The sequence below is a fragment of the Parambassis ranga genome, chromosome 7, assembly GCF_900634625.1.
Source record: "Parambassis ranga chromosome 7, fParRan2.1, whole genome shotgun sequence".
In the NCBI taxonomy this organism is placed as follows: Eukaryota; Metazoa; Chordata; class Actinopteri; family Ambassidae; genus Parambassis; species Parambassis ranga.
The window spans coordinates 12,472,726-12,761,083 of NC_041028.1; the positions used below are offsets into that span (position 1 = coordinate 12,472,726).

The 288,358-nt window shown below is 40.8% G+C and overlaps 13 protein-coding genes and 1 non-coding gene across 30 annotated transcripts; 7 read left to right on the forward strand and 7 right to left on the reverse strand.

The window, feature by feature from the left end:
- Positions 1-13,082: 13,082 nt before the first annotated feature.
- cntn3a.1 (contactin 3a, tandem duplicate 1) lies at positions 13,083-78,114 on the forward strand. Of its 8 annotated transcripts, XR_003670987.1 has the most exons (27): positions 17,743-18,259; positions 24,881-25,024; positions 32,752-32,884; positions 35,169-35,344; positions 40,833-40,928; positions 48,867-49,070; positions 49,399-49,501; positions 49,809-49,993; positions 52,159-52,298; positions 56,080-56,209; positions 58,228-58,378; positions 63,945-64,072; positions 66,557-66,732; positions 68,663-68,780; positions 69,937-70,095; positions 70,310-70,459; positions 70,953-71,023; positions 71,448-71,682; positions 72,266-72,381; positions 72,627-72,813; positions 73,727-73,839; positions 74,655-74,823; positions 75,314-75,463; positions 75,785-75,881; positions 77,090-77,137; positions 77,350-77,585; positions 77,848-78,114. XR_003670987.1 is itself a non-coding variant. In XM_028410168.1 (23 exons), the coding sequence occupies exons 2-23, from the start codon at positions 24,970-24,972 to the stop codon at positions 75,406-75,408; spliced, it is 3,090 nt and encodes a 1,029-aa protein (XP_028265969.1). In that variant the 5' UTR covers positions 13,083-13,274; positions 24,881-24,969; the 3' UTR covers positions 75,409-76,603. The 8 variants fall into 8 exon arrangements, 3 of the variants coding, with proteins under 3 accessions (XP_028265969.1, XP_028265967.1, XP_028265970.1); XR_003670986.1 differs by lacking the exon at positions 77,090-77,137; XR_003670983.1 differs by lacking the exon at positions 77,090-77,137 and having other exon boundaries at positions 75,314-75,881.
- Positions 78,115-79,342: 1,228 nt separating this feature from the next.
- Positions 79,343-106,589, reverse strand: LOC114438440 (band 4.1-like protein 1). The gene is made up of 25 exons (XM_028409788.1): positions 106,429-106,589; positions 104,787-104,844; positions 95,912-96,000; positions 95,459-95,608; positions 91,079-91,183; positions 90,403-90,445; positions 90,213-90,288; positions 89,657-89,875; positions 89,454-89,541; positions 89,222-89,374; positions 88,065-88,162; positions 87,595-87,770; positions 87,058-87,302; positions 86,536-86,574; positions 85,540-85,569; positions 84,959-85,114; positions 83,692-84,738; positions 82,569-82,619; positions 81,632-82,039; positions 80,804-81,025; positions 80,657-80,716; positions 80,397-80,486; positions 80,192-80,272; positions 79,930-80,046; positions 79,343-79,814 (listed from the first exon to the last, which is right to left on the reverse strand). Exons 3-25 carry the CDS (start codon positions 95,981-95,983, stop codon positions 79,809-79,811), a joined length of 3,732 nt encoding a protein of 1,243 aa, XP_028265589.1. The 5' UTR covers positions 95,984-96,000; positions 104,787-104,844; positions 106,429-106,589; the 3' UTR covers positions 79,343-79,808.
- Positions 106,590-119,492: 12,903 nt separating this feature from the next.
- On the reverse strand, positions 119,493-125,312 carry LOC114438746 (endothelin-3-like). Its single transcript, XM_028410275.1, has 4 exons — positions 124,964-125,312; positions 124,656-124,848; positions 122,540-122,698; positions 119,493-122,270 (listed from the first exon to the last, which is right to left on the reverse strand). Exons 1-4 carry the CDS (start codon positions 125,031-125,033, stop codon positions 122,216-122,218), a joined length of 477 nt encoding a protein of 158 aa, XP_028266076.1. The 5' UTR covers positions 125,034-125,312; the 3' UTR covers positions 119,493-122,215.
- Positions 125,313-130,642: 5,330 nt separating this feature from the next.
- Positions 130,643-133,945, forward strand: ttll9 (tubulin tyrosine ligase-like family, member 9). The gene is made up of 14 exons (XM_028410420.1): positions 130,643-130,766; positions 131,115-131,161; positions 131,227-131,319; positions 131,460-131,571; positions 131,652-131,837; positions 131,910-131,978; positions 132,090-132,180; positions 132,266-132,306; positions 132,395-132,482; positions 132,652-132,710; positions 132,794-132,990; positions 133,253-133,366; positions 133,601-133,725; positions 133,875-133,945. Exons 1-14 carry the CDS (start codon positions 130,752-130,754, stop codon positions 133,943-133,945), a joined length of 1,308 nt encoding a protein of 435 aa, XP_028266221.1. The 5' UTR covers positions 130,643-130,751.
- Positions 133,946-134,938: 993 nt separating this feature from the next.
- fam217ba (family with sequence similarity 217 member Ba) lies at positions 134,939-138,578 on the reverse strand. Its single transcript, XM_028411044.1, has 4 exons — positions 138,087-138,578; positions 137,900-137,999; positions 137,749-137,813; positions 134,939-137,640 (listed from the first exon to the last, which is right to left on the reverse strand). The coding sequence occupies exons 1-4, from the start codon at positions 138,191-138,193 to the stop codon at positions 136,191-136,193; spliced, it is 1,722 nt and encodes a 573-aa protein (XP_028266845.1). The 5' UTR covers positions 138,194-138,578; the 3' UTR covers positions 134,939-136,190.
- A 308-nt stretch (positions 138,579-138,886) lies between these two features.
- Positions 138,887-141,093, forward strand: ppp1r3da (protein phosphatase 1, regulatory subunit 3Da). Of its 2 annotated transcripts, none has more exons than XM_028410313.1 (2): positions 138,887-139,082; positions 139,316-141,093. In XM_028410313.1, the coding sequence occupies exon 2, from the start codon at positions 139,345-139,347 to the stop codon at positions 140,260-140,262; it is 918 nt and encodes a 305-aa protein (XP_028266114.1). In that variant the 5' UTR covers positions 138,887-139,082; positions 139,316-139,344; the 3' UTR covers positions 140,263-141,093. The 2 variants fall into 2 exon arrangements, with proteins under 2 accessions (XP_028266114.1, XP_028266113.1); XM_028410312.1 differs by having other exon boundaries at positions 138,887-139,077.
- Positions 141,094-142,337: 1,244 nt separating this feature from the next.
- On the forward strand, positions 142,338-158,787 carry usp19 (ubiquitin specific peptidase 19). 7 transcript variants are annotated; one of them, XM_028409294.1, is made up of 26 exons: positions 142,338-142,460; positions 143,751-144,134; positions 147,440-147,568; positions 147,761-147,897; positions 148,050-148,595; positions 149,205-149,583; positions 149,671-149,827; positions 149,924-149,995; positions 150,139-150,254; positions 150,432-150,670; positions 150,860-151,052; positions 151,238-151,371; positions 151,513-151,671; positions 151,842-151,952; positions 152,251-152,361; positions 152,484-152,585; positions 152,745-152,885; positions 152,977-153,095; positions 153,199-153,342; positions 153,556-153,944; positions 154,039-154,149; positions 154,243-154,459; positions 154,645-154,797; positions 154,879-155,045; positions 155,160-155,335; positions 156,274-158,135. In XM_028409294.1, the coding sequence occupies exons 2-26, from the start codon at positions 143,915-143,917 to the stop codon at positions 156,541-156,543; spliced, it is 4,692 nt and encodes a 1,563-aa protein (XP_028265095.1). In that variant the 5' UTR covers positions 142,338-142,460; positions 143,751-143,914; the 3' UTR covers positions 156,544-158,135. The 7 variants fall into 7 exon arrangements, with proteins under 7 accessions (XP_028265095.1, XP_028265093.1, XP_028265096.1 ...); XM_028409292.1 differs by having other exon boundaries at positions 142,340-142,694; XM_028409295.1 differs by having other exon boundaries at positions 142,340-142,694; positions 150,438-150,670.
- Positions 158,788-160,702: 1,915 nt separating this feature from the next.
- Positions 160,703-161,687, reverse strand: cav4b (caveolin 4b). Its single transcript, XM_028410748.1, has 3 exons — positions 161,448-161,687; positions 161,129-161,307; positions 160,703-160,886 (listed from the first exon to the last, which is right to left on the reverse strand). The coding sequence occupies exons 1-3, from the start codon at positions 161,685-161,687 to the stop codon at positions 160,703-160,705; spliced, it is 603 nt and encodes a 200-aa protein (XP_028266549.1).
- A 1,145-nt stretch (positions 161,688-162,832) lies between these two features.
- On the reverse strand, positions 162,833-181,025 carry LOC114438416 (SLIT-ROBO Rho GTPase-activating protein 3-like). Its single transcript, XM_028409745.1, is given in 25 exon segments — positions 162,833-164,715; positions 164,718-164,880; positions 165,507-165,609; positions 165,790-165,897; positions 166,100-166,198; positions 166,628-166,799; positions 166,916-166,971; positions 167,381-167,608; positions 167,717-167,822; positions 168,088-168,216; positions 168,364-168,441; positions 168,583-168,643; positions 169,643-169,739; positions 169,970-169,997; positions 170,135-170,219; positions 170,372-170,557; positions 170,698-170,799; positions 170,895-171,116; positions 171,322-171,450; positions 171,688-171,861; positions 171,964-172,026; positions 172,631-172,793; positions 172,887-173,058; positions 174,483-174,860; positions 180,798-181,025. Coding segments are annotated over 24 exon segments (2,916 nt in total). The 5' UTR covers positions 174,553-174,860; positions 180,798-181,025; the 3' UTR covers positions 162,833-164,593.
- Positions 181,026-182,496: 1,471 nt separating this feature from the next.
- On the reverse strand, positions 182,497-185,265 carry LOC114439035 (U8 snoRNA-decapping enzyme). 3 transcript variants are annotated; one of them, XM_028410751.1, is made up of 5 exons: positions 185,156-185,265; positions 183,934-184,071; positions 183,751-183,791; positions 183,055-183,307; positions 182,497-182,962 (listed from the first exon to the last, which is right to left on the reverse strand). In XM_028410751.1, exons 2-5 carry the CDS (start codon positions 184,063-184,065, stop codon positions 182,717-182,719), a joined length of 672 nt encoding a protein of 223 aa, XP_028266552.1. In that variant the 5' UTR covers positions 184,066-184,071; positions 185,156-185,265; the 3' UTR covers positions 182,497-182,716. The 3 variants fall into 3 exon arrangements, with proteins under 3 accessions (XP_028266552.1, XP_028266551.1, XP_028266553.1); XM_028410750.1 differs by lacking the exon at positions 185,156-185,265 and adding an exon at positions 184,184-184,291; XM_028410752.1 differs by lacking the exon at positions 185,156-185,265 and adding an exon at positions 184,249-184,279.
- On the forward strand, positions 185,241-190,482 carry LOC114439034 (glutathione synthetase-like). Its single transcript, XM_028410749.1, has 13 exons — positions 185,241-185,618; positions 186,034-186,175; positions 186,647-186,792; positions 186,953-187,028; positions 187,365-187,501; positions 187,766-187,882; positions 188,032-188,112; positions 188,260-188,337; positions 188,653-188,722; positions 188,960-189,154; positions 189,239-189,320; positions 189,466-189,655; positions 189,901-190,482. Exons 2-13 carry the CDS (start codon positions 186,044-186,046, stop codon positions 190,022-190,024), a joined length of 1,428 nt encoding a protein of 475 aa, XP_028266550.1. The 5' UTR covers positions 185,241-185,618; positions 186,034-186,043; the 3' UTR covers positions 190,025-190,482.
- An 844-nt stretch (positions 190,483-191,326) lies between these two features.
- Positions 191,327-200,055, forward strand: LOC114438700 (glutathione synthetase-like). The gene is made up of 13 exons (XM_028410222.1): positions 191,327-191,590; positions 191,842-191,986; positions 192,148-192,293; positions 192,449-192,524; positions 192,767-192,909; positions 193,015-193,131; positions 193,231-193,311; positions 194,474-194,551; positions 196,412-196,478; positions 198,355-198,549; positions 198,658-198,739; positions 198,825-199,014; positions 199,094-200,055. The coding sequence occupies exons 2-13, from the start codon at positions 191,852-191,854 to the stop codon at positions 199,248-199,250; spliced, it is 1,467 nt and encodes a 488-aa protein (XP_028266023.1). The 5' UTR covers positions 191,327-191,590; positions 191,842-191,851; the 3' UTR covers positions 199,251-200,055.
- Positions 200,056-211,914: 11,859 nt separating this feature from the next.
- Positions 211,915-215,030, reverse strand: pim1 (Pim-1 proto-oncogene, serine/threonine kinase). Its single transcript, XM_028410368.1, has 6 exons — positions 214,604-215,030; positions 214,267-214,373; positions 214,107-214,157; positions 213,592-213,958; positions 212,966-213,142; positions 211,915-212,859 (listed from the first exon to the last, which is right to left on the reverse strand). The coding sequence occupies exons 1-6, from the start codon at positions 214,683-214,685 to the stop codon at positions 212,645-212,647; spliced, it is 999 nt and encodes a 332-aa protein (XP_028266169.1). The 5' UTR covers positions 214,686-215,030; the 3' UTR covers positions 211,915-212,644.
- A 47,245-nt stretch (positions 215,031-262,275) lies between these two features.
- On the forward strand, positions 262,276-262,347 carry trnah-gug (transfer RNA histidin (anticodon GUG)). The gene has a single exon. It is a non-coding gene; the product is annotated as a tRNA-His (tRNA).
- Positions 262,348-288,358: the final 26,011 nt, after the last annotated feature.

Below are 288,358 nucleotides of genomic sequence, written 5' to 3' on the forward strand. Positions count from 1 at the left end.
AATCACGTCTTAAGAAAATGGTGTGTGTGTCTGTGTGTGTGTGTGATTTTAAGTGAGAGAGAGAGAGAGAGAGAGAGAACAAGAGAGAGAGGAAAAGAGAGAGATTAGAGTACAGTGCTGTGTTGCTGGCTCAACTGGGCAATACTGACCGAGAGGATCTGCACTACTTGCCTTTTAGTAATGTTATTCTCTGTGATGTGTATTCTTAATCCTATTTTTTTCAGTTCCCTGCTGCCTCCCTCACTGATTGAACTTGACAAAGCCAGGGTGGGCGCAGGTACATCACATAGACTTCAACAAAAATGGTGAGAAAAATCACAGGACACATTGTTCTGTTTTAGCCGAATGACATGTAGCATGTATCAGAATGAATCAGGGGGACGTGTGAGCTGTAAATCCTAAATGACTGAAGGGCTCCCTCACTGGGCTGCAGGGGGGTAGATTTATTGGTTGCCACACTTGAGGTTATTGTTTTGTCTCTCTGGGCTAACATCAGCAAATCAGAAATTAGCACCACTGGGAGTCCTGTCTTTTATGGGGACATTTAAGTTGAACTTTTAGGAACCAATATATATTGTGCTGGCAGAGATTGCTGGCTTATGTTGACTTTCCTCACTTCTCTCTGCTTTATGGTGCAGATGCTGCTGTTTAACTAGTTGAACCATCCCTGGTATAAGGGATAGGTGCATTTGATAACTTAGATGTTCATTAGTATGACATGTTTATTAAAACAGAAGAGCAACTCTTTCTCAATAGAGAATTCACTCAGTCTGCAGCCTCAAAAACAGTTCATAAACACAGTTTGGTTGCACTGCATAAACTTATCATCAGGTTCAGTGGTGCAATGAACTAAAGCCTCCCAGAGAATGTGGAAAATAGTGACGTGGTCTGATGAGCCATCCTTTGCCTTGTGTATGACAGATCTCGGGCTTGACTCTTGTGAATCTGTTTGCTGTGTGTTGTTGCAGACATTTTGCTGGCATGGGTTGTTCTCTTAGAGGAACATGTCACTACAGATCAATACAAAGTTGTTCCAAATCATCACCTTTATCCAAAGATGAAACATTTCTTCTCTGACCTGTCGGGCATGAGGGGGGGGGGGGGGGGGGGGGGGTCACTGAGTGATTTGATGAGGACTCCGGCCTTCGTGGCTTCATGTCATCCCAAATGGAACACCCGTCAGAGATGTTGGACCGAGGTGTTGGATGCCTCACAACACCTTTCTAAGACACTATTTGTTGTGCAGTACAATCACATTCTTTTAAGTAGCACTGAGACTACTTTCAGATAGCAGTCAACTGTGAGGGACCCATTAAGATACAGCCAGCTATAGCAGTTCACTTCACTACACTTGATTGATTAACCTAAGCTTTACACCAAATTGTATCAAATAATTTAACAGCTAAAATTTTCAGACTTCTCTAAACACCCACACATATGCTGTCTGTCTCACTTTCTGCTCTCCTCTTCAGCAGGTTGGTTAGATTACATTTAAATATTGCCATATTTCTGGCTGAGAGGAGGGTCATTAAAGAAGGTCAGCTGGTGACCTCAGTTGGCTTTTGAGCCTGTCAGTGACAATGTTTCAGTTTAGTTGGATTCGGACTAATACAGTATAGAAATGTGACCTTTTTGTCATCCCAAGCTGTATTGGACATAAGTGCCACTTTATGAAAAAAGGATCTCTGCATCATAATTTAGCACAGGAAGACAGGGATGTGGTGCTGATCTGATGGCAGATCAATAGGTTTGTTGAAGAGAATCCAAATGAACCCATGTTGCAGGGAATGCTCCATAATGCTAAACCCAAGATGAGGGAGGGCAGCCTAACTTGTCTAAACAACACACACACACCACATTCTTTGGTTGATGCAGCATTGACATATTGGATTCCATGTTGAAGCAATCAGGCCAAAGCTGCAGTGTTGGGGCACTCTGAGACACAACCAGGAGCCAGGATAATTACCATTTATTGATACATGACTGCTGTACGTCTGTTTGCCCAGTGAATTAAACCAGCTCATTACAGGCTTAATGGTGGTTAGGGGAGATAAATAATAGATACCAGTCCACTCACTGCTACTTCAGCATGCATCAGGAGACCCCTGTACCTCCCCTGCTGTCCCCCCCAACAATTCCTGACATCAATCTGCACAACACAAAATCAAGACATCCTCCCTTGAAACCAAAACTGACATCACGACTTCAATCCAACCCAAGTGGTCTCATGTGGGCTTACTTGTGGGAGTGCTAATGTTAGTTGTGGATAAAGGTTAGGTTAATCAGAATGTGTGGACATATTTTCAATGCAGTGAAGAAGTAACAATTAGCAGCATAAATAATGTTTCCGTTCCAGCTCATATGGATTTTTTCACCCCTGTGAGTGTTTAACAATGGGAATATAAATGTAAAAACAGCCAGGAGAAAGCTCTCAGTGCCACTAAATGGTGCTCACTCCCCTCTGTTTGGCTCCTGCTCTCTCCTGCACTCACCTCTTGGAGAAATGAAAAACAATACATTTTGAGTGAAGTGTAACAAGCAAGTCACCCTGACAAAATGATGATGATTTTCTTATCTTCAGCGCCTCCTTTGTCCTTTCCAGCTCTTCTTCTCCCTGACAACATAAGTTTCACACTGCTGCTCCCTCACCTCCTTCCTGTAACCCCACATAAAACGCTGCCTTATTGAGCTTTAACCCCGCTCTGCCTTGTACAATCCACTCAGTTCAAAAGCTTATAAACATGCCAAGAGCACAGTTCAGAAAGAACTATGTGGTTTGAGTGTGTTTCGTTTATTTTTTTATATATGCACACCACAGTCTTGTTTATACAGCTGGTGTTCACATGCATGTCAGAACCAGAATATCACTTGCATTGACATAGGCTCAGCCTACAGAAAATCAATCTTAAGCTATTTTATATGTAAAACAACACGAGACAGAAAAAATTACATTATTTTCAAACATTAAAACATTTGACCTTCAATTTTAATATACTTTTATGACAATATAATATCTGGCAACAAATTTCATCAAGAGTACAGTCATTCATCATGGAGTATATTTTTTATGTATTTTATATTTTATGTACCATCTGGAATACTTTTTTGATATAATTATCTTTTTTCTAGTTTCATCCATAATGAGATTTAACTATAAGATAATAAGAAATGACCCTTGTGCAATATGTTATCTATTTTTGTTAATGACATTTATAATAAAAGTGGGAGGATGAGAGGAGTTTGTCTCATGTACTTTACTTTATGTTCCAGAGAGCATAACTGAATGACCATTTTAGTCTCAAAAAATAACTTAAGAAAAACGAGGGTCTGAAATACACATACTGTAATAATATTATAAGTTTCATTATCACAAAAAGTTGGAACTCATTTATATAAGTTACTTATTTATTTATACAATGTCATATGATTGTACTTGTAACATTACATAATTGTAGAATATAGTCGGACACCAGCTGAAATGGAGAATATGTTTTCTTCAAACTTTTTAATGTAAAAATGTTTATCTTCAGTTTGGCAGCACGTATTGATAGATCAGATGTTTGTCAGTCATGAATACAGATGCATTAATTGTGTTTGTATTATATATTTTAAATTACAAACTTTTAAACTTTTACATTAAAAATATAGATAGATTTAGACACAAAGTAAGAGTAAAGTGATAAATATTAGCCCCATGATGGTCTCATTTATTATAGGCGGGAGACAAAGTACTTGCAGCGCTGATCACATTTAGTGATTTTAGTTTAACACAAACTGGAGCTGTCTCATTATTTGCTCAGAGTTGTGGTGGACTTGTTGTAGTTTCTCTCTGCAGCTGGATCCTGGAATTCCTACCTGGCAGACCTGAGGATGTCTCCAGACTGACTTCCATTCCTAAGTGCTCCTAGAGCTCTCTGTAACAGTAGGAGACAAATAATACAAGACTATATAGTCTTGTATTATTTGTCTCCTACTGTTACTTTTTCTAAACTGCAGTAAGTTGTATTCAGTTGGTGTTAGCATTGACAACAACAGACAGTAACATAAACTAGCACATTAGCACTGCCATAGTCTGCAGAAATCATTGTATATGGGCACTAAAGCAAGACTGAAGAGATTTACTTTAGTAATCAATCATGGGAATGCTTTTACTTCATAGAACTCCTATAAGAATTGTAAAAGGTCAGCTGATTATATATTTTAGCGTTCTGTGCTTCACGACCACAGTCAGCATTCAGTGGTTCACTTGTAAGAGAACTACTCTCATTGTCCTCATTATGTCACTTCAGACACTTGTGATGCTTTTGCCGGTTTATTTGTTCTGGTTTGTCAGAGTGCTCCTCCGGTGCCACCCAGGAGGGTCTATCACCATCAAAGCACCGCGTCAGAAACCTGACACGCATCACAAGACTTTCTCTCAAACTGCCAAGGTTGTGCTGGGAGTGCATTGAAATCATGTGAAGCAGGCTTTTGTGAATGATAATCAGAAGTATCTAAGATGCCTCTGTAAGATATGCAGCACAGTTATGTGGTGCATGTAGGCTTAAAGTCTCAAGGGAACAAACAACTGTGTGTGTGTGTTTTCCATTAAGAAAAGTGCAAAAGCTGGCAATTTATTGGCACTTATCTAAAATTGGTTACTTCTCACTATTGTTTCATTATTTATACCAAACTCCTGTCAACACAGACTGCACCACAACAGCTTCCTTATGCAATAGAAGACAAAATTGTTGCATAATTGGAAAAAGCAGAATTCCATTCTCCAGAAAACAGTAGAATACATATATAAGGATTATTGTTACCCAAGGTTAGCAAAGCTATCATTAGCTTATCTCTGGGCTGATGCAGCAATAGAAATGATTTAAAACAAACAAACCCTCCATGGTGTCCTCCATTGGCTTCTGAAGAGCAGTTCTGAAGCTCAGTGTGGAGGCTCTGGCTGTCGCCATTTTGACAGTGCCTGAGTCTGCCTAACTTCCAATTAACCAAATATGGAAAAACAAGTAAAACTGAAGTATGTGGCTTAAAAAAACAAGCCTTAAATCTTCCTAACGTTTTGATGCCAAATGTCATTTTTTAAGCAAACTAAAGAAAATTCACCCTGTTGCAGACACAGCAGCACACTCCTTCAGAATCCAAAGCTAAATCTAATAGCCTTGCTGTGTTTATGTATGTAAAAGAAAAGAAAAGAAAAGAAATACATTAAACACATATAACCTAGAAACATGTGAGCTCACTTAACTCCCGTAGCATCATGTGACACATCTCATTTCATCATCCACGCAGCATTCACAACTCTATCCACCCATCCATTAATATGACAAGACCAGAGAGGCTAACTCCATCTTATACTATTAGTGCAGGTTGTAATGCACTAATGCACTTTATGTTCGAGTAACTACCAGTGTATTTATTTATTTTTCTTAATCGAAGGTTTAATAGTTACTTTATCTCATTGTGCCATCTTCTGCTATTAGCATACCTGACTGACTAATACCTCTGCTGTGGGCAGAAATGCAAATGTTCTTGCAGTTTCTTTTCCTTTTTTTAAAGAATTCAAATAAAAGTTTGGATCAGCTTGGATTTTTATATGCTTTCAGACACTGCTAAAGATTTTTTTTTTTTTTTTTTTTTTAAAGCCAACGCTATTATGGTTAGGAGCAGAGGCAGTCTTTACTGCTATCAGAAGAATCAGCCTCTAGTTATAGAGACTATTACAGAACAGGTGGCTCTTCAGTTGCTTTGACTTTGACAATTCTTAACTCTGACAGGCTGAGATGACTTTTGTGGAAGTGGTATCACTGCTGTGTTTTCAACAATTTAGCCGTTCGGAGCTCTGTTGGAGCCGTCACTGCTGAGTCTGTGTAATGTTGCCTATGGGTGCATCCCTGACTAATGCTTTGCTCCTGTTTTCTCTCTCTCAGTTTTTCCTTTTTTGCGTCCTGAAATGGATTTTTGTCCTTCCTTCCTTTCTCACTATTTGTCCCAGTAATCTAGGAGGCAAAATGAGCTGCCCCACTATCTTCATTGCAGCTTTTTTTCAAGCAATATAGGGAGTTATTTTCATATGTCAGGTTGCATCCACAACTGCAAAATAACCTTTTCTTTCCAGCTGACATCAGCTAAGCTTAGTCTTTTGCACAAATGTCAGTGTTTAAATGATCAGTTTCTTCTCTTCATGTTTTTGCTGTTTACATTCATGTGTATTTGCTTTAGGAATGAGAGCAGCAGGTGCAGAATGAAGGCACTGCTCCACTCATCATATATGCGGCTACTCCACATTAGTTATTTAAACATATAGGGAACCTTCCAATCCAATGTAGGATGCACTGTGACAGTGGTAATGCAGTAGAAGTATGGGTGTGAAGGACATCCTGATAAAAAGCTTATTGTAAGCATATGCCAGTTCAATTTGGTGTCTCATCTCACACTATGAGTTGGTGTTTACTTTGTTATTACTTAACCTTGACCATTATCTCTCCATAACCTTGCTTATTATTTATAACCTTATCTTGGTGTACAGATATTGTATGATGATAGGGTATAGGGTGCAGCGATGTAGGTGTTTGATAATGTACTGTATGTTGTGGTATTATGGAGTAAGACAACCCAAAGTGATGTATTTCTAAACAAACAAATACTAATACATAAGTGCTGTCCCTCCCACCTGATCCAATAAAAAAAGTATTCTCTGTATTTATCAGCTTTTCCCATGAGGATTGTTCGGCTAAATTATTCTTGATTTAAGCAGATGGCTGAGACAGACAAAGGTAAAATCCTGGAATAACTAATTTCACCTTAACAAGTAAGCTTCACCTCATTTAGTCAATGTTAACACCCAATATTATTGCTGGCAGATCTGGTTCAAATGTAAATTACAAATTATATATTAGCCATGCCTCGCTGATTTTAACTGCACAAAAGAACAGGCTGAAAGCAGAGGCCGATTTCACCACTGCAACTGCTGCTAAGTAATTTTCTAGAGAAATGCTGGTCAATCTCTGCTGAACAGCAAAACAACATGTGTCCAACCGCTTTCAATTTGGAAACTAATGGAGCTGTTGGATCGAGATGTTTGAGACAAGTAAACCTAAATGACACTAAAACAGCTGGTGAGGTGCGACGATAATTAACTTCTGCACCATGGGTTATATAAAACAAGAACAACACGACACAGGTACAGAAACTCATCAACACATTGTGTACGTACACACACACATACAGCCCTGCGTCGCCACCGCAACCTTCTCTGATGTTTTTATCATTCTGCGTTTGATCCCACTTTCCTTCTCTGTGTGTCTACCCTCAGGCTCGGCCAATTCAAGTGGCCAGGTGCAGCCTCTTCAGACTAGCTAACACAACAGTCCTCCATTTGCTGTGTTCGCACCAACACCATAATCATACGCAAGAAATTATTCCGCTTTTTACACTCCAGGACAGAAAAACATCAAATCAGCTCCCCAGCATTTCTACTTTGAACTTTTGAGACTGACCACAGCAGAGAGGCAGGAGACTTTTCCATCTCTTTCAGTGTTTCTTTAATGATCAATTCTTGTCATCCTAGTGTAGATGGTAAAGATGGGAGAGGTAGAAAGACCTTCTAAAAGCTGTAGAGCTGTAGCTCACAACAATTGATGGTGTCTGTCTGCAGCTGTTGTGTGTGAAAAGATGTGTAAAAAGCTTAAATAAGTCTCAAATCATGACTCATATTTAGCCCCCAAGCAACTAACATAATAGGTTAGTGTCTGTTTAGTCTGTTAGTTTCAGTTTTAAGTATAATGGCTGATGACTGGATTTTCATTGTTTCAGAAAAATGTTCATTTTGATGTTATTGTGAGGTCAAGCCACTGATCCACTGCAGCAGAGCCTTAGGGCCATAACCCACACCAAGTCAGGGTTAGCTAACAGTTGATTGGACTGAATAGGGTCAAATAGTGAGGTTTTGGGGATAAATGCCAATTCTGGGTCTTTTGTCTGAACTGTAGCCTTACCTATGACTGCTCTGTGGCTGTGGCAGATATAGAGAAACACAGAAGGCTGCACCAGGCACTCACTCCAGCTTCATCTGCTTTATCTGCTGTATGTGCTTTACACAATGACAAACATTTCTTTAATGACACCATGAAATCAGTGATGTTCACGTAATGTAAAAATAAAGCAGGGACGTTGCAGACCTTTTTTCCTTTGTGCAATCTCTGCATGGTCAAGAGCGGGGTCGGCTCAGTGGGCCAAACCTATTTAGTCAAGTCTGCCTGTCTCGCTCCCCCAGCAACACCATCATCACTGTCAGCCATTCTTCTGCTTTACTGAGTGCAAAGCAACTCATGCCCCTCTCTTTCTCAACTCAAGCAGAATCATTGGCAGTGACAAACATCATTATAATGTTCCTCAATGAGTGCTCCACCTTTAGCTGAATGTTGTAGCCTGCAGGGGCTCTTCAGAGCGATCTTTGTGCTGGCCCCTGTTTGCATGCATGCTGTTTGACTGACCAATCCAGCAAAACATGCACCCTTATATGTCCTGCGGAAAAAATACCAATGTAAAAAAAAGGTTGTATGAGGTGCTACATAATGTAATAATAATGAGTGTTTAATTAACCCTCAAATCTATTTTGGTGACACACTAAGGCCAGTGTGACTGCCAGAATAATCCAGTTTAATAGTCTTATTTCCCTTCTAATTTAAAGTTTAAGTGAGTAAGTAATTAAATATATAAATAAGTTAATACATGACAACATAAACGTGAATCGCTGTAAATTTGTTTTATAACCAATCAGGTCTCAATAAGCATCTTTGAACCTATCCTTTTAAAAAAGCCCAGTGTGTCTCTCATGTATTGGTGTTCTACTTAATTTAAATGAGTTACTTGAAAATTTAGGGACTTAATATGCATGAAATATTAATCCATGCACTATTAGAGTCATACTGTCAGAGTCTGTTGGGGGCTTAAGTGTTCATTAGAATGGAGCTTTGCTGCAAAAAAGCCTCCTGCAGACTTCCAGAGTAACACTTTGGGTCTTCTGTGAATTTGTCATAAAGCTGAACTTCCAAGAACAGTCAGGACAGTTTTTATTTAATGCCCTAAAACTATTTCAGCCACAATTTATAATTAACAAAAAAAACTATTACCTGGTGACCACTTTGTCGGCACCATTAATATGGCTAAAATTCTTCTTTCCATTTTCCATCCAATCTATTTTTATATTGGGTCACAATAATAAAACAATGCACAGCATCCTGCTTCCTTGTGTTTGTGCGTTGTGTGCCGTTGTGTTTGTTTTTGGAGGTTCATCAGGCTCCAGTTTGGAAGCATGTGGTGACTCTGACCTTTTCTAACCTTGGCAAGATGATAAAATGACCAACTGTGATGCCAGCTGTCCATCTCTCATTGGCTACTTTTCTATAAGTGACAACCTTTAGATATTCTTTATTTCCATGAAATATGTCTACAGTATAACACAGGAGCTAAACCTTTATGCCAAATTAAACCAACTGTTTTAATAATAATAGAAAGTCTGGACCATGCTGTGACCACATGGAAAAATGATCTGGTTTATGCTGACGTTGCTCTCTGTAAGTGCACTCCACCTTGTTTGTGCCATTGAATGTGGCTTTGTTGGTCCTGCTTGTGGAACAAACCACAAGGAACAGATGTACCTGTTGTCAGAAATGGAAGCCCCTGCAGGGCGTCGGTAGCTTTGTGCTCTGAGATCATGTGTTCACTTCTGTTACCTGAGTCCAGGAGGTGTGTGACATACTTGTGACAGGTGTATTGCCAGGTGTCCACGTCGGTGGCCAGGTTCTCATGTGCTCAGGCTGAGGTGTCACTTTCTAGTGTGTGTAGGTATCAGTATACGGCACAAAGCAGGAAGAGGAAATTTTGTACACTAAATAAAATATATGCATTTTTTAATCTCTGGCAACACACTTCAGTGAAACTGCAAACAAAATCCAGATTCAATAATTCCAGAGTATAAATAAAAACTTTACTTTACAGGCAGGGACAAATTAAGTGGCATGCAAAGTAGAAAGGTGAGAAGACTCCTGAAGTCGTAACATGACTGCCTGTGTATGTGTGTGTGTGTGTGTGTGTAGAAGCTAGTACACCTGTAAGCCCTGCACTCACTGGAGCACAGCCTATTAGAACAAGCATAAGACATATCCCTCAGACTGTGAACTGTGAACACACACACACAAGCTCATCTCGGGCAGACAAGACATTGTTCTGAGCAGGCATGAATTACCATCTTGATCATACCCAGAGCAGCCGCTATGTCATGCAAACGTATTGTTCTGTCTAATGCTGAGGTCACCTTCATCAAGGGAAGTCTAGGTGTGGTGCTTGGCTGTCTGCAACTGTGAATCTTTTTTTTCTATAGCTGCAAAATGTATTTTTCTACACCTGCAAATGCTTCTTCATCAATGGACAGCCAAGACACTGGTGACATTCAATGCTAGATTTATTGTTCTGCCTGCTGCAGAGAGTGGTAGGGCTCAAGATATGCAAAGTACTGTAAACACAAACATTCCACAATCCACTTAATGTAACAGGGATGCTTCTCCAGGCACAAAGTTTATTTCGAATCCTCTCTAAAAGCTTAGTCATTCCTTTGACAGTAAACTAACGTACCTATCTTGTAACTGTCTTGCATTTAGTATCAGCAGCCACTTTTTTGTGCATTGTCCAATATTTGGTGCAGATTAAATATTGATTTCTATACATTTTGGAACACAGTGAAAAATGTTCCCTTGAGTTGGATTATATGGGGCGTTACTGGAGGCTGCTCACCATTTATCTGATTCCTACAATTTGACTCAAGGGGTGAGGTTATACCACATACCTTGTTCTCTCAGCCTTTTAAGTATTTGAGTTTTTTAAGTATTCAGGCAGCCTTTCTTGACTGACTCTTCCTTAACAGTGATGAAACTCCACCGAACTTGCTTTTCTCAGTGCTAACTCCTTAAAGCAATCAAGGATGAGGAGAAAATAGACAATCTCCAAGAGAGTATCTCATGCTGATTTGCCTGCCACGCTTATCCAAATAGTCTGGCTCCTTATCAAATTGGATTGGTTTATTTTGAATGGGAGTGAAGTCCCTTTTGGTCAGCAGAAGATTAATATTGATTTAATCTGAAATTGTTAAATATGGGACAGATGGTGTCAGTAGAAAGACCTTGAATTCTGAAAGCATTGTCTACAGTACGCTGGTTTCTGTCATCCTCTCTGCATAGAGGCCATGCAACTGTGGACTATTACAAGATGTAGTCCGGAAGAGTAGGGTAGGTCTGCAGTATACAGTATAGGGAAGGTTACATGGACTGCAGTAAAAAGTGTAATTTTATGAGCCAAATGTCCTAAGTATGCCTTTCACAGCTCTAATGTTTTACAAACTAATCTGTTGTTGTTCTCATTTTCTCTAATGTGGTGCTATGACTAAATAAATGTTGCGTATAATCATGTCTCTTGGGTAAATGATGTTACTAGTTGTGAAAAATGAGAAACGCCTTCAACTGAGGCTGCTTCAGCATTGTTGTCCAAAGCTCATTAAAATCTTTCTCCTTGTGCAGATAAATAATTGCTAAGGATGTACAGTGAGTCCTCACTTTGAAATATCTGACCTCGAAGTATCGTCTGGGCCAAGTGTCAGCTACCTGTTTTGAAGATGATCACATCAAAATTGACACAGATCAGTAACACCGAAATTCTAATTAGGCTGCAGATATCATAAGCGTGGTGATGATGTGACCTCTGCTTTTGATCTGAGCAGCAGGTAATGAACTCCAGAGTATCCAAGAGGAGCCCTATATAAAAGCTTGATGTTAGATGCCTTGTTGTTCTGCTTTTAAATCCTCTGTTCCACACGCAGGGTCGGTCTTAGCCTCTGCAGATGCTGGTGAGAGCTAGGAAATCAATTCACTCAAACAGGGATAAGAAGGACTTGGTTTTGGATAACTCAGGGTGTCTTAGTGTGCATTATTCATTAGATAGGAGAGACACAGTCACAATTGCTTCCACTGCAGGAAGGTGTACTGTAGACAAAGAATATGAAAGCTTAACCATATCACTCTGTAGATCAGCAGAGTTCAGCAGTCCTGGTGTTTAGGTTTATCTCGCTCTCACTCTGAGAGTAGGTGCAATGGAAAGTTTCAATGGAGAGTTTCAAGGCTTGATATGTTGAAAAAAATCTGTAATACATAATTAATACACATGAAAAGAAGACTAAAGATTAAAAACATGACAAAATGTGGAAGTGGAAAGTAACCATGTGTATGTATGATTCATAGAGCATAACTCTTATCAATGGAAATAATGTAATGTCACAATGATAGTCGAAACATTGTCCTATTGAATCTAGGTTTCATCACAACAATTTCTAATTTGCATTGCATTGATCGTACATTTTCCTTTACTTGAATGACTTCTTTTCAAGTTCAGAGATGAGAGTAAGGATTCTAATCAAAAGCAGCATGTGCCACAACAGCAGATGAATCTGTTCTGTATTCATTTTAACATTACCTAAGCTCATTAATTTCAGGCTAAATATGTGAACATACTAATCATGCCACTACTACACAAAATGTTCCTACAAGTGGGTGGCCTTTGTATTCTTCCTAAGAGATTGGCATAGATCCACCAAATACAGATTAGTGAAAAACACCTCAAGGGCATGGATTTAGATAAACATTTGTACAACCACTCACAGCCACAGCCACATACACACATATATACACACACACGGTATGCAAAAGTTGAACTTGTCAATGTCAGTGTGTTCTTTCAGGAGGTACAGTATCTGTCACGGCAAATCTGGAATACTTCTGAAGTACCTCAGAAATTCAAGGGAGTAGGTATCATAAACAAGTCCTTTGGTGAATCAAATGTAATATATTTTAGAAAATATTGAATTTGCGGAGGCACACACACAGGTACTTATTCAAAGTGTGAGAGGATTTCTACATGCTGGTTTTGCTTTTATTGCATGTTAAGTGTTTCAGCATTTCACATCGCTCCCTGAGCACATACTGTAGGCACTAAATCACACTTAAAATAGATTTTCAAGTATGACAGAAGACTCTTTGACTTAAGGTATGTTTGATAAGTTGCATCTTCATTTATGTCATTACATTCTTGTGTTGTAAATAGAGATGAACAAACCTTTCATGATCTCACCCATAGGTTTCTGAGTGGTCTGTAGGCTCACCGTGGGATGGGAGGTTCTGGCTGTCACTGTCTTGGGCGTATGGGCGAAGCTGTGGAGCATGAGTGGAGCTGAGGTGGGTAGGAGGAATTATGCACAACTTAAGGCCAGCAACTTAAGTGAGAAAAGTGTACAGGGTTACACTCTGTGCTGTTGTCATTAATGAGCAAACTGTCCATAGAGACCAAAACCTTTTTACCAGGCTGTAAGTATTATTATTTCTGCTGCAAGTTGGACATTGGAGACATAGAGGTCTATGGGGATTGACTGATTTCAGAGCCTCAAGTGGCCATTTGAGGAACTGCAATGTTTAACCCCCCTTCACCAGCTGGGTTGCTGCTTGGGTATAAAACCTCTCATACCTCTCAACAACAATATGTGTTGTGTATCCTGTAAACAAAATTTAAATTTTTTTAAAAAAGCAATGTTTTGATAATGTCAATGCCTGTGTGACATTTCCAATGGCAATGATTGATTAATCTTGAAGTAGTCTGGGTTGTAACCTTTTTTCGGAGGGACAACTACCTCTATTTCATGGTTCAAGAACTCGGCTTTTCTAAGTGAGAAGACAGATTGGCTCAAGGTTAAATGCTTTGGCAAGGCGGTCATTAGTTTGCAGCAAGCGAAGGCTGCTGTTAAGAGAGAGAGAGAGAGAGGCTCTACCTCTTGATTTTCTTTGAGATATCTCCCACACAGGCGATTCTTGACCTGTTGAGCCGGGAGTCACAAGTCAATAATAAAAGCCCTTAAAACTTTTCAAACAAAGTAATTAAAAAAAAAAAAACAACAATTCTTTGTATTGAATTTCATGTGTGTTATTATGGTAGATAATGTTCACAATGTTTGTGTTGTTTAAATGTGCTCATTCTCTGATTCATGAAGAGCACAGGAGTGTTTTATAACACACTGTATGTTACATTCTAGCAGTAGTATGTGACAGCAGTAAGCATGCAAATTCTGACAAACCAGCAGCGGCAGCAGCCAAGGCAGGGGAGATAGAGCCGTCCCTCAAGTACATGTTAATCCATCATGAGAAATGACTCAAATCCAGTACTTCATTTAGACAGTGACTCTCTGTAGACGGTATTTAAAGCTGTGTATCCAGGATGTCTGCTTATTTTAATTTAATGATGTGGCCTCCTCTTGGGCAAGATACATTAAGATTCCTCCCAACCAAGGATTTTGACAGTAGAGTCTGACCCATATTTACAACTATGCCTCCTGTAAATTATGTTCATACGTAGATGCAGTAGGCAAACTTAGCTTGCTCTGCATGAAGGCCCCTTGTGAAAAATGACGAGAGACCAGGGGCCAAAATAATATTCATCAGAACTAATGGATAAATATTAAAGTGCCCATAACTCCTCTTTCTTTGAAATCATTTATTTTCAAATTACCCAGCTTAACTTATAAAATATTTAAAAAAGTTGTTTCAGGCTCACCATCCTATAACAATACTGGACTCACAATGAGAAAAAAAACAAACAATGCAACAGAACCAGAGATAATATCTTCTGTTCTGCATTCATCGTCCCTCTTTCCTCAAAAGCAGTAAACAGTCTTTGATGTGTAAAATCGATGGCGTTTCTCCATACGAAACTTTAAAGTATACCCAGAACTCAAAGTGCGTTGTTGTGACATCAAAGTGAAAATCCTGTGACCCCCGAACATCCTGATTATGATTTCTGGATTAAGAAAGAAAACATAACCATATCGTGCCCCCTCTTGGTGATAGTATAATCAGCTGTACTTTCCCCATTTTGCATTGTTTATTTATATTGTCAATTTATGATGAAAACTGTCCATTACCATTGCTTTGCACTCAAAAAGAAGACTCTTTCTATACCTCACTGACTCCACATGCCTGCATTAATCTGTATTAGATGGAGCTGTAGAAAGATCGGCTCTTTCAAACTCTTCTATGTCTGCATCGCTGGGTGGATTATACACAAGGCACTGGTTTTAGCCTGATGTTTCTCTGCCAGAATCCCATTTGTGGACTTCACCTGTATTACCTTGGATGTGCTCCACAGCCATGTGCTGGTGCTGTACATTGCTCTCTCTGTCAGTGGGTGGTGTTAGGACTTCCTGACAGATCGAAGGCAGCTAACTGTCAAACCCTAGGCTACCAGCACAGATGCACAGGTGTGTGTGTTTTTTCCCCCTTTAAATTATTGCTTGTGTGTCCAAACGTCTGCTCCAAAAACAAGTTTGAAAGGCTGAGGTGTGTGTACATCATACAGTATTACTTTATCTTGTAGAGGAGAATTCAGTAATCTGTCTTACCTAACAGTCTTTCAAACTGGTGCAGGCATACTTGCCCTGATTCTATAATAAATGGGTTACTGTTGAAGGTAAACACTCTGTACTGTATATCCGCCCTTAGGGATGTGATCCACTGTAATTATTGTTTAAATCACAATCTGTTAATATCTATTCCCCTATGGTGGATAACAGGAAGTCCATATCACCTGGTAAATGTCAAAATGAACGTGATACCTTGTTATTCAATACATGTCAATACAGACAGTGTACTGGCTTATCAGGCCTGCAGCATCATTAGAAGCATTCGGAAAGCATGAAAACAAATCAAACTGGATCAATATCAAACACTAATCAATTTGTCCATCTTTATAATAAACATGTGACTATATCTCAATTTTACTTTCACATACTTCTGGCACATGAGCCTGGTTTCAGTGTTGTCTGTGTCTATGCTGCTCAGCAGCCGATTGAGACACCCTCTGTCCATTATTTGATTCAAACTGGATGCCATCATGCAGAGACAGGGGCAGGTAGGGTCACCCTATATGTCAGTCAAATTACACCCAGACTACCATCTATTCCGAAGATTCACTTCTAACAGACAGTACAGGCCCAGAACAAAAGCTGCCTCTGCCGCTGCTCACAGTGTCTCACATAATGCAGTAGATAATGTAAAAACAATGTTATCTTTAATTATCCTGATGATAAGAGATGTGCAAACTTAAATTTGTTTTTTTTTTTTGTTTTTTTAACAACATGTGCATGTAAAATTATTAGCTCAACCTAACAAGGATATTTTCTTAATTTTCTTGTTTTGCTCCTGCTCACAGAAGTCTGTGTGATCGGTCTTTTCTTCCTCTCAGAGAGATAGCTGTGTCTTTCTGATTGCTGGCAGCATTGACAAGCTGCTCATTTCAGCATCTAGTTTACTGCCTCAGGACAAACGTAATTCATGTATTTAAATGACATCTTCTAAACAACAATGAAAAGTTCATTGTCACACGGGAACGGTTGCATGAAATATCTCTCCCTCTGGAGAGCCGGGGGAAATGAGTAAAACTAAATTAGGTAAAATTCAGCTAGATTTTCTTCGGAAGAAATGATCACAGTAAAATGATAAGAAAATATCCCTCCAGTGTTGAGCACTGAAGGAATTTATGAAATATTCAAACCTATTGAGGATATTTGTGTGTAGGGTGGCTATACTACTAAGTGTTCCTTGGAGCTTTGATGTGCCATTATTAGCTTATGTGCATGAATGACTAAGGAATACTAAATGTTCATTCAGCAGGTTAATCCAAACATTCTTCTTTTCCATTTGCCTTTCCAAGGCTTAGCAGGGCATTCATTAATTTCTTCTGTAATTATTATTCTACCATTGGCTCAAACAGAAGTAGATTCTCTTAAATCCCACTCCACATTATGAGTGGATTATGAGCCAGAGGCCTTGTGCATGTAACAAGTTCTGACTCTTTAATCTTTATGAGCTGACAATCTGTCCTGCAGTGCGAGTAATGATGAAAAACAAGTGCATGACAAGGATCTCTATAGGTCCTCACTGCACTTCAGCAAGTTTACACACTTATTCTAATGCACTTGTCATTCCATTATTGTACTTGGCAGCTACTAATAAATCACACACAGGTGTCTTCAGTTAGCCTGTCTGATGTCACATTAGTGTTTGTGTGTCTGAGTGTTGTTCCTGCTGGCGGTGCACTGTTCTGGATTACTGCTTGGAGACATTTTGTTGGTATATGTGATTGCAGTTAAAGCACAGGTGTAATTAATAACTAATTCCAATTAGCAGAGCTCAGTTCAAAGGCCTTGGTGTTGTGTGTTGAAAAGACTTTCACCAGTCATTATGGAACTTCAGTAAAAATATGTGTAGACTGTGGCTTTGAAGGCACTTTCACAACTGCATCTGATTTTTAATGCAGCTTATCCTTTAATGCTTCTGCAGTGATATATCTTAAAATATCACACATTATGCAGTCCACTCTGCATCATTACGTAGTAGTTTTAATGCTGGAGGGACAGTTCCACTAAAAAAAAAAAGAAAAAAAGAAAGAAGAAGAATCATTGCTTTGGTATAGTTATACCCAAGAAATAGACAAATACGCAAATAATAGACACGTTATACTGTATAGGTGTTCTCGTTATTGTGGGCTAGGTCAATACTGAGAACGTGACGGGAACCTGCTGCGTGGAAAAAAAAAAAACACCCTCCTGTATCCTCCTCTGATGTCCCATGTGCCACTGCTGCCGCGCGCATGCAGCCAGTCCTTCTCCTGTGGACGAGTCGGACTCCGGAACCGACGCAGAGGATTTCCGCAGGACCAATGAACACTTTGAGCTGCTAAAATGAATGAAATTCATTCATTCAGTGAAACGAGAAAACCTTCTCTCCACAGACGTCCTTGAAGACGAGGCTTCAGAGCTGCTTTGTACAGCATACTGAGTCTGCCGCCGCTGCGCACAGGTCTGGGTATGGGCATGAATGTGGACAGTGGAGAGCGGAGGACCGGGCTGCTTCTAACTGCGCTCACTGTGTAAACTGGCACCACCACCGCGGACGGACAGACTGAACGACCAAAGGAGCCTGCCTTTAAAAGCGCGACGAGAGTTTGGGGCCATTTGTGGGAGAGACATCCGCACTTTGAGGAGAACAACTTAACTGTGGCCGTCGACGCGATGCTGGTGGGAGCTGCTGGGCTGAAGGAGTGAGGAGATGCGAGGTGGAACATGGATATACGAGAAGGGATAAACATCAGCAAACACCGCAGGAGATGCGCTCAGGTACATGTTTTTAATAAGTGCGCTTTATTCTGCGTAAACTGTCCAGTATAATGCAGTTTTATTCCTGTACTACTTTACCAACATATTGAATCAGCCTGCTGTAAAGTAAACCTAATATTTTAGCAGCCTGTGGATAAAATAGCCTATCTTGACAGCTCATTCTATTTTGTATGAATATGTTCTTTCACGTGCATTTTCCAGTAAAAGCTAAATTATATCCATGCCTTTATAGCCCAGCATCAATCAGAAAGAAAACAGGAAATCCCAGTGCTCCAGCTCCCATCTGAGTTTTTACACTTTCTCATCAGCACTAATAACATTCTCTGCATCCTCTAATTGCCCTGACCATCATTTATACCACGCAGCTTTTTAGTCAGAGGGCACAAATCCACCTATCATTTCCCGTTCATTTAAAACCTCTGGCAGAATTCATTGTCGTCAGTGATCAACAGGGGATTGGACTCAGTCCAGTCTCATCATCTCTGCCTTTCTTTGATTGCGCAGAGCTCCCAGCTTGATTGGTTCAGATTGTCTAAAGTCCTTTAGCGTGCGACTCTGCAGGAAACAGTTATTCTCCTGAAATCAAGTGTCCATATGTTTGAAAGGGACATTGTTATTGTGCAATTAAGTATACCAGAGGAGGCTGTTCTTTGAATGGTAACTTTTCTCTGTGACATACTGAGTTATTTAGTTTGTCTGTTTACAGACATCAAGCAGTCTGTTGTTTCATGTTGAAATGTGAAACTAACTTGATGTTCCTGGACATAAATGCTATTAATGTTCTCAGTGCAGATACTCATCTTACCTTTTTTTTTTAAATGAAGTGGTTGGAATAGTAGAGCTACTACTCACCTCCTTGGGGAAGTGTGCTTATGGCTGGACACGTTTCTGATGATGTCACCGGCTCAGAAAGAGGAGGAGGGTCAATATGAAGTTCATAGTTCCCTGCTGAGTGCAGGCTGGTCTGCATGAGGAGAGGAAAATAATAGACCGTGGAAGAAAGAACTATGCGCATTCTGATAAGAACAAGTAGAGGCTGTCATTTTAGGTAGTTTCACATCCTGCTAGTCGAAGAAATGCAGAGGGAGCTAAACTGTAGGCGCTTTATATTTTATTCAGGTACAGTTATAGTATGTAAGTGGGACAGCTGAATGCAGACACTAATCTACTCGGACGACATGCTTAAATTTGCTAAACAGCTGATAAATCATTTTTGCTGCTTTAAAATATCTCATTATTTTGCTATATATGATTTTTTTTCCTACTGGCATTAAGCATCAAACAACACAGCATTGTTACCATAGATCCACACTGTAGCTGTAATTGAGCTGAGAAATGGATGTTCGTCTCTAAATGTTGAATTCTAATGAGGCTCATGCTGCAAACAAAGTCCTTCCTGCATGTTTGTCTTTCAGTGGAACGACGTCTGTCTGCAGATGAAATGCTACATTTCTAATAATTGTGTGTTTTACTAAAAACTGAATATGAAAATGTCAACCTAAAAAAATCTAAATCTATTAAACTTGTGCTGTAGTGGAGGCGAATGTAATAGGCTAAACGATGAGTAGTTATTTGCTATTTACGTCACTGCTCATGTTTACAAAAAAGTAAAGCATTTTAACCGTCAGAGCATTCAAGATAAAAATATCTATACAGTTATCAAATGTCACAATCAGGGTGCGTGCAGATGCTTAAAGAGTTCTGTCTGAGGGGATTTTTCATTTCTTAAAGTAATACCTGCTTGTTTTTTCCACATCAAGGGAAAAGTTTTGGTAACTGCTGACTTCAAGCAAAGACGTAAATCGGAACTACTAACTGGTGGGCTCTTGAATCCTAAAAAGACCCCTAATTAGTACTTTAGTGAAGGCAGGTGCAGTGGAATTGTCTGCTTGGAAACCTGGAGAAAAATAATTTAGTCAGAGACAGCGTCGGCTGTAAGACAAGAGGCGAGGCAGGTATATTTGTGGAGCTCATTTCAGCCATGAAAAGTGCTTTGTTTATGATGTTAGAAACACATTAGTGTCAAAGACTAGACTAGTATAATGAAGGTGCTTGGTTATTTCCAATAAAATAACTGTATTGATTTATGCTGCTACTAGTAGTAGGGGAGTTTAAGGGAGCCTCCCTGGCTGAATTTTGATGTATAGCCCCATAGTGTTGTGTAAATTTTTGCTGTATGCTGGCTCATTATGTTAAAACTTCAGCTTGCAGCATTGCATGGAAGCAGGAAGAACCTTTCAACATGCTCAGTTACCCCTGTCACAGGGGAGATTGGGACGAGCGCTTTGGAACGCCTCTGGTGCGGTCTGGAGAAATGAAGGAGCTGGCTTGTGTTATGTCACGCCTGCGGCTTGTGTGCTTAGATCAAAACACTATTAGTCTCTTTGTCTTGTGCCACTATTTGAGGTAGAATCTTGGCTGGGGGAATACTTTGGCACTTCCTTGAGTCCTGTGGTGTGCCATTTGTGAGGATGGGAGGAGGGGTAAAGATGTGTGTTGGCACACAAAGTCTTCAGCAACAAGAAAGTTATTTAGCTTATTGATTATACAAACAAAGATTGGCTTAGGGAAGCTAAGATACAACACTTTCACTTGCAACTTGAACAGTGCACTTGGGTCTGATGTCAGTACAAGAAGGGAGCACCTTCCAAAATATTTTGGAAAGTATACTCAGCATTTCAGAGGCTACAAAGACAGAGCTGACTTCACAGATAACAACAGGCACCTCTAAAAGAGAAAGATTATTCCTTCAATAGCAGCAGAATAGTCTTACTGTATATTGCCAATATAAGTTCTGTGTATAAAGTATATGGCTTCATCATTTAATATTTAGTGTAAAAGACCATATAAATGTAAAATACATACCATATGATTTGGACTTCATTAACATTGCCACTCATCCGTGGAGTTTCTGGGTAAATCTTTGATTCATGAGGGCGGTGAATCAAAGTAATGCAGGATTAGGAGGGAAATTTCACATTTCCTACTACTACTAGTCTCAACTCGCAAGAAAATAAATTTTAAATGACTAGAGGCACTCAGAGCTGTGAGATGAGCCACACGTGCAGGAAAACACTGATCGAGCTGGTGTCTGCAGATCAAGTGAAGTCACAGCGCAGGTGATTAAAGATGCAGCATTGTATGCCATTTTTCCTGGTCTTGTCTCGTTCCTGCAGTGTGTGGGAGTCTGGCCTCATTCATGATTCAGAGCTTGCGTGGGGTGGGTGGGGAAGTGTGTGTGTGTGTGTGTGTGTGGGATGCTCATGCTTTTTAGTGTGAATTTTATCTTCATCTAGACTCTTCAACCAAAAGGACCTAGAGTAGCCTTCTATTAATACATTTTCAAGCCCTGAAAAATTGATGGCAGCTGAAAGATCGGGTGTAGTAGAGAGGGTCGAATCAACCCGTCACTGTCAGCTTCCGTGGCTCACTGAACTACAATCTGTGGTTTATCAACTCCAGCTGGTGCTGTCATAGAACAAGAAGATGAGAGGTGTCACTTTGACAACACTGAAATTTTGGTGGAGTGCTTTGTCTCCTCAAATCCCTTGCCTGAAAGCAGCTGCATTTCCTCGTACAATGAAGCGCTCAGTTATACATCCAAGCTTTCTGGCAAACACTCTCTGTAAGAAGATTAAAGGAATACTTGATTACATGATTGACAGAAATTAAATTGAATATGGTTGGACATTGCACAACATGACATTGAGAGTAGGTAAATGTTAATTAGTATTTTTTTCCAGTCTGATATTTTGTTGGCTAAACGGTTAATCAAGTAATTGACCATGCACCCCACAATCTCTTCAAGTGCAGGTGGTAAAGACTTATCATATCCTGAACCAGCTGCCTGAAATCAGAGAAGACACCATGAAGCTGGTGGAAAATGGTTGATATCTCTGTGATGACATCCATAGTTTTTATCACTATGTGAATCAGAATCTGGGCTGGGAACAAGGTTCCTGGGTCGAACCTGGCTGGGGTTTTTCTGGGTGTGTCTCCCTGCACCTGCATTGGTTTCCCACAGGTCCTCCTCTTTCTTGAAGATGTTAGCTTAATTGAAATCCATGAACATGTCTGGTTGTTTGTCCCTATATGTAGCCCTGCGATTGGCAGTATGTCCTGGGTGTATCCTGTCTTTTGCCCATTGACAGCTGACAGCCACCCCATGAGCCTGTAATACAGGACAAAGTGGGTTAGGAAAATGGATGGAAAAGGGTCTTATTGTTTAAAATGAAAAAGTAAACACTGTTATTGTGTTTATTTTCAATGTAAAGTTAGACATGGTCAGCCTCAAGTGGCCATTTGAGGAACTGCAGTTTTTTAACATCTGTCTTTTTGATGGGCTGCTGTCATAATGATGATGATGTCCCAACATTAGTCTTTGACAGGTTGGATAGTTTAGTAGATGTCATATGGTTAGGATTCTTGCAGTAAAAAAAAAACTGTATTTATTATTCTTTGTGTCTTTCTCCTTGTACGTAGTCTGCATTTTTAGAAATGAGAAGCTGAATTCATTGCAGATGCATTACATGTAGCTATATGCAATTGTGTTTGTGCAAATGAGGTCAGGAAATGGTTAGGTCAGGACTGTCATTTCAGCCTTGTTCATATTCCTTTTTTTCTGCCACTGGCTTTTCTTTTCTTTTTTTTTCAGGGACTTGAAAGTGGTTGGAACTTGAAAGCTTTCCCTATCATTAACTTTCATCTCATACAGCAAACAAATGAGAGAATCAATGTGTGATGAAAGTAAGTCATTGGCCTTCACTACCACTTAGGGTCACAGGAGTAATTAATTTGTCCTGAGTAGGAAGTCAAATAGTGGTGTGGACACTCCCCAGATGCCCCAGCCATCATCTCAGTGCTGAGCTCCTTTGGATCACAAGGCTTTCTTTTATCCCCTCTCCTACTAACCCTGTTGTCTGATGTCTTGTGTCTCGGAGCTTGCCTAGTAATAGAGATCAAGAGATTGCTGTTAGAGGCCAACCGATACAGGCTTTTATGAATGGGGGTGTCTCACTAGCTCACACATTAGTGCTCACTTGTGTTATTGTCAAGGCAGGATAAATTAATTTTAGATGACCAGACTGTAAAACATTTACATGGCTGACAAAACAATTACTCCGGATGATTTTGAAGGCGTTCGTAGCAAATGTGAGCCTCAGTCTGTAGCTCGACATGACATAGTATATTTACTTTAGCAGTCAAAGTAAAATATGATTAATTATCTAATTTAGAATGTGAGAAGCCCAAACCTTGACATAATGTGGTGTGCAGTTGGAAAATAAAGTTTTGCTGAAGTGAGCTGCCACATTGTGTGGGGAAAAAAAAATTTATTCAGCGCATCTCTCACAATTATTCCCTCAAAGGAGGAGCTTTCCAAAAATATCCAGGAGCACAAGAAAGGATTTGAAGTCTCTCTGTTTTATTATTAAAAGCCAACATTTACTCATGACATTTGCATCCTAATAACTGCAAGATAACTTGGAACTAAGATGACACTCTAAATCCAATCTCCATAATGAGATTTATAGGGAAAAAAGTGTTGCCTGTGATGGTTTAGAGCTTGCCGAAGGAAGAGGAAGGGTGCAGGCAAACGTGTCAGGGACACGGCTGATGTATTCACATAAGCATCAGTATGCTCTGTCATGCCTTTCAGTGGAGCAAAGATAGGGGCTGAACTGATAACTGAGGAAGTGCAATCTTTCAGTTGTCTCCGCGTCTTTGGCCTCCTGATAGACTGCACTGTATGTTCTTATTAATTCCTTTCCTCTCATTTATTTTAGCATGGAGAGTCGGAGGACACCGGGCCATCAGTCAGTTAAATGTACCAGGGAGAGTCAGTTTGAGCAAAGACAATGGCTAATTTCCTCCCCTCATCCTTTTTTACTCCATAACCAGCCTCCCATATTATGCAAACATTTATCTGCCGCTTGATCAGAACGTATCATAGCTTTCAACACGTTGGGGGCGGCTTAGAGTATTTTGGCAAATAAATACATCACTGTTTATCAGCAACAGGAGATGCACCTCTCATTATTATTTAACAACTTTTTTTTAGTGGGTGGGGGGTATTTCATTTGAGTCGAAGCAGAGATAAATTACAGTTTAGTCCTTGAGAAAATCAATTGTGAGATTCCCGGGGGACCGAAAATGGTTTTGCGCTGCCTACAGTCAGCTCTTTATGTCAGAAATACATAATCCCTCTAGCTCAGACGAATTCAAGGAGCCAGGACAGTGCTTTATTACATGCTTGGGATGTGTCTGACAACCAGCTTGCTTTTTGTTTTGTCTCAGCAGGTTTGAGTACAAGCAAGCAATCCCTTTATGTTTCTCTTGCAGACATGATCCCTATTATGCAATGTTAAGCACACTTGAGCTAACTCTACAGTGTTTTATGCTCATGAAGGATCTACAATGAAAAGTAGCTCTTAAATGTCACATAGAGCTGTCTATATAGATTAAAGTATTACTATTAGCACAGATTTGGGGGGGGGATTCAGGATTTTACAGTATTTCATTCTTACATGTCATTTTCACACCAACATGGCTGGTTACTGCCATCATGAAAACAGTGGCTCTAAATGTTAATTGGTCTTTGTCTTCCTTCTTTTTATTTAACAGAAGAACAGTGACAGTGCTGCAAAGGACAAAGCCAAGATTCTACACACCTGTGATCGGATGTGAGCCTTTATTGACCTGAGACCATTAAAATGGAGTTGCTATGGAAACTTATACTGCTGCTGTCATTGGTGGAGTTTCTGGCAGGTAAGCCTCATAAATGTGCATTATTTTTTGTTTGTTTGTTTTTTTTTCTTTCTGCTGTTGTTGCATGGGGCCCGTAAACAGTTATTCATAGATTTAATTTTTTTTGGCATTGAGAACAGATGGCACTTAAGGAAGATGTTTTTTTTTACTGCAAAGAGAGCCTGAAGCTTTCTACCAATTTTACAAATAGTAGAAAAGGTTCATGTTGTTGTCTTTTCATTGGCAGCCCAAGGCAACAAATCAGCATTCCGTCAGTTGTACATGGCAATTATCTATTGTTTTTTCAGACAGTGAACCCTTTCTGAAAAGAATACGGCAGATTTCCATCTTACAAAGACAGCCCTTATCTAGCGCTCGAATGTGCAGTCATTCGTTGTAAAGGGTGCCTCAATTGTAACCCTAATTGAGATTGCACTGGTAGAATCTTGTCATTGATCTTGCTTTTAATGAGAGACCTAATTTTTCTCCCTTTACAAAATGTTCAGGGTCAAATGCTAGTTCTCTTCAGAAAGTCAGAGTCAGAAGAAGAGGAGATGAATCAGGGCTTTGCTGCGTGAGAACAGTGTCTTGAGGAATGAGTAATCTTTCATGTTGCCTTGCTCAAAATCAGCAGCCCCTCCTCACAGCTGGGACCTAAAATAATTAGTGTGCATGCATTTGTGGGCCTGCGACTGCCAGCGCGTGTATTTGTTCATGCACACGCGTCTTCTTTCAAAAGCACAACAGCATGTCGGCACCTAAATGTGCCCACATGGCAATTAGCATTACTTATCGCCAAATCCAATACACATCAGCGGATGTCTAATGAGGCTTTCCTCGGGGAACTGTGACTCACTGTGGGATTACGATCTACACCGCAATTCCGATCACACCTCCTTCTTAAGTGTTCTCCTAAATACACAGACATACAGGCGAAGTAAGCGCCTTTAATGTCGGCGGAAATCCTGCTGCAAAACCTGCCAGAGTTTTGATTTCAGACAAACCGTCCTAAAGATACTGAAAGTCTGCAGTCACGTAATTTACTGTTACAATCACAAACCGCAGAAGCCACATTCAGAATTGTCTATTCAAAGCAATTTAGTGCTTAACAAAGGAGCAGAGGGCAAATCGTTTCTGAAAAGCATTGTGTTGCACAGCCCTTGCCTCACTCTGGCTCACACTCACAGTTTGTAACACACTGTAACTCAGCATTAATATTCAGTATGAGGTTACATTACATGTGATCTGCTTCCAAGACAAGTATGGTGCAATATTATAGACCTCTGTGTTCTGCGAAAGACATGATAGGCGTTCTGTGACGTGTGGCACTGGGGTAAAGAAAGCACAGTGTGATGCTCATCTCCGGGCAGGTTATTCATCCCCGACTCCTTTTTAAACAGTTGGCATCGGCGGTGTGGGAGAATAGCGGGGAACAGGTGAAGCCATTCCCACAGCGAGTTCATCTGGAGTTAACCACCTCTCCTTTTATGCCTCTCTGAGGGTCTGAACGGCCCAAGGCAGGGGTGTGTACAATACTGTACCTGTGAACATGTGAGTGCGAGAGAGAACGAGAGAGCAAAGAGGCAGGAGAGAATGTGCTTTGCCCCCCACAGATACAGCTAACCTTCGCTCAGCAAGCCACTGCCACAGTCTCCATCTGACAGAAGTGCTTTTGTCATACAGTTGTACCTGGTTGGTGGAGCAGGATAACAAAGGTGTGCTACCAAGAAAGGTCAGCAGTTTATTGTCATTATGTGTACAGGGTGCAGAGAGAAGATTTTTTTTATGGTGCTGTACATATTCCCTCCTAATACACAACCACATGCCAAAAACATAAACCATTTGGTACAAAATGGTGGTTTCAAACACATTATTTCAAGCTCTTTGAAGTTACATTTGCCTAAAAATAACTGCCAGGGGTGCAATCAGACAAACATCTGTATTTGGCATGGAAAGGCTACAATTTACCAGCACTAGAAACCAAAATGTAAACACGTTCACTAAGATTGCCGTCAAGGCGCAAACCAGCAATCAAACGTTTTGTTCCCTCAGAATAAATCTGAATTAACATCGGACTTGTGGTTTAACTAGATAAAAAATAAACAAAATATCTGCAATGTGCTAAAAGTCAAGTGATATCACTCAGACTGTGTTATTGACCAATCAGAAATAAGTGTTCAGCAAGGAGCTCAAGTGGCTTGCACCGCCATGAAAGAAAAGCTGTGATGCTTTTACTACAGTTTGTGTTATCGTGAGTGTTCCTCCTGTTCTGAAAGACATAAAGAAGTTGTCTACAGTACAGCAACAGTCATGTTCAGTAGTACATTTTTTATGTGCCATTATTTATTTAGCAGAAATGAAGCCACATGGGCCAAGCTAAATACTCCCTTGATTAAGTAGATTGTAAATCCACCTTTAGCAGCAACTTGAAGAAATGGTTTCCTGTATGACTTACTATGTGTCTCACATGGTTGTGGGGGGATTTTAGCCCATTCGTCTTCACAGTATTGCTTTAGTTCATTGAGGTTTTTGTTGATTTTGTAATGCACAGCCTGCTTAATGTCCACCACAGCATTTCAGGTTGAGGTTTGGACTTTGGGACAGGCCGGCTGTGGCTAGGTGATGTTTGAGGAACAGGCACTTTGAGAAAAAACCTTTATATATACAGTTTTAGCTTTAACTCTCAGATATTTTGGAAGGATCTGAAATGTATCTCTTGGGTCTTTTGTAGCCTGAATGCTCCAGCGCAGCAAACTGCCAAAACAATAATCAATTCATCCAGGACTGATGATCAGCAGCAACTGCTGCAGCTTACCAAAATTAAATCTTTAGCATTAAACAGGGGATGCAGTATTGCCCATGTTTTTTTTTCTTTTTGGCTTCATTGCTAAATAATGGCCTAAAAAAGTTATTTTGTTTTTTGTCTGATGTATTTGCCTTAATACTAAGATCCCCCCCTATGATCTGTTTGTTATGTTTATGTGACTGATGGTTTTGTTGTGTTTGTGTTTATGATCACACACACACAAACAAATTGATTTAAAGAGGAGGTGCCAACTTTTGAACGTGACTGTAAAATAGATAGATGCAAAAATCTCTTATCAAATCTTCAAGTCTTTTTTTAATGCCTCTGCCTGCAAGACTGATTATGGGTCAAAGGCCAAAGGTTATCATCGCCAAGGCCTAAGAAAATGCATTTTTACCCAGAACGTACTATTAGACATGAAATCTCAAAAAATGCCTCGGAAGACTTTCCTGAAATCTAGTTTGAATGTTGACTCAAGGATGAACTCATGAGATCTTGGTGGTCAGAGTTCATGGTCACTGCGACCTCATGCATGATCCTTTATACTGATCATGATGTGGTATATGATAAACCTTGGCACGGATCAACAATTAATGAGAAATATTGCTAATTATAAGATTTTAAAACTACCAAAATGGTTAAAGGTGACCATGACTGGACAGTTAATGGATCTCCACACTAACTGCAACACATTAATATAGGATAAAAATATGGCAATCAAAAGTCCAGTCTCCCACAAATATGCAAATGAACTTGATCTGACTAGTTACAAGCCTTTTGTTATGATTTTATTATTAAACATGAAGTGTTTCTAAAGTAAATAAAGAACGATTTGAAATGGGATTCACAGGCAGAAAGTATGATAAATGATAAAAGATTACAGCATTTCAAGTGTACAAAATAGCTTTAACCTCCTTAAATACAGTATTTACAAGCAGCTCATATTTTAGTGATGCTTCTGAGAAGCAATTGAATCTCATGGTAAAGCAACTGCTTTCTTTTATTATGATTATATCTTCATTCATACATCCCAGAGATAAGTGGAGTTTCAGATATTGACTTAGTGATTTATCCCAACATGGCAGATCCTTAAGCAATTTATATTGCATCTTTACAGTTTATATGTGATTATGCAAGGTTAAAAGTGTATATGTGTCAATGTAGCTTAACCACCCACGAGCCTTATACCACAGCTGTATTTTTGTGCTTTAAAGATTTCATCTACACTGTGGTGGTAATTATAGATCTAATAAATCTTCTGGGCTGTTCATTAAGCCAAGGAAACACGATATTATCAGTTAAAGAACAGTACAGTATACATTCATGGCAGGAAGTATAAATGTAGCCTCTGGCACTGCTGTGAGTTCTCTACGTTATTGTTAATATGTTATCCAGATTGTTTTGGTTACAAAGAAAGTACAGTGGTGTCAGCAGTTACCCTCTGAATTGTGATTCTCACAAAAGACTTATTAGGTTTATTTCTCTCATTAATGTTGACACACACATACACAATAGTTTAATTAATTACAAGATGTGCACTCACAGTAAACCATATGTATATATATATATATAGTTTATTAACACCACTCCCTTATAAGGTTTACGCTGCATGTCGGCAGAAGAAACTCTAAAGAAAAGGAATCCACACTATATTGTTGCATATTGTCAAAAATGAAAAGCACAAATGGTCCAATCAGGCATTCTTTAAGTAGCTATAGTTCACAGCATATAATGGTGTTTTAAACCATGATAAATGTTTCCATTAGTGTGCGCCATAGCGCCTGGTGAGTGACAAATAACCTTCCAACTGATGCTGAGGTGGAAAAGGTGGGAATATTACAACAATTAGATGACAAATGGCATTCTTAGAAGCACTCCGTTGCTGGCTTTATGTAGGCATTCAATATAAAGAATGACAACAACAACAACAACAACAAAAGCCTGGATTTTCTATTTCCAAACGCAGCATGTAGTAGGAAACTCTTTGTTTCCCCGCTGACGCAGCCTTGGATAGTATTGTTAGTACATTTCAGATGTGCTAGCTTTGATTAGAATGCTATGTCAGGGCTGCAGTTTGGTTGTGCTTCTGCCACATTCCTCTGAAAATTAACTTACACTGGATGAAAGTCCCAGCAGTATGTATGTATGGCCTGAAATCATTTTCACTGGGTTTTAAGGGATTCAAGCTTTTTTTCCTCTTTACCTCTTCACCATAATGTGGCCATCATCCATTCCATAGTGGAATATTAAATTGCAATTGATTTATTGTTTAAACTTTGTGTGCATCATGACAAATGAAAAAAGAAAAATTCAGAGCATTTAGCTGAGATGTGATCAAACCTATACTTTTTTAAAAAACCTCCATCTGCACTGGAGTAACTTTTTCTGCCCAGGACTAAGGGACCTTAAAGGTGCACCTTATCGGCCTGGACAGGAGCAGAGGATGCTTTTAAAAAGCAAGATTGGCTTTTTTTTTTTTTTTTTATTTGATGCATAAAACCCAGAGCTGAAACGAATGGATTTGGGGCCTCACAAACGACCGATACCTCCCCCACAGCCGACTCCCCGTTTGGCTGTTTATTCATGCTGAGGTAAGCTGGAGGAATTCATTTGCTGTCAGCCAGTATTGAATTTGAGATTAGTTTTTATTTCAGCCTCTAAAACAGCTCCCTCTGCCTTCCACTTGTGCTTCGATGCTGAGTCCCATGTTGTCTGAGGAGCCTTAGAAAACATGCACATATCACCATCTGGCAGCAGGTGACAGATATGAGGACAGGCGGCCCATTTTTTTTCTAAACACCCTTTCATAATGACCTCCATCTCTGTCCCGCGGCATTGTGCAGTCAACTTCCTGTTAGGATTCCGGATCAGTGCACTGCTCCGATAGAGAACTTAAATCATTTCTGCGTTCTGGGGTGCTTAGTGGTGGGCCTAACATCGGACTCACATTCTATTTTTAACATGAAGACTTATCTTAAAGGCTCTGACAGCCTGTCAAGTGGAGAGTTAGTGTTGATTTTATTTGATTTTTTTTAAGACTTTACGTATGTCATTAAAATGAAGTTTGTGTTGTGCACTTGGAGTACAGCAGTTTGTAACACCTAAATGTTGGATTACCAGAAAGCAAGCCTGAAAAATGATTCTGCATTCCACACCGCATCTTCACTTTCATTCCCGTAAGGGCACCGAAAGAGTTTCAGAGAGTTTGCATCAGTTTGAAGTGCAGCCCCCAGGTACAGCCCCCAGAGCTCAACCCCTTCTCATTATTCAGACACTTATTCACCCTTATAATAACAGTTGCCATGGTGCTGGCAAAGATCAAGTGAGAACAGCAGTCAGAACTGAGGTCATGTGCTGCAGCCAAATACATAGACTCATTAATATCCCATTAATTACAATTACTGATTATAATTTATGAGTTCCATACACTCACACAGACTTTGTTGAGTGTATTTTGGGTGTTTGGCTGAAGTTGTGTTAGAGTTGTTGTTTGTAATTTAGGTTTACCAGCAGGGTGGGTGAGTCCAGCACAGATGTGCTCAAATGGAAGTCATGTTTTTTTTTCTTCTTGTGAGTCCTTCATATAAAAACTGCTTTTAGGAACTATAATAATTTAATGTTTATATGTAAATATAATTGAATCTGTCAAATGTGTCATTAAACTGGTGACCTGTAGTGCTGTTGTTGTTGTGAGTTTTTCTCATTTGTATTTTAAGTGGGAAACTTGAAACATCATAGAACTATCTGTGGGTGTATAAACACATTTATTCATTTATGTATAAATGTTGACTTAATCATTGAAAACAGTTGTCAACGTAATGCACAATTCATCTCTTGTCTGCCACTGGCTTTATCACTCCTCCATATTTGTGTACAACAAGTGTGAGGCTTTGTTTTAATATGGACTGCGCGAGAAGTGTCTTCTGGTAATCAATCATCTTCCTTTGCCGCTTCAAGGGACACGCTTCTCGTAACAAAGATTATAATTAGGCGGCCTTTTATTTTGTGTAACTTTGTGTAAGGTTTATCCTTGTGGAGACGAACAATCAGCCTACAAGGTCCCTTGTCAAACATCTCCACCCTCTTTCAGTGAGTTATTTTGAGCCTTGAGGATGAATCTGTACTCCCTGCACTCCAGAGAGTTGAAAGTGATACCTGCCCATATAAATTAGTTACCCTGCATATATAATATTCTGTTTGTGTGCTTTTAAAGAAATGCAAACACATTCTGACAATACCAGATGAATTCCCCTACCATCTCAGAAAGCAATGTTTATTGTAATGAAGTGTTGACTACCCCATGGGTCACTGTTAGGCTTTAGCATAGAATAGAATAGAATAGAATAGAATAGAATCAAGGTTTTGCCTGTCACCAGCTTTTAACATTATCTAAGACAAAAGACACGAAACCATCTTTCATAAGTCACTCTCTCAAGTTTGAGGTTATTTGAGGGTTTTTGAATCACAAAGGTTGAAGGATCAAATATGAAGGGGCTGATTTAAAATTGGAATATATTACTCTAAGTATTTTTGTGGCATGTGTGTCAGGTTGATAACCCCGGGGGAAGGCGGTGATAAGCTTGAAGGGTTTAGATGAAATTTTGCTGAAGTGTGTGCCTTTGACAACTCTGTACATTCAGGTGTTTGCATTAAAGTTTTATGCAGGGTACCAGCTGATTATGCAGTACCTCAGGGATCTAGCAGTTTTTTAATGGCTAATATGACGAACTCTCATAGGCTCTGCTCACATAGCCAACGGATCCATGTTGAATGGAGATATAGAGTCGTATACCTCTCTCCTGTGCAGCACTTGTCCCCTCTGCTTTCTTCCTGTGTAAGCCCTCCATATGTGCTTGCCAGCAAGAAAAAAGAATTGTTAAAAGTGGTTTTCAGGTTCACCCAGACTTCAAAGCTGATTTAGTTTTGTTGGTTCTCCACCAAGGAAGCGGAGTCCTGCTGAGGCCCATGTTCACCAAACAGCCCGGCAGTGTGGTGTTTCCCATTCAACCTGGCGAGAATCGCAGAGAGGTGGTGTTTAGCTGCGAGGCCCAAGGACACCCGCAGCCCTTCTACAGGTAACACCAGCAGACACGCCGTTATGCACAGATTTCAGTTTTTGTTACATTGAACCTTCAGTTAATACCACAGAGCTTTCAAGGGCAACTAAAAAACCAACCGAGACTGGATGTATTGCCTCAGGAGAACAGGAGATATGCGGACCTTATGGCTCACTGCTGCTTACTGTCTGCAGTGCTTTGATTCAGTGTCAGTCATGGTTAATTTGAGAATGATAAATTAATTGGCCTCAGTTGTTGGTGTATTGTATATTTGCATTGGCAGGTGCTGATGAGAGCTTCCTGTCTTCCTCCTGGTGTCAGTGACCAGCACAAAGATCAAATGACCCACGAGAACGATGCACCAAAACTCTGTTATCATGACAGAGAGTGATGTAGAAAAACTTGCAGCGTGTTTGAGAAATGAGGTGGCAGATGCTATTTCCACACAGCATCTGATTTGGGGGTCATCATGATAAGCATGATACAACATGGACCGAGGCGCTGCTTCAGTATGCTGACCGGCTCTCTGTGGTCCCCCAGCAAGTCTGTTAGAAACTAATTGATGCCGGCTTCCTTTCCCCGCTGAAATGTTGACAAATTAAAATAAATGAGAAAACAATGATTTGTTTAAAGTGCATCAAGCGCATGAGCTATTAATTCATAATCCATCAAAATGGGGCTACGTAGCAGTTGTACTTCTGTCAGTGTAATTAAATGCAAATCGCAAAACCAAGCATTTAATGTGTAATAGGTTGAAACGATCCCTCATAAGCATATGCAGCTGCTAATGTAGCTTGAAGATCCTTGGTGTTATGTCTAATGGACACAAATTGAAATGAATGTACAAGATGGTATCACTTGGATTGGGTGGAATACTAAATCGGTCACTTTTTCACTGTCTGGATGGTCCTATTTTTTTTAAAATCCAATTTATGGGTTCACATTTGCCAATTGTTCTGCCCTTCCGAGTTCAAGTTCTGAGAGCACGCCCGGCTCCATCATATGAAATCAAATTTGCTTTTAATTAGCTCTTTAATTACAGCAAGTGCCACCAACTGTGGCAGTTGATATCCTACATTAAGAAGTGATTTTCAGGTTGATGACAAGCTGTTAGGATATCATACCTTTAATAATTACATGGACACATAGTAACAGTGCAGTCGCCACAATTTTGAACAATTTATAAAAACAAAAAAAAAGCTTTCAGGTCCTTGTGAGGTTCAGCACCATTGCGCCATATGCCGACTAGCTTGTCACTGCTGCAAACGCAGGCAGGTCTATTTCAGGAGAACCAAGGACAAATTAATTTGTCTAAGACTACCCAACAATCACGACACAACCCCTCTCCCCCCTCCTCCAAGTTGTCACTGTGGCCCCTTGATTTGTCTCATCTGGTGCTCTTGGACCAGCTCCAGCTGCAACCCGAAATCACTAAATCAATCTAATCAGCCAATCTGCTGTTGAGCACCGCTCTGCTGCATATGGCCCCCCATTCCCTCTGTTCCTCAGCCCTGCCTCCCACTCTCTTTGTCTAAATCCTTCCTGCTGAAAGAAAGGAGCAAGAATGTCAGAAATAGAAACCTCAAGCTTCCTTGTTCTGAAGGACTGCGAAAATCTCATCACGACAGAGGAGCTACAATTCCACCAAAATCTGCCTTCTTTTATCAATAAAACAGCGATTCCAGATCGACACTTCTCTTGTTGGTGTTTACTCCTATTTCTATCTCTTTGACTTGCTTTAACAATGACAGTATTATTGGTTCACTGTTGTTGTGTCCTGTTTTTCTGAATAGATACAGTATGTCTAATCAGAAAAAAATGAATATATTGGGAAAATGTGGGTAAGCTGTAGAACCTTTAGAGTTAATAGAGACTGAAGCATGAGCAGCAGCTACATCTTTATCTCTGCAGGTTTCTGACATGAGCCTTAATCATCTAAAGAGAACAAGAGGTCAAATCAAGTCATCAAGAGATCTTGTGCAGTTAAAAGTATATTGCTGGCAATTGCATCGTGTTAGTCCTGGTCTTTAACACACACACACACACGCACTTGCTGGGCTCCTATATTACTCAAAACAAGAGGTTTAGTTTGATTGAAGGGTAACATCAAGATTTCATCCTAACAGACTCTGATGTTCTTTACTACTTAATACTGTTTTATATGAATTGACAGTCTGACTGTTTTTTTATCAACATTATCCAATTATTAAACTGTATCCAGATTTCTTACAAGACACAAAATGCAGGACAAAAAGGTTTGCCGAGTTTGAACTTATTGTGTGCCGTGTGCTTGGATTCACAGGTGGAAGCTAAATGACTCTTTCATCCTGCCCAGACCGGGGTCACGTTTCTCACTCATGGGAGGAAACCTACACATTAGCCATTTGAATAAAGAGGAAGATGTTGGCATCTATCAGTGCCTGGCGTCAAACTCTTTTGGAACCATCGTCAGCAGAGAGGCCAGTCTCCATGTTGCATGTAAGTTCAAATAATATTTTAGTCATCAGCGGTTGCATCAACATTTTTACAAGTAAAGATCTGTCATGGTCAAGGTGAGCCAGATTAGAGTTCACTCTTTGCTGAGCTCTCTTGAGAAATGATATCTCTCTGTATGTCCCCAGTAGAGATGAATTTAATTTCTGATGTTTTAACCTTATATCTGGCACAGTGATCATGTTTTTTTTGTGGTGGTGGTGGAAGGGGAGCTTCTGATGAGCAGAATTCACATTAATGGTAATCTGTGTTAGTGAGCTAGCTAGTGTCCCTCACTGCTGTCATCTTTCTTGGATTATGAAAAGAAACAAACCCAGGCACACAATCAAAGTGGAGTTACAACACCTTTCTCTGAAAGTTCCAAGCCAGGCTAGCTTAGCTCTGATCCCACAGGCAGTTTGTGTAATCCTTCTCACTGTCAGAAGAGGGTGACAAAAGTTCTGCACTGTAGCTATAAGAAAAAAAAATATGACCTTGTCAGGTTTATCATTTTACTTTAGTTCATGTCAATTGAACTTTACTTTGTGAGGTCTGCTTATTCGCTCTTCCTTAAAAGTCTCATTGATCATCAGGTATTGTATTTTGCTGAAAGTGTATTGACCCAGTAGGGTTCTTTGGAAATTGTTTGTTGTCAGAACTGATCTTCTTTTATGAAAAAAACAACCAGCAACACAGGACCCTTGCAGCAGGCGGATATTGTATTGTTATTAATGATAAAAATCTAAATTTACTGGCCATGTTTGTGTCATGCTACATTCTTATTGTTAAACTTTGATGCACCCTAATGTTTACTCAGTGCTTGGTGAGTCTTAATTTCTCACACCCGCTGTGATGAAGACTGTGTGATTGTGTGGTGGGCTTTGGCAGATCCCATATAGTTGATGCTTTACAGCCGTCATCCATCACATTTTAAAGGACCAGAATCTAAGGCAACTCTGATGGCAAGGTGAACTTGAGGCCTCCACTCTTGATGGGCAGCCCATATCAAATGACAGCCCTGATATCTGTGAACAGATGGTGCAGCTAGATTGAATTCTGATGTCTGTTTCTCTGCCATAGCAGACGCAGAGATGATCCTTGGCAGGACAGCGTCCGAGATATCCATCTCACCACTATTTGGTGCTTTTTGTCACAGAGCAGCATTAAATCTTCAGCATATAGAGCAAATCTCTGTCCCGAGATGCCAGTGGGCTGTTGATCATATTCCCATTTCCTATCAATTTTCCAGGATTGATCGGCACTATATGTCATTGTGATTGGTCTGATCCATTGCCTGGGCCTGACCTGAGACCTGCTGCTTTTGTCAGCAGGCGAGAACAAGCATCAGTGCTGATGTGTCATACATCTTATTTATTGCTCTTGGTTTAACTTAATTAAGTGTGCCGTATGATTGAGCGGGTCTCAGGTCAAGGGTATAATTCACAGAGGAGCAGTCTGTTATGAGAGTCGGTATCATGTCATTTGTAACAGACTCTGACTCAGAGTAGCTCAATATGCTTTTTTCAAGCACTGAGGGGCTTGCACATTTCTTGGTCATGTAATAACTCTGTAAGACAGAGACCAAGGTGAAGGCTGTTCATAAAAGAGAATACGAGGATCTTGTCAGGCCTGGTGGCCTAAAAGCTGTCCTTTTAGGCACTACAAATGTAGAACCATTATTACAGACATAAAAACATTATTACACCTTCCTTTTTATCCTCTTCTAATCTATAATTGCCTGTGTATTCACTCAAGTCCTTGCTGATGGTGAATGAAATCAGAGCGTTAGATCTGCACCGTCTAATGAGCCTCCCAAATCATCACATTTGAATTACACGAATGTGAATTATAAGAATTAAGGTAGCCTATATTTTATTTAATCCTATAAAAGACACTCTCTGTTACCATCTGGTACGGGCTTAAACCTCTAAAAGTATAAATGTTCCCCATCCTGTTGACAATACACACTTACATGTTTAAAAGGTTCTACACGCCTGCAGGGAGTGCTGGAAGGAATAATCTAGTTGGTTATCGAGCCAGATTGAGTTTCCTAATCCCCCAGGGATTTTTTTTTTAAAGGGAAAGGATTTACACTGATGCAAGAAGCAACATTATACAACAGATCGCCAGGCTTGCAATAGTGGCAAAGTCATCTGGATGCGTGTCCTGATGAAGGAGCACAGAGGAGCTTAGATTCTGTGCTGCTTAGAGAGCCGCCAGTGTAACACAGTGTTTAATGAAGGGTGAAATAACTGTATTTATGATAGCAATGCTGGATGTGACTCTCAGGTATATTGGAGTCTATGATTTCTGTTTAATTTGGTCCTGTAAGTGCAAATAATAGTTCTTCTTTTGTCACTGACCTACTGCCTTTTGTGTATATTTACATTGTATGATATTTTAGAAATTAAGCCTGGAAAATGGACAGCAGTGTTTCAGCCAGCACTTTGGTGCCATGAGCTCAATCTGAATCTCAGAGCAGAGCAGTGGGTATTTTGTGAATGCAGCACTTGTAATTGTCAAGAGACGCCAGCATCAGCTCTCTGTAAGAATGCTCCTTTGATGTTTATCACTCCACAAATGTCATGTGTCACTCACTGTTAGAGATTCACGTTTCTCTGAGAACAGAGAAGGGAAGGCAGGGAGAACAAAGACACAAATACAGGAGTGAGAGACACTGATGGACAGAGTAATTATTCATTTATATAGTTTACCTTCATAGTTACAATGTCCAGCACTTGGCTTTGTATACAGCTGGAAGCTAGATGGTAAGAATAATTTCGTATCAATGTGTGACAAGTCTTAATATCCAACATGCATCTAACAATAATCACTATGTTCTACCAAATTTATGCCAAAAGCTTCATGGAGAGGAGTTGGCTAGAGAACTCAGACACCTTTGGAAACGCTTTGTCTTTTGTCCACTGGTTAAGTGACAAGTGTAACCACATCACAGATTGTCCTCCAGCTCATATTCCAACAGAATAGCTTCATTTTTTTTCTCTGCAATTGCCTCTTTTTCATTACAATGGGTCACATTGGAGGAGCTAGCCCAAAAAATGCAAATTCACATCCAATTTCATGGATCTGAAAGCACTCAAAATAGCCTGAACCCTGCCATAGAGAAGCACATAGAGGTGCAGGACTGTGATAGGCTTGATAAGATGATCCACGTGGTGCCGAACAGCTTGGCTTGTCAGGCATTGTTGGCTTTTAGTGTGATGTCTAGCTCATTTACGCCCCACTATACACCAAAGGAATATTGATCAGGAGAGCCTCAGTCTCAGTCTGAGCCCCTGAGTTGAGAAACTCTGATAATTTCGAATGTGTGTGATCTCGAAATGTGTTCTGGTCCTGTATGTTGTCCACGGTGCTTAATGAGAATAAGGGCAATGTAACTATGGTAACATGTTTCTTTCAGAACTGTACCTTTGTCAAACACAGCTGCAGAAACGGCACACATACATACACATGTCGCACATGTCTCACAAAGTGATGAAGAAGAGATGAAGTGGAATACACAGTGAATGCTTTTTTTCATCTATATGATGAATAATAGTAAATGAAATTGTGGTTAAATTTGCAAGATATTTGTCACACTAATGCAAATGTAACATACATATTTTTATGTTACAATATAAAACATGTAGGAAATGTCCCAAATGAAGGAGTTTACCTTTAATAACACGGTATTAGAAAATGCTATTCCCCAGAAAAGTACTGCCCTGTGTAGCTTTTTTAATCAGGAATAAATAGGACCTGTCCTTTCCAATGCAGGGCTGCAGGTAGCTATACCTAAAGTCATTCAAATAACAGAGGTACAGGCAAGTTCTCTTTAATATATAATTCTAATTTTCTGTTTAAGATGAAACACACCACTCAGAAAACTGTCCAAGAATGAGCAAAGCATTCAGCCTAAAATCATTCTAATGCACAGAGCATCTTATTTCTTATCTTGAACAGTAATATAAACTTAAACTTGCTAAATCAAGCCATTAGCAGTTGTTACAAATGCGGTAAGAAGCACTGCCCAGCTCAGCAGATAAATGCCCTGTCAGAGCCGCTACACTTTCATATATTATCATATTGTTGGTTACTATGTACACTAATACAAAAGCTAATACAGTATGTTGAGGTAGGTGATGACGTGGTACATTTATCCATGCATGGAGCATGCTGATGGCGTTGTCTCAGTATATTCAAAGTTTCTATGGAAACATTTTTTTCATGAAACTTAACGTTAATATAGCATGTTTGCTCTTTTATGAAGTAGTGGAGAAATAATATCCTTAGCAGTGGAGTAATAGCATCGTTAGCAGAGGATGAAGTGCGTCACAGCGCCCTTTGTTCATGTGCATCAGCACCACTTGGCAGATCTCAAGAGTAGCTCATCAATCAACATTGTTCTAAAAGGCCAATTTTATTCTGCTTCCAGAACCCCCTACCAAGTTCACCAAGTCACATGTTGTCTGGTGGACCGTAGGTGTGTGGCTCAAACTACACATCACCTGATCACCAGGACCGGGGAGTCTAGGCTATTACTATATGATTATGAAAAAGTGAAATGTCTTACTGGACCCGAAGGTTCTTAAATATGTGTATTTATGCATTGTGTAGACTTTACCCCGTGGCTCAGCCATAGGTTTACAGCTGTTTATGCATTGACACAATCTGCCTGTCAACACAAAGTGCAAACAGAAATAAAGGCAGACAGGAGCTTTTCACTGAATCATTTTTTTAACAAAAACCAGGAAGAAGCTGCTTTTAGTTGTGATATTATAATATTGTTCTGCTGGATACAATTTTCCATTGCTCACAAGGTCTGCAAAGATCACGTACAGTATTCATTATGCAGAAGCTCACCCTGCTGTGCTCACACACAGGAGGTGTCACTTTTGCATTCTTTCTCCCTGTTTTTGAATTCAGCCTTGATTATGTCATTATATGGCAGCCGCATATTTGGCTGTGCTGTCTGCGATATCTCCAAGAGCCGCAGCAGGCAAGGAACGGCAGAGTGTTTAAGGATTGCTGTCTTTATTTGCTTTCTCTCAGCAGGTTGTCAACAAGCAATCGGTCTCCATACAAATGATGTTTCAGTCTTAGTCATTTAATTGTTGCAGGTCTGTGTGCAGTGGAAGAAAACACAGAAAGTGATAACAATACGCCGTTCCAATTAAATTCACTCATGTGTGACTTATACTTGAGGAATTGCTTTCTGCTGCAGTCAGAAGTGTTTAGGACTTTACTGCACAATGTCTGCATTTATGCAAACATTATCACCACTGGTTCAGGACAAATGTGCAAAAGTTATACTGCACTGCTAAACACTGGCGTGGTCCGGATGAAATTATTGAGAAGCCACAGATATGACTTGTAATGTATTTTGTTTATCTCTGTAAACAAGCCTTGTTGTTTGTGTCCGTTGTTTTTATGGTTTTTGAGAAGAAAGAAAATGATTATTTTTGCTTTATTGCTTTTGTGTTGTGGTAAACAGACTTGGAGAATTTTAAGACCCAGAGAAGAAGTCCAGTGAGGGTTCGTGAAGGCCAAGGAGTGGTGTTACTGTGTGGCCCGCCCCCCCACTCTGGAGGTAAGATGATCTGTTGTGAAGTTTTTTCCTGTTCTTGTCATGTTTGTGCTCTCTTGCTCACATGTCCTCGCTGTGTCTCCATGTTGTCGAAGTCAGTGGAGTGAGTCATTTCTACTTTGGGACACTCTGGCCTGTCAGCCTGATTTTCAATGGGGGCGAGGAAAAAGTTTGGCATGCAGACTGTAGAGGTTGTCTGTGGCTGGGCTCCTGCCAGGCTGAGTAATAGAGCTTTTCTCTGAAGGTGCTTTGTTTGCTGCGCATCATCCCTTCGCATCCATGACATTATCAATGGGAGTCAGCATCCACTGCTATTAACTCCTACACAGGGGCCTTAAGATGGGCTTTTTGCCATCATGCCTCAATCAAATTTTCCACTTTTAGAGAATTTGAATGTACTGTAACTGACTGCACACAGCAGGGGGCGAGTGGAGCTTCCAGCCATTATCCAACTGATGTCTTTCTGTAAATATTTTCCAGCTTACACCAAGTTAATCACTCAGTGTGGACTAAAAAATGTATTGACTCAATTGTGTTTTCTTAAAACTTGTCTGGTATTTCTGCTGTGTTGGGTTAGTAGTGTTGAATCATTTTAAACATTTAATAACTCTTGGTGGAAGTGTACCAATTTCTTCATGAATGACTGCAAGCAAACTGGCATTTTTTACAAACTGGGGTCTGTTTATAAGGACATTGTCCTTTTAGACAGAACATGGGGATTCAGGTGTGTTCTCACCCCTGAAAAGGGTGTTGCTTTGGCACCACATGAATTGAGACACATCTACATATCAATGAAAAAAATGGAAAGTAGTACAGACAGGTAGAATGAGCAGCAACTGTCTGCACTGTCAATACACCTGTGTGCTTACCTGCTCTGATTAAGCTCAGATGCAGACATTGTTCTTGGAAGCAAAAATTTGGACACATACAGTTTCTTTGAGTATGAGCATGTAAGGGACTGAACTTAAAATTAGGCAGGTAAAAAAAATGTTAGCAGCTTAAAAAACAGGTAGAATGTCTGCTTATAGTTGTTAGCACACTGTTGTCGGGAATCATTTTGGGTGAACTTTAGCTCACACATTGGTGTTATGTTACTGTGTGAAAGCATACTGCTCCACTGCTGAGAGATGAGTAAGACGAGGTGTGTTTTCTCTTTTTTTTTGTTGGATCACACTGTTACTTTGAAACCCAAAAGCAGGCCTACATTTGTAGTGCTTTGTTCGGTGTACGTTTTAATGAGACATCTCACCTTGCGTTGACAAGTAGAGCTGGAACAATGAGCCATATGCTTACGTCTGGCAGCCTTGCAGTGTAATGGCTTTTTTTTTGTTTTAAAGACATATCCCCTGGTGCAAAGTGTCCACATGCCAGCACACACAAACAGCAGCATTGTCTGAAGTGTTAGGCTGTGGTAGCAGTGTCGTGACTGTGTCCACAAATATTTTTGAAGCATCTTAGGCACAGAAAATTACATTTCAATATTTTATTTATTCCATTTTTAAGATGACTTCAGTCCAGCAAAACTCTGTGTTTTCTTTGAAGAAGAGGAGGTAATCCTACTTTTCAACATAGGAATTGCCTCCTGTCTGAGTGACATGTACAATTAGAAAAAGGAGACATACAGTAAACAGCTACTCATTTATTCATCTGGAAATATATGGATGTTGTTAAATGAGTCACTTATGACTCATGTATTCCTTAAATTCATGCATAAATCAATGGAGATTGAGTTTAATTTAAGGAGGTCATGTTACTTCTGCTGCTTGCGCACTGTTAGGCCATAGATGTAAGTGTAATATTTCATCTCTTTTTGTAGGAGAAGTTGGCCATAGCTCTACAAGTGACAATATCCACTGCTGCTTATTGCATCTATTCAAACCACCTAATTAATTTTGTAAACTTCTTTAGACTATATGCCCTGCAAATGTAAAACTAATTGAATGACATAAAGCATATTTTACCAAGGCACAGTAGAAATCATTTTATTTCTGACTTTTCACTCAGTGTTCAAACTTTACATATTCTCTGTAGGTAGTCAAACAACCTCTGATTAAAGTTACTGAAAGACCTCGTGACAGTTAGCAACTCTGAAGTGTGTACACAAGGAACATTTTCAAGTGCTTCGAGTACACCTTCTAAGTTAGAAAAGTGCTTTTTACCATTTATAATAGCATTGCATTTCTAACATGTGAGAACTAACTGTGTGAAAATGAATGTTCTTAGTACAAATCCCTCTTTTTATTCTTTCTATTTGAATTTCCACTGCGATACGTTTGGAAGAGAATAAATTCCATTGTCGCAATGATTTCATGAGAAAATATTTTAATTTTGTGGGCAACAGTATTACAGAGGTCATCACAAGAGTCATCATATTCTTGCATTTGTTTTGTTAGACCTTAAGCTTCTTTTATTTGTTTAAGTTTTGCAGCCTAATGTATTGTGGTTGCTGAGATGTATTATTTTTCCCTTTGACAGTTAAATCCTCAGGGGTCTCTGGATACTTTTTCCTCTGTTGTTCCTCTAGTCTCACTCAGCTCTCAGACCATTTCAGGACACCGTTGCATATAAATTAGGATTAAAAATGTAAGCTTGTTCTTTATGAACTCATTTTCATTACGTTCAGGAGATTCCCCCGGCTTCTGATGTTGCGCTTTGTTCAACAACTGCGACTGCCTGCGACTGCACTCTTGCATATTTGATAACATCGGGCTTCGCAGATATTTACCAAGATTCATTCTGCAGTGAGTTTGGCTAAATAGATGACTAAATCATTGGAGATATGGATCGAGGTTTTGATGTTTTGTTCTTCTGGGAAATAGTCCTATTCAGAATTTCTCATCAATAATACATATTCAATTGTTCCCTAGATATACTCATTTTTAGACAAACTCCAAACTACCTTTGGACTTTCTCATACTTGTGTTTTCATGAACATGAATTATCTTCAGAACAAAAAACTATTTGTTATAATTTTAACTGTTGTAGTGTGCAGTCTGTTATCAAAGACAATTTATATAAAGAGTCTTTAAAGGACATTGTGAGCTAGTCTGGTCACAGGGTCTAGAAGGTGTGAGGCAGCCTTGAGAAGCTAATAAAGACTATAAAAATATCTACTCACAAACAAACAGAGGAATCAAAACAAGTGAACTGGAGCAGCTTAACTGAGGGTAGCTCAACATGCTGTTAACAGCTAAAAAAAGACATCCTTCTCAATCAAGAATACAGTATTGAACTGATGACAGCACTTTTCTGTTTTTTTGGGCTGTACAGCCTGAATAACGGAAACCAACAATGAATATTCAAAGCTTTGGGCATGAAGGAGCAGGTGTTGTGGAATGAAGACTCTAAAGGATCTATATATCGGATTTATATATTTATACATATATTATTATTCAAATAAATCCTCTAAAAATCCTCAACATCTCCATATACTGTCAAAATATGCCTTGTGATTTGACAGGTCAAGGAGCAGATCAGGTTTTCTAATAAATGTTCTGAACTGGTCATGAATGAAATAAGCTTCATCCAATTTAATGCCGGACGTCTGCTGCAATAATGTGAAATGCAGGTATCTCTAATATTTAATATTTATTATCAGTGCTCTCAGACTTGCTGCCAGCCAGCCTTTTATTTGGATGAATTGGGAGTAATTGCTATTTTTGGCCAAATTCATTCAAACTGGGTCAGTTCGCTTCCCCTGCTGTTTTTCTTATATTAAATAAACACATGCAGCGCCTCCTTTTGACCAGTGATGTCCAGGCTGCTTTTATTTCCATCTTTTTGTGCAGGTTCATAGTTCTCTAGAGATCCGGGGGAGCACTTGGCGGTTGCAAATAATCCAATTATTGAGATCATGCATTTTGATGGAGATGTCGAGGATGTAAAGATGCGCCGTAGCGTGAATAATCTCCGGTTTCATAACATATTTGTAAAGGGGCTAGTCTGACCAGTATCTGTTTGTGATTATATATCCTGTCAAGATTCAATAACATGTTTGCACATTCCACACACACCCACACAATTTACAGTCACATTCTGTTGTCCTTATGAAACTGTGGATATATAATTATTGTTATTATATAATTTGACGGAAGACAAATAATAGTGCGCTCTGCCCTCCTTTTAGCAATGCATTGTTCATTTGAAACACAGAAGTGTTAAAAAGTGTAGAAAAGGTGAGAAGCATGTCCCTTTAAAGAGTGACAGGACACAATAGAGCCTTAGACAAGGATCATCTCCCCCTATGAAGGATCTCAGTGTCCCATACAAGATTATATCATGTTATTATGATACCTCAAATGCTTCAAATCCACTACAGGAAGGTAATCTACTGTAGCAAAGATGCTCTAAAACTGTAAGGCAGCTTGTAGCAGCCATCACATGATGACCAAAAACAGAGGTCTCTCACAGCCCTGTACTGTATTATTCTGCGTCATCTTTCTGCTTTAAGATGGTCTGAATGACTGTGGTTGGTCGAGGACTTAATGCATCTGACCTCCTTTCACTAATGGAAATGTGCCTTTCAGATTTACTCAAGGCTGAAATCACTTGTTTTCTCTATCCAGTGCATCTACCCTAAAACAGAGGCTGTTCGCTAACAGCACACATAGCTTGCAGGGATTTTTACCAATGCGTGACCTAAGCCATTTCGTAGAGTGAACTTGTGTTACCAATACAAATAAGAAGCCTTGGTTAATGGCTCTTACTGCCAAGGAAACAGACACATAAGCACAAACTTTGAAACTAGTTGTGCATATTCTTTGCTTTGATAGAATACACAAAGACAGGCTCTCAATTCAGTATGTCCTTGGCCTGTCATGTTCCATTTCTCTTCCCTCCTCTCAGATCATTAAGGAGGAATTGATGTTGCCTGTTCATTATACAGGGGCTAAATGGAACCACAATGAAAATCTGTCACTCACTGTCACTCATGATTGCATTATTCCATTACTGCCCATCCGCAGAATGCTCTCAAGCCAAAATGATCAAATACAGCCATCGGTGCTTTCCACTTCCTACTTCCTGCTTCCTGTTTTCTCACTATGAATCTTTAACTAATCAATTAGTAACCTCTTATTTGTTATTGTTCCAGTTTGTCATGCCCTGCACCTCTTGGAAGATACTGTTTCAAAAACAAACATTAAATATACATCAGCATGTCAGGATGAGAGTGACAATATATTATTTAGGAGGGAGGAGGATATTACAGCTGTTGCCTTTGTGGGTCTATGTTTCAAGCCAGGAAGTGGTGGTTTATAAGTCACCGGGGCACGGATGGAGTTTATGGCAGGAGTAATCTCGAGAGACTCATTGAAGCTCTAACTTTCTCATTATGCATCTAAAAGTGCTAATGGTAGTCATAGAAGGATTAGTTTAGCATTTTTCTTATATTTTTTATATAAATAAGCCTCAGTGAGGCAGAGATGATTAGCTCAGTTTAGCATAAATACTGAAAAGTATTTATGCTGAATTACATTCAGACATCCATCAGCATATTTAATACTCACTAATTACCACGTGTGTCATATGCTGCAATCAATACTACTGTCTGTAGCCTAACTGTCTGTCTCCTGCTGGTGCTTCATTTAACTTAGAGACAGTTGGTATTATAGTAAATTTAGCTGCTGAATACTCAGACTATATTTGAGCACTGTACAGTGTAGTGCAGTAGCATGTTTGAATAATATCTAAGCCTGAGTGGTATTTATCTGGCTCTGCAAAAAAAAGATTTCTCTTTTATGCCAAAACACAGCTTGTCAGTTCCAGCCTCATGTTGTGTTCATGGGCTGAGCACAAGGTCACGTTGTCCAGTCAGCTGTCTCATTTCAGACGTAAAGATCCAAAAGTTCAGTGCGCAAAAGTTCACTTAAATACAAAGTGTCAGAGTTAGAGAACCCAGGTTGAGAAATAAAAAGAGAAAGAGCAGGTTATCAGGCATGATTATAAAACCCTCAGAATATAACAGACGGATGCTGGAACGTCCTGGCACGAAGTTGCGACACAATCTGGCAGGGTGTAACTTGTGGACCTGAGGTCTAATGAGCAAAGGGAGCAGGTGAGTGGAGGGGTGTTAAAGCAGAGAGGGCAGACGACCGGGGCAGGATGAATGAAATAAGCACAAGTTCCTGAGATTCTGTGTCACTTTGTGATTTGCAAGGTTTGCAGTAATATGTCAAAGCCCACACATCCTCTTGCCCACTAAAGAGGAGAAGTGAAGAATACTGAGTCAGTAGATGAGTGTCCAACTTGCGTCTCAATTATTCCCTGTACTGTTGTGCAGAGTCATCGCTTAGACGAGTTTTTAACCAACGGCCAAGATTGCTTTTGGGACAGGGATGCAATATGGTCCAGAGCAATCTATCCCTGTGTCAATATGTCAAAACACCATCATTCCTTTTTATAATGTTGCTGATTGTTAGTTCAAAGACTCTCTGACTGCACTCCATTTGGTTGATAGTACTGGGAGACTTTCCCAGAAGCTTGTTATCATGGATGATGAATAAAAGTCTAGCTGTACTATACTGAGTAACACTATGTATTACACTGGCTTTGTTTGGCATTATACTATTTTCTTTAAAAAATGCAGGAGCCACAGTTTGAGAACCACTGCTGCTACAAAGAAAGGATATTTGTTTTTATGCACAATTACTGTTGCTATGTCTTTAAATGTATTCATGTTCAGTAATACATCCCAAGAAATAAAGTAGAAATAAAACAGGGCTTAATTAAAATGAAATAGTGGTATAGGGACAGTTTGTTTTCTCCCTGGCACATATGTCTTTGTTTTATGTTAATAGGCAATTCCTCATACATAAGCAAAAACAATAGGTCCATTAACATGGACCACCAAATGATCCATGCGGATGTTTGGGCGATGTAGAAGACAAAGTTTATTCACACAAGTTGTGGGGTAACCCAACACCAGGCTTTTACATGGGGGGCTGCTGTAATGGCTATTCTGACATAGTTTTCATCTTTATAGGGTTAGGTTAGGTTTGGGTAAAGATCATGGTTTGGCTGATAGTATTTAGTACGTTTCCCAACATAAACCATAAAAAGAAGCAGGTTACAGAGCTACTTAAACACCAGTCAAGCATATCGTTTGCGTCAGGGCCAGGTTCTGACTATGCATATAAAAGAAACTTATTGTTGTCACATTTTAGATGTATTGTATGTTGTGTGCCGATCCCCGGGTGCATGGATGGAGCTGTCCGGTGCTGAAGTCTTTCACTTTTTTGGTGTCATTTCTGTTCTAAAGCCTATTCAGAAATCTTGCTGATAAGACCTTAGCTGTAATGAACTGTATGCCATTATCATAAAAAACTTACTTATAATGTAGAGACACTGATAGTGTCTTGAGTCACAAAATATTTAGTGTTTTTTCAATTTATTAACATCCCCACATATTGATGGTGCTTCACTTCAGCGCTTTGCTTGACACTAGACGTTTCAGTCTTGTACAGCCCAGTTCAGAAGTTCAGACACTGAAGGCCCAGTTTAGACATTCAACAATCATCTCCTCTTTTTCCATGGTTGACCTGAATTCAAGACCTTGACTTGACCTTCAAGTTAATTAAGAACAGAACAGAAAATACTTCAGTATTCCTGCTCAGGATATAAATGTATGCTTCTAGGAAAAGCCAGTATCATACATTCAGCATCATCATTTCAACACAGCAGACCTATACAACTTTTACCATATTAATGGCATTTATCAACAGTGAGTAAGAGTAATTGCTCTTCAATTATAAATTGTGTTTTTAATCATGGAAGGCTGGCACTCAGTCCAATCCACTAATTGCTTTATCCCTGAAGGCATCCACTCACACTGAAGTGATGAGACTGCTGATGAGGATCACATTATCTGTACATGGGGATGGTGATGCATAAATACACTATGTTATTTTTGATCATTATCATTCGCTTTGATTTTGTTGACAGAACTCACCTTCACCTGGATCTTCAATGAGTACCCATCATTTGTCATCCAAGACACACGGCGGTTTGTGTCCCAAAAGACGGGCAACCTCTACATTGCCAAAGTGGAACCCTCTGATGTGGGCAACTACACGTGTGTAGTCACCAACACGGTCACCAAAACCAGTGTGCAGGGACCACCGACTCCTCTAGTCCTGCGGGTTGATGGTATGAAAGCCTGATCGCATCTTTGATTTTCTCCTCTCTGCTCAGTGTAAATCCATTCTAAAGATCAGCCGAATACTCATTGATTTTTTATCACATCACTCACTGAAAAAGGCAGAATTTATTCATTTTCTATCAATAGTGGCATTCAAATAAGACACATATTTGCATAATACAGCTAATCTATTCTTCTTGGGCATTAAAGTCAGAACTGGGGGAAAAAGTAGTTTTGTATAGTGTCCCCAGTCCTCTTCCACTCCCTAGATTGTTCGCTAGAATTTTATGGGAATTAATATTGTGGCATTAACCGTGTTTCTCTTCCTAACACCAGGTGTGATGGGCGAATATGAGCCAAAGATTGAAGTGCAGTTCCCTGAAGTTGTCCCTGTTGCAAAGAGCTCAACTGTCAAACTGGAATGTTTTGCACTTGGAAAGTACGTCCCTCTGTGCATTATTACATCACAATCATCACTACAGTGCATTAGTTGTTTACTGTATCCGTGCAAGCCACATGGAAATGTATGGATATCCTCTGACGTAATAAATACATCAAGTAACTTCTCCTTTTGCTGTACAGAGAAATGCACTCTGATTAATTAAACAGTGACATGGTCCAGCAGTGTTACTCCTTATTCTCTGACACCATGAAGTATATTCATTTTCTGTGAAACTAAAGCCTCAGTCTTAAGGATTTATTTTCATGCCGTGCCCTTGCTGTGTGTTTTATCTTTGTGCCTTTAGCCCAGTGCCAACTATCAACTGGAGAAGGGTGGATGGAGCCCCTTTTGGCAGAAAGGTAGACATAAACAAAGCCAGTGGAGTTTTGGAGATCCCTTACTTCCAGCAGGAGGATGCAGGCATCTATGAATGTGTGGCTGAAAACAGCAGAGGTAGAAACTCTGTCAAAGGAAAGCTGTCTTTCTATGGTGAGTAAGACCATCTAAAACTCGCCTTCCTTCACAGCTCTTGTCTCAGGTAGAAAAAAAAATCTCTTCTGCCTTCAATCTATCAGTCTTCTTTCCACAAACATTTATAGACTTCACCAAATCTTCCACCCATTGATTCCTATCCTTATTTAAAACCCGTCTGAGGTACAGCATGATTGAAAATCTTGCAAATAAAAAAAGTGTAACTTTGGTGTAAGTTGAACTCAAAGTTTTATTTGTTGTCATGCAATCTGTAGCTTTTATTAGAGTCCATATATAACTGCATGATGTAGTGGAATGTGGTAATAAATTAACCTATTACCCATAGTTCATTTCTGACAAGCTTTTTATTGCGCCAGAGGCTAACTCGGGGCTGTATTGCACGTAGATTTACACCACCTTCCTGGGAGAGAGCACTTTTTTCCCCCATCTCACCAACACTGGACTTATGGCCCATATTCTGAGAAAGCTTTTAACAACCCTTGATGAAGGATTTTTATAGTTTCTCTCTCCATTATTCTGCAGTTTATGCATTGATAATGCTATAGGGATGTGCTGACTAAAATCAAATTCCGTTTTTTTTTCTCTCTCCTGCAAAGGAGGATGCCTTTGATATGATAATGCTGTTTTTTGTGCAGCACCTGTGGGTAAGATGAAATGCTCAAAGTACCTGTAGATAGGCTGTGGATTAAACAGTCTTTACTTGAAGCTGTATCACAACTCAAGGCTGTATGCTGACAATGTAAAGGCTTCAAACAAAACGAAACAGAATGATGATGTTTGGAAATGCTATAATTTTTTAGTAAGTCAATTCCACCTCTGTCTTGGTACTAAGCCGCATGGTCTCTGCACGTCCTCTGTGCCGCATAGATGTCATGTCCCTCCCTGTAAGATATAAGTCCTGTCTCACCTCAAAGCCTCACAGACTGACTGGTTGCCAGGTGATAAAAATCTGTAATCTCATTTTAAACTCCCATAGACAGGAGCTTGTGGGACATCTATCAACTCTATAGAAGAATAGGAGAATCAATATGGGGTTGTATGAGCACAGTAACAATGAGGGGGTGCACATCTCTCCTTTGATTTCCTATTTAATTGTCCTTCTGTATTTCCAGGGGATTTTTGAAAGTAGATAATGGACTCAGACACAGTCACATTGACTTTGTATAGAAGTGACTTGTATGACATCATCCCCTGTATTATGCTATGTCTGACTGTCCTATGTATGTGATTTCCTGTTCATGTTTTTTTTTATACCGATTTATTTATTCTTTCATTAAAACCTAATTTAAAAACATATTTTATCAAACCCAATATTATGTTCAACTTATTTTGGTCAACTGCTGACCCATTAGTCAGTGTTCTTTTTCTACCACAGTGGCCTTTTTTAAAGCCTCATGTGGAGGATTTAAAGAGAGACTATACTTTAAATGTGCTAAAATGCCCTTGACTCTGAATGTGACCAGGATACTAAAAAATAATCTAATTATTATTATTACATTATCAGTAAGTAACACAGGTAGGTAAGCAGACAGACTGAGGAACAATCTTCTCACTATTCCCCTTGACCCTGGCAGGGCATCTTGTATTAATGTGGGTGCTTCACAAGGTCTATAAATCTTCTTCTATTGTTTTGATAGATAAGGTGCTAGTCATTTATGTGACAGTAAGACCGCCATCATAAATATAAAGGTGGTTTATCAATGTATTCCTGATGTTTCAAGTGACAAAAAGCGAATGTAAGCTGTGTTAATAACTGCATTTCTGAAAAGTAACAGCACTTTTTTTATTGTATCCCCCAGAAGAAATGTAGCATGGTCAGTAAAGCTGATTCTTGTAAAAGATCTGCTCCAGTATAACAACCTTAAACTGGTGGTTGGTTGTCTTATTGTTGCACTTTAAACCAGTTTTACAGGGAATGGTCTAAACCATGTACTATTGATAACCTTATACAGTTGTTTTTATTGATATAGTTTAGTAGAGGTCAGCTTTAGGTTAATTGGAAGTGGATTTATGATTTGTGCCCTTGGATGCTTCTTAAATGAACTAATTGCCCAGTTGGTCGGGTCATTGATTTATTCTAAAACTGCCGCTTACTTCTAATACTAGGGCATGTGTGTAGTGGTGAAGTGTTCATTTACGGTGCATGCCTTGTTACCTCACAGCTGCACCTCACTTGACTGAGAAGCCTCAGGATGTTCAGAAGACCATTGATGACACACTGGTGTGGGAGTGCAAAGCCAGCGCCAAGCCCAAGCCCTCCTACCGCTGGCTGAAAAACGGAGAGCCCCTGGACCCCATGGAGGTGAGGGATCTGATTTGAACTGAGGTTGAATTGACTTCAGTGAAACAAAAACAACAAACATTTCTACAATTGGAAAGGAAAGGAAAGGAAAGGACTTGGCAAAGTTTAGTTTGAAATTTCCCCTTAACCCACAGCTAAGGCAGACTCTACTCTCTATTTCCTTTGACATATGCATATGCATATCTTTTGTACGTTGTACATCTAGAGCTATGAAACCTGAGTCCTCTCAACCTTTAATCCACACCAAGCCTTATGAAGATGTGTTTTGACAGCACTTGAATTGTATGTGTTGTTATTTAAACTCTATTGTTATTATTAGCAATGTATTTTTTTTCTTAATGACAACAGCCGTTAAAGCAGTTTAGTGTAATTATGTGTGTGAGAGGAAACTTGATTTTGAAAATTACAGTAAATTCAGAGTTTAAAGGACTGTTACTGTTTATTGCTTGGAGCAAAAAAAATGCTCAACTCATAGGCTTGTGCTTGGCAAGAACATGTCACTTTGAAATGGCTGTAATTTCTAGGGACTAAATTTGGCATCAAAAGTGTGTGTGTGTTTGTGTGTGTGTGCTGGCGGAGGTGTTTGTATGTGTTTTGCAGAGAAGCCAAAGTGATACCATTTTCTGCCTGTCATCAACCTGGGACTTTGTCAACAATTTAGCGCTCAGTCTCTGCTATCTGCTGCTTTCAATTTTATCATTAAGTCTCCTTTTTTTCTGGAGGTGGTGAAAAAAATGCCTTATCATCCAAAGTGCATTTCCCATTTAGGCAATTTGCCTTGTTTTGTGTTATTGTGCTGCTATAGTTTGCGCATTCTGCATAAAAAAAGAATGGCTCCAGTGAATCTCAGTCACTGAGTGTGTCAGTGTTGTTGGATTTGGACATATCTGTAAAGAAGGTAGGTGGGTTTTATTTTCTCCAAACATAGAGTTTTTATTGACTGTGGATGAATAGCACAGCGGCTAGAGCAGTAATCTACATACCCTGCATGTGTAGTCACAGATTATAATCTGTATATCAGGCATCATTGTTTGTAAATTAAATTACCGGTATTGTCATTTTTAGCAGACAAATGTCGCTTGGTCCGCACATCCTTACTCATATCACTCCACCTGTGCATCTCCAGTATTGATTTGTAAATAACGCTGTAAAAAATCCTTTGGTAGGTGGCCAAAGTAACATATTCTCTGTACATGTGGCTATATTAATGAGGTGGGGTGTTACCATTTTCAAAATGCCACCATCAACCACGGCAACAGTAAATCAATTTCCAAACCCAAAGGTCAGCAATGTAGAGAGAGAGAGAGAAAGAGAGGGAGGCCAAGGGGGCCATTTGTTATTCCTCATTAGAATGGATCAGTCTTCTTCTCCCTTTCTTTTGCTCTCTCTATCTCAGCATCTTTGGTGCTCTCTCTCTCTTTCTTACAACCTCTCTTTCAAGCTTTTTTTCCCCTGTCTCTCTCCACCTCATTTTGGGCACCCTACAAGGGAATTAAATGGCACAGAGGAGGGCTGTCACTTCAAAATGTCACCCCGGCGAAACAAGGACCCACTCATGCTTATGCTGTATTTTTCCGCTACACCACCAACTCCCCCCTTTTAGTTACATACGTGAGGGTGTTTTTTTTTCCTACATACGACCTCCAAATGTGCTACCTGGTTTACTGTGCCTGCCGCATACATTCAGGATCAAAACATACAAACAGTGTCCATGATTTACCTTCTCAAAGCTCAACTTGATACACTACTGGTATCAGAAAGGAGATAAGCATAATTAAAGATGTAGATTAAGCAGACGAATGCCACCATTAGTCCCCTGTGCTAAAGAGATGGGGATGGAGCCACCACAGAGTCTCTGAAGGTTTTTTAATAGGGCAGAATAGTGCACTGTGGCACCAAACCATGCACTTACACAGATCTCGTTCATCTCTTTCATCCCCCTGGGCCCTTGCACTGTGTAATCTAAAAAGGACCATCTATCATCTATTCAAAGTCACTATGGCCCCTCTCTTTCTGCCCCCCCCCCCTCTCACTCCCTCTTTTTTATTCCTTTTTCCTTGAACACACATATAAGCGCCCAGTCTTGGCAAAAAAAACCAAAAAAAACCCAAAGGACTGTTGTGTTCCACTTGGAAACTGCTGCATCCATCCACACCCAGGACCCCCCTCTGGCTGCAGCTTTAGCGCCAGGTCAGCCATGTGTCCATCTTGTGACAGTGGCCTCAGAAAGAACTCCATTTGAAGATCCTCAGCAGCGTCACTGACTGATGTTAAGGGACAGTACTTGTCTTTTCAAGTGGCAGTGCTGTAATGATTCCAGACGACAGACAGACTGGGGGCATGCAGGACCCTCTGGACTACTTTGTCAGTGACATTAAAAGGTCCAGCGACACTCAATGGAAAGATCAAGGGCAAGAACAATGAGTGCTGCCACACTCAAATTGATATAACTATAAAAAGGGAGCAGGAAAGGTCAAAGGAGCACCAGGAAGAGAAGAAATTTTTAATCCTTTTATGTGTACTTTCTAATTTTGGGGGCTCTTCAACTAGCATATTTGTTTTTAAACAAATCATTTATTTCCTCCCTCACCACTACAATAGTCTGTGATACTTAGTGGAGTACATAACAGCCAGCTGCTGTAGCTTCTTTCTGTCTTAATTCCTCCGAGAATTGATTTCAGCCATTGTTTGATAATGTCTCACTGCTGTGTGGCAGAGGGGGGTTACGTCTACTCACTGTGGGCCTATTAAGACTACAGAAAATTAACAGTGTTTCAATTATCAACCCCCCTAAGGAGGGAGAAAGTGTGGCTAAAGCTTGAATTAAATCAGGCCATTCATCAGAATGAACACACTTGGCATTGTAGTACTTAGAAAAGTCCATATATAGACCTAATTAGCAACCACAAAGTGATTTTAGTCCAGCACTCTTATATTATAACATTGTATGTGATGCTGCTATGGAACCAATTGGACTGTTTATAAGCTTGCCTTGACAAAACATGCATTTTTTTAATGCATTAAATGTAACTCTATGAGAAGAAAATATCCACAGAATGTAGGGTCACTGACACTGAATCAACTCTGCATGTGTGGTCTGACTCTGAATCAAGACAATGCTCCAAATGCTTGAAGGAATGGTAATATATCTGTCTCAATTTAAGAGCTGCATCCTTTCAACAGGGTGGCATGGTGATGCAGTGGTTAGCACTTTTGCCCTTACAGCAAGAAGGTTCCCAGTTGATTCTGACTGGAACCTTTCTGTGTGGAGTTTGCACGTTCTCCCTGTGCCTGCGTGGGTTCTCTCCGGGTACTCCGGCTTCCTCCCACACTCTAAAGACGTGCTTATGTTAATTGGTCACTCTTAGATGCCCATAGGTGTGCTTGTGAGTGTGAATGGTTGTTTGTCTGTGTGTTGCCCAACAATGAACTGGTGACCTGTCCAGGGTGTACCCCGCCTCTCACCCAAGGTTAGCTGGGATAGGCTCCAGCCCCCCGTGACCCTGATGATGGATGGATGGATGGAGGAGGATTTTCACTGTTTTGTGCAGTCTGTTACATTAAAAAAAACCTACAGATAATGAATGTTGGAACTAATTTAATTTTAAAGGATACACCATCCTTCTGCTCAGAAATGGCACAAAAAGCTTCCAACCACGCCAGTGTCTTCTTCTGCTTCTTCAGATCTTCTTTAAATCTCTTGGTTTGCGGGTTAGCACAGCAGCTTTCGTCACCAGATTTAATGTTAAATGCATGTTTGTGTCTTGTGTGTCTTATGCAGGACAGAGTTCAGGTGAATAACGGAGTGCTGACAATCAGCAGTTTGAATCTGGCTGACATCGGCATGTACCAGTGTGTGGCAGAGAACAAGCATGGCCGAATCTTCACCAACGCTGAGCTACGAGTCATAGGTAAGGCTCACACATAACCGATTCCTCTAAATACACTCAGAGAAGCAACACGCAATCCATATCTTGTACACCCACATTAATATTGGCAGAACATTCGCTACACATGTCTGCAGTCTTGCCAACTGGACCAGCAAAATATTTTTCTCTTTCTCTTTAAACAATATTCAGGAAAAAGTCCAGAAACTCTGAGTTTTGTTTGCTCTCTGTTCAACAAGAAAAAAAGCACATTTCTGTCTATAGTTGTGTTGCCAGAGATTTACCCAAAAGCACACCCCAGTTCTGCACACATGCATAATCAAGTGACTCCCTTTGATGCTTGTCACTCAGCCAGGGAAGATGAAGTGTGTGGTTTCCTTGGAGAAGATCAGCAGTGTGCATTGAGTGTAGCAATAATATGTTCTGTCAAATTTAAATAAAATACATAAATGGTCCATCTGTGCTTTTCTTTAGTACTTTTATTTTAAATAGTGTTCTAGTGTTCTGTTCAAATGCCAATTATCACAATTTTTCCAATACATCTGTTCATAAAGATTTACAGTATAGAGTAGCAGCAGTCAGTGCATATGATGAGGAAGTTGAACTTTTATAGCTGCTGCAGACACAATGCACTTCCATCATGGTCAGGTTGCAGCATCTGCAGAATTCAGACTTATAGAAAAACTCAGAACAAAAGAAAGCCTTCAGTAGTCAGACTGTGAGATAAAGGTATTAAGTCCATACTGTACATTTTTCAATTGCATTCAGCCATTAACTTCAATGCAGACATTTACTTTACAAACTGTGTTAAAGATATTTTATCCTTCCTCAAGCAGGTCCTGAAAGTTTATATATTCTGGTACTTATAGAAGTTTCAAGGATTGTACTGATCTGTACATCACTAAACCTGAGCAGGTTTACATAGATACACCTTATTTCGATGGTATTCTCCTCTTCATATTTATTTGATAGCAGTCTTCCAAATGATTGAATTTACACTTGTAGCTGCAGCTAACAATGAGTATTATATTGCTCAGACTTTAATTAAACTGATGTTAATAAACCTAATAATAGACAAATCAAATAATGATTTTTATATGATAATTACTAGTATTTTAATTACTTTAAGTTTCATTCTCTTTTTTTATCAAGATATGTCAAAAAATATGTACTTACCTTAAGCATTCAGAGAGTACAGCAGCCATTGAACATTTTATTTTATTTTATTGCTACATTTCTTTAAGATACATGAGTATAAAGTAGTTGCTTTTTTATATGACTCCTCCAATCTCTGCTTTGGGAGTTCATATGTTACACCCACTGTGATCTGGCCCCGAGCCGTCGTGATATACATTCCAACCATGTGTTGTTTAAGAAAAAAGGTGGCTTTCCACACATAGTGTCAGGAAAGAATTGTGAAGTGCAAAGTGTGCAGGAGTATTAGCGTACCATCTCTATATTTTTTTTGGTGCATGTACGTGCACCTGCATACGTTGGCAGGTGCTCAGCCATGTCACTGGCGCCAGGCTGTGTATTCACTTTGAAGGGCTTTCTGCTGAGTGCGCATACAAAACAGCTCCAGACGTCGGCGCCTTAGTAATTAAGGCCCACAGGAGCAGCAACAAAGCCTCCCTCTCATTTTACATTCTCTCGTTTTTGCTTCACAGCCTCACGGCTTATTTCTAAATGCATAATGTCTTCTAAGGAAAATTCATGGAAATTTGGAAAACCACATTTTTTTTCTCTCTCCAAAAATAATCTTGAAAATAATGTTCCATGTGTCCTCCTGTGTTTATGGGTGCATTAGAGCCTCTGCCTCTGCATGTGCACAAACAAGTGCATATACAGTATGTGTGTATAAATAAAAGGGATGAAAGAGCTGACCTGCGTAATGGAAGGGCTGACCTGCATGTTTTTGAAAGCTACTACAGCAAGAACTCTACCCTTTGCCCGTCTGTCTCTTTTTCTCTGTCAATAAATTAAATCCTTTTTTCCCCCTCAGACAATATTCACATTCCTCTCATTTCAACTCTCCCCATCAGCCATCGCTCCAGACTTCTCCCAGAACTCGTTGAAGGCCCAAACTTTGGCCCGACAGGGTGGCGACGTCCTAATCGAATGCAAGCCCAGGATGTCTCCGCGGGGTGTGATTTCGTGGAGAAAGGGGAAGGAAGCCCTGAGAGAAAGCCACAGGTAGCAGATTTCTTCATCTAAATGCATTGTGTGCGGGACCAGAGTCGTTTACTTTGTCTGTTTTACTTGCAGAATAGTATTTCATCGACTTATTTTAGTTTCCCCTACTTGATATTCATGGTGACAAACTGCAAAGCAGAATCACAGTGTGACACAATACAATTTGAATTGCATAACACGTTCTGCACTCAACACTTTCCCCCTGCTATCCACATTTTCTTCCCTGAACTCTGTTGTACTTTGCTCTTCTGGCTGCGCTCAGAGCCAGTCTCTGCACTGTTTACTTAAGGTAATTGGGCGTTCCTAGACTGCGGCACTTGGATCGATGCACTGATCCATCAGCTCATTAGCAGCATGTAAGGCCCGGAGGGTCATTAGAGCGTAAGGCAGACGATGATCCAGACCACCAGTGAGACGCAGAAGGAGCTGATGAAAACCCTGAAAAGGACTGATCAATGGATAGCTGCTGGACATACATTCTTTTGTGATAGTAGTGGTGACACCAGAGGAACCTTGTTTTATTAGAATCAGGTTTAGTACAAGATCAATGGTGAAGGAAAGACAAATGTTAATCAGACATGAAAAACTAATTCTTCTGAAGACATTATCCTGGTCAAAGAAGGAGGATGTATGGCTGATTTATGCTATTTTTATACCTATCACACTGTTCTAAAGAGGTGAAACCATACAAGTGGCCTTCATATGACTTGCCCATTCTCCATCATAGTGGTGGTGACTGTTACTGATAGTGGCTTGTGGTGTTCAAAAAATGGCTCCACACATTGAGATCACATTTGCAGACTTTTTGGAGCCACAACCTTCAGCAAACCTGTCACTGTGGGCAGGGTGGCATGGATCTACCCATCACAACAGGCTCACTCTAATGACAATGTGAGTTGTTGTAAACATTAATGACACCCTCCTTGACTAAGTCAAAATTGTCAAAAATCAAACTCAAAAAATGTAGAAGGATAATTAGGGTGACCTATCCCTTTAATTATAGCCCTGTTCATTTCTTCTTGTGGTCCACACAAATCACTCACTTCCTGTTTGACAACATCTTTATTTTGAGCTGAAATGTGCCAGCAGGTAGCACAGCACACCTGCTGGCACATGTGGTGATGTAGCGGGGGTCCACATTACTTATTTGATATGGGATTAATTGTTCAACTGGCTCAGCAGCTTTCCTACATCTAACCCCCTGGGAAATCCATCCTCGTCACAGCAGGAGGTGCCACAAGTTTAGTCATGTCCCACCCTTCCCCTGCCAAACAGCATGCTGTGGAAACTAAGGCCTAGATGTCTTATTTGAAAGTAGAGAGAGAGATTTTATTTGTAGGGGTGAGCAACGGAACGAGCGCCAAGAATACGCATTGCAAATGGCTGCTAAATGTTGTGCCCAGCTTGCAGATTTATCATCCTCTTAAGTATTGAAAGGAAAATGCATCCGTGCCGCAATGTGCAATATCAGTCGTGACCATAAAGGCAAGATTTCCCATTTGAGCTTTAACATTACAGCCTTTCTCTGAAGTGGGTGAGCTGCATGCTCGATGTTAGGTTTTGACATTATTGCAACATTTCTCACAATCTTACTCCCTTGTTCCCGGCTCGTTAGCATTTACTTTCCTCCATATCAGAATGGGGCTGTTTACCGATGCTATTACAGCAGCGGCACAAAACTAATCCATCCCACTGGCTCAACTAAAGTATCCATAATTCCTTCTAATCTTCCAAGGATAATGTTTTCAAGGATCTGGGGTAGGAGAAAACAAATCAACTAAGAACAAGACAGGATCTGATTAGTTAATGAAATCACGCCGGGGCGATACCTACATCAGCCCACATCCCCGGCATGTATAACAAGATAGCCATATAACAGGGTTGCTATGCACTTATGTGGGGAACTATGAGGTCGACGATAAAGTGCTTCCTTTAATTTAATTTCACTGCTGACCACTGCCAGCAATTTCACAACGGATGTAGGAAATAGCTCTCAGGAATATTACCTTTAGATTGAACCACCGTGTTTAAGATTGTTATGCTCAACTATATGCAAAGCCTTATCATGTAATGTGATCGATTTATGATCCTGCCACTAAAACAGCAGGAGCTTTACCACTTGTGTTGCCAAAAGAGATCATTAATGAATGAAATAAGCAGTGCTTGAGAATACTGCAGGTTCCAGGTAATATACTGACTTAATTATGCAATCTCTCTTAAGTGGTTGAAATAATGTTTTTCATTTACAGCCTTTTTAGCTTTTGTTACACCATGGAGAGATGGAGCAGGCTCTTAGATTACAGCCGGTAGCTCACTTTAACACTAAAGGTTGAGATAAAGAGCCTGCTTACACTATATCGCCCTGCACAGGCTTTAATGTAACCCACAAATTTGCCCAATACCTTAATTGGTGCAGGGTTTTGGCAGCTTTTGGAAAAATCAGAAGACAGATAGGCTTCCTTATGTCTTTATCTTACACCGTTCTTTTGTTGCTTTGGTGAGAAGCAAGCCTGACATAGGCTGCTGCACAGTTTAATGGCAAGCCTTATCCCTGTGACATCTCATATCCATAACTCTTTGTTATAGCCCATTACAAAGGAAGCCCTCAGTTCAGTTAGGAGAATATACCTCTGTCTCCACAGGGGGAATGAGCACCTTGGAAGGGGCTAATGCATTTTAATTCTCCTAGCCTTTAAAGCCATACAGGTCATTTTTGATCATTTCAGGAGGTCCATGCTGCCTTAAAGGGATATTTTAAAAAGCGGGGTTCAAGTTCTTCTTTTAAGCCAGTTATGTTTGAAACGCTGGCCTCACCCCATTATGCTATCATGTGCAGTTTAGAAGATAAGATGGGAGCTTTTTGAGTGAATTTGCAGGGCAGGGCATTTATCAATGTGGCGATTAATTCCCAAAGATACAACTGTGATCAGGAAATTGCTGAAAGGCAGCATCAACTACGGCGAAATGCAGTTTGATCCAATTGGCATGACCTTTGTGACTGAAGAAATGAACTGTAGAAGGATTTTCCACTGGCTTGCCTTTGTAACAGAGATGGAAATGTAGCATTTGCTGCTTCGCATCCATCAGAGTTTTCTTTGAAATGTACTCTTTTATTCAGAAATAGCACATAAATCTTCCTTTTGTTAGTTAAACTGTGGCATTAGTATGTAAGCGTAGCAACTGTTCCATATCGTGAAAAATTAATTCGGTCTTATGAGGCATAATGGGAATTACATGTTTGTAATAACTTAGATAATGCCAAGCCAAATTAATTATTAGTTCTACAAGCAGTAGCTGTCTTCTTATCACAGTGGAATTCTGTCTTAACAGTGTGATATTTTATTGATTCCTGCAGGGAATGTTGCTTTATGTCTGCCCCTTCTGGAGAGATCAGAGCTGGTGGACTCAGTGTTGACATCTCAGCAAGGCAGATTCAGTATGACAACTAAAGGATGGGTTGTGTAACAGCTTTCTTGTCCAGCTGTTATTATTTTTTTTAGTCTCTAAAGGAAGCACACGATTTTATTTTTTTTTTTCTCACTGATGATCAATAAGGTTGATTGACCTTTTATTTAGTTTGTTGTCTCCCATGAGAGAGGCTAAAACTGATTTTCTACCAGGCTGCAGACATGTTTATTTCTGTTGTAAAATGGTGCATTCTTTTATTTGGGGGGGGGGGCAATAGGGATTTACTGCTTACTTTGAGAAAGCCACGAATGTATACTCGCAGAACTTACGGAACATTTTTGGGTATTTTTACGCCGATTTTCTCTGAGACTATTCTGCAGAGGGCCTAAAACAGCTTCTCTACCATTGATTCTAATCAGGCAAAAGCTGAACACACCTACACAGCGCCCATCTACCCAGCCAAGTCCTGTATGAATTCATGAAGCTGCTGAAAAACATTCAGATTACACAACACATCAAGAGGAAGGGGTTCCCTAATCAGAACTGATGAAGGACCTCTAGGAAAAAGTCCCTGTTGTCTCTAGAGCCATGTGATAGATCACCTCCAGTAATTACAGAGATCAAAAGAGATAGAGCAAAGAAAATGTGTTTTCCAACCAGCGTCTATACCTTTATAACAGAAAAGACAAAGGGATAAAACCTGAACTGTGACACATTAAAACACATTGCATTAGTGATATGCAATAACACAGAAATATGAAATGAATGGTTGTGTTGCAGCATCTACACACTGATCACATAAATAAATGCCTTCAGCTTTTAATCTGAGCATCCTCTGCAGTGAATGGGCAGTTTTTTCACCGAAGCGGATGAATGCTTTTTTGGCATCATAACAGACTCTATTAATCAAAGCATTTATTTCATTGTTGTGTGCTTCAGACACCTGTGACCCTGTCTTTCATTCGACTTGTATAAAGTGTGTGGTTCTCCAAGGCTTGTGCAGATCTCACTAAACAAGTTCCCCGCTTAAGTGTTTTCTTCTTTCATCCTCTGTCCTTCAGATTACAAAAAAAAAATCACGGATGTTTCCTCACCAGTAATTTGTGCCCGTGTTTTGCTATTCAAGGCCTTGTTGACACTGACATGTTTTAAGAACTCAGTGCTCATGGAGCAAGCATGAACATTTAAGGTTTTGTTTTTCAACTCGAAAATTTGTCCCTTCATGTCACTCTTCCGCTTCTTTAAATACCGTACATTCACTTATTAGTCGTCAAAATGATGATTGATTTATTGGGATTCTACTTAAAGACACAAATAGCCACACTGATGATGTAGGGATATATGAGCAGAGAACTAAACAGGAACTAGGATAGGATAGATTCAAGCTAACTATCACTTTGTATTTGGGTTGTTAACTGGTGTGCTAGCAGCAGCACACTGCCAGATAAAATCTGTTTAGCATGACTGATGTCAGCAGCAGAAAAAAATAGACGTTAGTAATTTGGACTTGCTGGTAGAATCTGTCAAAGTGGTTTAACGACCTTTTATTAGCACTAAAACAGGCGGCCCTGCTGGTGAATTTTTAATGACATTTTGTAAGAATCAAATAGATTTAATTCAAAAAGAAATAACTGGGTTGGATCTTTTTTGGAAAAAATAATTAAATTATAAGGCTCCCAGTCCGATGTCGGCTACTGTCTCATGTACTTATCCTCTTCAGTTTTTAATTTTTATAGATGTTAGGTTTTTCAGATTTCAGGTTTTTATACATCAATAACTATGTTAATAGTTAATAGTTGAATAACTATATATTTTTAATATTGTCCTGACTGGGTCGGTCTTGCTACATTATTATTAAATGCTTATCACTCATCTGTGAAGCAGAGAAGTGTTTTACTGAATTAAATGCAAAGAGTACTGTATAAATAAAGATTGGTTGGTTGGTTGGTTGGTTGATTGATTTTTCAGGTTAGGTAGCTACAGATCTCTTTGCAGACCTGATCTTGATTTATCATATGACTCATCACTCACACTACCATCATGCAGTGTCACAGGGAGCCAATTAGAATTTGCTGACATCAAATACAAGCTAAGATTAAGAACATGTTTGTCTGGTGAAATTGCAGTTTTGAACATATAGTCTGGTTATCTCTTACAGAATCATGGTGTTGGACAATGGAAGCCTGAGGATTTCCAATGTTACTAAAATGGATGCTGGACTCTACACATGCGTAGCCAGGAATCAGTTTGGAGTAGCGAGCAGTGCCGGCAGCCTGCTGGTTAAAGGTAAGATATTATTTTCTCGACTTCAATGGTGCTAATTTGCAAATGGCAGCTGGATTTTGCTTGTTCACTTTCAGTTGCTACATCGGCAACAGCTGCTCTTACACGATACTACAGTCACAGCAGTGTTCCATTCATCAAGACAAATTTACATCAATTACATCAAAGTGTAGCTCAATACATAAAACTGTGCTTTTAGGACTAGCATTTGGGGATTGGTTATTTTTTGTTGTTGCAGGTTGTTTCCTCCAGCCTTTGTAATCAATGGCCCATTTGCTGTATGGTTGTTGGTATTTTAAAGGAAATGATCTGGCAGTCTGACTGTCTATTACTGCATTTAAATTATACACTAACCGTCACCGCACACCCAAGCAGCAAAACAAACCTAATCTTACCTGACAAATAAACCACAGCCCAATTAGCTGACTGACAGCGGCAGGAGAAAACGAGACACGAGGCTGCATGCATTCACATGCTGCAATGTTTAATTCATACTTTTTTTCCCTTTTTTTTCCCTTTTTTTTTGCACAGTGGCTCATAGCCATGCTCACTTTGTTTAAGATTTCAATCCATTTAAATCACACACTTCTGCAGTGCAAGGATTTTTCTAGGTCTTTCTAAAGAGCAGAGTCAACAACACTGTTCTATTAAAATGCCTTTTGGTGATTCCTCTTCACAAGTTTTTGAATTGCAAATTGGTTTATGGAGAAGGCCAATTTTGCTTTCTTTTTCCCTCCCCCACAGCCTCTTTACATGTTTAAATGAGCCTGTTACACAGACATACAGCGCCTTTATGTTTGCATCTGTAGTGGACTCATGCAGTTTTCACAATAAGGTATCACATGGGTACAATACATGTCTAAAAATATCATATATTGCATGTTTAATCTAGCCACTAATTCTGCTTTCTGCTTATTTAAAAACATCACTATTGATGAATGCTACAGTTAATTAATATTGATCTTAGTTATGAATGTATAATGAGACACCGTAAGACTGTGAATATAACTTTTAATATAGTAATATTCTGTTTGTATTGCAGAAAACAAACACCACTTTCAATGCAAAACATCTATTTATACAGTAACTTTTACTCAAGTAAAAACACATTAGTAAATAATGTGTGAATGTCAACAGTGATTGAGAGACTTTTCCTCGAGATCTGCAGCTTCTCCTCGCTGTCAGCCAGAAAATAGTTCTGTTACATTACCTGCTCTGCAACAACACAGCAGACAGACTCAATCAAAGACTAAACTATTTGAATGTAGTGAAGCATTTAGCAGGCGGAAGGTATTTTCTGAGAAGTTAGAAAAGAACAAAACCGACCTTAAAGATTGTTAGATTCATCATTCATCGTCACACAACACTTAATGAATGGAAATGATCTGTCAGGTGTGACCTGACAGATGATTACCTGACAAAAGTGTTTTCTTTTGATTGATTGATTGATTGACTGATGTTCCACTTCTTCCCCGATTATTTTGATTTGACTCCAGAATGCTGCATCCTTGGCTCAGAAACCCCCATGATGATTTAGAGGAAAGCATTAAACTCAGTCCAAACTGTCTCTGATAATACAATGAGCTCTTTGTGGTTGTTTGAATCCATACTGTCACTGTTTAGGTTTACAGGAGGCGAATTGTGATTCATAGAGCACGCTGCAGGGTGCGAGGGAGCCAATTTGTGTATTTCCTTACAGTCATACCAAGAAATGAGTGCGACAGCTTTGCGATCGGAAACAGAAAGTTCGGAGTTGCTCTCATTTTGCATCTGGTGCCAAACTTTCCTAAGACACACCTGGGATGCACTGCCATGACCAGTTGGCTCTCCTTAGGGGGGGTGCGAGATAAACAAGCTGGCTTGTTTTGACAGAGCTGAATATAGACCTTTACTCCCCCTGACATGCTGCATTGGCTTGCCTGTCCATTAGAGGCTTATGACATGCATGCATAATTCACAGTGGACTGGTATACAGGCCTCTCAGCCTTTGCGATGAATTCTCTACACCACGCCGCTGTTTGAATGAGACACCCAACTGAGACAACCAAAGATTATGTTGATGAGCACCACACTGCGGATGAAATGGGATGGCTTTTTGTCTCACACAAACAGAGCTAAATTATAGACTCAGAGCTGACCTGCCATAATGGAGCCGGAGTTTTTCTTTTCATTTGTTTATTTTTTTTTTGCTTCTTTACTGTTGTTCAGTGGTATGTCAGACCAAGCTCTGAATTATGAAACTCAAAGAGAAAGATGCTGTGTAAGGTTACCGGCAGACTCAAAAGTAATTTGTCTTGTTTGGTTAACATCACAGATAGAAATGGTTGTGGACATTATTTGTTTTTGAGCATGATATGTTTTTGCTATTATTTGTCAAAGATCAGGAAACATAAAGAAAGCGTAGAACTGAATGCAGCAGATTTTAGACAGCGCTAAAATCACTGCAGCATGTTATTCTTATTCTATATTGTTGATCTCTGTTTACAGAGGCAACTATAATCACCAGTCCAGCAGGTCATCTGGATGTGACTGTGGGTGAGAGCATTGTGCTGCCCTGTCAGGTATCACATGACCCATCGTTGGAACTCAAGTTCACCTGGTTCTTTAATGAGCAGCTCATCCACTTCGGAAGCCACGGGGCGTATTTTGAAAAAGTTGGTGGGGTAAGTGCATCTTTGCATACTCTGCCTTTATGGTACGACACTATGTAGAAGATGAAAGAAATCAGAAGACACTTTCTGACTCAAGTTGTTTGAACTCTTCATTATGGCAAAAGCACAGAATATATTATTTGAAGTGTCTGTCATAGGCTAAGAAACATTTCCTGTGATAAAAAAATAGTACTTCTATATCTTCTTGAATTTTGTATTTATTTTTTTTTCACTTGATGGCACTGCCTTTGATTTCACCACCTATAAAAGGATCCAGCATCTGAGGGCAGAGCCTTATGTTAATAGTCTACACGCCTTTTATTACAGATAAAATTCTATGCATATATAGCAGACTTAGACTTAAAGGAAAGCTGTTCCAGCTACTTTAAAATGAACATCTTTTGCTTCATTTCAGCGTCATCTTGCGAAGAGGAGTGAACAAAATATTGAGCCCTTGTTCTTGATTAATCATGCAGGTTTTATGTTTTTGACTGAACAGGAGGATGCTGTGTTTTCTTGTTGTTCTTGTTATTAACACCTCCTCCAAATGGAAAAAAAACAGCAACCAAGGAAGTTGTAATGCAATGCTCAGCCATGCATTACATGTGATCATCATCTTTTAATTAGGAAAGGCAATTATGAGGCTTCTAGATAACCACTTGTTTTGTTTTTTTTTTTTTTTGGTGTGATCATAAACAACAAGGAGAGCTTTATAGCAATGTGTCGTGCTGCATTTCATTTGAACATGTGCGGCAGAGGAGAAACAAGCGAGATATTAATTGAACTGAGTGGTTACATCAATGAATGCTCTTTGTGAACAGTGACATTACATCACTGCACACATCAGTACTGATAGTAAAGACAGTAAAGTTTCCACATACAGCTGCAGCGAGTCTTCAGTTTGTTCTGTTTTCTTAAGTGTTGCATTTCTGCCTTTGACACTATCAGTGGCAGCTCTGTTACTTACAGAGATGAAAAACACAATAAGTAAAGTTATCAGTGTTGAGTAGCTGCGGTGTTTGTGTCTAAATACCAGACAGTCATAAAATTAGACTTTTGTGTAAACATAAGGAGATGCTAGGTAGATAGATAGACAGGTAGATAGACTTTATTGACTCCACAAGAAAAAATAAACAAATATATATAAAGCAAGTGGTTAAGGCAGAGCTGCAGGTCTAGGAGATAAGATAATACACGATAAAGTTATGTACATACTAGTCAGTAATAAGGCAAAAGAATGGCAGTGGATACCATTTATTTGTGTATGAATACAAACAGTATGTACTGCAGGGGTCATATAATCAGTATAAAGCATGCAATGAATAAAGTGACAGTAGTGAAAATAAGATCTGATGTTATAGTTTATGATTTATTTTCAGCCAGCATTAACAGCTGTATAATAGAAGCAGAGGTGACATACTATACGTCCTTTCATTCTATGTGTAACAGGCACTGAACCATCTGAGCAGGCCAGTGTTGCAGGACTGGTAGGCAGGTTTCACAGAGTGACTGACTTGGAGCTGCAGAATGTTTATCTCCATAAATTGTCCCTGATTATACATCAAAGTGCCTGATCGAGCCTCATCCTATTTCACAGTTTCTTACTTTCAGAGATAAGACGTCAACTCAACATTAGCTCTAACTTTAAATTTCAGAGCTAATAATGCATTTGGCATTGAATGGGTGTCTGTGGAGTAAATGGAATCAGAGAGAGTAAAAGGGATACTGAAAGAAGCTTTTTATTTCATCACAAAGGTCTGTTCTCGTAGTGATGAGGGGAAAAAGCAGCACTCAGGCATTTGTTATGTTCATGGCCATCAAAAGAAATCACTGTGTGCACTTTTCTGTGCCTTTGTTTGGTTTTACAACCTTCAAAATTCGTTGAAATTAAAAAAAAAAAAAAACGTAAAACTTGTCTGTTTTTTACTGACTATACCAACAGCGGTCTGCAGGCGACATTATGATCCGAAACATTCAGCTGAGGCATGCTGGGAAATACACCTGTGCTGTTCAAACCAAGGTGGACAGTGTATCCATCGCCACCGATGTGGTCGTCAGAGGTGAGGATGTCACTTCCTTTGTTGAATTTTAGTCAGACCTGGTGTGACTTGATAGCAGATGAAATAGCCAACGTATCTATAGCAACCTGCTCTGCTAGGACCTTAAACAAATAGGAGATGAACGATCATGTATTTCTATTTTAACGTTATCAAAATATTATGGTGATTTGTTGGCCTCTGTACTTTGTATCTCTCACACAGACCAGAGTGAAAATGCTCCCCTCGTTATGTCAGCTTTGCCATTACATTTAGAAAGAGAATCTGTTTCACCATCTCTTTTTTCTGACTGCTGCTGAGGCAGATGTAGTTCAGATTATGATTGCAGCCATGAGGCGGTGGCAGCAGCCGTGGTCATGCCTGCGCTTTGTCTGTTCCGAGTCTGGCTGGGACACATTCATTTTTAATAGCAGTAACACTGACTGCATGGAGCTGCTGTGCGGTGATGGTTTAGCTGGCTGAGCATTGCATTGAAGCTACTCTATTCCTGAAGCTACGGGGTGCTTGTAACACATCTGTTATAAAAAAATAATGCAGATTGGAAAAGTAACAGCTGGACATTTCCGTAGCAACGCAGATTGAACCACGGGAGCCGCTGACAATAACCATATCGGGCCAAAACTTCAGTCACCACAGCCAGGCAAAGCAGCTGCAGCTGTGCTCATAACCAGCAGCTGTATGCTGTCAGAGATCAGCCTTTAAAATGACTCATGGGCCCTGAATGCATCATGCGACGTGTCACATCATCTGCTTTAACTGATACAACTGGACTAACATACTGCCTGTCTGTATAAATCACAAAAAATTGCACATTTTATAGAAAAAATAGAACAAATTCACAAGCATATGCACTGAGACAAACTTTCCTATTGCTACACTCACAATAAAACTGTAACACCTGCTAACTTGTCATTCACAAAACATAAAAAAAGTGAAATTAATTATAATTTAATCTAAAAGCTGAGGTCAGATGTTTAATATTATGCTCTGCAGCCTCAAAAAGCATCAGCGGCTGTTGTCCTATTACCCCCCCTCTGAAATCAGTTGATTACATCACGCTCTCCTACTCTGCATCTCCAGTCTGCCGCCTCTTGTCTTCATTAATCTCAACAGTATTTATCATTCAGTTGGAGTGAACTGTGACTCACTATCCTTCTAGGTCCTCCAGGCCCTCCTGTGGACTGTCAGGTCACTGAGATAACAGAGACCACAGTGTCTCTATCCTGGGGTCCTGGTATGGACAACCACAGCCCCATCATCTGCTACACCATTCAGGCCAGGACATCTTTCTCTCTGGGGTGGCAGGCCGTTACCACCGGTAGGCTGGCTTCATCTGACAGTCTGCGTGTCAGCTGTGTGAATGTTAAGTATACTGAGTAGATGAAAAGCAGCGAGTGGGCGTGACTGGTATCCTTCTTGTAGCACCCCACCCACACAAAATGACAGTAAATAACACATCATCAGCTTGGCTAACTTTCAGTGGCAGATCTTGCAGGGCTTTGATGAAAGGTTATTTCTGTGATGTGTTTCAGTTCCTGAGCTGCTTGGGGGGAAGCAGCTGTCATCCACTGTCATTGACTTGAGTCCCTGGGTAGAGTACGAGTTCAGAGTCTTGGCAACCAACAGCATAGGAACAGGAGAGCCCAGCAAGCCCTCCAAAAAGGCCCGCACTAAAGAAACACGTATGTATCAGAAGCTCATTACATTTTCTCTGCTGTCAAAAGCAACACAAATGGTTTTCAAATTATACACATTACAAGTTAAAAAAAACTATGAAGGCAATTAGATCCTTATTGTACATTTCAGAGAACTCTGAATCAGAGAAATGTACTTCCTCAAGGCGTGCAACACATGAATGAACCCACAACATTATTAATGCCAGGCACATTTATTCAGACAGCTTCAGCTCTTTGTGTCTGGAGTGGAAAACATCCTGTTTAGAGCACAGAACAGTACAGAAGAAAAAGATCATCAGGATCATCTGCCTCAAATTTACCTAAAGAAGATCAAAATGTTTTAGAGCAAGTTGACATTTCTCAGTTTTACTGAATCTCCTTCAAAGTGTGTGTTTTTCACCTCTTCAGAATGAGTTTGTAAGTCTTTAATTGGTGAATAACAAGTCCTGACAAACCATGTTTTCCTCACATTTTCCTCACACTTTGTTCAATCTTTTAGTTCCAAGGGTGACTACAGCAAGGGTGAATGGTGGTGGTGGAGGACGTTCAGAGCTGGTCATCACTTGGGAAGTAAGCATGCATTTACACATATGACACTTAGTTTGTGTTTGTTTGTGTTTTTGTTTGATTCTTTGGAGAATATTACATATTTGTTATATTTTTCGTTACTAATGCAAATACTTGAATGAGTAACAGTAAAGCAGAATTTACTTCACAGTTTGTGCTGTCTTAGTTTTGGTTTATTAAAATAAGTGGTTGGGGTTATGAAGAAAAAATCTCTTTCTGTTTAGATAATGTTAATTCTCCTCAGTATGAAACCACTTAAACCCGACAGAATGACAAGTTCATGCAAGTACAATAATGCCTTCAGCACTACTCCTCTAAGTGCCCTAATATGTGCAGGGCTGCATTTCTTTAAGGTATTAATATCTTCAGGATCAGTCATGCACGTCTCTCTTGAGTCACCCCTCTGAGTCATCTTGTACCTCCTTAGCCTGTTCCCGAGGAGCTGCAGAGTGGTCCAGGCTTTGGATATGTGGTGGCTTTCCGCCCACTCGGGGCGCAGGGCTGGATGCAGGCTGCCGTCACGTCTCCAGATGCTTCCAGATACGTCTTCAAGAATGAGAGCATCCCCCCTTTCTCCCCCTACCAAGTCAAAGTGGGGGTTTACAACAACAAGGGAGAAGGCCCCATTAGTCCAGTGACCACTATATACTCCGCAGAAGAAGGTGTGTATAACAACTGTAGGATGATATTGTATATTTAAGTGGCCAGTACTGATCCTTGTAAATAGCTCCTTTACACACATTTAGTCACAAAATCATACCTGTAGCCACCTGAAGGCTGTAGTGGCCTTTGCAGGTCTACAAAAAAAACAGAATAAAGTCTGTTAAATGTACCACTAAACAGCAACACAGTGCTACTAACAAAATAGTTAATTGTGTGTCAAAAATAATGTCAAAGTGTAAAAGCATAGCTCCAAGCTTCTGTTGTTCAGTTACAAACAGTAAAGGTGTTTAAAAACCTGAAATCAAAGCTGATGATGAACACGTTTGCAAACAAGATGGCCGCTGCAGTATTTGAGTGCGAACCTTCCTGGTGTGCAACACAGCTGCCTTATTTGTGTTGCATGCAAAACCACTAAGTAAATTTCACAACTTTTACTTCACACAATTTCCAATGAAACTCACTCACATAGTAGTACCAACAGATTAGACAGAGGTGCAGTATATTCATTAAGTCATACAATAGACGTGGGTGTAGTGACTCCATGTCTTCCATCCTCTCTTCACTATCTGATGTGCCTTACAGAGCCCAGCAGAGCTCCAGGGAGGCTGAGGGCAAGGAGTGTATCAGCATCCGAGGTAGAGGTCACCTGGAAGCCACTGGCCTGGAGCAACAACCGCAGACGCATCCTAGGCTACGAGGTCAAAACCACACATGCCCACACAATAACGCTGTGGACAGAACCAATCGCTAGTGGCATTATATTCATTTCCTTTTCATTGGATAACAGTGTGATGACCCTGTTTGTATTAATGACTGCATCATTATTCATTCAGTATAGGAGCCCCCTCCAGGTTTCATGCCCACAGTTGTACACTTACAGCTTGGAGTACTGCTAACCAAACTGAATGGTAACCTGTGTGTATTTTCATTTGTATTTTTTTAGTTGCAGTACTGGGGTGAGAAGGAAAAGCAGGATGCAGCCAGCGTGATCAGGACAGTGGGAAATAAAACTTCAGTGCTCATCAGGGATCTGGATGGGAGCAGTACCTATTACGTGTCCCTGCGGGCCTATAACAGCGCTGGAGTGGGTCCACAGAGCAGCATAGTCAATGTCACAACCAAGAAACCACGTAAGGCATCTACTTAAGAGATATTGACGGTGAATGACAGCATCCTTTTTTGTTCTGTTGTCCTTGTTTTACTTTTTATTTTCTGTTTGGCTGCAGGCGCATGGCCAACTTACACATAACCAATAATGACAGCAGCTTTCATCTCTTTCAGCTGAGATTTTCTACATTTGCACCAAAACATGACATGAAGTTGAACTGTTTTTCTTTGTAAACCTGCCCCTTTTTCATATGCATGTGTATTAACATCAGCTGTATATTATGTGTTCTGTCTTCTTAATGAACATGTTTATTTATTTCTTGGCATTTTACCAATATAAACAGTGTGAAACTAAGGGACATCACACTTTTTTAATTTATTGATATGGTAAATTGTTTTATGCAAATGCAAGTTTAATTTACAACACCGCACTGGGTTGATGCGACACAGAGGTCCAACAGGCGAAGGGTGAGACGTTTCCAGCTAAAGGGGGGAACCGCTCTCATATGTGTCTTCGATTTTTTTTTATGTATTTCTATGTTTATTATTTTATATTTGTGTAAATGTCTGTGCAACAGTGCTGATCAGAATGGTCTTCCCTAGAGCCAGTAATATTAAAGAAACAAACTTTTATATGGATGGGTAGCATTTTATAGGCTGATCATGTCATTTGTTATGTTTTAGTAAACATTTATGTTATACAGTATTTTATGTGATTTCATCATACTGTCAACTGCCAAACAGAGACAGATCGCTCTCTTTCACACACACACACACACACACAGCCTCTGCTCTCTGTTAGCAGTGAGCAGGATGATAAACAGATAATAAGAAGTCTCCTTCATGCTGAGTTGGTTCTGAACTGTTTATTGACCGGACAGCCTGTTGTTTTTCACCCTCCTCTTCCCTGTTGTCGTCCTCCTCTTCCTCCTCCAGCACCCAGTCAAGCTCCAGTCAAAATCATGTGGAACACTTCCAACTCCAAGGTCATCCTGAAGTGGGACCAAGTGCACGCCCTTGAGAATGAGTCAGAAGTCACAGGATATAAGGTACAAAAGACGAGACACCGGATTCACTGCAAGGCTGACAAGTGAATGGCTTTATAGATTGTAGCCCAGCAGAGATTGACGGGCTGTCACTTGGTCCGTTTACTCCATATGAGTACACACTTTGAGCTTATTTTTGTGAGCATGGAAGTATTACTGATAGAAGTCTCACAGTATTTTTAATATATGAACATCTCTTTCACAGTGTATGATGGTGCGTAGTAATTCAGTCTACACAAATGGTTCATTTTCTTAAATTTCTCTGTAATCTTAACACCCACAATGGATTTGGATGTGTTGCTCAGGGACTAATGGTTCCATTTGATTGATGGTCATCTTCCCACCTAGCTATAGCATCATCAAATACATATTTCAATGATTACTTCAGGCATTGTTAAGAATCTTTCCAAAGTGGCTTTTAAATCCGAAAAATGGGACATAATTTGCAGCCAACTAAACTAAAAATATGAAAGTCATCTGCAGTCATTGCACATTATTACCTCTACATTAAAAGCTCTCCTTCTAAAAGTGGAGCTTTATGTTAAAAAGCGCAGGTGCATTCACAGCCTGAGCTGCAGCTGAAGAAAACTCACACCTTTTATCTCACCTGCTGCCTCTCCTCTGGTCATCCAGCAGTCGTGTGCAGCACCACATTCAGCCTTGTTACTTTAAAAGACAGGCGGCTCATTTCATCTCACAAAGCTGGAACTCAAGACTCTTGTCACAGCATTAGCCATAAAACCTCTTCTATGATTCATTGTGTTTGGAGTAACTCCACGCCACACCACACACTGTTTCCATCCTTTGCGCTCCTGCAGGTGATGTACAGCCAAGACAAACACAGCCGTCCCAACGTGGTGGAGACCAACAACACCTCCTTGGAGTTGTCTCTGCCGGTGGATCAAGGCTACGTGATCCAGATAAAACCCTTCAGTGAGGGAGGGGAAGGCATCAGCAGCCGCCAGATAACCATCCCAAAGATATCAGGTGAGACAGTTCAGACAGAGCCGTGTCAAAATATACTGCACCACATCACAACCACGCACTGCAATAGGCTGATTAGTTGTTACTTCAGAAACTTTGTGAGCCTCCTAATGAGTTGATTTTCTCTTGCACGGTAGCTCGAAAAACTCAGATATGCATGGAAAAGTGTCAGTAGTGTGTTATTTGAGTGTGGATGTTTCCTTTGAATCAAACTACATCTGTTGCTGTTCCCACCTCAGTCTGTGTAGCTCTTTGAAAGCTGGGCTGTCCTCATTGCTGAGCGTGTTGTACTAGTGCCATCTATTGATACACTGTATGTGTGCACACAGCAGTTCTTTGCACTGAATGAATTTCTGCATTCCTGCATTATGGTCATTTAAATTTCTTGTCAAATTTCTCACTCGATGAAATTTACGAGGTGTTTCTAAATCACAGCATGCATTAAAACCACAAATCCAAATCCGCCTGCTGAGTTTTTATTTGTGTTTTTCAGGCTCCATAGCCATGGCAGGGGCGGCCCCGGAGGTCCTGGCATTTCCCTTGCTTAATCTTCCAGCCCTAATCCTCACAGCCAGAACGTTACTATGACAAACATCTGCATAAAACTGGCACTACAACCACTTATTAAGAGGAAAATCAGCAGGTCAGAGACAACAACAGGCTGACAGCCGCATTTCCACCTGCTCCCTTTCCCACCCAACTGTGTCTTTCCTCCTTATTCTACAGAAATCTCTTTGTGAGGAAGATGCTTTTCCTCCTCCACCTTTCTGTACTTACTGAAAGGAACTGGCTCTTTCAGAAGTTGCTTTTATGAAACTGAAAGGACGCCATGACTCGACTGCAGTCTCTTTGAAGATTTTTTTTTCTCTTCCTATTTCTAACCAGTGGATATTCTCATACGGTTTTCACCTTGGAGGCCACAATAGGATGTGCGTATGTTTTTTCTCTCTCTCTTTCTGTGCAGGTACTGTTAAACAGATGAATATGTACCTGTGGACTTTTCTTGGATAATGGATATAAAGATAACTGAGTGGAGGGAAGCTGAAGCACTCGGTGTTCAGGTGACTGAAGTTATATTAAAGCTTGATTCTAACAGGAGGTGGTTCAGACCATTTCCTTGCTCTGTCCTGAGCGTCTTTGGGAAACTTCCTGCACTGTCTAAAAAGGAAAAGAAACTGTTACTAATCCCTGCCTAAAAAACAACAGGGAGCTAAGCCTCATTGCTTTATGACAACCAGACGACCTTTCTAACTTTACCTGGATTTTATTCATGCTTTTACATCCGAACCTCAGAGTTGCCATTTGTAGACTGGAACCAAAGGTATGGGGCCAACCAAGTTCAGATCCACTTGTTGTATCATCGTGAGAAAATGCAGCGTGTCCACCCTCAGTACGGCTTTCATTGTAAACTGCAGACTTGTATTGATTAATCGATGTCTTACCTTCCTCCTTCATCCATGTGAGTGCATAACAAAGGCAAGCTGAGCAGAGTGAGCTGCATTGTTGTACACTGTATGTATGAAATCCTCAGGTCCCAAATGAGCCTTAAGTCTTATGATTATATTCCATAGTTATTATTCAAGAGGTTTATTTATTTTCCTTCTTTATCCACATTGTATTTTGGCTCACTATAAGTTATGTATACCTGACCTAACTGTATGCTTTGTTAAGATTTTTATTGATTTTTAGATCATATTTTTGGACGTGTTGGTCTCAGAGAGAGGCCCTTCTCTTATGTCCTTCATGATGAGCATTGTAATACAGTGAGTGGCAGTGATTACTGACTTTTCTAACATAGCTTACTACAAGGTAGGGGATGGTATTTTACTGTCAGTTGCTATTCGGCATGACACTGGTCAATGTATGTACCTATGTTGCTGCGAGTGTCTGAATGGATCAACCTGCTTTTAATAATAAACATAATGCCATTTCCTCATTTCTGCCTTTGGACTCACAGAGAGGTGTCGGCTTCTTCAAATCCAAATTATAACCAAAAAAAAACACACAAAAAAGTGCAATGATTACCTGTAAATCTGTATCTGTAAACAACAATCACCTCTCAGTGTAAGGATCTTCAAACATGAGTAGGAGGGCATCAAGGCTGGCTCTTGGGAAAGCATGAAAAATTAGTCATTAATGACCCACATCTGATTGACTAAACACCTAAACACAAGTATGAAACTAGCCTTGAATTTAAATTACTTTCCAGGTTCAAGCTTTGTTTATTTTTGATTAAGAGTGTGCACATGTAACAACCTGATTCTCTTAGGTTAATTTGCAACATCTTATATGCTTTTGAAACAACTTTCAGCAGAAGGTGAGCACTGCTGTTTCTTAGTTCTTCTTAGTGTTAATATGTAACTAATGTGAATCATGTAATTATGATTGAAAAATCCAATAGTTGTATTTAATTTACAAAACCCAATATTTACACACACAAATGTGCCATTATAAAAGATGCATGGTGTGTTACAGAGGTCACAGGAAGTCCCTTCTTATCATTTTTTCTCTCTTTATTCATTTTTGAAGGAATGCAAGTACAATGTACAGCAAAGACACCAAGCGATGAGAGCAGCAGAGCAGAAGAGATGAAGTTGCAGAGGAGGAGGAGGAGGAGAGCTCTGCACCTAGAGGACAGGGCTAGGTTTAAGGGTCAGCCAGAGGCCGTCCAATCAGACTCCGGCACCAGGTGTCTCAGCCACAGCCAAGTGTCTACGATTAATCACAGTCTGGTTATTACATGTCAGACTCCCATGAGCAAGGAGGTAAGTTTGACCTTACAGGTTGTTCCAAGGAAGATGTGGATAATTTTGCCCCCTTGGTTGACGGATGATAAGGATTTCAGCTGTGTATGCTTGATGCTGTTGCAAAGCTTGCTTCGCCTCTTTTAAGTAACTGGTGCCCCCTAGTGTCCGTCAAACCGATAACCATTAACTAACGCGATATCTTCACAATTCACCAAACAGCACCAAATATACAGTACAAAGTGTATGCATGGCTGCATCATTTTTTTTCTCCATCTTCCAGTTTGACAACCCACATCCATGACTAACCACCACCTTAAGGGATTTGAAACCAAAACCTGAAACACAACAGGAGTAACACTACACATGTGGACATTGACTGTAAGGTTTAGTGTCTGAAAGCCAAAGTTATACCTCAGGATACCCTCATAAACCAGACATGACAGTTCCTAATGTTGTTTTTCAATAACCAAATGACTTTTTTTTTTATATATAAAATATGACTTTTTGCAAAGAGACAGAAATGTTTGCAATGACACCATCATTAAAGGGACACATCACCATGCCAAGTTTATGCATTTGACTTTCTGGCACTTTTTTGTAATTAAAAGTTCGCTTGTTCATATAAAGTTAATTTCATACAAAACCAGTGTTTGTACAATTTCACTGCTACCTTAATTGGCACATTACATGTCTATGGCATTTCTCTAACATTCATGTATCAAATCACACACGGCTAAAAGCTCCTACTGAATATTTTATTCATTTATAACACTGTACTTTACATAAAAGAGTATTGGAACAGCTCTGATGCATAATACCATTTCAGCCATTACCTTAAAAGAGCAGCAAAAGACCACCACAGAAGAACGTGCGCTTGACACTTTATGTTCATTCACTGGCAAAATAAATATAAAATAGACTGGTGTATTGAGACGGTGTGTTGTCAGGAATAACAAAATAAATGTGTTGTGTACCTAAGATTGCCCACTTTCTCACTTCTAATTACCCTTTTTGTACATGTCATACTCAAGAAATTAATATTCAGCTTTTTCTGAATTAATTATACTCAATTGCAGTCCAATGATGCTACAAATCATCGTGCAAACCTCATCTCAAACACTACTTTTACTGATGCAGCAGCCCCCAATCTGGGACTTAAACAAAGGTGCAGGTGCCTACTCTAAGTACATATAAAAAAAAAAACAAAACAATGGCCAAAGTGGTATTACATCCAGCTGAATTCTGAAAGCACATCTAAAGGCAGGGAGAGGAGAGAGACCGGGCTCATTCTGAAACACCAGCATGCTCAGAAACTACATTGCCACTGTTTGAATGAATACAACAGGTAAGCTGTGTATTAACGGCTCATAATGTCAAGACGTATATGCATATCCTTGCATACCTGCCACCCACACATTAAGGAAATTTAGGTTTCAAAGAGGCAAGTGTTAAAGGGGAGACAGATACAGTGTAGTGATCAGACTTTGGTCCTAAAGTAACACTTGAACAAACACCTCCAGAGGACCTTCATCCTTTCTAACCAGTGCATGCTCATGGTTCAGTGTAACATAACAGAGAATTTAGTTTATTCTGCTCTCACTACACCCTTGATGCTTTAACAGTGCTGGAGCTACATGTAATGGATTGTTTTACTGTTTTTTTTTTTACAAACACACATGGTAAGTTTTTTTTCAGCACAAACAGCAGGAATCTAATGCTTTTTTTATATTTCAGTACAGCAAGATAAGACACTCTCATATTCCTAATGTCCCAAATGATACGTTCAGCATGGGATGGCACATGAACTTAGGTTATTCCACAGTGAATGAGTATCTACGCAAACCTCCTCCACATTAGTTCCCTTTGACCTTTGAGGAATACTTTTAAGTGATTTCAAGTCAGTCCCTGAGAGATTGGCAGGGAATTTAGTTGGACCATAGCTTTAATTGTTCCAGATGTTTAGAATTCTGACAGGATATTAATGACCAGTTAAAGACCATGACGGATGTTTTTTTTTTTTTCAACCACTCCACTGAACATTAATGATTTCAATAACAAAATGTTTGAGTAAAAAAAACATGTGAAAGCAGTCCTGTTTCAGCTTTTGTGTGTGAACATGTACAAGAGGCTGCATCCGAGCGCCACTGACAGGAGTCTCATCATTTGGGATGGTGGGCGCCAATTTCAGGTCGGGGTACTGGCGCTTCTGTTCCAAAGGGGGGTGCTCTTGTCTCAGAAAAATCAGGACTGCAGAGAAGAAAGAGGGGGCAGTCAACCATAAATCCCTGAAACTTCAAAGGGGGTTAGAGGAGGCTAAATCCTGTGTAGATAATATCGTTTGGAGTCAAGATGGCACCTGTACCTCTGATGAACCATGTCGATCCTCAGTGGATGATTCTGTTTCCCTGACAACGACTGCTTTTGTCACCTGCATGTCTGGATGCTGCTGCTTGGCCTCCTGTATTGCAATAGCCAGTGCCTGTGAGGAAAGAGTTTACTGAAATGAATCACAAATGTTTCAATCACATAAAAAGGTGATTTAGAGAATTAAACTAAAATGTTCTAGTTACTATAACTATAAATAAGAACAATCTACATGCCATCCACATTTTGGCCATCCACACCTGTTCCTGGTCTACATCATCGTCTCCTGTGATTATAATCCTCTTCTCGATCCTGGTCTCTGAATACCCTCCTTTCACCGTCTGCAAAACACAATTGTACTGATAACCTTCATTTGTAGATAAGATGAGCTACATTTCTTCCTGTTGCATGAAACACTTTACCCATAATGGCACATTAAATTGCTTTGTAAGTCTTATCGTGTACCTTGGTAACGTGAGTGGTTGCTGAGGTAACATTTTCAGTCACAAGGATAGGTGACCCTGAAGCCTCTCTTCCAAGGCTGCCCTTGTGCACCTTAAAAAAAGCAGATAAGGCATCATAAGCACAGACATGCAAAAGCCATTACAGAGTATATACATTTTATGACATAGTCAAGAATTCCTGTCCGTGTAAGTAGGCTCAAACCCTGGAGAGCAGGATGGAGCTTGAGTTAAAATTGGAGAAGTCTTTGAGTTTGTACTCACAGGAGACACACTCTGTCTTGTCGAATAAGAAACTTCACTTAGGCTGGAGATGCCATGATCCTGTAACAGAGTTCAGTTTGTGGCGGTTTTATTCGTACAACTGCTCATTATTATTGAAAAAAATTGTCATTAAAATATGCAATTAACCTGATCCGTGAACTCCACAATGGTGGTGGTGACCTCTGAACCGTTGGGCTGAGTCTCTGTCCTGACGTCCGTCTTCCTCACTGTTGGCGTAGGCATGACATCGCTGGCCTCCCTGCTCAGTGGTGCGACAGCAGAGACGCGACTGGCTTCTTTGTGTGACTGATCTCTGTCCACTGACGACGACACTGGCACTGACCTCTTTGGTTTTTTGGGAACTACAGGCTTCAGAGACATTAGATAGAAGAGATTGAAAATGCATGAAGCTGCAAACAATACTTGTTATTCATAAAAAAATGTTTGTTTTAGTATAGATTACTGTCTTGATTTCTGAGCATTTTAAGTATTTTAAAAAATAAATCAAATAAAATAATCAAATCCCGAACCTAAACCCAAGTTGAACAACACACTATAAAAAACACACTGTGACTAACACTTTGAGTGCTATCACACCATCTCGTTGTGAAAAGGTTTCCGCTGCTCTGTTTTCTTTCACGTTAACATCGACCCACTACTCCACAGGCATACCAGAGCTCATAAACAGAACTTGCATGAACTCATCAACAGCTCACTCAGTTTTTACACTGTGCTGCAAACATGGGCAGCACATAACAGAGATTCAGTGGGGAAGTGTTGGGAAGCTGGAATTTCACCCCTGCTTCCTGTTGTTCTGGCAGAAAACTTGCCTCTGTACACTTTGTTCATTTCTCACATGCTTCTAGTCCCAACTTGCTGCACAGTGCACTAATGCATATTTTAGGTGACAGAATTTTTTTTTGTCACCCACAAAAAGTTAAAGATCAACAATGCTTATACAAACACACGGCCTACCTGTCCGTCAGGTCGTTTGACCTCTGCTCGTACTTCTTCAGGTTGGGTATGTTTGACTGGGGGGCTGCTGCTGCTGCTGCTGGTTCCTCTGGACAGAGGAGCTGACACTAAGGGGGGAGGCGGTTCAGAGGGACCCTGCTGCTGGAAGTCGATGCCCAGACACAGACCGCCGTCAGGCGACAGATCCCTCTCCCCCAACTCTGACATACCCCTGGAGAATTCCTCCATGCCCGTGTGCAGGTCTGTGAGGACGGTGAAATCTACTTCAGCCTCCAGGCTGGACGTAGAACTGACGGTGATGCTGGAGCATTTGCGTTCAATCCCAAGATGGGTTTCCTTCAGGTACAGGATCTCATGGTCCTGGTCGTCCTCTGATACAGAGCCCAGGCGTCTTTCCCATGGTTCCCTCTGCAGAGGAAGAGATAACACATCCATGTGATGTTGTTTAAACATCTTTAAACTTCAGATTAAATTACTACACAAGCCAGGTTGTAGAGTTAATTTACTGAATCCTTACAGCAGCACAAAACACCTTCAATATTTAATTGGATTGTCTTGGCAGTAGTTCAGTTGTCCCCTGTTGTTTTCCCTTTAATAAGTTTTTTCTTTGTCTTCAATGGAATGTGTATTGCATATAGAAACCAACATACCAAATAACACAAACATGAGTTAATAATTGTCGCCATTTGCTTTGATAGTTTAAAGGGAGTGCTGAAGTTGGTAGCTTTTACCCATATGTATGGGGTGATAACAAATGTTAACATTTACAAGTATAATAAGATCCTGATCGAAGGCAGGTCTTTCAGCACTTATTTTGTACCAGTGAGTGTATATTATTATTATTATATAAAAAAATGTCTGACACCAATCTGACTCCATATACTTGCACTGAAAAAGGTAAATAGATTAAAAAAGTCGAGCTGAAGGGTTGACTCACCGAAGCTTCGTTGAGAGGCTCCTCGTGAATAGCAGGTGTGGGCGGTGTCTCCTGCAGAAGAGAAAAACAAACAAGCAAAAATTCATTTAAAACTAATAAATCAGCTGTCAATGTATACAAAATAGAGCTCTCTATATCTAATGAGTGAGAGAGCAGAAAGGAGGGCTTTCTCCATCACTGCTTTGATGTGAATTTTTGTTTGTAGCACACGGCTTATAAAATAATTAATCCTCAAACATGGAGAGACAAAGTTTGCAATGGTCTCTATGCACAGCTTTTAAGCTAATTGCTTGTGCATCGTGTAGATTTCACTGCTATGTAAAAATAAACATGCCTAATTTATATTCAAAAGCTTAAGTGTACTGTCAGAGGCATGCACATACAGTTGGGTATATTTCACATCGTTAAAAATGACTGCAAGTGCAATGGTAATGCCATGCACTGAGAGTTTTCGGAATTCCTTTCAGGGAAAAGGTATTCATATCTGTAAATGCAGGATATGATTGCCTGAGCCCTGAAGAGGTTTGGCAGCTCTGCAGCTCTGTGATTACATCTAATCATCTTTTTCATTTTCTGCTGTTGCTACAGAGGTGCCAAGGCAGAACACTTGGTTCAAATGCCCTTCTCAGCCATTTAGAAAAGGGATTTAAATTATGTGAGAAAAGAGGTTTCAAAGAAAAATGGTGGTAAGGTCTTGCGCTCCTTGCAACAGCAGCCACCTTTTACTCTGGGAGGATGTTGGAAGGAGGAGACCAGGTGTTAAAGTTGAGGTGGGATTTAAAAAAAGGGGCGCTTGAAGCTTAAGCAATGGGAACTTTGCTTAAAAGGCCCACAGCGTTCTGAAATGGCCAAGCAGATGTCAAGCTTTACGAAGGGGAACGAGAGGAAAGCAAAATGCTCCCGGGGCCATGGACGTGAATTGAGTCGGTCAATGATGCGATGCGAAGAAACGTGAACTTTTGCTTTCTCATACACAGCCACATGAGTTCTGAAGGAAATATGTGTGTGGTTTTTTGTTTTGTTTTTAAATGGTAAAAACAAGATTGGCACCACATCGCCTGAAGCTCATGCAATGTTTTACTTTCCGATGATTGACAAACAGGTTAGAGGTCAGATGGTTTACCGCTTGCTTTCTCTTGGCTGTTTCTTGGCTGGCTGTCCTGTAGTGGATGTGGCTGTTGTCCATGTTGCTCTGCCTTTCTCGGGACCAGTGTGTTTTCAGAGGGAGAGTGCGAGGAGGAGCTGTTGGAAATCTGGAGCTAAACTCTGAGTGTAGAAAAGTATCTTCTTGTAGACTGCCCCCTCTTGTCCACTGGTCTTGCCCTGTTGCATCTCTGAGCTCCTGTTGTGCAAAGAACTCATTCTTAACCTGCTGAAATTGAGTCTGCTGCTGATACAACATTGCAAATTCACTGTGGTATCTGGTGGCTGCTGTGTTTTCCTTGACTATATCTGTGACAGACTGCAGTACAGTGTTACCATCCGGCCTCCTTCCCGACTCACACGATGATTTTGGCATCTGTGCATCCTCAGCTGCACCAGCGACACCTCCTTCAGGCCGGCTTTGAGTTTGAGGGTTTACAACGTCCCTGTTCTCTTTATTTAAAGACTTCTTTGATCTCTGTGGCTTCAGAGGGACTATCTTGGTGACTTCTGAGTGTGAGTTTCCTGTTTTGTTGCAGTCTTTCTCCAGAACTGGGCTTGGATCTTTTATTTTCCAAGCCTCAGCATGTCTCACACCACTTTCAACTGTGGCCTCGTTGCCCTTTGAAAAAGAATCCACTGGATTTTCAAAATTCCCTGGATGCTCATGCTGATGCTGCCTCGCATCTTTGTTCCTTTTACATGTCCATTTGTCGGGTGGAGAGTTGTATCCATTTTCTTGAACAGCATTACTCACTGATATAGAACCATTGTGCCCATTAGCTCCCATGCCGTCCATATCCCGTCCTCCTGCTGCTGTAAAATCCTGCTTTGGGGATGTTCCAAATCTAGTTCTCGAAGAGTCCCAGGGTGTCTGGCTATCATTCACATTTGCTTCAGTCCAAGATGGCACTTTAAATGTGTCTCTACCCATAGAAGAGGCCTTACTCTTTTCCACTTTAGAGTAAGTATCCCGTATTCCTTCATTAGCATCCTGCTTGTCAATCAATTTGCCATCACTGGTTGCCTATGTTGACATAGAGTAAACAGTTGCATTAGCCTGCCTGGACAACCTGCTCTACAGTAATGGGGTGAGTGTGCAAACCTGGACATTTTGTGTCATGGCTTAATGGAATCACAAATTTTAAGCAAGTTAGAAGAATACACAGGGTGTGCACCAACCAATACACAAAATACATGAGAATCATGCCAGGACAGTGGCTATAGAAACAGGATCTCCTTCTTACCGTCTTCCGCTCTGGGGTTCCTCCGGGAGGAGTAGCTGAGGAGACGCGTTTCTCTCTCTGCGCCATTTTGCTGTTAGGCTGCCTCAAAGCCCTCTTCAGCTCATTGATGCTGGCCTGGTGCTTTTGTAGAACGTCCTCCGGCTTGTCCAAGAACTGCTACTCACACAATAAACAGGAACACGGCTTACAATGACTTACACTCCACAGTGTCTCATGACAGTTGTTTCTACAGTCAAAACAGATGTGGATTTAAATGGACATCACTGTCTGTCTGGAATGGACAATAGAGCTATTGAATATTACATAAACATCTGAAACCCACTCAAGCTAGGAGAATTTCGTTCATCCATTTACAAGAAAAACATTGATCTATAATTATTCACTCTTTTAAAAAAGCATTTAAATGAAATTATCAAAAATGTGGGTTTGCACCTGACAATTATGTGAGGTAAAAAGCTTTTAATAAGAGCACCAATGCTGCTTTCTGTGATAAGTGGCAGGCACAGCTGATGAATAAGAAAACACAGAACACCTGTGAGGTTCACACACAGCACATGCTGAAAAGACGAGACAAGCAGTACCTCCTGTTTGGGCCGATGTGTGACCAGATCCTTGTCCAACAGATGAGGTGGAGCAAGTGAGATGAAGTGAAGGGGTATTTTTTTGTTGTTTGTTTTTTTTAGCAAAGCAGGAGGTTGAGAGTTGGGGGAGGGGGGTAAGAGAACAGATGCGTGCAGAGACAAAGAGGTAAAATGGTGAGGGTGAGTCAAAAAGGCAGGCAGCCAGACCAACAAACAGAAACACCAGTTGACACTGTTGGGGCTTTGGACTGAGACTGTTAAGCCGTTTAATGTTCTGCCAAGAAGACAGGGACAATCCATTTCAGTGTGAGCCAACTGATAATTAATGCAGTCATTTATTGACTGAACTTAAGTGTTTGGAGGGGGATTATTCCCATACTTCTTCATCCAAAGATTTGATGAGAAGGCATTACAAAAACCACAAATGAGGAGTCCATTAAGTGACTAATGCAATGCCAATATTTCCTGCACAAACACCACCACACAAACCTGCACAAGAATTCTACCAAACAAATAAGAGGCTATATCAAGAAAGCTAGTTTAGCATAAAGTACAAATAAGCCAGCTGTGAACCACTGATTCACTGAATTATCAAGTGAGTGATTAAGGGCCACCTGTTTATTCTGCTAATAACAATCAATCCCTGATGTCACACAGGGACACTGTTAAAGACACATGCTGCTGAATATGTAGTTCCAATTAAATGGATTTCTAATGCTAAAGTCAAAATATTTATTCTCATCTAATGTGAATTTCCATTGAAACTACATCCCAGTGGACTCTGAATAAATGCATATTAAACATTTCTTCTTTATTCCTTTGATGATAGTCATGCAGTTTCACCAGATAACTTTTGTGAAATCCAGGAAAACATGACATGAAAAGAATTCTTTTCTTCACAGACAAACAAAAAAAAACATGACAGGTCATGCTCCACAAACACAGAGTGCTTGACCTTCTGCAGAACAGACTAAACAACAGACACGGCCAATATACCTCTGGCTTTGAGTCTACAGGCGAACCTGCCTCCTCACCCTGCAGGACAGAACAATGCAGAGGGCAGAAAGAAAGAGCAGAGGTTAGCAGTGGTAACACTACAGCAGCGAGAAGAGTTGGTTAGAAGCAGGTTGCTGGGTTAGAAAAATATCATCTGCAGCTGAGGTTTAGATTTCGAGAGGCAGTTGAAGAAATAGTGAGTAGAGTGGACTCATACTGAGAAGACTTATAAGTCTGGAGAGGAGCAGAAAATATGGGAAATTAGGCCGAGGAGAGGAAATCAGGACAGTGATTACAGTTTTGAATGAAAAGGAATGTGTGAGAGCAAGATGCAAAGAGTAAGTACATGAGGGATTTTTCTGACTTGAGGTGCAGAAAATGGTTTATTTTTAGTTTTCAGGTGATTTGATTTCATGTTGTGGCTCAATATATCTCTGTTTTCTTGTAGAGAAAATATTGGCAAATGCCCCAAGCCATGTAGATCAGAACAGTGTTAAGTACATGTATCCTCTCATCTTGTACCTTGAGCTCCAAAGTCTTGGGAGGTGTAGAGAGGCTGGCCTCCAACATCTGCTTCCGATCCTGAACTTCATGCTGCTCAAGTTCGTGGTCTGTGTACTGGTCCTGGTCTTGGTCCTGATAGTGATACTGGTCATGGTCCAGGTCTATGCTACCCTCTTGGTCCAGGTCTTCTCTGGACATGAACTGTGTGCGTTCACTGGAGCTTCGCTGGGACAGCTGGTCCATACTGTCCCCTAGAGCAGAGGCTGGTAAGATACAGGTGGAGTGTTTTTAAATGAGTATGTATAGAGTTCATATGTTTTATTAAGCGCTGCATTAACATGTAATCTCAGTTTAATTTTCATTTCAGTCTTTGCCTAGAATTTGTTGTGAGACGGGTAACACTTCCTTCAGGGGGCCATAACACAAAATGAACAAATGCTGCTGCTGAAATTGCATTTCATTTATATGCTAACTTGGGGAGTTGGAAGTTATTGCTTCACGATATAAACCATTAAATATGAGTGAAGCTCCATGTGAAAAGGTCTGGGGTCTCACCTCCATCAATGCTTCGGGGTGGCATGTAGCGCTTACTAACGGACCGATCAAACTGCGGAGCGGGCCTGTCAATCAAAGCACTGGCCTGTCTGGTCTGAGCTTGGGTCCGCCCGCTGTAACGGAACTTGGAGCCGATCACCAGGAAGCCCTTGGGAGGTGGCTCTGGGGAAACCAACCTGCAGGAGGGTTGAGTTTAAGTAATTCATCAAAGATAAATGGTGTACAAACCAATCATTTCTTAATATTTTATTTAACTACTGCAAGAAAATATATATACTAACTAGCTTGTGTAATAATGGCAACCAATTTTGATTCTCTTCAAATACAATAGAAGTATGAAAAGTGCTGTACCACGAACATATTGCTGTGGATGATCTGCTGTGCAAAGTGCTAACGGTGCTATCAGTTCATGCAGAGTGAAAAAAGAATGCTGCGTATCTGCCTGCGTGGCACTGAGCAACAAGTCCTACCTGAAGAAGGTGTGGTGCTCAATGCAGACCTTCCACAATCGCTTCGAGGCCCGGTGGTTGGGCAGCTTGAAGCCTATGGTGCTTTCAAACTGTTCATACTGAGTGGTGAGGGAAGGGAGTGAAGGAGGTGGAGGAGGGGGTGAAGAAGAAAAGGAGAGTGAAGGAAGCTAGTGGTGGGCAAGATGGAGTAATGACGAAAGGGTGAATTGTGTTTACTCCGCAGCAATGGAAAAATCAATGTTTTTGTGTTTACTCGTAAAAATATATTTTCACGTCTCCTGCTGACACTTCAGGCAGATTTTCCATCTCTAACCAACCCCATAAAAACAGGCGTTCATGCACTCACTCTATCTGATGTTCATTGGTGTGAACAGAAGAAAATGCTCTCAAATCAATATGTTATTAGCAATATAACTGGTCTATATACTGGATTATTCACAAGAGGAAGACAACTTTTGTTCCACACTAAAATTCTGTGGGGACAGTTTAGAATGAAAGGGCTTTTAAAACACAATGACAGCCCTTCAAGCAAATCTGAAGTGACAGCTGTTTTAAGAGGATAGAGCTGCAGAACAAAGTATATGCAAAGAACGGCCTTGGTTATTCACTATGAAGATGTCAATGTCAGTTTAACAGTGGATATAAAACACATCCAAAAGGCTAAAGAAAAATAATTTTAGGGTGCAAAAAGTAAAAGTAAGATTGATGAAAATACAAATCCTCATAACCAGCTACTCACACTTTAAATTCACATGTAGAGAGAAGGACAAGAATAAAATTTTGACCTCTCAGCCTAATCTTTAAGATTAGGTACTTCTGAGTGCTATAAATAAAGCCTAAAAAAAGAATACTCTCTGCAGTTGTCACATGGTTTTTCAGGAGATAAATCTTTTTCACTTTTATCAAACCATGAAATGACTATTTACGCAGTTTTGTCAAGTCAAGAGGGGCAATGGTGTAATTTTAACAACTGTGAAACCATGAAATAGAAATGTTTAGTTGAGTCTTTACCAAAAGATTTTTTATCACGCTGGCTTCAGCTCTGCCACACTGACTACGAACTTCTGTTGTGAGGCTTGCATGCAGTAATAGTGCAGTGAACTCCAACTAAGCCAAGCAAAGTGTAAAAAGAAATGGCAGTGATGTTTTTTATTTACCTCTCCAGGGCGGATCTTGATGTAGAAGTTGCTTCTTTTATAGGAGATTTTAAGGATTTTAGGCCAGGCGAAGCGATTGATCCTGAGGCGGTCTCTGTAGATGAGCAGACCGTTGGCACTCACCCCAAGCATTATGTCAATTCCTTCTGAATCCTAGTGAACACAGGCATCAAAGAACCTCAAAAGTGCACTGACTGATGAGAGAGAAGACAGAGACTAGTTATCTGTGTACCTTAGCGTGATGCAGGTCCACTCCATACATTGAAAGCTTCTTGGCATTTTCTAGAAAGTTTACCTCTGCTTCTGCTGGACTCATCCCCCTACAGCACACAAGCCACAGTAGATCCTTCATGTCTTATTATCTCCTCGTTTTTATTCCACACAGCGTGTCTTTGAAAGATTCAGGTGAATTAATGAAGTCATATTTTCTCAGACCTGTAGTTACGGTGCAGCTCCATCACCCTCTCCTCCAGCTCGCGTGTCTGGTTGGGAGCAAAGTGGAATTCATTGACATAGTCTGGTCCATGTTCCTCAGGCTCATAGTCTCCTAGTTCAGCCTGGACAGTGTAGGAGCCCAGAAGGGCATGGGTGACAAATGAGCATGGAAGACGACCGGACAGGATGTCGTCCCTCAGCTGCAGGCACAAGTAGTACCTGGAAAAACATAGCAAAGGCAGGGATGCATAGGCATGGCAAAGCACATACACAGTGTACAAATTAGCTGTTCACTTGACTGTACTTTTTCAAAATTATGATTTAAGTTTCACAGCATCTTTGCTTAAACTATTGTATCTTGTTTTCATGGTCAACAGTATAAAGGAATTATGTTTCACAGACATCCAAAAGCATTTCCTTGTCTTCTTTATCTTTATTGGGAAGTGTTTGAGGACTCTGTCTAAGCTGCAATGTCCTTTTTCTGTCAAATAAGACAGAGCAAGTTGACCTGATATCTGCTGACACAATGTTAAAAAAATACCCTTTTTACATGTACCTGGTGATGTCTTCGATAAGCACAGATGGGTCTGGGGGGTAGAACTTGACAGAAAACCTGAAATTCCAGGCGCCAACTGTGGACAAACAGCAGGAAGGTTGTTTCATGAAAGTTGTCTGTTGCTTTAAATACAGCATGTCTGGATTTGTTGGAATGTGTGTGCCTGTATGAGTGTGTCTAGTGCACTTACCCCGGATTTGCTTTTTAATCTCTTTGGAGGGATCCAACCAATTCTGATAAAGAAAGAAACAGACAATCTCCTTTGAGAAATTCAACCTCAGCAGAACCATCCATATTCACATTTTTAAGAGCCTTTTTTAAGTACAATACCTCACCGACTGCTCCTTCTTTTTATAAATCTATCCCCTAGCTGAAAGCCTAATATATTCATGTAACAAAAAAAGTTGGTGAAAGCTTCTATAAACACTGAGAGCATCAATATTGTGGCTATAAATGCCAGTTGAATCCAGCCCTGTCTGCTTAATGTCAGTGGAGCTTTCATGGTTTCATGGTTTCATGGTCTGCACTGTGTACCATTTTTAAAAGGCCATACTGTCTAATCACATTTTAAAATGTTAAAGGCCATGTATGTCACTCTTAGGCTATAAGTGGTTTAGCGCAGTTAAAAGGGCAACAAGGGTTTCGCACACCTGGAAAAACAATCTGGTTAAATAGGCTGGTCGGCTGAAAAGACTGGTTGGTATTTGTCAGAACAAATACCAACCAGTCTTAGAACAGAGTGATCTATTGAAATTAGTTACAAACATATTCAGTGTCACCAGTTTCAGATCATAGAGTGAATAATGATGCATAAAAAATAGACCCCAGAAAGAAGAAAACTACTCTGATGTGTTTGTGTGTCTGACCTTGGCGATATCTGTGTCCTGGAAAGTCAGCCCAAAGTAGTCTCTCTCCAGCAGGTTCAGATGGCCACACACCATGTCCAGCAGGGTCTGGCCCTTGGCAAATTTCTGTTTCACACACACACACAATAGCACACAGTGAGAGGGATAAGTTGCAGGTACAGGTTGTATGAACATCATATGCTATACTGGACAAAAGAAGCAGGACGAATCTGCAGGACAGAGCTTAAAGGGACAGTTCACCTAAAATCGAATACATTTATCATGAGGCCTTGAGTAACCTGGTTGTGAAACAGACATTGGAGATGAATAACTATGAGCATTATACTGGAGATAAGTCAGAAATCTCAGTGGTTAATATCTCTAAAAGTCTGCAACACACACAAAAACAGTGTAGATTAGAAAGATGTAATCATTGGATTTGGGCGTGAACCGTCCCACACTATATAACTGTAGCATCTCTACTTCCAACTAAGGACCACTGTTACGTGTTACATTTCTACACTCTGGCAATGCAGGATAGAGAATTCTAAAAATGTAATGTGGTATAAATTATTGTAAACAGATGATATATATTATAGGATTTCTAGTTAAAGGAATATCTGCATATTATATATAAAATATTTTCTCTAGTGTTGTTTGATTAAAAAAACAAACGAGTCAAAAAACATTAGTGGCATAAAAATCCTCCCCAACTAGGCTTTGAGAGATGCTTCCAGTCTGTCCTCCCCTCCCGCTGAGGAGGAGGAGGGGCTCTACTCTTCATGCCTATATAAGGGGAGAAACAGCATTTCGCATCAGTGGCGTTTCAACAGACCACACCTATTTCCTATCCAGCCCTTCAGGGCTGAAATCAAGGTCTCTGTGGGTTGCACAGACGATGACACACACACACAGGATCGCACACACACACACACACCAGATTCATCTCCTAGGGAAACCTGGCTCCTATGGCGACAAAGCAACCAAGCAGCTGTTACCATGGAAACAGAAGTAATAGGTCCCTTTTGTATGCGTGCCCTCTTACTTTCTCTATCTCTAGTTAATACAGGACCATCACAAGCCTTTGTTGAGCTCTTGTGGAAAAAGCTGGCAGCATAAGTTTTAAAAAATTTAACAGGGGCAATTAATTAACCATTACAAAGTAATCTGTCTCCCTCACAGCCAAATAAATAATAATTTAGATCCTGCTGCTCTGAGGCAACCATGGGTGAAACGGTGGGAGAATAATGTCGGTTAACAGGCAGAGGGTGCTGACAGACATTTTTTTAGGGAGTGGCACACATACTGAATTTTGCAACAAAAATAACCAACACACATCTCAGGGGGTCCCTCAAGCATAGAACCCAATTCAGAGGCTGCTGATGAGATTTTGGTGTCGTGCCAATTGGATCCAATCACATTTCTGTGACTTGTTCTCCAGCCTGATTGTTTTAGAAGCCATTTGGTGTAATCCTAGACATTGTTTGGCCAATCGCCCCACCCATGCACGCAACATGAGTCAAGAGTGAGTGAATAGGTTAATGTTACTGAACTTTGTCACTTTAAAATGCAAATGTAGGAATGCACTGTAACAGCTGAAGGAAACCAGAAAACGTAAGAGTAACAGCAGATTTCCACTCTCTGGAGTTTATCTGTGGTAATGTGTGTCCTTGAATGGAGTGTAGCATAGCAGTGAGATAAATTGTTTTGAACCAATGTTCAACTCAAGTAATAGTAAACACATGAAAATACAGTGCACGCCTGAAGAAGGTGTGTGCTCTGGATTTATAATATATAATGGGAGGAAATAATGCAGAACACGCTGTAGGTTAACTGATTATATCATCCTGTCAGCTTCGTCTCAGTGTTATTAGTGTTTCTTTTGGTTAAGTAAACCTCATAGACTTCACACTAGTTTCCTCCTGTAGTTTTCTCCAGGGAGCCACATGGAATATATGAGGAGCATCCTGGACTGTAGGTTTTAATGCATTTATGCTGTGCATGGGTGTCCCAGTTTTTGGTTGTTGCTTCATCCAAGTCTCTCAGTAAAAACTCTCTGGGAAAGAAGTTACATAAGTGATTTGGTTTGGATCCTTTTCATGTGGGAAAGCACATGTCAGTCAGCGGGCTGGATAGAAAATAAATAAGGCACCTTTTTTGAATGGTACATGTGGTCAGACAAGGCACCTACTTGAGCTATTCCCACATGCAGCTCTGCTTCTGTAACAAAGATGAAACTTACAAGCTGGTGTGGTTAACCAGCCAAAATGTATGAACTGTAAAAATGAAAATGAACATTAGTGTCTCATGGGTTGGAACCTGCAGAGAAAATTTGTTCACTAAAGTTTAAGTAGTTATATTATGGGTATAACTTCCTCCACAGGACATCATTTAAAAAGACAGATGCTTCATTAAAGCTTTTGTTTGTCTGTGTGAGCTTGAAGGCAGTTGTGTACTATAAACAGGTGGTGGAGCTTAGCCTTTTATAGTGTGGCTTTAGGTTAAGAAACTGACATGTAATGCTGTGAGCCCAGTCAATATCTATAATAAGCCATACATCAATATAGGTGGGTTCCACATATTTATTTACTTTGCTATCATCAGGGCCTGTTTGCTTTGTTGGGCATCGTGACTGTAATTAAAGTAACAATTTCACTGCATTCATCATTCTGTCTACCACTGCAAACACACTGATCCACACACTCTCCTTCATACTACAGTAACTACAAGCACGCCCTCCCGGTCACTACCTCCCTCTTCATCTTTCTCTACACCTCTCTGCTCTTCATCTTTTTTTCCTCCTCCCCTTTCCTTCTCCCATTCTATTTTCTCCCCGGTCAAACATAAAAGCACTCATCTGTCAACTGCGCATGGATTTCCTGTCAAAGCCCACTACCTCCAGTGTCACAGCCCAGATGACCAGGAGAAATGCATGTGTGTGTATTCATGCATCTAACTAAGACAGAAGAAAAGATGGGGGGGCTAGGTGCGAGGATAATGTAAGCATGTGTGTGTGTGATACATATTTCTCCTTGCAGGCTCATGTACATAAAACATGTGAGGGCAGGTTAGAGCCAGTAAGCTGTAAAAGGAATATAGTTGACATGAATGAGGTGGAGGAGCCAACAAACTCATTCCCAGCCCCATCACACTCCATCATCAGCAGCAGCAGCCAATAGTGTTCCATAGCTGGTTTTAATGTGGATCAATACGGTTCTGTAAGACCTGCACAGGATCCCCCGCTGGTGTGAAACACCCTCTCTGACACCGCTCAGAAGTCATTTAATCAAAGAGCAGATTAATTTTCTGCAGCAGTCCATCACGATGAGCGCGAGGACTACTGTGAAATTCAAATAAACCACGAGCAGTGGGGATTTACCAAGCTACACCCGACTGTTTACAAACACAAAGGCTATGGAGTCACGATTTATGGGAGCCAGGGATTGCTCATCTGAGCCTTCCATCCCCCGTAATGCAGAGCTTGTCTCACCTCCCTCCGCTCATCACTTCCCTCTCTCACTGAGAATAACTGCAGTCCCTGACTCAGTTGCATGTATTACCAGGGGAGACTAAATCCCACTGAGGTGTACTGTGGAGCTCTATGCTGAGTCAAGAGCTCTGTTGAAATAGAGGAGCTTCTTTAAAAAAATCACCTTGCACAGCATGATATGAATTTTGAGCATGCGTGCATTTTACTGTGGAGAAACAGCCAAATTATGTTTTTAACAGCACTGCAGAACAACCTTGGAGATGATATTTGCAGAATATGAACGGTGAAACAATTACCACAGGATATCATTTTGGAAAATAAGCCATGCATTTAGCTGTAATGTTGAAAGCAGGGATTCATTTATAGCAGTTAATTTACTGGCAGTGCAAGTAATGCACACAAAAAAACTGTTTCCAGAGGACCCCATAAGTGAGGAACCGTGTGACTTTTTAAAGAAAGGTGCTGTTTGTATGAGTGTAACGTTTTTTTGTTGGTTTACTTTAACATCCTGGTAGCATACATTTTGTAGCTTTATGCTTATATTTTCATAAAAACCTACACCAATCCCAGATTTATAGTTATGCAAAAATTGCACATACACATAAAAACATGCAGATGGAACTGCATTTAAAGAGGCAACCCAAGTAATGATCCCGGAATTCATAAAACACAGTGTTGGTATAGAGCAGTAATTGTGGCTTTTATTTTATTTCCAAATAAATTTGGCTAACCTTACATGCTTGGCTTACTGCTCCGTCTTGCCTTGTTGAACGTGTTCAGATCTTATTTGTTGGAACGACAAAACTATGAAGATAACACCAATAATTTTTAAAACACAACGTTCATTTGCCAGGAGAGATTATTTTATCCATTTTCTGCCAAGTCTTGCTGACATGAAATGAGAAGCATACCTCGACTGCAGTATCATAGTCAGAGCCGTCGAGCAGCATGACTTTGACGGGGACAGTCTTGGGCCGCTTGGTGCTTTTCTGGGGGGACTTGGAGGCTTTGCTGGGGGTCTTCTCTGAACTATCATCCACTTCCCCATGGTCCTCTGGAACCTAGAAGAAAGAAAATCCCTTCAATGAGGTTGAAATCACTGTACTTTGTCTTTCATTTAAATATGTGAATTCAGAGCCTCAGGAGACATTATGTCTTACAAAATGATTTAAATGTAAAGTCTTTGATCGTGGGAGGCAATCATCAAATGCACGGTGAAGTGTGAGCTGCCGCTCTAAGATGTTAAGTCACTGGCACAGGCAGAATGGACTAGCTGCCGTGCATATCAAACAGAAGGCCCCTGAGTCATGAAGAGGCTGGAGTAAAATGATCTACAGCTGCTGTGAGTTTCGCGGCGCTTCTACCTGATTGGTCCTCCTGGCGTCACCCTCCATTGCGGACATCGTTTCCCCAGCCCAAGCCGTCTCTGTTGTCATAGAAATGGATTATAGTCCTGCAACCAAACATAAACATATTCAGTCAAAATCAAATCGTTTGCTGTTCCCAAAACTCCCAGAGTTCCCAGACCCTTGATGGATTTGACTCATGAGATGTAAGAAAATCGCTTTCCCATCTGCACACAGCATCAGGAATATTAACATTAACTGACATTTGGGGTAATGAATGACTGCTGACTCCACACCAGTGTATCATCTCCAACTTCCTTCGCAGCTGACAGCTACTGTGTGGTAATTATCAGGGTACCATTATGCAGATTGAGCATCTTTTTCACATGCATGATCATTCCATTGTGAGCAAAAGGATGGGAGGAATAAGGGGATCTCAGTCAGTGCTGGCTCACAGCCTCCCACAGGAGCACTCTGCATGAAGAGCACTGGCTTCAGGACACTCTCTTCTCACACTAGCAAAGGAGATAGCATAAATTACATCAGCTAGAGAGCCCTGCAGCACCACACGAGAGAGCACACACACACACACACTGAGATAGAGAAGGGGAGCGAGAGAGGGAGACGACAAGGAAGGTGAGGGTGCTGGGAATGTGACAACAGTCAGAGGATGAGACAGGAGGGAGGAAAGAGTAGCACCGAATGAAAGGCAGAGGTTACAAGAAGCGAGACACCAGAATGTGGAAAAGAGTAGGGTGTGAGATGTTCAATGACGCTGCTACAATATGCAGGTGAGCTGCAGAAAAATGAGGCCTGTCATTTGAAGGTGACCACTGCTATGCCTACAAAGGGCTCTATCTCTGGGTGCCATGCAGTAAAATAGCTGATACTCAGATTAGGTGTCCAACCCATAAAAGAAATGAATCATCCGAGATAAAGTGTGTGGAATGAATCTGCAGCTTTACTAAGAAAGGTGAGCACAGGGTCACAGCTTTGTGTCAGCTTTACATGTCAGCTGAAAGTTTGTCAGAAAAAAGAAAGAAAGATTGGATATTAATGTAGCTTATAAGTTTTATAAGTGCTTCGTTTCTCCTGCCTGATATATGGAAAAAATATATGGAGGCATCCGAGTTATTCCTCCTTTCCTGGAATGTAGTGTTTATCTTTGAATCTCTAGAGATAGGATGTGAGTAAAAAACGAACAGTATAATGTAACAATTTCTAGGAAATGTGTCAGCCCAAGGCATATGTGTAATACGGTTTAAAAAAAGGAGTGCTCCAGCTGCTTCATTAATGTCTACCATCAAAGTGTAAAACAGCCATTAAGCCAGGAAACGAACAGGCGATTCACGTGTTTTAGCCTCTAGCTTAGTGGAGTGATAACGCTACTCTAAATATGCACTTTACTACACATTTCTGAATATTTTTGTACATAAAGCTTGAAGTTTAAATGTGAAAATAAGTCCATTTAAAGCAAACATTTAAAAAGTCAAAGAGTTTAGTGAGGAATGTACGTGTGGGTTCACTGATTACACCTATATAGCTTCCAGGGAAAACTATCTTTAAGAAATAGCAAATCAGAAGCACATGTTATTAATAGGTTGGTTCAATAGGTTTAATTAGGTTTAAAGATATGCTATGATTTTTCCTGCCGGAACAGTCCCTAATTAACACTTTCCCCTCAACCATCTGTCTGAAGACATCTTTGTGTTTACGATTTTGAGGGCTGGCACCTCTCAGCTTTCATGATAGGTCAGTCTCAAGCTGCATAATGAAGTCTGATCAAAGAGGAACGCGGTCTGGCACGAGGAAGGCTGCAGATGTCACACACTCTGTGCAGTGTTTCCTCACAACTTTGAAGGATCTGTGGGGTTGTGATATGTAAAGTCATTAAAAAAATATATTATAATTAGTAACAGAAACTATTCTTTATATGACTGTATTCACTGCAATATACTGATTGTATATTTAGAGGTGAAGATGTTTATAAATAAGGATGTAGTTACTCTGTTAGTCCACCAGAGAGCACAGACATTTAACCATGCATATAGCACAGATCTATACTGTGTTTTTCTTCAAGATATCAATACTCAGGACTGTGGACTGTTGTTAAAGTGCTGTTGTCCTCAATTTTGATATGTGTAATAATATCAGATATTCAACCAATCACCATTTACCCTAAGTGAGAACAACAGATTGGACACACACAAATAAGACACAGGTCTTATTTGAGACTTCCTTCCTGTGTTGTTAGCTTTGTTAGCTTGAAATATCTTGTTTTATTTCATTTTAATTTAATGCTGGTAGCATTACCAAAGGCTGGTTTCTTATATTTCAATAGATCTGCCCTCTGGTTCTAGTGTACTTCCTGTTTAGAGTCCAATGAGTCTCCATGTACTTCCTGTTTTATTTTGGTCTAATTTCTGTGCATGTCCTTGCCTCTTTTGCTTTCTGTCATTTTCCCTCAGTGACCCCGTGCCCCGCCCTCATTCTTTCCACCTGTGTCCTGTTGTGCCTCTGTGTGTTATCTACTTTGTTTTGTTGCAGTTTAATTTTTTGGAGCCTTTTGTTTGGACTTTGTCGATTTTTCGCCTTGCAATTTTTGGATTTGATGATCTTTTTTGGTTTTGTCAGATTATTGGTGCTTTATGTAACCCAGTCTTGAGGTCCAAATATCTTTCAACACAAAATACAATGGAGGAGAGGCCGTAAGTCTCAAAGTGATAACATTGCTTCATCTTGGACTCCAAGGTCACAATAGCACTGTGAGACGTCCTATGCAAATTGATGGAAGTTGATTCAACCCCTATTGTTTTACCACGGCATCGATCTATAATATGATTTCTCGTATGTGAACAAATCAGAACTGTCCACTGTAATACAGGCACTCAGTGTGAATGCCAAGCCCATGAAGCAGCTGTCACAACGATGTGTCTGTGAATCACAAGCAAGCTTGAGAAGAATCCTAATGGATCAGTGTCAGAGGCTATAAGCCGCTCATTTCACACAAAACATGATTGCGAGGCCAATCAATTCTTTCATTTTGGTCACTTTATGAATCAATCACTCCAGGTCTGCATCAGTTCTGGTCTGCGCACACCTAATCATCTGTGCCAGACAGATGATGGAGACTGAGAAGGGTGAGGTGTTGCAGCTGATTCAACTCAAAGTTTCAGTGTCTTCAAACAGACTCCCATTAAAAGTCTTTTTCTACAGAAACGTCTGGGGCTGTTCAAAGAGCGAGCATCAAAGGAGGAGTGTGCGAGCATTGTGGTGGGTGAAGCTCTGAAAACAATGTGTGGGCCTCCGAAAATAGCCGTGCTGCATGAGTTGGCTTTTCTTTACTGAAAGAGGACAGAAATACTTTTCTTATTTATACTTCAGAAACTTATGGACCAAATTTAAACTACATATTTAAAAGTTCTTCCAAGCAGCACACAGACACCGGTGGACTACAGCTGAGTCATAGCTGACAACAATATTCCTGGACCACTTCTTCTCTGCTTGCATTTGTCTATTAAACTGACACTGTGTGGGTACTGTTGTGTGAGTGTATGTAAGTGGGAGTGTTGTATCTTTGGGCTGACTGTATCAATGCTAACTGAAGAACAAGTGACACAAAACACACACAAAGTTTAACCATGAAAAACAACTGGAATTATTTTCTACCTTTTTGTGGGTTTTTGTGCTCTTGTCACAATACATAATGTTACACAACTGAGAAATTCTAATCATCATTGAAGCTGGCCTGACAAAGCAAAACAAGCATAAAAGTGGATTTGTGATCCTGTCTACTTGGAACAACAAAAGTCAAAAATATTCTAATTCTGAAGTATCCATCTCTTGCATCATGTCCACACACATGAACACCTGGAACAACTGGTCGATTTTATTTTTGCCTGCTCCAAAAACCAGAATTGCCAAAAAGACACACACACACACCTGTCAGGCTGATGTAATCTAGCCACAGGGCTGTGTGGTATACAGGGCACCAAAAAGTCCACAAAAAGGAGGTCGAAGGCTGGATAATGGCTCCAACATTCACTCCACACCTCCACCTAGAAGGCTAGGGTCCATGTTGGTGGGTGATATTGCAGTTTTACTGTCTTATTTCACACAATGAAGCATCAACAAAGGACCGACTCCCTCTCTTTCAACACTCTGAACCCAATGACACAAAGTTGCTTACTATTTATACATCCTGTCATTGTATAACGCATAACACCTTCATGTGTTTATGTAGAAAAAATATTTTAAAAGATTTAAAACAAGGTTTCTACAAAAAATCCTTTTTTTGGTTTATCTGCAAACAGAAAATACACAATTTGATCATCTTTGATATGAAATTGTTATAGATATTTAGTCACACTTTTAATCTTTATGTGTAATTTTAGTGTCCCCTACACTTTGATCCTAAAATCTATAATCCTGCTAAGATGCTAATGTTTATTTTTAATCTCCGTCTGAATGCTAAACAGTTCATCACAATGGACTTAGAGAAGTATTTGTTTTTAGGATGAAAAGTAAAGGTGATGAATCCACCATGGTGTCAAAAACAAATCTTCAAATCAAATGAATATGCTTTGTCTCCAAGAGCAGCATGCTACGAAACACACCACATATCAATAAACTAAGCCTTGTCAAGCTGAACAGTCACCGCTATTGAAAATCATTTTGAAAGGCCGAGATAAGAAAAATTCACACACTAACATTGTTCTCATAGTCTCTCACACACACAGAGACCTCACTATCACTGAGTTCTCTCTATCAGCTTTACCCTCTCGGTCCATCTCGGAAGACGACAGGAATCATTACCGAGCAGCACACATGTCCTGATGTATGCCTGGATCAGCTGTGATTCTCTCAAACCGCACTCAATGAAAAGAAAATGAGTATCACACTGCATGCCAACCGACAACTCCTCTCCAACAACAATGTTGCAAAATGTAGACAACGTGACGCCCCCCAAAAAACACACCACCATCTGCAGCAGATAAATTGCCTCACAGTAGAAACATATGATGGCTGATCATCTAGGACAGAATGATGTCCATGATGCAACATTGACTGCAGCCTGCCTGAGCCCATTTGTCTTCATGCCATTTCCCAAACAAAGAATCTGTCAATTTGGAGGACCCAAAAATTGATGTGTCTTCAGGCAGGCGTCAGTTGCCCAGAGGCCCACCATCCTTCATTGGCAGATGGGCAGAAGAAATTTGTCAAGTATAGCATCTTGAAAATATGTCACAGCAGAACAGGGGAAAGGCAGGAAAGACAGATTGTGGATTCCTCTCGCTACTTAAACAACATATGCTCTCAGGAAATCATGCTTGTGCTAAGGTGTTAAAAAATAAACCCGGTACACAGCAACAAAAGCATCATATGCACCATGTTAGGTGACAATGTAATCACAATCATAAACAATGTATTTAGAGACTAAAAACAGCTATCAGGATTTGGAAGCCTCATCAGCACACCATAGCTATCTCCCTCTGACTGAACGCTGCTGATTGCTCTATTTTACAGCATTTAGATCAAAGTGCAGCACTTAAGTCTGAGATCAGACCTGCCTGCTCAAACAAAGCGAAGAGGATCTTCGTTTTTTGACACTTCTTGTGTTGTTGTAAGGAAAAGCGCATCCTCTCTCAACCATCCCCCAAGAGATTTAGCCCCTATACTGCATTATATTATTAGCCTACTTGTTTCCACTTGGCCACTTTATTTCCACATGCAATGTGTCTCCATACAAAGCAGTGATTCCAGCCCCTGTCTTGTCTTTTATCGAGAGGATCAATCAATCAATAAATAACAACAGCAGACATTTAAAATGACTCATCACTAATGTGTCCAGGCTGTAGTGGTTTTGTCCCTTCACTTTTATTTTTATCTGTAAAAAGTGTGGAAAAGTTTGATGTGTGGGTAAAATCAAGCTTAAAAATTCAACCAACACTATCATTTCTTGGTGAGGATGGGCTTAAATGTGAACAGGATTTTTATTGGGGGTTCATTTAAAGAGCACACTGGGCTAAACTTCAGGTTTTCCAGCTTAAAGGGTAAGTGATAAAACACAAGGTTAACTGACCCATTAATAAGGACACTGATCAAATTGAGTTTGTTACAGTCCAGCAATAGGCTTTTCTGGGCAGAGCTCCTAACACTGGTAATTGCATGCATGTTCTACAATGCACCCTGAGTATTTTGTTTTTTAATTTGAAGATGAAGGAATATTACTTTGACTCAGACACAAACCCAGTTTGCTCCAACAATGCCATCTGTCTGTTTCCAGTCTACTACAAATGAGTCTCTTGTTTGTACTGATTAGCTTGGCTTGCCCAGATGGATTTTTGAGATAAATCCCTCTTCATGGGGCCTTTGAGTAGCACAAGCACAATCTGACTTCTTATCAATAGATGCCATCAGTGGACAGGGACTGGTGATCTACTGTGGAGGCACCCCTGTATCTGATAGCATCAAGATTCTTGGAAAATACTTCCGTGCTATTATTTACATGGGTAACTCTGGGGAAAAAATGGGACTTCATATTTAATTGAAATGATATCACTGCTACTACTGAGGTCCACATCCAGGTCATTTTTATCTGGAAATCATTATTCAGTATTTAATCGAGAATCTGTTACTATGGCAAGGCTGCAATGCACATTCTGATGCTGAACTTATTGTTAAACCAAGCAGTAGTTTCAAGTTTCTAGATGCATAATAAAATGAGCACTGTGACTACTGGCATAAATAACATTGAATTTTTCTTATTAATGTGTATTCGTGCAGGCAGCTACTGTTGGGAAACGGAAATGGTACACACTGTGAGGTAAAAACAGAATACACTAAATGACTGTGTCTACACTGACATTCCTGCCCACTGTATCAGCCAATCACTGAACATTCCTCAATGAGCCTTGCCATTTCATTACGCAGCTCTCTTCACGTCCTAGCTTTATAATCAGTGCTTCCCCTCTAATGGCATATGCAGCCAGTCCATCAATCCTTGCAGGGCAGAAGCTGGCTATATGGGAAACCATGGATAGGACAGTGGGGGTTGGGGAAGAGGGAGTGGCAAGATGTCCTTGTTCAGGAGAAACCACATACGCACATTCTTTAAACCTTTGGCACTCAGCAGTCTTGGAAGCAGATTGCGTAGCACGACTGTTAAGTCTGCCGCAAATCTTGTCACACCACAGCCGAGATAAATGATACGACATCCAAACCAATGAGGCTGCAAGTTCATCCCCCCGGAAAGAGAAAGCAAGCCCTGGAGGAGTCGTGCTACTTGCTTCTACATAGTGCAAGCGCTCTGAGGTTAGCACAGCTTCTACATGAAGTTCCACATGGAAACCTAAATGTGTTTCATTATTATTTAAAGGAAGGTGGGGGGGGGTACATTTAATCCTCACTGATTAAAGCAAATCAAGCTGAAATCTCCCAAAATGAGCTGTCAAAATACATCATTTGATTTATGAGATGCATATCTTAAATATTAATCAGTGTGGAGGAGTCAGCACTTGCACTACACAGTAATGTTACTTCCATTTAGTGACTGCAGTTGTGGTATGATGTGCAAATAACACAACCCCACCCAGTGACAGGACAATGCCGGGCATAATGCTGAGCTCTCTGCACTATTTTCTATTCTTTTTGACCAAAGACTAAAGTGTCACCATTTACAATAGATAACACAGAGACATCAGGCGTGCCTGTTTAAAATGCAGTTTCCATGGAAACCCTAGCCTAACATCGTCTGTCAAGCATATCAAAATAAGATAAAAAAAAATGACAGAGCAAGAGAGAGAGAGAGACAGAGAGCGAGAGAGAGGGCCGGTAGGCATTGCTTTGCTAGCTGACACATGCAGATGTGTGAGCGGGAGGGTGAGGTGAACATGCCACTGTTCTGGGTGACAGTTCATGTAGAGGTGGACACACTGAAGTGACATGTTGGTGGTGGGTGGAAGAGGATGACCAGCAGTTTTAGGATGGATGTCAGCTCCTATTCTGCATTAAAAAAAATATTTGACACTAACATAAAAGTTGCTATAGATCTAGGAAAACAAATCTATACAACTCAAATGTACAAATAACAGCATATCTGATAGTACACACTGTCTGCTCATATGACTATTATTCAAAATAAAGTGTGTCTTGATTAGTAATGGACATTTAATAAAGAGGTTGTAAATGCTGGTACACATTGTACCATAGGGGGTGTGTGGCAGTTTAGGTTACTGGAACATACTTTCCACAGACACTTCAATCTAGGTCACCATATTTTCATCAGTCGATCACAATCTGTCCTTTTTTCATATTAGGTAAAATATTTTCCATTACAGCCATAGATACTATTGGCTAATAGCTTTCCAAAAATGCATCAGTGTATGGTTTTAAATGAGAAGGTTATACCTCAGAACCTAAATATGTTGGTAGAATAAAGGTCGCCAGAAACTGTGACGTCTCGCCATGTTGGCTGTTGTCCTTTGCAGTTATAATGCAAAATGCATTTTATTACAGGCCGTTATCTTTAATACACCTTTAAATGCTCCTCTCCCTTCTAGGCAATGCAAGTTTATCCTGTGGTGAATTCCAAGTTGGCTGTGAACAGACCTCTGGCCCCGCTTCAATGAGCTATCACAAATCGATCATAGGACGACTTAAAATAGGACACGAGGGAGAATTGTGTCAAAGTGTGCATCCTGCTGGATGTGCACAAAAACACACACACACACACACACATACGGGGGTGCATCCTGCTGATCTACAACATATGGCCTAACACTTCAGGTGTGTTCATTGATTGGTGACAGATTACACATGATGCAGAAAGTGTGGAGTCACTGCCCATGAGTTGTATGTTTCAACAAATGAACAAATTTTGCATCTTACCTACCACAGATGTAGGATGAAATTTGGTCCAATTGTCTTGTATTGCCTGCAGTGACAACACCCTAGAAAACAGATATTCAATCATTTTTTCTGTAGATGTTTAAGAGGACACATATCCTCCACACATGGAGGAAAATCACAGAATCACACAGAGGAACACCTCACTACACATTGTAATAAACACCAGGGAGGATGAAAGTGGAGCAGGTGAAAGGAAAATGAGACTGCAGGATGCATGGAGGGACAGAGGCGTGGATGGACAGATGGATGGATTTGAGATCTAATTTGCCCCCTCCTTGACTCTGCCTCCACAAATTCAGTGTCTGGGAGATACTGTTGCCTGTGGTGTGTCTGCAAAGGAGCCAAAGGAGCCTCCGAAAGGGCTGAAAGTCTGCTTAGAGAGAACAGAAGGACGCACTGCTAATGAGGATGTTTATGTCAGTTTTTACTATTACTATTATATTTGTTAATAAATTGTGTAGAGAGGCTTATGCAAATTAAGAAAACATATTTTGTTACTACATACATTGCAAATAAATTATGCAAATTAGTAAACAATAACTAACAAGTTTCCTGGCACCCCAAAAAGTGATGGACTTTTAACTTTTAAAGATACTCAAGTCTTCTGCACAACAGTGGTATTAGAAATGTAGTTCATTTACACCAAGGGGGTGTTATTTTTAGGCTTTTCTTTATTAGTAGTAATTTGAAGATAGTTTGTTTGCACAACCTGGAGCATTATGTGTATTATTATGTGTATTATTATGTGAACGTTTGCGGTGTATGTGTCAAAATAATGAGCTCTCACAGCTACATATTTCAATATATAATATTGCAATATATATCAGGAGCAGATCATAATTATTTTATGATCTGCTCCTGATATTAGAGTCATTGCAGAAACATTTGGCTGACAGAATGATTCCTCACCTGTTGCCTGAATCTGTTCCTTTAAAATGAAAGGAAACTAAAAGCAGGATTTCTTTGTATTTACTGACTGAGATAAATAAAACATACCGTAGTATCAGAGCCCGTCCCTTCACTTAACCCATCCTGGAGCCCTTCTGATGACTGATGCGCCCACGCCTGCGCCCCCTCTGCCACACCCGCGACAATACACTCTCTCTGTCTCTCTCTCTCTGTGTCTTCAATTAGCTTATTATCTTGAGCATCAGCTGTTAGCTTTTAGCTTCACACAGACAAATCATAATCCTCACACACACACACACACTGACATGTCCACGAATAGGTCGGAACAATTGTCCGTGGGCTGGATGTGTTCACTGCTCTGGCGTTGCATGTTAAGACGATAAAGGTGCACCTGCTGCCTACTGGGCCTTCTTGATGTGCATGAAATTAAGGATGTCCTTATTCTCTGCAGTTTATTGAAACAGCCTGCCGACCATATTGGCCGTATTAATGCTAACATGGCAACACCCCTCTCCATCCGCCCATTGCACTTGAGGCACAAAGCGGTGCCTTTGCGGAGCATGCAGAACGCGCAGCCTATATTTCTGCAAAGCTCACCGGTACGAGATGCTTCTCATCCTTTTGCTCACAATGTCACTTGGTAATAACCGGTAAACGCAGCGTGCACCTGTTCCGCTATCCCCCGTGTGACAGTGATAGAAAAATAAACTGCATACCTGCCCTGTCAGGTCCGGGTGTCAAGCCTCAGCCCAGATTCTGATCATTGAGATCGCAGGAAACTGGGAAGACGGACGCCGCCACCGCCCCGGAGCGTCCCTTTTCCTCTGACGCGGGAGATGTAGCCCTGCAGGCTGGGACAGCAGCAGCAGACAGGCACAAGCCGGCAGGGGCGGCTAACAGTCGGAACGGCCAGGAGGACAGTAGAGGGGCGTTTTCACGGTGCGAGCGAAGGGAACTCCTAACGTCGTGCGTAATGTGTGAGGACCGCTCTGCTTATGACACGCACCGTCTCTTATCACTTGGTTTACTGATTTTTGGGGTCATTCGCTTTTGGAGTAGTAGATGCTTTACATGCTGTAGCTGTGATTTAAACTGTCAGCATACAGTTAATACATGTTTTATACAGAAGGATTCTTAATATTTCCTGTAATTACATTAAGTGCCCCACCTCCACAAACATGTGTAGATCCATTAGATTAAACATTTGATGGCAACACTTGAAGAGAGGATGAGGTCATGAGATGTCACTGTTGAAGGTTAAAGGTTAAAAATAAGAATACAGTAACAATTCATTGTGTCTGAAACAGCAGCTATTATTCAGGAACAATAATCTCAATCCACCTGAACATGAAGGAGTCTGGACCCCTGCTGTGCTGTTGCTCCACACTGCAACCAGTTGTTAATTCAGATGTCATTTATCAACCTGTCATTTATTAAGAGCCTACTGTGCATCTGGTAAATCAGTGTGCTTTGCATGAGACTATAACTCTCATTGACATCTATGTGGGGCCCATATTTGCTCTGCAGCTCCTTCGGCCATTGCAAACATCCAACAACAGTGAAGATGTTTTGTATTCAGGAACATGTGAAAGCAGCGTCTTTAACCCACAACATTACATTAAAATCCTTAGTGTTTTTTCTGCATGGATGGATGAAGGCACAGTGGGTGATGTAGGCTATTGCATTGGTGACTCATAGAAACCTTCTGTGCTGTACGCCCTCTTTGGCTTTCATGCACAAGTGTTCTGTTGAAATGCAAATATGCATACAGGAAAATCAATTCCTGTCACGCTTCACTGGGTCTCCTTCAGTTTCTTACAGGGTACGCAAAAATGAACATATGGGGAGGATTTTTTAGAGCATGAACTAATACTACGGGATATGCCTCTCACTTTACTATCCCTTCAGGTGATTACTAATGTATGGGATGTAATGGCTACATGCCGATTCTAAAAATTGATTCAGGGTATCAATGGATTATTTACAAGTGAACAGAAAAATCTGTCATTCCAGCAGCTGTGAAGGCCTTTCTCCACATGGTGGCGGTCATATTCCACATTCACACCTATCACAACCACAAGGTTAGAAATATGCTCCAGGTACATAAACACATAAACTGTCATCACCATCGACAACAAGACTCCTAAAAGAATTATCATTAGCTTAGCAGCTACATTCTCACCATATAATTACACATAGTTTCTGGTAATTTGAAGCACAATCAGTCACTTTGATATCTTATAACTTTGTTATCAGTTTTTCCAGTTATTAGAGAGTGAGCAGCACCTCACCTTCTCTTCACCACTTATTTAATTCTTATTTAAGTTGTCATATTCCTTCATACTGAAATTAGAAATGAGTGAAGATAAAATCATCATTTGCTGGACTTTAAGATTTAAACATGCATGTTTTAACCAAACAAAGAACTATTAGAATGAATTATTTTGTCATACATTTACATATTTATTATGTATTTTTTACATTCTTCAAAATAAAGCCTTAGCTGCAGTACACGTTTCCTTGCTGTCCTATTTTTTTAAGACAGGCTATACAACAATTATGTTAGAAAAACACTAATCCACAATATAATCTCATTTTTAAATGTTACAAGCAAATACTCTGAGGGTTTGCATGCATCCTGGTCACTTAAAAGTCACTAAGTGGGTGAGACCACATCATTGGTTCACGTTTTCATCAATTCATTTGTTTATCCATGCTTGTTAGATGTTTGGCTCAGCTAGCATTTGTTTTGGCTTACATTTGGCTGAAAATCATGTACTATCAGTTTATGGTTAATATTTATTGCTAAGTTAACTGTGTATTGGTTTAGTTTAGTTTGCACACTGCACAATGTGTAGCCATGTTATTTAATTTTTAGTAAGTGGGAAATAATCATTGTTTGTTTGTTTGTTTATCTACAGATCTATATTGTACAAGTCAGTGAAGTTTCATCATGTTTCCCGTGGAGGTGTGGCCCCAGGCAGAATGGTATGATCTGAATTAGTCCCTGAGGATGAGGAGGCCTTATGGCTATTGGGAAGAATGGTTGGCGGAGTTTAGCTGTGGCCACAGGGTCATAAGTTAAGCTCAGTAAAGAGAAACAGGAAACAATAAAGAGAATTCAGGCCATTATACACACTGCATAAATGTCCAGGGTGTGGGTTTGCAGTCTTTCCAGCATTTATTGCATCAGAGTTAAAACTCCTCAGAAACATTAGGAGTCTGAAGACACCAGGCGTGATGCAAATGCATTTAGTGACTTTAACATGTGTTAAAACAATGGTTAGTGTTTAGTCCCAACCACAGTAATTTGTGAAAGCAGCAGCAATATATGATGTCTTTGCTGACTCATGTTGGATGAGTTCAATTGTGCATTCCTGAATGGCCCTGCATCACCGCTGTAGACCGGTGTGCTGAAACCTCTTCTCGTCAGCTTCTTACGCCAAATCTTTTACAGGATTTTCTCCTGTAGCTGTCTCAAGAAATCAGCATAGTAGGCCACAGTAATGGTGTGATATTTTTCCACATATGGTGCAACAGCAGTGCTTCCAAGAAAATGGAGACCATCGCTTTGTCTGTGGACCTCACTGATATGACATTGACTCTTAGCAGCCAGGGACTGTTTTCACTGTTTCAAATTTATTCCCTGTCGTTTTGGATGAGATGGACTCAAGTCTTATCCATGGTTACAAAATGCTGCTCAGGATTTCCTTCCAAATGAGAGAGGGTGACCTGACATTTGGAGTCTGATGAGGAAAATAAATTTTAAAGTCTACTCTCGCATATAAAGTGTCAGACCAAAAAAACAGGAACGGGATTTACAGATCAGTGAAAATCAAATGATGGCTTTTCATGTCCAGATTCAAATATATGAGAACCTGCCCCAAAGCTGCTGAAAGGTTTTTTTTATATTTAGTTTTTTATATCATGTCGAATTATGTGTACTGAATAACAACAGATGACTTTATAATGGTCACAATTCCTCATTTACGGGGATTAATAGAGTAAATTTAATTTGTGTGATGATGCTGAAAGAAAAAAAAACATGTTCAGTCCTGGTTCTCATCCAAAAGTGCCATTTTTCTCCTTTAATTGAAGAAGCCTGCTTTTCTGAACTTTAGGGCAACACTTTCCTGCTGATATAGATACAAAGGTCATCAAGTGTAAGTAAGTTAGGAAATGTAATCCACATGGCTGATAGTAACTCAGACAGACATGCTTTTTTTCAGCTTGCGTGTGACCTGCTGTAAATGTTAAAGCCGGACATATGGGGTCACAGTTACATGTGGTGTGTGTATGTTGTGTTGACTAGGTGTCATTGGCATCAGGCCACACACACATTGTATTCTCAAGTACTGCTCAGTTTGGGCCTCATCTGCCAGGCTACCTATTATGTCACACTTTCGTACCTCCTTGTTTCAAGGCTGCTATCTTCACTGAGGATTTGCACAAATCAGGCAAAGCCAAAAACACAGACAACATCATGGCACCTTCTGAGGCTATAGATGCAAATCAATTCACCATCTGAATTTCCTTAAGGAAATACAACATGTGTCCTAAACTGTTTTTCTTTTGGGGGCACACTGTACTGTTTGAGGCTTCCCAAAACTTTAGTGTTAGATTTAATGTTCAGCATCATATTTTCATTGGTGTGTAAACTCCTGCAACTACAAAATGTGGGCTTTATTATTATAACGGGTCCTGTTTCACACAGTCTGCTATGTTTCCACAGCAAACCAAACAAGCCTCCGGCATGTTTGTGGTAGCTAATGGCCAACACAGGTTCTTGCTTGGAATGAAAAAAATATAAAATAAAACAAAATACATCATAGAATGATGTATTTTGTTTTAGAAATTCTAGTCAGTAGTAAGCTACATCTGGGTGTAGATTTGTGAAAAACAAGTGTTAAATCTGACAGAACTATGCTGCCTAGAAAAAAAAATCATGACTTAAGGAACTCATACAAAAAAGCTTTGCTATAAAATACCCTATTGATGAGTGAAAGGGTGCATCATCTTTTATCAAAACCAATTAGGAATTTTGTGAATGGTCTCATTCCAATTTCAAGATGCAGGGCAGCTTTGAGTAAGGCAGTAAGGCTGCAGCTATTTATTCTGTCAAATAGACTGTCAGTCATCTCAAGGCTGTTTGGTCTAGAAGGGTTGATATCTAATGACAGAGACCTGGTTAGGCTGCATCTCCAGTCTTCCAATGGTCTTGAAGGTCAGTCTAAAACCAAAACCCTTATTTCAAAAACCCATATGTTAGGTGCAAGTGCAAAAGAGATGAGCAAATAGCAGGACACAGGTACACAGGCAAACTGGCAGTTGACAGAGCATGAACCTCATAAATACAAAGGACACTTGAGGATTGTGATCTCTTCAGAAAGTCAACTTTGAGTTTGTGGAGGAGTTCTAGTTGAGCAGAAGGTCCTCCAGAAAAGAGTAGATTGAAACTGAGACCTCATTCGGATGGCTGGAGACCAGGGGAGCTGAAGACAGGGACGGGTCAAGCAAGCACGGCCACTAAGGAGAACCACTCAAGCAGGAAAGATAGGCAGCTCTTACAGTGAATACAGAACCTGTCTGGGGTCTAGACAGGAGGCTGAGGGGACAGCAGTAGCCATACAGGGCAGGAGGCTGGCAGTGAGAGTGGAAGCCCTCAGTGTGGTTAGAGAAGCAAGATTGGCTGTGGGCATGGGCAGGAGCTGAGCCCACCCATTATTAGCTAGCTATCCAAAACGTGCATTTGGTGCTATATCACATTCATTCAGTCCTGCCTGGTACCACAATATAGCTGGATTACTGTTGTGCAGGATGCATGCTTCTGCTTCCCTTGTCGGAAATATGCCACTGCAATGACAACAGAAAGCAATGAGTCCTAACACCCTTTCATCGCACCATGTTGCATGAAAGAAAGAGGAATTTGATGATATTGGCTCATGACAAATCTATCAGAAATAATTTGAACATAAAAGTGAGTAAGCAGGCAGTGGTCAGTGGGCCTCAGTGGTCCTCAGTGGGCCTACTATGGCATAGTAACACATAACACCAACCAAGTTGCCCACCTGTTATTTCAACCAGCCCACCGGCCTGGCAAAGAAGGTGGCTGGAAGCAGAGGAAAGACCGCAGAGACTGGCAGGCTGAATAATGGGGTTCAAAGCAGGAGGCAAGACAAACAGAAGACAAAAGCAGTCAGATATCTGTGGGGTGCCAGCAAACAGGGAAGACAGCTGCTCCTCAGGCTTGATCTGGAAGCTCACCCTGGAGGGCCTGATCTGGAGTAGGCTGGATGTCAGGCGAGTGTGGGGGAGATGCTGGCCAATGCTGCAACAGTGGGCAGTTCTAACAATGGTAGTGAAGACTGGCAAGTTTTGAAATAACCAACAGATCAACAGGCAGTCTTCTACAACACAAGGTCAAAGGGTCCATCTCTTGGAAATGCAGACCTGTCATCTGACATGATCTTCCTTGATGCTTGTGCTGCCCTGTTAACACACAGAAATACAAGTTCAGTAGCTTACAGTACAATACAAAGACATAATTACTCACTTACACCTGTGCTGTTTGCAGGTTTGAATTGTGTGAGCATACAAGCATGGAGATGTTACAGTACAGCTGCTACTTCTAAATTAGAAGAAAATCGTCGTTCAGTGGAGTCACATTAATAACAATACTGAATATGCTTATTGAGCCCACAGTGCTCAAAACATTTGCTGCTCCTACATCATTTCACTAAACACAGCTTGGACATGAAAAGGACTTTTTGAAAACACTGCAAACTTTGACCCAAGTGAGGATTTTGATAAGTACAGAAAAATGAAAAATGTCCAAATGCGTCACACATCCACTGGTCGGCAGTTTTCAAACTCAGAAATAATGACTGACATTATGTTCTGGCAAAAAGTGAAGCAATAAAAATCATTTGTGACAGGACCAGGCAGTGGATTTTCCTTCAAAACTAAAAACAATAAAAGAAGAATTACTTTTTGACTGATTGAGGGGAATCAAAATGTGTGTGTGATTAAAGCGCTGCTGAGCTCAACACAGAAACACTCTTCATGCTCTTCTTCAGTTTAGGTGAAGGGTGCTTTGCTTTTTTAAACATCAGTACTACTTACTAAGAGGAGCATGATGAAAGCATATTACAAAAATCACAATAAAACCATGAAATAAAGGAGGAAGATCAAAAACAGCACATAAAAGTTTGGAAAGTTTTTTTTTCTTTATTTTGGAACCTCAACATTATTTCACAAGGATGTGGAATAGATAGGCTTTTGGCTCAAAATGATTATGTTTACACAAAAACAGAACGAAAGAACATGTTTTTAAGTGAATTATTGATCAATTAATATCTAGCTGATGGAATTGGATCAGTGCTAAAAGAGTATTGGATGTTTTTCCCTCACTGTATACAACATAATCAAACAATTCTAATTACATAACCACTAAATGAAATATAGTTAAATGACAGCAGTCTGTGGAGCTGTATTCTTTAGAATAATTTAACACGCCAAAATGTATAAAGCTGTCTGTGCTGTCACAGCACTCCTGACAGCTGTTGTGCTGTTGTGGATGAACATCAAAAAACCACAAAAGCAGACGTCTGGCATGGCATTTCTGCTTCATGGGATTGCATGAAAGTTACAAGAAGACAGAAAAATTATAACAGACGTTCAAAAAATAATGCTGAGGGATTGACAGGCCGCCAAAGTCAGTGCACCTATCATAGTCCTATGTGAGGCAGATGTCTCATCTGAAGAGAAGCCAGACAGACGGCTCCACAGGTAGGACTTGTTACATCCTTATTCTTTTGCTATGCTTTGCGTGATACCTTTGAGTGGGTATAAAGCAATAAAGAAATCACCGAACACTCAAGTGCAGGTGCACACTGTGCTTTGCTGCTCTTAGAACTATGAGGTATGAGAAGAATTGGACTTTCTGTTCCTTTTTTTTCTGAGAGTGGACAGTAGTGAGTGTTAAACTCAACAGCTTGTTGATCAAGCTCCTCATCTGTCCACTGCAGAGAATTTTTGTAAAGCGAGAATAAGAATTCAACAAAAACACTTGATACTTGATGACAACTGTATTTTCACAGTTTACCATGATGAAATAATCATCATCATTTTTACATGAACTGTTGTGGTCCAAAAACATACCATAATTTAGGACACTAAGGACATTACGTTCTGCTCACTGACCCTAAACGACACACATCTTTATGGCTATTGCTTAGTTTAATGTCATTTTGCCATTAATTTCCCACCAGATGTTCAAATGGGCCACGTTCTGACAGCATACCAGCTAAATCAACATGTTAGCACTGTTCCTGTGAGCATTCACATCCTTATATAACCATGTAGCTAAAACACACACAAGGGGTGCACCACAAACACCTGGATCTGCAGACATATTGATATGCATCTTCAAGGGAGCATTAATCTGCCACTACTCATCCTCACTCCATTTTTAATGCAAAGAATAACATTTTTGAAATTTTAATAATGCTGTCTTATTATATCCATAGAATTCATTACATGTGATGAATTATCTCATTCAAACTGTTGCACGTCAGCTGCTACATATAAGATGAATACAGCAGAGGGGTTAGTTGTACTGGACTCCTGTCCAGAGTTAAAACCGTGGAATGAAATGTTTTACGGTTTATCTCTTTCTTTCTTTCTTTCTTTCTTTCTTTTTTTTTACACAGAGTGCTAGTTTGGAAACTTACATCTTTCAATCTGCCAATAAGCCTTGAAGTCAAGAAGTGTAACTTGATTTACTGTGCATTTACTTCAGTAGTCAGACAGTAAAATGTGACCTAGAGGCTTTTTCAGAAGTGGCAATATAATATAAAACAAAATAAATAAATAAATTCAGACCATGGATAAACTGATCTAAGATTACTAAGAGTATATGCAGATAACATAGAGCCACGCTGCAGTCTTCCATGTAGTGGAAAAAAGTTCCATTTTAATAAGTAGACAGCACAAACTGCTCAACTTAATTTTCTGACCCCTCCCTGATCATCCACACCCACCTGTACTTGCAGTGGCTTTATGTCCCCTGCTTGGATTCTCACACAGAAAACAAAACCCACTAAAACATAACTATAAAGGACATAAGCTGTGCAACAGTATTACACATCCTAAAGCAGGATTAAGCTAGCTGCTCGCATTCATGGTGTGTCTGCACAGGAGTGTGTCCCATACTTGACATTTCCTGGCCTGCAAGCATCTCACCACTTTATCTGAGAGAAGACTTCCATAATAACAGTTAACATTCTTCAAGTACAAAATCCTGAAATCCTCCAAGAACCTTTTACCACAATGGAATGAAAATAGGTCTCATACAATATCATTTCTCCAAAATCGTGTATCGTCTTGCTGAGGTGAAATCAAACATAATTGATGGTACTGTCGACGTCAGCCGTGCAGCTTAAATTTGTGTTGTTGAAACACAGCTGTTGGGGGGAGGGGTATTAATCAACCCCACAGGCCAGCAATTTATGTTATTACATTTTTTAAAAGAATCCTCACACATAATTACATCTATTTGCAGTTGGTGTGTTGCTACAACATGTGCTGATACACCACACTTCTCTAAAATGTCCTGTAGGCATATATAATCATATAATATCTAACAGACATGTCTATTCTGATAAATGTCAACGTAAATAGAAAAACCAGCCTGATTTATACAAGTACAAACTTTTTTACTGTAGCTAATAAACAAGTTTTCTCTGTAGGCTCTGATTTCATGTTGTTATTGCTGCTCTTACATTGGTTATGACCTAATAGTTACAACATGTGTTTTCCTCTGTTGTGCAGACTGATTTTTTTTGATAAACTGTTAAAGTTTTGATACATAGTAGAGTTGAAATTTGTTAGCAAATAAACTGTTTAAAAAATGTCCAAGTAAAACTACAAGAGACAAGAAAGCCAGATGAGACTGGTCTGTGAAAAGCATTACTGGTGGACCTCCTGAAGACACATGCTGCATTAGCTGAACACATTACTGAGGATGTCATGTAACATATGTTTTCCCTTTACTGTGTCTCCTGCAGAATATATCCACTCTGTCTTTGACACATAGGTTTATTTTTTTACAGTAATTTATCCAAAACAATGTGTAAAATGTAGCCTAGTTCAGGGAAAAAAAAGACTCATCACCCCTGCTGCTGCTTTTGTTTGCCCATTTTCTCAACAGGAACTTCTGGGTTCCTAACATATACTTATTAGCTTAGCATATGACAATAGAATCACGCAACAGCTGGCTCCACCAGCATGTATACACACAGCCCCAGGAAATGAGGGTTCATTGTAGATGGTATTTATCATATTAAATATTCTTGTCAAAATAAGCAGTTATGTTGAAATAAAATAAGAATCAGATTGTTTTTCTTGTTTTATTAGATTCATATGGTGACCTAAAGATCTTGACACACTATTGATTAAGAAAAATATCCTACTGAACTTGACGGCATGTGCTGCAAATGAATAGTATTCACAATATGACCAAATATAAAAACACATCATGTATACTAACAACACAAAACTTGCATGATTACATTGATGTGCTGTAGGACAAAGGACAACATAAATGTTTCCTATAAAGCTGCTGAGACATGCTGGGTGTTTAGGCTTTAGACATGTGATGTTACCGATGAGTAGTTCTTATCAGTGTGTTAGAAATGAGCTAAAGAGCTTTTTTTCTTCTTTTTGCAAAAATACTGACAAAGCATCAGATGAATGTTGAGGTTACTCAGTGTGAATAGCAGTTCAAACGGGAGCACTCCTCACATTCCACACTTGAACAAACCAGTGTGCATCTGTCCCTTCAGGTGATAGCTGACTCCCAGCTGCCGAAGAAAGACAATGTAGACCCAAGTTAACTTGTCTTCATAATTCATCCATCTGGAGTCAAGGACAGTCTCCACCACCTTAAAACTATAAATGAAATTAGCAAGAATAAACACCTTATGCCGTTATTCGCATGTTGCAGATGGGATATGACACATCACTGATATATCATCACCTTTGATGTTGATGAACTTTTATTGCAGTTCATTCTTACATACAAGAGATACATAGCAACCTAATCATTTATTCAGAGCTGTATGAATGGCTGTGGTCCAGATTGTTAAATGCTCTATTACAGTCATCATCTATCTGTTCATTAAAGTGAGGCATGGGGCAGGTACTGTGCAGTGGAGATTTGGAACTGTTCCAGTGAAAGCAATTAATTTTACATAAAGAAGCAGCTGTGAACTTTGAAATCAAAACAATGAATTTAAAATCACCAAAATGCACCGAGTTTGGCTTGCTTTGGTGTTCCTCTGACCCATCAGCTGAAAGGTTGGTTAATATACTCTCAGACGATACACTACCCCACAACCCCACCTGCTGCAGTGGTGTATTTTTGATTATTGCCTTTTTTCTTTATAGTACTTAAAAACACCGTCACGCTGTAGTTTAGGTTTATTCTTTTAGTAACCATGAAGGAAATGATGTAATGGTTATAGAATTCAACATCTTTGGATTCTGCCACATAAACAGAAATATTGATAACATGGTTCGATAACATGGGGCCTTTCTGTGTGGAGTTCTCCCTCCCTGGCTGCCTCCCACATTCTAAAGAGGTGCTTATCAGGTCAATTGGTGACTCTAAATTGCCCGTGTGAGTGTGAGTGTTGTCTGTCTGTGGATGTTGCCCTGTGGACTGGTGACCTCTCCGGGGTGTTCCCCACTTCTCACCCATAGATAGCTGGGATAGGCTCCAGCCCTGCATGACCCTGCACTGCAGGACGAAGCAGGTTCAGATAATGGATGGATGGATGTCTGCAACAGTGGAATGTTCCATAGATACAGACGAGGACCATGACAGACATCTTTATCATATGGCAACAAGGTCATGAGAAGCTAAAATTGACTCTACAGCTCTACATCAGATCATCATTTTAATGCGAACTGTGTACATTCTCTCCAAATTTATGGTAGGAAAATAATATTACTCTACATTTGGCTGATGGTGTAATCTTCTCATAAAGTACATAAAGAAACAAAGAGCATAATAAAAGAGGAGTATTGTTCATAGCCAAGAAAGCACTAGGGGGCATCATTTCAATATGAACATGGATCATAATTCCTACATGCTTTAACTGTGGAGACAGTGGAATTTAATTGTTCTCACTGCGGTGTCTGTTGTGTCTGACTAATATTATTATCATATAACACGTGGTCCACGGGATAGGGTGCAAATTAGCAATTAGCATCTCATTATTAAAAACACAACTGAAAAACAGACCTTCCAGGTTCTTATCTTGTGTGCCTATAGGTCACACACTAGAAACTTTTGTGAACTCACATCATTTAAAATGGCTTTGATTATTTAAGATGGACTACATTAGGCCACTTAATCTTGCCTAATGTTTTGCTATAATGTATTTTTATCACTCAGGATAAAAGGAAATGAAAAGCTCTTCCTTTTGCAAGTTATCAAATGGATGGAGCAGTTTAACCCTTTGTGAGATAAGATCCCACCGAATACAGAGAAGAGCTCATACAGCTCATTGCCAACACTGCAGCAGAGAAGATTTGAACACTTGTAAGACCTAGAGGTAAAAATGTACTGTAAATACTTCACAGTCAAGGTTTTGAACTTTGCAGTGAATAAATCATCACTGCAAACAGTGCAAAGAATGTTGGTCTGAATAGATGACATGCCAGATGCCAGATAGCATGATTTGTCAGATTACTCTAGATTTTAACTTGCAGCTGCTGTTTCTCTTTGTGCATTTTCTTTGGCATGAGTTCTTCTAATTTGGGATTTTCAGACACGAGGAGATCCAAAATATATGCAAAGTTTAAATGTGGAAACTGGATTTAATGTGCCAGGTGCACCGTACCTTTACAATGGTGACTTATGACCTTTGAAAGTGTTTAGTACCCCTGGATGGCACTTTGAGGTGCTGTGAGGCTGGTTTACGCTTGTGGTCATTTTATTTGTTTACAGCCATCAAGACGGGCTTTGAGTGGAGCTCAAAGTTATTATGCAATAATAAAATCAAAGAATGATGCGGTGGTATTAGATGTTGTAGTTCTGTGGTTTCTCAGGGCTCACGCAAACATTTTCCTGGTTGTAGCAGTAAAAAAAGCTCAGGTGTTGGTTACATTCTTAGCAAAAGATAACAGACTTTAATGCATATGCATGTTCTAATAACATCATGTTACATAACATATAAGTTATTTGAGCAACATTAACTCTACTGAAACATGATCTCACACCTCTTGGCTATTAGTGCTCCGTAGACCAAGCATGATAATAGAATGGATTATTGTAAATATTACATATTTTATCTAAAAACAGGTACACTTTACACTGTATGAACAGTCATTGTTTTTCGATTGTAGGAAAAGATCACTGTGGCAATAAAGGTCTATTCATTTAATGAGCCACAGCACAAACAACAAACCATAAGTCACTGCAGGGCCCCTGAACCTGCCGTCGCATGCTCAGGCTCTCTGCATTTTTCCCAGGGTGTACTGTGAGAATAAAGCCTTGCCCACTGCAGAAGGTTTACACTGAGGCTCCAGGATAGGCTTATTTAGTGTAGACTTAGTGTGACATTCCAAGGTGGTATTGGGGTTTCAAAAGGTCCAGTTGATCTTATACATTGTCTATAGTGGAAAAGGTGTAAATCAAACATATAACACATTAACTCTGAATAGACATGACAGCATAAAGTGGACAATGCTGCAGTTCTTTTTTACAAAATCTGGCATCTGAATAAAATAGTAAAATCTCAGGTTGTTTTTTGTCATTTTTTTCACCTTATCTTAAAGAAAAACACACATCTTTACAAATTCATTGACAATGATCACAGGGAAAATACTGTTTTGTTTTGTGTCTGATTACAAGAACATTATCTTATTATGAAGGAAAAAAACGATGCTATCTTTAAGATAACAAGATCGAAATCAAAATCACTACAACCACAGCTGTTTTCAGTTTCTCTAAATGTCTGATGTAAATTTACGTAAAGATTTGTGCATGCCTGTTGTGTTTGCTTTACTTATTCCCATTTAATACGTTACAAAGGACTGACTGATTTTAAACAGATAAAAACATCAGAGGTCAAGCCTCTGACTGGACATGTCTTCTCATTGCTCACAGTGGGAATATAGGCACATCTGGAGTGTTGATCATAAACTCAACTCAGCATACATAAAATGGCTATGTACAAGTAATTTAGAGAGAACAAGGGTTAAAGAGCTGTGGATGACCTTCTAAATGCCAAAACCCATATGGCTACCCAGCTGTGCTGCACTTTGTACCTCTCCTTAGACCACTGTCTTTCTCCAGGCCATAGAAGCTCAATTATTGCCATAATAAAAAAAAGTTTACTTCTCTGGATCTGGATGCTTATTGTAGCAGCATATTGCATTTACATTTAACACACAAAAAAGAATAAATATTTTTATATCATTTTTGCAATGAACACATTTAAAGGTCAATATAGTCACAATGTTTTAATGAGAAGTAAATAAAATGAAATTAATCACTAATAAAGAAGTCGCATATATTAAGTTACAAAAGGTTAAATTCTTTCCTCTTAAAATTAGCATTAATAGCAACAGTGAAACCACTAGTCATTGTCAGGCAGTAAGGGCTACACCACAGTATGTCAGGCCCCTATAGGCACTAAGGTACTTTGATTATTTTTCTTTAGCCAAGATAAATCATTCACTTAAAAGATTAAACATGTATTATTCTTTATTACGAATGAACTCGATTACAAAATGTGTGTCTGCCTCACTTGGTCCGTCTTTCCCAGCCTGACTAAAACTCCCCTCCTGCATCTGTGAAAGTTGCAAATAGGGGTTAAATGATGGAAGTTGAGGCCAATGTAAAACAGTCCTGTCGTTAGTCCAGTGGTTACGGTGCATATGGAGCTCTTCTTTGTAGAAGACCTCACTAAAGCTGTCCACAGCGGCAATAATGTCATCATCACTGTCAAAATGATGCTAAATGACCTCCCATTGCATCTGGGAAAAGAAGCAGTTTGTCATTGTCAAATCAGGTGGACAGGCTGTTTGTTAGATGAGGTCAAGTCCGAATTCCTGGATGACTGCCATTGCCACTGTGGACTTTCAAACAGTGCTGACATGCAGTTTTCATTTGCCCAAAACAAAAAAAACCCACAAAAGTTATCGACTCCAAACTATCTGGAAACTCACTTAAAGAAGTGAACCACATGTACGAGGAACAAAAGCTGTATAACTCATCCTCTTCTCTGCTGGGCCTCAAACTTATCAAGTATTTTATTTTACAGATACTTTCCTGAAACAGCTAGGCACAGTAGGATGTTCCTAAACATCATTTAAAAGTGGAGTTAATACTCCATGAAAAGACATTTGGTGCTTTTGTATTGGCGGGAGTGAAGGGTAGTGGAATAGTGGAAACTCACAATAACAACTACACTGAAGGAACATGTCAGTTTTTGGATAACAGTTAACCTCTATGGAAGAATAATAAACTCAGTTAGGCCTTGACTACACAGGAATATAGATTCACCTCCCTGTTGATTAAAATATTTTTTTCACATAAAACTGCAGAATATATGCTATAATATTATGCTGTTATAGCTACAGTTAAGTACAAAACAAGTTTTTGTATAGACGTACAAAAAATGGCTCAATATAGAGTTCATCCCAGCGAAAGCTGTCCTACAGGATGTACCATCAGAGTTAGCCAGTGGTGGTGAGGTAAAAGCAAAAAGAATATTATTGATACTTCTGTTGCAAAGAGCACAACTGATGTGTTGTTGCTAAAATTAAACCAAACAATATAAGGAAACTGTCAGGGTATAAATGCTGTAATTGACTGTAAATAATCACTTAAGCCAAAGCTCAATAATACACCCTATAGCACAAGTGGACAAAAACATATCCCTTTTAGTGGCACAATATCACAACATGACACTGGCTCCTTACTTCCTGTGGCTCCTCCATGGCCCTGTTTTCCCGCATTTATATGAAAATGTCTTTGCCGTCCCTTTATACATGGTCTCCAGCATATTTCAATGTTCTGATAGACCAAGTCAACAACACTAGGTAATACAAAGGTCTGCTCAAACCTGGCATAAGCAAGGTTGGCTATTATATTATTGTGCAAACAGTGCTCTCAGCGATCCTCTGCTTACAGGAAGAGAAGGAGAAGGGGCCCTCCAGGGATCTGTATCAAATTTGCTGAAGACTTCTTGAAACCATTTGGCTTGATGGAACTTGCTCCAAGAGTTATGATGCTGAGGAATGTCGGCAGTGTTGAACTCCAAAGTTCTTTCTTTGACTGTGTGTACCTAGGTAGGCAAGATGCCAGATAGAGGGTGTGGGGTGTGAGGATGGGATATGGGGGTGATGGTGGGGGTGGGTTGGGAGAATAAGGGAGGAAGAGTCCATTCACCCAAAGAGAAGAGCAGAAGATGGAGATGCTTCAAGCTGTCATCCAAAGCCAGGGACTCTGTGGAGGCTGTCGGCTGGCAGAGCCTGCACGGTGCTAAAGGGAACATTGAACATAAAAAACAAAATGAATTTGTTTTGCAACTACATACAGCAGTCATAAAGAGACATACTTAATATACTTAGTTTTTCTTAGTAAATAATATATAAATAAATGATCACTGTATTGACAGAGCAAAGCAGAATAAAGTACGGTAACCTGTCCATCCTTGATGACCTTTTCAAGCCTCTCAGCTAATTCATTTCATGCTGCACTTACAACGAGCTGACTATGTTGATGTCGTTCTTACACACAGTCATACTGACCTTGACTGACAAAACTTATAGCACTCGGGGTCTGTATCAATCACAACACAAATGCACCGTGGCGATGTTGCCCCGACACGTTGAGATGGTCGTTCACCAACAGCACGTCTCTTTCGCTGAGATCCCCTGTAGCTCGACATTCCATAGGGCACTGTGCGCCTGAGAAGACAGGATGCTTGTGTTTTAGAGTGGAAAGTGATATTATGTTCATAGACATTTGACGTTTTTTTTCTGATTGTGCAGGAAGTGTCTGGTGTTTTACATTCTGTTACTGATGATGTGTTTTTTTATGCGTTGTAAAACCTGTGAACATTTGTCTCCAGTTAAATGATCATTGGAAGCTGGTAATGGAAAATCAAAGCGGGCCAAACAGGATAGTCAATAATAAAGTTGAAATATGACTTTCATAGATCAAATCTACAAAGTCATCAGAGCATTGACTGTTCTAGTCCTAATCCTCCCATCTGGATACCAACGTTTGTGCTCAGTGTGCTACGTTGGCATCATCTCTTCTCCTTCTTTCCACTCATCTGTTTTTGAGCATCTGGGATAAATTTTGTAAAAGAAAGAAAAGTACAAGGTGTTTGCGGCTTTAAGGACCTATGTGATCAGCAGGGTCAAAGAAGAGTGAGAGTCTGCCCTGTAGTATCACAGCAGGTGTTCCGCCTTAGAGATGTAACTCTTCATATCTTTAGGACTTATGAAACATAAGATAGATGACTTCCTCTTGTAGATTACTTCAGACAGCCCGCTGTCTGTGGCTGATGGAATACCTGAAATGTTTTTTAAACATCCTAGACTCTGCTGCCACTCCATCTTTTGTTTGTGAGCCTGCTTATGATTGCGCGGTAGTAAAAGGCACTTTAACCTTTGATCTGTTCAGTCTGACGTGGCAGCCACAGTCACAGAATGATCTGGGAACCCTGTTGTTAGCTGTGTGCAATTATCAAATGGCAGAAAAACAGTTTGCCAAAAATAGGTAAAAGCATTTATAATAATGAATTACCTTGTGGTGAGCGGTTATACATGTAAACATTAACCACACATTTGTAAACTAGTGGCTCCTAAAGTGTTTGGGTAGGGATCTGTAAGTGAATGCCAGTGCTCTTCCATGATACATCAACTGTAAACTGTGTCAATTTGTCCCAACATGCTGAGCGGCAGTAAAAATGAGTTGTATTTCAGCAGCTGTCTTGGAAAGAGAAGACAAGAGCTTTTGTCTGGCCAAGAATTCTTGTTCTTTTAACAAAAACAAATTACATTTTAATTCCAAACACATTTTGTCTGCTGCATGGCAAATAATTTCCATTTGTAATGTTCACTTTCTTTCCTTCATGATAGCACCTGGTCGAGACAGACCCCACAGCGTGTTGGCCATCACAGAACTAATAGTTACAGTGATATTTATAGTTAAAAACAACAACACTGTTCTTCCTTCATTCAGTGTTTGTAATAACATCACTTGCTGCAAAATGTTTCTGAATCTAAGCAGACAGGCACTTAGTACATGTCAATTAAAGAATCAAATGTAAGGAAACAGCAAAAAGAAGAGAAAAATATTTTCACCACAAGATTTCATGGCATTGTTTCTGGGCGCATCTTCATTTAATTATTAGTGTCTTCCACATTTGTATTATGAGACATCAGACATGTTTAACGAGGATGCTCCCTTTGAGTGCTGGTTGGAGCATTTGGTCATAATGTGGATTTATGCGTGACTTGGATTTTGTAATTTTTCTTATTAAAATAATTGCATGAAATAAAGCAGCATTGTCCTAACTTTTATAATGGGCCATGGAGATAAAAACACAAACTTCTGCCCATATTGCACCTCTGTGATTTCAGACTCCTGCAGTTTGTTCGGGGCTTGCCATCACTTGAACCAGGACTGTGTCTGGAGCCTCAGGGCGTGTTACCGGGCGTGACTTGACTGAAATGTGTTCCCTTTCGGGGGAATGCTGGTGCACAAATTAGCAACATGCCAGTTCTAGAGTCCTAATTACCGGGAAGAGATTGTGCAAGATGCAAGAGATGTGTGAACAATGGCACGTCCGGATTTATTATTGCAGAACTACAGCTATAACGTGTTAAAGGTGTTTAATGAAGCATGTCTTACTCGGGAGTGTTGATCCAGATGATATCCAAGTGGCAGTAGTACACGCATTCTTTGTCCTTGTAGGAATAACAGGTGCAGCGCTTTTGTCTGGACTTTGTCTCAGACAGCTGTAATCCCCCGGAGCCAAACACTTTGGAGTCTGGGAGACCTCCAGGGCTGATCTCAGATTTGACCAAGGTAAGGGACGTCACACCTTCATTAGAAGTTTGGTAAGATTTATTTATGTATTTAAATATAACATCTTGTTCAAGGACGCAAATAAATGAAAAGTATATAAATAATCTAATAATAAAAATATTTCGACATACCTTGCAACAGAAGTATGGTCAGTATTTTGACACGCATGATTCTCGTTTGGATGGAGTGTATCACTGCCATGTCAGATATTCCAAGACTGGATTACAGCCCGATCAGGATGCAGATTAATCTCCCACCATCATTGACTGAAAATCCGTGAACTCTGGCAGGTGTCCATGTGCGCCTCATATGGTCCACGCGTAAAAAAATGGATCGGGTGATGTTTGTCGCGATGTGCGTCTGCTAAATCCTACCTGCATACTGAAGTGAGAGACAATGTAGATTCTTCAACAGCCTGCAAATTTCAGAGAGAAAATAACCTTTCACAGAAAAGAGAGCAACGATGATCCTTAAAGTCACTTCGCCTTCTAAAAGCCCAAAATCAAAGATACAGGGCTTTGGAGAGGCTCGGGTACACGCCCACGCCTCTCTTCACACCCACTCTCTGCCAGATGCAGCAGCAGCAGACTCAGTGTGTGTGTGTTACTTAAAGGTAGTAAACGAGAGTGTTGAGTAACTGATGAAGATTCTCAGTCATCCAGGTCATTTTCATTCAGATTGAAGCAGGCATCTGGATTTATAGAGTTTTCTTGAAGATGTTTCAAGCAGCTTCATCAGTCCTAAATGTTTGGTGGGGAAACAGGCTGGCGGGTCTGGCAGGCTGATGAAGCTGCTTGGATGAGCAGTGAAACGTCTTTAGTAAAACTCTACAAGTCCAGTTGCCTTCTACCTTCTGAACATCTGGATAAGCCAGTTAAGCAAAGATTTTCTTTTCCATAAAAGTCTGCCCTGACAGCTGGGATGCTTTCTGCAAGCCTGTGATTGAACTGTGAGAATATTTGAACGCTCAGAGCTCAATTGATGCAACAGTTTGCAGTTCCAAAGCCTCAGTGTATTTAGTCTGTTGAATACATGACAGAATAAACCTGCCTAAGTTATCAGGCTCTACTGTCTGAATTCAGATTTTCTTTTGTCTGTAGTTCAAGTAAGTTGTTGAAACAGTGTTAGATTAAGAATAACACACAAATTTTAATATAGTTTTGTTCTCTCATCCTGTTGTGGGCTTGTTTGATATCTTGGAGGACTCTTAGTGTGGTGTTTTCTCAGACGGTGCAGAACTGTGTCTGTAAAACTGTGTTTCTGTACTTGTACAGCTAGGATGTTTTAAAAAGGGAAGTGCATGTTTTTTTCCCTTTTTTCTTACATGTGGAAGCTGAACTGTAACTTCAGACAGCTCATGTATCTGTTTGACATATGTATTTCCTTTGTTTTATGGCATCAAACAGAAAGGATGTTGAAGTGAGATTACATTTATTTAAAAAATGTACATAAAGAGCAAATAAGTGTGAATAAGTGTTAAAATCAAGTATTATATGGTATGAATGAACTTGTAGATCATGGAAACCAACATTATGGATGACACAGGCAGAAACTCAGGCAGACATATGTTAGTGTGGGCTTAGTAAGTCATAAGGAGCATATACGTCTATTATATAAAATATCATATATTAGACATATGAGACAAAGACCATCATGCTCCTAGATGATGGAGAGTGGAACATCTAGGGTTGGGGCAGTTTATAATCCAGAGTCTAGCACCTCATCTGTCAAATGGGGTGGAAGCAGCCTAATGCAACCAAGGTGTTAGAATTCCTCAAAGGAATGTTGCTGACTGACCGAGTTGATCACTTCAGACAAAGAGAGGTGTCTAGGAATGAATGTGTAGGATGCCAAGCAGTTCATGATTGATTTGCAACAGAATTTTAAAATGCCAATCACATTTCAGCCAAAGGCCATGGAGCCAGGCTTCCTGGTCTTCACTGAAGCCTAAGTTACATTTTTAAAAGGGACATTTACAGAGTTGTAAAGTTGATGGGGATCATTTTCAATCAGCTTATTATTAAATCTTAAAATTCAATCCATCCATTAATCATTCTTGCCTTTTAATTACAAGGCGGCTGGAGCCTATGCTAGTTGGCACTGGGCAAGATCTGCAGTGCATCACTGTAACAGTATATTAAGATGTAGGATGTTGGGAGAAACGCCAAAACAAACACACTCAGGTAAGTGGCTGGGGGTAGGGATACACCTATACAGCCATACTCAGCTCAATGTTATGAAAACAAACCTAGCTCGCTGAGCCTCCAATCCAATTTCCTTTCACATTGTGTTGCCTCCTGGGGCAATCATTACAATCAAACACCAGACTACCATAAAAGCCTGGAAAGGAACCAAAAGGAAATCTGTTATTCCGTTCGGATTGTATTTAATATCCCTGTCTAACTGTCTACTGAATTCATATCATTTGTGGATATAATTGATATCTAACTACTCTCCTGCAACAGACAATGCACACACACACAGATGTAAGTAAGACGTGTTTTGGAATTTGAGCTTAGATGTATTGACATATTGATCCAAAGTGTCCCAAACTGTTTTACTTCTCACTCACTGGTTTACATACAGTAAGTGTCTTGGATCTGTGTTTTCCTACAGAGGCGTCCAGTAAACCTAAATCTGTCTGACTCATGACTGCCCTCTGGTTCCTTCCAAAATTCCCCAAGGCTAAGGTTTTGTGCCATACCCCAGTTGTCTGGCACGATCCCCAAGCTGGGAACTGGAGAGAATTCCAGATAAATTAAGACCACATTCTGTTTTCTTTCTCCTGACCAGAGTTATGGAGACATGCTATGCTATCAAAAAGTTGATTGTGTGTGGTTGGGAGGTCACATGATGTGTGCATGCTTTCAAGGTATCATTTTAGGATTTTCTGTGAAGGAGTTTTTGCAACCTGGTGAATCAGATGTTGCAGTGTGGGTTCAGATGATTACACTGAGAACCCTCAATATAATTTCCCTGGATACGTTGGTATAGCATAAATTATTAAGGCAATAAAAATGGACTGATGGAGTGAAACCCTAATAGCTGGCCTCACTTCGTTAAATCTCTCTGACGTTACTCACATCTTAACATGTTGAAATATTTAAATTGCTTCTCTCGTGTTCATTAGCACAGCAATGATGAAAATCACGCCATGGACTTGCCAAGGCGGTGTTTCACTGCACTGCTTCTAAAATTATACAGATCTGTTTTGTCTGTGGTTTTCTCCTCACTTTGACTCAGTAAGACGGGCATAACGTTTCAGATCATAACAACTATATGTTCACTATATGCCTGCCAACATCTGCTTGTGACATTCTGATTACAGCCCTTTCTGTAGAGAGAAGCTCTTTGTAACACACACAGGCCGAACTAGGACACATGAGGGAATGATATACATTTCAGGAGGATTCCAGCTACCACTTTGTCCTGTTTTTCTTGGCCTCTCCTTATGTTTTATCAGAAAACATTTTGTGTGAGCAAAGCCTAGGGATTTGCAGACTCATTACCCCCGGAGTGCTGTGGAGCTACTAGATATGGAGCGGAGAAACAAACAGGTGGCATTAACATCTCAAGAGGTTGCAGACGTCTAAGCCTGTTGAAATGAATATGGTGAAGTGTTGTAGATGAATAGTTCTATGTATGTGATATGGACGAGAAAATCAAACACAGGAAGGAAGAGGAACTGTGATGAAAGACAACAAGACCACACTACTTACTCATCTTTCACATTTTTATGTATTATACTTTAGATCTAACACTAAAGATCAATTTACTGGGAATATTTACACTCTAACCTCTCACCACAATTGATAGAGTGTTGATAGATAGATATATAGCAGAGCTGAATTTTCGACAAACAGAGCATCTTTTCGAGGTGATGATAATCGCTCAAAAGTCAGCAAGATACCTTTCCAATGAGCAGCTGATGCCTTGAACCCCACAGATTTCCTGCTTTGTGGTATCACCAGAATTGATGACTATAAACAAAACCTCATGGAGCACATGTAAACAAAACAAAATGTAGATTTAAAATGACAATTTGAATTGGCCAATAAAGTCGGAATTTAACTTCACATCCACAAAAAACACAGGCTACATGTTTTAAAGAGACAGTCCTATTATGGGTTGATCCTCAAAAACAATTTCCATTCCAAGTTATCATGAAGCTGTGTTTTTTTTCACGTTGCATAAGGACAAAAGAATAAGTGGTTAACCAAAATTATAAGCATAATACATAATGCTACAACTTGAGACTGATAGAAATTCTCTGGAGGGATGAGCGCCAAACCAAAACTATTGCACAGCCACCAATGCAGGAAATATGCCTAAAAATAAAAGTGTGCTGAGAGGTTGACCTCAGATTGGCACCTATGGTTCACCTGATTATTTGGGATTAAGAAACAAAATCTTGCATGAGCCGGGATTGGAAAGGCATGAAGAGACAGAGAGAGAAAGAGAAAGACAGAAACCTTTAAGTCCCATAAATCACAAAGCACTAAACCTGAAAATCAGATTTGTAATGCTGCTGTGGTGATGTAAATGGAAACCCCTGGCAAAGGATTAACCTTGATGTTGGAGGACCCTGCAATTTAGAAACAAATAAAGTAGTAATTTGAACATATTGCATTCAAAAACAATAATCTTTGTGGTTGGATGAAATGGTCTTGAACAATTAACTGAGTAGCCATGAGAAATTAAAACTTTTTGCTTAGATTCTCAGGTATCTAGATTTTTACTGCCTCTTATTTATCTGTTCATGGAGTAGAAGATAAATGGAACTGATATATGTTTTCTGGTCTGAGACCTGCCCAAGCAGATGAAGGTAAAAAGAAAACTCATGCCATCTTGTAGCCATCTGTTTCGGATTTGAACAATGATATGCAGATTGCCATTTCACTAAAGTTACTCTTCATGTTTTATTGCTAAAATAAATCACTAAATTTCATAGTGCACAAACTCCCCTTTAAATCATACATTATGATTTTCAGTAGCTATAATTCTGTGAAATTACGTACAAATAAAGTACCGTAGGTAATTTTGCTCATCTGCTTGGTGGGGGAGGTTAGAGACTGGGCTTTAGCTCTGCAGTCTTTTCCATCACTCATACATAGATGGAAATTCAACATAAAGCTTATCTTAATTAGTGGTAATGGTGAGCCACCAGGTATTTACCTTTGTCAGCTCTTCTTAAAAAAATAAAACAATAAATGCAGATGGTTCTCTTGAGAAAAGTAATGTGCACTGCTTCTCTCATAAAGAAACATCAACAGATTGCTGCAAATTTCCCTGGGATGAATAACGTATTCTATTCTATTCTATTCTGTTCTATTCTATATCGCTTCACTCACAGTCTGTTCTCATGTCCTGTACCTGTGCATGTTTTGATATTAGGTTTGCAACATAAATCTGAAATTTATTAACATGTGTGTAACATCTTTATTTTGATGTTAATGATACAGATGCTTATTTATTTGACGTATCTAAGTTTAAATAATACTAAAGCAACTTGAAGGAATAAAGGGACTACGCCAAAACAACTATGGACAAAATTTTATTCAATGAGGTGTGTTAGGGCTCCACCATGTGGTGTGTTGATGGTATAATTTAGGATTTAGTACTTGAGGAGAACAGTCAACCCAACAAAGCACCTGTATTTAACACATATTTATATTTTATATATTTATATATTTGTTGTAATGTGATATCGAACTTGTTGCTGTGAACTACAAATTTGGTTTAAATTGATTCCTCATAGCTACGGCAAGCACACTAGGACAATCCTTCCATTTACTGCTGCGCGGTTTCCATAACAACAGCTGTTGTCACCCACTGTCGACTCCTTGCTAACTTCAAAGACTGGTGCTGACTACTACTACTTATTGCTGCTTTTTCAGCAGCTTCACAGTGTATACAGCGATGTCAAAGCACAAGGTAAAGCGAAAACAAGTGTACATTTTAGGGCTTCCTTTTAACTACATGTGGTATTGTTTAGTTCCCGTTAGCAGTGTGCTACATTATGCTTTATGCTAAAAACAGACAGTCCATTGCTGTATTAAATTACAATGGCTGGTTAAAATATCTGCCACTAATTAGGGAGCTGAATTAGCCTCTCATGTATGACCTTATGATATATATATATATGATAATATATAAGTCATTTCAAACCCAAGTGGGACAAAGTTTCTGTTAATTAGCCTAAGCTAACCTAAAACAAAGTTGCTAACTGATGCTTTGTTTTCTATGTCCAATTTAACCTGGTTGCTCTCTTCATCTTTCCAGACATCTGCATACAAAGGATCATGCAACTATGGCAGAAGCGAAGAGCGGTGGGTCTTCTTCTTTGTGTTGGCTCTCATTACATCAATTAAGTTAAACAATTTTGTCTCTTCAGGGAAGGAAGAAGTTGTGTGCGGTACAAATGTGGCCTATTCAACACTATACAAGATGTTCTGCGCCAAAGACCAAACTGGGTGGAAGTCAAAGAGTGAGTATAAGCCAAAACAAAACTGTGCACTGATATTAAGCAGAAACACTCACAGATTGTTTAAGGATTACGTATTTGTTACATTCACCATCAGTTTGTTAAATTTTTGGCTTACGTGTATGTTTTTGTCCTTCTCACAGTGATGGGGAATGGGACTTTAACTGGTGTGATGTGGGTTGGCTTAGGGAGAATTTTGACCACACATTCATGGAAGAACATGTAAGGATAAACCACTTTCGCAACCATTATGAGGTGAGGTAGAATCAGTCTAACATGATAGGGGTCTATAAACTGGACATTTTGCAGTAATTTCCTCTTATTTTTTATTACAGTTGACTCGTAAAAACCTCATGGTGAAAAACCTCAAACGGTACCAGAAAACTCTTGAAAGGGACATTGGCCGTATGGAGTCGTCCAAATGTGATTTTTTCCCCTGCACCTTTGCACTGCCCAGCGAGTATCATCTGTTTGTAGAGGAGTTCAATAGAAGCCCTGGGAGCATCTGGATCATGAAGCCGGTACAACACAAATGTAACACAGTGCAATAATAACATTTCTAACTCTCTAACTGGTGTATTTATTGCCTCTAGGTAGCAAAATCTCAAGGCAAAGGGATTTTCCTCTTCAAGAAACTGAAAGACATTATGGACTGGAGGAAGGTAACAAGTTCAGTTTTTTTGTAAAGAAAATGAATGAAAATTGAATTACTAAAAACAGACCTTTAATGTACACACCCACACAGTTATATCTGTAATATTGTGCTAACTCAGAATGGCAGAGGAACAGAGGAGCAGAAGGATGGAGCTCAAGTGGAAAGCTATGTGGTACAATGCTATATAGAGAAACCCTACCTCATTAATGGTAAGGACCTGCAGTTTGATTATAAATCACAGTTTGAATTAAAAAGCTTTATATGCTTCTGTTCCTAAGCTTTTTGTCTCCACAGGCAGGAAATTTGATCTGAGAGTCTATGTGCTGGTCACATCAGTATGTACTGAGCCTTGCAGTTTTTCACATCAATTGTAGCTTTGGATGAAATTCTGAGCTGAATTCTGCACGTGTGTTTGCATTGCAGTATCTTCCCTTGAAGGCCTGGCTGTATCGAGATGGCTTTGCTCGCTTCTCAAGCACCCGCTTTTCCCTTAGCAGCATTGATGACAAATGTATCCCTTTTTTGGTATAAAGAAACTGTGTAATAGTCTGAATTGATAGCACAAGGGAATGCCAGTTTAAAATAGCTCTGTTTGACCCAGTATTATGTTCCTCATTTTGCTGCTCCATCCACATTTCATGCAAGGTGTGAACTTAAGTTCCTTAGTTAAGTCTTTTCAGATATGCACCTTACTAATGTGTCTGTTCAAAAAACAGCACCAGACTATGATCCCGAGAAGGTCTGTAAATCAAAATATGTACAGTTTTAACCAGCTGTTTGTTGTCTCCTAAATCCTTCATTGTTCCATCCATCTCTAAACAGGGATGCAAGTGGCAGATGCAGCAGCTGCGAAGATACCTGACTGCCAAACATGGCAGAGAGATGGTTGAAACCCTGTTTAAAGAGATGGATAACATCTTTGTCCGCAGTCTACTAAGTGTGCAAAAAATCATTATAAATGACAAACACTGCTTTGAGCTCTATGGTTACGACATACTACTGGATCAGAACCTCAAGCCGTGAGTACTCACATATGCATAATTAGAAAACAGTAGTCAATAGCAAACATGTTCTACTAAGGCATGCATATTCACAAATAACAGAACCTGTAAATCTGTTCATATTACTTTACAGAATTAACTATGCATGAATGCACTCATGAGCATATATAAAAAAATATCTGTCTTTCCAGTGCAATTGCTAGTAATCCTTATTAGACTGCTGCTGCTCACGGTCTGGACCTAATGCTCACTCAAAGACAAAGTAAATGTTTGTTTGCAGGTGGTTAATTGAGGTGAATGCCTCTCCGTCACACACGGCCAGCAGTCAGGAGGATTACGAGATGAAGTACAGACTGCTGCAGGATACCTTGAATGTGGTTGATATGGAAGGAAGGTAAAAAGCCTCTCATGTGCTTTCCTTTATATCATGTACTATAGACATCAAGTCCTTTTGATATTTATCCTCAAAAATGTTTAAGAATTATAGCATAAAAGTGACACTTATTCAAACCCTAACAACAACAATAAACTATGATCTATCATTTCTACAGATCACAACATAACTGAGATTTCTTTTGTCTTCCTTTCATGCTGGTACTGCACTCTAAATGACTGTTTTCCTCATTAGGCTGACTGGCAAAGAGAAAAGGGTGGGTGGCTATGATCTCATGTGGAATGACGGACCTGTCTATAAAGAGGATGTCAACCTACAAACATTTGGCAGTTCGCGTTTCACTGCCAACACACACTTAGGTAACCAAACTGTGCTGTTAATACAAACACTTTCTGAGGCAACAGGGATAATCTTTGGACATTAAGATACATTCGTAAAGATGAAATGCAGGTATTTGTACTTCAAATACTAGTTTCAGTTTCAGGTGTACATTTGTTTTTTGTTGCAGGGTGTGTGAATGACAGAGAAAAGCAGCTTCGTCAGCTTCTAAGACCATCTCTATTCCAGAAGAAGATGTAGTCACATCTGGCTGCATTTGCATCCAGGTGGCAGTGATTTTAAACAAAAATCACTATTCTTTCATACAAGGTTGGTTCTGGGGCAATCTGCACCAGGTAAATTTAGTATTTAAATATTGTCTGTGTCTTAAAATTTCAATAGCACGGCTAGAGGAAAGCAAATGTAGGAAAAATCTAGGAAGCAAACCAAAGATCTTAAGAAAAAAAGCTGGCATTTAGAGAAAGAAGAAGAGTGTAAAAATGAAAGTGGTTGTTGGCAGAGACAGTAATCTACGTAACACTGTTCAGAAGAAAATACTGACAACATTTTAGTTTAAAGACAATCATTTAAAATTCAGTAGATGTACTTGCTGTGCTGCTGTTTGTGTAATTGCTCTCACTGCCAGAGGGAGGAGACAAAAGTTAAATGTGAACATGCAGGAGACACATTAAAGGTAGGGTAGGAGACTTGATTCTGATGCACTTTTTGTTAAATGAGTGTAACTTCTCTTTACAATCCGATAGCAACCGATTAGTTCAGCAGTTTCGCATTAAAACGAAGAATATTAAACATCTGTGGAAGCTATAAAACTCTAAAAACATCAGCAAATCCTGCGAGGCGCCCCTGCACGGAGAGTTGGTTGGCTGCTCTCTTCCTGCTCTGTGTGCACCAGAGCATGATGACCGAAGTCACAGACCGCAGCTCGTCTTCAGGTAATGCGTGTCCATGTGATTGGGAGGCGTAGCTTCGGGGTGAGCTCTGAGAGAAAGGGGCGTGTGTTTACTTTCAGAATCTGGCTGACTCTCACTGAGTTTTCAAAATCTCCTACCCTACCTTTAACTTTGGTTCACTGGTATGTAAATGTTTAAAATATTTATGCTTATGTATTACTTTAAGTGCTCCAAAGAATTAAAAAAAAACATCAGAGCTTCTTGTGTGCAAAACATTTATTTCTATGCCTTACAAATACTTGCATTCAACATTGAGAAAATACGTACAACAATCTTTCTGCGTGCATGTGTCAATGTAATGTACACATTTATAATAATATTGCCACTCCTGGCACCTTATCTATGGCTTTGATACTTTACATGGATAATAAGTAAAGAGGTGCAATCAGAATACATCTTACATTTACGTTGCTGTGGTGTTCTCATGAATCAAGTGCACATGGTAAATCACAAAAAACAGAACAAACACTAATGTAAACACAGTGTTCTAAAGACGTCAAGTATGCAGTAGAATATGGAGGTGATATGTATAACATCGCCATCTTACAGCTTAACTATGATGTGTCGAAATTCCATTGGATTCTGGGAATGACAGCACAGCGGACATAAAGTTACATTCAGCTCTTTGACTACATATTTTTCTTTTTGTGCGTAAACGATGTAAACATAAGAATGACAATGATGAGTCAATCACAACACTTCTCATAAATAGAACTATGGTATATAAAATTTGGAAAAATATGCATTTACAATCGTAGCAAACATTACACCATCTTCAATGAAAGGAAGAGCTCAGCTCTATGCAAAATACAGTATATTATCGTAGACTACAATTCAAGCTGTTCAAACGTGAAAAGCCCTTATAACCAAAAGTTAAATAACACAAATAAACTACATTTCTGCAGCACCCCTCTACTGACTGTGCCTCTTTCATTTCTGCTCTCAACTTAAAATATGTTGTAAAGCATGAGGCACCAAAAAAAGAACAACAAAAAGCAACATCCAATAAACTAAAAATGGTGGAAACAAATACATTCCAATAACTGCACTACTATAGTTGTATTTAATGGCTAAAATGCAATGACTAGTGTTAAACTTCACCATGAATTACTTTACTGAAAACTGTCCAGCTGTAGACACTTATTGATATTTAACGTTAGAATACTGAGAGATGGCTGTGCAGTGCAATAGAGATTAGCTTACATAAAAGCTGTTTTTAGTATCCTAGCAGTGTCAAAGCCTTCGCTCGTTAGTCAAGTCACAGTCCTGTATTATGACTATAAATGTACATTTAGAATGGAATGCAGTGCATATGATTGTGTTCTATTTAAGTGTCATGTTTTATCTGTTTTCTAGCTGCTCAGTTGCTAATAGTTTTGACCTTTTGAAGGCTGTACACCACTGACTGATTTAGACTGCTTTACAACAGTTAGAACATGTTAGTATTACACACATTACACAGACAGCAAGCATAGGTTTAAGCTCCTGTACCAAGTAACCACTAAGTAAAGCACGATGACACAGGTCTGTAGGGGTTACTTTGCAACAAAGTGCACATTTTTTGTTTTGCCATTCTGCTTACTATTAAGCGGACCCTTGGAGAGAGACGATGGGTCTTTAGCAGCTCTTTTCATGGCTGTTTTTGGAGCCTGACCTCCCGCCTCTGTCACCCTCTGCCAGTCCTTTTCTTCTCTCTTGGAGGTAACAACCTCTCTCTTACTTGCAGCAAATGCACGCTTCTCTGCAGCAGTTGCTTTAATGCCACCAGGCTCCTTTTTAACATCTGTCTCTGAGTTAGCTCTGACACGGCTCTTCCTCGCTGGGCCTTTGCTGTTTGGGTTACTGCCAGATTCCTGGGGTTGCTTACGGGCATTACCTGCTGCCTGCATGTGCCTGAGGTGACTCCTTCCAGTCGAGGGGCTAACTGGGGTCTGAGCCCCCTCTCCACTTCCACCTTGTGCTCCTGGGCTCCTACCCTCTGTTGAGGCAGCTCGTGTCTCACTGCTGCTCCTCTTTGCTGGTGCCCCGGGTCGGGCTCTGCGCTCCAGCAGGGGGCTGAGCCGCGAGTGGCGCTGGTAGGCATAGGCAGAGCAGCTTCCATTACACAATGGGTAGCGAATGTGACATTGGGGACAAACTGGAAAGCGTGAAAGCTGATGCTGGGCAGCAGCAGCAGCGGCAGGTGATGGGGGGTTGTTAACAGGTGCAAATGGGAAGGCTCGCTGGCTGTGTCGCAGCCCTTTAGGGGAGTTGAGTCGGGAGGATGGAGCTGTGTGAGGCCTGGATGGATGAGCAGTAGTGGCAGAGGGGAAGCCTTGTGGCCTTAGACGGTTCCCAGGTGGACGGCTGCTCTCTGCTTGTACTGTTTGGATCTGAAGCCACTCCAGCTGCAGCAGCCTCTCAAGGTACTTTTCGAGGGGACCCACAGGCTTGGGCCGAGGTGCCCCGCGGCCCTCTGTATTAAGAAACACTGCCAGCTGTCTCAGACTCCAGCTGTTGAAAGGAGGAGGCAGAAAGTCTGGATAACTGTAGCTGGATTTTTCACTCTCATTTTCCTCACCCACTGTACAATGGGGTCCTGGAAAATCTGGGGGGAAGTCATTAGTGTTGATGACTTCAGCTCGGAGGTTGAGGTGAGGAGGAGTGCAGGGGGTACATGGCGAGGGCAATACAGGCAGCCTCTCAGAGTCAGACAGATCACTGGCACTGTCAGTGTCATCGTCCTTGTGGATGTAGTGATGCTGCAGTGCCTCCGGGGTTGGGGCTGGAGAGTGTGTTAGGGGTTGAGCTGGCATGTGTCGTAGCCCAGATATTGGTGAAAGAGGCAGGGAGAGCGCTCGCCGATTTTTCCCCATCGCCCCGCGATTTGGATGAAGCTCACTGCTGCATTGTGATATCCGTTGATTTTCTCGTTTCTCCTCTTTTCTGTGTGCAGATGACTGTTTGCGGAGCTGAGGTCTCAAATCCCCTCCTTCTTCCTCAGGGCTGTAAGGAGACAGATGAGTTAGGAAAAGGCACTGGGGATTTAGGGATTTAATGCACCTGATGAAAAGAACTGGGAACCAAAAAAAAAACAGTCCCTGCCAATCTTACCTGGAGACTTTGCTAGTATTCCGCGTTGTGCCAGACTTGACCCTACCACCTTTTGCTTGTGTACCCTGTGAAACAAGTATGTTATTTATGACTGATAATAATCTGGGGAAATGATTTCTCTTTTAAATTGGTAACAATATTTTCCACATACCCTAAGCATTGTTGTCACTGTGTCCTTATCCTGACCTGGTCCTGGAAGGCCATTTTTCATTTGACCCAATGCTTTCTTCGTCTTGTTACCTTTCTTTGAACTGTGGAAACATAACAGTGGTATACCATGCTTGCCTGGGACGAAATCTAACATGCTTCAAATATGCCATTGAAAAATAAAGGCATACCTGGTTACTGGTCCGCTATTTTCAGTGTTTTTTACCCGGATCTTCTCCTTGGAAACGACGCGTTTCAGCGTCGTGGATGCTGTGCGTTCCTGCATGATGGGCCCCATGATGCCCGAGAGGGGATGTTGTTTTGAATCCAGCTCAGTCGAATAACACGGTAGCTAAAGAACCCATCCGACATCTCGGTTCAGATACTCTAGTCTGAGAAAGAGGCTTAAAACACCCATTTTCTCAAAAGTGCTGCAATGCATCATGCGCAGATATCGGTCTCTCCTCCACTGCAGGTGATACGCGTCCTTCTATTTGTCGTCGATATGTCTCTTCACGCTGTTCAATAACAATTCCACGATTATATCAATGAAGTGGCGACAGCAGACCCATCTCTTTTTTCACTGTCGTCTTTCTTGCCATTACAAAGTCAAGACGAATCAAACAGCGCAAACGCTTTGTTTGCTTCGCCGTCCCAGTCAGATAGGTTTGTTTACCTGCTGCTGCTTGTGTCGAAGTGAGCGGCAGGGGTGCATTGTGGGACATGTAGTTAAAGTGTTCCAGTCCTTTTTTTAAACAAATGTTTGTGACCTCTTATTGAAGAGTCTGCTTACTGTTAATAACAATGGAAACACGAACGGGAGGGATTTCTGCATCATGTCTGAGGATCGACGTTAAAAAATGGACATTCGTGTATCTTATGGTCTAACACAACTCAAACACCCATGCGACAACATGAAACGCTCCTGGTGCTTATGTAGCTTCCTGGTAACTGCGCGCATGTTAGCTGATCTTTAACAACCAAACACTGGAGATCCGTCATGTGTGCAGAGAGCTGTGAAGGTGGCCACCAGTTACAAATCAGCTGATAAGGCTGCAGTCAGCAGTGGATGCTTCATGACGCACGGTGACGCGCAGCTCAGAATATTACTTTAAATGGAGGATCAGGCTTAAGCTACATCTTGCAGCATTGAATGCAATCAACGCTTCGTATCTTTATCTGGTGAGGTGATGTCAATGTCTTAGCTTTATTGAGCTACATTAAAGATCATTTCAGTAATGCTACATTTATTTATACTATGATAAATATACTGTGTGCGTTCGGCCACGTACTCCCAGTGTACACGCCCACTTTCCATGGCTGTGATCTGTTAAGAGCAAAAATAGTTCTTTTGGTCAAAGTTGCTGGACAGAATTTTGGTAAATATATGTGACAGTATGTTTCACAACTTGCTTTACAGGTAAATAGAGTACCAGTTTTCACAGAGCAATGAGTAGTCAGTGGTTTATTGGACATGAGAGGATTCCCCCTACAAAATCTGGACAGCCAATGTCCAGCCACAGCAGTGTCTCCAGGCCCATGACTATCAACGTGAGAGAAATGCTTCAAGCTGACAAACCTCAAGCAGAGAAGAAGCCTGTTCCAATCCGCCCACCGAGCCCAAGAATTTCTCTGCTGAGAGAGCAGAAGTTTCAGCGCAGTCTCTCCTGTGAACCCATGCCCAAACCCATCATCCGACAACGGTCGCACTCTCTGCCTTCTGCCACAGCAAAGAGGAAGCAGTGCAGGAACGTCGGTGTGCGCTTTGTTGATTCTTTGGGACTGGATCTGGAGGACATCAGGCTTTTTAAATCAGGAGAGGAACCATTTGTGCCACATCATGTTACCTTTAAATTGTTGATGGGTGCAGAGATGGCAGATGGAAAGCATCTGGAGATTTCCATGCCATATCTAAAGCCAGTTTTTGCTCAACAACCTGGCGATCAGCCAAGCTTCTTGCATCGTCTCCATGTGCAGAGAGTGTGCCTGGAACGGGTCTTGTGTTTTGAGCTGGGGGTCATTGGAATCACCCAGGTAGTCAACTTAGACTTTGAGAAGGATGTCACAGCTCGCTATTCCTTTACAGAGTGGAAGAGCTGTGCAGAAGCAAAGGCGTCTTGGGTATCCTCCATCACCAAGACCTGGGATGGTGGAGGGGGCAAATTCAGCTGTGATACCTTTCGTTTCCATCTGCCTGTCCCTCCATTTCTGCAGCCTGAAGCAGTGTTAGAGTTTGCCATTCGATACAAAGTCTGTGGGTCTGAATTCTGGGACAACAATGATGGAAAAAATTACAAGTTAGTTTGCCAAAACTACAAACTTACTGTGCCTAAGGAATGTGAAGATAGTATGGTGCACTTTATTTAGGATGCAGAGTAAAGGTAGATGGAATCTATTTAGAGCACTTTATGGCTACTGGCAATAAAAGCATACCCGTTTTCTGTGTAGTAACATGTTTATTTTTTATGTGAGGTCATTTGAATGTTTGACACCAGCTGTTAACACTGAGCAGACTTTTTTTCATTAACTGTGGGGGTAAAAAAACTAATTGGTGCTACAGGACAATATAGAAAATGTGGGCTGCAGTATTCACTTATGTCATTTTCACCTACATGTTTAATATGTGAAAGGTGCCACAGAAAAGGATCGTGAAAGGCTTTCTGTGTTTCCATGCATATAGTGCACATTCAAAATGTGCCTGTGGGGAGGTTAAAGGTGAAAACCATGCATATATTATATTTGATTTATAAATATATTTATTCAGGTGTAACTTAACAGGGATACAATTCAGGTGACAACAGCTTCTCATTAATAAAACAGAAAAGACAGTTATGGAGCTCTGTTTATAAAGTCTGACCCAGTAACAATGACTGATTTAAAGTTACAAAGGTGTCTAAGTTTAGTTTTAAAATGTAGAGTACATGTACATGCATTATATCTAACTTCAGCTTTTGTGCCACAGTCTTTTTTCTACAGCACTGAATGATTAGATTTTCATTGATATTTTTAAATGCACTTCCAGTGATGACAACAAAGTAATACACACATTTTCATGAGAAATGACTGCACCTCTGTCCACTGTTTTCTTTCAGCTGGATATTTGACAGAAATGTATTTTTTGTCTTTACAATGAAAGACTTAAGGAAAAATATTTTAAGCCATTGTTGTCAAAAGATGAAATTTGAGTAACTTGCAATAAATCACACACAAATCCTTGTTTTAACAGTACATATTGTTGTTGTGTGATTTGTGCTTGTGCTTGTTAACTGGAGTCACATCCTCATGCTGTTAGTGTCTGGTAAATATAGACCGCAGACGGTCTTCAATTTGGAATGTATAACTTATTCTCCCAGCAGATGGCGCACTTCCTGTTAGTCTGAGGGGTAAGCATGTAATGGGTCACCGTGGAGCATGATCCAAAACCTTGGTTCAAAAACTGTATTAAGATTTGCTTTTAATGGTAAATGCAATTTATCTGTTTTTAAAATTATGTTTATAAAATTTGGGCCTTGATATTTGTGAGAAGTCACAGACACATTTCAAAAAACATTAGTGAGACATTTTATTTCAGTGCCTTTAATTCTGTAAAACATATTTTTTTCTCACAACATGTCTATGCCCATTGAGCTACTGAACTCAAATATGGGTCATCTCCTAGATTTGAATATATAAGTAAAACTGAAATTATATAGGGATACTATCCATATAAATCCATATCTTGTTAGTTTGATTGCCGTTGCTAGACAATCAATCTATTGTTCTTCACCCTTTTTCTTCTTTTTTATTCTTCCGTAGCCTATGTTTTTTGGCGCAGCGTCTCTTCAGCATACATTGACCGATTTCAGCCATTCAACTATCAAAATCTTCATCTCACAGAGGACATTCCGGGTAAATATTCAGATATTAGGCAATTTCGGTGTCATTTTTAACATGGGAGTCTATGAGAGAGCCTTTCAACGAGGGTCATCTGCCAAATGTATCTCCTCCTACAAATTTCAAGCTACAGACTCCATTTTAGTCTTAAAACGCTCATTAGATGCTGCTCTATCAAACTTGTATTCCGAATTTTCTAATTCTAAATCGTTTCCGCACGCCAGGCTCTCAAAGTTGGAGTGGTTTTACAAAGCTCTGAATTGCTCTGATTCTCCAGCAATTCAGAGCAATCCTTCACATCAGCATTCAAAGCAATGCTTCAGCTGCAGCAATCAAACTTGCATTTTCTTCAGGAAATGCCCTTTTCTAGTTCTTCTTACAGCCCAACTTCGGCGTGAACTCATGAACTCATTAGAGCCTCATCACATCAGTTTTTAAAAATAAATCTTAAAAAAAATTCTAAAATGTCGCCACTAAATAACATCATGTCCTTTAAATGCGTCATGGTGTTATTTAGTGCTGACAGTCAAGACAGCTGATTGGGAAGAGTACGACCAGATCACGTGAACACACGAGCCAGGAAGTGGTCTCTACGCGCGTGCACAGGTTTGGCCCGGCAGCAGTGTATTTTGTTCTAAACAAAGTAGGACTCATCCTGCAGAGAGACTGAATGACATCAATGGATTAAACAGGTTTTCGGCTCTTTTCTTTTGTTTCGAGTTCTAAAATATCCAGTTCAGATTTTACAGAAATGGGTCCCGGATAAAGGGGAAAAAATATTTAGAAACACCGTGGACTACGGGGTTTTGAGTGCGGGCAGAAGCGCAGCGGCCCGCAGCCGTGAAGGAGCTTAGCAGCCGGGCGGAGCAGAAGGAGTCGCCTGCTATTGTGTGTGTATACACGAAATTGTCAGCAAATTAAACCCCGTAAGTCTTCCGTTTTTATGTTAACATTCGTTTTGCCTTTAATCACGGACGAGCGCCAGGTGTCAACAATTGTCATGTCATGTTGAATAATATTGGTAGCCGTTCGTGTCGGCTAAAGTTAGCATGGAGCTAATGACATTAGCTGCACAAAGACTGTAGGGGCGTTTCATTTTATGACCTGTCCTGCGCTGTACTGAAAGTGGAGATCAATGGGTAGCGATAGCGCTGGTGGCCATAGGGTATGATCTGCAAACGTCGTCTGATAAACACGTAACGTTAATTGTTCGGACATTTAAAACAATTTAGTAGACCCAGTTCAGTATCGTATATTCCCGGTGTGTCATTTCGTAATTTACTGGCCAACATTTGCCATCGTGTATCAGTTTTAATGTTTTTTAGTGTTGGTGTGATTTGACAACTGGAATGCTAAAACAAAACAAGGGTCGTTTGACTCCACATGCGTATGTCGCATGTTGACCCGGCACATGACAACCACAAAACCGTGTGCTCTAAAACAAACGAACCTCTGCAGTCGGCTGGCTAACTTAGTAGCTACAAAGCTAACAATTCCGAGAAGCGAAAGCAGCACTGTTATAATTGTTTGCTTGTTGGACACGTCCTATGTTTTTGGTAACTGTATTTTGCTGAAAATTAAACAAAACGGCGGATTTAGCTGTTGTCCTTTGTTTGTCATTTGACTATATATGCTAGCTACTGTTTTTGCTATGCTAAGGAAATGAGATATGTGTCCATCGGCTTATGTCTCGAGCTACCATATAATTCTTCTAGGTCGACATAATGGCCGGGTTGTCCTTTTCATTGTTGTCTTTTTAAACCTGCTACTTATGGGTAAATCCGTCTGTATGTGCGTTAGTGTGCGCGTGCGCCGTAACCTAGTAAGCCCAGTTGGCGTGGGTATTTACCTAGTAAACAGCCACGCCAAGTGAACTGTTAACACTTTAATAACTCTCACAAAATGACACCTATTAATGTCAGACACTTCAAGAATACCTATGCTACAATCTCCCATTGATAATTAAATATCTTTTGCTTTAGGTCCCCATCCCTTCTACCCTTCCTGATTCTGTTCTGGGAGAGTTCAGACCAGTATCATCGCCAAAATAGCCGGGCCAGGCAGGAAGAGGCACACCTCAGATTCAGACCCCAGCAGTGGTAGTGATTCCGGCGACGGGCGGCCTGTTAGTGCCAAGTGCCTGAAGATGGCCAGCGGTGGTGGTGGTGGTGGTAGTGAAACTGTGGGCCGTCGCAGTGGGGCTCATCAGAGAGGAGGTAGCGGCAGAGAAGGCAGCTCAGACCTGTCCTCCAGTACCAGTAAGAAGAAGCAGAAGGACCGGGTCAACCAGGAGAGCAGAGAGGCAAAGAGGGCAGCAACTGCTGCTGCAGCTGCAGCTGATGGGGTTATTGCAGAAGTCAAAAAAGGTAAAACACCCTTTTTTATTTTAATAACACAATTGATAATTATCAAAATGTTAGAGGGCTTAATCTGAAGAAAACACTATAACCACACAGTACACAAAGTATCTAAGTCAATATGATTTGACTCGCTACACATGACCTGAAACAGCATGTATAGTTCAATAGATAGAACTGGGAAAGACTGCTGATTTGACAGTGGTACAGACGAGGATCCATAAAGAGGGTAGTCAGAGAAGGTCAATAGAAGGTCAGTGCATCAAGAGCCATTATGCACAGATGTCTTAAGGAAAGGGGTCACAGCTGTCACATTCCTCAAAGTTTACTTGTAAACCAGAGACAACTTCAGAAGCAGTAGGAAAAGAATGGAGCCTGTTGCTTCAGTGGTACTTTTTTCAGTGTTCTTTTTTAATAAACGTAAAGAGTGGAGAGTCGTAAAATCCCAGATGTGATGTGGGGATCATCAGCAGATGTGTTTGTTTTTGCACACTCCATTTTAAGTTCAATAAAAATACACAGAGCTGTCTATCATGAGACTTTGGAGCACTTCATGAGTCCATCCTCTGACAAGGACCTTTATGGAGATGCCGCTTTTCTTTTTAAGTAAGCCTTAGCACATGCCCACAGTTCCAAGAGTACTAGCTCGTATTTTGATGCTATGATATTTCTTTGCTTGATTGGGAGCCAGCACGTCTGACCTGAACCCCATATAGAATTGACGGTGTATTGTCAAAAAAAATCATTGACCCTTCAGTAACACCTCAGCAGTACCACATTGCGATTGCTTCTGTGCCACACCACATTGATGCAGTAACTCATGGTAAAGAAGCCCCTGAAGTATCGAGTGCATCAAAGAAGCGGTCTCTTTATTCTAAAACTTTTTTTTTAATGTTCTTAGAAAACATTTTATTAATTTTAGACACTGGACTTCTGAGTGTCATATGTCATATAAGACAAGTGTTTTAAATAATGCATGTAAAATTCATGCAAATGTATTAATCTGACACAGACTTTTCTTGGAGAACAAACCAAAGCAACAGATAGGGAGCATGTTTGTACCTTACAACTGCAAATTTCTTTTGTCATTCAGTAACACATTTATGAGTGGGTATATTTTACAATGTACTCTTAACCTTACTTGCTTTGTGTGTTCAAAGATGTTGAAAAGGTTTTGTTTAGCTAGAAATTATTCTCACATTTTCCGTAAGCCACGTGTCTTACAAGTCAAAAGTAACAACCCAGTACACAATAGGCAGCAGTTTTACTTTCACTTTTCAAACCAGTTTATTACAGGTTAACCATAGCAGTTCATATTGAAACTCAAATCAACCCTCCTGTACTGGGAGAAACGGGTGCATTCTTCATTTAGGCTGTTGTCGTTTAGCAGGTAAAGTTCAAAGTATGCACAGAATTGCAGAACTGGGAATTTATAAAACCCCCATATTGATCAGCTAGCCCACAATTTTGGGTGATGTCTGTTCAGTTTTTAGAGTTAAATTGCACCTGTCTACGGCATTTAAAATGCAGTGAGAGGGAACTAAAACTGGGAAGCTGTGGCTGCAATGCAAAATATGAAACAGTGATATAACCACTGGGCTGTGTTGTTTGATAGGTCAGTGCTGCTGTATGTAATGTTGGTAGGGTAACATTGTCTCTCGTTTCATATTTAGATTTCACACATGTTGGTGTCACGTGTGTTTCAGGGAGCATTTATGTTCCCAATAGTCTACAACACACTGAAGTGCTGTAATTCGAACTGAGATGATGTCAAACATGGTCTGGGACCATGGATTTGTCAACAACATGAGAATGTTCTAATAATTAGACCACTCCTGACTTTTAAGAGAAGTTAGCTGAAGAGGTCCTTCACTGTTACATATGTGCAATTTGACACTTACTTGTCTACGAGAAGTATAATGGGTGTACAGAATTCGTGTTGCATGTTAGTATTAACATTTTAGTTGTAACCACTTATAGAAGTAGAACTTGTATACTTTTTTGTATGGTGTATTATAATGATTCAGTGTTAATAGAAATTTGGACAGTTATGGCACAGTCTTTACTATATATACAGGATCATTTATGTCAATTTGTGAGAAAAAGGATTAAAGAGTTTTATATGTGTCAACAAAATGTTTTAATTTATCGTGAGGTTAAACACTGCCTGGCGTCAATTGGATCTACAACTGTCACCAGCTGAAGGGGATTGAGTGTTGCTTGTGACCTTTTAGGAGCGATAAGAGAGAGAGAGAGTGCATGTGAGAGAGAGACTGGATGAAGAAGTGAACGAGGGGAAAGTTGACTCTAGCTGTTGAAGACTGAGCATGACAACTCCTCTACGCAGCTTCTTTGCTGTACTTTGTCTCTGCAAGATTTTACTTTAGGTTCCTGCCACAACTTTGAGATCGATATGAAAAATGGTACATGGATTTGTTTTTCATTTTGGGATATATCTGTCAAAGTTTGTGCCCTCTACCTTAAAGACGCATGCTTTATGGCAGAAGTAAGCAGTTTTTTTTGCAAAAAAACAAAACAATGTAAAATGACGTCTACTATTACTTAATTTAATTATAAACTTTCATTACATTGTCAACATTGTGAATGTCCTTGCTATCCTTAATGTTTACTTCTTTCCTCTCCTCTATACCTTCACTTCAGGTATGCGCTGTGTGTGGGAGAGCATCTCCCCACACGTACAGCACTGAGTGCAGAATGGTCTAATGAAAATAATGATGAAAATCCAAAGAACCAAATCCAAATTGTCTGAAAGTCAGCCAGGTTTTAAGAGAACTAAACCTGAATGTTTTTTCCGTGGGAGGGGGTGTTGATCTGATTTCCTCAGCAAGCCAGACTGGTCCATGGAGTGCATTGAAAAAGCATGCAACCAGTTCCAGCTTGCGGGTCGTATTTTGCCCAGGTCTGCTTATCGGCCTGGTAATGTTTTCTGAAAGAGGTTGACAATTTGCTTTTAGGCACTTGTTTACTTGGAATACAGTCTGTGTGGCACAGATAATTTTAGCTGTCGGCTTGCGATTGCTGAGATCATTGCATTCTGCCTGCCTGGGCTGACCCACTTGAACAGGTGTGTTTCAGAGTGTGTGCCTATATTCTTCAGGTTAGAGATAAAGCATGTGGATCACTGGGTTTACTTTAAAGCCTCACTGGCATTGACTTGTTTATTGTGTATTTATTTTTTGTCATTATGTGTCCATCTTGTCAAGTGATTTTATAGATTTAATCCAGTTGTTAGTGAAAATGGAAAGAGAATTACATTCTAGTTTTTGCATTATTTGATTCTTTGTGTTTTTCAGATGTGTTTGTTGACTGGAAGCAGAATGTCAATGAAGTTACTGTCAGACTGCGCTGTGGGGAGGGTGTACAGAGGATAGAGGACATCAACACCACCTTCACAGATACACACTGCAATGTGTGCTTCCCTGGTAAGTCATAGTTTTGTATGTACCGTACCTTGCACCTTGTGGAGCTCTGAAGTTCTGTGTACAGAATGTGATTTGATTTTTTTTGTTCTAACAATAAACAATCTTTTGCAAATAGCAACACTACAGACAAAGCAACTTAGTAGTGCTGCAATTTAGTAGCTAATACCACCTTATTTATTTTTGCATTTTCAGATGGAAGACAGTGGAGCTGCCAGTTGCAGGAAGAAATTGAGGCCTCCTGTAGCAGAATCCAGTATAAGGAAAAAGGAGGCATGCTGCATCTTATCATGCAGAAAAAGATTCCCTTTCACATTTGGCCTTCTCTCAAAGTGAGTCAAATGGCTGTTTTTTTCTAATTTACATATTAAGCCTTTTTTATATTTGCTTAATGAAAAAATTTTATATTAGTGAACACTTTGCTCAGGATCTTTACCTCAGCCTGACTTTGATTAAATGGGCATTATGTTTCTGTCTACTGTAGTCCAACAAGAAGAAAGAGGTGGTACCCGCCGACAACAAAAATGACACGAAGCCATCTGTTGTCCTTGAGTCATCAGAGAAACCTAAACTACCCTCAATGCAGCCACAACTCCAGCCTCAGCCTCCTTCATCACCCACCCACAGTGAGTCAAGACGTGGCATTGGAAAAACCGAGCGGGGTGTTAAGCGCTGCCTTAAAAACAAACCAGCATGCGACAAGGACTCTATAGGGGTGAAAAGTGGAGATGGCTCAGTCTCCTCCAGCAAGTCTATTACCAGAGGTGAACTGCAGCCTCAGGAACCTAGTGCCAAGCGCACCATTGTACGGCCGCCCAAGACCACTAAGGAGGCTACACTAATAGCTGACAAAGACTTGCCCTCTGTCTCGTCTGCAGTAGCTAATGGTAAAGTCCCACCTTCAAATTTGCCCGCTGGTCGGAGCCCACAGACACAACGCAGGGATGGAGACAACAGAGCAGAGAGGCTCGACAGTGGTCAGGAACAGAGACTGGGGCTGGCGGCTGCTATCCATACCAACACTAGTCAGGTGAGATAGGTTGTGGTTTCATGTTGAATGTATGAATGAGTGCTTGTAAAACTAAATAGAACTGGTACATGCATACAATCTAATGAGTTTGTGTGCACAGAGTTTGTGTTACTTGCGTTACCTTATTTCAGACACAACTAAAAACGGCATTATAAAAATATATTGATTTATTTATAGATACACTTTTCCTAGAAAAGATCCTGTGGGAATATTGTGCTTGCTTTAACTTTATATGTGAAATTATATCCTACTATACATATGTATATAGAGCTGCTGTAATGGTATATTTATTTTAACCATGCATGACTTGATAAAACCATCTGGTATGTGTGGGGTTTGCCTTTTCGAGTGTTTTTAGAGATTAGTAATTTTATTACTAAGATTTTTACATATAGGATGCTGTTCCCAGTGACCATTATTGCTAACAAACTCACTGCCTGCATTGGCTGTATACCTGTCACATGTCTTGTGCAATGACCATGGCTGTTTTCATCTTCAAAAATCCAGTAATAGGAAGGACTCTTTCCTGTTTCCATTGCATTTAAATTCCAACTAGGAGATTGTTCATCTCTTGAGCTTTTTGCTAATTTTTGTTTTCTCTTTCTTCAGTTGCCAGAGAATCAAAACCAGTCTTTGGACAGCTTGGGAGCAACAGGAGATATCAGTGACAGCCAGCTACCCACTCCCATAAGTGACTGCCTCAAATCTGTTAGCCTGAGCAAGGAAGTGGACTCTGCTTCTTCCCAAAAACTGGGAGACCAAACAGACTCTAAGCCAGAGATAGACACTGTTAATCAGCAATCAGAGCAGGATACTCTGATGTACCAGCACCTTGGAACAAGACAGGCAGTACCGGTGCCAGCTGTTGCGATGGCACCCAAGGAAAGCCTGTCACCCAGTGTAGCCGTGAGGCAGAGCAACAGTGATGGAGAGGAGAAACGGGACCAGTCAAAAGAAGAGCCGCCTCTGGAATTAAATCAGCAGGAAGGTCAGACATTCTTTCATAAAGAATGAAAAACCAGTGAACAAATGTTGAATGTTGCTGTTAAATGTAAATACGTATCATTTCCTGCAGCTCCAGAGCCAATGGTTAACCTGCAATTTGTAAAAAATGATTCGTACGAGAAGGGCACAGACTTGATGGTGGTCAATGTGTACATGAAAGGGATCTGTAGGGATACAGCCAGGGTCATCTTCAGGGAGCAGGACTTCACCCTCATCTTCCAAACAAGGTAAGGAATATAACTATCCACGTGGTTCTCTTTTGGATTGTTTTGAGACATTTTAAGAATAAATAACTGATCCTCTGGTCTCCCTGCTTTTCACAGTGATGCTAACTTCCTGCGGCTTCATTCAGACTGTGGACCAAACACAGTCTTCAAGTGGCAAGTCAAACTCAGGTAGCAGAACTAGCAAATTTTCTTTTTAACATTGTTTGTATCTGAACTTTAGTGAGGATGTAATCAGAGATTGGTCCTGAACTGTTGCTTCTCTTCTCTTGCTTTGATCCGACCTTGGTATGTTTCTGTGTCCTTTGTTTCAGGAACCTGATCCACCCTGAGCACTGCACCTACTCCTTCACCCCATCCCGTCTCGACATCACCCTGAAGAAAAGACACAGCCAGCGCTGGGGAGGTCTGGAGGCCCCAGCTTCACAAGGTCTGCTGCCAGGCTTCTACTTGATTTTGTTTTAAGTAATTATAGTTATTTATGTGACAGTTGTCTTGCAGCAGGTTTCTCTGAAGTATCAAGGAAGTACTTTCCTTGTCCAGTACTAGCCAGTCTCTCATTGTTGACCTTTATCTTCTAACCACAAGCTCTATTCTCCTGTTTAAGGTGCAGTGGGTGGTGCCAAGGTCGCTGTGCCCTCCGGTCCTGCCTGCATGGAGAAAAGCCAACCAGGCAGCAGCCAGCACAGCCTTCCAGCCAAGGAGGAGCCTCCAAGGGTTGGGGAGGAAAAACCCAAAGCCCCCAAGGCCTCACCTAGAGTGGAAGATGGCGGTCTGGATACTGTGGCACCTCGCACTGTTTCTGACCATGTTGCTATTACAAAGCCTGAACCAACTGTCACTACAGTGAGTCAGATAAAACCCATATACGTTCAAGAGACTATATACTGTGTAAAACATTATCTCTTAAGGCCTGGGGTTGAGAAGGGGACATTGATTATACAGCCTTGGTTTATAAGTGATTGTTAAACTGGATTAATGAAATTGTCTGCATGGACAAAACTCGGTAAATAAGTTTATTTTGTTGTGCTTCAGCCTAAGCCTACCTGCATGGTTCAACCCATGACCCATGCACCTCCTGCCAGTAATGAGCGCCATGAGGAAGAGGAAGAGAAGAAGGTGTGCCTGCCTGGTTTTACAGGATTGGTCAACCTTGGCAACACCTGCTTTATGAACAGTGTCATCCAGTCCCTGTCCAACACCAGAGAACTCAGGGATTACTTCCTAGGTAAATAATGAATAACTTCATTTAATTATAAAAGTCTTTGTAATAGTGTCATTCTGATTAAAACAAAAAAAACTTCTTTATGTTTTAATATTTTATAACAGAAACCTGTTTTATTGCTAGGAAACAGTTTTATAACCGGGTGTGTTTTATTATTTCATACCTGTGTTTCTTCTGTGCACCCACAGACCGAGCTTTTGAGGCAGAAATAAACTGCAATAATCCGCTGGGAACAGGAGGCAGGCTAGCTATTGGCTTTGCTGTGCTGCTCAGGGCACTTTGGAAGGGAACACACCATGCCTTCCAACCCTCAAAACTCAAGGTATGCAAACAGCTCCCTCGTTTTGTATGTAAAATATGTATTTTTTGTCTGACATTCAGTCTTGTTTTGACAAGATTGATATTGTACAATATCTACCACCTGCTTCTTCCTCATTTTCCAGTTTTCTCTGTCACCATGCAGGCAATTGTGGCCAGTAAAGCCAGTCAGTTTACGGGTTACGCTCAGCATGATGCTCAGGAGTTCATGGCCTTCTTACTGGACGGCCTCCATGAGGACTTGAACCGCATCCAGAATAAACCCTACACAGAGACAGAGGACTCTGACGGACGGCTAGATGAGGTTGGTGTTTTCCTTAACCTTAATCTGCAGGTGAAATGTTTGGAAATGCTTTAAAATTGCTCACCTGCCAGCTTGCTTTTACACAAAATACATACAAACAATAACATCACTGTTTGGGGAACATAATTGTAAGGTCAACTACAGCTCAATAATTTTGTCTGTTGGAGCAGGTAGTGGCAGAGGAGGCGTGGCAGAGACACAAGATGAGGAATGACTCCTTCATAGTGGACCTCTTCCAGGGCCAGTTTAAATCCAAGCTTGTGTGCCCATCATGCTCCAAGGTAACACAAAAGTTCCCAAAATGTTGTACTTCATATATATTTTATTTTATTTTTATAGTTTTTTAGATGTGGTAAGGAGTAGTGGGCTTGGGGTCCACATCTGGCCCACCTTACCTTTGTATTTAGCCCACCATTGCATTTGAACTCAGACTTATTCTTCCTGTAACTTTATTTTTTTTAAGGAAAGGAAATACTGTGTGTACATCATTGTGTTTCGTCATTGGCTATGTATCTGGGGAGTGTAATTTAAGATAGACTTGCTCTCATCTCATCCTAACTCCTCTGCCTTCTTTTTCAGGTGTCTATCACCTTTGACCCTTTCCTCTACCTGCCTGTTCCCTTGCCCCAGAAACAGAAGGTGCTCTCAGTTTTCTACTTTGCTAAGGAAACTCATAAAAAACCCATTAAGGTAATTTAAGGTGTCACTGGCACTTTCCATTAGCACAATATTGAAATTTTACTTTGAGGAAATGTAAAGTCGCCTTCCATGTGACCCATACTTTTTTTGTACTGTACTTTTGTATGTGTCAGTTTTTGGTAAGTGTGAGCAAGGAAAACTCCAGCACTGCTGAAGTCCTTGAATCCATCTCCAGGAGTGTGAGAGTCAAGCCTGAAAACCTCAGACTGGCAGAGGTTAGATAAATTCACAATTCTACACACAATAATTGTTCACATATTATGTGGGAATGGGTATTATTTTTAATAGCAATTTTTAATAGCAATTTTCAATATTAAGTGGAGCAATATGCAATGACTTGTTCAAGAACAAATCAAGGCTTTTTTTGTCCTCAGGTGGGGAAGAACCGGTTCCAGCGCATGTTCCTGCCATCCCATTCTCTGGACACAGTGTCCTCCTCTGACATGTTGTTCTGCTTTGAGGTGCTGTCTAAAGACCTGGCCAAAGAGAGAGTGGTCCTGCTCCGGGTGCAACAAGTAAATACAAAAACTGATCCTTATTGTTTACAGCATGTTAAATAGACCAGCCTGAATGGGTGTTAAAATGACCCCCTTGTTTGTCTTTCAGAAACTCCAGGTTCCCAGCATCCCCATCTCGAAATGTGCTGCTTGCCTAAAGCCTCCAGTGTCTGAGGAAGATAAGCTGAAACGGTGCACTCGATGCTATCGTGTGGGCTACTGCAATCAGTGAGCCACCTTTCCTAGACTTTTTGGACAATGACCCATCATTTGATTTAAGTTAAACCCATTAAGTCTAAACATGCTAACTATATTCCTCTCCTCTTCCCAGAGTTTGTCAGAGGACCCACTGGCCTAATCACAAGGGAATGTGTCGACCCAACACAGAGAACGTAGGCCTGCCTTTCCTAGTTAGTGTGCCAGAGTCTCGACTTTCTTATGCCCGCCTCACCCAGTTGTTAGAGGGTTACTCCAGGTACGCTGTCTTACTTACTTGGTGCTTGTTATTTGGAATGTGTGTGTATATGTGTATGGGAATACAGAATAGTGTTAGGTATATACATTGAATGAACAGTCATTCCCAAGCTTAGCAGTTAATCTTTTTTTGTTTGTGCTGCAAAAACAGCAAAATTGGTTTGATATATAAATTGACAGTGAATACGGGTCCCTCCTGTTTTCCTCTGTACAGGTTTTCTGTAAACGTATTCCAGCCTCCTTTCCAGTCAGGCAGAACATCCCCAGAATCACCCCAGTCCCGAGCAGACCTCCCATCAATGACAGCTGGAGCTGCAGAGGGGCCTGGGTCTGGGGATGAGGCAGTCGGTGGTAGCAGTACTGTAGGAGCTGCAAATCTAGAGCTGGACAGCCACTCTTTGTTGCCTGAATCCCAGGCAGAGCATTCTCAGGCCTCAGCTATTCACCCTGGGGATTCAGATTCCCTCTCTTCCCAGACTTCACTCTCGACTACACAGACTACAGATTCAGGATTCTCTGAGGCTGTCTCCTCCACTTCTTGCTGCACCATTGACCCTCATGCTGAAAAGGAGACATCCTGTGAGAAGGCAGTGCGACCAGAGGGTAAAAGACATCAGAAAGCTTCAAAATGTCTGTGATTATTATTTTGATTGTGATTAATAAATTTTTATGATCTTATTTCCCTATGGTTTGACAGCTGCAGTAACAGGGTATCCGCACTCAAGTGAATCAGCATCAGGTCATGCCAGTCAGTTCTACATAGCTCTGCTGGACTCTAACAACAAGGAGCAACGGCTGGATGAGAGAGGTATGTAGGGCCAGAATTGTCTTGTACTGAAGATTAAGAAGAATACTTTTTTAAAAAGTTAAACACATTAATATTGTTCCTCGCCCTTGGTAGAGGATGCATTGGTTGAGCTCCCTGAAGATGTGACCCTGGAGCTGGTGTGGAAGAACAACGAACGCCTGAAGGAGTATGTGTTGGTGAAATCCAAGGAGCTGGAGTATGAAGAGGACCCTGGTTCTCTGAGTGAGACTGCCAGAGCAGGCCACTTCACCCTGGAACAGTGCCTCAATCTCTTCACAAAGCCAGAGGTGCTGGCACCAGAGGAGGCCTGGTAAGACTGTTTACTTTGTTTTTCTTTGCAATTGGCTAAGATATCTGACTGTTGATATCTGACTGCTTTTCTTTCTGTTTTTTTTATTGAGCACCTGCACCCTGCTATGCATACTTACAAGATTATGTTATGTGTTGGTCGCCATTTGTTGTCGTACAGAAATATCTGTGTTGCCTCTTGTCTAGGTACTGTCCAAAGTGCCAGCAGCACCGCGAAGCCTCCAAACAGCTGTTGCTGTGGCGTCTGCCCAACATTCTGATCATCCAGCTCAAACGCTTCTCCTTCAGGAGCTTCATCTGGAGGGACAAAATCAATGACATGGTTGACTTCCCTGTCAGGTAAAAACAGGGCTTTACGATCAAATTAGCGTAGTATTACGTAGTTTCTTTTTTTAACTGTAAACTGATCTTGTCTTTTAGGAATCTGGATCTGAGCAAGTTTTGTATTGGTCAGAAGGATGACATTCAACAACCTCCAATCTATGACTTGTATGCAGTCATCAACCATTATGGAGGAATGATAGGAGGTCACTATACAGCATATGCTCGCCTGCCCAGTGACAAGAACAGCCAGCGCAGTGATGTTGGTGAGTCTGGAGTTAATTTCTTCTTTTATTCACATTAAAGTTGGGACAGTTTTCTTATTCTTACATCTTCTTTCCGTCTCCTCCACACCCTCCTCTAACCTCCCTGTCTCTCAGGCTGGCGTCTGTTCGATGACAGTACTGTGACAATGGTAGAAGAAAGTCAAGTGGTAACCCGCTATGCATATGTCCTGTTCTACCGGCGACGAAACTCACCCGTGGAGAGGCCGCCACGATTCCTCAGACCTGTTGGAGGAGAGTCACCCACTGCTGCAGAAGCTACAGCCAGCCAGGTGAGGGAGCCTCATTAAAAGGATTTCTTTTGCTTCAGTGTTATCATTTTCCTTTGATAACTCACATTTTACAGTAAATTTTTGGACATTTGATCAGAGAATGTCACAGTAGTTTCACTGAACACACACTCAATCTAAAATGTGCTTAAAAATAACTAAATACACAGAAAGTTTTTACTAATATTAGTCCGCAATATACCAAGGCACTATGCTTGACATCTAGCACGTATGTTGGAGACAATTTGTTTTTTCTTCAAACATTTACTGTGGCAAAATATTTTTAAGATTTTGCATTTTTGCATTAATGTTTGCCAGCTTTCGGTCTTCGTTACTGTATTTGCTGGTGCATTTCATGGAGTGAGGTGATCTGTGTAATACCACAAAACCATAATACGATTTGCTTGCATGTATGTCTTTGTATGTGTGCACACTGCAAACGAAATGGAGACCGTTTGTAAAGAAATGGCCCCATAGTGTGACTAGATGTCAAAAAGTCCACAGGGAACTTTTGAAAAAATGCTGCATTGTGGTTGTACCATAGCTTTTGATTTCATAGGGATGAGCAGATCTTAAAGTCTGTGTGGTCTTCATTTTTTTTCAGACTTTCTGTTCATTCAACTTTGTAACAATTGTCAAAATCTTTATTCAGTGCTGTATGATACTTAGTGTTACATAGACAGAGGTAATGGGTACAACACATTTCTGACCATGGTTTATGTGTGAGCACTGTGAAGATTTATTTGTGCTATTAATTTCCTGAACTATCCACTAAGTCGTGCAGATTTAAATCACTCTTATGTATAGGGTCTTCTTGTTTTTCTTTAAATGGAGAAAGCCTGAAGTCACTGTACTCGACAGGAGTCTTTACATTTGTAATTGTAGTATTTGTTAGACCACGCCTTTTCCCAGAAGTTGACACAGGTTTCCGCCAATCGCAGGCCTCTCTCATATGGCGGGAACTGGAGGAGGAGGAAGATGGCCTGGACGAAGGGCCCCACCGACTGTTCCGCTCTGCACTGCGGAGGCGACAGAGCAACAGACATGAGGAAGATGAAGACAGGACAACGTGGCGGCAGCGCAGGCACAGAATGTCAGATTATCCCGACGACGACTGCGTGCGATATTTTGTTCTGGGCACTTTGACTGCAGTGCTTGCTCTGTTTGTCAATTTGGTCTATCCGCTTCTTTACAAAGCTAACTGGTCCTGAGCAGGGGCTTGTTATTGACGAGCTGGACCTCCCAATGCAGGAAACCAGATAGATAAGGAAGGTTTTAGCTTGGACTGACAGTTGTTAATTGCACAGTTTGTTTCAAGACCAAAAGTTTTAATGGATTTTAAATATAAAATTGCAGAATTAATCAACACTAAAAAAAATACATTAAATACTATGTCTATTTAACAGAATCTTTATTACAACATCCAAAAAAATGATAAGCACCGGTCTCGGCATGCTGTCACAATTCTTTCTTCTTCTTTTTTTAAGTTAATGTAAACATTTTCAGATGTCGCTCATCCTCTGGAAACTTTGTAGTTAAAGATGAGCTTTGACAGCCTTGATCATCTACACTGTGTAACGGTGAAGTTTGTTCTTCACTTGTTGAGAGAACTCCCATCGAGTAGGTTCTGAGATCTGTTCAGAAGTTACTGAAAATGTTTGTGAGGCCTTCAATTAGGATTGTTTGGGATCACTGAAGCAATATATTGGTACAAGGATGTATACCATGCTAAGAACTATGATGCATCATTCGAGTGCTGCTGAAGATTTGTTTTTGTTTTGGGATCATCACAGATGAGAGGGTGCATGTGAGACCATGTTAAACAGTGGCTTGTCTTACAGACATGTCGTAATGTTAAAATTGCAGTCTCTATTGGAAAAATGTTTTAGCAACATGTACCGAGGCAACCAGTTTTAACTGTGTTTTTGTATTTCACATCTTAAAGCCATACATAATGTAAGGAGTTGTGGCTGTGTTCTTTTCCCCACAAAACAGGCTGAAGAATGATTTCATGTTCACAGTCAAGAAAACACCGTCCACTTCTGAATGTACTGTTCTTTGTTTTTTGTTTAGGGCTCAGAGGTACTTATTATGGACACTAAATCTCAACACTTTAAATTCAGTTAATTTTGAAATCCCCCAAAAATAATCAGCGCAATCTGAGTGGTCTCATTCCATTATTGTCTTTGTGATCCTTTTTGTTGAACTGTCCACATGTTTCGTTGCTCTCTCATGTTTCGTGTGTATGTGTGTATGGTTTGGCCTCAGGGAAAGTAGTGTAGAATGACCTGTGCTTTTGCCTTAAATGCTCTGCGCAGCTCAGAGTGCCATCACAATGTGTATACTTGATTCTGATATATGCAATGCTGACGTGTCTAGTTTTTAAACTTTTAAATCTTGTGCTCCACGTACATTTGAAAATGTGACACTTTCCTGTAGCCAATATAAACATCTGAAACTCATTGACAGCGGATGTAAAACAAACCTGTAAATGATGGATTTTTATGTTGACTGCCTTTGAATGGACCTGACTGAAAACGGTGTAGTCGGTAGCAAAAAATAATCATGTATTTGTAAAGTCACTAGCTCTAAAATACAACTGCAAGTACTGTATTTAAAATCTTAGATTATTTTATCTGCAATAATGTATCTAGATTGCCTCCATCTAAATGCTGCTTTCTTCTTTGTAAGGCATTGTCCATCTAGAAATAAAATCTGTCTGTTTAGTCATTATGTCTGCAGTTGGAGTTACATCCTCACCAGATGAAGCTTCTAATCCAACACGATTTATTGTGTACACTCGTTTTTTTTACAGGCCTCTAGCCAGTCACTATTTGGGACTGACCTGGATCCTGAAGGACCCCCTACCCTGACCCCCGAGGTGCCCTCTGACCTATTTGCCCACTCTGGAGAGTGTGCTGCAACATCCTACAGCAACATGGAGGAGGTGGACTAGTGGCCACAAAGACTTGATGCATAAAGGAAGAGCTGGTGACCCTGCGATGCCCCCTTGTGGCGGCTGCTCCTCAACTTAAAGACCTTCAGTTCCTGGCATCTGAATTGGGTGCACTGTTAGAACACCTGGAGGACGGTCTTTGAGGATTCCACTGCCCATCGACTCTCATTAACACGCTGGGATTAGTACCCATTCATAAAGCTGCATATGTAGTTCTACTCATTTGGTGCATATAGTGACTCACACAGATGCTAACACACTTTTATAACCTGTCAGTTGGTCATAGTGAAGCTCTGCCTACCGGGCCTTCACACCCAAATGCACCTTGTCTGGTTCTAGGCTGAAAAACTTGGCCAGACCAGCTAATGACCAGACAAAGTTATATTGTTTATTAAGGTAAATGAGAGTTTGAGTTACGGTTAATGTAATCTGTGTATTGCTTTCCTTTTTTGCCTGTTTGATTTGTTTGTGGCAGCATAATAAATAACTTGGATTGGAATTGTAGCAGTGGATTTAAATGACAAAAAAGTAAGATGTTTTCAGACCTGCTACTTTTTTTCTTTTTTTTTTACTACAGAGGGCACACTTTCTGTTTTGTCACTTTCTAAATTTCATTTAGCTTCTATTTTTCTTTGTTTTTTTGTTGTTTAGATGTTGGATCCTGTGGATGATATTGTCAAAAGGCTTCAGTGTATACTGAAATGTGCATGACTGCATGTTCATACAGGCTGTAACACCCACCCCCTGTTAATTGCCCCTGTCCTCACCTCCCCTGAAGTGTTGCTACATTAAATTATTTCTGTTTTGTGCGAGTTGTCCGCTCTCACCCCCCCTCTCCTTTGTATTGGACTGCGTATATAAGTGGGGATCATTAAGAATGCTGCTGTGAATACATATAAATGGTTAATATAAGTAAACGCAATTTTGAGAATTGCTGATGTATTTTCTTTTTTGTGTGTGTGTCTTCTCTATGATCTCTATCATTCTAAAGGATGCTCTATCTGGCTTGTGTTCAGCACACAGTTCAGAAGCCTATAAGAATACTAGGAATAGTTTTAAATAATAGAAACTTACTCATTGCTTGTTTTTCCCATCACACCTGCAGTTTATGTTACAGAACACTAAACAGAGTAAAAGGCTGACAAGAAAGAATGCATTCAAAATATTATGTCAAAACACTATTTCATTATTAGAGCTTTACCACCACACTAACTTCAAGACTAAATAAATTAGTATTATAATCAAAGTGAACTTCAACTTCCAGCTTCTCCTTCAAAATGCACTACTCGCTGAAGAGTATAAATATCACTAACGATCACGTTGTGTGGCCTGTTTGGAGAAAAAAGAATCCCATTGTCATTTCCGCCTGGTCAGCTCACCTTTCTGCGTCATCAGTACTCCAAGCCAATCATGTTCTTGACCGCTCCCTCTTCTTCAACCAATCAGTGTCTCTCCGAATTTTTAAACCCCCTCAGCTCTGCTGATATTTCCTGAAAAGTGTGGTGTTGTGGGATTTCCGCCATTTTTCTCACCATAGCCAACAAGAGAGGCCCTTCTTCAGAGGTTTCATCCAAATCTGGGAAGGTAAGCAGGTTTTATTCTGTAACTTAATCTCTGGCATCATTGAACTACTTAACTATCATGTATCGGTGTGTTTGCTGCTCTGTCACCAAAGACACATATAACACCAGTAGTTGTTAGCTGTTGGTATTGGTGTCCCACTTGGATTGGAGCTCATGTTGTCTGGTGATGTTTGTTTACCGTTCAACCTGTCCGAACGAACTTGATGTTGGTGGTCGCAGGTTCATCACTGTCTGACTGTGTAGCTGTAAGTGTGATTAAATATACTGACCAAATAAAACCAAATATTATCATGCACAGATAATAACACAGTGTAACATGCTGATTAAATAAAAAAAATATGGGTGTACACAATTTGAAGCTGTGGCTGTGGCTTATATAGCCATATGTGTGGTTAATGTTGGGGTCAGGTTAAAAGAACACACTGCAAGTGGTACTTTTTTTTGATTAAGCAGCATTATTCGACAACACTTGTTTATCCCCTGGCTGTATTTATTTCCACTCTAAATTATGGTGTAACCAAATACATAAATCAAATTTTAACTTTATTTTTATTGATAGCCTGATTCTTACAATACATTAACCTGAAGTTTAGAATTGCAATAATAACCAGCACTTAAAATAAAAATTATGTTATTACTACATCTAATAATACTGGAAATAAAATTACACATTTGCTTCACATGTAGAAAACATAAAATTACCAGTAGATTAACATTAGCATTTGCACCACTATGCCACATTCAACTATAAAAATAAACACAAGCAATCTATTCACTCACTCACTCACTCACTCACTCACTCACTCACTCACTCACTCACTCAACATACTTTCATACAGTTTCTTTGTCTCTCATTTGTTTCCAGTCCTTGTTCGACAGTAAAACGGCGATTTGGCTGCAGCAGAGAGCGATAGACACACAGAGCGGGGTGATGAAAACATTCACTGCACACAAACACAGGGATCGGAAACAGGGAATGAAGGTGTTGCTCAGCTCTATACAAGGCACCACAAACCTAAGGAAGAGAGAGAGATTTAAATACATGTTTCATGAACATTAAATTCATCATCAAGTCAAGTCATTAAATAAAGCAGGATAGTTGTGTATTTGAAAATTGGGTGTTAAGTGCTGCAAGCAGTTGGTACGACTCTATATTTGTCCTTCATGCTACTGATAAAAATGTGTTTCCTCTCTGGTGCACCTTGCAAAATCTCATGTTTGGAGTCACTGTGTTATCATGCTATCACATCAACATACCAGACATGTAGGGAGGACAGAATGGCCAGTAAAATGCCACACAGGAGAGCAAAGGGCACAGCAAGTAGCAGGGAGAGGCAACGGTACGTCCAGATACGAGTCCTCTCAAAGCAACCTGCACTGTAGATCCACACTCGGTCAGGTGCGGCAGGTTCTGTCAGCACATTGCTGACGTTCACCTACAGCCAGGACAAGAGAGAGAGAGAGCACAGCTGGAGAAACTGGTTGGAAAGAACAGGAGCTTTCTGATCAGGTGATTAGATGAAGTATCTGTCAGTCTGTCGTGAAGGATTCAGAATGAGAAACAAAGTGCAGCGACCTTCAGGTGCTGGTTGATGCATTTGGGATCCCTGTTGACGGGGCGTGTGGGTACAGGCGTAGCAGGAGATGTGGGAGGGGTGGGCAGTTTAGGTGCTGGAGTCGGGGTGGGAGTCGGAGCTTTGGATGCAAACTCTGGTGGAGGAGGAGGAATGTTTATCTGTTCTCCTACTCTGTCATCTTCATCACTGTCCCCATCGATTTTACATTCCACCAGACAGTCGTCGCTCACCATCATCATGCTTACTGCAAGGAAAAGGCATGTTTGCATTCACAACACACAGCAGAATATAAGGTAAAACCTGCCTGCAGACTGTTGACCCAGTGTATACACACACACACACACTTCCAGCAGATTGCAAGCATGTAAGTGTAACAGCGAGCTGAGCTGCAGACCCACCACCTGTTCTTTTGCCCCAGAAAAAGAAGCCCTACCAACATCTGTAAATAGCAGCTGGTATTTTTAAGATGGTATTTTTAAAATTAAACATGTTTTTCTGGATCAGACTTCCTTTAAGCCAGAATGGCAACATATGAACCTTACATACTGAATGCAAACCTCTATTTTCAGCTTTCAATCAGATTATGTGTATTCCACATGCCCACACACAAGTACTGCAAGAAGATATGTGTAGTTTAACCATGACAAGCACACACACACAGATCCACAACAGTGTGAATGATAAACCATGCTTGACCTACCTTGCTTAAAGTGCTGTGATCTTAATCCCGTATCAGTGACAGAGTCACTCGCAGAGGGGAGGGGACAGCAGAGCCCTACAGGGCGCTAATATAAAATGTCAATGAGATCAATTCAGCACCTTCACCACAACGTCCCTCACAGCAGCTGATTCAGCCTGTCGCACGTATAGACACACACACACAGACCTGCAGCAGTTGACACTGACTTACAGTGGCAGAAGTGCTAATGTAGTAGAGAGCCTCTTATTCCTTGTGTGTGTGTGTGTGTTGAGTGCCTGTGGGAAGTGGTTATTTTAGGAGGATGAGCGGATGGGTCTAAAAGATCACATTACAGCACTGGTGTGCCATCTTAAAACAGAATTTGAAACAATGGCACGCACGGAATACTGTGAGTGCTAATTAATGATAATAATCTGACTGTTAAACAGATGCAGTTAACACAGCGATGAGTCACTGCAGCACTTCACAAATAGGATTTGTTACATGGGGTGCAGAGTGGGTGGGTGGGTGGGGGGGGGGGGGGGGGGGTGTATCAGTTCTCTGTAAAGCTCAAATTCACTACAAACTATGTTCTAGGCTGCCCAAGCAGTCCTTTTCTTCCACTGGAAAACAATCCTTCATGCTATGTTAGACACACCAACATCCATTCCTCATTTTTTTTATTGTCATATTTTTAACCACATATACAGTTGGACACGTTAAATTTAGTGACATCATCAAACAGTGATCCAGAATAACATGGGTGTTTTAATCATAGAAGCAGAATCCATCAAAAGAAAAACCAAACAAACCAACAAACAGACTCCACTTCCATGTTTCCAATACTCAAACACAACAGAGGGGGAGATGCTTCATGTACGAACATTTCGAAAAGTCATTGTTACAGCTCACTGCAGAAATCCTGAAACACGTCTGAGTGGGACCTGTGGAAGGTGCTAGTTAATGCAGGGGAGGGGGCAAAATGAAAGGATGAGGAAAGTTCTAATCGCCGCTGCGTTCACAGTTTCTACAAGAGGAGGTCACTGTCCTCTCTCTCTCTCTGATATGGGGGCCATTTGGCTCTTGAGGCTAGGGCACAGTTTCCAGTTGAAGAGTATAAGTCAAGCTAAGACCTGAGAGAGGAACTCTTTACTTTATTCCTTCAAAGCCAAACCTGAGTCAGCCCGTCTTTAACTCGGCAAAAGCCCTGAGATTTGGCCTGTGGATCAGACCGTGTATCACATATGAAGGGGAATGTATTTTCTGTGTTTGTGTCTTATAACACTGCATGCTGTTATGAAGAGTGGTAATGAATTCGCCGCTCGAGGGAGCAGTGAATTCATTAGAGAATTAGATGTCAAAGTGTTCAATCATTTATTAAATGAATAATTGTGAAAATAAATTAGTGTATGTGAAATCTTAATTTTTCACATATTATTGTAACTCACTTTTTTGTATTAACTTTATCAAACTGGCACTATTTCTGAAAGCATCAGTAGACACACACCTGTCACCATTCAGCAAATCATCATAGCAACTGAGCGAAAGCTCCTTAGCTTGGCTCAATGTGAATTAGCTAAAAAGAGATAGCTACTACCTAGCGAGGTGGGTTTGTTATGTTTGTTTACTCAGGGGTGTTTGTAATGTTAATGTTTTTGATGCATGAATTTAAATCTGTTCCTCAAAGAAAGACACACACAAAAATAAAAATAAATGTAAAAATAAAAAGTAGAGACAGTCTGTCTAAAGTCAGGCAGACCAGAATTTAATGCTAAGCTAACAAACCAGGTTGCAATGCAGGTTAAAAACTACAGATGTTTCCCATTTGTTTTGTTTATTCATAGCGAAGTGTAAAAGTCCCATAAAAAGGGTCTTTTAATTAAAAAATGATAAAATTGCATGTCATGACATAAAGGGAACATTTTGTTATTAATATTATTTTATGAATGTTTGGTGTGTTTTGAGAATTAATTTATTATTTAGTCACAAATATTGTTTTGTTACTGAACACTGTGGGGTCTGTAAACATCTTCCTGGATATGTTTTTGTTTTTATAAGATTAAATCTATCGGGTGAAATCACGTGTTAAGAGTAGTAGTATGTGAAGGCACTCCTAGACACAGGCCCCAGATCAGTTTGCTGTTTAAATTACTAAACCCAACATTATGAAGGTGAGCTGATCTCAGACCTGCCACTAGGGGGCAGCGTAAGTCTTGTGATGTACAGTAAGTATTGTGGCAACCACTTTTAAAAGTCAGTCTGGTGAAGTCACATCCCTGATTCTCCCAAAAACTGCAAAAGCCTGGAGAACAAAAACCAGAACATTAAAAAAAGAAGACCAAAACCAGCTGGAAAACAGACACACTGGACGTACAGCAACACGGCACCGAGACTAGTGGCACTATGAGATGGCAGAGACGCAACTATTATACATGTGTCAAAAAAAAATAAAATAAACCGAGATCTTCACCCAAATGCATCGTCGGCACAGGTGTAATAATCATCATCGTCAAACACAATGAACCAGTGACTCCTCAGGCTTCCTGTTCTCGCTCTCAGTCCACCGGTCTGAAAAGGGCCCGTCCTCTGATGCCGAATCCAACTTTTTTGGCAGCAGGGGCGGGTTGAGGAAGAGGGGAGGAAGAGGAGGAAGGAACGGGGGCGGCAGGTGCGGTTAGGGTGGACGGCTGCACTGGAGGCTGGCGAGACAGGAGCTCCTTAAACACTGAGTTCATCTGACGGCTGATCATCTCCTAAGAAAGGAGGAGGAGAAGCAAAGTATCTTACTGAAGTGTCTCTGAAGATTGTATTTCACCCCAAACACAGTCAGCTTTTTCATCCTGATGAAATTATATAATTATTTTTTTATTAATCTTGCTCACATAATAATCTATGGCCTGTAAACGTCGGATTAAATCTCTATTTTTAATTCACACAGCAACATAACAATGTGTTGGTGTGTAGCAACACATTTACAAAGGAAGGAGAAGGGACATTCCTCAGAGAGGTGGTGTACACATGGTTTGGTCATAGGGAAGTAACACTACAGCACAACATATACAAAAAAGTTTACCTTAGCTGCTGTCCGATGAAAATTTGTGTGCATAAATCATTCACAAAAACAGTAAAAAAAGTCTGATTATTGCACCATGTGTGTTTTATCTTTAGCTCACACCAAAACACTGCACTGGGCTAACATGAGCAGCAGCTTGTGTGAAGCTTCAGATGCAGCGTGTTTACAAAGGACCTACTCCTGGTTTATCAATTTAGTTCTTAATAACGAATCACTATAACGTATTACTGGCAGCTATCGATCACACAGTAGCTCCATGTTGACCAGACAGGTGCCGTTGTTTAAAACAAAGGAAGAAACACTCACCTTGTCAATCGGTGTTCTCTCTGCCTGGCCGAATGGAGGTCTGTCTGGGGGTCTGAAGCTGCCCTGCCTCACAGTGTCCAGAGTGTGTCTTCGCTCGTGAGACCTGGAGGTGACATAAAAGATTAATGAAGATCATATTAAAGTAATCAGACATACAGTCTAGACATTGTTAATGTGGTAAATGACTATTGTAGAGAACTGGGCTGTCGACCCCAAACTTTTTAACGGTAGTGTATATATAGATACAGCTATTGTATTGTCTCTGAATGTGTGTCAGGCCTACACCGGCAGGTGTCGTGTGGCGGGGGAGGTTGGCTGCTTCCGACTGGGGCTCCCCTCACTTCCTCTCTGTCTCCCTGGCAGTGAAGCACTATCGCTGTTCACCCGCATCCTGTTGAGACACACACACAAACCTTGGAACTCGGTGTGTATTTAGGCAAATAAGCTTCTGTCTACATGAGCGTGTGTCTGTGTGTAATGGAACTGCTTTTTTTCAGTGTGCATTCTGCTGTCTATTATGTGATTATTGGTGTGTGAGCATACACATATGCTGCAGTGTGCATTAGAGTGTTTGCACGCGTCTCTGTGTGTACCGAGTTGTGTTCTCCGTCTGTGGATCTTCTACTGTCAGGTTTCCAGTGCTGCCTCCTCCTCCTCCTCCTCCTCCTTCTTCTCTTCTCCCTCGCTCTGACCTAAGGGAGGAGAAGAAGAAGAGATATATTAAGCGTATATTTCACTACAGAAAGTACAACCAGTACAAGTTTAAATATGGGATAAAGACTCAGTGACAAATTAATTACAGAAGGAAGCAGAAGAGTGTGACCAGAACAAAATGACTTTCATTATCATTGGACAAAACACTGCTAAGTTCTTGCTCTACAGCTAGTGTTTTCACCCCAGTGTAGGAATCTGTCAGGCAGGGAAGGTCTCAGTTTTTTATATTTATCATCTTTAAACACCACTTTGTGATGCTCACCTCAGGAGAGTGAGTCATAATGTATTCAAGACAATCTATAAATATTGTCGTCAAATGACATTTAATAGGCCGAGATTCCATTTAGGCTCCACTTCATATGCATGTATGTTGAGGATGGATCTGATACTATACAGATATCACTCACCCTTCTAGCACACTGATGTACTTGTGAGGGACGAGACCCTTAACCCCGCCGACCTCGCCTCTCCACCAATCACAGGAGGCCTTACTGTAAAGGATAATTGGCTCTCCCTGCTTGAAGGAAAGCTCTGCTGGAGATCTCGCAACGTAGTCGAACATAGCCACGGCCTCCCATTCTATAAACACAAGCACACAGGCTGCAAGGTTAGAGTCAGAGTCTGACACATGATAATCAGCGTAAATGAATTTGGTACATGATGCATGGCCTGTCTCAGGTGTTTTTTTTACTGACCGTCCTCACTGGGCAGGTGCTCAGCCTCTCCGTCTCCCTCCTCTGTGATTGGTTCGCTGCACAGACACACATGAAAGTGAGTGGTCATGCATAGTTCCTCTTCTCAGACCAGTGGTCATACCACACTTTCTTTACATAACTCACTTATGCAATATGTGAGACATCATAATGTGACGAGCTATCATAATTGACCCTTAACCTCCATGATCATGAAGGGAGGTTTCCATGGCAACTTCCAAAGCAATGGAAGCTGCACAGATATATCTTTAGTATAGTATTATGCTTCAATATAATGAGCTGTAAAACAAACTAACTCAGAGTATGGAAGTAACTAAATGACACAAAATATGTGAGATTGGATAAAACTACAACAACACTGTACAGCAGGAGCTATGGATGAAGTTTTATGGGGCTACAGTTTCACAGCTAATACCACATTGGTAATGTTGGTAACTCTTGTCTCACCAATATTCCTGCTCCAGAGTCATGTGCTTCTCGTAAACAGGACCCGGCAGTTCTGATTGGCTGGGGAAGATGATGTCATGCTGGAGGATCATGGTTTTGACAAGATCATTAACCTGTGGCTGCCTAGCAACAGCATCATCTGATTCCAACCCCCTCAGCAGGCTCGGACCAAAGCAAACGGCCAGGTTGTACGGCTGCATCATGTTCTCATCGCTGTACTGAGACACACTGGGAACACACACACACACACACAGAGAAGGACTTACTATTTTTGGCAGGGGTGTGAAGTTTTATGACCACTGTAGATATTAAAGTTGGGTTGTTGTTGCAACTTACTGATTAAGGAAAGCAAAAAGGTAACGCATCACGATGAGGAGAGGCCTCGGGAAGGTAGAGACGATAACTTTAATCTGGGCAGCTTTTTCTGTCACCCCCTCAATTTCTGCCATGACAGGAAGGAACGACAAAATTAGTGTAGCATCCTGTTTTTTTTTGTTGCAGCAGTTTGAAGGTGCAACAAATAGAGATGTCTGTCATCCAAAATTCAGACTTAAAGGCTGAAACTGTTTCTAAACACAAAATGGTGCATAAACCAAACTGGAAACAGACATCCAAAAAAACCAAGTGAAACCAATTCATGATCTGAAAACAGAAATGCAGACAGAGCATAAGTTTTGTGAGGAGGAGGAGGAGGAGGGGGGTCTTACGGACACACTCCAGCAGCTGAGAGTAGCTGTCGTAGGGGAATAGAGGAGGCTCAAGTCCCCTGAAGTAAAGCTTCAACACCCCGGCCACAGAGTCCAGGTCACACTCACTGTCAGACAGGGGATCCTCTCCTGCATGTACAAATGTACAAACATGTCAGATAAATGTTTGCTCAGCAGACACACACTTAAATGCAGCACCAGATGCTGTTGTTTTCTTGTGTTTTCCATCTGTGATGCAGCTCCAACTCACATACGCTGTGAAGTAAAACCCCTCACCTCTCTCAAATGCATCTCTGATGAGGTTCACCTCCCTCTGTGAGCCAGGAACTCTGAATATCCCCTCATGGTGAAGGCCTGGGAAAGCAAACATACACAAACTTACACTACATGTTGATGGATGCATGGTGTTCCATACACAGGATTCCACCTACTCATTCTCCGCATCCAAAGCTCTCTCAGCATGGCTTACTTGCTACATCATAGAAACTGACTCACCGTGAAGGTTTATGAAACGGATGCAGCTTTCAACCACCACAGGAATCTGTTGCCCAGAGCTCTAGAGGAGAAAGATGGTCAGAAATACAGGGATGAGACTATGTACTGATGTTAACAGGGATATTTAAAAATGAACTAATCATATCATATTTTGGAACATTTATTGTCAGCATATCATCCAAGATCAAATGTAGTTTTAGCATTTTCATAGCCATATATAGAAGGTTACTTAGCCTGTTAGCTTAGCTTAGTGTATGACAGTACATGAGAGTGATGGCCATCCATACTACTTATTTTAATCACTGCTGGGAGTGATGCCATTCATAAGAAGTGTTTCAACACGACATTACATATTTTATAAATCAAGTGCAGCCAGTGTCTGCAAAACTGCTTATATTTCTCATAATGCTGCACTGATCATTTCAGATCGTCACCGACTACTCTCTTCCTCCGAATGGTTTCTAAAACACAGTTTTAGTTCTGCTGTGAGAAAGAACCAAGAAGCCTACAGGTACATGGCAGGTGGGCTTTGTATATGAGCAGTCACAGACGGTGCCGGGTACCTGTGTCCGAGACATTCTCCTTCTTCTTCTGCAACAAGCCAAGCAGAGCAGGGACACAGAAAAAGCTCAGATTAGAAGAGAAGGGAGAGTGACAATAAGGGGAATAAAGATTTAGAGGCAGTGGGAAGCACACACACACACACACACTCAATAGAGGAGTTGAGAGGAGGCAGCAAAGAGGCCAGTGCATTTTAATCCCTTTCACAAGAGAGGGAGGAATAGATAAAGAGGGGGGTGGATTGAAAGGAGAGAAAGCCAGCAATAAGCTATAAGCATGACCATACACAGGAAGGCAGCAGTGTGTACACTTGGGGTCGGGGGGGGGGATGGACTGTCAGCGTGTGCATGTGCTACGAAAAACCCGCCCCATTTCTTCAGCATCAGTGTGACAGGATTTCAAAATAATTTCTTTTGGAGCATTGAAGAGCAGTGCAGCATAGTGCAACAAGCAATACAGGGGAAGTAAAAACAAGTGTGTGTGTGTGTGTGTGTGTTACCTGTATGTAGGAGAGAATGTCTGTGGTGAAGAGTGTGTGGCAGAATTGGGAAACAGGCCTGGACTTCCGCACACGCACTGACCGAGCACATTGCATTCTGGGAAATATAATAGATACAATGCATGATCCCATTTTACATATGATTATGATTAAAGATCTAATAATGGTTATAGCTTCTATAATAAATCAAGTGTCCCCCTCTAAAAATAAGCTCATAGAAATTTGGTTCAAACGTCTCCTCTCCTCGTCCTCTCTGCTCTCTCCATCCCTCTATGCGTCTCTCAGTCACACTTGCTTTATTACCAGCTGTGTAAATACACTGTTTACCTGGAAGGGTCGCTGTCAACGGCCTCAGCTGGAAGACAGAGACAAAAAATGTAAAGGGTTTGATTTAGGGTGTGTACTTTTATGAAAGTGGAAACCAATGTGGTGTTTACAGATCTGATCAGTAGCAACATTACAATGACTTTATTCTATATAGTATAAGAGTACCTTTCTGTATGGCATCTTGTAGAAGATCATGTTTGGCTTGAAGTTTGGAGGTCAGAGAGCTGCTGGTGAGGAATTCCTTCACTTTCTAAGATGAAATGTAAAATAACTCCAGTAGTACTAAGAAAGATCTGAAACATTATATCAAACACTGGAAAGCCAGAACAACATTAATCTGATATAGTAAATAAATGTGATGACAGGTCAACTGAAGCATGCGCATGCTCTGCATCGGCTTACTGTAAAGTAGTAGGTCTCTGTCTCCTGCTGATTGGCTCGACGCTTGGCAAGGGTAAGTTTTTGGAGTGTGCCACCCGCAGGTGTCTCATGTGATAGGCTGCTGGGCACGTCTGGAGAGGGGTTACAGTCGCTGTCGCATATAGTTTCCAGCAGGGCGGCGAGTGTGGCTTTAAGAGTTTTACTGACCTGCAAAATGAAGAAAAAGCAGACTTGGCAATTCATTCATTACCGGTATTTGTTTTTTAAGCAAATTTTCGGTTTATGTTTATGTCAAACTGGGACAGACAGGTCATTACAGAATCAGGAAGTGAGAATAATTAGCTGACCTCTTCTGTTTCCAGGGTAACGGCAGCAAGTCGAGATTGAAGCTGTTGAAATCTGGTCTCCAGCTCATACCTCACCTGGCTCTCTGCACTCACTTCACATACCTTAAGATTTACATTAGAAAGACAGAATGCCATCAGGTCAGAAGTTTTGCTGCTGCAAAACAAGCACAGCTAAAGCTGAGATGCATCCATTTCACCTGGTCTCCTTCATGAGGGTGGTAGTTAAACCTGAATGGCAGGCAGAAGGCGGCGTCATGTTGCTGTAGCAACGCATCTCTGTCTCCACCCTGATCCAGGGATGTTACGGCAGCCTCTAGCTGCTTAAGGCCCGTCTCCTCTGTCTTTTGGATGCGCCACCTACTGGCCAGGTAGCACTTCATCACCCTCTCCATGGACAGATGGAAACCTAGGTCACAGCACTGCCAAGAGACAGGAGGGAAGGGAAGGAGGGAGAGAAAGAGGGTGAGGATGGAAATGATGAGAGAACAGGTTGAGTGTTCTGGATGGAAGGTGTTTTTTTTTTATTTCTTGACAGGAAGTTATTCAGTTTAACTATTGTATTTGTTCCAGCATAATAAGGGTCACAAATACAAACACAGAGCCCATAATATACACAATCCTTACGTCAATGAGAGTGCTGACATCCTGCAGGTAGTACTTGTTCATGGCTGCATTTGCTGCTGCTAGATTCAGCAGGTAGTCATTTCTAGCCTTGGTGCACTTCAGCTGGGTCTCCTGCACTCTGCCATGCCTCTGTGCAATGCATACACACATGAACAGAAAATGTAACATAGCAATACAAAACCGCATGCTGATAACAAGGTGTACATTGTTATATCATACCAAGCCCCATTTCACTCAAACAAATACACACAGGACACACTATGCGTTCAGAGAAACTATGCACCAACAGGAACAGGAAATGGTTTGCTTGGTTCAAGAGCTTCAAAACTTTCTGTGTCTTTTTCTCTCAGCTTCTCACACACTCACCTTTTCCATCATTTTCTCCATCTTCTTGACTGAGCTCCGCCTCTGCCCTACCAATTGGCCGGGGCCGAGGTCAGTTGATTTGCCGGTGTGTCTCTCCTCCAAGCGCTCGGCTTCTTTCAGCTTCCCCTCAGCTATCAGGCAGTCTGTGTGGTACTGGTTATATGTCTTCAGAGCCTTCATCAGTCAAACAGCCCAAACCACACAGCAGCACTGTCAATGTCAGTCCATTATTACAATTACCATGTTGCATGCAGGACAACAGCATGAAGTGCTCACCGTCTGCAGCTCTGTGGTGACCTTTAGCAGCTCATCCTGCATCTGGATTCCAACTTCTTTACTCTGCAACATGGAGGATAAGGATGTGGAGCCACAATAAAGAAAGTGTGAGCTGCGTTTTACATTTCAGTTGTTAAATAATGATCTTTTAAAGGGCTTTAAGGCGGGTTGTTGAGCACTGTTACCCATTTCCTCTGGTTTTAAGTGATCATGCTCTGATAAAGTAATATCCTTAGTTGTCTTCAGAGACACACCACATTGTTATTGTGTTGTTCAGCTACTTTTCAAGATAGAAGATTGTGTTATAATTTTACAGCATTAGTGCTTGGAAGTGGAAAAGCTAAAAGGGCTCTGCTTGGCATCAGGCCTAACAACACCTCTCAGCTGCTTAGAAATGACTGTAGCGGCTTAATTGAGATTCTGCTCACTGTTCAACCATGAGAACGTACAGAGTACCCGGTATGTGTCTGACAACCAGTAATTTCAGCAAGACAAGTCTGTGTACTTTACAAAATGACCATGTTATCAGGACAAATACATAAAGAGTGAATTTATGTATATGTGTGTTATACATGGCTACCGCTTTCCCTTTCAGTTCCGCTCTCAGCGTGTCAGTAGTCTGTCACTACACATCCCAAATGTGATCTAACAGCAAACCTCCTCTCACCCGTTTGTGCAGGCGGTGTGTGTCCTCTGTGCTGTGCACCAGCCTCTGTGTGAGTGTGTTGCAGCAGGTGTCACCCAGCGCTGCATGTTCGCGGCTCTCCAGACGAGTCTGAGTCAGCAAAACAGACCAGACCTGACACACGGACTGACCCCACTGCTCCTTCCTGCAGAACAACAGACATGTTGCCTGAGATGATGGCATGGCATATGAGAAGCAGGTGAGATGCATGTCTGCACGCACAGTGGGCACATCTTACTTTTTAGTCTTGTGGGTGAATCTCTCTGTGAGTTTGTCGAGGGCACGCGCGTATTCAGCCTCGATGTCGCCACGTCGCCGGAGAAACTCAGACATGTCTGAGAGCTGCTGCTGTTTCACCTCCACCTGAGAGTCTAAAATCTTTATCTGGTCTGTCAGCTGGGCCCGCAGGTCTGACATGACACAGACACAGAGACACGGTGAGGGCAGCCATTTGAGTAAATACATGTTCATAGGCTTGGACACATGCTTACACATGCAAACACACAGAGTGAGACAGAGACATGTGAGAACACACATTCACACAGTGAGTGAGGTGTAACAGGCCAGACAAACTGAACAGACATTCAAATACTGAGGGCTGACTGTGGCTTTGTGTTATGTTTTCTGTGTCTGGGGTCCAAACGATGAAAAATTCAGATGAGAATAAGACGAAAAAGAGCCTTGTGACTTTGCCATTTGCGAGCTTCTCTAGTTTCCAAACCTACACAGCCAATCACAGTGAGGCCTCTCATCAATTAAACATGCTCAACTAGCCAAAAAGCTGCCACACAATCTGGGGCCACAGACACTCAGTGACGGCCTGACACTGGCCTCCGGACTGATGAGTCACTTTCTTTAAAAATTCAAAAAATCATAAATATTAATAAATGTGCAGACCAATAACAGACGCAGGGACAGACCTGCTCCACATAATGGAGACAGTATTTAGTACATGTGATAATCACACATTCAGACTCACAACACACATACACATTTAGAAAATTAGCCATTCTTCTGCATTCTGTCTCTCTCTGCTGCCTACGTTGACAGTGAGAGTCTTATTTAGACTGCAATGTATGAATTATTACACACAGTTGACTTATTGTAATCCAGCAAAACCTGATGTTGCACACAGACGCTTGTATGCAAACATAGCTAAGCCAGCAGAGCAGTGGCCCGGCGCTGCTCTTTGCTTTGAAAAGGCTAATACAAACATCATTCTCTGAAATAACACCACCTTTGCATCACTCCCTCACCTCTCCTCTCCCCCGTTTCTTTTCTGGGCTCTCTCTCTCTGTTTCTTCTCTTCTTTGCTTGTTTCCCCTATTCCCTGTTTCCCTTCTTTACTCCTTTTCTGTGTCTTTGTGTGAGTACACAGCCCAGGGCTGACTGGATGTGAGGAGACAGCATCACTAATACTAGCTATAAATATACCCTTGTAGTACAGTACAGAGAGCCAGCCAGCCACGGCATGCACCCTCCAAATCGGAACACATCACACACACATGCTGTTGTCATGTTTTAAATCTTGTTTTGGTCATATTCAAGCTTTGTGTGTTTTTCTGATTTGAGAACTCTTTGTGCAAATTGTCATGGAGCTCAGGAGAAGAGCGATGATTTTATCAGCATCTGACAACATTTTTGAGCATGCGCATGAAGACATATGCACACATACGAGTGCATGGCTGGATGACTGCAGAGCAACTGCACACGTTTTATGCATGAATGCACCTCTGCTGTCTTATACGCGCTCATGCGTGCAGGTAAGCGCATGCAGAAGTGTCATAAAAGGGTACACTGGGACGCGCACGCTCACATGCACAAAGCAGCTCACCTTTCATCTGCGACTCGTACTCGGCCAGACTCCCCTTCTCCTTCCTCAGCTTTCCATGTGATGTCATCATCTTTGACCCTTTGACCCTCGTCTGTCACAAGACTGATGTCTGATTCTTCTCAGGGCCTCGCAGTCTCCCCCCTTCCTCCTCCTCTTCTTCCTCCTCCTTCTCAGAAACCTCTCAACCTCGGCTCCTGCTCCGGCTCAGTAGTCTGTGACCTTTCACCCCCGACCCCTTGGCCTTGCTGCTCTACAGCTGTGTGTGGCGCATCAGCATCAGTGTCGATTGGCTGCTCTGGGCGGGGATGTCAGTTGGGTCGATGTGTCCATGGAATCCCTCAGGTTTCTGATATGAATGCTGTTCCATAGGTGGCCTGCCTTGAGTAGCAGAGAGAGAAGAGAGAGAGAGGAGAGAGAGAATCAGCAAGAGGAACTGGATATGGATGACAAGAGGACAGCGGGGGCCACGAGAGGCAGATTTATAGAGTTCGGAACGAGAGAATGAACGAGTCAGAGGACAAATGAGGGCAGGGTGACAAGAAAGAAAGGGACAGTGACACCAGGGAAGGGAGATTTAATAGGAGGGATAGTGAGACAGGGGCAGTGCACAGAATGGACAGTAAGAGGGCAGAGTGATGAGGATGTGAGGGAGGAAGGATGAAGGATAAAGGATGGGGGATGGGAGGATGAGAGCTGATGAGTAACAGCAGTAATGAAGGACATTTGGTGCCTCTAGGTCAGTGGTTAGAGGTGTCCATAAAGGTAATACACAAGCAGAGGCCACCAATGATAATTACACACACAAAGCAGGATGTAGTAAATGATGACAACAAACTGGTCTGCTAAAGTGTCACTCAATGTCTGTTGACCCAGAACAAAATGTTTGACTGAGACTTTTTTTCTTTTACTTTTTTATCTTTTAATGATCTCTTCATACGCAGCAGGACTCTCCCCAGATAAAGTAACACTCATGCTTTGGGTTTTGGCTGCAAGTTTTGTAGATGGGACTACTTCCCAGAACTCCCACAAACCTCTCGATGTTCCAGGGGTTTGTTGTTGTACTTGTGGAACCAGAAAGCAAATTCTCTGCAAGGTTCAGAAGTCCAACAGCCAGTTCAGTGGCCCTCTTTAGAGGTAAATCCATCTCTGGGAGCAGCAGGGGATCCCCCAAAAAAGAGCAACGAGAAGTTGCAGTAGACGGGCTGCCATGACCCTGATGGACAAAGTGCAGTGTAGAATGCAGTCTCCATGTCTCATAGCTAAACCAGAATCTGATCTGAATAAACAATGTGGTGAATACATGGAGCTCCCACCACCTGCCTGGCCCTCAGCGCCTCATGTCTGTTCACACTCTGCTCAGAGTCTGATCACACATCAACCTAACAGTAAAACAGGCACTGAACTCTTCATGCATAAAATCATTCTAATGATGCTGTCTTCCTTTATATGTAGTCTACCTCTTGACTGAGTTTGAATAGCGTAATATTTGATCGATGGTGAGTCAAAAACAAAAGTAACTTCAAACTTCTTGAACTAGGGGAAGCCTGAATTAGACCCTCCCACTCCATAACTCATGACCATAGCTGGAAGCATTAGTTTAAAAGATGTGACTGTTAACCAGGCAGGAAGTGTGTCAGTATGAAACACCGTGAGTTGCATTATGTGAGAAGCCATAAAAGACCAAACTAAGGTCTAAAAATTTGTCTCCTAGTTTCTATAGTTGTCAGTCTTGTCTCTAGTAAAGTAAAAGTAAAGTTAAGTAAAAACATAAATAATCACGATGACAGAAACTGCTTTGAAGAATGCTGAGTTCTGACTTTTAACATCAAGGGGCAAGCATGCAGACATCTCACACACACACACACACACACACACACACAGACAGATGAAACTTCACTTTCCACATCCTGTGAAGGTTTCTCAACAGGTTTCAGCACTGTGTGCCAAAATGTGCCGCTTTCACTGAAAACACTGTTCCTCAATCAGCCTCAAGCAAACATTCAGGTTTTAGGTTCAACAGTAAATGAAGCAAAATGTGGCCACAAAAACACCCTCATTCCAACAGTGACCTGATTAAACTTGTGCAGGCATTTAGTGACCTACACATGGCATCGTGCTGCTATCCAGAAAGTAAAACACAAACTGAAAATGTCCTCAAATAGTGCTTATAATATTATTTGTCATTGTAACTAAAGAAGCCACCCCAAACCTAACCAGAGCCATTAAACCTGTGCTTTCAGTTCCTTTCTCAGACTCGTGCAGTGGATGTGATCCAGACATATTTCACTGACGGTTTCAGGCAACATGCAGTTAAAAAAAATGCAAAGAGATTTCTGCAAATGAGACTCTGAGGGCCCAGAGACCTCCAAAAGGCTCCGGAGACCTTCATCAGCGTGTGACCCTAATCTGCACAGAACAAAGCGAATGTAAATGATCTGAGGAGAGAGAGAAGGAGCTGAGAGAGATTCACCAAAGACTGAGTGGGTGACTGAGGGTGAATGGGGGGGGGGGCAAAAAGGGCAGCCAGGACAGAGGGATGAAGGTTATTGGGAAACAGTGTTTTATGCTTAAAGTCAAGGTCATGTGGTACGAGTGGTGAATATGAAGTAGATTGGATACAAGAGAGGAAATCTGTGGTAGAGTGTTAAACATCACTATTGCTATCAAGGGGGATTTTCAACTAATTTCTTCTGAAGAAAAAAATTGGAACGCTAAGCAGAAGCAGTACAAGTGGGATATTGTGCTAGATGTTAAGGCCGATACTGTATGGGGATTTCCATGACACAACTTAGAGCCAATAACACTGTACTGTATCTTCCTTTCTGTTTTTGTGCAGAAAACTATTGCATTCTTCAACTATTACAGCTGTGTAAAATTATGATCTCTGCTAATGTGTGAAAGGCCAAATAGGGGGAAAAACGCTGTGTAAATATTAAGGAAGGACACACATGGGTGTCATCAAGACACAGAGCCAGATGATCTTACTTCCTGAACAGCAGACTTTTGGGAAATGCAACATTTCCGCTGAACAGTAACTGATGCCCAGGTGCTGAAGTATTGTTTTTATCTGATTTAATGATAAGCAAGGAGGGTGTCAAATATGATCTAATGCTAAACAGACTTGCTACAGTTGTACATTGACTGTGAACACCAGTCAGGTGTGACAGACTGATTGAAGCAGCTCTTGTAGACACAGACAGTAATGAGAGGGGATGGAGCCTGTTGCAATTTAAGCTGCAGGAGGAATCAGTAAGATAAACAACAGTTGTTGGGTTAAATGGGTGTTAGGGATTTGTTAGGGTTGTGTTAGGAGGAACCTGCGAAAATGTGTCATCAGCCATTGTTTTTAACTACACTTTTGAATGTCCGGGTTTTGTGGTATAAGCAACTGTTGTACCAGTCACTAACCTCCATATTAAAACCTGTGCCGTAGTGCATCTGTACCAGATGCTGTCTAAGCTGCAGGGGATCCTGGAGAACAGCTTCCATCCTCTCCACAACGTGCTGCTGAAGTGCAGGAGTACTTTCAGTGCTAAGACTGATCCCTCCTAAATGCACCACTGAGCGCCACAGGAGGTCATTCCTTCCTGTGGCGATCAAACTGTACAACTCCGCCCTCTGAGATCAGAAAATCTGATCTAACACACTGTCTTATTACTTATATCCATATTGGTCCTATTATAGACACTGTCTGATTTTACTGCACACAGTATAGGTTGTATTATATATGACTACCAGTTTTCACTTGCCTGGATATTAGTTGAATGTTTATTATTGTTTAGAATTTTATTTAGGTTTTTTTTTTATTCTATTCTTACTATTTTACCTTATTTTATATTTCTAACCTGTTTTGAGTATACATGGAGCACCTGGAATGCAAGCAATTTTCCCAATCAATCAATTAATAAAGTATGTCTGATTCTGTAGGTGGACTCAGGTGGTGCAAAGGTGGTGGTGGCCAGAACTCCCTACTAAACTGCTCTACAGTAAACCTATGGGTGATGTCATGGGTGGTCTGTCCAGCTTTATTTACAGTCTGCAAGAGATGAACTGAAGCAGCATTACTGGTTTATGTGGGATCCATGCTAGATAGTGCTAATAACTAAAAGTCTATATCTAGACATTGATACATTAAATTTGCCATTCTTTCTACAATCTGTTCTTTTCAGTATCTTAGCAGCTAAAGTCAACACCTAAGTCTAAACAGTGAACCTTTAAAGTGCGATTTATATATACAAAATGTCCCAGAATCTTAAGGTCTTTAAAATACTGAAACTACTGTGAAGCTAATGTCGGCTTATTTATTGGCTGCTAGACTACGATTCTAAAAGCAACACAAACAGCCAGCTACATCAGGTAGAGTGCCATCATTCTGGCTCTTGCCCCAGGTTTCATCTACAACGTGTCATGGGATTAAGCTTGATGCAAAATTTAGTACATAAGGTAGCCAAAATTCAAATCCATCATGTCGCTGACAGAGTCTGCTGCTCACCACACTTTTTCTACATGCCTTTAAAACTGCCACTTGTGCAGCAGCTGCCACAGCAAACAGGAAATCGTGTCATAGTGCGCCATTAGAAGTTTTCACTCTTGCACCATATGTGGAGGATTCCTCTGTACCTGCAAAGTTTTCAGCAGCAGCTTAACCCAGGCTGTCATCGCTGGCACAACACACACCATGGGGACGGCTCGTTTCAAGGTGGCAGTGGAGAAATGCACATAATAATGCATCACATAAAAGTAAGCATAGGTAAAAGGCTGTGAATTATCAGTGTTTGGCAGGAGTATAGTAATAACATTATACACATGGCATAAGGCTCCTTTTAGAGTTTGGTATGCTACCTAATTGCAAATGCACACTGAGCAATTTCAAAGTCAGACAGGGCAGCAAAACCAAAGCCAAAGGGCAGGAAAGATTTCCTGTGCTGTCCAGGCTGCCATGGTGAACTTTAACGAAGATCATTTACAGGTAATGTTTGTGGAGCGCATACCTGTAGGTCCTGGAAGAGGGCAAAAAAAAAATCTGAAACAGTTGAGCAGTGTGAGGGGGTGGATGGCTGTCAGGCCAGCCACATCCGCTCCTCAGGCACAGCTAAAACCTTTAGCTCCAGCAATAGAGCTTTCTCTGACAGGACAAACTACAGGTCAGTGTAGGTTTGGATCTTCTGCCAGGTTTGACCCTTGTTTCTACAAATACTGTACTGCATTCAGTTCTATTATATGCTACGTTAAAACAAATGGATCAGTTGTTAGTTTGCTGATTAGATCCACTTCCTGAAAGTATAGGAGGCCCTCTTCTACAAGCAGGTAGGCGAACATATCCCCCCCCAAAAAAAAAGTGACACATGAATGCACCATTGCACGATATCCGTATCATTCTGAAGTTATTCTGCATCATGAGTGTGTTTTCATGCCAACAGAGCACTGTAAGTGTTGCTCATATTTTTTTAAATTTGATAGAAATATTCACATGTCTGAGCTCACAGACAAGACTTAAGTGTAGTAGTACTCACTTTGCACATGTGCAAATGGACACAAATAACACGAATGTGACACATCACCCGGTGGCTACTACTCTGACTGCTCTGCACAAACACTTGTTTTGATGCATTGAAAGTAAGACTGTAGCTTTCATGGCAGGTTGCTGTTGGAGGTTAGACCGGGTTTTTTTTATAGTGTGTGTCATAATTTAAATCAACAGACAGTCAACTGCAAGACAGTCATGAAGGTGCTAATGCTGAAATCCTGGATTTAACCTAAGTTGAACTCATCAAATTTCAAACAGCATTAGCCACATTATCTTTGCTGTTTTTCCACACAAAGAGAATGCTTCCTTGCAGAAGCCCTGGTGAAGCTTGTTTATGCTTTAATAAGATAATGTGAATTAGCTGTCAGTACAGTGTGATGAGGGTGATGGGCACGGGAGGGTAATAAACCTCTAACAGCACTTGAAGTGTTAAGTATTATTTACAGTGGCTGTAAATCAGCCCATATGGTCAAACCACTGTAGCAGGTCTCCACACAATAGACACATAAACACCTCAGCATAATTACACAAGCATGTAAACACACACACACACACACACACAGCATCCACACTGCAAATGGTACTAACGTATTACATAATTGATACAGTCAGGAGCTCCATTTGTCCACTTAGAAAACCCCAAGTGCATACAGTGTCCATTTAAAACACTAAACTATATATAAACACACAGTCATGTTGACTTCAGTCACACACACACACACACACACACACACACACACACACACTGTTGTTATTGGATTCACGAGCAGCATGACAGCCGTACATACCTCACTTTATGCTCCTCTTCTGTCTCTTTCTGTCTCAGCTCTCCTCTTCTCTGCTCATCCTTTCGTTCTATCTCGCACACACACAAACACACACTCAGAGCAGTGTGTTTGAATCTGACAGATTTCTCTCAGCTCAGTACTCTCCTCCCTCCCTCTCTCTCTCTCTCTCTCTCATTTCTCAGACACACACTCAAAAACAGCCCTCCCTCCCTACCTCCCGCCTTTCTTTCTTCCCTCTCCTGCCAAATATGCCAAATAGCCTCCCCTCTCACACTCGCGCCAGAGCTGCCTCTCTCCTCCCACCTCCCTCCCCTCTCTCCCTCACTGCCATGCGAAGCAGTGCGAAAGCCACAACCCAAGCCACGCCCCTCCCCCGCTCTCTCCTCTCCGGGCGGCTATAAATACCACTGCTGCTATGAATATACCGTCTTTCTCCCTCAGCATCCCTCGCTCTTGCTCTCTCTCTCTCTCTCTGCATCCATCCATCCATCCCTCGCCTGCCCTCCCCTCCACCCCTCCCTCCCTCCATCCCTTTCGCTCTAAATGTTTTTCTGATGACCTTGTATTATTCGCCCTTACAACACCATCACATGGCAGCATCCTTTCTCTTCTCACACACGCGCGCGCGCTCGTAAGCGCGTTTCAACAAGGCATGTCCTCAAAGCAGATACACGCACACACGAAAAAGAGCCACAATATCACATTAACACAACCACAGACAACAGCGTTTGCTACTATTCGTCTCCTGCGCTTCCTGTCTGTTGCACCGGATGCGGCGCTTTATTCCTCGTGACGGCTGTAAAACACACACACACACACACACTGATCGAGAGACACGCATCGGCAGCATAGCACACTGTACTTCACTCACTACTTCACTGGCATCACTAATAGCATTAACACCCGCTCAAAAATGAGTCAATCTGCACGCAGTTATGATGATTAATGAATGTACCTGTTCTTGTCAGTGAAATCTATTATTGCTGCATACACGATGTTTCTCAGCATCTCAGAAAGCATGTATGTTACATGATTAAGCCATTCTTTACAGGGATCAGCAGGTCAGTGGCTAAACTGACTTTATTAGACTTTCACTATACTGTACTGTAGGTATCATGAACATTAAGGCAGCATCCTGTCTCTGTTCTAGCTCACTGCCAGTGATTATTGTCTGGGAATGAGGTTACTAACATCTGGTGCAGGCGTGTTATGTGCATCAAGGGTACACTTAAAACGGGATCAAATCTTCACCCGCAGGCCATATGGTATATAGCCTCACGGACGTGATTAATCCTTGGATTGCATCAGCATCGCCTGGCTGTAACTTCATAAATGAAAGAAGCAAAAATGTGAACTGCACAAAAGACTGATTGTTAAGAGGCTGCATTTCTGCTCATGTGTCTCTTTAGATCAGGGCAGGTATAGAAAACCACAGGGTGCCTATATGCAACACCATATAAGGCAGCACAGCCCAGCACCTCATGCATTTGCTTGCCCTTTTTTTACACGATTCTGACAGTTCTTCACAAATTTCTGCAGGAATAATTAAAATGTCGTCATCATCATCACTTTACAATATCAAGAAGGTCCACTGAAGGAGTGTTGATTGAAATCACTTTAATCACTTTAATTAGTTTTTCTTGATGCTGTTTGACATCAACAACATGCTGATGATTCAAAATGACACAGGAAGCCTGAATGTGATGGACAGTGTGAACAACTTTATTTCCACCCATGGTAATGGAGATGATAATGTTGTGCCCCAAACTGTTTGATGCACAGTATGCAATTATGAGTCACAAGCTCAGAATCAGCATGGCGGGGTGTGTGTGTGTGTGTATGTGTGTGAGAGAGAGAGAAAGGGATTACAGAAAGTTAAAATATTGTGTTGTTGAAGCTCAGACATGTGCAGGTGTGTTTTAGAGCTGTTTGCGCTGTGCCCCGGTCAGTGAGAGGGCCGCTCGCAGGCTCTCTGCATTCTGTGAGTGTATTTCCTGTGAGCGTGTGAGGGCTTTGCGCAACTCCTCCAGGGAGGCCATGTTGAAACGCAGCAGAGAACTGACCAGCTGGGAGCGAGCATTACCGATGAAGGAGTGCGACAGAAAATGCGCGAGGCCTCCGCCAGATTTCATGGTGTAGAGCGGGACTCTGACCATCCCCAGAACCTGGACACACAGAGGAAGAACAGGTGACGAGGAAAGGAGGGCATGAGAAAGGGTAAATTGCAGCAATCAGTCATTCTAGAAAGACACATCACCTCCTGTCCATGATCTGTTGCAGTAGATGCAGCCACTCTCTCCACCTCCCTGATCTGCTCCTCCTCAATCTTTTTCACGTAGAAGTGAAGCATAAGGCGGGATGAGAAGGGGGAGGAGAATGGAGGTGAAGAAGGAGGAGCAAAGCAGGACTCTACATGATCTTCAACAGATATAGGTAAAGGTAAGCCCAGCTCCTCTGACAATTCCCTCGTAAGCCCCTCCTCCAGGGTCTCCTTTGATGGATCAACAAGCCTGAAGTGTGAGGTGGGGGGGGGGTCAAAGGTCAGCACCAGTTATTAACACAGATTGATTAACACGGATCGATCTCCTAAGACTTATCGGTGCACAATCAAATAAATCAAAACGATTGAAAAGCTTGCTGAATATTGAACTGAGGTGGTATATAACCAACAGCAGCTATGAAAGGTATATTTCAGCCTTTAATTATAATTTCACTGTGTTGGTGAATGATGCACCAACATTTGACTTCTGTATATCACAGACAAAAAGCCACAGGAGATTCACGTCTTAACACAAAAAAGAGGAAGCTATAGTCTACATTTTCTTATCCTCTGTAGTTCTGCCTTGCAGGATGATGTTTATGTCTATTGCTGGGGCTTGTTTGAAAAAAAAGACGCTCAATGTACCTGTGCACATACAGGGATAAAACAAAAGCTGCACCAGGAAACACTCACCCTCCAGGGAAACCTAGCAGACCATCAAAGCGCATCTGCATCTGTAGAAAGTAAGAGGCTGTTATACACACACACACTGACACACTGCACACGAAAAGGTCTGTAAACAAGTATTTAAAAGATCCATCAATTCAGGTCATACAAACTACAAGATATAAACACCCACACATGCAGAGTGCTCACCAGTATGATGTGTCTGATGGGAAACTTCCCAAACAGCTGAGATTTGGTGTCTGAGTAGAGCATCACATGGCACGCATGCCTGCAGCGTGTGCATTCCAGCGCCTCCTCCCTTGACAGCTGTCCACTCGCCATCAACAACTATACACGTAAACAGTGCAAAAGTATAGTTACAGTTCAGTGTTTATTGATCACTCTGGATGGCTGTCCTGCTCTTGCCAAGCTTTGCCAAGCGTTGCTAAAGTGACGCTACCAAAAAATTTCTTTTGATCATTTCCTTTCAGTCTCTCATGCGCACAGGGAAAAAAGAACTGAAACCTTCTGGTCATCCAGCTTGAAGGCCTGTGTGCTCACACCAGTGGAATCAGGAAGCTTAAAGGAGAAACACTGAGAGTTGTACAGGTTTTAAATGTGTTAGCTCCCTCTGCTGGTGTGGAGTTGGCTGACAACAAGAGGGAATCCCTGCCCTGGGCTGAACTTGTCATTGGAATGTGTTATGTTGATTACATTTACTCAACATGAATAGGTGCTTTATTATATGATCACAAATAACAATTGATTAAAGACAGCTCTCTGGTCCATTTAGACTTACTTATATATACTTATTAAGTATAAATTAATTATTAACATTAGCCAGAGTCATTGCTGTGGATTGGCTTTTAAAATCAGAATCAGAATCAGAATCAGAATCAGAATTACTTTATTTATTTTGATGGCGATTTAAAGATTTTTTATAGGACAAAGAAAAGTACGTTTGTACCTTTTCTGATTTTCTTTCTCAGCATATAAAGGGGTAATAACAATAATGTAAATTTGCAATGATCCACACTTATTTAAAAGTTTACAGAAATTTAATACTGAAAATAACTAATGGGCCAAATACCTGTTAATATGTAAATTTATCTAACTCTCATTTTATTGGTAGTTTATTTTATAATGTATATAAGTTTTTATCTTGTCTTATCTTATTTTTTTGCTGTATCTGTGCTGTTGCAATAATGCAATTTCCCCATTGTGGGACAAATAAAGGTTTTCTTAATCTTAATGTATATTACACACCATGTTACTGCTGACAATGCTAACAAGCAGTCTACTAGAAAATCTGGTATTTTACTAGTTTCATCAGTAGGCTACGTTTAGAATGTAGATAATGCAAATTTCACTATTTTGTATGCTCTGTTTTATACAATCTTACTACAGAAACACACATTTTTTGACAACTTACTACAGGATTGGCTGCCTCTTGCCTCCTAACGTGTTTTCAAAGTGCAGTTTCATCCTTCAGTCAGCAGATTTCCTCCTGCGGCGCTGAATCGACCTTTAATCTGTTTCTGTCCGCGTTGATTGGCTAAATGAAGCAGGTGGTTCACTCCAGCCAATCAGCGACGTCTTTGGAAGCAGGCGGTCTACACATCCGGATCTGGCTGTTTCACATGGTTTCATACATACAAGCGAGTGTGTTGACGTTAGACAGGCCGTTTGAAAAAGTCTCTGTAAGTGATGCACACAGTTTTATCCAGCTAACCTCTAGCTGTCTGAAACCTTCCCGAACAAAAGGCATCACACTGACCGACCGGAGACGCCTGCTAGCTTGAAGGTTGATAGTTAACAAGCTGCTACCACCAGCACCTGGCTGTTAGCTGACGTTGTTGAACTGTAACAACCTGGTTAAAACCCTCTACACCAAGGTACGTGTATTTCCACGTGTTTTGATATTGTACACTGACCTATAACACAAGCATTGTACAAGAAGGAATATAACTTTACGTAATTTTATGTAATTCTACTAGTGGTTATAAACTCTACATTTCTGCGCTGAGCATGTCTTACACAACAGTGACAGCAGCAATTTATTACCAATGTACGATTGGCGTTTTTTTTGTAAACTATACTATTGCAAAGGTGAAAGTGGGTAGTTGCGAAATTGAATTATTAGTTATCATATGCAAGTGAATGTATTGGTCCCACAATGGAAGTAATATGAAATAATATGAAGATATGAAATAAAAATAATATAAGTCGTCCTTCTGTAACGAGGTGTGTTGCCCTCACAGGACTGATGTGATGTTGTCCTTTAGCCTTTAACTGTGTCTCATACTGCAGGAGAGTCAGAATGGCCCAGGGGACACCAGACAACATGATGATGAATACAGAGCTGATTAAAGATTTGGCAGATGTGGCAAAAGATGTAGCACTTCTGAAGGGTGTTCTGATGAGGATCCAGGAAAGCCCCAACTCATCAGAGGTGTGAGTCATACAATGTTACATCATTGTTATCAAGACCTTCCCTGCCCAAGTCAATACACAATTGTACATTAAAAATGAGTTTGGGCGTGAGTGTGTGTTGTTATAACATAGCATAGCAAGTTGCTTAAAACCTTAACATAATATTGATGGAATTTGAAATAAAAAGATATAAAATCTTATTTCTGAATGGTATGTCCACCTGTTAAGTTGTGAGCCAATGAACAGAGGAAATTCTTCCATATGAGTGGACTGTTAAACCGTTGATTAACCAGCCACATTCAGTGTCATGTCAGGAATTTGTTCTGCTTTAGGGCAGAGGATCTTTATTAAGCCTTTATTATGCAGGTTTTTATCCTAAATGCATATTTTCATTCCTCACATGCCTTGTCTGGCGCTTGTTTTTTTTGTTGATTGTTTTTTAATGCCAGCATTCCTTTCTGACATTTTCTCTGTATGTTTTTTTTTCCAGCTTGTTACCTACGCTCCATTCACACTCTTCCCCACTCCTGTGCCTAAAGCTGTGTTCCAGCAGGCTCTGGCTGTGCAAACTCACTATAACACACTGGTGGACAAGATCAGTCAGGACACAGAGTTTCTACAAGAGGCATTAGCTAGGTAGGATTATCTCCTGTTTCCAATAGCAACATAGCATCACAAAAATTTTTTAGGTGGCCTCACATTCTTTAAGAAAGTCTCTTTGCTAATAATTCCTGTTAAGATGTATTATAGTACAAGTATTTATTGTCAGTAGTATTTACAGTGTCTCTTGTTGTAGTACCATTGAAGTGGATAATTTCACTGCAAGGCTGTTCCAAATCCACCAACAGATTCTGAAAGAAGGAAGGTCTCAGGTATGTCAGTGTATTAAAAAAAATCAACATCTTTACATTTGTTCATACTAGTGTTATCTTTTAAAAGGGGTTAGTGTTATATGTTTGTTCCTCCTTACTACCTAGAAGTGTGACTGTTGACCTTCTCTGGAATGGATTAGGTTTTCTGTTGTTGAATAAATAGATGATGTGTGCGAGAGAATCAATGTGCACCCGCATGGCGCTTTAGAGAAAGTTTACAGATGCAGGTGTGATGAAAGGCGCTTGTAATTATGAATGTGAACTGACAAGATGGTCAAATTTGATTGAATGTGTTAAAAATCAAAGTTGAATGTGGCTTCTGTGTCTTCCTTTCAGTCGATTGTGTTGGGTCTTAATCGGTCTGACTACATGGTGGACCAAAAAGATGAGACGTCTGCTCTGAAGCAGATTGAGATCAACACCTTTGCTGCTAGTTTTGGAGGCCTTTCGTTACGCACACCCGATGTACATAGGTAAGCATGCACATCAGAATATCACCCAAAGACCGTGCAAGTCACAGGGCAAACAAATTGTGTTACATATTTAAACTCAGCAGATCATGTTACCCAAGGCTGTCTGTTATAGCTGGTCCACAGTTTGGCTGCCCCCCTTAGGCAGCTGCTTTTCTTGTGTTTCAAAAAAATTAAACTGAATTTTTCAATTGAAGAAATAAGTGACAGAGAGTAAGATAATGCAGACTGTAAATAATGTGCCGTCTGTACTGTCTTGCTTGACAGGCACATCCTTAAGGTGGCCGGCAGGCTGGAGGAGAGTGGGCGCATCCTTGACAACAATCCTGCAGCAGGGCTGGCTGGGGCAGTCGCTAAAGCCTGGGAGCTCTATGGATCAGAGAGGTAGGAGTGAAGTGCTTGTACATATACTGTATATATGTGTGCGGATTATAACATTATAGATGTTGTTTGCCTGCAAAGTCTGACTGTAATTAAGAAATCAGTTAAAAATAGCTGAGAGTGTTTTTAAGGAGTAATTTTTGTTACTACAGAGCGGTGGTCATGTTTTTGGTGGAAGAGTCTCAAAGGAACATCTTTGATCAGCGATACATTGAAAATGAATTGTGGAAGAGGTGGGTGTTAGCAGGTGTTCATACCCCAGTGACTGTACATTCTGTTGTCCATCTAAGCTTCGATGGCATGTCTATTTCACTGTGTGAGCTGGACACAAACTCAGCTTCTGAGTTACTTATTAGGTCTGCGTTTTTGTTTTGTTTCAGAAACATTCCCACAGCAAGAAAGCGGTTCAATGATGTCTGTAAAACAGGGACTCTCGATAAGGACAAGAGGCTGTTTGTGTAAGTCTGCAAAACAATTTATTCATGGCTGACAATGAATTAAAAATGAGGATCTTAACTGGCATGTTTATGTATCTGAGTACCACTCTACTGTAATGCAAATTAGGATGTAGGATGTTTTGTTTTGGAGTTATAGGATTTATTTCTGTGTTCATAAAAATTCGGCTTTGCAGATCTATCTTGGCATCTTTATTATAAATATTTCTCATTCATTCATGTTGTCAGTACTGGTTATTTAAAATTTTGTTATATTTTAGAACTCAATAGATACATTTTGTATGTACTTAATGTACATTTATGTCACTCTCATTTCAGTGATGGCCAGGAGGTTGCAGTGGTGTACTACAGGAATGGTTACATGCCTGAGAACTACACATCTGAACAGGTCTCTGTTTTGTGTCTTCTAATTTTTATAGGTGTTGGTGAGCAGACAGTACAAGGATTAATGAGACATCTCTTAGCCTTCTCATCACTCCTTATCTCTTTTCATGCTTTTCTTTCACTGCGTTAAACAACACAGTTGTCTCTCACTGGACAAAATCATTTCTCTTAAGGCAAAAAAAGCTGATGATGTACAATGATGTATTGTGATGCATAGATATCTGGGCTTTTTGAATTGTAGACCTGGGAGGCCCGTCTTCTGATGGAGCGCTCTTTGGCTGTGAAATGTCCAGATATCGGCACCCACCTAGCTGGAACCAAGAAGGTCCAAGAGGTGCTCGCCCGGCCGGGAGTTGTTGAGAGGTTCTTCCCCGACCAGCCTCACGTAGTGGAGCAGATAAGGGCAACATTTGCTGGCCTCTACACTCTAGACATGGTGAGACAATGACACAGCACAATCACTCCGTCAAATGCCATGACTGACTGTTTCTTGTTCTGCTGCTGTTGCTCTGGTCCTTAGGGCCCAGAAGGTGACAAAACAGTAGAAATAGCTTTGGCATCACCAGACCGGTTTGTGCTGAAACCACAGCGAGAAGGAGGAGGTACAGAGAGAAAAACTTTTCTTCTTTAGGTTTATTCTGATTTTTCTGCTTGCTAGTGTGTCTACAGTGGCTTTCTGGTCACAATAGGTTTTTTAAATTCTCCTAAATAATATAGCAGTTAACTTTACTGTAATGTTCTTTTTAGGTAACAACCTCTATGGATCAGAGATCTGTCAGGTCCTGGAGGGAGTGAAGGAGAGTAAAGAGCGGATGGCTTATATTCTTATGGAGAAAATCCAACCCACCCCCCAGCTGAACTACTTGCTTAGACGAGATGCTCCCCTCAAAATAAGCAACTGTCTCAGTGAACTAGGAGCATTTGGAGCATATGTAAGGTATGTGATCACTTCTGCACTGACAATTTTGTGAGATTTACGTTGATGTGGATCTTGACCCCTGAGCTAGGCACTTTAATCTGTGCTTGTTTCTAATTACAATGTTTAGCCATCTGACCCACATCTTTGTTGTTTTTTCTTTCACTCTTATTTCAGCTGAAATAAACATGGTTATTTTGTAGATTTTCAGTTGTGTGTCCCTCACATGAAATGTTTCAGTGTGCTTTCTGTCTGTTACCTTACAGGCAGGGTAAGGACATGGTGATGAATGAATGTGTGGGACATCTGCTGAGGACCAAGAGCTCAGAACATTCAGATGGGGGTGTAGCAGCAGGAGTGGCTGTACTGGACAATCCGCTGCTCGTCTGACATCTGACAGTCCTACCTGCAGCGACAGACAACATAAAGTCATGGTCTCACACACACTGTATCTGACTGTGCCAGCAGTGATGTGAAGCTACAGTTCCCACATGCAATTTGTTCATGAATCATAATATCTCAGTGCAGGTTCAGGTCATTGCTGGTAGATGAAGCCTCTCAAGGACTCCTGCTGTCAGAGGTCACAAAGAGACAAAAGTCTTTCTGTTACCTCAAGTACAGCTCTTTCCGAAAGATGAGGACCATCTTTTTCAGGTTTGACATTGATGATTCAATTTAAAATGTCTCAAATGAATGCATTTGTTTTTATACAATTGCAAAAAATGCATGTTGATATAAAATGCCCAGATCACCACATGTAAAAGACAGAATCTGATCTTCATGACATGTAAATTGAGACTTGTTCACATTTGTACATTTTTAATAAAAAAAGTCTTTCAGGAGCTTAATCACGTGTGTTTAGTGGAACATTTTGAAAGAAAACTCTGCTATCTTGTCAGACATTCATGTTACTACAGTATGTTGAGCTCTTCCAAAGCACAGTGAGGCCAAAGGTAGATGAAAAGAAAAGCAAAATGTCTAGCACATTTACACAGTGAAAATGTCATCATCAATATAAAAATTGCCACCACTGAACTTTTCTCATCTTGAGAAGAGAATTAGCTTTAGTGTGTTCTGGCTGTTCTTTTTAGTCCATCATGGTGTGTTAGACCTGGTTTGACTATGTGTTGGAGGAGACGGATGGTTTCATTTATTTGGTTGTGTTTTACAATCAATTGTTCATCACAGATGCCATTGAAGGGCAGAGACATGTAGGCATCAAACATGATGTACAGAGGTGCCCCTCTGACAAAGGAATTTGTAACTTGACTCTTGAGCGCGAAGATGTACTGAACTTCTTCTGGTTCTGGACTGAGCCCTAGAAGGAGATTCTGGACTGAGGCCCTAGAAGAAGGTGTCTACCTCTGCTTCTGTCTCATTCTGCAGAATTTAAGCATGTGCTTATCTCCTCCACAGAGCCATGATTTTATCTTTTTATCTGTTATGCATTTTTAAGGTCACATGCGTCTTTCTTTTTGCCTTTTTTCAACTCTAACATCATATTGAGCCTTGCCTCTGAATTAGAAATAGTTCTGTGGATGTTTAGAGAAGATTTTTTTTCACATCAACACACAATTGAGGATCCAGCAGGAGGAACAGCTGCCTATGACCTAACCTCACCAGACTGAGCCCTTGTCTCAACGTGCGCTTCAGTCCCGCCTCTTCCTCATTGTCTCTGTTTTTCACTACCACCCCACACTCCACCTTCCACCAGGGGACTCAAGGAGACTTTAAGGACAATTGAGGACATATGAACTACGTCCGTGAAGAAGAATGTGGAGATTGTGGTGTTGAGCTTCTTCTTTTTGCTTCAGGATTGGCTTCACTGCACTTGTGTTACAGTTTCAGGGCAGTTGCAGAAGTGTCGGTTCTTATCAATGCATCTGCAGTGAGGCAATCAGTCAGCACTTTCATCTCAGCAACACTTCCTTAGAGGCACAGTCTTTTGACACTGTGGTAAGCATGTATGTTTTTACCACTTCATAATGAGCTCTTGTTTAGTATTTAGATCAGGGGTCTCAACTCAAAGACAGAACCACAGCTGGTCTTCATGGCATAAGAGGGCCATTAAAGTTTAGTATTTTTCTTTTCCCAACATACTTTTGTCATACTTCACAAAAATGAAGATGTCTATGTTTCTAGCTTGGACAGAAAACACACACACACACACACATATTTATATAACTGTGGCTTTATTCTGCTTTCAGGTCCATCAAGATGCCAACAAACGTGTTTCTCCAGCAGCTGATCACAGATCCTGGCAGGCTCACAAATCTAGCAGATAAAGCCAAAGAGACTGCCTTTGAACATGGACTTATAATGCGGACAAGAGAGACCCCAAATTCATCAGAGGTAGGGGGAACTACACTGGTTTTTCTCTTTTGATCAGATTGACTAAGACTGATTTTCATTGAAATAAACAAACAACCCTGACGTTTATGAATAAATGACAGTTCTTTCCAAATGCCCTGTTGAGAACAGCCACACACAAATGTTCCGTGTCATGTTTTCAGGTGGTGACCTACATTCCATTCACACTCTTCCCCTCTCCGGTGCCCAAAGCTGACCTTCTTCAGGCTGTGGCAGTGCACACTCATTTCAACATGCTGGTGGACAGGGTCAGCCAGGACCCAGACTTCCTGGAGGAGGCCCTTGGAAGGTATGAGGTGGAAATATTGGTGATGTGGATTAAAATTGTTTCAAAGTTTTAAAAAATTTAAAGAAAAGTGATTTAATTATTATTAGTAAAATAGAGATTCCAATTGAAACTGGCGGTACTTTGCTCTTGAGTTCATGTTTCTCTCGATCTTACAGTACTATCCAGGCAGATGATTTCACAGCCAAATTGTTTGATATATACAGACAAGTGCAAAAGGAAGGTCAGATACAGGTAAGAAACTTAACTTATTCTTTTGAATAATTGTCATTATCACAGAAAATTAAAGTGATAAATATGTTATATACACTACATATACTCTTCTTAAAATATGTGAAGAATCATCCCCTCTCAGTCTTTTCACAAAAACTACGCCCATAAGTGGCTGTAGTAAGAGGAGCAGAGGATGAAGCTAAAACATTTCTGAGTAAAATTAGCTTTAATGTGTTCTGAATTGTGTGTCTTCTTTTTTTTAGTCCATTGTGGTGGGTTTGAACCGGTCTGACTACATGTTGGACATGGAGACGAACACCAAAACCTGTACTCTGAAACAAGTAGAGATCAACACGATTGCAGCAGCTGGTTTTGGTGTGACTGACAGTCTTCCTAAAGTGCACAGGTATCAGAGGACAGTGTTTTGATTAATGGATTTTATCAACAACAGAATGGTAGATGATATTAGTTTTTGTTCTGTTACTTGTATGTCTACTAAAATATTCATCAGGAGCATACTGAGATCTGTTGGTCTGGTGAAGGAGAGCGAGTGTGTCCAGGATTCCTTCAAGACTCCTCAAATGTGTGCCGCTCTTGCCAAAGCCTGGGAGCTATATGGTGAACAGAAGTAAGTGATGGTGGAGGTCAGCACACTATTTAGACTTAACCAGCAACTGAATGATACAAATCAGCAGCTGAATGGTCTCCATCTTCATCCTCTGTGTAGTGCAGTGATTCTGTTTCTGGTGGAAGATGTTCAGCTGAGCAAACTTTGTCATCGTTACCTCGAGAAAGAACTTTGGGACAGGTATGTGGATCAAAGATTGTCCAGGTCCAAGTAATTTAAGTTTACACACTGCCCTATGAATGTGGATGTAGGGGGGACACTGTCACTGTACCATGCTGATATGATCCACCTGCTGACTATTTGCACTGTTTACTCTACTACTAGATCACATTTGTTTATTACATGTTATATGTATGCACTAAATCAGCGGTCCCCAACCTTTTTTGCACCACGGACCGGTATCATGTAAAATAATACTTTCACGGACCGGCACAGAAAAAAAAAAAAAAAACAAAAAAAAACAAAGTGCATAAACAGACTCTTACTCTTATGCTTAATTAGTGGGAGCCTTTGAGCTTTCCCAGCAATGAGGCGGTCCCATCTGGGGATAATGGGAGACATGACACCCGAAGTGTGTTTCTTATGTCCAGTCCACTCCGTAATTTTGTTTTGGCCGTCATTAATTGCTTCAGTCGTTCTTGTTCATGTTTTCTTCCATGGCTCGTCTTTTAATGCAGGGTGCTCGGTCTCGCAGTTTTGAAGGCTTCGTTTCATTTGCGAGTCTGTCGCCACATATCACTCAGAGCGGACTTGGTGTGTGAGAATCACCTGTTGCAATAAATCCGTATTTTAAATAGGACTCCTGATATAGTCTTTTAAATGCGGGTTTCTTTTTCTTTGAAGGGGTAGGCTCCTCTTCTTCTGTCTCCTCGTTAGGCCTTTTCCCCTTTCCGAAGAAGCTCTCCAAAGACGTTTGTTTTTTATTTATTTTTGCTGCTTGTGGGCTTAATTTTGGGGTTCCGTATCCTGTGACCGAGACAAGCGTCTGGGCAGGTGCTTAAAGGCACAGGCGGATGAATCTGATCGATTTATAAATGAAACAGCTGTCAGACTCAGATAATGAATAATATATGTTTTGCTCAGTCTTTCTGTGCGGCCCGGTACCAAATGACCCACGGACCGGTACCGGTCCCCGGCCCGGTGGTTGGGGACCACTGCACTAAATCACTAAGGCAAATTCCTAGTAATGTGAAACCTCTTCACTTAAATGGCAATAAACACAATTCTGATTCTGATTGCTCTGCATCTGAATACAGAAAGAACCAGAGAGAGAGCTAAGAATAAGTGTGATAAAATGTGAACATAATTAATACAAAGAAGAAAACACTCTCTTCCTTTGCAGGAACGTTCCTGTTATCCGCAGAACATTTGACGAGGTGTCAAGACATGGCTCTTTGGATGGAGACAAAAGATTGTTTATGTGAGTAAGGTTCAGCTATAAATCATTTTCTTGACTGCATTTAATCTTTTAGAAAATATGCATAGTCACTTTTATGCTGAGACTTAGATAAGAATATTGATACCATATTTGCTTTTGTTTACTCAGTATAATGTGATATTTTTATGTATGTATACTTAATTGCTTAGACCAGGGGTGTCCAAACTACGGCCCGCGGGCCAACTGCGGCCCGCGGTCGGATTTTCTATGGCCCGCGGCTTCTATCTTAAAATTAGTTATTTTTGGCCCGCCAGCCAAACAGAGTAAATCATACAAAATCAACAGGCAATTCTTATTTTTGTTTTTAACTCATTGTGTAACATTTGCATCATGATTTTCTGAGCAGAACATTATCACTCTCTTGCTGTCTGCATCGTGGTGCGTCACGCGGTGCTGCAGGGCTTGGTTGTTGGTTCCAGCTACGCAGAGGGCTCGGAAGGTGCAAAACACCGGTTCAGCACTTCGACACAATTCACTACGAGACTAAACATGCTTCTGCATACAACCTGCTATCAGAGAGCGTCTGTATTGCATAAGTGAAATTCTCCAAAACTACGGAGCCCCTCTGTGACATGGTAAAAAAGAAATAAATTGTGGCCACGAATTATAACGTGCACACGAAATATTGTTATTATTAGTTGTAGTATAGTAGCCCTATTAGAATTCATGGACCGGGTGCATGGGAGCAGGTGCCCGGCCAGAGAGCAACCTCCCCGTGCAGCAATGAGCGTCCCTCTCTGGGGAACGTGCCGGAGTACTGGGGGCTCCAGGGGCGCATCATGTCGCTCCCTGCTGCCCGCTCCTGCCCGCACCAGGTTGCAGGGAGCGATGCTAGAGCCATTAGAGAAGTTAAAGCGACATGATGGAGAGGGAGAGAGACGCTCATTGCTCCCTGCTGCCCAGGGAGGCTGCGTCCTGGCTGGCAGCCTGCTCGGGCCTTTTTACCAGCGGCTGGATAAAAGCAGCTCTCCAGAAATGCGAACATTTGTAAATCATGAATTAGTTTGTGTCGTGTGAGCAGACGGTCTGTTATAAACTGTGATGTTTTATTGGTGCAGCAGAGCAGTCCTTTGCTTGTTAACGTTCTCGTTAGACTGTCAGCTGTACAGAGACGCGGCACTTCTCTCTGACTCCGTCATTCGGTACGCATCTGTCGTAAGGCACGTCATTACGTTTTTACGTCTCGTTGGCATGCACTGCAAACCTGTGTAAACATTAAATTACCAGACCCTTTGAGATCAGCACAAAATGACTCCCACCTAGTCTACCTGACATTTTACTGATGTCTGCTGCTCCTAAACCAGACCTGGCACATATGATCAGATCTCACCTTCACAGTAGAGTCAATAACTTGCCTGTTGCTGTTATCACAACAACAGTTTCTGAATGTTTTAAATGTATGCTGTAAATTCAGATATTCAGACATTTTCTGATCTGTCATCTGAACACTAAGATGTTATTTTGTTTGCTGTGTAAGATGTAATATGTTACAAAACAGCATACACATTTTTATTGTTTAAAATAATAACATCGGGAACTGTTGGCCCTCGGAGACTTTCGCATTATCGAATCTGGTCCTCCCCGAAAAACGTTTGGCCACCCCTGGCTTAGACATACATACAAAATATGTCAGCTTGTTTTAAAGCTGATTATTTGAACATTATAACCAGTCAAGCTGTTTCCTTGAATCAAGCCTTTATGCTAAGCTAAGCTAAACACCAGCTGTCAGTACTATAATAATACCACAACAGTCAAACAGCCTGTAACTTGCAGCAGTTATAGTGTCTTTAACAATATATATATATTAGAATCAATTTTAACACTTTCTAATTAACTCTGCAGACATAGTAAGGAGGTAGCTGTAGTGTACTACCGCTATGGCTACATGCCAGACCACTACAATCAACAGGTGAGATGTGATTGTTTAAATGTGTTTCTTTTTGTAACTAACCTGAGGGCAGTGGACACAGGTTGATACTAATTCAATTCAATTCGGTTTTATTTATATAGCACCCTGTACAATCAACATTGTCTCAGGGTGCTTTACAGACACCCAGAGTCCGAACCCCCAAGCAGGTGGGGCAATAGAGATGGTGGTGTTGAGAAAGTGGGGGAACTGCTCGGTGGATCATGTTTGTGTCCCCCTGCAGCCTAGGCCTATAGCAGCACAGTCTTATGCAAAAGTTTAGGCACCCCTTAGGAAAATCACTGCATCAGTTTGTCACTTGCTGAGCGTTTGAAGCAGCAACTTCATTTTAACATATGTTAAACCTTTTGGAAACAGAAACATTTCAGCAGTGAAATAACTTTTATTGGCCCAACAGAAACATTTTTATGTGCATTTAAACAAAAATAGGCATGTGCATAAATTTGGGCACCCCAAAGAAATAATTACATTAATATTTAGTAGAGCTTCTTTTTGCTGCAATAACAGCCTGTAGACGCCTCCTATAGCCACAGACAGTCCCTGAAGTCTGGCAGGTGGCATTTTGACCTATTCTTCCATACAAAACAGCTCCAGGTCAGTCAGGTTTCTTGGCTTCTGTGCATAGACAGCCTGCTTCAAATCAATGCATACATTTCCAGTGATGTTGAGGTCTGGGGACTGGGATGGTTGTTCCAGAACATTGTACTTGTGCTTCGGCACAAATTCCTCGGTGGATTTTGAACAGTGCTTAGAATCATTGTTCTGTTGAAACATCCAACCCTGGCGTGGCTTCAACTTTGAGACCTCTTGAACATTCTTGTCAAGAATCTGCTGATACTGAGAGGAATGCATGTGGCCTAACCTATACTGTAACTTTAACAAGGTCTCTAGTACCTGTGCTAGCCACACAGCCCCATGACATGATGGACCCTCCACCAAATGTCATGGTAGGCAATAAGTTCCTTTCATGGAGTTCAATGTGTTTTTTACACCATGCATGCCTCCTCTGGTTGTGGCCAAATAACTCTCTCTTAGTCTCATCTGACCACAGTATTTCTTTCCTAAAATGCTTCTTTCTTGTCCAGATGTGCTTTTGCATAACTCATGTGACTCTTCTTGTGATGAACACTCAAGAAATGCTTTTGGTGCATAACCCTTCCTATGAGCTATTCCTGGTGCAAAGTACGCTGGATTGTGGAACAATTACACCATCAGCAGCCAGATGATCTTGTAATTCTCTGATCACAGCAGTTATCTATATAGTCTTGTTATATAATTGATTCCACCTGTCTTTGCAACTGAAGATCTAATGAGCCAAACAAAGCCCTGTTTGTGCTTCAACCTGTCATCTATAAATCCCTACAGGTCTTGAAATGGATGTGACTGAAAGGGTGCCCAAATTTATGCACATGCCTATTTTTGTTTAAATGCACTTAAAAATGTTTGTTTCTTAAAAGTTATTTCACTACTGAAATGTTTCTGTTTCCATGAGGTATAATATATGTAAAAATAAAGCTGCTGCTTCAATAACTCAGCAGGTGACGCACTGATTATCCTTAGGGGTGCCTAAAATTTTGCATAAGACTGTAGCTATGATAACAATTGTCTGTCTGGGAAAATGCTGATATAACATATTTTAGACTCAAAAGCACTGATTGTGGATTGCAAATACACCCAATAGCAACATTTCTGGTTACTGGGTTGCTATTGTGGCTTCTCCAGCTGCTGAGGGAATGATGATTCTCAATGATTTTGAGTTTTTATGTTAAGAAGTGCTATCATGTTGCCGACTATCTACTCTCTTTTGATACTGAGTGATTTACTTTAAGTTATTCCTAATCCATAATTCATAATGCAGAGATGGGCTGTTCGTCTTATGATGGAGCAATCTCTGGCTGTCAAGTGTCCAAATATTAGCACTCATCTTGTTGGAACCAAGAAAGTCCAGCAGGTGCTCTCCAGACCTGGAGCTCTGGAGAGGTTCTTCCCCAACCAGCCGGGAGCTGTGGAGCAGATCAGAGCAGTGTTTGCTGGTCTCTACACTCTGGACATGGTGAGAAAACCTGCTGTGTTACAGGTCGACATCTCACCGTGGCCTCTCCGGGGCTCTGTAGGAATTTGTATGAAAATATAGAAGAAGTTAAAGTATTTACTGCTTCAGGGTCCAGAGGGGGACCGGGCAGTGGACATGGCTTTAGAAAACCCACACAACTATGTCCTGAAGGCTCAGAGAGAAGGAGGAGGTAAAAGCCTGCATATGGGATTCAGCTTCCACATGTATGTTCAGACAGATCATTAATTACTTTATGTGTGTTTTGGCAACATCAGGGAACAATATCTTTGGAGAGGACATAGTCAGAGTGCTGCAGGAGGTGAAACGGGACCAGAGGAGAGCTGCTTATATTCTGATGGACAGGATTCGACCTAAAACAGTCCCAAACATCCTGCTGGAGAAAGGTCTGCCACTCACACTCGCCTCTGTCTGCTATGAAATTGGAGTTCATGGTGCATATGTGAGGTACAGTAACACAGACTGACACTGTATTGTTAATGTAAAAAGAATCAATCAATCATAATACATCTGTATCTCCATCCAGGCACAGAGGACAGATGGTCCTCAACGAGACTGTTGGTGTCATTTTGAGGACAAAGAGCATTGAGCATGATGATTCAGGGGTGTGCAATGGCATGTCTGTGTTTGACACCCCACTCATCATCCCAAGTCTCTCTCAGGATTTCCAAAGTGTCTCATAAAACAAAACTAACCTGTCAATCAAAGACTTTCCAGTGTGATAATTGTGACATAATAAGACAGTGATTGCATTATTTTTGCAAGTGGAACAAAATTCATTTTTTTGCAGATTATATGTGAAAACTATGCTGTCATCAAACAATGCTGCCTGTAGTTTGGTAAACTGAACACTAGATGGTAGTCAAAGCAAAGAAATTTCCTCAGCCAGTGAACACTCACAGCAGGAAATCCATAGTTAAAACAGCTTAATCGGTGGTGCAGTGCAACATATAATAGTATCAAATACATTTAATTATGGTGCAAACACATCGTCACTTATAGGTGAGTCTTGTTTTCCATAAATATATGTAAATGTATATGATTTGCCAATTATTTTAGTGTGTACATAAACCCATCAGAGTCGACACCTCATACTGTGATCAGGTTTAAGGGCTTAATTGTCTATAAATTGTTGCTGTGGTAACATGGAAATGAATATAGATGTATAATGACAATCACTTTGTGTTTTAGCTGTCCAACGACCAAATGTTAATCCTCATGTTCCTTGCTCAGAACCCTTCCTAGATACAGCTTCTCACAGTGCCACAGATCTACAAGTGTTCCTGTTATTTTGTCCACCATGTTTTTGTTTCAGATTAGAATCCATGTTGGTGCTGACTTGCACCAAAGACTGACACATTCCAGTGAGCGGTGAGGGGTCGTCAAACAGAAACAAGGGTCATTGTCAGCTAAGGCTGTCAGCACCACAGGCTCTCCCACAGGAAAGAGTCCAGCATTGACTGTTCCACTGCCGCAGCAGCTCCAGAAATATACCTCGGTGTTTTGTTGAGCGGGAGATGGTGACTATAGCAAGGCTATAGGCATCAATTCTGAACAATAAACAATAAGGCTGACATGTAATTTGAAAGGCTTTGCTTATTTTGCCATGTGATTAGTCACATGATTATTATGGGAAGTTCAAAGTAGTGCTTTGTTTGTTTACAGTATTATCAGTTTAAATCTCACTATGCAGCTCTATCAGCTTATGATGCAGACCAAACGTTTGCAGTGTAATAAGCCAGTTACACAAGCGCTGGCCCAGATAGCAAGTAACCTCTCTCCCCTTCTAAGTATGAGTGGAGAGTGTGTGGATTAGTATGTGTTGAACAGGCAGAGGAGAGGGAAAGAGAGTCAGGATGTGGGTCATGGCAGGATGGAAGTGGGTCAGAGTCACCCAGCTCCTCTCTGCTCTGGCTTTTCAAAGAGGAAGTCTGGGGGAGTGGCAGCGTCAGCAGCATTTATCTGTGTCTGTTAGAATGTTCTTAATCAATAACAGCCTCTTGTGGTTCTATATGCGGAGACACAGCGACGACACGGAGCACCCGCTGCTTGATTCTTTTTTTTTTTTTTGGACTACATCCTGTTAACAAGAATAGCTGGAAGTAGAAGCGGCACTGTCAGTTTCTGGAACATGTGCCCCCTGGTTCTCAGTGTACCTTTGACCACAACTGCTAATTTCCTATTATGCCAGTGTTTGTTTTTCCTCCCAGAATACCAGAAAACATCCAACAGTCCTGTCCTGTCTTACCATCTAGCCAGGAAAATACAGAATTACTGGCATCACTGGGCTAAATTAAGCCAAGAGTATCACTATAGTAACACAGAAACACTCAGCATGTGAGTGTGTGCTAAAATTAAACAGTAACAAGGAAATCCTGTGCATAAATAAATAACTTTGATCATGTTTGCGCAGTTTATCTAGATCGAAAACGAAATACCTACCACAAGATTTTTCATGTGGTCTTGTCAGCTGCTGCTTATGGTGCAGATATCCAAGGCTCCTCACATGATTCCAACTTAGCATTATCTTGAGGTAGGCTCAACCTTTGATAAGGTTAAAAATGTTGGATCTTGTATCAGTCTCATATATCTGTTCATATTTGTTATAAGGTCATTGCTAGGTCTTTGGTACTTCATTATCACCTTCTGTTCTGTCACCACTGTCATGATAACATCCTGTCTACTGCCCTAAGTGATGCCAGTAACAGTCAAGACAGTGACAGACGATTTCAACACTCAAAAACTCCCTCGACTCTCATGTACATTCCAGCGACAACACTGACACATACCAAGCCTGGTTCACCTGAGTGGGCTCGGAGGAAGCAAAAGTGTCCATCTAGACACACACACACATGCACAAACAAACAGCCAGAAGGAAGAGTCAAGGTCGCTTCCTGTTTTTGTACCTTTCTGAGTTCTCCATTACTGTAAACTGCAGAGTGCATAATCCCCAGTTTCCTCTGCTAATAACGTCTGATTAACAAACAGCCCAATGGAAAGTTCAGGGAGTACATTCAAGAGAGCTTTATATAACTAATGGTCAGCCACTACTGACAGGCTTCTCCTACTCAGCAGTTACTATCAGGAGCTGGAAAGCCTGAACTGACTGGCAGTGTGTGAGTGGGAAACTCACTGCAATATTTTATTTATTTATATTGTATGAGTGGTGAAAGGAACTTTTTAGTGTGCAGAATCATATTGTGTCAAATATGAATCACTGTCACACATTCATGAAAATAGATTTAAACATAAACAGGCCAACATACAGGAAAACACTGTATGCATATTACAATGTTCAACCAAATCATTTTAATATATTTAGTATTTACTGCAAGAGGTGTATGCTGAAAATAGAAATATGAAAAAGACTATATGTGTGCGTCTATGGTGTTAACCACACAAACTGTGTGTGCAAAACACATTTTTAAAGCAAAGAATTATGAAATCATGAGATTGTTTTTTACACGTATGAGTTCAATCTATTTTCTTTTTTATTTAAAGCTTCTTTTACTTACTTTTGTAATAATTTCCTTATATATAAGTAAATACAAGGTTGCATTATTTTTGTCAGGTGTAAACTCTGAGGAAAGACAACATTCCTGTGTCCTTATGTCCTCACCTTGCATCACAGTTAAACATGTTAACTGCACCTGCATGTCTTTTATAGAGCCATAAATCACCAAAGAGAGCAGATACTCTCAGCTTCATAGTAACCCCCCCCGCCACCCCCACCCCCGCAGACGTTCAAGCAGAGGCTTGAGCGTTGCTACATCAGTGTTCTTTATTGGCTTTTCAGGAATGAGGAAGTGTGTGAGGCAGCATCTTTACGGGAAGCCAGCCAGTGCGGGAGGGAGGGGCGAATGGGAATGCACGTGGGTGGAGAGGTTATGACAAATATTTGTTAAGACAGACAGGAAGAGCAGAATCACAAGAAGGCAAAGTGCAAAGGTGGGACACTTTAATTATATTTGTGGCTGGGTAATCACATTTCTCATCTTACTCACACTGCGGTCGGTTGCTGTGTATCCACCCTGCCTTCATTTCAAAGTCATTACTGTGTTATTACTTGCAACCTCTTGGCAAACTGCTGGTTATTGTGAAAGGATTGTTATTTGGCAAAAGAATGGATTATTTAGACTTACTGTAGCTGAAGGCAATGATACACTGTGTTCCCTTTCACAATGTCATAAAATTAAAAAGATGTTCCAGTGTTACAGGCACAGTACTCACACTGCCAGGCAGCAAACACACAGTGTGAAATCTGCAGCACTGCAGGTCAGTGACATACAGTCACACAAGTGTTGATCAACATATTGATCCATGTGTTTTTTTCTGTAACAGCATGAGAATAATCAGGCCTGATAACCCTTCATCCTACATCCCACTGCAGTTAGATCCACATCTAGTGTTGCTGTCTGTTTTCCTACTTGCTGACAGAATGAGAGGCAGAGCAGGCTGACCTTTTCCCTTAAAGGACGTGGCAGCAACCGGCACGATGTGTAATGTGGTGAGTCAGCCCGGGAGGAATGCGGCGCTCCCCCAGCATCTCTTGGAAACCTTGTACAGGTTCTCACAGAGTGATGGAGGGGGAGTGCTGGGAGGAATGAACTGTTTCCCATATTTCTTTTCTTAATCCCACCTGGGTACATTAAATTCATGTTTGACCTTGAAAGTATGTTTTTGCACTGGAGTGTTATCGAGTCAACTTGGAGTTGTTACTACATGCACAGTAGATCGACAGTATTGACAGTCAGTATTGGAGTTCGTATGGAAGAGATTATCAGACAGAACCAGGTCAAATTGGAATTTGATAGTTAGATGGAGCACAAAATAAAACAATAAAAGTAATTTTCTGATATTTTACAGGTGTATACAGTAGCTGTCTGGATGCTGCTTAATGGGGTAAATATTCTAAAATCAGTGAAGTGCAACCTGTTCAGTATTAATCCTCACAGAACAGGAAGGAGATAAACAGTTTAAAGGCAGAAAAGATAAAAAAAATACAAAAATATGAATGCCAACACATCTAACCTAATAATAATAACAACAAGTTTTTTCAGTCTTTATGCTAAGCTAACTGTCACCAGCTCAGCAGGCTCAGCACATATGAAAGGGGTACTTGTGGTTTCCCTGAAATTATGTTGACTTGTTCCTTTCAGGCAACAGAGTGACTGGATGTTTATAAGGGCAAATAAAGAGAATGACATAGTGCAGGTCATGACATGAACTCCAACACACACCATCATGAATGCCTAGCAAAACCCCTTTTTTGGTGAATTTGTCCGGAACCATTCTTCCGAGCTTCCTCAACCTCCCCTTCCCATAACCTTTTAGATTCAAGGATCCACTGCCTCCCCCTCTTGCAGCCTATCAGCTGCTCAGGGAATTAGTCAGAGAGAAATTCAGGGTCACCCTTGGCTCAGACAAGTAGCTCTCACTACCCTGGAAACCCAACAAGCATCCTGGAGACAAACAGAGCCGCTGAGCTGCCACAGTGAGTGCCCAGGCTCCCACAGTTCCCAGCCAGGCCTGGGAAAAACACTCACTGGAAATGTTTTAACTAAGGCAAATAGAAGTGAAGAGCCTCTTTTAATGTGTTTCATGAGAAACCAGAAGTCCTAATTTGTTCCTGAGCAGAATGTCCAATCTGTTGTTCTTTTGTAAGACAGAGGGGACGTTTAAACTCATCCCATTAATACTTCAGGTCAGTTTGATCTGAAGGACTTTTTCCTTGGCCAGAGGCAGAAACGGCTACGGTCAGCGTTCCCATGCAGTTGGTTTTACTCCTCATCTGGGTGCAGGTTAGTAGATCATCCTGCTGGTTCAGATCATATAAACACACAAATTGGCCAAGGAAGTTGATGGGGTCATTGCGGTTACATAATTAAAACAGCCTTACCAAGAAGACACAACATGAGGTCGATAATTCCGTCCGTATGAGTTAGTTTGTTTTAAGATGATCTTTACCTAACGACTTAAACCTTACTTAATCTTTTGTCGCTTTGTTAAGACCAAATTTAGATGGGAATAAAAACAAAACACAAGGCACAAACGACACCTGAAACAGCAGGTGAAAACAAAACAGCTCATGGTGTTGGGGGGACTCTAACCCCAGACTCCCGAGTGAAGGTTCATTGTGACTTCCACCATCCCAAACTACCTCCTTACTCAGACTTTTGCAGCTTTGTCTGTCACATGTTCGGATGAGACTGGGCAATACAATCATATGTCCTGTTAGTGTAAATGTAACATGATGTATGTCAGGCAATACGTCTATGTGTTCCATTAACATAAACACGACCATGTGACACTTTTGGCAGCTGTATTATTGAACCAAATGTGGTGTTTACAATAAATATTGAACACAACACAGTACATTTTGCTAATGGAGTCACCAGTTTTTGTTTCGATCTCTACTTTTTATGATGCCTTGTGAGATGGACTGTACTGAGTACACATTCAGACAACATTACAAAATGGAAAACACACTTAATAGGGCGTTAGGAGGGAATCATCAGAGCCTTAGTCACAAGGCATATGTTTAATTTCCATATTTTTTAGCCCTTGATTCAGTTTTAGTTACTTTAGTTTTTTGTTGTCTGCCTTTTGCTGTGGTTTTGTATTGGTTTAGTACGTTAAACCAATGTATGCATGGAGGGTTTAGGGATCAAAACCACTTGTTTAGGTTTAAAAATGAAAACCCATGCTCATACTTCTGCATGGGTAAACTGGATTGCACCAAGAGCACTTGCACAATGAGGTGGTACCTGTGTGTTTATGTAGCCTACCCAGGCCAAACCTTCCTCCCATGTTCAGGCTTGTTAGTCTTGGAGGTGTAACACACGGCCAGCGATGGCCACAGCCCGTGGGATCCGGCTTAGCTGTTGAGAGAGTGCTGGGGCAGGGCGGAGAGCTGTCCGCCTTCTTTCTCATTACTGATCCTGAGTCATTCACAAAAATGTGAAAACAAAGTCAACAACATTACTGCGTTCATGTGACTACAAGTTCACTAAGAGTGACTGTTGGCTGTCTTCTCATTCAAATTCAACTGAACAGAAAGTGTTTACGCTGAATACAGAGGAAAACCTTTCCTACCTGATAATAATACACAACAGCACTGTGGGAACAGTGGTTGATGAGTAAACAGTGTTTACATTCATTAATTCCACACTGCTGTTTTATGTTTAAAACACATCTACAGATGTAGAAAATACAGTTATAGACACTGGTGTTCTGTTGTTCTGTATGAAATGACTATTTACCATGAATGAACGCTTCAGTTATAATTACAAAACATCACATAGTCTTTGCCTTGTTTTTCACCCTGTTTCAGTTTGGGTGCATGTAAGTAGCCTGTTTAAAGCAGCAGGGTGGTGCTAACTGACACTGCAGTGTAATCCAGTGTATTATTGTGGTGTTACCTTTATTGTCTGACTCTTGTTAGAAGGTATCCACAGAGACAATGTTGCCTTTGCTCACATGTCTTTAAACAATGTATAGACTTAACTAAAGTCAAGTATTTTTGATGCCTTCACTATGGACAAATCTGATTTTGATGCTAAAATATAATGATATGTGGCTGAAAGTCAATTTGTTTTTTGTTGAAATATTCCAAAGTTAGAGGGTGTTTTTGAAAAAAGAAATCCCCCTCTGTGTTTCCTTTGCTGAGCTGCAGCAGGCTATTACACAACGTGGGTAATTTGAGCTGAAAAAGTGGGTAACTCTGGAAGATACCTGCTTGATTTGTCTTCCTCTGACTGCCAAGCCTCACTTTGGCTTTAGTGTTGACACTCAACACTTCCATAGTGACCTATATTCAACACTGGTGCAGTAAAACTATTGGATTGCTAACATGATGTTTGTGATAGGCCTTGGGTCGACACCACCAGTGTGGCAGCCACAGCTGTCTTCATTTTGGCTGCCCTGAGTCTGCCCAAACTCCTGGCTGGTCTGTTAATATGAAAATAGGTGGCGCGCAGGTGGAGCTAAGGCAGGCAGGCGTCAAAGTGACTCATGCTTATGCACACCTTGAAGCCTTAATAAAATTCAGACATTAAGTTATACAGTATGTTGGATTATCTCTAACATGTTTATTGTGCGGGTCTGTGAGGGTTGACTCACATTTGGTGGCAACCTCAAGTGGCCATTTGAGGAACTGCAGTTTTGGTCCTCTTGTATTTTGTCATGTTGCCTCTAGGTCAATACTGGTGTAGGCACTTATGAAAACAGTAACAAATTGCTATACACATTTAGCATAAAAAGATCCTTTTAGCAGAAGTAACATGCATTATATTTGTTCCTCAATGCAATCAGGTGGCTTCTAATCCTCCTTCATGCCCACAGTTAGCTTGAAGATTGGAGTGATAGAGTAGCTAGCTATCAGAATTCATAATTTGTTCGCAGCAAAATATGATATAACCATAAAACAATATTCATTTTCCCATAATAAATATGCCTGTATGTAATAGCAAAGAGAGAGAAATGGTTCATTTGAGGCTTTGTTATCAGTTTTCCTGGTCAGCAGCTGGTTACCATAGCTTTACCCACCTTCCCCACCACATCACTTTGTGATTCATTCCAGTGTGAGAAGCTGGAAACTGTGAGCTGATCATCTGTGGAAAGTATTTTTTTCTTGTAACAGACAAATACTCCTTACAGCCTAAATTTGATTGAGCATAGCAGCCAGGAAGGCCCGGCAGTCTGGTGCCCAAACCACCCCCCCCCCCCCCCCCCACACACACACACACACACAAACGGCCTGTCAAACAAACAGTGTAAAAGCTCACCAGAGCCAAGTGGTGACATCAGGAACACTGTGTTGCTCCACTGAGGAGGCAGTACATCTCAACCTTTACCAGGGCATAGTACCCTCCGTTCTGCAGGAACATGTGACACTGACTGCTGGCTGGCCACCATCATTACTCTCTTAGTGTCAGCGTGTGTTCCTGTGTGAGGTTAAAGTGACCTTTTGAGAAGGAAGATAAAAGAAATTGATGTTATTTTGCTCCTGTCCACTTTAACTGACAGGTAATGGAGGCTTGAAATTTGTGCGTGAGGATAAAGGGCCAATCTATTACTCACTTTTTACGATTAAGAAGCCCTTTATTTGTCCCACAATGGGTAAATTGCATTTGTTTTATAAGTGGTAACATTAATGCTGGATGATCTTGAATAAATCACCTTGTTATTGTGTTTTGTTGTTGGAGTTTTGCCATCATTTTTTTCCATCCTCACTACTGATTGTCTATACATCACATACATCTAACCTACATCTAAATATATTGAATTTTTCCATAATTAAAGATGGGCCTGCTTTGAGTGACAAGGGGACATCATCACAGGCCACACACTGTGATGACGCCTTTTTTTGCCACATGTTCTTTACTGTAAACCCTAACACCATGAATTTCACAATGCATCATCAAACAGTTCAAGTACATTTCTCAATATCGTACTTTACAAGCTGAACAGGCGCACACATGATTTCCCATTCACCTTTTAGCAAACTCTATGGCTGTAGGAATATGTATGTGCCTGCATTGTGTTTGTTGAGCAGGGAGATAGGCAGAAGACAAACACAGATGGAGACAGTAACAGAGATATAGATGTGGGGGGGGGGGGGGGGGGGGGTTTGAAGGAAGTTCTTGACAAAATTACCCAACAGTTTCAGCTCTGTGTCTAACAGTTGGAACAGGAGGCCGGTGATTATGCAACCACTTGTGTTTTTGTCTCTTTCTCATAAGACGAAGCAGCACACAGCTTACGGGAACAAGACGAAAATGGACCAGGCAGATCTGACTGTGAGGTGCTAAGTGGTCTCAGGCCAATAACGGCTGCAGATGAGAAGAGCACCGCAGCCGTAAAAACCAAATGACACCTATTTTGAGTCATTATCGCACATGAGGCCTTTAAGAGAGACACAAGTAATTTATCAGCCCGTCTTTTGTTCTGAAAGCCAAACACTATGTAAAATATCTGTGGTGGTTATTTTACACTGTGGGCTATTTTTGCAATGAGTCAGTGTTAAGCTACGGCAGTCATATGAACTTTAGACTGGGAGGCAGTGACTCATCAACAGTCCATGCAAATAGCCTGCTCTGTATTTGACTTTAAAACCAGTTTGCATGATTAGTCCTTCCAATGAACAATGGGATGAAACAGCTCAGTGTATAAATGGTTGGGTCTGCACAACTGGGTCTGATTGGTTTCTTGTACTTGTTGTATTTAACTATTTAACTTCTTTGCACTGTCAGTTCAGACCAAACATTCTCATTCTTGAGGATTTATCATCTCCAGCTGAATAACAGCCCCACCTGACCTGCTCTCCTCTCTATACTTTTTTTGGAAGATTTAACAGCAGACCACCTTGGCTTCATTTAAGATCCTAACAACATGAGCAGACAAGCAGAGTTTGATGTGGCGTGTGGTTCTCAGAACGAGAGGGGAAATAAATGGTGGTGTCATTCGCAGAAAACCTGTGGTCTTTAAACACAGCAGTCTCTTAGGGGAAATGGTGTGTTTGGCTGAGTATCTGCCGAAAAAGGGCAGAGTCAGATCAAAAGATTCTTGTACACCGAAGCTCCATTTTGAATTCATGTGGGAAATGACCTTTTATTTCAGTGCTGTTTCCTTCCTTTTGTTGACCTCTCTATTATTATCTGATATAAAAATACATGCAGTGAGCCGTACTACACAACAGTCATTTTGGGATTTGGATAATTTAACTCTATGATAGATGGATGGGCTGAAGATACACTGATCTAAGAACAGATACCAGATAGGCTGAGGATTACATGGAGCTCAAAGAGTTCTGTGAGAGTGCGTGTGCACCGAGGGAGAGGTATTTGTCATAACTTTGGTATGGCTGACTGAAACTCTTTTATCATGAATGATTGATGTGTTTATGCATTCATAACCAATATGTCACCTGCATGACTTGATTATGACAAGTGGACAAAAAAGGAACTGTAGAAATGATTCCCTGGTGTTATCTGTCTGTGTTGGTTAAAGCTGAAAGCCATGATACTGAAATAATGACGCTTAAAAGAGCTGAGAAAAACTCTCTTAGTTTCTGTCCCCATCCATCTATTCAAATCTCAGCGGGTAAACGCACACTGTGTTCATCTGACAAGACATTAACAGGGACTGATGGGAGCAGCAGTGTTTCCAGCCTCCATGTGATTTGCTGTTGTGTAAATCATCATCTGGCTGTAGGTGGGGTCCCAGCAGCGCTGTCTAAAGGAAGATTAGCAGTGAGGCCAGGAGTCCCCCTGGGAGCATCACAACTGATTAAAACCTACAACTCTTATCTGTCCAAGAGAGAACAGAGCCGTGATAGGTTTGCTGCCTGCTGGTCACTATCACCACACAAATGTCTAGATTAACTCACAAGAGCATCTGCAGCCTGTTTGTGGGATTAAACCATGAGGATAAGCAGTCGTCCCAGCTGTGAACTGATGGAGGGTGATTAGTTACATTGGTACTTAGTACTCGGGTCCTACAGTTTTAATTCAGATATTCAGGATACAGCACCTCTGGTGATTTGCTACGTGTTCTTTGACTAGTTTTGTTGTATTTTTTTAAACACACAACAACTATGTAGGTGTGTTTATCCAAATTTGAGACCCCCTTATTAGTTGACCTTTTAAGTTAAGGTTAATATTTATTTATTGAAAACTTTCCCAGATTCTGCCATTGAAAGCTGTACAACTGTTCAGCATTTAATTTAAAACGGTGTGAGGTTTAAAATACTTTTTTATTTTACCTTTTCCTGTAATAAGCCATTAGAAAATGAACGACATTCTTACAAACACTGAGTCAGTGATGCTGATGTTGTTGAACCTGTTCTAAAGTGATATCTCTGTTTACAATATGCAGAAATCATGCTGGGAAACGTTAGGAAAACTTAAGACTGATCATGTTTTAATAACAAAATTGGGACCTCCCAGGTAAACTTGGAGGTCATTAAGAAGCACTCTACTAATAAAGATTTTTAATTAATATTTGTCACCAGCCCACTTCTACTATCAATGTAAAGAAGGAGGTGGACAGTGCTGACCTACTCAAATGTTAGACCTAAAACTGTCTGCATCATCACTGCACATGTGAATAATTAGAGCTGAATTCTTCTACCTTAGATCACTAACTTACCAGCCCTATACTTTACAATATTGTACTATTGTTGTTTTAGACAGATAGATACTTTATTGATCCCTGAGGGGGAAAGTTTTGGTTCACCCTTGTTAGCTCATCTTGACAAAGTCACTGCATTTTATTTTGGTTGCCGCCTGCCTCCTACCAGCCCCTTATCACTTCATCTGTTTCCCGTATCTGCTGCCTCTTTCAAAAACAAAACAAAAGAAGTGTTACACAGGAAATTCGATAACCTCTTGACCTAGCAAATCTTCTGTAGGCAGTAAAACAATCCTGTGTTGTTGTCAGTGTTGTGATAAATACACTCAATTCTTTTATGATTATGCGTGCTGAATTAAGTTACTTGAATCAATACCAGAGTCATGTGTCATAGTTAAAAAAATATTTATTGAAATCTTATAAAAATAGTTTCTAAACATAATTTACAATTCTAATCCGTGCGTGGATGAAAAAAACAAAAACAACAATCCAAGCTGCGATCATGCAGCAACAAATATTCTCAGTCTTACACACATTCATACACACACATTCAGAGTTCACTCAGAAACCAGCGTAACAAAACCAGTTACCATCAGTAGACATTGGATGTTTACATACATTAAGATGGAAGTACGTTTCAAGACTATTTACACATTATTTACACAACATACACAAACATACACACGTCTGCTCTTATTTTTTTTAAAAAGAAAAAAAAATTCAAACCATAAATATGGTGTAAAAAAAAATGAAAATTTCATCTTTGTTTTTCTTTTAAATAGTCTGTGGGCCCTTCAGTGACTGTGGAATGAAATATATAGATATATATATATATATATAGGTATATATATGAACAGCCAAAATTCTCTCATAAATAAATAAATAATTCCTGTGACCAAAAAAAAGCTCATTAAATGTGAGAAATGAGTCACAGCAATAATAAATATCATTTCTTATTTACAATTCTTGTCCCCACTGAATTTTTAAGACCTGTGTGAGGCACTGTTTTAAAGTAAAAAATAAATAAACAAGAGCAGAGGATGTTGTATCCCGGTATGGTTTGGTAAGTTTGCATTGTGGTGTGCGTTCAGGGGGTAGATGTGAATGAGTCTAAGCCTTGTGTTTGTATACAGTACAAGACAAGAAAAGGAGGAAGCGGAGGTTGTAGCGTAGAGAGGTGGATGCTGTAGTAAAGAGAGTGAGGTAAGTCCAGTGTTTTTTTTCTTTTATGACTTGTTTGCACAGGTTGCTGCTGGAGCTATGAGGTTGTCTGGTTGCTAATGACATTGGAGTAGTTAGTGATAGTAGTGGTTGTAAATGGCATAGGCTTTACTGATCTAGGCCCATGAGAGAAAAACAAAAACAGCGACAGACAATATAAATATAAAGCCTTGTACAGAGTAAGGAGCAAAAAGGTCATTGAGAAGAACAGCCTCCTTGCATTCACAAATTCAAGTATTTTCAGGCCCCTCCCCCCAACAATCTCTCAGAAGGCACTTTTTTTTGAATATCAATCTTCTCTTCGCCAACGCTTCTGCTCTGCTCTCTCTGAGAGAGTGAGCAGCGCAGTAAGAGGTTACATAATTCAGACTTCTTCTGTCTTCTTGCTGTTCAGCAGATAGTCTGCACATGTATTTGCTCAATGCAGAGCAAGCCCTCCTATAGACTAATGAACGCCCTTAATCAGAGTCCAGCAAGGATGATGTGACACTGATGGCGAAAAAACATCAAGTAGTTGGGGTGGCGAGGGTGGAGAGGGTCTGGCTCGTCAAGGAAGAAACCAAAGGGTGGTGTTTCTGACGACCTCCGCTGTGTAGTCTTGCACAAAGTTCTCTGGCGTCCTTCAGCTATGCGTCTCTCCTCTCTGGGTCGAGTCTGTTACATAAGTCTTTTGTAATAGCCTCTTGTGTGAATGCAGCCCAGTGCACAGCAGAGCAGTGGACAGTCACCGTGCCACGGCCACAGGGGTTGGTGTGAATGATGTGGGCTCGTGGGCAATGCTGTGCAGCCTGATCTCTGTGGTGGTCTTCTCTGTCTGCACCACAGATGGGACAACAGAGGTGGATGTGCCCTGCATCCATGAGTGGTTGATGATGTCCTCAAACGACGGGCGGTCAGCTGGCCGCAGAGACAGACACCATTTGATCAGCTGCTGGCATTCTGGAGAAGAAAAGGCGACTGATTAGTTCAGAGCAAACACTTAGCACTAAACATGACATAAACATACATAATAAAAACTAAGGTATAAACTAGAGCATGTATTCACCTGTGGAGATTCTCCGCCGAAACAGGACCTGTCCCCTTGTGATCTCCTCATCGTGTTCAAATGGGATGTCCCCACACACCATGTCATACAGCAACACACCCAGAGACCAAACTGTGGCAGAGCGGCCATGATAGCGATGGTACTTGATCCACTCAGGGGGACTGTACACTCTTGTGCCTGTCAGGAAAAAGAAAAACTTTTTTTAAAAAGCTGCAAACCCATGTAACACATTTGCACAAATAAATCCATTGTGACTGCTAATCATCTTGTTATGTAGTCAATGAAAATGAAAGCATTGCAGATTAACAAAGAGCCCAGCTTTAACAGCTGAGCCTGTTTCTGAAGCTATTATCTGAGCTCAGGTGCCTGGTAGCGTGACAGGCAGTGTTTGTGTGTGGAAAGAGAGCAGTGTGTGTGGGAGGGGGAGCAGACATGTGACTTTGTTTACAAACTTTGAGTTGTAAAAATACCCCTTCCCTCCAGTGGGGGGCGACAGAACTAAGGCGGTGCTGCTCTACGTGTATTGACACAACATGGGAATCTCACTGGCCTTCCTTAAATGGATATAATACACAAAATAAATCTAAAATAATAGTACACGGTTTTAAAAATCACTGTAATCTCACCATCAAAGTCTGTGTAAATAGTGTCCTTCAGCAGGGCTCCTGAGCCGAAGTCGATGAGCTTCATCTCCCCGGTGCGGAGGTCGATGAGAATGTTCTCGTCCTTGATGTCCCGGTGCACCACGCCGCAGCCGTGGCAGTGCCGCACGGCCTCCAGCACCTGGCGGAAAAAGCTCCGCGCCAGCTCTTCGGGTAAGGCACCTTTCTCGGTGATGAAGTCGAATAGGTCCTTGACGTGCTCGGGTCTTTCCATGACGATGATGAAGCTGTCTGGCCGCTCGAACCAGTCCAACATCTTGATAATACCGCGGAAACCCGTCCCTACTTTCTTCAACAGCACGATCTCCATAGGAACCCGAGAGCCATTAGGCTACAGAAAAATGACCAATATTAGTATTTATTACACAAAATAACAATAGATAATAATATTTTAATATTACTAATGTGTTTTTTTTATTTATTAACATTGTATTAACCTTTTTTCTAGTCATAAAACAGATGTATAAATCGTTTCTTACCAGCTCTCCCCACTCGGAGACTCTGTCCTTGGCTACGTGTTTGACAGCAACCTAGCATGGCGAAAAGAGTGCGCGTCAGACGACATGCTCAAAAAACACACATTTAAAACATGTCGTTCAACATTCAGTATGTCTTAATATAATAATACTGCGTACTAACCGGAGCTCCATCGGCTATCCGCGTACCGGAGTAGACGGTGCCGAATCCTCCGCTGCCCAGCACCGCTCCCACCTGATACAGCTTCTCGAAAGGCTCCCTCTCCTTCACTGTAAAACATAAACACAGCCGGTAAGAACCAAGCAGGAGTCCGCTTATTCCCGTTAATGGACAGCTGTCGTAGTATAATAATATTATCTAAAATAATAACACTCAAGGTTTCAGTTGTCCTTGAAAACTAGCATGAAACATGTGAGGCACGATCAGCGGGGCTGCCTGCCATTGCAGCAGCGCCGTCCTCCATGACAACACAGCGGAGGGGGGAAACAGGGCGTCTAACCTTGATGAACCTGGAGCTGGATTTTCGCCGGCATGTCTACGGTGGAGATGTGGGCCAGAGAATTCAGCTTGGACAGCAGCATTCCTTTAAAGATATCCACCACAGATAGGCGACGTGAGTCGTGTTTTTATTAGAGTAAGTTTATTCCGATTGCGCCGTGTTGGGCTGTAAGATCCACGTTGCAGGGACAAAAATGCGGTAGGGATCCTTTCATCCGGAGGGAAGAATAAAAGCTCGTCCTGTGCTCCAGGAAAATACAGAGATGAACTTTAAAATCTGTGAGTCCACGTTAAAAACTAACGTCAAACCGCGGCTGTTCCCCGCAATGTTTTGTAAACAGATGAGTAAAATAAGCGATATACAAAGATAACACAGTGCGTAGACGGCTCGTTTAGTCAGACACCGGCTTCTGTATGCGAAAAGTGGGGGGAGGAAGGTTATAAGGCGGTAGTAAAGAGGGCGGGGAGACGCGCTCTGACGTCTTTTATTTCCGCTCTCTCAGCCAATAGGAATGGAGAGACGCATTCCAAACTCGAGTCAGTCACAGAATGAAAATAAAGCCGACCTCATAACCGGCTGGGCCAGACACAGACGTGGCGGGAATCAAAACGCGCCAAAATGGGGGGAGACCAAAGTAATGATTATAAATTCATGTTGGAGGGAAACCCAAAAGCAAAGCTCTCCGACTCTCCTCCTCCTCCTTCGCGGGAAACTTGGGTCAGTGAGGACATGCAAATGCATGCAAGTTACAGAAACTGGATCTATTCCTTTGTTTTGGTGTGTTTGAAAACAAAGTATTGAAAAAAAGCTCAACTGCACTATAAAGCATCACCACAGACCATAACACTGTAACTTATAATAACTTAAAAAACGTGACCACATAGGTTGCATACTCACATAAATGCAGAAATAAAATAGAAACACCAGACACAAAAGAGGCAGAAGTATTGCAGACAATGTAAAAGTTTCCACTGGATATCAACCAAGGTTATGACTTGTTGGAGCACCACAGCAAAATGTACTATTTTTTTCATGTCTTATTTGTAGCAGATGTGTTTGATTTGGATGTTTTATGTATTTGCTGCTTGTGTTTTCCAGTTTTCTTCACTTTCAGTGGCCACACTATAATAAAGACATTGTTTACACAAAGAGACAGACACCAAGCCGAACAACCTAAGAGCAGTTCATCAATATGCATTCCAACTATTGTAACCCCCTGCCATTTACCTGATTATTTTCACATTAAACACAGAGGTTTATTGGCTGAAGTGAAGTCCCAGGTCTGTTCTCTTTATTTGACAATGCCTCTCAACTAGTTGTGCATCAAAGCGGCGCTGGGGGAGAATAGATGCATTCCACTCATTCTTTCAAATTGGGTGGCCACGTTTGCAGCCGTTCACAGGATGTGGGAAACTAGAGATAAAAAGACTTCCATTTACCCCCTCCTTCCTCCCCTTCTCTCCCCTTTCTGCTCCTCCTCCTCTCTCCGCCCTCCTTTTCCCGCGCATGGTATTGTCTGAATGGCATGCTCTTTCTCTCTCTCCTCCCCTGCTTAAGTTTTGTTTTCTTTTGAATTTCCATGGCAAGCTGTAAACTGTCAAAATGCAGATTTATGGCATTTTGCAGATAAGTAATGATCCCAATGGACAAGATATGAGAATGAGTTCAGAAGAAGAACACTTATTATATTTATTTGTTGTTATTTGTTGCTAGTTATGCTGTAGGCAAAAGCCTGCACAAAAACAGGAAACTTGGTCAGAAGTTGCAGAAAAAGTGCAGCAGACACATTCTGAAGGATGGGCTGGTATGAAAATGAGGAATGGGTACTGCTCATACTTGCATCTGGGATGCCCTGGGCAAATTCCTTTACCTCTGAAAAGAAAACATGCAAACTGAGGCTGGCTGTTGTAAATCATGTCATTCCTAAAGTGTTCTTTAAAATGATGGAACAAATTTGTGTGCTGTAACCACAACACATTTAATTTCCAAATTTGTTAGTTTTGACACTTTAGGCTTCATAACAAATGAATCAAAAAAAAACTTCAGAAAGAAACTTTCAGGTTAGGAGGGCATGGATGATCTCCCCGATTGACTCAGATTTGTTAAAATCCCATCTTTTTTTTCACTTAGCATGCCACTGTTCCATATGTAGGGCATCTCAAATCAATCATTTAATCATACATTGACATTAAAGCACATGATTTGTAATCTCTTAAAACAAGACTCTCTTCTCACTTCCAGCAGATGATGCTTTTCTGTGCTTGATCTCTTCTGTAAGAAGGAAAAAGCAGCATGAAAGCCACTTCTATTACTTTTGTACACTTTCCAACTAAAAACAAAAGCCAGATGTTATCTGCTAATGTGACTACTTATACCATTCAGACTTGTGCTGAGCTGAAAATCATATGGAAATGTCAGTAGGTCTGACCTGGTGGACAAGATTGCTCCTGTGACTTTTACAGGAAGGGGGCCCATTCAGACGAGCCACCCCTCTTAAGATTAATGGAAAGGAGCAGACGTCGGAAAGGAGCTTATGATACTGTAATATTACTGTAGTAACTGTGTACTCATCTGCGTAGTTACAGTGTCCTGAGTTCATGCTTAGTCAGTGGCACTGGAGAGGTGTGTGAAAGGAGATAGGTCCAAAGAGTGGAACAGTGAAATGCCATCAGTGAGCGCATCTTTCTGGAGGCTGCAGATATTCCTGCCTGCATGATCAGCACGGATCAAATGACAAGGCCATCCAACCCTACCTATCAGGAGGACAGTTTATTAGCTGCAGCACTGCCTGTGAGGCCAGCTGCTCTCTCCAGTATGTGGAAGTCTCATTTTTGGCCAAAAGGAAAGCAGGGCAGCAGGTTCATCGCATTTCTTTTTTTATCACCAAACATGCTCAATGGGGGGGGGGGGCATCATTTCGGATGAAGTCCTGCTCTACACACTGAAACTTTAGTGGCTGCAGAAAAATAGCACATTGGCTAGAAATTTGACGTACATAATAATTCTATGAATTACTTCCTCTTTCTAGAGAAATAGAAACCCCGCCGACAGGAAAGTGTCACAACACCATGGTATATTTCTCCATGATGCAGGTTCAACTAATATTTGCAGAGGTTTATACAGACATTTTGCATTTTACAAATTTGTAAATATATACTAATTTATAACAATTTAATAAGTGTAAACATTCTGTTTTCTTATACATTAAGGAAGTACAGTTGCCTAAAATATAAGCCAAAGTCATTCTTTACATTTGGATTTTCTCCTAAAATTCAAACACCCAAAGTACCAAAACTATTAGTTTCTTTTCTGCAGAATATTGTGCAATGTTGTGTAGCTTCTTATAAACTCTCTTATCATCCTGACCCTTTGGGACACACTCAACCTTCCACTCAACCTTTGGCCCTTCATTAGAAAGTTGCAATATTTCCTTTGTAACATATTAACTCTGCCTCCCCCAAGGACATGATTCACTTTCCCTTCGTGCTTTCCTTTTTTTTGGTCTTCTTTTTTTTGTCTGCACTGAGAACACTTGTTTGTCCATCAGTCATAATGTCCAGCCAATCACCTCTCCAGCTGTCTCTGCAGTTCCTCTCTCTGTAACTGGCAGTAGGAATAATTACAGAGGGCTGCTATATCATGGCTGTGATGTTATTATATTCACATAAAATTCTGGTATGCACATCATTATGTTTTCATTTGTATTTTCTGCGGACTGATAATTATTTAAATTATATTATAGCTTTAGGTAAAAGGGGCTTTCTTTTTGCAGCATAGTGATGACTGTGTTAATGCTTAACATATACATTCTCTGTAATTTCCCCCTGTTATGGCTTTGACACCTCACTGACATATTGAATTAATGTGCCTATAGTGAGCTGAAATTACCTCTCTGTAATGATGGTTTGCTCTCCTAATGGACAGGTTTGAATGACACTTTTTGACTTAAAGAGCAGAATTTTATGTGTGTGCAAGCCTGTTTCACATGTAACCATTAAGCCATCATGTGAGATGTGATGGGCCGTGCGGGCTGCAGAAATAGAGTGAAGTCAGGTGTCCCATGCTGTTTTAGTGCGCCTTGACAGTGATTGACAAAGATTACCACATAATTAGAGAAGGGTTGTAATACTGCCCTACAGCTCAGCAGGAGGAGCGGCCTTGCTCCCCTCACACAAACAAAGCCTGCCTGTGTCATTTATGTTGATTGGGTTGCCGGATAATGAAGCCTGCAGGTTCATTATTTCTTGTTACTTTAGATTTGATAGTCAGGATTTCACTTATAAATGCAACAAATAAATGAGACCGTGGGATCCCTTACTTAACACTGACCTCACTGCATGAATGTGTCCGAGATGAAAGTTGTGGCTGGCAGCTGCTCAATTTGAAACCTGGAAGTTGCTAACGCAAACTGACGCAAACTTAAACACACACAAATATAAACACAAATGCTGAAACATTATCTGTCATGCTTCCAAATTAGCCACAAACTCCTTTTGACTCTCCCCATATAAGGAAAGAATTAGCATGTGTGAACGTTTGTGTGTGTGCATGGGGGGATGAGGCAGGGGGAGGCATACAAGGGAGGGCAAATTATTTTTAGAGGTGACTTAAAGGAAGAAGAAATAGCTGTGTAACCTCCGATGTGGCCTGACCTCTTATCAGGTAGCCTCTTACCCCCTCCTTTCTCCTCGCAGGTCCTCAGAGGTCTTGGTCGGCAGGGCCATGGGAAAAGGCTCCAATAGGCATCAAAGGCGTGCCTATGTGGAAAAGCCCCATAGAAAATCTGTGGAGAACCCTAGAGGTCAAAGCAGGTCAACTTTCATGTCAGCACAGGCCTGGTTCAGGATCAAAAGGTTAATAGCATACCTGTCCAGCGCCACTCAGACTGCTCTTCCAGGAAATTATCCCCACTTGTCCCAATTAGGGTCTCAGATTCTGAAGAGCCAGTGTAAAGTTTGTTTATAGTCATTGTTGTGCTTGTTAAGGAGCAATGGGTACAAGCAGTGTAAAAAAAGGATGCTTTTAAGGGTGCCAGTGTTAACAATAACACCACTGCTGTCAGCTGTAGACCATCTATGTGGGGGCGTAGCTATCAAACAAAAGCAATTAAAAACAATTGTTAATATTACTGTGGGTATGAATGCTTCAATGAGAAAAACATTGACAGGAGTGCAGTATAAAAATACAGCGTTCAGTCATTTTAAGGTTGGGTTTGGTGAGGTTTGTCCAAATTGCTATGAGGGATGTGATTCAGCGATGGTGATCTATCATTTCTAATAACAAAAACACTTGTAATGGATTGATTTGCAGCATCACCTTGCACCACACCAAAACATCTCCCTCAGCACTCTCCTGCTTGTAATGGCCTTGATGGTCAGAGAAAGAGAGAGAGCGAGGGTGGTCTGGGTGGAGTTTGAAGCCATGTGTTTCTGCGAGGAATGTGCTGAAGCAGGAAAAAGCCGCTCGTGTTACCTTCCCACGGAGTTTGAGGGGAGAGAGGGGAGGGCTTGGTGTGGGGGGGGGGATTATTGTTGTTTAGCAGGAGGCTGTACACATTTATCCACGTGGGAAACAGACAGCAGTGACATATTAAACTGCCATCACACAAACAGCCCAGTGATGCTGTTGCCAGTCACTGTTAAGGAATGCTGGGATTATTTCAAACTTCCCACAGAGATAGAACAGGGGGTTTCTCCTTCATGGTTTCGTTTGGCAGTCAGCTGGTAGGTTTTTATTTTTAACAATGTGAATGTGTGTGAATATGTTATTAAGTGAGAAACAACATTAGAAACAGGTTACACCAATGCCCCCTATTAAAAAAACCCTGTCCTGAATGAATAAGACTTCTCTGTGGCCTGGTGGAACATTTGAAAAATCTGTTTACTGTCAAAATAGCTAGTTCTCTTTCAGTTTAAGCACATTCACTGCTCTGTTTAGTTTTTGCCTCATGATTCCTCCCCCTGAACTCTCACCATTGCTTTCTCAACACCCCCACCCCTGTTTACAGTTGATTTGCATTGTGGGCAAGAGAGTGGGGTAGGCCGTTATTGTTGTTGTGATGGTAGAGAGGGGTTTTCCCACCAGCTTTTCCTTCAGCTGAATCAAAACATCTCTGTGTTACTGTCGGTGATGTCATGGCCCAGAAACTGCTCAAAGCTGTTTCCCTGGGAAACCCCATATCAGGACGTCCAGACGATTTTTTTCCCTCACTCCTTGATTGTTATAGCAGAGCAGCTTGGAAGAGACTGTGAGGTTTTCTGATTAGGTTCCCATCCGCTGCCGGCTGAGATGGTCCAACGTGAACCTATTGAACTCCAACCTAAACAGAGCCTGTCTGCTCCTCTGCCCTGCTTTTATTCATCCCTGTGGTAGAGTATACACATACTATAACCTCTGCCAATGCCAAAATCTGTGACTCATTGTTTGTTTTGATGCTTCCTGAACTTGCACACACAGCCTTGGGCAACAAGCAGTGAGGATATACAGCAGATAAGTCATCAACTAAAATATCAACAGCTGCCCAATGTGACAATGACAAACACCTACATCAGGCAGGAAGAGGTCATCTGGTGTGAAGCGATTTTGTCAGTGCTGCAGAAGGGTTTTTCCATGATGAGTTTGTCACCATACTATTTTGGACATACTGAATGTTTCCAAAGGCTAGTGTTATTATTATTAATATTATTTATAAATCTTTTCTTTGTCACTCAGTTGTCACTTTTCAATTTTGTTACAATAGAGGGTCACTGGTATGTATGGGTTTATGGTACAACCAAAGCGCACAGGGGCAAAAAAAACAAAGCGGCGTGTCTCCTCAGCAGTTCTTTTTGAGAAAATGACTAATATTGCAGGTCATTAAACATTATAGTGAGTAATCAAATTATGACTGCAAACAAAGGCTAGCAAAAGCTAACAGTGGCATCTTCCCACAAGTCTACATGGTTCCAAAAGGTTCATCATAACAACTAGACTACCTATAGCTGAGCTGAAATTGACAGTGTACAGTTAGTTTATCAGTTGTTTGTCATTCCATCAGTATTTACTACTTTACTAATCAGTGGTATTCATGACTGTGAAGGTGTGGCTATTAAATAATGGTTGTAAGTTAAATGAGACACACTTTGCATTCTTGTTGACTCTTTTGTTAAATATTCAGTGTCCCTGTTGCTGCAAGCCAGCTTTGTGAATGCATTTAACAATGCAAATCAAGAGTCTATTGTCTCTTTCACACTGTAGTTTGTGTACCTCCACTTTCCCTTTCTGATCGCTGACGAGTGGACACAAAGCATCCCTCCAGTGTCTGGCCTCCAGTGTAAGATGGGTCCCTACACGTGCAGTGGGAACATGCTGTCGAGGGGCCTCTAGTGTGTGTGTGTGTGTGTGGTAGCATTGGAGGAGGAACCATGTGGAGTCTTGTGACCATGCTATCTCCAGAGGGAAGGGTTGGAATCAGAAATATCTTAGCTTCTTTTTTCCTTTTCTCTTCTGTTCTCTTTTATCTCTGCTGATTACATCCTGTCTCCATGCCATTACAGGATAGTACATTCTTCACTGATATTTCTTTTTCTGTGATAAAAATAAAAGAAACACCACCCACTTCAATCATGTAAACATCTCTTGCTAATTACTGCCGGTGCTGGCGGGTTGTCCTGTCTCCTTTTCTTCCTCAGCAAATCATTGCTACATCCGGTTTGCTGCATACAAACAGTTGAAGACGTGAATGAATTTTTTTATTACTTTATCAGGCGATGTCTTTTTTTCATCTCCTTGGCAGTGCATGGCCTTCACTCTCAGCTTTCTTTATGGCTCTGGTGACCTTGAGGGTCACACTGGAAGTTAATGTTAGAGGAAGCACATGGTGACGCACAAATTACCAGTGCAATTCAATGTGTACACGGCAGCTGGCTGATGGCTCATGATGAATGATAGCGGCTGCTGTAGCTTGAAAAAAAACTTTGTTTGTTTAGCCTTGCATAAAATGAGAAACATGGCAGCCACAGAAAATTTCACCTAAAAGCTGCAAATTGTGAAATGTGAGATTAGTTGATACAGGTAGGTGTCCTATTGCTGATATTCCACCACTGAATTATCAGTTATCAGTTATATCAGTAATTTCATTTCCCTGATGACGTAAATGTTGTGATCCTTTATTTTATGAGGAAGGCGTCCTTTAATTTACGTCAAAGCAGCTGCTTGTTTTGTTCCTTTCTCACAGATGACTGCATGTTAAACTCACCACATCTTCAGAATGTGGACAGGTCTAACAAAAGGTACACAAAATCTCTAAGCCCAAGGCTTAACAACAAACACACAAACACACACGGATGTGTAACTTTCCTTCCGGGCTCCTCACACGCAATCATGGCTACTTGTGCACAGGGAAGCCTACTATAAACAGGCGCCACTGATGTGAGGGAAACGTGGGAGAGGCATGGCCTGGAGTCCCAACCTTTGTTTACATTCTCCCGCTCTGACGTCAGCTCCGAGCGGAGGGCTTGGTGAATCAACAGTGGCCATGTGGGAGAGTCCTGTTTACTTACCTGGGAGAATTACTGTACGACATCTTTAGTAAACAGGAGGGGAGGAGGAGGGAGAAAGACATAAAGCAAAAAGGCAGAGCTCCAGTGCAGCACAGAAGGATAAACCATATAATATATATCTAAACAAATGTAGGCTGTCACAGCTGAGCCGTCAGTGTAAGTGCAGCCTTTAACCTGAGACAGTGGGAAACGTCAAGCACTGACACAAGAGATTTCCATTTGGAAACTCCAAGCTTAGTTAATCACCCTTTCCTCTCTTTGGTTCTCACTTCTTGTCTGCAGTATGCAGTATGCCTACACATGGATCTTTCACCCTTGTACTTGCTGTACCCCTCCTATTTAGATCATTAATTCTGATTCAAGTGTGGAGGCAGAGACAGACTCTTGCTGCTTTTCCACCTGCCCTATCTTGGAACCCTACAGCAGCAGCTCCATCAGTATTCATGACAAATGTGACATTTATGGAAGATTTTTTAGGGAGGTATTGTCGTCGGGGCTCACTGTAAAGACAGCTTTGATCAAGTTTTTCATGGCAGGGGCCTCATCTTATGCAATATATGCTGACAGCTGCAGGCTATCCAATAATATTCTAGTTTACCTTTAACTTTTACTGCAGGTGAGCTTCAGAATGAATAGACAGCAGCCAAGTGCTCCACTTCTCTGTCAGGCCTACTGCTCAGCCAGATTCCATACATTTTACCATGTGCTATTAGTCATGCATTGTCATGTCAGTGGTTTGAAAGATAGTCCTGTGCAGGCAGGTAGGAGCAGGTGCATTAGCTTGAAGAGTAGTACCACAAACAGAAATCTCCTCGTTTGACCTGCTTTCATAGTTACAGGCCTGTCGGGTTATGCAACATCAAACAGGTGAGGCAGGAGTTATCTAAGTGACATCTTATGCACTTCTCAAAATGAACAATAAGTGAATAACAATTAGTATAAAACATTATCTGGTGCTAGATCCTGAAGAATTTCAGTAGGTATCTTCAACCAGAACAGTTTATCTTTGTCTTCACCATTCCATTCTACACACACTCATATTACTGTAATATTATCAGCATAAAAAATTAAAGTACTCGTTATTTGGGACATTACTTCAGTTTGTTCCGCTCAGTGGGACTGTCACCCCCTATCCTTGATTAAGACTCTCTGTAACTAATTGTTCTCCATAACAGTCAGATAGTTAACACACAGCTCTCATTGTGAAGAACAGTGTGTCCAGTTCCTATTGTGAGAGTAATGAAAGAGAGACACATAGTTGGATAAGACAGGCAGAGGGATAGAAGATTGATCCCTGGGAGAGAGCAGAGTGTTCCGGTTAGGCATTTTAGGCAGCCTGCATTAATAGATATAAAAAAGGAGGATGAGCTGAAGTGAAATGTGGCCGACCTGGTTACACAGTTTCTCGGTCTGTGTGACCAGCAGGAAGTTATACAGTCTAATGAATTACAGCTGCTATGGTTACATTTCACTCACATGTACACTAATCTGCTGGGATTATAATTTCAAGAATTACAAGGTGAGCGATTAGTAAGGAAGAGGTGAATGTGTGAGCAGTAATTTACTCATGTTTTCCTCTAGTAGGAAAGGCTAAAAATGTGGTTTCTAATAATAATGTATAATTAATATAAGGAAATACTTAACAGATTTTACAGTAAATAAAGCAGAACTCAGTCTGTCCTCCTCTGAGGTGTTTTTCCAGGCTTCTAGTTGATTGTTGTAGAGCAGTCTTCGCCATTGAGGAGAACAGAAAGGTGGAATCTGATCCACCAGACATGCTCATTCATAGGCTTATGAAGTGCTGTGTCCCAGCCCAGTGTTGTTGTATTTCTTTACCTTTATTTTATAGGCTCTGTAACAACAGGATCAGATGTTTGCATATCCAAACATGCAAATAAAAACCAACCTTTTGCATGGGATGTACTTGAACTTCCCCATGTTAAATACTTAAGTGGTAGGAGGAGTGATTCAGATCGCACACAGTTATACTGGGACACATATGAGTGCATCTAATCTGGACAATACAGTCAAGAAAACACCACAGTAAAATGATGACGGCATGAAAAGATCAGTTCAAAATATAAATGTGTGTGAACCCTGAGCTACTGAACTGTCATTTGAGCTTACAGTCACAGGCTGCCGGGCAGGGCTGTCCTGCTATGTTGCGTGACATAAATTGTTAAATAAAGTGCATGTGAGTGCCAACAGGTGGATCTCTGATTCATTCTGACTATCAGCACCTTGATGCAGCCTTTCACTGCAGAATCTCTTGCCATGGGAAATTCATACAACATCAGAAAGAGGTCACTGAAACTGAATGAGCGCCTGTCTTGTGTGTTCTGAAAATAGCTGTCACTGAGTAATACTGGAAACTCTACTGTGCAGAAACAACTGACAGAGGAGGAACTGGGCATGTCACTCAAATGCAGTGTATTCTGAGAGTTTTTGCCATTACGGTCCATCAGCATTACACACAGGTCTTCACAGACACAATCAGTGTGTTGTAGCAGTGAAACATAGCTAACCCACACCAGTGAGGGGTTTCTGTGAGTAGGGAACCTGTCCTTCACCTGCTTGGTCTTGTTTCAAGGCCCATGAGGCAGCAAGCACCTGCCAATGTGTCCTTCACCAAATCTGTTCTATCTCCAGCACTGCTCTGTATCTCACCCTGACCTCTGACCTCCCTGTGAAGGAGTGTTAGTGAACAGAACTGCTCCCCTTTGGGGATCAATAGAGTATCACAAAATGTGAATGGGGGGGGGGGGGTTCTTCATGGAAATGAAGCCTTTCTCAGGGGAAATTCCCTTTGGATTGTCTGCTGTGGGTCAGGACTCTAAATAGGTTGTGGGCCTATTATGGATGGATCCTCTCATGATAATATATTTTAATGAGCATGAGTCCCAGGGTTCGCGATGAGTTTTTAGATTTTGAGGGAGTTTAATGAAGCATTAGGCAATCCATGACCTTTAATTGACAGATGTTTGTTGCAGCTGTTAGAGGTACAGTGCCTAAGATTTATATTCTTTAGAACAATAACAGCTTATTGTAACCAAACCATGACTTTTGCATATACCCCACACAAAAAAATGATCCCGCCTGCCAATTACTGGGAAGCCTCCTCCTCTTTGCTGTGGATGTTAACTGGAAAGAGCAGATGAAGGCCAACATGAAGGTGGAGCCATAACAGTGTCATCAGGGGCAGGTTCACCCATGTGAAATACTGAAGCTCCTCGTGGTGATAGGCAGGCCACACGCAGACTGTACTGCACAAACTTGACACACACATACACACACCAGCAGTCACACTTCTCACTGGCCTGTACAGATACAGTAGCTGGCTAAGGCTGAAGGGCCCAGCAGGACTGGAATGCAACCTATTGTTCCAAGGGACATTTAGCAACAATAGAGGATCACAGACAGTTAGCACCACAATGCCTCCAAGCTGATCTGTGCAGAGCCTCAGTGCTACTGGCTGCTGCGGTGCCCTGCTGAGCTCATTTAACTACTTGGGAATCAGGTCGCTTGTGCAACTCATCAATTAATAATGCTTTTCCAACAATTACTTTAATGGCAATCACGTAATGACGGCAATGCAGGGGAGTTGAATATTTGGATCCTGTGGTGGAAGCTTTGCAAGTCAAACTGAATACAAAATAGGCACCAGAGCTGAGCTGAATAAATATTATGAATTGCTTGTCACTAATGGAGGAATAATGCATTGAGAGTCAGGAATGAAAAGACATTTTCCTCTAGTTCAGGCACATGTGTTAAACACACAAACATGTAATTAAAATAATGCACATGTACACATAATTATTAAAGCTCAGTTTACTGTGTAGAGCATTAAATGTACAGAGATCATAAGTATATAATTTTTAGTTGCCAGTAAGCCTCATATAAGGATCATCTGCTTTGGTTGAGGGAGATGTACACATTAAATATTGTGTTCCCCAAGTAAGTAAGATCCTACTCTGTTTTCATTATACATGCTCCTTCTGTAAAATGTTACTCTTTTGCAGATGATATGCAACTTTATATCCCTGTTTCACTACAGACTCTCATTGATTTACTTACTGCACTGTTGTCAGTACAGGTTTGACTTCAGTAGTGCTTTTAGACTCCAGCTGATTTCCTTTGAGAGTAGTATAAACCTTTTTGAAGCAAATACCTTAAAAGTTGTTGTAGGTGTTTAAATTGTTAAATTCTATTAATTTTATTGTTGAAATCTCTCAACTCCAAGTAAATAATGGGACCATGCAGTTTTAACCTGGAAATATGTCATTGGTTTTTGCTAGCTACAATGGAAGCTAAAAAATATCAACTCTAGAGGCTAGTCATCACATGATAGCCAACAGGTTCCTGAATTATTAATTGTTTTATAATAAAAACCGACAATGACAAATACCGATGAGAGTGAGTTCACCTGGAAATGAATTCCAATTGTTTCTTCTATAATGAGGACAGAAATCAGATTTTTTTTGTGCAATGTAAAAAGGACACTATTTGCTTCATTGTGCTGGCACATAATTGATTTTAAAATAGCTTTAATTTCTATATTATCTGTAATTTCCTGCCTTCTCTTTATCTCTCACACACAGCCTCTAGGACAGAGTAATAAAATATTACACAGTATTACTCTGGAGTCAAAGAAATAATGCATTACTTTTATGCCTTGTTAAATGTTTTCAAAGTGAGTTGCTAAAATTAAAGGTGAGCATGAATTTGATATATAATACATGTGAAACGTGAAGTTTTGGTTCCTTGTGCGTCACTTTGGGGAAGAAACTGTGGCGACACAGAGCAACAATGCGGAACAGCTGCTTCTCAGTCAACAGCAACAGCCTTGCTAGTGGGTCACTGGCTGTCCACATGGCTCAGTATGAGGAAGTGCTCTTAGCTTGTGGGAAGGGAACTGGAAAGCAGTTGTCAATGGGGATTTCTTTCAGCCTAGTTTCCATTTGTTTGACAATGAAGTGTGGTGTACTGTTAAAAGGAAGTTGGTATTATTATCAGGTGTGACAGGGGCACTCCTGTTAAGGTCAAATCCGCCTGAGAGCAGATAAAAACAGGTGTCTCACCAACGGGTGTTATTTAACATCACCAGGACCGGATGAGGATATAAATCTATTATTATATAAAAAATGACTTTGCCTTGGGGTGCACAGGTATACAGTAAAGGATACATGATCATTATTTGGTAAAAAGAGAGAAAGAGCATACTGGTATCCTCCCCAGTAAACAAGGATATAATAGTATTACATTACATGCAGGATAGAAAACCAGGAAACCGAAACACTTGCACAATCATGTGAGACTTCAGGGGAGAATGAGACCGAGAGTTTCTGTTTTATTCTAACATCTGCTGAGTGAACAAATGTGTAGGTGGGGGGAGACAGACAGACAGAAAAATAGAAATAGCAAAGGAGACACTGACACACGCACACACAGCGGAAGTGTGAAAGTGAAGCACAGGTTAACAATAGATATAACAACATCCATGTGCCTGTACAGTGAAACAAAAGTTCCAATGCAGGCAAGTGAATAACTTCATCTGGGGTGTGTTTGGTTTTGTGCGCACGTGGAATGGGTGCGGTGTGAGAAGAGAAGGTGTCACACAAGAGAGAAGGTGTGGCACATTTTTCTCTTTTTAAGCAGTTTTGTGTTTATGTAGTTACACTCTGGTATAAGGACCTGCCTGTAAGTCACACACACACACACACACACACACAAGTATATCCTGCTTTAAATTCTACTATACCTGTGTAAACCTTTAACTGCTGTGAGGCCCCACACAGAGAAAAGACTCAGAAAAAGGTTAATTTCTTTTCCTTTAATTGTTGTTTTTCACCACATTTAATGGTTGTACTAATAGTCTAAACTTTCATTGTATAATTCATAACCTATAATTACAGAGTACAGAGTAATTAAGTGATATAGGATTTCAGCTAATCAACATTTCGGGGGCCCCCCCCTTTGTTGTTTGTTTTGTTTCACAATGCTTGTACCGGTGACCAGTGTGAGCTGGACTTTGCATTTGATGAAATTAGCATTCTTAGGTGTGTAAATGAACCATATCATTTGCATGAATACTCTCTATACCTTCGCTGACACTGGCTTTTGAAATGATAACAAGCTGAATGTTCCCTCTCTTAATTTATAAATGATCATTAACATTCTCAGTTTCAGTGTTTTATATGTTTTGCACTTAAGTGTCTTTGTATGTTTGTGCAAGCAGACCAAGTAGCCTTCTTCCCTTTTGGGTAACTTGCTTGATGATTTGCATAGGGATCGCCCAAGCTTAACATGTGTACAGCCGTGATAAAATGTGATCTTGGCCATAGCTGACCAAATGACAATTCAAACACCTCAGAGGAGGAATTGTGACTTCCTTAGGTTATATTAGCTCTGGTACAAATTTGGGCATTTAAAGGAAAATATTTGAATTTCTAGTGCAGTAGCGTCACAGAGCAAAATCCACATGTCTGCGGGTTATTTTTCTGCATTTTAACAAGTGATCCTGGGGTAATACCTTCTCATTAACTGCCAGCATGATGATAGAAGACTATTTATATTGTATAAACCTAATAACCTGAGCAGAACGTTTATCAGGTAATAGCACAGTAACTGGCAGCAGCAATAGTGTTCTGGGTGTGACTCCAGAGGCAGTAATCAAAGAAAGAGTTGGCAGAACACAGAGTGCGAGTGCCACATATCTGGCACACTGATATTACCACAGGCTGCAAGTATAAACAGTGAATACCTTTACCTGTTATTAACTTTATTTACATATGCATGTGTAAAGCACACAATCATTTGACATTTTAACCAGGATATAAAACAAACATAGAAAAAAGGAGTGGAACTATCCCACAACCTGCAGAATATTGCAGCATTTTATAACCTGGGTTTTACAGTTTGGACAATCTGTCACCTGCCCTATTGGACCCTTTAAGTGAAGTCACTGTTTCCAAATATAACTATATAACTAGAGATAGTAAGCAAAAAGGTTGTAACTGATAGGTATGATAAGTATAACTATTATATAAGGCAAAAGTTGTGAATATGCAGAATATTCTTTTAATCTTTGATGGTTTACTAAGGTCACCTAGCTGCAGACAAAAGGGCAGACTTGTGCAAGCATTTTGTCAAACACACCACATCTCTCTGAGTGCAGGTGGCTAAACATGGCTAATGCATACATCCTTCTCATTCAGCTCCTCGATGAATACAGTCTCTCCTGCATATTTGGTGGTTTGGTACCAGCTGGATGTGCAGGTAAACCTCCAAAAGAACAACTGAATCAGCTCTGGTCTTCTCTAGTCTCCCACCAGCTGGATGTGCATGTGGATCCAAGACTGGAAAGGCTCATTTCTACTGCTTCTGATAACCTATACATTGCAAAATGCTGCTATTCTGGGTGTGTGCAGCAATGCAAAGCAGATCTAGGTGTATTTTGACTTCATAGACATCATGGCACAATGTTGTTTTAAAACACAGTAAGACTGGCTTCATGGCAGTTTAATTTAATCCTAAGTTAATTACACAAACATACATTTATATATTTCAGTTGTGGGAGGTAAACTGTGGCGGGTGAGTAGTAACAAAGGCAGAGTTTAAACAGACTATAAGGAAGCCTCGGTGAAGCTGCCGGCTTCATCACTGTGACTCATCTATGCTCAGCAAACAATGTGAAATGTTACCACAGTAACAACTGCAACATGGCCACCCATTCACTTATGAAGAGATCCGGATGGATTTGTTTACATCCACCTCCACCCTCATGCTTGCTCCCTGTCTCTCAGCTGTCATGTGGCCGCCTCCTACTTGTTCTGTGGAAGCCCTTGTCCGTTCTTATCTCACACTCCCTCCCATTTCTGCAGAAACCAACGAACTCACGTCGTAACAGAGATGTGTATAGCATGTGTGTGTGTGTTTGTGTACACATACTCTGTACTATGTACACATTTCTGTGTATTTGAGCGGCTGGTGTGTATAGACAGGAAAGGACGGGGTGGTATGTGTGACTGATATTGCTCCTAGTGTGTTTGTTTATAATACTGCAGTGTTGGTTCTAGTTGCCTGCAGTCGGAGCAGTTTTCCTAGAGAAGCACGGCAACCCTTCTGGCACCACCACGTTCATGCTTTTGCTAAATTAAGAGTGAAGGCCCCTCTCTCTAAACCCAGGTGCCAATTTTTTATTAAGCAATTGCTGAGGCAACAAATAAGACACAATTTGGCAAATTGTATGGAAATATTCTGGATGATCACTTTTTTATTATGAAGCCTTGTTCATTATATTTTGCTTGTTTTGCCTTTTTCTCAAAATCAGTTTAGAAAATGACATTCAATCTGTCAGTTTGGGCCATGCTGTGGCTTAATTATTTCAGCTTTTAACCTAAGCACACTAACTGGGCAAAAGGCATTACCAGTTGGCTAATGAGCTTGGTTTTCTATAATCATAATAATCAACTTTTGTGAAAATCAATTGCCATCTTTGACTTCTAGGGATGACTTCCTTGTATAATAACATGAATGATGGCTGAATTCTAGTTAGCTGCTTCAGGGCACTGGTGTTGTGCAAGTTCCCTGTCATGCTGCTAAATAAGGCCTGAATAGAACATTTTTTCTTATCATGCACACAGCACTGCCCAATGTCTAATGATGGTACCAAAATGTCAGCCATTAGATTGTATAATAAAAAGAAACTGGGTTGGTGTTGTCCTGTAATTTAGTTAAGATTTTTGAGGGATCACTACAGTTCTGGGGTGGACAACACTCTCAGTACGCACAGAACCAACTAACCAAAATGCACAGACTGACATCTGTAAAGCAATAGCATGGCTGAAAGGTTCAAATGTAATTAACATTTTCTAATTTCACTAACTCAAAATCATTAGTTCAAACCTTCAGGCCACAGCCTTTAGGCGTACCATGGAGCTATCATCATCTCACTCTGCTCATACATCAGAGCTGAGCAGTGCTAAGAAAACATATGGGAATACCATAACGTTGCATGGGGAGGACACTGAAGGGATTCGGTGCATTGAACTACTCCCAGCTCCTCAGCTCTGGCAGACTGCTAAACAATGATGTCAGTGCATTCCTCAGGCTTCAGAGACACTCTCCAGGCAGCACCAGCAAGCTTAAAAAGACTTCTCACAGCATTAAAACCAAACTCCACCCTCATAAACTAAGTTCACATGTTATCATCTCACAATGAGAGACTGAATGCTGAGATTAAAAACCCCCCTGCATTATTTTATGTCCTTTTAAAAGAATACTTTGTAAAAAGTTTGTAAAGGATCACTGTTGTGCTCTTTAAATAACTTTTATCATGAGGCTTCACTATACAGTAGAAGCTATGTAAAGAACTATTATGTTGTACGTACAATGCATTAGCAATTTTATCATCATTAGAGTGGAACTTACAATAGAGTGGAACAAAGTTAAACGCTGTTTCCAGACTGACCATGTCACCTCTAGTGTCTGGCAGAACAGTTGGAGGCATGTTGCTACAGGTCACATTCTTTCCAGGAAAGCTCTGCATCCCCAAGGCAGTGGCTCTGCTTCATTGCCATGTCTGGTAAATGCTGCTTGATCTGCTCTGTCTCACCCTCACTTAGGCCTCAATGACTCTACACACAGCTGATCTGAACACAAACAGAGAGAGAGAGACATGCAGCAACACATGGAACACATGGGCCGCTTGCCTTCCACCAACTCTATGACCTCCTTTTTTACTGTACAGCTAATATTCTCTCTCTCTCACACACACATGCTCTTGCACACACTCGCTGACCCCTGGCAGCTGATTCCCCTCGTCTCTTCCCAGAATTTATTGAGGTGACGAAAACAGCTGCAGCGCTGAGCTCAGTCCAGACTCATGTCTGACCAGAATTCCTTTGAATCACAGTTGAGAGATATTATGATTCAATGGAAACCCTATTATCTTGTCTTACTGTCAGCGGTGATGACAGATGAAAAAAGAACAATTAATTAAATAGTCATTGGCTCCTCATGGAGCAGACAAATTGCTGTGGCAATGGTAATGGAAGCTTAAACGAAAAGCTGTTTCTAATAAAAAAGGGCTGAACTTCCCACCAAGCCTGTTTTTTTCACACACTCATTGTGATACTTAAGTTAGAGAACCAAAATGATTCAGCCACTACTTTCACTCTGACTACCCCCCCCCCCACCACCACCACTCCCCTCTTCCCACAGAGAGCTTAATAGACACAAAAACAACACATGACTCCCTAAAAAGCTCAAAGCAAAAATAATATAGTCATACTTTATCACCACAACAACATGCATGACTAAGTCTAAATGTGGCAGCACACATGGAACACTTTCTGCAACAAGTCTGCAACCTGTCACAACCTATACCACCCAACAAAATAAATAAGCTGAACAAAAATTCTCACACCTGCTGTTCATCAATGTGTTAATAAATACACAACCCCCCTTATGAAACCTCCTTTCTGACTGATATTTAAATCGAAGATAACACATGTAACCAATCACTGATGTGCTTTGCTGCTCTGTTGTCTTTTTATCATCTGTATGGATGAACACAGCAGCCGTTACCTGAGGTGAACTCTGGGTTTCTGCGGTTTGTTTTCACAAGCTGTCTAAAGCGGCTGAGTGGTTTTCTAATACACTCGTCTGCTTGCTAGCTCACTCGCTTGCTGCCTCTCCTCATCTCCTTCTGCTCCTTTGCGCCGTCCCTAAATGACTCTGTCTTCCTCTCTTCTGTCTCCATCTTTCACCTTGTCTAGTCTCCATTCCTCTAAGTACCTCTCTTCTCCTGCAGTAGCCTTCTGCCTGCTGCCTTTTTACATATGAGGTGCAGACTGACCCTGTTTGCTCCTCTTATTTCACTATAACAATGCATTCCTTTGTAAGACCAACTTTTATGTATACTTGTATACTAAAATTATTTTAAGCAACACCGATTTAAACATAGATGTTTTCAGACAGCTTCAAGCATGTTTACTTACTTATTTATGGGATGGGATCCGTGAGTGTTGGAGCTTAGAGGGGGTTGATAATATGCTGGCTGCAGTTATTTTACAGTTGCAATGCATTCCAAGACCTGCATAGTTCATGAGTGTATGATGACTGACTCCACCACTGAGAATCACCCAAATGTACCTCTGCATCTATGAACCCACACAGGAACCGTCAATAGAGTGATTGTATCACATGCCGACGCAGCTCTGGTTACACATTCACTGAAACTAGGTACTTAGAAAACAGCACCACTGGTTCATGCACACATGCCTGAGCAGTTGTCTCTGCAGAAGGTAACCAAAGGACTCCAGTAAGTTGTATGGTCAAAATGAGCTATTGGCGTTTGTGCCCTGAGATTATAATTCTGTGTTCTTACACACAAATATGACAAAAGATATTTCCTTTACCATTAACATGTGATGAACTATCCAACTCCCAATGTGGTGTACTGACGTTGCCATGGTGCCAAATGTTCCCCTGCTGGTTTCTGGACAAGCACAAGATAGTAGTGGGACCAGAGCCAATGTGGCAGCAGGACAGCATCAGGAACCACGGCAACAGATTCCCCGAACAGATTTAGCCCTCCACTCAGAGCCAGAGCCTTTGAAAAAGAGAGTTTGGCTCAGCTTAGGTATTAGATGCAAAAAGCCTCAATTTTCCAGGGCCTATAGTTTTGTATAAAAGCCTCTCTGACAGAGAAAGAATTTTAACATTTAAGTCATCGTAAAGGAGTAGGCGCAGGTTTTATCTCTCCAAAAAGTAGCATCCCACATAACTCATCTAATTAAAATGACAGATACTAACCTGGCTACAGTTACCATGTTTTCTTGTACACCACTGGTTGTATTTAGGCTACAGGTTACAGGAAAAGATTGTCATGGTTAAAAGAAACCAACATTTGTCTTTTGGCAGGAAACGGGGGAAACAGTGGTCTCAGGCGTCAAAGTCACACACTTTCCTCTACAGGCCACTATGCACTGTGTTAGGTTGTACTTACTATTTCACTCTGCTTCCCCTGCTGCTGAATCTAGCTGCAGGTAAGGTGATACATTTGCAGCATCTTTGTCTGAAAATTCATCATTGCATTGTACAATGCACAACCTGCATTTTAATTAATTTGTCAGTCTATTGATCTTAGTGGGTTTATATCCCATAAAGGGATCTAAATTGGTAATTCAGACTGCATGATCGCTGTTCTGCTCTACATACTTTTTTAATTATCAAAAGCTACAAAATCAGAGCGTTATGAATTGTAGTGGAAGCCATAAACACAAGATTTTCCCAAAAAACATCAAAGTTATCAGTGCAGTGACGGCTGATTGATAAAGAAAGTGGAACTTCATCAAAAATTAATCAGAGCATAACTCAGAATTAATAAATGTGCTCAGCAGATCTGTGTGCTCTATAAAACAGAGATGATTTGACATAATGGGCCAGTGGGTTGCAGAGCCACTTCAGTTCATGTAGGGTCAACATCAAAGCTGTAACCCAACCCATAATCTCACCAGATCTATGCAGAAGCTCAGAGCCGTCTTCAAAACCTAATCACTCCTAATAGAACGATATTGGATTTTAACCACTCCATCCTCCCTCTTATTTGCCTCGTTTGTCTTCCTCTTCTCATCCTCCTCAACCCCCCCCCCCCCCCCCCCCCCCACCAACATGCTTCAGGTTTTCTTTCTTACACCTCATGCACCTTGCTCGTGGACGTCTCATTCCAGGGAGGATCACTTTACGTCAGCTTTTAAGTTAATCAAGATTGATTGAATGCTGTTTCCAATGAAGCATTCAGCCGTACAATCAGCTGTTCAACGAGCAGGAACAAGGAAATTTGAAATGCTCGGAATGGTTGGTCAGATAAAACTTTCCGGGAGATTTCCCTAGGAAATTGTTTGGACAGGTGCTTCACCTCCCGAGGAGGAAATGCAACAAGCTGCTGACGATCAAACAGCAGTTAGCATCTCACTGGAGATTTGTATTTATTAAATATTTTATAGGGGGGAAAATATCTGCATGCAAGGTGAAAACTTGCTTCTGCTGTCATTCTCATTGCAGTCCACATTTAAAACAATCTTAACTACCTGCACACACAGGATCCACACAGGATGCTGCACAGCTGTAACACACACTCTGTCTTTTCCCGCAGAAGCATGCCTTTATTGATCACCTGACAGCAGGCCGCAGGAAACCTGTCAGAGCACCGCGGGCCGCGTTGGCTAATTCACAGACACACACACTCATAACTGAGCCACAGCTGTTTGTTTTGGACACAAGAAGTGGAGAGGAGAGATGGAGATGTTTTCCACCTCCTGTCAGCCTGTGATTCAGATAGAGGGCCGTACAGGAAGGGTGAGGTATTGTCTCGTGGTCAGGGAATGAACTCATTCCACCCCCAACATGAAAACACTCATACAAAAAGGGAGGCGGAGGGAGGGAAGAGAAATGAAAAAGGGGTGGATGTAGGTCAGGATGATGTGGCACATAGGGCCAGACTTGGTTTGTCAGACAGACTTAAAAACCACCAGCAGAGATGTAAACGATGTGTTGTTGCTCGATCTCAAAACCACAAGAATTCTGCCTGCAAAGGCTTGGTGCAAACAACGTCGGTGACTCTGGCTTAGAAATATGTCAGCCAGGAGTGGCTGCAAACAGCTGTACAGCTTGTTATTCTCTATTTAGTACAGTAGGAGCAGCACTTCCAAAAAAAGTGCTATGACAGCTCATAGCATTCAAAAGTAACACTGTTATCTGAGTACAAGAGAACTTAACCTTAGCTAAACTCCAGTGCAATAAATAACAGATAATGACTGATCCTGTGAGGAAATACTTATGAAACGGCAGAGTAGGCAGGACCACACAACAGCTGTAAACTCAGCTACAGCTCAGGAGTGCAGTGTGAAATCAGCAGGCTTTGTTTCCTGTGTTGCTATTTTGCATTCTGTTTCGCCCATTATGGCTCAAACAGGAAGCGAAGGACTTCAATGGACACCGTCCAAGACCATGTGGCATGTATGATGACCTTCCATGAGATGAAAAAAGCTTTGACGGACAGTCTGAGTTGCTTTGATTCGGTTTTAGTTTTAAGGGGAACAGCAGGGAAGTGCAGTCCAGCACTGAAGAGGCAAAACTGTATAATAGCACATTAAAAGTAGAACCACAGCCCTGTGGGGTCACACACATATGGACACTTGATCAGGTTGCATTGCAATTAGCAGTTATTTATCCTTTTCACCTGCAGTATATTGCAACATGCTGCCATGAAGCTTAATTCCCAAGTGGAGTTATTGTTTACTCTCAATTAAAAAAACAGGTTAATAACCTATATTATAGGATCAGACCACACTCAGAGGCAGAGAAATCATCACTAATCAGCTTCTCCATAGATCCTCCTCTGCAACCAAAACAAAATTGGTCCCAGTGATGAATGAATGAAAAATGGATAAGGTTCATTTATATGTAATGTGGATTAGTGAGGCAGGTTTAATGCTATTTATACTCTGGTACTGACAGCAGAGGCGGCACCAAGAGAGGAAACCTCTGGCCCTCATTAGCTAGCTAGTGATAGCCTGTACTAATCTCAGGTAATCCTGTCTCTTCCTGGCCCTGACTGACCTTCATTTCACTGCTGAAACATAAATACTTGTATATATTTGTTTCAGAAATCATCTGGTTTCACTTCATAAAGTGAAAAACCTGGTGACTCTGACCTGCTATGATCCCCTGAAACATTTTTTCTCCAGCAGCAGTGTTTGTGGGTGTATTTCTAGGAAAAACAGAATAGAAACCTCCTATGTATATCAGCAGTCTGATCAGCAGTCTTGGAACTAGTTACATCATGAACTAGACATGAATGTAACATAGTGACCTTTAGATAATCCAATTACAACATAAAATCCTTTGTGATCATATTATCATTAATGATGGAGCCAGATGGCTGTGGATGAGAGAAGGACAGTAAAGCAGCATGCTACTGTGTGTGTGTGCGTGTGTGTTTAGGTTTGAGGTCATCATTCATCTATGTTGCTGTTGTTGTTTGGGTGAACAGATTAGTCAATGCTTTCCAGGAAGCTGCACCAAGTGCTGCAATTTGCAAATGTACACAGGTCAAAAGAGACAGAAAGGACACAAAATACACACAGACACACACACACACATGCATGCATGCATGCTGTTATCACTCCAACAGATAGAACAAATTACCATTTGCTTTGTCTCTGAAGCATTCTCAATCTCCTTTACACAAGTTGCTGCCTATTATCAATAGGGATCAGTTGTCACCCTGCACTGAGCTCAAGACTCATGTTGCCAGGAAATGAAATGCTAAAAAACACAGCGCTTCCTTGTGCTGAATCCAAAATAGAGTTAGATGTCCTTCTTAAAATACTAATCTGTGCAGTAGCAAATATGTTAGACATTTATTTATGGTTTTGCTAGATAGATTTCCATTCACGACAACTGAAGTTTTGTAAAACTCTCCTAAAACATTAAAGCATATGAAGTTATGCATACTTAAATAAAATTTGTGATCAAATAAGATGCTGTCATAGGTATCCACTGTGAATCACGTGTCTGCTTTCATCTAAGAAGCTCTCACATTCATTGTTTTTTATTTTTTATTTTTAGTATATTTGGAAGATGCACAGACCTTTATCAATATTTCAGGGTGTGGTTTATGTCAGCTGTGGGGAGTGCAGTGGTTTGACGCGTTGCTGTCACAAGAAGCTGAGGGTTCTGCTATCCATCTCCCAGTAGTCCTGCTGTATGCATGCATTCCTTGTGAAAACATATATGGAATTAGTCAGCCTGCTGATTTACTATGCACAGGTAATGAGACACTGTAAGGGAATATGAAGGCTGCAGTACATTTTTAACTGCCGCAGCACATGGACTCATCGCACATGCATGTGGAGTGATATATGCCTGCACATATGTATAGATCAATAATACAGATAGACATGCTGGAGAGTCACAATTAAAATTCAGCGCATTAGATACACTTCCCCAGAGTGTCGATATGTACACACACATTGACTAACATAGTTCAACATGCATTTTCAACATCAAAAGCTAGGCTGCTTTCTCATAATTGCTTTACTTTCATGAGTGGAGTGCCCTGTGAATAATAAAATCTCAGTGGTAACAGCAGGGGTGTATGCTCTATGTATGTGTGTGTCTTATTCATGCACATGTATGCCCTCCATACACCCAGAACTATACAGTAAACTTGCTGCTAATCCAGCACAATATGCATAGTAATACAAGTTTCTTGTTTGTTTACTCATTTGCTCTGTAACTACAATTACATAGAGCACTAATTATACTGAAAGAATAACTGAATCAGCATTTGCTTGACCTTGAAAGATGTTATGGTGTGGCAGGATGTTATGTAATTTGAAAACTAAAATAATAATAAAACACACATTTCAAAATGTGGATATTGATGGTAAAATGCTGGCGTATAGTAACAATGATTATCAGATTGCATTTGTTGGTGGCTATGTAAAAACCTAAAATAGCCTGAACATATCTTCAGTTCATCCTGAATTGTTTTCAGCACCTCATACTGCAGGCGATATCTAGCATTAGATCATGGTGTCGGCTAAATATTAAAAAAGGCCACACTGACCTTTTCAATAGCAAGACTCAGGCTGGGATTACACACTATTCTACTTGTTAGTCCATCTGCAGGTAGCACTGTGTTCGTGCTTTGTCTGCAGGACTACAGTCTAAAAATTACCTTGTTTATGTGCGAGTGTGAACCAGGTGTGAAAGTATTTTAAATTAGTACTACGTGAAGACAAGAAACCACCCAGTATTCTATACTTAGGTGCCCTGTTGGCTGCTGCAGAAGCTTTGCATGATAGTCAAGCACAGCAGCTGTGCCGTGGTTTATACGGAATAAAAGCCTCCAGCCTCCGTAGCAATCGTTGCAAAATCAATACAGCAACCATGTTAGATATTTAACCTTTGAACTCTCATCATCACGCTCCCTGTCCCTCCACCACACACACACAAACAGGCACACACACCAAAACACAGAGTAAATTAATGTCAACTCATGTACCCCTGCCTGGGGAAATATTGTTCTGATGTGCTTTACCTCACTGTAATATCTGGGAGCATGTTAGGTCTCAGGCTTAAGATACTAAGCGTAATCCTCCTTTAACCTTTTGATATGAACGACAGAGGTAGACAATGTGTGATGGGAGGGATAAAGGGTGGAGGTAGGGGGGAATGAACCCATGTGAGGACAGAGCAGCTCTTCTCATGCCTATTCCCTTTTAGTGGTTATTTCCTATTTCCACATATTTTCTGTCATTTTGAGGAACAAAAGCAGAGGAGCTGCTCGGGTCAGTGGATGACAGTATATCTTTGGGGCATGTGTCTTCCTGGACTTAAAGTAGCAAACCTAAATTATATGTGTGCCTAATGTGTATATAGTGTGTGTGTTTACAGTTTGTTTGTGTTCTAGACATAAATGTATGACTCAGATATAGCAAGAAGATATAGCACACATGTGTGAAAAATGTAAACACTGCTGTATCTTTAATCTAAGCAGGAATTTAGCAGCATATAATATAAACTTCCCCATCTGTCAGCTGTTACAGTTCCTGATCCAGACAACACAGTTCAGTAGCACTAAGGTGGTTTCATTCTTTTTGTAAAAAACCAAGGCCTGTTTTATGAAGTATAGACCTGACAGGTTTGACCTCATGGATTGTGATCAAACAAAATTAGAGAAATATTAGTTGAGACCTTATTTTGGGTTGTGTTGAATGTGCTCATCAGTGTTCTTATCCTGTTTTAACCCTTAGAGGGTCGAGGACAGCAGGAGATGATTCCAGCCTTCAATGTTTACAGTTCATGTAGGATGGTCAACATATGATGCCTATAGGGCCAAGAGCAGCATCCAGACGTATACACAGTGTAAAAAGGATGTAACATTAATACCAGGTCTGCATGTGATTTTCATTGATCCCTTTTGCCAGAGAAATATGTGAGGGCTGTTAATCTTGTTCCATGAAAAGGTTTGGAGTTTTCATTATTAAATGTGACTGAAGTTTAATGAATAAAAATGAATGGATGACAGAAAATATGTGGTTAGATGCATGCCATGCTGCCGCCTTCTGAATGAATCTTTTGTGTCCCTTAGGTTGCCTTCCTCACATTGTTTCTTTGAGATGGTTCAGCTAAGAATATATGCAGCATTGAAGAGACAAAAGGTGGAGTGGAGGTATTCATACTTGTTTCACCACTATGTTTTAAAAATAAATACAGACTTCTGACAGTTCCAGAGTGTGGGATCAGAAAGGCTAGTGGCCTTGAGTCTTTCAGATGTGAAGAAATGTATTCATATAAAGCAAATTAAAGCATACATTTATGATGTAATCTTCATTCTCTGAGTGAAGACTTGACTGAGAGACACAAATATAAGCTAATATCATTTTTCTAATATGAAAAGACAGACATCTCCTGCAGCCTGTGTTCAGAGGTCATTCATTCTTTTGGCCTTCTTGTTGTTTATTTACTTCTTTAACACACTCTTTACACATATATGGTGTATGGTTTATCAACCCATTCCACCAGGCAGATGATTTGTAGGATTTACTGATAGACTGACTGTATGTTTTGTACTAAGCAGTCAATTCTTTACCATACTTTGGTTCCTTGATATCTCTGTATACTCATTCCAAGACCTGAACTGTATAATTCTTGTATCCTTGACCCCAAAAATAATAGTCTGTTGACATGTTCTTCTAAAGATGCTTTTCAATGGATTATCTTTCGAAGCCCAAAAATCCAACAAATATCAAGACTACTGTTATAATGCCTTTCTTGCTCTCTCGGGTTGTACATCAGGGTCTTCCCTCTCTTCTGCCCGTAAAACAGTTCAAAGCTGAGCAGATTGCTGAATTGACTCTGACTTTCTTCATGTTCTCCATAGAGACCGAATCAAAGTGCTGCTACTTAAAGGTGGGGAAAATTCATCTTCTAATTCTCGTGCACAAATTTGACCTGATACCATTTGCAGTCCTTAGAGATCAGAGGTTGATCCTGCATCTATGAATTATACATCGTGAGACATGTGGTGTGTCAGGGGTTAATTATGTATGCAAGCAGAGGAGATCCACAGGAGCGGCTCGGGCATCCCCAACAAAGAATCTACAGCTTGACTTATTTACAGTTCAACATGCATACATCAGAGTTCTAGCCTGTCAGACCAGATTGATCCAGTTTATATTGACGTATTGACAGGATTCATATATTGCTTTTACATAAAATCATTTTAGGAAATTCTATTAAGCAGGAACACTAATGTTATTGTTCCAGCCTCCTTTTCTATGTTTACTTCCACCTGTGTTGCGACACTGTATGAAATTAATTTCAGTATTGCTTCACACCAAAGAAGTACTGGAAAAAAAAAAATCACTGGTCACAGTTTACTGCTCTTTGCTGAACCAAGCAGCTAGTCTGTCTGGTGAAGTCTGAGAATTGGCCAGCTTGCTTTGCTCTAAGCTGTCATGTCTGTTTTGGTGTTTACAGTACAGTTTGTTTATATAGGATTTTGTCTGTCGAGTAGCCCACATTCTCTAGACTACAGGTACTCTGCCTCAAACACAACACTGGTTCCAACTTGTCAACACTTTTGGATGAATTATTTTGGCCTGTTTTTATTTCTTCTTTTTTCACTTAGTGTCCTATTTATGGGCCCACCTGTAGTCTGGAATACAACACAACCATGCACCCAAATAACTTCCTACGAAGAACTACAGATTAACAGTTCTAAGGATGAGAAAGCCATGCAACAGTTATTCGTTAATTACAATCAGTTTATATAGTCAGGTCTTGTGCTCATCCACCAAGTAGAACAAATCACCCACTTCCAGTCTTAGCTGCTCTTTAGAACCTCTCTTAGAGACCAACAGGGCCCAAGACAACAAAATGAAACAACCTAAAAAATAATAGGCAACAGACTGAGGGAAAAAGAAAACGCTGAAATCCATTTGATATCTATGTAAATCTATTTGCAGGGTTAATTGCCTTGAGCTGTACACATGAACATGTACATGAACATCCCTCTGCACACAGGGACTCCTTCTGAGGTGGATGGGAATACATGCGTTCAGATCCACTGTGCTGCCCAAGGCCAATCTGAAGGATTGCAGAGGTGCTCTCCCTGCTGAAAACCAGTGTTAATTTATTTTTTATATAGAACACAGTCAATAAACTCAATTAAGTACTGCAATGGTCCATGCATAACAATAATGGCTAAACATACAGTGTTACACATGGTAATGTGTTCTGTTCCTTGGACCTGATACCCAGTGTAGAACACTGAAGGAAAATGCTTCTAATATGCGTGACCTCATTTGCGTTCTAGATTTGCATGGAAATAGATACCATTAATACAGGTAGCTAACCTTGAGCATCAACATCCATACATGAAAAAAAGCACATGTATCAACAAACCCAATAATGGAAATGTGGACCAAAGAGAAACAAACCCACTCCATGCTGCCAGCCTGCGCTGTTACTGTGAATAGACTAAAGTGCCTCAAATATCTTACAGGCAAAGACACGGAGAAGCTAAAATGACTCTTTAACACCAAAACTATACATGCTGGGGGCTAAGGGGCCAGCATGGAAGCCACACCGAGGGTGTGGGCGTGTGTTTTCCAGAATGTGTTTGCAAGCATGTATGTGCTTGTGAGGGTTTATCGGAGTGTGAGTGGGTGGATGAGTGATGGAGGGAAGAAGCGGAAGAGAGCAATTATAAACTCAAGAGGTATAGAGAAAGACGGGGATCCGACAGCTCGGTTTTAACCGAGGCTTGCACGCTCTGTCCCCTGGAGGGCTTCACAGAGTCATATGAGCATGCATGGATCTGTGTGTGTGTGTGCATAAAGCCTAAGCGATGCGCTTTTTCTGTGCATCATCTCCACAGGGGGAACACCACCTGCTAGGTCCATATTTGCTGACCACTGTCAGGCTTCATCCATGGTAGATGTGTGTCTGTCGTGTTATGCAGAGAAATGTGTGTGTAAATCAGTTCTCCACACTGGCATAAGCTGTCTCCAGTGTGAGGATATGGATATGATAAAAAGTACAGTGCATCCCTGAGTTAATATTCCATCCTGTCAGGTGATGCCAATGCTGCTAAAATTACTGCATAGATATTGACTATGGTGTACTTTAGGCAAGAACCAGGTCTGCTTTTGATTCATGTTTTCAGATATTTTATCATACTCTTCAAAGTGCAGCAAATTTGTCAAGATAAAATGAACATCTGTGCTCATCCATCACACCTGATGACACACACCTATCTAGTCTGTTTGCTTATGCCCATTTTTCATTTTGCAGAAACCCCACAGTCATTTTTCAACATTTTCTATTTTCCTCAAAAGCAATCTTTATAACGCACTGCAAAGAGAATGTATTTTTTGTTTTCACTTTCCTTGCATACATAACAGACTTATAAAGTGTCAACTATAACCTTACCAGCTGGGGCTGTTTTTGTTTTTTTTTTTTAAAGATTGCTCAATTTAATATGGATCCAAGTTGCGACATTTGGATGGTTTGCATTCACCAAACCATCATTGGAGAATACTTTAATTCTATTGGATATAATTTGTGGACAGGCTGAAGACCACCAATCAACACAGCTCACTGTGATTTCTGTGGGAGCTGAGTGGTTGAGGTACAAAGATTGAGGGAGAGAGAGAGTGATGATGAAGAGGGGGGAGGGGGGAATGAGCAATTGCAAAAGGTACTATAGTGTGGAGGGGGGTGGCGATCAGTGGAAGTGATTAGTGGATGCATGTGAGAGATAAATGGGCAGTGAGGCATTATTGATGATAATTAATAGGAGATGAAGGTGATTCATGGTCAGTTCTATATTTACAAATACACTGAGGATGTCAGCAGCGCTTCTCTGCAGACGTGGAATGATGGCACTGTCAGTGCGATCTAAAACAAACGGGCAATATGGCTTAAGGTTCAATTGGATAAGCGGTATATTATGGACAGAGAGATGTGTTTCATCCACATTACCATAATGTCTGGAAAGTGTACAAATGAAAGTGGAAAAATGTGAATGCTCTGTCTACACACATTCAGTGATCCATACTATAAATCTGACCAATCACAGTTTTATTATTTTCCACGAGCCTGTGACATTTCTTGGGAACAGAACGCGCTGTCACTTTTTAAATAAAACAAAATAACAGAGATGACCTCAGGTTTCACTCCTCACTCCGCTTTCCTGCCCGTAAATGTCCAACTCTGGGCTACTCTGACTTCACTGCACAAAAATGTACATTCTTATCGTTTTAGATGATCCTTTATTTGTAAGTAGAGACAATGGAACATTTTTATGTGGCTGTTAATGTAGTCCTTTTCAGATGAGACTGTCTGATTAATGCAAAAAGTCAGAAGCCACCAGAAGGACTTGTTTGTTAATTCTCTTTTGACATGAGGTGAACATTGTTTGTAATTTTAATGATTTGATTGATTTCTATATTGAATCAAAACAAAAATTGTGGCTTTGAGATCCATGACAGTTCAATGTTGGTGCACGAAAAATGAAGTGTGCATCTGTCTGTTTCTCCAACCACATCTCCAGTTGACGTGTGTGTGTGTGTGTGTGCATGTGATTTGTGTGCTTGTGCAGGAGAGTGTCGCTGTAATTGAGACCTTTAAGCATCGCATGACATTTTATGTGGGGTATAAAACATGGGGACTGTATGTGGATAAGAGAGATTCTGATTGGCTGAGCATCAGCGAGGGGGCATTAAATTAGAATGTGCCATCTGATCTACGCCATAACACCTGTCATGGTGATGGCCTGGCTTCAAGACATACAGAGAAACACACTATCACTTTTTGTGTGTGTGATCAGTCAAAAGGGAGATATTAAGGTTAAATTAAATCTGTGGAGCTGTCAGAATGGGGGAGACCATTGATCCAGCTCGGGTGTGGCACAGTGCTCTGATGGTGTGCAGCTCAGGAGTACATCATCGCTCTGAGAGTATACGCCTGCTCAGCGGTTTGTGCGGCGGTTCCTCCTGTCCCCAACCTTCAGGCGTGGCGGGACAATAAATCACACGACTAACAGAGCGAGAGACCCTGTCGGCTGTGAAAAGATGGCCTTTCATGAATATATATATATATGGAAGAAGCGTATGTATCTTTGCCAGCTCGTCTTATGAGGTCTGGTCTCCCTGATGTGATTCTGTGATGCTGGTGGTGGTGGCACACCTGCTGTTTGACAGTGGACCGGCCTTAGTATACACACTTATACACGTGCAGAGATACACACTATGAATGTGGATTATGGAGACAGAATCACACACTCTCCTCTTCTCACACACCCACAGTTGAGCTCACACTCGCATTACAGCTGCTGTCTGGCTACCATCATCCATCTTCCAGCAGATCAGCTAGAGTGACAGATTGCTCTGCCGGGCTGCTGACCATGGGGCTGCGGCTCCTGGTGAACCAAAAACAGCAGGAGAGGATTGAACCAAATAGCTGACCCCACAAGACCGCAGCACACACCTGGCATCCCAGTTCACCTCCCTGTCCCTCAGGCCACTGTCCTCTTAACTAGTGTCTGGGGACGAGTGTGGGGGAATTTATATCAACTAAAACTGTCCTGTGGGATTTCTTTAGTCACTAACTTTTACATTATTTCTGTTTCTGTTTGTTTAGCTCAATGCTAAATCAAAGGAATGCTAAAATACAGCTTTTTGTTTGTTACCTCAGTGGTTTTGGGCCTTAGCAAGCAAAAAATATGGATTTGCTTTGGTATTGACAGAGGAAAATGAGTGAAGCCGGGTAACAATGAGCTTTCACTGCAGTGTATGTATGCCTCCACCCACCAAACACCTCCATCGACAGAATTCCTCCCTCATTTTTCCTTCTTCACAATGCTATTCTTCTCTTCTTACATTCTTTTCTTCACTTTTATGATTCAGCCCAGTCTCCTTTGTATTACTCTCTGCACATCACTGACTGCCTCTTCTTCTCTTCACTTATTGCTTTCATTTCAACTAAATCTTTTTTTCTAAGTTTGTGTTCTTTTTTGCAATTCCTTCTTTCCCCTTCTTCATTTTTTGCTTCATATCTCCTAAATCTCTCAATTGATTTCCCATTTTACATTCTTCTCTCTCCTCTTCCTGTCACCTCCCACCCCTTCATTCCTTCACCCAGCCACTTTTCCATCTATTACATTCTTTTCTCACTCTCCGTGTGCTGCCTCTTTGTAATGGCCTTCATCATTATCCTTCAGACAATAATCTCCTGGTCTCTGATTCACTCCTTCACTCATTTTTACTTTACTACAAAGTCATCATCATCTTCAGCCTCCTCATCATTCTTTACACCCATCCTTCGTTCCCATCTCCTTTGCTCTTTTACTCTCTTTTAGCCATCTCCTCTCTCTGACTTCAACCCTTCACCTCATAACAGCATCATCATCAGCTCCTGCACTCATTTACTTTGCCCCGTCAACACTGTTGCCGTGGCAGCCCTATCAGCTAATTGAAGCAATTATAAGAGCAGCAGCTGTGGCACCAGTCCATCCCTCCACGCTCCTCCCCAGCATTGCCTCCTCGCTCTCTTTCCATCCCCTTCCCCCTCCATTTTTCCATCCCTCTATCTTCTCCTTCTTTTTCCCTTCCCCCTACTCCTCCTCGACTTTCCAGTCCCTCGTTGCGTACCCTGTCTTCCAACCTCTATCAAATTTTTTCTCTCTTATGTATTTCTTTTAACTGCACATGCTCTTTGATGGCTTTCCACAACTGTCCTGATTCACTTTGGAGAGACAGTCTCTGTATTAGTTCTGTTTTATGACATTAACCCAACCCACAATTATCCAAAAATCAGATGAAAATAAAAAATATTTTTCTTCCTCAGTTTCCATAGCCTAGATGAAATATTGGCAGCCGCTTTTCTCACTCAGCTGGTGCATGCATGAAAATGTAATTTGAAATGGAGTATGCAGGGGTTAGAAAACAAACAGGGCTGACTTCAGAGCTGATATGGAGATTAACATTAGAAGCTGGTTTTGTGCCATAAGCTGAAAGGAACAGCAGCATGTAATATGTGCAATCTGGTGAGGGCTTTGGTGATCATTTTTTTACAGGCTTGATGTATTTAAGTTAAAGAGTGGTGACAGCTGATACAGGTGCAAGCTCTGCATGTATGTTTATATATGTTGAGATAACCCGAGTGCTTGGTGAGTGCTCACTATACTGTGTACAGTGTGATGGAGCTTTGATACAGGTGGTCAGCGTCAAAGCACAGCAGAAGAAAGAAAAGAGGGATAAAGATAGAACTACCCTAAAAAAATCAACCAATATGTTATTTTCCTGGTGAGGATTAGCTAAAGTGTGTGTGGCAACCACGTGTAAACACGCGAGTGACTAATATTACCTAACAATTATTTCATACAGCCACATCTTGTAAGTGTCAATACTACTTCTTCTTTATCCCCTCTTCTTTAACCTCCCCTCCCCCCTATTTTATCTTAAAGCAGCACTGGTGTTGTTAGTTCCAGTTTGTGCTGCTGCTCATTGAAGAGGTGATTGAGGTTTCCCCCCTCATGGTCACAGGGGACCCAAAGATCTGATGTTACAGGAAAAAAGGGTGGTGGTGACAGAGAATAAGAGGTGGGGTTCACTCTTCCACACAGATGCTCATATATATTAAATTGTGCACGTTTAAGTGTGGCCACATGAACTCACACACACACACACACAGAATTCCCTGGTGTGTGATGCTGTGTAGCATGTGATTCAGCGTGATTGCTGAGGGGCCTAAGAGGAGGGGGGGGGGGGTAGCTTTGACGCTTTAAAGATGTTTTTTGTTCTAAGGATATTTGCCTATGCAAATGTTCAGATTTATTAAAATCTGAACCCTCACATGTCGGTCTGGGACAGCCTTTAGTACTTGTAATAAATACTGGTCTGTCTTGGGAAACATGTTAGACAAGTAGGCTTTAAGTAGCTTATTATACTTAGTATCAATTTTATACAAGCTAAAAAACACATCTATCATTATTATTATTTCAGATAGGCACATGTAAATGTTATCTGAAATAATGGCTGGATTTTTGTTATTTGTTATTTCATTTTGTGTCCCACACATCCTTTGAGTAAAGCTGTTTTCTCTTTTGTGATACGTTTAATGAAATATTTCTGCTTTTTCCCCTCTTTCAGCTTTACTCCCAGGATTAATGTGCTGCTTTAAAATTCAGCTTCTTGATTAGATTCCCATTCTAACCAGACAGATGATTTATATGTTTCTGTGGAGATTTTGATCTATGAGTGAGTGTGTGCATGCATCACCACATGGTCCCCATGTAAGGCAGTTTATTTTTTAAACTGCCATAAAAACAAAAAAGTAGTGTGAAAATTAAGATGCGTTACAATGCCATGTTTGTCTTTTTTTCTTTTTTTTCGTAAATTAATTTTTAATTAATGTATGCGTGTTTGTGGTAATGCCCAAATGTGTGTCATTGCATGTGTTTCAGTTTGTGCATTTTTTCTCTACAGTGCGTGAGCTAATGTATGCCAAACCACTCATGTTAAGGAGCTGCTCGCATGCACACTCAAGTGATTCTCCAGGCCAATTAATGGGAGTGACTGCCATGCGTGTTTGGAAGGGTACCCATGCCAGCATGCCGTATATACATGGGTATGCCACGCAAATGGCCAACTCGCTCCGAGGGCTTAGTGCCACAGGGGAGTTTTAAAAAGCTCAGTGAGGAAGTGTCACATCAACAACAAATGTGTGGTCAGATAGAAAAATCTATTGTGGCTTCACACACAAGATTGAATGACAGAATACAAAAATTCAATGAATCCATTATTTGATCACATTCGTCCCAGATGACAACCCTCAGAAAAGCCAGCAACAAATCAAATGTGGGAAGAGTTTCATTATTTTAATGTGAGCTTTTATGTTGAAGAATTAAGTGGCAGAATCAGCAGGGGACATTTGAACTAATGAGACTGATGCAGGTGGAAATGTTGTGCATGTGCGTAGGGTGTGATGGGATGGGCAGTGTGTGTTTGAAAGCAAAAGGAGGTGGTGGAGGGGCTGTGCACAAGTGGTTCTCGTTCAGCAGTGGTCTTATCTACCTTGCACAGACGGATTTCTCTGGCACATTATCACATCGTGCACATGCAGAACACAATGCAGAAGAAACAGCAGATCGGCCGCCTGTAGCGATGATGATGTTCCGCTTAAGAAGGCCCTCAGAATATGCTATCATGGCTTACACTGGAAATGTGCTAGGTTATAAGGAAGAAAACCTGCATGTTGATTTATTCAGCTGTGGCAGTCGGTGATGTTTGACTTTTTTGTCTTTCCTTTAAACACTTGAGAGATACAAAGAGGGAACTGTGTGTTGGTGCAGGATTAGACTTCCTCTAGAGAAAGCCCCCAAACCCCATCAGGCATTGACACATCATCCTTGTTATAGCTGCTGTTATGTAAAGCATTATATTGCACTCCAAGCAGAAAACATTAATGTAAATGTGCATGTCAAAACCATGCTCCCTTGAATAGGAATTATAATACATTCGGCCAAATCTTCATTGTTTCTTAATAAGTGCCACCATCCATCCATCCATCCATCCATCCATCCATCCATCCATCCACTTTCTTAGCTTACTAGATGGGGCTAGAGAATATCCCAGCTGTCAATATGTGAAAGGAGGGGTACACCCTGGACAGGTCACCAGTCTATCTAACATAAATCGAAAACAAAATAAATCTTATTTCTTTTTTGCCTTGGCATGACATTTGACAGATATTCATGTCGGCCAGAGTAAGAACCTTAAGAAGGCACCAATAATCACACTAGAATATGCCTACATCTAAAAAATAAATCACAGTGATATTTAGTGCAAATTTTGTACTTGGGTCTCAGAGAATTAATCTTATTTAAAAATAAATTAATAGTCTTTAACTTCCTGATTTTCTTCATAGAGGGCATCTCCTAATGAAAATTCTGTACATGTATGTACAGATGTGCATCAACAACACTTGAAATTATGAAAACACCTGACTGAAATGTACTTCTAAATTAACTGCCAATCCTTGAGGTTCACATAGTTATTCACTCAAAAGTGTAACTTTTGAACAGTTTCTGACCAAAATAGTCATTCATTATTTAGCGTCTCTAAAAATATTTACCCTATGCAGAAATGTTGACAATTCTAATGGGTTCATAAACTTTCGATGATAAAAAGTGAATTTTTGTTGATGCCACACATTCTGGCAAACATTCGCAGTCAAAGCTTTGGTCATGAATAAGTAATGAGGGGTGTGATCATGCAGATGGATGAGACCTTTGGAGCTCATGTAAAAAGGCCAGGGTCAGGAGGGCTGTTATTTGATATTCAGCTGTGGCATTTTCTCTGGTGCATGCACACACACACACACACACACACACACACATGCACACACAAAGAAGAGTGGCCATCTGCTGAATGATTAATGCTCTAGTCTCTACCTCAAGTGGAAAGTGTGTATCTTCAAACAGAGGGAGTGGTTGACATTAAACCAACTACAAATATTCTCCCTCTCTAGTGACTCTTATATCTTAGTCTCATATACTATGTCAAGCTGTGTGCGTGAAGTGAAGATTTTGACAAACTTAAAAATATGTGCCATTGCCACATCATAGTCTAAAACACCCTGAGTGGATTCTGGTAGTCAACAATGAGATTTTAGAAGGAACAGTTATTAGCATAGCTGATTATAATATATATTTTATGGTGAGTATTTATTTTACAAATATGAAAGCATGTGCTAAATCTTAATATAGGCTGACTACTGTGCTTACGACTAGTCCTTAGTAATGGTACCAGTATGTTATTTGAGGTGCCAGTAATGAGTAAGGTTTAGAAACTGGTGACCTTAAGCCTATACAGCAAATGTCACAGAAAAATGGCAACTGGTTAACAAGATACTTTCATAGAACACAGCAAGGATCAGGGCAAATTTTGACAGGATGGTTGCATGCTATGGTTAATGAAATAAATGCAAAAATACTCTGGGGACTATGAATATGCAAAGAAAATGTCACGGAAACATTGTTACTACTGATAGACTGACAAACTATCCATCCATTTTTCTCAAACCGCTTGTCCTGTTCTACAGGGTCATGGGGGAGCTGGAGCCCATCACATCTGTCAATGGAGGCGGGGTACACCAGGACAGGTCGCCAGTGTATCACATGGCTAGACTGAACATATTTTCTGAACTAATTCATGTGGTTTGACATTTTACTTTGATTTAAACGTTTTGCTTATTGTCTGCCTTTCTCTGACCTTCTCTAGCCACTAAAGACAAAAAATAATCACAAAGATGGGGTGGGGGTTGGGGTTGAGTATAACGACCATGAATCAGGTACTTCTGAGCATCTCTGAAAAATAGTGTGGGGATTTCTGCTTAAAGAAGGAGTGAGATGATTAACGAAACAGACACCCAGGGAGGACCAAGAAGAGCAGCATTACAAAAGAGAAAAAAAAAAGAAAATGAAAAAAATCCGCTGATTAAAAAAAAAAGATTACACTGAGTCCTGTGAATAGTTTCCATTCAATGAGGGCTGAAAGGGCAGATTAGAGGCACTTTCCTATATACATCTGCCCCAGCTCTGTCAAACCTGCCCTAAAGTTCCTGCCTGTTTGTGTGTGAGAGAGAGGAACTACAACTGCAGCTGAGCTAATACAGTACAGGTCAGCTTTGATGTGTCCAGACAAGTGTTCAGCTGTTCCTTGGTGCACTCCACGTCTGTCTGTCAAAACACCTGAAACAACAAATGACCACACCAGCAGCAGCTGAACCGTAGCCCCCCCCCCCTGTTATTTGAATGAGGACATGTGCACGTATTCTCACGCACCTGCCAGTTGTGTCATAGCTACAAAAGCAGCAACAGACGTCACAGATTTGTTAACAGAGCTCAGGAACCAGTTTAAATCCTCACTGAACAGTAAAGATGCTTTACAAAGAGCTGATGTGTAAATCCTGCCCTGGCGTTCACTTTAACTCGTTTGTTCTCTTTAATAGATTTAGTTAGATGCGTGCTGCATTCATTAGAGTTCAGAAAAGTAACATGATGCTGTTGTGAGTCTTGATGAGCTGAATAGATTAAATGAGATTAGGTGATTACCATCACTATGACCATCACTGTGTGTGTGTCTGTGTGAGGACTGGGAGTATCCTGGTTACAGCTTCTCCCAGAATGGCTCCACACACACAAACACACACGGTTACCTGATCTGTCTCTGCCTCACTATATATAGACCTGCCCTATCAGGCAGCCTGAGCAATTTAAAAATAGCTCATCTCCATGCTTTCACACTGTGTTACCCCTCCCTCTCTCACAGGCAAATGCAGACTGCCAGTCGCACACCCCTCCCTGTCCTTTACCTCTCTGCACCGGCCCTAAATGTTAACACCTTCCTGACAAATCTCCTCCCGCCTCATATTCTGCCTACTAAGCTTACATCTTCAGGTGTGCGTGTGTGTTATCAGTTTTATTATTACACTTTTTACAACTTTGCACATATATGCAGCTTTTTAAAATGTTGACACAAGTTAATGGGCCTGTTACAGTGTAACAGCAGTTACTTATTTATTTTTCTACAACACAGTGTTTGAGTGCTGTTTGCAAAAGTGCAGGTCACCATTACAACATTTAAACATGGGATCATTAGGGCAATCTATTGAACAATACATTGACTAAATCAGCTGTCTGTCAACAAAAGTTTAAGTCTAACTACAAGGACTTATAATAACTGTGTCTTCATTATTAGACTGCAGGTCGGATCCTGGTCTTGCTTATACACATTTTGTAAACAGACCAGGTTTTTACAAAGGCAGGATGATTCAATGAGAATTATGGTACAGATATATGTGGTTATCAACAGAAACATGTCTATCAACTCAATGCTGTCAGCGCTTTAAGCACAGATGGAGATCCTTTACGATCTTCTTAACAGTCTCACTGTTTGTTTGTTTTCACTCCTAATCATCCAGACTGAAAAAGGAGGAATAATTGGCTCTTCTGACAGAACAGAGAATTGCAAAATTACCTTAACATGCACAAATGCTTTACATGCTCTGCTGTGTACGGTGTGCATCTTATGAACCGAAAGCAAAGGGATCACATTGCTTCTATGACATATTAATACATTTACTAATGGAGCTTGCAGGCATCTCAACTGGTTTTCTAATATTAGCATGTATGTGGCTAACCATATTGTAATCGCATGCACAGTTGAGCACTTGCACACATCCAGCACAAACATATCTTCGTGCATTAAAATGCTACAAAGGATGATAGAATTAGACGACTGGCTTGACAGGCTTTGACAGTTCTAGAATCCAAATCTATTTGTGGCATTCACACCTGCAGATCAGGGCTTTTAAAAGAAGAATGCTAGGAGAAAAAACAAAGCATATTTGAAAACACTGCACATGCATAAGAAGCACAACAAAGGTCAGTCTGATTTTCCATATTCTTGCCTATAGTCAAAAAATGATGTGATGCCTGTTTGAAACTAAGCAAGGCTGGTGACACTTAAAAAGCCATTGACCAGAGATATCTGACATAAATTATATAAATAAATAGAGACTAAAAATATTTTCATATATATTTCATATATCATGCTGTGAATATCTTTATTTCTACTGTTAAATGACACTTTTAATAAGAAGTTGATGGGATTGAGTCTTTCGAACAGTAAGATTTGAGAAGAGCTACCTTCCACCTTTACCCTCCAGAAGTGCATCGTTCGTGAAACGAAGAACTCTGTGACCTCGCTGGATCACTTGTTTGTTCAACTTTGAGACAGGAAGTGGTGCAGAAGGCAGGAGTGGTGTTTGTTATAATTTCATCCTGTTACCCACGTTAGAAAAACATGTTGTGGAAGTGGGGCTGCTGTGTTTTTATATGTGGCTCAGAGGTTAATGTCCACTGTTGCGGACATTGTCTCTGTGTGTCCACAGGAAAACACTCTCACACCCTGAGTGGAAGCTTGAGAGGAACTTACCAACAACTTGTTGACTCAGTAGGAAGGAAGACATGCTGATAAGTGTGTGTGTGATTGAGTATACACATCTGTGTGAGTAAGCGTGGGTGTTTGCTCACCTGTTCATCTGTGCACATGAATACAACCAGAAACATAGCTTGTTTCTATGCATTTTGTCTACGTGTATGATTGCATCCTGATCAGGAAGAGCTCCGCAGGGGAACTCACAGCTCGGAAAAACAAACTCTACTTCCTTGTGTTCCTCTGTGTGAGTGTGTGTATATATATTCCTTACATAAGCAGGTGTGAATGAACAAAACTCAGTTTAACAGGGAAGAATGAAATGAAACCCTCCTCCTCAGGTTAAAGGAGTGAAAAAAAACTAGGAAAAAAAACACAAATACATCCGTCACATACATGCATTCCTATGTAAACCTATTCTTCACACCACATCCCAGTATAAGAATTCCATCTCTCTGTAATGATGCTTAAAATGAATGCATCTGTTTTATCACTACTCACATTAGTGTGAATGGATAGGTGCTAAAATTCCATAACTTTACCCTCATTCAGACAAGACCTGTGTCGTTCTAATGTGACATATGAGAACAACATGAAAGGCCTTTCCTTTTGTACTGACAGGAGCTCATCATACATGCTTTTTAAAATCAACACAAGCTTTGTGAATTGTTAAACACCTGTTTACTTCAGTACTCTAGAGTCAAGCTGTGCCTCAGGGCAGGATGTGAGTGGATACAGTGTTTTACAGCAGTAAATACTGCATGTGGTGGCAGAGTGGACCTACACTGCGCAGATGGAACTGCATATTCAGTACTAATAATGAGAACAGTTTAATCTCTGTGTGTAAATAGAACAAAAAAACATGAATTAAGGAGGTGTAGTGAAGTGTAAACAGAAGGGAAGGCAACAGCATTTTGTCACATCCTGCTTTTCCTATTGAAGCAGCCTCTTGTTTGTTTGCTGCTGCAGCTTCTCTGCTGAAAAGGAAGTGGGGAGTTGTTGACAGGCAGTGGCTACGATAGGAAGAAAGCTGCAGCTCTGTATATACAACTGAACAAGATGTGAGCTGGATGGGAGGATGCACATACACACACACACACACACACATGCACACACACACACACTTGGGATCCCATACAGAGAACAGAACCACACCAGAAATTCACACCAGGACCATTTAGAATGTATATTAGACAATTTGCATTGTATGCAGGAGATGAAAGGCACAGCATGGAGCAGAGGGGAAGGCAAGATGTTTGATTCACAGTAGGACATTTTTGTAGGATTTTTAGAGAGTAGACATAATAATATTGTAAATTATTTGTTACAAATATAAACACACCAAGCACACATTGTTACCATTATAACACTCATGTAAATCTATCCTGTCCTGAAACCTGACAGCCTTAAAGGAACAAGTGGCAAATAATAAAAAATAAAATAAATAAATAAAATATAATCAGCATTGCAAAAGGATTTTGTAAGGAACTGCACTACTTCCTCGGTGATGCAAAATAAATCAAACATAGCACCAAGTTAATGTAAACACATCAGCCCCCACAAAGAACCTTATGTCTTGAGATTTTCAGATCAAACTAAGACTTTGTACTTTAACAGCCCTTTGAGGCTCTCTACCAAGCTCCCAAGATTTGAGTCAAAATAGTCGTCACAGAGATGCAGAAGGACACATAGTGTCCATGGGCCAGATGGGATGTCGGTACCACTCGAGGTGGTCTACGCCTCACGAAGGCCAAGATGCTAACCCTAACTCTGCATTAGGGTTAGGGTCAAAACTAGGGTTAGGGTTAGAGTTAGGAAGGTCGTAGAGTTGTGGTTCAAAGTTTATTGTATTCGTCTCACTGAGACCATTATAGCTCACTTGAGGCTCCAGTGTCCTTTGTACTTATCAAAAGTATATACAAAAGAGTTTGTATGAAAGCTCAGAATGTACCAATTAAATCATTGAATTATGTCTTTAACAAGGGCCAAAACCAAGATATGCACCAGTGTCAAAAATGCATTTTATTTTCATCGGGGGGAGTGTAACTAACAGCTGATAACAATAATTTAGCTTTGATATCAATGGGGTTATCATACCAAAATGTTGACTACAGACTTGTGTCTTTTTAAATAGTATAAGCAACTTTTGCCACCTTGGGTGGTACCGACATCTCGTCTGGCCCATGGACTAATATATACACACTGAATAGTCATTCAAACAGACAAGCAGGAAGAGGGTCAATGATGTATTAATGATTCTGCTATGAATAAACCAGTTAGAGGAAGTACAGCTCCCATTAGGCTTCCCTCCTCAGGCTATTAATAACCAGAGAACTAATGCCTCCTCCACAATCAATACACATGCCCACTAGGACATGGTTAAAGACACTCTACTGTTTGATGTGCAAGCACCGCTCAGTGGATTGAGGGGAGAGGGGATTGGGGCTGTTAGGGCCATATGAGTAGCTTGTTAACATTTCAAAGCAAATTGTAACATGGTTCCTAATCTGACATTTTTTTTTTTAGAAACTTTTTTTTTGCAAACTTTGATGGGAGGTTATGAGGTTTTAAATTTAATATTTTAATCTTTTCATTGAATAGTGCTTCACAGAAAGGTTAATTTTGAATAAGGCAGATAGAATTAGGCATCAAGCAAAGCACCAAAGTCATGTTGCCTTTCATCAATGCCAGCATTAATTGAAAGTATTTGGTGCTTACAAACTATATACAGGGTGATTAATAAGTTTGTGAGTACATGCAGGAAACTTGTTTGTGCACTATAAAGCGTTATGCTTTTAAAGTCAAAATTGCAATTCTTGCTGATGAACTTCATGAACTGATTATGAAGATAGACTAGCACTTTCAGTTAAATGGTTTCTTCAAACTGCAGATCAGACTTTATCCGGAGAGAGAAAATTTCCTGAGTGGGAAATTAAAGCTGACCGGACATGAATGGTCAAATCTATCAAGCTGATTGGTTCATGGTCCCATCTCACTCAGCTGGAATCAAGAAGACTTCCTCAAGGCTGAGCTGTAACTAGGTATCATGGCTTGTCAGACAAAAAGGAAGAGCGACAGATGTGGTGGATCAATACAACAGTGCGCTGCCAAATTGAATCTTTTCATCAAGGGAAAGACCTTTTTTTTTGTTTTTGTGTGTCTGCAAATACAGGCTGGCTATGAATACATATTGTGCTGTGAAAATAGTGTCAGAGCTATCTGACAGAAGTGTCATCTCAGTGGATGTACCATGTTTATTATTAGCTTTAAGCCTACTGAAGTAGGTTTGGTTTACAGAGAGGGTGAAGGCACAGCCTCTCCATCCCTTACCACCCTGTACATATGTGCCACCCTATCTTCCAGCTCTTTAAATGTCCACAAAAAAATGACAAGGTCACAAAATAAAAAGAAAAGAACTTGTTCCCCCAACACACAGGAAATCAACCTATAAAGGTGTCTTTAATTAGTCTAATGATTTTCTAAAAAGGTTCAAAGCTGTTTAATAATGAGACAGTGACTGTCAACAGTGTGTCCTCCTAATTGTGTATGTATGTGTCTGTGTGTCTAGGGAGTTTGTCCATTATCTGCCAGCAGCTGATGCACATTAGAGACGAAGAAAAAAAATAAAAAAGACAACAAGGCTTATGAAGTTAGAAACAAACACACAAACTGCTGTTTGTCTATGTGTGTTGATGATTGATAATTGATTTGCATGGTATTGAAGTTATGTTTCATGTGTATAAATATGGCTTATATGTGCTTGTAGTTTCTCCTGTTTGATATACAATATGATTATTTTTTTACATGGTTAGTACAGAGTTATATGGCTTTTATTTTTGGGTGCATAAAAAAAGCCCCCTTATAAGGGGGCCATAGGGTGGTAGGGGTTAAGCACTTTTAGATATACAGCAGAGGTATTTACTGAAATGTATTACAGTTTTTTTCTGATTGCTTAAGCACATTTCTGTAACTATTGGCTATTTGTGCAAAACTCTACACACAAATAAAAAAACCTTACACCAAATCAGCAAAACATTGTAGATCTCTTGCAAAAGCCAATACATCTTGCTTAACTCTTCAAACCTTTGTAAAAATGGTATTTTTGTACCACACAGTTAACACAAACCATCATATTACTAAGCACACAATGTGCCAACTACACACTGATGGTATCAACTGAAAACACATCTGGCTTTTGCTTTCTCTGTGCACAAGGTCTGTCCATGTGAGGTCAAACCTTTGTCATAAATAGTTCTATAAACACACAGGGATTCAAATTTCAAGTATGAATGTTTATTCACACACATCAAAACAAACACAAGAAAACATACAATTTCACTGAAAGAGAGAGAGAGAGAGAAAATCAGTCTCATTGTCTCTCTGGGTCTGGCCACAGAATTTCATCAACATCACATGCAATGTCTTCTAGTCCAAGGCACCGGGGAACATGTCTCCTGGAGTGCCGTATCCAGGCCTGACATGATGCCTGGTCCATATCCTCGCATGCCTCCTTCCAGATGCTGGATGTCTAGTAATTCTGTGGAGTAACAGTTTCAGTTTTACATGTACAGTATTGTTGTTTTTCTCATTAGAGTATGGTACACCTACAAAACTTAGTGTGAGGGAACTGTACTAACCCATTCTCATCAATATGTCCTTATGATGCTTGCTACAGTGTAGCGGCTCAGGCTGAACCCGTTGTCCAGCTTCCCTCAGTGGTTGATCACATGATCCACTATTGTAGCTCTAATGACATCAGTAATTCTATTTCTTCTTACTCTTCCTCCTTCCTCTTCCCCTCCTCGTCCTCTTCCTCTAAATTCACCTCCTAGTCTTCGTCCTCCTCCTCTTCCTCCTGCTTCCTCATGTCCTCATCCTCTTCTAATTCTCACTCTTCTCAGTTTCCTTCTCCCTCCATTGTTCTCCACACTGAAGCTTACCTGTGTCTTATTTACAGAGCTCATGCTGATTGCAAAGTGAACTAATGATGTAAAACAGTTCTCACATGTGACAGTGTAGCCAGACAGTTGGCAAAGCAGTGTAAACACCAGCCATACATGTGTGTAGTTTTACTAGGAGTGTGTTGATCATTTGGAAATTGTGTGTAAAGCAGTGAGTTGTGTTTACAGTTCAGCAAAAACAGTGCTGTGAAGTGGATTATATTTATACAATTGCAAATTGTGTGTTACAAAAGTGCAAACTGAGTGTAAAGCAGTTTTTTTGCTTTTAGTTTTGCAAACTCAGTGAGTGATTTTGCTATAACTATTAATAGTTTTAGAAATTGCGCTATAAGAATCATTGTTAGTGTTTAAGCAATCAGAAAAAACTGTAATATAATTTTTTCCATAGTCCCTCATTTTCAATGCTTTCAATTTATGTTTGATTTATTTCTATAGTCATAGTGTTTCTTTGATAGCAACAGGAACATGGATGAGTTTATGGGACACAAAGTTTGACTCTACCCTTACAATTCTCCCTAATGGAATCAATCAAGGAGTCGCAACTTCCTGCAACAATACTGCATGGCCAAACACACCTGTATATGAAGCTGTGCAGATAACCTCACCTAATTCATGTATGCATACAACACCTGACCTGTATGGGTTCGGCCTGTCCATCATGCCTCTCTCCACTTCCCCTGTCATGCTTTCGTCAATCACAACAAAGGCTTTACTGTTAGAGTGGAACATAAAGGGAGCAGGGAGAGCAGCTATGAAATTAATTTTTAATAGGTCTCAGGTGATTACATTTCTGTCTGTGTGCATGGGAGGGGGGGGGGGGGGGCATGAGCGTATAGCTTCCAGGGGCAGTTTAATATAGCAGCCATCACACCTGATGCTCAGCAGCCAGTGGCGCAGGCATCCACTGTCTGCTGTTATCGTCACATACAGTGGATGCAGAAAGTATTCAGAGCCCTTCACACAGAGATGAAACAAATTAAATTCCACTGGTCACATTTGGTCCCAAACCAGTAGAGAGGAAGATTGAAGAACAACAAACCGCCATGGAGTTCAACTCACAGTGGTCCATGCTCACATACAGACAGTCAGTGTGAGGACACACATGCCTTAGCTCAGCACTAATCAAAATGCTGTAAGTAAAAAAAGTATAAATCTATAGGTCCTCCAGCTGTGTGAAGGACAGTAAAGTTAACAACATTAAAGTTAGAAGGTTTACAGCATTATTTGTGGTTTATTTTATATTGCAGTCAACTGAAGCAGTCTTCTTTGTGCACTATTCTGGAAGAGAAAGATATATTTTAATATTGTGTCCTGAGTTGCTGCTGGCATCGAACAAAAACTAAAGCCTAAAATTCATGTCAGCAGAATGATCCCATTTCTCTTAGTATATTAGAGAGCAACAGCAGTCTCTTGTTAGCTCTCAGCAGTTTTGTTTCTGGATGGCAACCACATACTGCACCCTAATGCACTCATTACTGCAGTGCCTACCAGAAAGCATACTTTTCTGTTTTTCTAGTTAAATTGATGTTTATGTTAGGAGCATAAAGCTGCATTGAATGCATTGCAACCATCACTTCAGCAGTGTCATCAACATAGCAAGTTAATGCTGTGCTTAAAAGGTTAGCATGTTCAAAGAATAGAACAGGTGTCTGAGCACTGATCCCAAGCCTTTATGGGGCCCTAAGCAACATTTCATACCACCACCTCCTACCTCCTACCACCACTGTGTGTGTAACATACCCACTATCATTACCATACCATCTCTTTTGTATTAATCAATGTTATTTTTTAAAATATAAAATATATATTTTATCATGGATTTTTGGTGTTCTTGGGGACCCTAAGCAACCGCATATTTCACATATGCCTTGGGCCGGCCCTGCCCCCATGCTAAAATAAGCCAGGTAAGCCCTACCTACCTGAAAATTGTTCTACAGCAGCTCGGCTGCTGACAAAAAATGCCTCCTACCACAACAATGGATGGATGAATTATGCCACAAAGAAAATTTTAGAATGTCGTCTTCATTTTAGCATTTTTAGTTCTGTTTGTTACACCAGGACTCACTCACTGTCCCACAGGACAGCTCGCCGTGATTGTATAGTGGTCAGTACTCTGCGTTGTGGCCGCAGCAACCCCGGTTCGAATCCGGGTCACGGCAGGTTTTGAAAACCTTTCTTAGTGACACCACAACTTTACACTAGAATGAGCTAGAGTTAGCTGAGTGTGCAAACACATATAAAATAGTTCACCTTGGCACTGTAACTTTAAAGAGACACTGTGTTGCTCATCTTTTTAATATGAGATATTTAATTTTTATAAATACTGTAAAAAGTGATGGAATGCCTTCATGGTCAGCTGCAATTATTTCATCATCCAGAACATTTAGTGGTGTGAATCAAGTTTTGTTTTATTTTCCTTATGTGTGTCAAACTTTGGTGCAAAAGGCTGTGAACTTAAACTGAACTGTATATTTTTTATATGCACTGCCTTTTATTCAGAAGCATACAAAGACACATGCCTATAGGGCTCTTTTTAATGACTGCATTTCCCATATGAGAATCAATAATTAGTGTACAAAAATGCAGAATTTCCCTCCTCCAAAGCTCCTCTGTGAATTAATCAGATCTGCAGAGCAAACCGATTTGGGAATGGTAGCTGGATACAATGCAAGAAATAATTTAAACTGTGCAAGATATCATCTTTGTATTCACACAGTTTAGAAATCCATGGTGACTTAATTAGCTTTGAAATAGATGAGAAGAATACAGTTGTATCATGTGTTCTGCATGCACAGAACTTTTATATTTTTTTGTCTGTATTGTTTGTTCATATTGTATTGTTGTTGTGATTTCAGCCAGCTGTTATTGGCAGTACTAACAGGAGACCTCAGTGACCACACATCCTAGCCTGCAGGGCACTCTCCACTCTCATCCCTGCATTCTGTTTCATCCTTTATTCAGAGACTTCCTTCCTTGCATCCGTTCCTCTCTTCAGTGCAACATCCCACGTTCCCCAGTGACTGCCTATTACACTGGGAAGCATCTTCTGTTCCCCCTCCCCCTGAACACTGTGTGTGTGTGTGTGTGTCCAGAGCAATGTGAATGTGAATGTGTGACCTTCAGCTGTATAACTTAAGTCATAATGTACTTCTCAGTCCAAATGCACAGCTCTGCTGGGCTCTCCCCATATGCTTAGATGTTGTTCCTTCTCCAACCACCACCCCCACAATTCACAGCTCATACCACCCTCACACCACCCCTCTTTGCACTACAACCCTACAGCACCGCTCATGCTGTGATGGATGCTCCATAGAGCCACAATCTACCTCTTTAATCCCCTTTTCATCCTCTATTACTCCAGCATGTCTTTAACCCCATCACCCATGGCATCTTTTTTCTCCCATGTTTTGCTCCCCATAATCCTCCTCATGATCCCCTTTTTAACCAAGAAATAGACTAACTATGTAACAATGCATCACAGTAATAAATATGTTCACAGAGGTTTTAATCTACATTACATAGGCCTACACGTGTGCACCAGAGCCTTTAACCTTAATTTTTTGTTTTATTGTCTTGACAATGACAAGGCCTAAATTTGAAATTAATGTGAAAGAAGTAGCACAGAGGATTGCATGGCTGATGATACAGTGTGTTAGAGAATAGCGCATATATGGAGGGAGACTGCAGCTGAGTCTGAGCCTGATAGTGACCATTCAAACACTGGATCATTCTGGTGCCATGAGTTTCAGTGTGTTTTTATCGGATGCTGTCACTGATTCTGCTCCTAAAGGGAGACTGTGTAACAATATGTAAAAATTTCCCCATAAAAGTCCCTAGCTAAATTGTAGACTAGCGTGTGTGTTTTTTTCAGTTCATGTTTTTATTTTGTTGATTGATTTATGATTTTTATTTATTATTAAGTGTCATGTGGTTTATTCTAACACCCCCTGGTATTGTAGGCGTTGCAGTTATTTAAAGGACAATTTATAGCACAGAGAGTGGAATGGAATGCTTTAACCTACCACATTTCCCTTCAACATTGACTGGAAAACCACAGAAAAGTGTTATATTTTACTTCCCATTTCCTTCCCTATGATTGTCAGTACAAACTGCAAATCATAACACACACCATCAACGCACACATCTGGTGTGTTTTCTTTGTTTGTCTTTTTTGACCTTTAACAGTGTGTTTGTCAAAAAATAATTTGATTCTGTTTGAAGAAAGATAGCTGTGTGTCTCTCTGTTCTGGTTTGTCTGTGTAAGGCACTTCGGATAAAAGCATCTGTTAGATAAATATAAAGTTACTTAACTGTTATTTTTACTACTACATAAGTGTTATTTCCAGGCAAGCCAATTAGACTCAGATTACTTTCTTTACACATCCGGTCTTTATTCTCATTCATTATTTATTCAAAAGGACAGAAGGACAGAGGACTGTCTTGTATGACCTCTGTAGCCTCCAGGGAGTCCAGGGCATGCTGGGAACATCCTGTGAGCATGGCCAGAGTTACAGCTGATCTTCCTCTTTTGGGCATGTGTGCTAACTGGCCCTGTCGAGAGGACACTTGCACACACAGAGCGATCTGTGTCCTTTCTGCTCATAACAGGTCTGCAGCTTTTATATGGCACATGTTGTGAAGCTTATAAAGAGCACTGACGTGTGCAGCGAAGCTTAGTGCGATGCAGTCAATACTTTCAATGCTAAGCTGTCAAGGTTACCAGCACATGTTAGTCCATGTGTTAGATGTGTCCCCAGATATGCAGCTCATCATGATTCATCTTATGACATTGATTATCATTCATAAGTGGAGAGAAAATCAGTTTCATGTGATGGTGTGCTAAATAACTTATTTCACTGTTGCTTTTCAGATGGTTGCAAAAAGAACTCAGTACTTTATATGGTGTCATCTATCTGGTACCACAGGATGTAGTTATCATAGTTTGGGCTGCTGAAGTGCACAATCACTGAAGGTAGTTCAAAAGGTATGGAAAACTTCACTAACCTGCATCAACATCAAAATGTTCTAAAGCATATGGCATAGAAGCTAAGCAAGTGATCAATCACAAATCCAATAGCAACAAGGCCACATCACCATTTATCTTACACCTGGTCCAAGCTCTTGTTCACCTTGTCACTTTCTTTTCATTGTTTCCTCAGACATGCTCATCCTTGTTTACTTTGCTGTGTCTCCCATAAGGTCTGCTCAGAGAAACACAAGCTACATAGCTACATACATCTTCACCTAGCTCCCGGGTGTGCCCTTGTTAGCTTCTAGATTCCAGATACGGTAAGTGATTTTGTAAATATATGTTAGAAAAAATACATATAACTTTAAACAACTTGCATGATGGGGCCGACTGGCCAAGACTGATGTACAGAGCTGCATTGTATCAGACAGAGTGGTCACACCGCCCTTTTCTCTTTTTTCTCTGGTCCCATACCATGATATGTTTCCTAAACCTAATTAAGCAGTGGTTGAAATAATCATTATGCATCATGTGGACCTTTGTGTGCCATTGTACTCCACCTTCTGGTATGCAGGATAGTTAATTAGAGGCTGGGTTGATGTCTATCAATCTGTCACTTCATAAATCAATCAATCAATCTAAAAAAGACAAGTCTTAGAGCAGAAAAGTACCTACAAACCAGAGCTGCATGTATATATGATATCTGTTTGCGAGGTAATATAAGATAAGAGCTTATGAAACAATCTTTCAGTGTTGCACGGCATGTAATGTCATGTGTAAATTACCTAAACCATGTGTGGTCCAGAGAGTGAAAAACAGCACACTGGACATGCTCAGAGCAGCAGAGGTTTAATGAATGATTACAAGACAGAGAGAGGTAGAGGATGTGTGTCTGTGTATGTAGGCTCTCTGCAAGTGCTCATGCGCTATGGCTGATTACGCAGGAGGGTGAAGCAGTGCTGACGTCAGAGTGTGTGTTGCTGATGCAGATGCTGGGTAGCCAGTTAGGAAAAAACAGCAATTTTTTCCCTAGAGCATCCTTCCATCCAATCAACTCCACTTTTCTCTGTGGTGAGGCTGTGAAGGCTGGAGATTGGAGTGTGTGATTCATAGGCAAAAGCTACCAAAGGAAGGAGGCAGAAAGACTTGAAGCTTTAAGAAACAGAGATGACGCAGGCACCCCCTCCCCTGCCTCTAATTCATGCTGAACGTGCTTGTCATTCAGATCCAAGGCTCTGCATGTGTCATAAAATCCTCTGCAGCAGGAGAGGAAGAGAAGAGTGGGAAAATATATATTCATATGTTATACAAGCTGATAATACTTTTATTTGTCATCTATTAACCTCATACCAAAGCCTCAAAAACCTGTAGGATGCTATTGCAGATGTATCCCCACACAACACGCAGCTTCTGATGGCCACATGTTTGTTCCCGATGGATGTGCTTCCTGCTCAGCAAACCTCCCCTTTGACATGACGCACCAACCCCTCCAGTGCCCTGGCAACACACTCCGCTGCATTATATCCGTCACCCAATTCCCAGGCATTCACAGTGGGCATGGAATCAGGGTGGGGATGGGGATAGGCCCAGGGGCTGCAGGGCCTTGTAACCCACTTTCAGTGACTCCAAGCTTGAGTGGTGTAACTGACACTGTACATGAAAAAGCTTGAGTTAGTTCTGCGCTTATGTAGTTGTAATGAAGAGGGATGTGTACAGTTAGGGTTACAGGATATTTAGTTTATGCTAAATGTGGTCCAAGGCCGCAATATTGTCATCATAGTGATCCATGAGGGCCTTAAAATTAGTGAGTTGACTTAAAATCCACATTGCTGGATGTCAGTCATCACCACTATGGACTTATAGATTGGACATTGTCCTGGTGGAATGAGGTGATCTATTGTGAGTTTCCGATTTTTCTCATTTTCTCTTGTAGCCATGCCAAGACATCAGCTAGTAGGCCAACCCCATCCATGGTTTAGGAGTGCCAATTACATCCAATTTTAAGGTCATCCTGAAGAAATCTCTCAGGATCCACCTTAAAAATCGTCAGATTGCCTCTTGACATGTGCCCAATAGACCTCCATGGGCATTAAGCCCCGAGACCAAAGTACCAAAAGGCTTCATAACCGGTCAGCTACAGCACTTCTCAAATGTGTTGCAAAGCTTTTGTGGTTGTGTTAGAGTGCATTTACCCATTGGGAAGTAGGAAGCCAACACACCACAAAACACAATTCTTCTTTTGAAAGATAATGTGAATGTAGCATGTGAAACTAGCATGCAATTGATTTACTTCTTCTATCATATGCTTTAATATGCAAAAAAATATGCTGCATGAAAAATGATAAGACTACTTGGATCTATTTTCTTAATACCTCTGTGACCTTAATGTGGAGAAAAAGCAATAGAGAAGGGCATCCCGGAAACAGCAGCTGTGCAGGTCACCATATTGACCCCTAAACCTTCACCCTTGGTCCGGAGCTGCCTCGTGGTCATGCCCATCTCTGCTCAAAGGGCACCTAAGTAATTTACTTAATTTGTTTCTAAGGGAGATAATAAGGGTTGACCCCCCCTCCTTCCCAGTGCCTTACACACACACTGACACACACTGACAGGTCCTGGTCTCAGGGGACTATGTGAAGAGAGGCAGGCCTGGAATTCACTGATTATCTCCAGATTTCCCCAGAGGGGGATCGAGAATATCTTCAGTGTTTCTATTTTCAACAAGAGACATAATAACTACATAGAAATGTCATTGATGTGTCTGTGTTAGAAAAAGACATAAATCACTTTATGTTTCATGTACATGGAATGTTTGGATTCATCCCAAATGAGTGGATCTAGATGGACATGGGGAGATACCAACATCACTTAAATGCATTACTGAAGTACTAACTTTTTATTTGTGACAAAGAAGAAAGTAACTTTTTTTATTGTCATTATTTTTATTGTCATTGCCGGATTCCGGCCTCCTTGCATTTGAAGGGGTCAAGATACTTCCTGTCCCTCTCACGAGTTCAACTGCGCTGAACTTTGACCTGCAAAATAACAAGACACATTAGTGTCAATCCTGTTTGACCTGATTTGAATTTTAGGCAGCTTTTCATGCTGATATTCTTAAACAAAGACTATTGTCATTTTTTTATCATGTCACACTAAGAAATTTCTAAATTTGAAGTTTTATATAAAAACATGTAGATCAACCTTTAATTAGCTAAATTTAATAAGTGTGGACGTTGCTCATTTAAAAGTTATTAGTTGAATAATACAATTTAAATATATATTAACTAATATATATATATATATATTAACATAATAACCTAGTGTCTGTGGTAGAGGGAGGTGAATCCATCACCCCTGATTATGTGACATCCCTGCTCCAAATGAAAAGAACAATGAACTTAGCTTTTGATTCATTATTAACCTGGAAGCTGAAACAAAATGAAAGTAAAATGGTTTTAATGTAAGTTTTCTGCATAACAGCACTGACGTCTCCAACGTGTCAGACTCCTCAGGTCTGAGTCTGAATCATATTATCATTCAGCTGTACAGTATCTGCTTCCTCCTTTCTATCCACATGCTCATGCTATGCAGGCCAAATGCCTTTAAAGCAGTAGAAATATTAGAAATAACCATCCTATATTCTTATACCGTACATATAGTAAACATACAAAAATGTAGATTTACATAAGCGTTTCGCACACTCGCACATACACCTACACCCATCACTGCGGGCAAGCACCATCCCCAGCATGGCTTCCCCCATCATTCTCTCCTCTTCTCTAGCTCTGATCTGATTGGCTGTTACATGGGTGAGGCTCACTGCAGAGGCAGAAACGAAGGGAGGGGGACTTTCCCCGCTTAGCACGACTCACACACACTAAAACCAACCACCTACACACACACACTCACAGGGAATCCCTCCTTTTCTCTTTTCAACTCACAACCCGCTTTCAGTTACACGTTGATGGTAAATTATTCACAGCGCAACCAGGTTTGAATGTGCTGCACACCAGATATGATGAGGTGGTTTGGGATATCTCTGCACTGCTGCACACAGTTGTAGAGTGAGTGGTTCACCTCATTTTACCTCAGCCAAGAGGAGTTTGGGGTATGTCATCTGCCAAAAGTGTGATTCCCACCGCTGTGTTATTTATAGGTTAGTCTCAGGTTTAGAGCTGATGGTTATGCATAGTTATGCCTTCGCAGGGAAAGAGGATCCACACTGGGGTACAGCTGTCGAGTGCAGATCATTATTGGTCAGGTTTCACTACTGATGTATGTGCGTGTCTGCTTGTGTGTGACAGCAATGTAGCTGGCACGCGGGAGCCCCCAGCGGAATGAGGGAAGCTTGCTTTTTCTTTTTTCTTTTTTTATATGTGTGGTGTGTCTGTGTGTGTACATCGGGGGGGATTGCACATGATGTAAACGGGGCACAGTGACCTTTTATATATCATGTGCGCCTTTTACAGAGAATCTAGTGAAAGGATGAAGGTGTCAGGTGCTCTGATCGAATAACATAGCTGAAGGTCATTGATCACAATGTTATCACAAAGGCAGAGATGATTGATTAGACGAGACATGGAGAGCAGTGGTGTCCTCTAGCAGTGAGTTTCTAACTCTGCAGGTGGCCATGTTTAGCCAATGACATCTCAAGAAAGCTTAAATCAAATCTCCAGCAATAACAAGCATCATATTTATTAATTGCAGATTTTATTACTTGTGTTTATTTTGGTCTTTTCTAGCAAAAACATAGCACTGATGTGAACATGTGCTACTTGCTGTTCCCGTACTTGAAAGCCAACTGCAGGGCAGCCTGACTAATAATAACTGCTCTGTAATATGAATGGAGACATCCTTATATGGAGACGGAGGCAGAGAGCTGTGCAGTTATCTCATGCCTAGTGGTCACAGATGACATCAGTGTCAGGCTGACCCTCCACTAAAAAGGCCAGGACACACTCTGTACCTAAACCCTGCTCTCCATCAAGCGTTGTGTGCATGCATGTAGTGCATGCCGGTCTACGTCACTTCCAAAGGTCTGACTGTCAGCAGCTCTGGAGACAGAGTCACAAGACAGGCAGGGCTTGGACATGGTGCTTTAAAGAGCAACCACACTGCAAATGTTACTGTGAGGAATGTGAGGAATGATGGGGACCAGTGTGAGAGACTCGTGGATCCTGTCAGCTCTGATAAGATCATGTGAGACGTTCTGGCTCAAAGTTTCTTGTTTTAGCCCCGATAATTATAATGATCTGTGCGTGTGTGTGTGTGCATGGCCACAGTGTTTTCCTATCAGCTGAGAGTGGCCTGGCCATCAATTAGATATGTACAACGATCAGCTGATTCCTCTGCTGCTATATTTGGAAGGGCTTGTGTCCGTAACAGTACAGGGGTCACGGTTAACATTAATTAACCCAGTTTTTGAACAGTTTTTTGTAAGATAAGGATTTAAATGTAAGGGCAGTGATTAGAGCAAATGTAACATCAGTTCCAAGTTCTTGTGACATGATTAATGTGGCACTACAGTGGTTACTTTCTCAGTTTAGAATGCTCTTAGCACTACTGGTGTGTAGTTTGCAACTGAAGGAAAAGACAAATTAAATGTAAAATGAGAGTCCTGGGTCAGCATTATTGTGGGCAACCTTCCCATGCCTTTATAAGATTAAGCAGGCATAGTTAATTGATGGAAGTATGGAAGATAGGGCTGTACCAGATTTCAGGATAATCCAGTTACTGGCTAACTTCTTTTGCTAGCAGTGGTTGAAACACACTGAACTGGGACATATTGCTTTATTGCCATGAACCTGAGCATAAGAATATACATAAGGTACCACTACTTACAACTAGAACATGTACTATCACTGTTGCCCTAACTAGATCATATTCTAAGTTACATTATGCAAGTGTTGGACTGATACATTTTGGCATTAATGTCATGATCATGGTGGCAAGCACAGATAATTTATTTTAATAATGCATATTTGCTCTATATACTCTGTGTATCTGTCACTTCTGTGCACTTGATTCTGGAGGATAATTGAGCATTTTGCATGATATTTTAATATTTTATATCATCATACTGGGCTGTAGCTTAGAATACAGATACACAAACATCATCATCATATATTGTTGCATGTTGCATATAAATGTAAAGGATGCTGACACAGTTGTTGAATTGTGAGGTCCTGATATAACTGCTCAGTTTTTAATCATGATGTGTGCGGTCTGTCATGCATGATCGTGCACGGACAACTATCTGTTCTGTTTCCATGACTACCAAGCTTTTCCATTAATCCCTTACTTGCATGATTATCTGAGTTTCATACTCATGGTAGACATGCAATTATACATTTTTATACATATGCAAACTCCATTGGAGAGAACAAACACATTTTGAAGTAAATTGCTGATGAATAGTTTGGCGGATTTGCCATGAGGAGACAAATACCCCAATGAAATCATTTGAAGCACTAGGTAAACTTTACACAGGGTTAATAGTGTTTGATGAAGCTTTTGACTCAAACATCATCAAACGCATCAGACTTTTGCCTGATCTGCAGTCTTTGCAGTAGCATGTCGCCTTTTTCAGCATAGCTCTCCACCTCCATCTGCCCTCCCACTCTCCTATCCCTTTCTTTCTTCATTTGTATTCCTCTAACCTCTTTTCCCCTCTTTCTACAACCAAGCCACAAACAGCACTTAGAGGTACATACAGATATAACAGTAAAAACAATGAAACAGTGTGTATTCTCATAGAAGGAAATCTAGCTGCACTCTGTACAAACCTAAGACGGGCCTAAACCAAGATGATCCAGACTCTAACCATCTCCAAAAACAGTGACACGTCCAAAAATTCAGATGCACACACTACAGCAGCTCTTTAAGGACAAAAAGTACTTTCGACATAAAGATTAAAACCTGCCACCTCAGGTTAAAGGACAGTTGTGTGAAAAAAACACACTTTCACCCATCTGATATATGCACTCACATAACACACAGTCCTTACACCACATGTTCATCACACAATGCGCAGGGCAGCGGGACATGGAAAGCGATGACAGATTTGACATGTCTGTCAGCACTGTGAGAGAGTCATCTTTGTTTTAGGTTCATGTTATGATAAATGGTATGAATGTAACCAGTCAGGAATGACAATTAGTTAATTAAGTCCGAACATCTGCAAGAAAAGTTAGTATGACCTTATAAAGGATATGGTTTGTTGTGTGTAAATGTGTATGTCCCCGTGTTAATGTGTAGATTATACAGACACTATAGATACATTTCCATTTTAGATTCTGATGACATGCATAGGACTATTGGTATGTATTTTATTTAGACTGATCATATTATTTATAGCATCAAACATGCATTCGCCACAAAAAAAAGTTGTTGAAGCTGATGGCAGAACACAACAAGACAACAACACAGCAGTGTTAACACACACCTGGCTGCGTTGTTGTCTCTTGCAGTGTGTAACAGGTGTGCTCTGTCACTCATGACTCACTTTAGGCAATAAAAAGGTGCAAACAGATGCACAGGCCCAGGAGATATAAAATGTATTATATTGCACACCTTCAGCAAACAAAGCAGTTTCTTGGACTGTTCCAGGACGTTATTACAATAATCTGACCTCACCTCCACAGTCCCAGCAACACACTGATCGATCTGTGTTATACATTGAGGCTTGTGCATTTATTACAGGAATAATGCACTTTTTAGGTTGAAATCTGCAAACGGGTAGACTTTTGGTGCAAATAAAAACATTTCTGTCACCTCAGTACTTTTATATGAACTGAGCTCCACTGAACTGAGCCACCCGTGGGTGTATTTAAAAGAAGTATTTGAATTTAGAGGGCCCAAAATTGGTTAGTGGATATATCTGAGCATTCTGTGTCAGCCTCAAAGAAAAGAATTGCTGGCAGTTTACTAGTAGTGACATCTGTAGATCTCCACCACTAGGCTGGCCTGCTATCACAAGGCCTGTATAAAAACCTAAATCCAGTGTGACCCAGAGATTCTATGACTGCAGTGAAGAACAAGAACAAGCTGCTAAGGCTGGATCAGCAGTCGCTGTACAACCGTCTGAACCAACAAGAAACAACTCAAACCTTTCAGACTTGCAATGTGCAGCAGCAGCCAAGAAGCCTATGGCAATTTAAAAAATTACCAGCACTTCCAATCATTTGAGCACGCCCGAGAATGGTGTGTTTTGTTACACACACCATTACTGCAGAAAGATCATTTTGTACATGCATTGTTCGGCTGTACAGCTTTAGCCCGAGGCTCAGATCAGACGGATGATTCAAGAGGTGCCATTGTTCGTTGGCTGAAGTGGCCGTAGGCTCATGCAAACATACACACGTGCGTATGCAGGCAGAGGATTCTTCCATTGCAAAGTAACTGCTGATAACTCTATCAGTAAACTGATGATGACGAATAGATACAACCTACTGAATTTAATCACCTATTACAACCTCACGTCTATTCTAAACCAACTCGTTACAGACGGCCACAGCAACATGTGAAGAATGGTACCAATATATTTTATTTATTTATTTAAAATTGTGCTTATTTTCTTTTTCTCTCTTTTACAGTGAACCATTCCCACATTTGTAAGTTTTACATTTTGAGGGTTTTTTTTTTGTATTTTTTTGCATTAAGTTTAAACAATAATTACTTTTTGGGTTTTATGAAATTCTAAGAATTAATTAATTGATTTTTTTTCTATGACAAAATATTTGTGCTGCTATAATTAGAAAACAATTTAAGCTTTACAGTGAGTAACAATTAGAGCACTCAAGGATTCTTCGTTTTATTTACTACACAATAGCTCTTAGTTACTTTCTTTGTCCCTCTCACACACACACAAAGCTCCCCCCTCTTCAAATACCCCCCTGGGTGATCTGGCAGACATTGTTACATTGACAAGGCGGGCCTTGCACACACAGGGGTTCAGTGAGTTCATTTAAAGGAGGGGCACATAGGGGGGATGATGTGTTTGAGGGGCCATGTGGGGAAGGTTTGTACGCTCTGGAATGTATCTGCGGCCGTATTCCTCGAGTACTTTGTGTGTGTGTGTCTATTGTCTGGTCATCAGCGTCCATAGAGAGCATGCTGACTTTAAAGTTGACAAGAAAACCAAGCATGAACTGTAAGCTACTGGTTAGGGGGTGGAAGGTCATAATGCATGCATGCGTATGTGTCATGTCTGTCATCATGGGTGCTGCGGGCTGCTGGTGTGCCACTCACGCAGGAACTTTGGTCAAATTAGGGTACAGCGCAAGCATGCATTCTTCTTCTATGTTATTAATTCTCCTCAACCGTATCCCCACTTAAACACATCCTTCTCCTCCCCCTTCCTCTCCCCTACTAATTCTCCATCTTCTATCCAACTGGTAAAGTGTACAAATGCATACACTCCCCTGCCATGGATACATAAATCACATGCCCATTTTGTGGGTGGTCCCTCGCTGCATTACCACATAGGGATTAACCAACAGAGGACCACATGATGGAGAGCAGGTCTGTGATGGGCAGCAGTGTAAAAAAACCACACGGGGCACCACAGTCATCATTGACATGCCGCTCAGGCGAAGGAAACACCAGCATGTGTGTTTAGCTGCATAGATTTCCATTTTACATGAACACACATTAATAACTATCAATAGCAATTCAAACAGAATTACACAGTTGTAAATTCATGCATGAACAAAAATCAATGAGGCAGGCAACACAAAATTAATCTTCTGCACATTTTAAAAACATGTTATCTTTTATCAGTCCAGATAGCTTAATTGGATTCATTGCATAAGTGGGAGTGCTTTCTGGTGTGCTTGCTTCTTAGATATGTATCATTTTGAACATGAACACGTGAATAATTATGCACATTGAGAATAATGAAAATAAATCATCTATAAATCATAGGCAGCCTAAGGAGGGGAAAAAGAGACGTTTGCTTACTATAGATATCAAATTATCGCTGTAAAATAAATAATAACATTGCAGCAAAAGAGTTGATAAGTTTGAGAAGCATAAAACAAACAGAAATTAAAATAAACCAAAAGATACCAAAAATATAAGACAAAACGACAATAGTTATTTTACATAGATTGGAATCAATGTTGTTCCACTGCAGTATGCATTCGTTTTCATCACACCAGCATTAACAATATATTTGTGTTAAATAAATGACTAAGAAGCTAATGTTAAACCACATTATGCTGCACATTATGCTGCACATTCATCTCTGCTCTATGCTGCAGAGCAGAGATGAATGTGCTAACTAAACCACTGACCTAAATCCATGTTTATTTTCTTATATGTCAAAGAATGTAAATGTCGGCTATACATGATTAGATGAAAACAGCAGCGTTTCACTTAGTAGCATCATTAAAATAAAAATTACAAGACTAACAGAAGGGTGTAAAGGCATGTGCTGTTATGATGTACAACAAAGCACGAAAAGCAAATGCTGTCTTTTAGAAAAACAGAATAATCCACCTTTGGTTGTTTGGGAGTGATGATGAAGTGTCTCGTAACACAAGAACTTTCACCCATGAGACTTGCATGTGGGACCATTATTTTTTTTCTGTTCAGTTTTTTTTTCTGTGTCCCAGCCTGTCCTCACCAGAAAAACGTAACATGACGTTTAGTGAAACACTGGGAATCGTCCCACACGGTAGTGGTCGTGTTGTAAAACATGTTTAATGCTATCAATATAATATTGATTTTTTGTGAGAAATTAATATGTGACTGAAAATGGACAAAAATAAAACAGCTTGTGGTGTCAAGGGTACTTAAACTTGGACTCCTCAGTGAAAGCCTGCAGCATTGCATGTACCACCACCATCCCCAATCTACCTCTGCCTCCTTGGACTTTTGCAGCTGTATCAGTCCCATGATCGGATGATGTCGGTCAATACGTCCATATGTTCTGTTAGCGTAAATATAACCATAAGTTAAATACTATCATGCAAATATCTGCAAAAAGTTGCTTTAAATTTATACAATGTTGACAATGTTCCAGTTTAAGTGCTAAACTTGACAACATTGATACTGGCAACTTGACTTATGGAATTTTCTACAGAACTGAATACATAACATGACCTGGATGGCCGGGTTTGCTATGTCACATATTTCTGCCCCAACAATACCCTTTTCAAAAAACAGGCATCTTGCAGTTTTTGTTCTTTCAGGTTCTTGTTTTCTTTTCTTTTTTAATGTGATATGTAAAATATCTTTGACCAATGTAATTTTGCAGACTTGACTGCAGAATGTCCACTCTGTCTACCTAAGAGCTACCTTTGAACCTGGACCTGAGTTGGCTGTCTTTGGTTGCAATAGAAAGTGACTCACACATTTGCCAGTGCAAGTTAAGTGCCTTAGCTAAGTCCACCATCATCAAAGCAGAATTTAAAGCAGCCCATAAAGTAGGGCAGTATAAAGAGGAAAAGACCAAACCCTTTGTTTTTTTTTTATCTCATCTCCACCTTTGGTCATACATAAACCCGCAGTAAAGATTTACTGCTAATTTGACTGAAAACACATTTACTACCCATCTTGACCATGAGGAGTTTTTTGTGTTAACTACCATCTAAAGAGAGGTCATCCCCATGGTTACTGACCCACCCTCCCCTCTCCCTGCCGTTCCTCTCACTCCCCTTCACCCTTTAATAGGCCACTGGGGTTAAATTGCACCTTTTCTTTTTTCAGCTCCATCTCAGGCGTTCCCCTCTCCCTCTTCCCATTACTTCTTCTCACCCCATAGCATTTCCTAAAGCAACCCCACCTTTCTTCCCTCTTTTGCTTCCTCATTTTCCCTCTGTGTCCTTCTTGGGGTGAGCCTGTGACCTTGTCCCTGTCACCCTTATTGACCCCAAAACTGATTGTTCTGCTGCCAGTCCCTCTGTCAGCACACTCCTTCAAAGGTTTGATTTATTTCACTAACTAGAACGCCGGCTAACAGGCCTCCGTCTGGGTTAAGCACTTCAGTCGCACATTGTTACAAGTTAATGTGGTCACTTGAGTGATCTGTGACCCCTTCAAACCTCCACAGCTCTGCTGCTGCTGACCGTGGGTGGCAGTTTGACCCATTGTCAGAATATACATTTACACCCTGAAAACTAGTCAGACATGATAGAACGACTTGAATTCACATAAAAAACTTAACAACAAAGGAAGAAGATAGAAATATGTAAAAAAAGAAGCAAAGCTGTGGCATCATGTCAAAGACATGTGTATAGTGTGTTTTAGAGTAGTAATGCTCAAACAGAGAGTATTCTTATGTTCTTTGAATATCAGATCAACTGTGTCTACTGTAGAAGTCATCCAACAACCAACCTCATTATTGACCACCGCGCCTCTAATCCTCCGTCGCCAGATGCTAGCAGTCAAGCATGCGGTGGGTGAGGACGTGGCTGACATGTCCTCCTGCCCATCCTGTGTGTTTGCTGTCTGGACAATAACATTATTAGCTCTACAAATTGAATTTGGAAACTGCTACACCTGGGAACAGCCATCCAGCAAGACAGCCTTCAACAGAAATGGAGCTCTGTGTAATATGGCAAGGTGCCTGATGTGTTTACATCAATGCAACGCTACTTTCTGGTTGCTTCTCTGGTTGTAGTGGATCGATTCTACAGTTCATGTTTCTGAGAGACATATCAGCAGGAAACATATCAGATCTGTTTGTGGTGATTAGAAAACACAAAAACTGTTATATGTAAAGTCTGACCTGCCCAGAAGGTAAAGGCATACACACACCTCCACAACACAGTGAGAGTTAATGGAGGGTAAAGCTCTTTAACGTGAGTATCTCTCCTCACAATAACAGGATGGGTCATGGGTTGCAGTGACACACACAGGCTGGACTTTGATTGAGCTATAAAAGCTCCATTTAACTGTCCAATAACCACAGATTTATAAAGTAAATGGGCTTTCACAGTTTTATTTCACTGGAAATTAGATGACCATGATAACAGTGGATTCCATACTGATGAACCAGTATGGTATGGATAATCTGGCAGTGTGAGTCCTCACTGTGAAAACTGCTCATTGAAAAATCCATATTGTATCAATAACCTTCATGAACCTTTCATTTTGCTCACATGTGGGTTGTATAGTTCTGCAAATAGAATGTCATCTGGAGCAGTCAGGTGTAAAACCATCTTGTGAGTGTACTTTTCTGCAGAATACATCACACTTCACACAGAATAAATCACAATGGAAGCCTTTACCACCTGCTGTGTAATGAATCTGTGGGAATGAGGCAGAGCTCTATCCAATATGTTGACACACTTAACATGGGCTTGGAAATTTTTGTCCAAATCTGCAGTTTCTTTTCACACCTGATGGAGGTGGGGGCAGCCTCCCAACCACTAACACAGGGTTCACATGTAATGACCATGATGACTTCACATGTACCTCTTTCAGAACATGCGGTATTTGCATACTTGTAGATGTTCTCCTTTCCCAGGGAGCAACTACTACTCTCACCCCTGATTCCGACCCCGCCCGCCACCGTCTCTTACAACGTCGCCATCATACCCCCCTTCTCATTGAGATCCAGTTGCCGTGAAACAAGATTGGTGACTGAAGTGGCGGGAATCCTGTCATTCAGAGAAGGAGAAGGCTGTAAGGGCAGGATGAGAAGCAGTGACACTGGCAGATGGAGAGATGCAGGGTGACAGAACAGACAAAACAGAAAAGGACGGCACAAAAGCATAAAAGATAAGAGTGTTTAGGTGCAATTTATAAATGTAATTCTTACTTAGTTGAAGGTTATTTATAAGGGTTCCTAAAAATATATCCAAGCAATCAAAATCAAAAACAAGTTCTATCTTATAGCAATACATAACAATACAGATTACAAATTATGTGCTATTCATTCATGTCTTTAGCAGCTTTGGAAGCACGGTCATATTTAGGTGAAAGTCAAAGTGTTCACAGTGGTTCCACATTTAGACTGCTGGGTGTAACTGCAAACTAGTTATCTATAGATGGCAAGATTCAAAAAGCTTGTGAATACCAAGGGGCAAAGACTGCAACTCCCTTTACAGCCTCTGGGGGCTGGCTCCAAAAGTGAGTCACACCACATAGTGTGATGTTAAAATGGCTAACTGGTAAAGACGTTTCTTTACCAGTTAGCCATTTTAGACCATTTTGGACTCTCTTGATCCCAGTTGACTGCCTTGAGTGACAGGCAGGTGCAGACTAACAGCACAAGTTTCCTACTTCTGTGACATCCTGCTTGTTTCAGCTCCTGCCTGTGTTGTGAGTGGACTACAACACTGCCGATATGGGATGGTGGTCAGTCAACTTATTATTATTATTTGGGACCTTGCTGCATACAAAATATTTACAGTAGTCATTGCTATTTATATCAGGCTGTAGATAATGTAGATTATATAGGTTGGGTTGATTTTTTAACATTAAACACATTTACAAGACCAAATGTCCCATCTTGAAAAAAGTATCTCCTCAAACAACATTTAACCTTCACAAGTCTGGGCCTATTCTGGCCGTTTATGAATGCTTTTGGTTTTGTCTTAATATCCCACATTGAAAATATTACCATACCCATGTTTGGTATCCTTTTCAGCACAACCTCACCTATAAGATCTGATCATTATTTTTAGGTTTAACCTACTCTATTAACATATTGGGCCCCAAAACAAACAAAAATCACTAAATCCGAATGGAAAAAAATACTATTTATCTACTATTTATATCTGACCGACTTGTGAAAAGACCAAAATTGACGAGTACGGCGAGAGAAATCCAACGCCTGCCGAGCGCTCTGATTGCTCTTTTATGCTCTGACAAATACTCGAACTAAAACGTACTAAAACGATCGACAGCATTGTAGATGGCAGGGGTTTTTCTGTTACGACGTGTTGAAAATGTCACGTGATACAATCACGCCGGCGTGATCTGGGACTGTTGAGAGCTACAATGCTTTGTAAGTGCTAGATACATGAGTGTTGGTCATTTCCTGGATAAGTATTGATCCCACATCATGTTATGGATGTGAATGCTTTGGCAGGGCTAAAGGGAAACACAAGCTGATTCTTTTTCCGTTTTGGGTCATGCCAGGTGAGCAGTTTTTATCTAAGTGAGTTCTTTGGTACAGATAGCACTCACAAAGCTTGTTTCTGTTATGTAGCACCTAAAAAAAGGACAAAAATAACATTGCTAAATAAAACCTCTCACATAAATGTATACAAAGCTGAAATTTTTGGCACTCAGCACCTTTAAATAGCCATTAACAAAATGGGCCCTTAATCTTTACAACTTCAGAAAGAGAGAGGTGCTTTGGATTCAACACCAGTCATCAGGGACAGAAAAGGGTTTCAGCTTGTGATCTGATGATTGATGAGGGCCTTAATGGAGCACTGTGGAGACCAAAAGCCAGGGAGGAAATGCCTCCCATCTTACAACCACTCATTAGCAACAAGTGTAGGACTAAACGCACATCATAGTGTTGTAGTGTGTGCACACGGTGATTGTATGTGTGTGTGTGTGCAGCATTAGTGCTGCAAAATGTGCATGTTTATGTGGGAGTGTATGCATTAATGCGTATGTGAGGATATGAAACTGGCTCACGCTAACTTACTAATGGGATCATATTCGATAAGAAACACTTACACCACTCAGCCAGACGGTAATGCAAACACAGATCCATCCTCTTGATGTTTCTATTCCAAGATGGTCTGCTTTCTTGGAAAAGCTAAATGGAGCATTAGCAGATGGCCTGTGTATTTTAGTGGACCTTTTTCCCATAGTGGGATGCAGTTATTTATTTTCAGTGTAACTAGATATTAGGAAGAGAAGAACAGAGGAGATGATTTGATGATTTTGATGCACAGTTGATTCATAACAACATTAAAGAACGTATCTGTGTGTTTGCTCCTTAAATGAACTGCATTAACAGACACTCTCAGACTGTTTTATGGACTTATACACTCACAGTTTCAGTTTTCTGAGATAGTGTTTCATGACTATTGCATCTTAGTCTGCATCTTCTTTTTAATCTCCTCATTACCACTCAGAAAGCTAAATCTGTATGACAAAAAAAGCCCAGGCTTTCTCTAAACTGCCTGAATGTGAATCATGATGGGCATTCAAGTGCCGCAGAGTAACCTTTGAAGTCAGCAAAGAAAGAAGCGTTGCAGAGAAAAGAGTGAAAAAAAACTGTCCGCCCTCACTTTCCCTCCTTTTTTCCAGCCTCTTTGTGCCTCTGTGAACTTGCTGTCCTTGGATGAGACACAAAAGCCCCAGAATCTCCGCGACCGCCACACACAGATCTTTTCACTGGAGCCGGCTGCTGGAGCCACAAACCCAATGGCCACTTTTCCAGTGTGTGTGTGTTTAAAAGGTATTACTCATGTTGCGGGGACCTTTCTGTATTGATACAGCATTATGAGGATGCATCCAATAACATAATTCATTCATGATTTTAAGGTGAATACACACACACATACACACATTGCTATCAATAAATGCATTTACTTAAATTACTATCTGGAAAGGCACCTGTGCATTTGGGATTTACTCTAGTGTGATCATTTTCAAAAGAAATCTAAATAATAAATAATTAGCATCAATATAAAATAGTATAAAACTCTGTCTACAAGCTACTTAACACTAAACTTTTTACTTCCAAGTTCAATACCAAGATGAATATAGAGTAACCAGAGTAAAGTACTAAAACTTACCCAGTTCACAAAAGTGTTCCAACTCTCTATAGTAAATTAACTAGACAGAGTTTAATTTCTGTAGAATTTAGAACAAATAAAGCCTCTTTTTTGCATCCCTAACCTGTTCTAACAGTAGCATGAATTTATGTGTATACTGTTGAATCCTTAGAGGCCTTTGGTGCAGGAAAGAGGAGGACAGTTGTGTATGAGCTTCACTGCAGTCTTGCATGCAGAAGCTTAGCTCTTGTGAAAACTTCCTAGTTCACTTCCTTGGCTGTGACCCCAGCTCGCTCAATCCCACCCACAATGACCCAGCATGGGAATGCCAGAGGAGGAGGAGGGGGGTAAGGCTGCCAACAGCATTCCATGGCTTAGACTCTGAAATATCCAAGAAACAAAAGCATGGCAAAGACAAGGGGAGGTGAAAGCGTGAAAAAAAGAGGAGGGAGGAGAGGGGGAGATTATAGGTTTGAGTGTTCTCCCACTCATGGGTAGGGAGAACTAAGGAAAAAAGAAGGTAGAGAAGATGAGGTATGCCTGCATGCATGCGTGAGAGGGGAGGTGGGGGCCTGTGGGGGCTGGACCCAACTCCTCTTCCCATGGTCTGCACAGACACAGGACTACACCGGGTCCTTTTCTCTCACGGAGCTGCTCTCAAACATCCGTCACATCCCATTACTGCTGACGCAGGCCTCCCAAAGGGAGCTGGAAGGACACGATGAAATTTGGGTCAAAATGAATTTGAAGGCATGTGATGAGGACCATTAAGTTATGGGGGTGTCTTGTAGAGCACGGACCTTTGTCTCTTCATCGGAGTGGCATCTCAAATTTAAGCCTATAGAAGAGGAGCCATTAAATAGACTTTTAAGCAAGCTTTGATCTTTGCTGCCTCTCTGCAACAGACATTGGATAATAGTCTGTTATGTAAAGTAATAGTACTCAGTGTTTCACTGAGGACTGAAGGTCTGGTCACAGCAGAAAGTGGCAGCATTTAACCATATTGCTCTGGAAGGTGGCAACAGGGACCGCTCACAAGAATATTGTACATGTAGATGGTGAGCTCATTGCTAAAACTAGCCATAAATATGAAAGCTACACATTTGTGTTCAAACAAATAGAATCCCTAAACCTAAAAAGGAGTATTTTATGATTCTAGGAACCTCTTTCTTTAAATTTAATCACACTAAATAATCCTTGTTTTTTAATATAAATGAAAAAAACTTTGCTAAGCTAAGTGAAAGAACAATTGATACCTAACATTTACTGTAAATAACTGTGTGTGTTTACTCAATTGTCATTTGTTCTGTACTCTTTAAAGGCCAAAGGACTCTTTGAAGCCCTCAAATTAAGACCATCTTTAAACAAACACAAACACACACACACTAAAAATAATAGGGCATACTTTTTCTTAAATTGGACTTTTGGCTTGTACTTGGATATATAGCATGGTGATAGTGGTGATGTTTTATGTTGGGAATTGTGGGAATGTTGGGAATTCTGCTGCACTTCAGGACATTATGACAACAAGCTCTCTAACCAGCACTGGCCCTGAGTCATAGTAACAGTATACAGTCACTGCTGCAGGTCTGCATGTGTTGATGTCATCACGATGCAGCTACTGTAACACACAGCTAAATATGAACATACAGGAACCCTCACTCACCCTCATTATCATGTCTACTTTAGTGTATAAGGGACATTACAGATCAGTTTAAAGAGGGACAGTTTTGTGTGTGATGTATACACAGGTCTGTCTATGTCTAGACCTGCTCTTCTACTTGTGTTTATATAACTACTACATCTACAGAGGCATGCCATGTGTTGTAGAATATTTGTACATTTAAGTGAATCTGTCAGAAATGACTGTATATTTAGGTTGGCTTCAATGCAGTGGGACTCCACACTGCAGGGTCTGGCTGCTAGCCAAAATTCTCTGTTACCAAGGAAACATTCTGCAGCCTGGCATCCAAGGGGAGCAACCCAGTTTAACAGTTTTTGGACTTTTTCTGTCGCTGGGGCAAGCTCTCTGTGGCTGAGCTGTAACCCTATAGTAACCCTATATATTTGAACACGCTGGCACAAAAACACACACATTCTCTGTCAGCGAGGAATAAGAATACCAATGACATTGTCATCGTCTCTTAGTGCCACATAATCGAGCTCATGTTGGATCTTAAACTTCAAACTAATGTCATGGTGTGACGGAGCATGCAACACATCCATCAGGTGTTGATTTGTCTTTATCATTTGAAGCCCATACCCATAATGCATTAAAAAAGGCAGATAGATGAATGAAAAACAAGCTATAAAAATGTAAGTAAGGATCAAATCACACTCAAAATCCCGTTGTTGAGAGTGAAATTAGTATACACACTAGAAATCTTAGTGTTTCAGGAAATGTGACGAACTCTGAAGGCTTTTTTTCTTTTAATTTGTCAGACGTACCCAGGAAACTGTGGCGAAACAGTTTTGACTGAATTCTTAGAAACCTAACACTTTACTTAGTGAAAAGAGGAAGGAAGGAGCAATTTGACAAGACTGAACTCTGAGATGCAGAGGTGACCACAGTGATCACTGCATGCAGGAGATAAGGACATGTGTTTTTGAGTCTGGTTTGAAATGGTTAATGTTAGAAATTCAAATATATTTTTAATTAACATAAATAATCTATGTGCACATATGCAGCAAGGCTGGAGCTCCATTCACTCACATGTTCAAGATTCATTAATCTACCCAAAAACAAGGCAACTGTAGGCTTTTGTCTTTTTAGATAGGTGCAGTAGAGGGAAGCATTCTGCAGACTGTTACTCATACTGAATGTGTTCTAAGCGGAAATGAGATTATTTTTGAACTTTCTGAGAGTCACTGCAATCCTGTTACACTATATCAGAGCGCCATCTGCTGGTTTGAGCGTTATTACAGAAATGGCTGAAAAAACAATACCAAATAAGCTGCAGCTGTGCACTCCAGAGACATAAATAATCATGTACTGTATATGCATGCAGTAATAAGACATATACATGTGCAACTATACCTAATCTGGTCCTATGTTGAGTGTCTGAATTAGATCTTTTACATATATGTATTTAATGCTATACAGGAGACACTTTACAGGATGGGAAGGAAGGCCACATTTCAGGCTGGAAGGAGAAACCTTCATTAACTTTAACAGTACAAAAGATTTGGGGATCAACAGATTTTGGATATGGATAAATATGCCTTTCCCCAGAAATGTAACACATTCATTCTAAACATAAAGCTAAGATGTTTTGTTGCTGCTTTTACTAAACTGCAGAATTTGGGTATAATTAACGTTTGCAAGAAATTATTGCAGTGGAATCTACATAACACCAGCAGTATTAAGAGCCTGCCATTTCTGTTATTTCAGAGTATGTGCTTAAATGTTGCTTCTAATAGAGTCTGGGTCTTTCTTCAAAAAAGCCTTCACATGAAAAGTGAACCTGCTTTGTGTTAAAAAAAATAAATAAAAATAAAACAAGTGCATTGCATGTGAGAAAGAGGCGGCTCCTTTCCAGTAAGTCCACACAGTTCCTCTTTCTGTAGATGTCAAACCCTGCTATATTTCACTCTCACAACATTTCTGTTCCTGTTTTTTTTTTAATGCCGCTCACTCGGCCTTTGAGTGCATGTACAAATAAACACTACATTGTCACAGCCACCTATGTTATCATGACCCCACACACACTGACCTCCCTGCACCCGCCACATGGTGACATCCAGCCCTGGCTGAGGTGAAGACCTGACATGTGGTCAGTGTGACAGCGCTCACTGTGCACAGCTGTCACTCAGAGTTTCACCTCTGTCTGTGCCTGTTATAAAAGCTGACACTCTCATGTTGCCCCTTAGGATCCAACAGACCACACTGCTGTAAACACATGCACAAAAAAAGAGCGCTCTGCTTTGTTAGAAAGGGCTGCACAAATATCTGCAAGCACAAGATGTTTATATTATATATTATGTTTTTGTCTTTCATTATCTGATTTAGATGATTTAGGCCACTGCAAAAAAGGGAAACAAAATGTCTGTGCCTCAAGTGTCCAGCAGAACTTTACACAGCAAATAGCACTGTGACAGTGATCAATAAATTTCAGACTTGACTCAAACTTGACATGAACATGCATACAATATGTTAAAGTCTTTCTGGTACCTGTACCTACAGTCAACACATGCTTGGTTTTCATTGATACTTTATTTTTCAGAAACAGAGGAGACATTACAAACATGATTTACACAATCTGTTACTATAAAAAGTCCTCAGAGGTGATGTCAGCACTCAGGTTACAGACGATGTCCATTTTTACAAGGTGAGATGTTAATGCGTGCAGAACGTGAAGAATCCTGACCAAGGTGTCCAGTTAACTATCAGGTTTCTTCTCTCGGTACTCAGCACATTAGACAGAGCCAGAATAGACCAGCTGGAGGATTCTGTAAAATGAGGTGAGAGGTGTATCTGCAGAGACAGATTATGTTCAAATCAAAACGCAAAACTATCCTTGTGTTGCAGACACTTCCAGGAGTAGATAAAGTTTGACACCACAAGATGGCAGCATTCATTTTGTTTGTGCTCCATTCTGCCCTCCTGTGGCCTTGACCTCAGCTGGCGTTAGAGGGCAAACTTAAAAGCATTTGACATGTTTGAACAGTGGAGGCCTGGCTTTTTGTCTGATAAGATGTAAGCCCTTGTTGTGTAACTTCTAATGTCATTCAGCAGCATTCAACAAAGACAAGACAGAGTGATGAATCTCCCCTGAATCAAACGCAGTAAATTCCAAAGCCGTCAACATGTCATCATGACATAGGTCAGTGCTCTTTACACTTCGTTACCAGAGCTCATAAACCAGATGCCCTTTGCTATAAATATTCAGTGCAGCAACTCACACCTCAGTCAGGACAGGAAAAAAATCTGCTTTGACCACAGGGTTAAAATTCACCAAGTTAAAGCATTAGTTTGGACACAAGTTTAATTTTGAGTTAGACAAAAGGCAATAATAATAATAATCTAAATTAAATACTTAGCTTCAACAAATTATATTAAATATATGAATATATAATTATATATTATACATTCTTTATATAGAACTTTGAACCATGTGACTTTATCTTAATCCAAGTTGTTTGAGCAAACTACATGAACAAAAAAAAGCTCCACAACATGCACATAACTGACCTGTGAGCCACTGAGATTGCATATTCATGATTCCAAGAGGATAGATCTCTCTTTGTTTCCTATTGTTTGGTGTTGTTTTGGATAAATAATATGTTTAAGATTCATTTGTTGGTCTTGTTTCCCTTTGTATTTTTTCACATTCTTTTTCAAGTAACACTCATCACAGATCCAGTCTGTGAGACCTTTGCTTATATTGCCGCCTCACTCAGTATTTCCACACTTCTACCAACCAATTTGACAGAATATCAACTACCATTGAGCTATTCTTAGAGGTCCACCACACCAGAAAAGACGGGGCTCCACTATAACAGTAGTTGTTGACAAAACACAACACACCGTATCCAGCAACTTGAAAGTCCTGTAGGAGGATTAAAGCCTCTGTGCTGTGCCGGGATACATTTTCAACACGCTGCTCCCTGTAAAATCTCACTGGAATTTCTGCGCCACCCTGTTACCCCATGATAGGAATAACTGGACGGACATAGCGGTGGCTCAGACTCATTCCACACAATTATCTCAATTAACACCAGGAGCTGGGCCTGCTCTGGGCCTGAGAGGACAGCATTGTGTGGGTGCTGCATTGGATTCATGAGATGGAAAAAAAGCTGTGAGGGAGAGAAAAGAAGGAAGGAGAGACAGAGTAATGTGACCACGGTGTGACTTCATTGGTCATCGCTCCTCATTCCATTGTTTGATATTTGCCTTGGCTGGAACATGAGGTGTCACAAAACATGCATCCTGAACATAACTTCTGTAAACCCAGCAGGACTACCAAGCCCACCAGCCATCATATGTTTCTCTTGGCTGCCACCTGTGCTGCTTTCACAGCTCAATTTGTCATTTGTCACAGTCAGATGGGATTTTGTTGTACATGATGGGTAACAACAGCCTTAAAACTCCTCCTCAGCAATAATCTAAGTCCATACATAACAGATGTCTCTCATGTTTGACAGATGATCTTTTCCTAAACCTAACAAAATGCAGTTTTTACTAAACCCTAAAAGTATTTTTGTTCCTAAACATAAACATGTAGAGGCTGAGAGTGATCTAAAACTGGGCAAGACAGAATAAAACTAGTTATATATGATATATAACATATACATAGTGCGATACAGGATGTGCAAAATTTGCAGGAGACATAAATAGATAAAATGTACATACAATGGTGCAGAGTTACAGTTAAGAGTTTTAGAATGCAGTGTGGTTGGTTTTAGCATGTGCCTGCATGTGTCTGTGTGTATACTGAAGTAATTCATGGTGGACTCAGGGTCAGTGACCTTTTGAGCCCTTTAAAGGTAGGGTAGGAGATTTCATTC

Bases quoted from the DNA above. Each gene is read 5' to 3' on its own strand.
- fam217ba (XM_028411044.1), bottom strand. From the start codon at position 138,193: ATGGGGCCCATCATGCAGGAACGCACAGCATCCACGACGCTGAAACGC. The intron at 138,000-138,086 runs GTATGCCTTTAT...ATGTTTCCACAG, and splicing joins AATAGCGGACCAGTAACCAG to TTCAAAGAAAGGTAACAAGA. The intron at 137,641-137,748 runs GTAAGATTGGCA...GTCTCCTTACAG, and splicing joins AATACTAGCAAAGTCTCCAG to CCCTGAGGAAGAAGGAGGGG.
- ttll9 (XM_028410420.1), top strand. The intron at 131,162-131,226 runs GTGGGTCTTCTT...TTGTCTCTTCAG, and splicing joins TATGGCAGAAGCGAAGAGCG to GGAAGGAAGAAGTTGTGTGC. The intron at 132,307-132,394 runs GTATGTACTGAG...TTTGCATTGCAG, and splicing joins TCTATGTGCTGGTCACATCA to TATCTTCCCTTGAAGGCCTG.
- pim1 (XM_028410368.1), bottom strand. From the start codon at position 214,685: ATGCTGCTGTCCAAGCTGAATTCTCTGGCCCACATCTCCACCGTAGAC. The intron at 214,158-214,266 runs GTTAGTACGCAG...TCGCCATGCTAG, and splicing joins GGATAGCCGATGGAGCTCCG to GTTGCTGTCAAACACGTAGC. The intron at 213,143-213,591 runs GTGAGATTACAG...TTTTCCTGACAG, and splicing joins TATTTACACAGACTTTGATG to GCACAAGAGTGTACAGTCCC.
- LOC114438700 (XM_028410222.1), top strand. From the start codon at position 191,852: ATGCCAACAAACGTGTTTCTCCAGCAGCTGATCACAGATCCTGGCAGG. The intron at 191,987-192,147 runs GTAGGGGGAACT...TCATGTTTTCAG, and splicing joins AGACCCCAAATTCATCAGAG to GTGGTGACCTACATTCCATT. The intron at 198,550-198,657 runs GTGAGAAAACCT...TTACTGCTTCAG, and splicing joins GTCTCTACACTCTGGACATG to GGTCCAGAGGGGGACCGGGC.
- cntn3a.1 (XM_028410168.1), top strand. From the start codon at position 24,970: ATGGAGTTGCTATGGAAACTTATACTGCTGCTGTCATTGGTGGAGTTT. The intron at 70,096-70,309 runs GTAGGCTGGCTT...GATGTGTTTCAG, and splicing joins GTGGCAGGCCGTTACCACCG to TTCCTGAGCTGCTTGGGGGG. The intron at 74,824-75,313 runs GTGAGACAGTTC...TGTGTTTTTCAG, and splicing joins AACCATCCCAAAGATATCAG to GCTCCATAGCCATGGCAGGG.
- usp19 (XM_028409294.1), top strand. From the start codon at position 143,915: ATGGCCAGCGGTGGTGGTGGTGGTGGTAGTGAAACTGTGGGCCGTCGC. The intron at 149,584-149,670 runs GTCAGACATTCT...CATTTCCTGCAG, and splicing joins GGAATTAAATCAGCAGGAAG to CTCCAGAGCCAATGGTTAAC. The intron at 151,053-151,237 runs GTAAATAATGAA...GTGCACCCACAG, and splicing joins ACTCAGGGATTACTTCCTAG to ACCGAGCTTTTGAGGCAGAA.
- LOC114439034 (XM_028410749.1), top strand. From the start codon at position 186,044: ATGGCCCAGGGGACACCAGACAACATGATGATGAATACAGAGCTGATT. The intron at 187,883-188,031 runs GTAGGAGTGAAG...TTGTTACTACAG, and splicing joins GAGCTCTATGGATCAGAGAG to AGCGGTGGTCATGTTTTTGG. The intron at 189,321-189,465 runs GTACAGAGAGAA...TGTTCTTTTTAG, and splicing joins ACCACAGCGAGAAGGAGGAG to GTAACAACCTCTATGGATCA.
- ppp1r3da (XM_028410313.1), top strand. From the start codon at position 139,345: ATGAGTAGTCAGTGGTTTATTGGACATGAGAGGATTCCCCCTACAAAA.
- LOC114438746 (XM_028410275.1), bottom strand. From the start codon at position 125,033: ATGGCAGTGATACACTCCATCCAAACGAGAATCATGCGTGTCAAAATA. The intron at 122,699-124,655 runs GTAAGACATGCT...CTGTCTTCTCAG, and splicing joins ATCTGGATCAACACTCCCGA to GCGCACAGTGCCCTATGGAA. The intron at 122,271-122,539 runs GTCAGTATGACT...TGTTCCCTTTAG, and splicing joins TATAAGTTTTGTCAGTCAAG to CACCGTGCAGGCTCTGCCAG.
- LOC114438440 (XM_028409788.1), bottom strand. From the start codon at position 95,983: ATGACAACAGAGACGGCTTGGGCTGGGGAAACGATGTCCGCAATGGAG. The intron at 89,542-89,656 runs GTCTGAGAAAAT...TGTGTGCTGTAG, and splicing joins GAGCTGCACCGTAACTACAG to GGGGATGAGTCCAGCAGAAG. The intron at 82,620-83,691 runs GTAAACCATCTG...TCTCTTCTGCAG, and splicing joins CAGCCAAGAGAAAGCAAGCG to GAGACACCGCCCACACCTGC.
- cav4b (XM_028410748.1), bottom strand. From the start codon at position 161,687: ATGATGATGGTGAGCGACGACTGTCTGGTGGAATGTAAAATCGATGGG. The intron at 161,308-161,447 runs GTCGCTGCACTT...TCCTGGCTGTAG, and splicing joins GCATCAACCAGCACCTGAAG to GTGAACGTCAGCAATGTGCT. The intron at 160,887-161,128 runs GTATGTTGATGT...TCTCTTCCTTAG, and splicing joins CTGTCCTCCCTACATGTCTG to GTTTGTGGTGCCTTGTATAG.
- LOC114439035 (XM_028410750.1), bottom strand. From the start codon at position 184,204: ATGATCAAAAGAAATTTTTTG. The intron at 183,792-183,933 runs GTGAGCACTCTG...TACTTTCTACAG, and splicing joins CCATCAGACACATCATACTG to ATGCAGATGCGCTTTGATGG. The intron at 183,308-183,750 runs GTGAGTGTTTCC...CTCACACTTCAG, and splicing joins CTGCTAGGTTTCCCTGGAGG to GCTTGTTGATCCATCAAAGG.